Source organism: Rhinopithecus roxellana, chromosome 9 (assembly GCF_007565055.1).
Source record: "Rhinopithecus roxellana isolate Shanxi Qingling chromosome 9, ASM756505v1, whole genome shotgun sequence".
Lineage (NCBI taxonomy): Eukaryota > Metazoa > Chordata > Mammalia > Primates > Cercopithecidae > Rhinopithecus > Rhinopithecus roxellana.
This window is the reverse complement of record NC_044557.1, coordinates 58,478,762-58,767,119: the sequence shown is the minus strand read 5'-3', so window position 1 is coordinate 58,767,119 and position 288,358 is coordinate 58,478,762. Positions and strand designations below refer to the sequence as shown.

Genomic DNA, 288,358 nt, shown 5'->3' with positions numbered 1-288,358 from the left:
ATGCAAACTCTAGTATTAGACAGTATGAGTTGATGCCATTTGATTAAATGAGATATAGGAGCTACAAAGAGAAAGGCATCACTTCTGGCTGAAGTAACCACAGGAGAGAAGGACGCAGCTCTTGCGAGAGACTGTTTTGTGCTGGCCACAGTGCGAGACCTTTTACATACATTCTCTCACTTGCCAGGAAGGCTTCATGAAGGACTTGGTAGTCTAAGACCCTGAGGAAGAATTTGGTAAGGCAGACATGTAGTTTCAACTGAATTTTCATTTACTGTCCAACACTGGCCAGGCACAATGCTAGGTGCTGGACACATGATGGTGATGGTGCAATTAAGAACTTTTAGTGGGAGACACAGACAAATAAAGAGGCAATCACAACTACCCTATAGTGTAATGTATACAAATAGATAAAGCAACTCCCCTTCTGGAATTCATCTGATGTTTTTGTCTCATGGTTAGTCTACAAAATACTTGACCAGCACTCCTCAAAACTGTTAAGGTCATCAAAACAAGAAAAGTCTGAGAAACTGCCATGGCCAAGAGGAACCTAAGACATGACATCTAAATGTTATGGTTATCCTGGATGAGATCCTAGAGCAGTATAAAGATATTAGGTAAAAACTAAAGACACAGGAATAAAGTATGGACTTTAGTTAATAATAACACATCGACATTGATTCATTAATAGCAAACACATCATAGGGTAATAAATGTCCCATACTATAAGATGTCAATAACAAGGGAAATTGTGCATGTGTGGTGGGTGGGAGACGGGAGTGAGTATATGCAAGTCCTGTTCCACCTGATCAATTTTTCTTTAAAACTGTTCTAAAAAAGAGTCTGTTAACGTTTTTAAGAGTCTGATATTTACTGGGAATAATTCCACCATCCATCTATCATCCATCATGATAACCTAGAGACTTAAAGTTTTGTAATGGGATATCCTACACATAATTCAAACCAGCATTTACCCAAATCCTACTATATATGCCTTTGAACTGCTGAATACTGGCTATAAAAAGGTGAACAAAACAATTTCCGAGGCCTAGTTGGAAATAAAAGACATTTAATTTTTGTCCTGTAAGATAACTGTAGCACAGAGAAAAGGATCTGTGAAGCTTCGACAGAGAAGATATACTAAAGAAAAGGTACAGAATAAAGAAATGGGTGGGCTAAGCCTGAATTTTTTTTTTAAGCCTGTGCCTCCAAGAATCTTCTGGGGTTTTTTCCTCCTGAAAATGAATGTCGGAGCAATCAAAACAGTTACCCCAAAGAAGCATGGTAGAGGCCAACAGTTTATTTACCATGGTGTTTTAACTTTACATGTACAATAGGGGAAATATACTTTAGGTGAATTTTAAAACGGATAAGTAGGAGAAAAGCAAGCTAAAAACACACATACCCGCCCCCCGACCTTTATTTTCTCTTTTTTTAAACAGACCCACTTGTCTACTGACCAGGTACCTGTAATATGGGAGAATTCACTCTATTCCTTTCCACACAAAGAAGTCTTGGAATTTTCTAATTTCTCCTTTACTATGATTGTATTCTGTTCACATAATAGCCAAGAGTATGGCAAAGGACATTTATAAGAGCAGTGTCTTATGAAAACCAATTTACTAGTTAACTCAGTACTGAGCATACATTCATCATTCAAAGATGAATCCCACAAACGTTACTCGACATACTGGTTTTCAGTACATTTAATCAAATTCAACCACGAGGGCCACCAGTTCTGCTCACTATCAGGTGACGCTTGTTGGGAGCCCCCGACCCCTTTTCTTGACATCATGCTGTTGGACCTTTAAGCTAGCTATACCGGTAACTGCGTTTTGAGTTGACTGCAAAAGGGAGGCAACTTCTGCCCCGCCCAGAGCCATCCTAAGCGTTAGAAATGGCAGAAAGTTTCTTGGGACTGACAAGGCATGAACTTCTGATGCTGTCACCTTGGGCAAAGCTCTTACAGGTAAATTAGGAAGAGAAACAATTACTTTGTCGGCGTCACGAGACGAAGAATGGAAAAAGTGTGGAAAAGGACTTCGCCCGCCCCAAAGCGACAGTCCGGCGGTGGCTATTTCCCGGGCCTCAAGCGCGCTCCAGCGGCGCAGCACAAAAGACCGGGCGGGAGCCGGGGTCGCCGGGCGCCGCCTCCCGGTGCATCTCGGGAAGGGCTCCCGCCCGCGCAGCTCCGTCTCCCCGGCGCGGCCAGCTCGCCCTCCCGCTCGCTCAGGGCCGGGGCAGACGTGGCCCGCCCGAGCTGCCGCGGGTCTCCGAGAGGGCTTCGCACTACTCCTCCACCCGGGGGATCTTTGTTCCCAGATCTGTTCCCCGTCTCGCTGCTCCCGCCGCAAAACCTCTTTGCGGAATACCCGCCGCAAGTCTGACTTGACGATGTGCAGTTTTGGGGTGCGCTAGTTGTGGGGGCATTCATAGAGGCAGCGAAGGGACCCCTAAGTTTAAACACTCCGGGAATGGTAAAGGAAGAGCGTCGGGCCCGCCTCCTCCCAACAGCGCTCGGGCGCGAACGGCGCCCTCCCGCGCTGCCGGCTCGCGCGGGCTCCGCAGGGCGCGCTGGCGGCGGCGGGGCGGGGCGCGGCAGGCAGGTCCGGGGCCTGCAAGTGGTGGCGACCGTTCTTCCCACCCGGCCATGTCCCCGGGGACCACCGCGCTCATGGGGAGCGGGAATGCCGTTCTCGGGCCCCGCTCCGAAGAGGGGTTTTACCCTCGGGGACCCCGGAATTGGAGATGGGGACTAGAGAGGGAGCAAGGAAGGGCGCGGCGTGGCGCGAGCGTTTCCTGCGCGAGGACTGCGGGGTGGCAGCTGGAGGCCACTGCAGGGGCAGGACGGCGGGCTGAGGGAGCGACCCACCCATGGGGAAAGAAACCCGGTAGGGGGAGCAGGGAGCCGAAAAATAGGGTTGATACATACCTGGGTGGGCGGGCTGGAGATTCCTGAGCGTGCAGCGCAGGGCTGGGGGAGCGGGCTCGGAGTGGTCGCGGGCCGGGACTGAGGAGCGCAGAGCCGCACGTGGCCCGGCGCGCTGCTGAGCGATGTTTACATTCTGCAGCCACTCCACGTTGTGCTGCCGCCCGCGCTTCCCATTGGCCAGCTCTTCAGCCAACGCTTCTCTCCTCCCGGAGGGGCGGGCCCTCGGGTCCCCGCGTCGCTCAGGAAAGACCCCGGTTCCCTGAGGCCTTGGCGGGACAGCTAGGGCGCGCCCCAGGACGGTCACTTCCCAGCCACCCTATGGTCGCCCGGGTCGCGTCACCCTGTTATGCGCCCGGGCTGAGCTGCAGCCTGACACCCCCGAAATGCAGTGGGAGGGAGCAAGACCAAACTGGCGGGAGATGCGGGAGCCGGGCGGTGGGGAGGCCAGCCGCGGAGAAGGAGCCCCTGAGAGTTTCCCTGCCGCCGCCGGCCGCGCCGTGGAGCGCGGTGGACACAGGCCGAAGGCCTGGGAGAGTGGACCCCACAGCCGCTCCGGGTGGCGGGCGCGCACTGAGAGCAGGGCGCGGCGCGCTGGCGCGCGGGCAGACGGGCGGGAGAGGGGAGCGCGCTGTCCGGAGGTGTCAGTCTGAGGCGCATGCGTGTGGGGCGGGCCCGGCCTGGCCTATATATTGGGTTGGCGCCGGCGCCAGCTGAGCCGAGCGGTAGCGGGTCTGGCGGTGAGGAGGTGCTGCGCGAAGGGGGATGCGGGAGGAAAGAAAGCCCAGTTGGGCCGATCCCTTACCACAGGCGGGAACCTCAAGGAGGAAAAACGGGAGGGCTGGGGGTCATGGGTCCCCGCGTTCCGTCCCTGTCAGGAATCTTGGCAGGGGACCGGGAAGCAGCAGGGCATGGAGAGCCGCCCCTCATTCTAGGGGCTTTCTCTATCCCATCCTCATTTAGGGAGCTATCCCGTGGGAGAGAGGATGGGAGGCCGGGTCCCCTCCATGGGGAGAAAAGTTCCCGGCCAGCCCAGTCTCCCCTTTCTTTAGCTCCTTTTCCTGCCCCCCCGCTTCCCATCTGGAGTTGGGGTCCGGGCGCCTCTCCGAGCGGCGGTAGGGCGGCGGGACCGGGAAGGAGGGAAAGGAGACTGAAGGCCGTGACACCAGTCTCGGTTCCTCCGCCCCCTGCTTCCCCGCCACCGCCGCTCTCCAAATTGGCGCGGAACCGGCTTCTCCACAGCCTTTTGCCTCCACAACCCCCTCTCCGCGCTCATCCAGGATGGGAGGCGGGACGTGGGGGCGCTACCCAAGCCCCACTCTCGGTGTACGGGGGAGAGGGTGGAGGACCCAGAAAAACCCGTTTGAGGAAGTTGTGCCTCCCTGCGTGTTCAAGGTGCCAGGAGTGCTTGGTAAATTTTTGGACACCCGCGTCCCGGCTGTACATTCAGTTGAGAAAATGCAGGCGTGTATCCAAAATGAATTACCATGAGCTAGCTAACATAGCATAGAAGATGGCAGGGTCACACGGCCCAGGCCCCCTTCGGAGGGACTGAGCTTTCACCTCCAAATCAGCACTTGGAGCATGTGAATGACAATGTACTTGACTGCGGCTTTTCCTCTCCCCCCTTCAGAGGTTTTACACACCTGAAAGAAGAGAATGTCAAGACGAAGGTAACATCTGTCTTAGAGACATGTTTCAAATTAGTTGCCGCCTTTAACTTACTAATTACACTTCCTTTTTAAAAATTCACCACAGTAGCCGTTTACAAGCTAAGCAGCAGCCTCAGCCCAGCCAGACGGAATCACCCCAAGAAGTCCAGATAATCCAGGCCAAGAAGAGGAAAACCACCCAGGTGATTTAAGGAGAAAGAGGGAGGAACTAAATGCCATGCTGGGACTTTAGTTTACCAATGGTCTTTTCTGTTTTCCAGGATGTCAAAAAAAGAAGAGAGGAGGTCACCAAGAAACATCAGTATGAAATTAGGGTAATGCAGAACTGGACTGGGTGGGTTTGGGGAGAAAATGGAGGATAGACGAATAAGAATAGAATTATGTGTTTATTGCTTTGCAATAGATTCCTCTGACACTTTTACTTTTTTAATGCCCCTAGAGGTCAGCAGGAAGGCGCTTATCTTTGGGTGGTTTCTATGTGCCCGAATCCTACTACAGCTGCAGAGTAAGTGCCTTCAAGCAGCTGGTTCCTTTTTGTAAATCCCTCCCTCTTGGAACTGCCTGGTGCACCAGGGCCCGCCTAATCTGTCCAATATACTGCTCTTTGTTCCCTCGCAGACTCTAGTAGACGGTCCTAATAGCTGCTTCTTGGGCATAAATAGGATGTGAGATCATTGACAGCCTGGCACGCAGCCCTTTGGTACCTCTTCTTCCTATGTGTTTTACAGAAAGCACTTTGGAGATAGTGATTGCCTTTGAAACCAGCATTATTGGGAAAAGGATCCTTTAAGTAATTGATTCCATTTTTAAGGTTTTGCCTTCAAATATTCAAAAGTATCAGAGCACACTTTTTTTAGAAAGAGCTTTTTATTTGGGGGAAAAAAAAAAAAAAGTCCCTGCTACTATTGCTAGATACAGAGAACTGCGATTCTGTGGTCTTGAAAGTGATTAGTATTTTAGACTACGGATGCATTTTGTTATTACTGCCTCCTTCAACACCTAGTGTCTTCTATTACCAGAATTGCATTTTGTTGTCTAAAATATCCTATTACTCTATAAAAATCAACATGAGTTATATGGCTTGTTTATAAAATATGAATGTCAAATTAGCTATATTGCCATCTATGTTAGCTAAAATTACAATTCTTTAGACATATTAGCTTTCATTTATAAAAGATCCATTATAAAAACTAAGGTTTTCCTTGCACAAATTGATATTCTTCTTTATTTTTAATGACAGAATTGTTGGCCACCTGTATTATCTGGGGGAATCAGTCCTTGCATTATCATTGAAACACCTCACAAAGAAATAGGAACAAGTGATTTCTCCAGATTTACAAATTACAGATTTAAAAATCTTTTTATTAATCCTTCACCTTTGCCTGATTTAAGGTAAGAAAAATTTCAGTAATTTTATTTCAAAGATATAAAGTTGTGCTGATTTAATACATGGCACTATTTTGTCTTTTGCTGTCATAAAATAGAAAAACTTGTAAAAATTGTTTTCTTTACTAATATTTAAACATATGTCATTTTATCTAAGAGTAGTGCAAATGATATGGGTATTTAAAACACCGATTTCATAAAATTTTCATTTGCTTGCTGAGGACTGTAAAGATTTAACAGGACTGAATTAGTTTTTTGTTAAGATAGAAACATTTTTTCATGTACAGCTTTTTCCTTTAAAATTTTTCTTGTTTCTTGCAGCTTCAACTCAAAGGAAGCTTTTTCAATAGATGTATCAACCCTATTTATTTCTTACCAAACTTAGTAAGGTCTATACTACTTTTTTCTAGTCCACGAGTATACTAAAGGTACAGCTTATACAAAACATGTAGTGTATTATGATTGGCCTTAATAAGGAATTTAATGGAATCAGACACTTAAACTCCCCTTTCCCTGGACTCTGTCCCACCTTACCCACCCCATATGTGATCCTGCTATAGATGATCTATTTAGAGGTGATTGAGACTTCTCGACTGTGATCACATGCTTTACATATTTAGATTTTTGTATTGCTCTTGAGAAAACTTTTTTTTTTTCACTTTTAATTGCATTATTTTAATGCTGAATTTACTTCTGTGCCGTAAGTTTTTGTTTCTTCTGGGATATCTTTTTCTTCTGGGCAACCTCCTCTTCTGGTGTAAGAACAATTTGTTCCTTTTCACTAAAGATCATTTCGATGCGGCAGGGAGAGATCACGTATGAGTTAATCCGACCATGAGCTCTGTAGGTCTGTTGGCACATCATAGGTACTTTGTTCACTCGGAGATGCTCAATGACCGGAGACTCTACATCTAAACTCTTAAGTTCAGCATTACTCTCTGCATTTTTAAGCATGTGCAGCAAACATTCAGCACTCTTTGGACCACCAACCTTGTGTCCAGTCCCACTGCTTGGCCTGGGCACACCTACCAACTCCACCATTGTAATATCAGAATGGTACATGCTGTTTCTGTAAAGTGACATTTTAAAAATACTTCATGGTGTTTCTTTTTTTTTTTTTTTGGAGACGGAGCTTCGCTGTTGTTGCCCAGGCTGGACTGCAATGGTGCGATCTCGCTACCTCCACCTCCCAGGTTCAAGTGATTCTCCTGCCTCAGCGTCCTGAGTAGCTGGGATTACAGGCATGCCACCACACCCAGCTAATTTTTTATGTTTTTAGTAGAGATGGCGTTTCACCATGTTGGCCAGGCTGGTCTCAAACTCCTGACCTTAGGTGATCCACCCGCCTCGGCCTCCCAAAGTGCAGGGATTACAGGTGTGAGCCACCGTGTCTGGCCACTTCGTGGTTTTTCATATATGCATACCCTTGATAGCCTGGGCAGTTTCACGAGTGTTCTTAGAGTGAACACAAAGATTTGAACCTCTTGAGCTGCATGATTTTTTGGGGTTTTCCAGGTCAAGTGAATAGCCAACCATTTTCACAGATTACCTCAGACCACTTAGGGGAAAAGCAACATGGTTATCTTTTATCAGCAACCTTTGTAAAGTATAAATAAGTGGGACTAGAAAGCACTCCCTTGAAATCTGCAAGTTTGGATAATCATAGTCCAGGTTCCCACTGTTATTTCAGGCTTCTATTTATTCATGCAAAGAAAATGGTTTCCAAAAATTAAGGTAGAAGTTTTTTTTCTAATTTACTTTAAGAGTTTCTTCCAAGTTCTAATTAAAAGTTGCATTTCAGGCCAGGCGCGGTGGCTCAAGCCTGTAATCCCAGCACTTTGGGAGGCGGATCACGAGGTCAGGAGATCGAGACCATCCTGGCTAATACGTTGAAACCCTGTCTCTACTAAAAAAAAAAAATACAAAAAGCTAGCGGGTGAGGTGGCGGGCGCCTGTAGTCCCAGCTATTCGGGAGGCTGAGGCAGAAGAATGGCGTAAGCCCGGGAGGCGGAGCTTGCAGTGAGCTGAGATCCGGCCACTGCACTCCAGCCTGGGCAACAGAGCAAGACTCTGTCTCCAAAAAAAAAAAAGTTGCATTTCAGTGTCTGAAAGTTGAATTTTATCTATGTGAAACAGAGTTTGTATATTACATGGATTGCACAATTTAAATTATGGTTTTTAGCTGGGCATGGTGGGTCACACCTGTAATCCCAGCACTTTTGAGTGGCTGAGTCAGGTGGATCACTTGAGGTCAGGAGTTCAAGACCAGCCCAGCCAACATGGTGAAACCCCATCTCTACTAAAAATACAAAAACTAGCCAGGCTTGGTGGCAGGTACCTATAACTCCTAGATACTTGGGAGGCTGAGGCACAACAATCACTCGAACCCAGGAGGTGGAGATTACAGTGAGCCAAGATTGTGCCGCTGCACTCCAGCCTGGGCCACAGAGCGAGACTCTGTCTCAAAAAAAAAAAAAATTATGGTTTTTTCCCTCTCTTTCCGTAGCTGGGGATGTTCAAAAGAAGTCTGGCTAAACATGTTAAAAAAGGAGAGCAGATATGTTCATGAAAAACATTTTGAAGTTCTGCATTCTGACTTGGAACCACAGATGAGGTCCATACTTCTAGACTGGCTTTTAGAGGTATGTTACACCAATACAAATTTCCTTTGTCTCTCTCTGTATGATGGAAAAATATTTAGCTGTAAATGTGCTTTCCATGTACTCTCCAGAGTTTATTGTTCATCCCCAGGAAGCTGTCTTTTTTGAGGTACTTACTGTAGCTGATGGTACCCAAAGTGGAAAGTGACTCTATAAATAAGAGTAAAATGACAAACCTACTACATGTAACTAAACCCAATCCAGAACTCCTGTTATCTGTGGGTACTGCTATGTACCAGCCACTTTCTAGGTGCCACAGATACACAAGGTGAATGGAACGTATAGTTGATTAGGTTTTGAATTATGCTATACAAAGTGAAGAACTAGAACTAGGCTTCAGGGCCCTCTCAAGTCTTTTTCTGTATTAACAAAATCAACTGATCATGAGGAATCCTGATTTCTATATCCTAAACCGTAATGAGATTATGGATATCTGGAAGCTCTAAGCCCTCTATAGTCCAGCTACTTTCTTTTTATTATATTCTTCTATTCTTTTCTGAAATATAAAATTAATTTGAAGGAATAGTGATCCTGAAGCCCCTATAGATTTGTGCCAGAATTTTCTCTCTTATTTAGGTCCATTCCCTTTCTCTGGATAATAGCTCTAAAAAAGTCTCTAAAATTATTATTGAGGAAATGATTACTTATGTTGATGACAAACTGATTTTTCCTCCAACTCTTGGGTATTTACTCTGTAGTCTGTCTTTAAGACAGAGATGAAGCATTCTAAGGGAAAAAGACCACAGACTTTCAACCTAAGCATAATTACGTTAATTTTTAATTTTTTTCCTTTTTGTTATACCGATATTCATCCAGTCATCCAGTGGTCATCCTATTCAATTTATTCCTGTTTTTACCTAAATATGATTATGTATGGAACAGCATACAGAATATATCAAATCCGGCAGTGTTAAACTCTGTCTTACTATATTCTTCAGTCTAAGAATATAAACTTGATTCAACATTTGAGAATCTATTCATTTATTACCTTAACAGTAAATGAGAAAAATGCTAAGATCTCAATAGATGCAAAAGACATTTTTTGAAATTCAACTTTTTTTTTTTTTTTTTTGAGGTGGAGCCTTGCTGTGGTCGCCCAGGCTCGAGTGCAATGGCACGATCTCGGCTCACTGCAACCTCTGCATCCTGGGTTCAAGTGACTCTTGTGCCTCAGCCACCTAAGTAGCTGGGATTACAGGCGCGGGCCACCACACCTGTCTTTATTTTGTATTTTTAATAGAGATGGGGGTTTTACCACACTGGCCAGGCTGGTCTTGAACTGCTGACCTCAAGTGATCCGCCTGCCTTGGTCTCCCCAAGTGCTGGGATTACAGGTGTGAGCCATCGCACTCGGCCAGCAAATGAGATTTTCTTAACTCATTATTAGAAACTCAGGTGGCCAGGTGTGGGGCCTTACACCTGTAATGTCAGCATTTTGGAAGGCTGAGGCAGGCAGATCAGTTGAAGCCAGGAGTTCGACACCAGCCTGGCCAACATGGCAAAATCCCATCTCTACTAAAAATACAAAAAATTAGCTGGGCATGGTGGCACATACCTGTAATCTCAGCTACTCAGGAGGCTGAGGTAGGAGAATCACCTGAACCTGGGAGGCAGAGGTTGCAGTGAGCCACTGCACTCCAGCCTGGGTGACAAAGCGAGACCCTGTCTCAAAAAAAAAAAAAACAAAAAAAAAAAACTCTGGTATATATCTCGATTTCCTCACCTCCAAAATGGGGATAATGGTACCTACTTAAGGAGTTACTGTGAGAATTAAAAGCTTTTCCTAAAAGTGTGGAAATGACAGATACTATTTATTATTATTAACAATATTGAAACATCAGGGCAATTCCTATCAAAGTCAGAAACAAGGGATAAGATTTTATGACCAATGTTAAACATTCAGTATCCTTCGATAATATTTAACTAGTGCAGTAAAATATGAAAAATAAATGAGGTAAGAAAAACTGTAAAACTAGTAAATGTGGATAGTAATAGATTTGTTTATCCTAATAACACGTTAGTTTCTTTTTTTCCCTTCCTATCTTAGCTTTGCTATCAGTTTGGCTTAAACATATTTTAAAATCTGATATGCTGAGAGATGACTTTCTAATTTGAGAAATTCAGAGGATAATATTTAAATGTTTGGATTCTTTAGGTATGTGAAGTATACACACTTCACAGGGAAACATTTTATCTTGCACAAGACTTTTTTGATAGATTTATGTTGACACAAAAGGATATAAATAAAAATATGCTTCAACTCATTGGAATTACCTCATTATTCATTGCTTCCAAACTTGAGGTAAGTTCTCAAAGAGTATCCTTAGATATATTTATCCCAAACTTTTTTTTTAATCAATGTATTAATCCCAAAGAATACTATGTCTTATATTAACTCCTTAGAAAAGTGAATGTTTTTGTTTCTCAGTACATTTTCTGAACATTATCACAGGGATAAATGATAAATTATCATAGTTCCCTCTGTAATGTCTGAGCCTTATTATAAATCTCTGGTTTAGATTCTGGGATTAGTATCTAAGTGAAATGTCCCATGGCTCATTCTGCCAAACGAAACATATTGATGCTCTATTTGTATACATAATTATAGCATTTGTATTAAACAGAATGACCTTTGAAAACTAAACAGCTAATAAAATGAAATGAAATGAATACTGTGTTGGGTTAGAATAATGGTTTATCCAGCCTTTTATTTTTCTTTTTTTTTTTTGGAGACAAAGTCTCACTCTTTCACCCAGGCTGGAGTGTAATGGGATGATCTGGGTTCACTACAACCTCTGCCTCCCAGGTTCAAGTGGTTCTCCTGCCTCAGCCTCCGGAGTAGCTGGGATTACAGGCGCTTGCCACCACGCCCAGCTGATTTTTGTATTTTTAGTAGAGATGGGGTTTCACCATGTTGACCAGGCTGGTCTTGAACTCCTGACTCAGGCGATCCACCCGCCTCGGCCTCCCAATGTGCTGGGACTACAGGCATGAGCCACCGCGCCTGGCCAGCCTAATATTTTTGTATCTGATGGTGCTGCCATGATAGAAGGCAACTCCTTTCTTAAGATTTTCCTTCACATAAGCTCAATTTACTTTTCTTAATACGTGATGAATATCATCGGTACTTTCACCTAAGACTTTTATAGCTGGTATCATTTTGAGGGAAGAAAGATTGTGATCATATATTAATTTTTTAAGTGTTTTCCTTTTTCTTTTAAATGTCTTTTGAGCTTTAAGAGCCATCCCCAAATTCTGCTGAATTTGGCACATAAACTTGTGTTCAGTCTATCCTTACTTGAAATTATACTGTTTTAGACAACTTTCTAGACCGAAATCCTTATCTTTTAGCCTGTTCTCCTATGTGGGAGACACCTAATCCTTTGATGATTCTAATTCTTCTCTGGAGTGCTAAAACGGACCTGTTAGCCAAACTGCACGAAGTATTTTTTGACTAACCATTATTTTTGTACTAGGGTAAAGGAAATGTTTTTAGTTTCTAGACCTTATTTGTTGGGTGCTTTGCTTTTGTTTTTTGAGACACGGTCTTGCTGTCACACGGGCTGGATGCAGTGGCACTATCACCCCTCAGTACAGCCTCGACCTCCCAGGCTACAGCGATCCTCTCACCTCAGCCTCTGGAATAGCTGAGACTACAGGGATGCACCACCATGCCTGGCTATTTTTTCTTGTAGAGACAGTGTTTCTCTTTGTTGCTCATGCTGATCTTAAATTCCTGGGCTCAGGTGATCCTCCTACCTTGACCTCCCAAAGTGCTGGGATTATACGTGTGAGCTGCTGCACTGCACCCGGCAGGGTGTCTCCTTTTGATCTGACCAATGTATCAGGCAATCTTAAAACAAGTTTGGCTGTTCTTTAACTGAAATGACATAAGATATTCTAGTTGTATTAATGAAAATTCAAAGTCAATTCTATGAAAAGAAGTCTTGATAATCAATATAGTTACTAGATCCCTAGATATGAAAATGTCTAAGTTTGACTACAAAATTATTTTACTGAGATTTATATTTACTTAGTGAAGCTGTCCTTAAATCTGAAGCTTGTGTGTGATTTGTATATAGATGGTCCCCTACTTACCATGGTTTGACCTACAATGTTTTGACTTTATGATGGTTGAAAACCTCCATTCATTATGCCCCTTGACATACAACAGGGCTATGTCTGCATAGGTTGAAAATACCGTAAGTTGAAAGTGCACTTTCTGGCCAGGTGTGGTGGTTAATCCCAGCACTTTGGGAGGCTGAGGCGGGCAAATCATTTGCAGTCAGGAGTTCGAGACCAACTTGGCCTACATGGTGAAACCCTGTCTCTACTGAAAATACAAAAAATAGCTGGGCATAGTGGCACACACCTGTAATCCCAGCTACTGGGGAGGCGGAGACACAAGAATCACTTGAGCCTGGAAGGTGGAAGTTGCAGTGAGCCAAGACTGCACCACTGCACTCCAGCCTGAGTGACAGAGTGAGACTCTGCCTCAAAAAAAAAAAAAGAAAAAAGAAAATGTACTTTTTTTATTTTTGCTTATTTCTTCAATAAAATAAAAATGTACTTTCTACTGATATTTTGGTTTATTGGGATGTAACCCCATTGTAAACTGAGGAACATTTGTAATTAATTTCTATCTCAATTGTACTCAATAAAAAAATTACAATTTAAAGGAAATCTACGCTCCTAAACTCCAAGAGTTTGCTTACGTCACTGATGGTGCTTGCAGTGAAGAGGATATCTTAAGGATGGAACTCATTATATTAAAGGTAATAATAATTATATTTTCCTAGTTGCAAAAAAGAAACCGTGTTACTAAGTAACATAAGTAGTTGTGATTGAATCTCAAATACTACAATGTAAAAAGTCAAAACTGAGGTATTAGGATCCAGTTCTAAGACGTTAATGCATCAAAATATTGACAATGGTTATGGTTGGATGGGGAATTTACTTAACCTCTAAACTCTACTATATAACGTGGTATATGTGTCTACATTCATTAACAGGCATTTTGAAATTTTGTTAACAGGCTTTGAAATGGGAACTTTGTCCTGTAACAATCATCTCCTGGCTAAGTCTCTTTCTCCAAGTTGATGCTCTTAAAGATGCTCCTAAAGTTCTTCTACCTCAATATTCTCAGGAAACATTCATTCAAATAGCTCAGGTACTGACATTTTTATTGATTCAATGGTAATATCATTATTAATTACAGGTTTTAGTGTATAGTCTTAAATAGGCTATGTCACAAAATAATGACATTGACTTCACTCCTTAATTCTAGAACAAAACTTTTGATGCATAAAGTTCTGTCCCCAACGTTTATGTTGCTTAATGTTTCTAGAAAACAAAGTCCTTACACTTTTCTGAGTACTTTCATTCTTTAGGAGTCCAAACTAAAGTATCTTTTCGATATAAAATGGGGAAAAGCATTTTTTAGCCAGTTGTGTTTAAGCTTTATAATGTCACAGAATTATTCTGTATGATGTCTTTACATTTGGATACACAGAGTACCTATCAAGTTAAATATCAGAATTAAAATTACTTTGTTAAAAAAAATTTTTAGAACATAATTCAAAGTAAACTTTTCCAGGCTAGCATATTTAACAAAGTAAGTAATTAGAGGAGGAGGAGGATCTGGCTGGGCGCTGTGGCTCAGGTCTGTAATCCCAGCACTTTGGGCAGATGAGGCAGGCAGATCACTTGAGGTCAGGAGTTTGAGACCAGCCTAGCCAACATGTTACTTGGGAGGCTGAGGCAAGAGAATCGCTTGAACCTGGGAGGTGGAGGTTGCAGTGAGCCGAGATCACACCACTGCACTCCAGCCTGAGCAACAGAGTGAGACTCCATCTCAAATTTAAAAAAAAAAAAAAAAAAGGATACCCCATTCTTTCTTGCTTACTTCTCATAAGTAAGCTTAAGGCTGCTGTATCTGTCATATAACAAAAGTGAAGAAAATCTACATTCTTATTCTGTGTGGGAAGTGAAAAATTCAACATATGGAAGACATTTGGGGATGAATATTAAGTCACCTAGGTTAAAATTTGTGGGCAATGGTGCTTATATCTAGCACATTATGAATACTCAAATTGGATAACCACTAAGTATACTGGAATTGGTTTATAAAACTTTTTATTAAAAGCTTAATTTTTTCATCCAGAATTCCTGGCATCCCAGATTGTCCTAGGCAGCTATACCCTTCTGATAGGGTAAATCTTTGATAAGCCAATAAACAATGTAGAGTTTCTAGAGGTATATAACAGTAATATTTTACTTCCAATTCCCAACTCTTCTCCCATCTCTCTTACTTTATGGACCAATGAGGACAAACAGAATTGAAATTTAATTCCGCTGCACAAGTATCTTCTCAAATGTGTTAAATCTTGCCCTTTTACACTATACCATTCCACTGCTACTTGTTCAGCTCTTATTGCCTAGATTATACAGCCTTTTAACTAATCTCACTGCTTAATAAACAGGTTTTCTTCTAGTCTGTTTTACTGCATTCTAAGGTATCTTTCTTAAAATGGAACTTTCTTGATTTAAAAATCTTCCAATAGCTTCAAGAATCAGCCTATAAAGTTCTGACTTCTTAGAGACCCTTTGTGATCCAATCTAGACCATGCCTCTCTCTAGCCACCACCCCTCGTCTTTCTGGATAAGAAAAGAAGGAAAGGTACTCCTTGCTTATTTCATATTTTTCACCTTAGGAGTTCTGAACTATGAACTGAGTTCCAAGTGATGTACCTATACCTAGAACATTCTCTGCCTCCCAATCTTCCTGGCTACTTTATAAGACTCATTTATGGCAATTTGAGGCCATCACTATCTTTTCCAATCTGGATTTAGCTGCCCTTCCTGCTAGTACATGTCACGTTGTATTGCAACGGTCCTTCCTTGTCTACTTCCTTCAGGTTGGTGGCTTATCTCTGGGTCCCTAAAGTTTTAGCAAGAGACATTTAGTACTCATCTGTCTCCTAAATTGCTTGTACTTTTGTTTTTCCTTTGTTAGCTTTTAGATCTGTGTATTCTAGCCATTGATTCATTAGAGTTCCAGTACAGAATACTGACTGCTGCTGCCTTGTGCCATTTTACCTCCATTGAAGTGGTTAAGAAAGCCTCAGGTAAGACTCTCTATTTGTTGTCTTCTTACCTTCTCACAACTACTAATGGGACTATAGTCTCTGAACTTTAACATTCTGCTAAACATGAATTTAAAACTTTGGCAAAAAAAAAAAAAAAAATTAGCTGTTCAGTGATTACCTTTCTGTTAGAAGTACTTTCCAATCCTGAATGTGTTTCTACAAACAAAAAGACCAAATGGAATTTAAATACAGTTGAAACGAATCAACATTATAGTTCTGCTTTAAGAGTTCTTTGGAATTTGACCATTTCAATTTCACATGTAGAAGGTACTGGTTAAGAAGTTCTGAAGTCCCTTTTCCCTTCAACATAGTCATATAAATAGTTTGAGAGTGATAATCTGTTCTGACATGCTAAACTTTTTGGTTATGATTTGTTTTGGTTTCTTTTTAAAATAACTTGTCTCAAAAACAGCACCAAGTACATCAGGCATATGTAAGATAGTTTCTGATGTACAACCTTCATGGTTTTCTAACTTTTTTCTATCTAGGTTTGGAGTGGGACAGTATTTCAGAATGTGTAGATTGGATGGTACCTTTTGTCAATGTAGTAAAAAGTACTAGTCCAGTGAAGCTGAAGACTTTTAAGAAGATTCCTATGGAAGACAGACATAATATCCAGACACATACAAATTATTTGGCCATGCTGGTATGTTTTTTTGTGAGTTTTTTGGCTTTGCTATCTGAATCTAGTAAGTAACTGAAACTGATGGTAGGAATAGAGTTCTCCTTCAGGCAGTTACGTAAGATGATCAGGGGAAAGAAAGTTCTAATGGGCACACTGATTTCAAAATGTAGAAAAGTTAATAAAATTACTTTGAAATCAAAGCAAGATTTGTGAAGTGTCTCAAGATCAATGCCACCAGTCCAAATAAGAGTTAAAAAAATATATAACATGTTACAGAAACTTTCAGAATATGACCCTTCACACTTGCAAAGACATAAAACGACTATTAAAATTAGACCTAGGCCAGACGCGGTGGCTCAAGCCTGTAATCCCGGCACTTTGGGAGGCCGAGACGGGCGGATCATGAGGTCAGGAGATCGAGACCATCCTAGCTAACATGGTGAAACCCCGTTTCTACTAAAAAATACAAAAAACTAGCCGGGTGTGGTGGCGGGTGCCTGTAGTCCCAGCTACACGGGAGGCTGAGGCAGGAGAATGTGCAAACCTGGGAGGCGGAGCTTGCAGTGAGCTGAGATCCGGCCACTGCACTCCAGCCTGGGCGACAGAGCAAGACTCCGTCTCAAAAAAAAAAAAAAAATTAGACCTAAATAATCTCAAATAAGTACCCAGAAGTCTGGTTTGACTGATTTCTTCCCATGTATAGGAAGAAGTAAATTACATACACACCTTCAGCAAAGGGGGACAGTTGTCACCAGTGTGCAATGGAGGCATTATGACACCACCGAAGAGCACCGAAAAACCACCAGGAAAACACTAAAGAAGATAACTAAGCAAAGAAGTTGGAATTCACCAAGTATTGGGTAGAACTGGTATCACTGAACTACTAAAGTTTTACAGGAAAATAGTGCTGTGATTGATTGTCCTAGCCAATTCATAAGTTACACTGCCATTCTTTGATTTTAAAACTTGCAATTGGCACTAAAGAATACATTTAATTACTTCCTATGTTAGCTGTAAAAGAAACAGCAGGACTTGTTTACAAAGATGTCTTCATTCCCAAGGTTACTGGATAGAAGCCAACCACAGTCTATACCATAGCAATGTTTTTCCTTTAATCCAGTGTTACTATGTTTATCTTGATAAACTAGGAATTTTTTCATTGGAGTTTTCGACTGGGTAAGTGCTACCTTAAAGGGTATATACTAAGTGATACAGTACTTTGAATCTAGTTGTTAGATTCTCAAAATTCCTATACTCTTGACTAGTGCAATTTGGTTCTTGAAAATTAAACTTGTTTACAAAGGTTTAGTTTTGTAATAAGGTGACTAATTTATCTATAGCTGCTATAGCAAGCTATTATAAAACTTGAATTTCTACAAATGGTGAAAATTAATGTTTTTTAAACTAGTTTATTTGCCTTGCCATAACACATTTTTTAACTAATAAGGCTTAGATGAACATGGTGTTCAACCTGTGCTCTAAACAGTGGGAGTACCAAAGAAATTATAAACAAGATAAATGCTGTGGCTCCTTCCTAACTGGGGCTTTATTAACATGTAGATTGCTTGGTAATAACCTTTTTGTATATCACAATTTGGGTGAAAAACTTAAGTACCCTTTCAAACTATTTATATGAGGAAGTCACTTTATTACTCTAAGATATCCCTAAGGAATTTTTTTTTTTTTAAATTTAGTGTGACTAAGGCTTTATTTATGGTTGTAAAACTGTTAAGGTCCTTTCTAAATTCCTCCATTGTGAGATAAGGACAGTGTCAAAGTGATAAAGCTGAACACTTGACCTAAACTTCTATTTTCTTAAGGAAGAGTATCAAATATATACTGACTCCTAGAAATCTATTTATTAAAAAAAGACACAAAAACTTGCTGTACATAGGCTAGCTATTTCTAAATATTTTAAATTAGCTTAAAAAAAAAATCCAGCATCATAAAGTAGATTTAATTAGAAAACTAGATTGCTAGTTTATCAGATATGTGAATCTCTTCTCCCTCTGAAGAAATTATAAATTTAAGCTATTGTTATGGTATGAAGTCTTCTGTATAGTTTGTTTTTAAACTAATATTTGTTTCAGTATTTTGTCTGAAAAGAAAACACCACTAATTGTGTACATATGTATTATATAAACTTAACCTTTTAATACTGTTTATTTTTAGCTCATTGTTTAAAAAATAAAAGTTAAAAAAATTTAACTGCTTAAAAGTAAAGTTTTGCCATTGCTTGGAGAAACTTTTTTTTCCTTCTCTGCGCTGCCAGCTGTAACACTTCTTCTGGATTGCTTGCATTCAACTCTGTCTGGCCGATGGCTTTGATCTTCCAAAACAGAAAAGTGATGTTATTAGAGGTGTGTCAAAAATTAAGTTTTGTTGGTACAAGTAATATAAAGCTATCTACATGCTAACAATGATAAAGTTTAATGATTAACTGAACCTCTAATTGTAAAACCCAAGAGTCTTGGAAAAAAATTAACATAAAGATTAACCAGGCCGGGCGCGGTGGTGGCTGACGCCTGTAATCCCAGCACTTTGGGAGGCCGAGGCGGGCGGATCACGAGGTCAGGAGATCGAGACCATCCTGGCTAACACGGTGAAACCCCGTCTCTACTAAAAATACAAAAAATTAGCCAGGCATGGTGGCGGGCACCTGTAGTCCCAGCTACTCGGGAGGCTGAGGCAAGAGAATGGCATGAACCCGGGAGGCAGAGCTTGCAGTGAGCCGAGATCGCACCACTGCACTCCAGCCTGGGCACAGAGCGAGACTCCATCTCAAAAAAAATAAAAATAAAAAATAACCGGAGCCACTCTCAAGGAAAGATGGACTGCTGAGCCATAGTTTATGGAATTAATTAAGTGGCATTTTAATATATTAAGTAAATTCATGTAAATTTATTTCAAAGTATAAGTAAGCTCTACATGGTAATTTTTAGAGTTAAACTAGGGCTTCATTTGTTAATGTGCAAAAATAACTAGTGGCTCAGCACTATAGTGGCATACAGTGGCTCAACTTTTCATGATTAGAAAGAAGTGCCTCAACCAACTAAATATACACACTAGTTTTTTTGCTATGGAGTGTTTAGGACCTTAAAATCTATAGATTTTTTTTTTTAATTAGAATTTTTTTTTTTTTTGAGACGGAGTTTCACTCTTGTTGCCCAGGTTGGAGTGCAATGGCGTGATCTCAGTTCACTGCAGCCTCTGCCTCCCAGGTTCAAGGGATTCTTCTGCCTCAGCCTCCCAAGTAGCTGGGATTACAGATGCCCGCCACCTGGCCCGGCTAATTTTTGTATTTTTTAGTAGAGACGGGGTTTCACCACATTGGCCAGGCTGCTCTCAAACTCCTGACCTCAGGTGACCCGCCACCTCAGCTTCTCAAAGGGGTAGGATTACAGGCGTGAGCCACTGCACCTGGCCTAGAATTTCTTTAAACAATAAGACTTCTGACATGTGGCTTGAAGAGAGAGATGACTATTCAGATATGATCATCAGGTATGGGAAGTTAGGGAATAGGAGAAATTGCTGGATGATGCCATTCAACATGAAGGAATGCATGTGGCAAAAGGTGGTAGCCGAGTATAACCACAGTTGTTTCACACAGGTATCCCAAAGATAACTGGCTATAAAAACCCAAAGTGTGAGACAGAAATGGAATCGGAGCCAGATATTTGAGAGAAGTAATACACCCCATGTGAACACTAATCAAAACCGAGAGTGGATTAAATTACCTAGGGAGAATGTAGGGTTACAGAAAAGTAACCCAAGGACTAACTTCTTGAGAAAACCAAGTTTAAGGAGTAGGCAGAGGGAGACACCCACAACAAAGAAAAGGAAGAAATAGAGAAAAAGCAGTCCAATAAAAATGATGTCAGGGAAGCCAAAGGAATAAAAACTTTCAAGAAGGAAGGAGATGTAATCAGGAAAAGGACTGGAAAGTATCCAGTGGATCTGGCGTTTGGTGGCTCTTGAGAGAAAAGTAAGAGCAGTGATAGCATTAGTCAAATTGCTGGCTTGAAGAGTTTCAAAAGCTAGGCTGAGAGGGATAAGGGGGCCGGAGGTGGAGGCACAGACAACAAAAACTTGTATTAGGATGAAATATCCTACAGACTATGGAGAGGCTGACGACATAGGAAATCATATAACTCATTAAAAGGTTACTGAGGGGAGAGAATTCAAAGCATAAAAATTTGCCTTCATCAAAGAGTAGTATAACCTCTTACGGGCCGCATAGTGGGCTTAACAATGAGTACAGCTGTAGATTATTTTAAAGGCAAGAAGCAGCGAATGAAATAGGAATTTGAAGCTAGTACTCATAAGGTCACCATTCCCAAGACTAACATCCATGAGGACAGAGCCTGGCCAGTCTTCACTGGTATATGCCAAGCATAGAGGAGGTAAAGAAGTATGGAAAAGGTAGAGAGAGGACGAGGGCTTAAACAGGGAAGTCTAAAAATTAGAGTCCACAAAGAGAATGTGGACCACCGAACTAGTGGCAGGTAAAAAAGCTGACGGGCCAACTAAGGTTGAAGACTGGTTTGGCAGTGGCACCAGTTGTAGAACTTTTTCCAATAGTCTCAGTGGCCCAAGAAAATAAAACACATAAGTTACTGAACTTATGCAGGGCTAGGGCTTTCCCAGGTCAGGTAAAGGATAAAGTGAAGATGCTAAAAATATTGATCAAGAGTAGCTCTATCATAGCAGGGGTTCCCAAACCTGGTTCATCATCAGACTACCCGCGAAACAAAAAAGGGATTCCAGGGTCCCACTTCAGACCAACTGAATCAGTATTTCCCAGTGTGCAGAATGGTATTTGTCGTACTTGAGATAAGTAGAGAAGGGAAGATGGAAGGGAATGACTGGGAAAAAAATGTCACAAACCTGAACATCTCACTGGAGGGGCTCAGGAACCAGGAAGTAAGAGAAGGATAGGTTATGGGCAGAAAGTGGGTTGCAGTATAAGATCTTACGTAGAGTAATTGTGAGTGGCTGGCACAGAGTAAAAATAACACTTCATAGATCTGAGGCTGACAAGGACTTGTAAAGTCCTTGGTGACGTCAGGGTGACAGGTAAATTCATCACGTCTTTTGACACATGTAGAGGAACAACCAGATGCTTACATGAGCTAGTAAGGAAGTAAGGTATGAAGGATAAGGGTCTCAAAAAATGATAGAAGTAGAAGTGGTTTGGAAATAGCAAAAGGGAGCTAGGAAAATTTTTCAATATTGCCTTCCAGCCCCAGGTAAATCAGAAAAGGGAGAATGAATAGCCTCCAATCAAGTAGAACTGGCCTTCATGTTCTTTTTACTTTTTTTAAGTGCTGTTATTATTCTGTTTCTTCTAAACAATGGGCATACACTTTAGTCCAAGTACAAAGTTTAAAAGACACTTAATAAATAGCATTTTTAAAAATATAAGTGAAAGAACAAAGAAAAGATATGTGGTGATACTGCTGCAGTAAATGTTAGACAAGTAAATATGGCCATACAATTTAAAATGTTTTGGCCCATACATCAAATTTAGATACAGAGTTCATCTCATCAGTGATTCTGGGGCACCTAATATGTGCCAGACACCATTCTAGGTAACAACTATGACAAAACAAGTCCTTATCCTCATGGGGAAATAGATATTAGGTAAATATACAGTATGTTAGATGTTGACAACTGTTCCAGAGAAAAATGTAAAAAGAAATGAGAATAAGAGTACTGGGGGGAAAAGGAAAGCAGACATTGTTACTTTATAAGATGATCAGGAAAGGATTGAGGAGACACCTGAGGGAAGCTGGATGTTCTTGGAAGAGAAAATTTCAAAGGCCCTTCTTAGGTGGTGAATGTTCTTGGCTTGTTCAAAAAACAGAAGGGGTACTGGTGTAGCAGAAATTAGCAAGGAGGAAAAGTCAGATGGATAGGCTAGAGGTCAACTTGTATATAGCCTTATAAGCCATTGTAAGACTTTTAACTTTGTGTGAGATGATAAGCCATTGGAAGGTTTGGGGCTGAGAAATGACATGCTCTAATATTTTAAAATAATATATAATGACATGGAACAGCTAAAATTATCAAAAAAGGATCTTTTATGACGTAAACACTGATAATAAAGTTCTGGCAGTAACTAGGCACACAAAATCTATTTTTTGTTGGTTCACATCTTAACAATTGTTTAATATTCTGGGAACTATACCACTGAAGAAAGGCGTAAGGTAACTTACTGCAATTTGTCTTTTATCTGTTTCTCCTCTTTTATGATGAAGATCTAATGAATCAGTTAAGAAAAATAAATCTGACAGTATTAAATATAATGAGAGAATCTCAACTCATTTTCAGTTTTGATTTGGAAAATATACAATATTAAATATTCTTTTAACTTATAGAAATGGATCATTCTAACATCACACACATTGATGAAAGGATACAAGTCAAGTATTCCAAAATGGTAACATCCCATATGTAGTCGTAATAGGAGTCCATAGCATCGTGACTGAAAGAGAATTCAGTTACTTCTTAAGCAGAAAAATGTTGACCTCATTATTTTAAAAAAATTATTCATACCTGTTTTGTTCTTGCAGAGATTTAAATGCTGTTTTGTAGTCAATTTCTCTGAGGAACTGACATAAAATGGCCACCTACATTAACAAAGATTTGAAAATGGTTTCATGTAATGAAAGCTTGGTTTTACAGAGTAATCTTGAATTATTTATATGAAGAATATATTCTTTAAGAAGCCTTATAGATCACATTGAATCAGCTCATTTATGGATTCCACCCAATTTTAAGTTCAAAAACCTTTATACACGTGTCTGTCTGACCAATATTTTCTTCATCAGTGACCTAAACCACAAATTTTTAGAGGTCTGTTTGAATGAGAAGCTGGCAAAAAGCCAGTTCAGAAAACTGAAGGGGGTGGAAAACTGCCAAGCAAAAGTGTCATGACATTCAAGGACATACAGAGCGTGCAATTAAACCTTTCACAGCTGGCAAGTATAGATGCTCATTTTGGCAAAATTTAGGCTGCCCGTCTGCTTAACATAGAAAACATTTCACTCAGGTCATAATGTCCATCTCTTTAAAAAATAGTTTTTATTGACTTAATTCACAAACCATAATAGTTACCTTCTTAAAGTACCCAATCTGGTGCGTTTTAGTATATTCACCAAGTTGTACAACCATCACCACTATGTAATTTCAAAACATTTTCACTACTTCCCTCAAAAAAGTCCATTAATTAGCAGTCACTCTCCATTCCCTCTCACCTCAAGCCTCTGATAACCACTAATTTACTTTGTCTCCATACTCTGAACATTTCATATGAATGGAATCATAGACTATGTAGCCTTTTGTGTCTAGCTTCTTTCACTTAGCATAATCTTTCAAGGTTCAGCCATGCTGTATCACGCAACAGTAACTCATTCCTTTCTATGGCTGAATAATATGTCATTGCATGGATATGCTGCATTGTGTTTAGTCATTCATTTGATAGACATTAGGGTTGTTTCTACTTTTTGGCTATTATGAATAAGGCTGCTGTGAACACTTGTGTACAACTTTTTCTGTGGACATATGTTTTCAATTCTTTTGAGTATACACCTAGGAGTGAAACTGCTGGGTCATATAATACTTTACCTTTTTGAGGAACTGGGAAACTGTTTTCCTGAGGCTGCACCATTTCGATGCTACACCATTTTATATTCCCACCAGCAACATATGAGGGTGCCAGTGTCCCCACATCCTCACCAACATTTGTTTTTAAATGTCTTTAGATTACGGCCATCCCAGTGGGTAGGAAGTGGTATCTCATGGTTTTGATTTGCATTTCCCTAATGACTAATGCACATTTCTAATCTAAAGTATCTTTAAAAACTTGAAAAATACTTTTTTCCCATTTAGGAGGTTTAAAGATCAATGTTTTTAATTCATACTTTCATTTTAGTTGACATTGTATAAACTATTAAAAAAATTAAAGAATATGCCAAACTCTTACATACCCTAAGTGATTTCGATATGTAAAATAAATATAATTTCCAATTCAATGCTTTATTATAAACTCTAACATACATAAAAACAAAACAACTTCATAATATTATAAACTAACCTGTGTGTGGCAATTCAGCAAAGAACAACATTTTATCATTCGTTTTATTACCTACAAAAGCAAAATTCTCATTATTTTCAAAAACCAGCTAACATGGATTGTAACAAATGTGCCACTTCACAAACATGAAGCTGTGTGTGGAGGAACAGGGTATATGGGAACTCTGTACCTTTTATTCAATTTTGCTGTGAACCTAAAAGTGCTGTAAAAAAAAAAAAAACTAAAAATCTAATAAATGTTCAATCTTATTTCAAAAGCCATTATAAGTGTTTTTAAAATATCATTTAAGTTATGATACTGGTAGCCTACATCGGAGGAAATAGCAACGCATATCAAAAAAAAAAAATGGACAAAATTTGATACCAGGTGCAGGAATGGGGAGGAAATGGGAAGAAGTAGTTCAAAGGGCACAAATTTGCAATTAGAGTAAGTCCAGCAAGCTGATATACAGTATGAGGACTAGAATTCATTATACTGTACTGTATACTAACAATTTGCTGAGAGATTTTAGGTGCTCTTATCACAAAAAATGGGTAACTACGGAAGGCAACGGATATGTTTCTTTGTTTGACTGTAGTAATCATTTCACTGTGTATATTAAAACATAATTCTGTATATCTTAAATATATACCAAAGAAATTAAGGGAAAAAAAGGGATTTAGGAGATAGAATCCATATGATTTGAGAGCTAACTGGATGGTGGCAGGCGGATCAGTAAAGAAAAAAGTAAAAAATGATGGCCAGGGTTTGGGCTTGAATAACTCAGATGGTTAAACAAAAAAGGTTGTTTGGTATTTTGCAGTTTTTTTTTTTGTTTTTGAAAGGGCACGTGAATTTATTAGGAGTGTATTAGGAGTTTATTACTTTATGGTAAAGTAAGATACAAATCAGTTTGGACAAGTTGAATTTGAGGTGTTTTGGGGGAATCAAGATAGCTATAAGTGCTAGAAATAGGGACAATGAAAATACGGAGAGCAATCTGTTCTAGAGTCATGAATCTGGGACTTACAATCATATTACAAGGAAATGGGTAAGTTCAGCCAAAAGGGGGCCCATGAAGAACATATACAGGTAGGCAAGAAGCCAGCCAGCCCATGAAAACAATTTACCTGGTCTGTATAAACATCAGGGGGCACAGCCTTGTTAAAGAAGTCAGAACACACAGCTCCTGCCTGGAGGTAATAGTGAAGAGCTGCTGAATACTGATTCGTTGCTGAAACAGAAAAACAGACATAAAGCATTAGAGGTAACAGTTGAAAAACAGGGCTTTCTTTGTGAAGAGTCAGGTGAAACTTCATAAGTTAACACAAGCAGATTAAACCACAGATCTAGAAATAAAACGTTAGTTCAAATTTCTTGCCAAATGTCCTAGCACAGAATTTAGTATTTGGAGATTTTACTTCCCAAATGTCCAAACTAGAAACAAATTATAATTTTGTGAAGTAGTTCAGAATCGGTATATCAAGAACTTGACAGCTATCAAGCTGATATCGTGAATTTGATAGATATCGAGAACCTGATAGCTTCTTTTGGGGACTGGGGTGGAAATGAGCATTAAAATCAGCATTTGCGTCAAAGTAATCCAGAGAGAGGAATGATGTGGGAAAGGGCACACATGAAACAAGACTGGCCATGAGCTAATTACTGTTAATTAGTAGCTGGGTGGTAGATACATGGGTGTTCAGCCCACTATCCCTTTTATCTTCATATCTTGAACTTTCCCTTTAAAAAATTCAACTCATTAGGAAACAAATACGATAGGAAAAAATCTCAATAAAAAACCAACTCCTAAAACACAGATTCTGAAATGATTCTAGTCAGAAATTTTATTTGATCTGTAGAGTAACAGAAGCACTGAAAGTTTCGTACCAAGTGGGAAAACCTTATCACATACAACCTAGCACAGGGGTAATGGGGAGAGTTAGGATCTATCTCCAAGAATAAAAATAATGATCAAGTGTACCTGGAGAGAGTTTAGAACCTCTAAACAGCATTTTAAAAAGAAAACCTCATTCTCCTTAAAGATGTTTTACCTATTAGATTAAAAAAATTCATGCCGGGCGCAGGGACTCACGCCTGTAATCCTAATACCGTGGGAGGCCGAGGCGGGCGGATCACCTGAGGTGAGGAGTTCAAGACCAGCCTGGCCAACATAGCAAAAACCAGTATCTACTAAAAATACAAAAATTAGCCAGTCGTGGTGGTGGGTGCCTACAATCCCAGCTACTTGCGAGGCTGAGGCAGGAGAATCGCTTGAACCCGGGAGGCGGAGGTTGCAGTGAGTCAAGATTATGCCACTTCACTTCACTCCAGCCTGGGCGATAGAGCAAGACTCCATCTCAAAAAAAAAAAAATTCACTACTTTTTTAAAAAAGAGAATAAAGGTAGCCCACACAAAATCAAAAGCATCTGAACCAAAGGTTCCACACTAAAAAAAAGTATAAATACTTTTACCACTTTAATTTACTAAAGTAAATCTCAAGAAAACTTAACATGTATTGCAATAAAATAGGTCATATATTTACTTTCACTTCAGAAAGTGCTATAAAAACAAAACACAAAGCAACTAAACATCTCACTTACCAAAGTAAATATCTGCCTGGATAATTAACCAGGAATGGTTATTTGGATTTATACTTAGTGTATATCGAACCAGCTCTTTCACTGTGATTGCCACAGCTTCAAAGTCCACAGACTGCAGGCTAAAAGGAAAGACACATAACATTAATCTCTATTTTAAAAGTCAACTTTAAAGTCCATGCATGCATTTATTAAAAACAAAAAGACTCCGCCAAGATTTAGGTGAACATAAATATAATGCTAAATACTAGGAGTAAATGTACTATAAGAACTATCAACACAACTAAGTCTAAGAAAGTGTGATGGGCTAACTTTTTATGAGGGGTTGAAAACAATCTGATATTTGTTCTCTTTTCTTCAAAATGTCAAAGGTAGACAAGGCTGCACCAAGAAAGTGTATTTGCATCTTTTACAAATGATTAAAGCATATAAAAGTAGTAAGACACTTACCTTTGCTTTTAGCACGATTTATGGGCAACGAAAGAGACTCATAAAATGTCCCCAAATTATTTTTCTTTTTTTTTTCTTTTTTTTTTTTTGAGAGTCTCACTCTGTCGCCCAGGTTGGAGTGAAGTGGCGCGATCTCAGCTCACTGCAACCTCCACCTCCCAGGTTCAAGACTCCTCTGCCTCAGCCTCCTGAGTAGCTGGGATTACAGGCACCCACCAGCACACCAGCTAATTTTTTTTTTTTTTTTTTTTTGGTATTTTTAGTAGAGACGGGGTTTCACCACGTTGGCCAGGCTGGTCTCAAATTCCTGGCCTCAGGCAATCTGCTCATCTCAGCCTCCCAAAGTGCTGGGATTACAGGCCTGAGTCACCGTACCTGGCCCCCAAATGATTTTTAAGTTCTGTTATCTATGAGAAGCCACAAAAAAATCAAGGACTCGACACTGACAATGTTGCCATGTGGCCTTACATCCACCTTAAGGCTTCTTGCAAGAGTTACCGACTCCCCTTGAGATGTTTCAGGGGCCCTAATGGGGTGAGGGGCTGGATGTCCAAGTATATCACGTCAGTGCATTTGGCAGCCCCCAAGAATCAAGAAAAGAGTACTGTGAGCCTGGCTAAATGTGGACACCTTGAGGTACAGAAGATGGAACTGTGAAGAGAAAAGCAAGGCTGGCACTCAAGAAACTGCTAACTGCTACCACCTCCTAAGAGCAGTAAAGCACAAGGGTAGAGAATACAAGCTGTGGATTCAGACACATGGCTCTATCATTTACAAGGTGAATTCAGACAAGGTACTTCTGTTGCCCTGAGGGGTTACAGTTTACCCTAACTCACCACTGTGCCCAGTACAGTGGAAAATGAATTGTGGGATTATTAGCAAATAGTCAATTATTTACTTAAACTTAAATAGTTATATAAGTTAAATTGGCTTATAATTTTATAGACATTTACAAAATATTACAAGTCTAAGAATTCTATACATCAAATAGTTGGTTTTAAAAACGTAATCTTCAATCCAGTGCCATTTCCACTATTCTTGGAATCAATAAAGACTCCCACTAAGGAGAAATACTTTTCTCTAGTCAAACATTTAGTCATATTTTGTTTTCTCTGGGTCAATTTATATTAAAGTATTTTCATCATGAAGATAATAGTTAAGCCTACTATGTACCAGTCTTTATTCTAAATATCTAGTTTAGAAAATGTATTATTTCAGGCAGGGCACGGTGGCTCACACCTCTAATCCCAGCACTTTGGGAGGCTGAGGCAGGCAGATCACAAGGTCAGGAGATCAAGACCATCCTGGCTAACACGGTGCAATCCCGTCTCTACTAAAAATACAAAACATTAGCCAGATGTGGTGGCGGGCACCTGTAGTCCCGGCTACTCGGGAGGCTGAGGCAGGAGAATGGCATGAACCCAGGAGGTGGAGCTTGCAGTGAGCCGAGATCATGCTACTGCGCTCCAGCCTGGGTAACAGAGCAAGACTCCGTCTCAAAAAAACAAAAAATAAAAAATAAAATTAAAAAAAAGAAAAAAAGAAAAAGAAAAGAAAATGTACTATTTCATCCTCACAATTCTGAGGCAGTTACTATTTTAGAGACGGGGAACATGGCACAGAAAGCAACTTACTGAAGGCATATACCTCTAAGTGAAAAGGCTAGGGCTCAAACCCCGGATGTCTGACCCATAGCCCCTAGGGTAAACAATTCCTATGCCTCATTTATAAACATGCTGGAAATCAATCATTACAGTCTAAACTTAGGCCACAGAGGTAATACTACAGAGGCTAAAAAATACAACCATTGGGTGGGGCATGGTAGCACACGCCTGTAATCCCAGCACTTTGGGAGGCCGAGGAGGGCAGATCACAAGGTCAGGAGTTCGAGACCAGCCTGACCAACATAGTGAAACCTCATCTCTCCTAAAAATACAAAAATTAGCTGGGTATGCTGGCATCTGCCTGTAATCCCAGCTACTCAGGAGGCTGAGGCAGGAGAATTGCTTGAACCTGTGAGGTGGAGGTTGCACTGAGCCGAGATCATGCCACAGCACTCCAGCCTGGGCAACAGAGCAAGACTCCGTCCCAAAAAAAAAAAAAAAAAAAATCAGCCAGGTGTGGTGGCACATGCCTGTAGTCTCAGCTACTCAAGAGGCTAAGGCTGGAGAATTGCTCAAACCCGGAAAGTGGAGGTTGCAGTAAGCCGAGATCATACCACTGCACTCCAGCTTAGGTGACAAGAGTGAGACTCTGTCTCAAAAAAAAACCCCCCAAAAAAAAAAAAAAACGCAACCACTGCAACCACCAATTAAAAATGCAAAACTGGGCTGGTCACAGTGGCTTATGCCTGTAATCCTAGCACTTTGGGAGGCTGAGGGATACAGATCACCTGAGGTCAGGAGTTTGGGACCTGCCTGACCAACATGGAGAAACCCTGTATCTACTAAAAATACAAAATTTGCCAAGCGTAGTGGCCCACGACTGTAATCCCAGGTACTCGGGAGGCTGAGGCAGGAGAATCGCTTGAACCGGGGAGACAGAAGTTGCAGTAAGCCGAGATTGCACCATTGTACTCCAGCCTGGGCAAAAAGAGCGAAACTTTGTCTCAGAAAAAAAAAAAAAAAAAAAAAAAAAAATCCAAAACTGGCAGGCATGGTACTCACGCCTATAATCCCAGAGCTCTGGGAGGCCAAGGTGGGCAGATCTCTTGAGGCTAGGGGTTCAAGACCAGCACAGGAAACATGGTGAAATCCCATCTCTACTAAAAATATAAAAATAAATAGCTGGGGGTGGTGGCGTGCACCTGTAACCTCAGATACTTGGGAGGCTGAGGCATGAGAATTGCTTGAACCTGGCAGATGTAGGTTGCAGTGAGCTGAGATCTCGCCACTGCACTCCAGCCTGGGCAACAGAGCAACACTATGTCTCAAAAAAAAAAAAAAAAAAAAAAAAGAAAAAGTGTTTCTACCTGATTCTTGGATTGCTATCTAACAGATTTTATATAAAAATCAGAAACACAGCATGACGGACTCTGCAGTTCAAATGCTGTGAAGCACGCACATGTGTTTCATGCAGCATGGTGCTCCCTTGGGAAACAAGCCTCAGTAAGTGGAAGGCAGGGGCACTCACCTGCTCTGACCCTCCAAATCCCTGGACAAGACAAGGGAGCTTTTCCAATCTCTAAGATTGAGATGGAAACAAATTCTTTACTGTTATTCTATTATCAGCTTGCCTATGCACTGAAATATTTTCTTCCTCAAAGATACCACTAAGAGTAATAACACAAGGCTTGGACAAGCACAAAGTAAGAAGAGTGAGAGGGAAGGCAGGGAGGAAAAACACTTGGGAGGAAACAAGTGGATTCCCCTATATGAGAAGTTGCTATGTGTGGGAAAAGAAAAATGTAAATGATTCCTTCAAGTAAATGAACACTTTTTCCTTCCCTAAAAAATGTCCCCATCATCTTACTGTGATTCTTAGGTAACGCATGCAAAAGGGAATATTTCTCAAAGTAATTAAAGAAGTTTAGCATAGTTCCTACAGCAACTAAAAGAGATTGGGAGACTTTTTGATAACTGCAGCATTAGATGAGACATACAAAAAAATTATGAAAAAACAAATCACTTTCAAATGGATACTTGTAAAAGAAGTAAGATGCTAGGCCGGGCGCGGTGGCTCAAGCCTGTAATCCCAGCACTTTGGGAGTTTGAGACGGGCGGATCACGAGGTCAGGAGATCGAGACCATCCTGGCTAACACAGTGAAACCCCGTCTCTACTAAAAAATACAAAAAACTAGCCGGGCGACGTGGCGGGCGCCTGTAGTCCCAGCTACTCGGGAGGCTGAGGCAGGAGAATGGCGTAAACCTGGGAGGCGGAGCTTGCAGTGAGCTGAGATCCGGCCACTGCACTCCAGCCCGGGCGACAGAGCGAGACTCCGTCTCAAAAAAAAAAAAAGAAATAAGATGCTGGAAACCTGATAGGAAGTCATTCTTTCATTGGCCCCAATTTTCAAATTCTACTGACAATCAGGACCACTTTATCTTCTGTTCTAAGGCTGATAAATCTTAACTTCTACTTAAGAGTTATGCTGGGCCGGGTGTGGTAGCTCCTGCCTGTAATCCCAGCACTTTGGGAGGCTGAGGTAGGTGCATCACTTGAGATCAGGAGTTTGAGAGCAGCCTAGGCAACATGGCAAACCCACGTATCTACTAAAAATACAAAAATTAGCCAGGCGTGGTGGCGGACACCTGTAATCCCAGCTATTTGGGAGGCTGAGGCATGAGAATCGCTTGAACCCGGGAGGCGGGGGGTGCAGTGAGCAGAAATTGTATCACTGCATTCCAGCCTGGGCAACTGAGTGAGACTCCGCCTCAAAAAAAAAAAAGTTATGCCTTATCCACTATCTATAGGAAGATAATTATGAAATAGAGAAACACAAAGACTGTAGAATCTTAGCAGATTTCTGGTCCTTTAATAAAATTATCTAAAGGTATCTTTGCTAGTCAGAATGGTTTCCAAATACATAATTCATTTAATAAAATATAAGCTATACCACTACTTACTTGGGAATGGAAGATGGCCAAATAGAAATGTGTTCAGCTGTAATATCATTCACAATGTCCTCCTTTAAAAAGAAAAAAGGTGTGATTTACAAAGAAATTTCTTTCAAATTTTTTAAATGAAATTATGAAATACTTACCCGAACATTGTGAAGTTTCACAAAGAGTGATAAAATAATAGTCAAAACCAGTGGTTCCTATGAGAAAGAAAACACAGAATCCTTAAACAGTGTGTGTGTATATTTATTTTTCTCCTGTCAACCTCACAGACATCAAGCAATTTAAAAGACCCTTGCCTTTTTAAAATTTAGCATCTGTTTTAGCATGTGCTTTAGCACACTAAAAATCAATTTTATTTTTAATCGCATGTGGGCGGGGGGTGGATCACAGCACATAATTTATATAAAATTAGCATATTTAAATGTTTGGCTTATGGTGCTATCTCCAAGCTCAACTCCTCACATAACTCTTAAGTGACTTTTTATTCCTTCAAATAATGTTAAAAGGGTGAAACCTAGGTTATGTCCAGTAAATAAATATGACATTGATCCTACTAAGCAAAAATTAAAGCCAGGCTTCACACATCTAGTCCCTATTATGAAGACTTTTTTACAATTTAAAGAAATACCTGCTCCGTTCACTAAAACATGGTAAAGTAAATGAAAAACTTTTCCAATCAGATTATCCCACCCAACAATAATGATCACTGAAGAAAAGCACATTAACAGGCCACTTTAATAATTTAAGCAGAAGCCAGGCAAGGTGGCTAATACCTGTAATGCCAGCACTTTGAGGGGCCAAGGAGGGAGGATCATTTGAGACCAGGAGTTAGAAACTAGCCTGGGCAACAAGGGGAGACTTCATCTCTACAAAAAGTGAGCTGGGCATGGTGACATGTGCCTGTAGTCCCAGTTCCTCAGAAAGCTGAGGCGGAACGACTGCTTAACCTCAAGAATTAGAAGATGCAGTGAGTTATGATCACACCTCGGCACTCCAGCTTGGGTGACAGATCAAGACCCTGTCTCTTAAAAAAAAATTTAAATTAAAAAACAAACAATAATTTAATCAGTATTTGAAGTACCCAATAGTCTACAATAACCAGCAATAGTAATTAGAGCAATTTTTAATAAAACTTACTCGTAATTTTTTGATAAAAGAAAGCAGTTCGCTCCTACAAAACAAAAATTTTTGAATACACATTAAATATCAGAAATTAAAAATAAAATCAAGAAAGTAAATTACAGATGAAGGATTATTCTAAATGCTCCAATTCGGCAAGTATGAAAAGGAATGTAATATTCTATCGTCATACTGACCTAATAACATTTCTTCCCTGTTTTAATCACATGTGAAGTCTTCAATACTATCCAACCTTAAACACTACTGATTTTTAATTCCAGTTGATTAAATGATTAATAGTTTCTTAAAATGACATATGAACAGAAGATACTTCCAAAGGTGGCCAAGGCAGACAAGTTCATCACAGATGAGTACTGCAGAACTCGTAAGATTGTCCAACTTTATGATATACACAATAAAAGCTGATGTTCTTGAAATCAACCTTTAATAGGTCAATAGTATAAACAGGATAATTATTAAGAACTTGAACACAACTGACAGAAACATACCAATACATACCGATACATGATACCTAACGTAGATTCCCTCTGCTTTATTAGACTAACTCTGCCATCATTTCCTCGTTTGTGCTGACTGGACACACTACAGATTTGAACAACAACTTCCCAAAGGTCTTTGGCAGTCCGTCTACTTTCTTTAGGGCCTGGAAGTTCTTTGCATGTAGCTGCTAAAAGCTGTCCAAGCTATAACATGAAAAACAAAACACACAAAAGATAATCTGTAATGTCATGCACATTAGTTCTATTATCAAGGCACACTGGAGGAAAGATGGAATGACTGCCCAAACATACTAAGCACAGTTATTTTATGCTGTGCATTGTGTACGACCTTTGAGGAATTTAGGGCTCATTGTCTACTGACAGATCTGAATCTGAGAAAGATCCTCTGGTTCGAGCATACAAACTTTGTCTCTGAACAATTATAGTCTAGTGAAAATGAAAATGAGACAATGCAAAGAGATAGGTGATTTATTAAGTGGAAAAAAAACCGAGATGCTAAATACACATAGTATTATCCCACGTTACATCGGGAAAAAATTGTGTAATGGAAGGCATACACCTAGATGTTAACTGTAGTAAAAGCCCAGGGGTTGAGATTAAAATACTGCTTAGATTTTACTCTCTCCCTTGCACACATACGCACACATACAACTTCTAACCACTAAAAAAAAAATTGTTGGCCGGGCGCGGTGGCTCAAGCCTGTAATCCCAGCACTTTGGGAGGCCGAGGCGGGCGGATCACGAGGTCAGGAGATCGAGACCATCCTGGCTAACACGGTGAAACCCCGTCTCTACTAAAAAAATACAAAAAACTAGCCGGGCGAGGTGGCGGGCGCCTGTAGTCCCAGCTACTCGGGAGGCTGAGGCAGGAGAATGGCGTAAACCCGGGAGGCGGAGTTTGCAGTGAGCTGAGATCTGGCCACTGCACTCCAGCCTGGGTGACAGAGCGAGACTCCTTCTCAAAAAAAAAAAAAAAAAAATTGTTTCAATGAAAAAAATAAGGAAAAAAATAAGGAAACTGAAGTTGGTGGAATTAAGGGATACAGATTTAAAGCAATTTTTCTCTAAGAAAATTGGTAGCAACTGGGAATGGAGCTACTGCTCATCTGAGGAGGTAGAATTAAGGCAGGACAGGTTATATAAAGTGACTGGTGTGAATAAATGCAGCCTCAAGGACCTAAGACGTAGGGAGCACCCAGAAATAATGAGTGGAAAAGCTAAAAACAAAAGACAGAGAAACACTAACTTACAATAAATTCAGAATTTCTTTTTTTTTTTTTTTTTTTGGAGGCAGGGTCTTGCTCTGCACCCAGGCTGGAGTGCAGTAGCATGATCTTGGCTCACTGCAACCTCCGCCTCCTAGGCTCAAACGACTCTTGTGCCTCAGCCTCCCGAGTACCTGGAATTACAGAAATGTGCCATCATGCCCAGCTAATTTCTGTATTTTTAGTAGAGACGGGGTTTCACCATGTTGGCCAGGCTGGTCTCAAACTTCTGGCCTCAAGTGATCCATCCACTTCGGCCTCCCAAAGTGTTGAGATCACAGGCGTGAGCCATGCCACCTGGCCAAATTCAGAATTGGGACCCGTTATTCTTGTTCATATTAACTTTTATACTCCGTGGCTCTTGTAGAGGGTGCAGTAACAAGGATAATTTCAAATCCATCAGGAAACCCTTGTTTCTATTTAAAATGGACCTAGAAAATTTTCTAGGGGTCCCTACTGCTTAAGGCAGCTTTTTTAAGGTGGCAGCAAGATTGCGACAAAGACAAAAATTGGTGGTTTTTCTCTACATTTTCTGTTATGAAAAATTTCAAACAGAAAAATAAAAAAAAAAAAATTCAATAAATACCTGACACATTGTGACTATTCTGCCATGTTTGCTTTATATATCTACATAAATTGTTTTGTTAAACCATATTAAACTAAGTTAGACACAATATTTCATCCCTAAATACTTCCATATACATCTTCTAAGGACAAGGACATTCTTCTCCATAACCACAACTCTGTGATCATGTCTAAGAAAATTAACAAGAGTACTGTGGCTTTCCAAAGCTCATAAGAATAACATAAAAACCCTACCTATACCAGGTGAATGGATATGGAACAATGGCCTAGTAGGATATTTCATCCTGCATGCTCACCTAAAATACTCGCCTCTGACAAATGGAATCATGATACATGCAGCTATTCACTGCAGTGTAACGCCAAGGCTACCGGTGCTCTTAGCTCAAATTCATCTTCTGTTGTCAGGGATCATATGCTTTAGGTCACTGAATTTATTACATAAATTACATTTTTAAAATGTTCAGAGGTCTTAGGCCCCAAATCAACTGAATTCCACAAACATTCTTGAGCACCGACTATGTGGTGGGCATCATGAAAAGCACAACATAAAAATTAACTGCCCTGAAGTAGTTCATTGTCTTATAGAGAAGATAAGTGGATAAATAATTTATTATTCAGCATAAACACAACAAAAGAAACAGTCAACAGTACAACAGTACAAAGGAAGCAAGAAGACGAAGTGATTTACTCATTTACAGAGAAAAGAATATGGGAAAGCATCGAAGAAATCACACAAACAGGCAAAGCTGGGAAGGACATCCTGGCTAAGATGACAAACAGCATGTGCACAGGTGCAAAATGGAAACATGGCGTGGGCATGCTGGTGCTGCCAGCACAGGGCTAGAACACCAAGGGGCAGGTGAGCTGCATCTGGAGGAGGAGAAGCACGCACACCTTAAGAGGGTGGTAGGCCACATGAACAACCTAAGGTTTTAGCCTACACTAGGACCACTGTGGCTGTCAACCCCTACTACTACCACCTAGGCTCTTATCATCCGAGTGCCTATAAACCTGTGCCCTTTCCATTATGTGACACTACCACTCACTCTGATCTAAGGGGCAGACTAGACAGTTTTACATTATTTCAAAAGGGTGCATTTTAGTCACATGCTTAAGAATTTTCTGTGCCTATTTGTGTTACATAATACATGAGTAGGAAAATATATAACAGAATAGAAAACACTAAAATCACTAATACCCCATTATCCAGAGATAATGGCTGTTAATATCCTTTCAGACCTTTTCCTACACGTGTGTGCGTGTGTGTGTGTGTGGTGTATTCCACACCAAACTGGAAGTGTGGACACTGATTCAGATTATATTTTTTTTCAAAACACCATCCCTCATTGTAAACTTTCTCTAATTCCTTTTTCCTTGACATTAACAAGGCAGTGAGAGGGCAATTATGTATGGAAGGTGGCACACAAAACCCTAACCACAAGATGACACATGAGGAGACACCTAAGTGACAATTCTTTCGCAAAGTCACCACACATCCTTCCTGCTTTTGGACCATCAGGGGAACTGCAGGAAGCAGTGAGACAGCCTCTCCCAGAGTTAGGCAACCAACAAAACAATTTCCTGTGTCCTTACACATTGCAGACCCTCAAGCATTCATTACACAAACACATGCCTATCTCTCCTGGTGCACAGCTCCACAGAAGTCACTGCCAGAGGTAAAGAGAAGAGTTACTCTACTGTCTTTGCACTCAGTGACAAGCTACGATTCTAAGTGTAAATGATAATAACCTTGGAACAAAATGGTTCCCTCATCTGATTTTCTTAAAGGCTAAGAAAAGACTGTTGGGCATAATGAGACAAGTACGCAAGATATTAAGAACTCACATTCCAGAAAGTTCACTAAAGAGACAGAAATGATTCAGGCTGGGTGCGGTGGCTTATGCCTGTAATCCCAGCACTTTGGGAGGCCCAGGCAGATGGATCACCTGAGGTCAGGAGTTCGAGACCAGCTGTGGCGAAACCCGTCTCTATTAAAAATACAAAACAAAAAAAAATTACCCGGGTGTGGTGGTGCATGCCTGTAATCCCAGCTACTTGGGAAGCTGAGGCACAAGAATGGGTTGAAACTGGGAGGTGGAGGTTGCAGTGAGCCGAGCTGGTGCCAATGCACTCCAGCCTGGGCGACAGAGGGAGACTCAGTCTCCAAAAAAAGAAGAGACAGATATGATTCAATGTCTGAAATTTCAAAGAAAGGGATAATTCAAGTATGGCAATTTTCATGAGCAAGTGTAAAGATGACAAAAAGGGGGGAAACTGAAAAAAAATCAATAAACTCTCAATAAATCCTCAAAGGGTTAAAATGAAATGAGCTCAGTTTTTAAAAGGACATACATGAAATATGAAGGAAGAAACAAGTAACCAAACACAAATGTTACAAAGTGGTACAGTTCTACAGGAGTTCCCAGATAAACACAGATTTAAAGGATTTTGTATTACTAAAGACAAGTTGGGACAAACAAGGAAGAATAACAAAAGGTAATAGGAACAAATAAAAATAATGAGAAAATCTGAAGGACCAAATATACCTAAAAAGGAGAGTGGGACTTACAATGTTAAATCACTACATGTTTTACTTTGTTTCTTGGTGTTTTTTTTGAGATGCAGTTTTGCTCTTGTTGCCCAGGCTGAAGTGCAATGGCGCGATCTGGGCTCACTGCAACCTCTGCCTCCCGGGTTCAAGCGATTCTCCTGCCTCAGCCTCCTGAGTAGCTAGGACTACAGGTGTCCGCCACCATGCCCGGCTAATTTTTGTATTTTTAGTAGAGACAGGGTTTCACCATATTGGCCAGGCTGGTCTCAAACTCCTGACCTTGTGATCCACACACCTTGGCCTCCCAAAGTGCTGGGATTACAGGCATAAGCCACTGTGCCTGGCCTCCTTTGTTTTTTTAAACTGTAACATCAGAAAGTGAGAAAAACCTACTACTTATTCAGTGTGTATAATATTAACACATGAAAGATATAATCTTAGAAAAAGCCTCCAGTTTCTCATTAGTTTTGATATTTTCTGTACTCAGAAGCATTTTAGGTTGCAAAGGATATAATTAAGACAACAAAATAAACAACTTACTACCAATTTACTGAATAAATTCTTTTATTAGGGAAATAATTACTAATAGCAAACCTGTTAGAGATTCAGAGATAGCAAACTTAGAAGGGTAAAATTCTAAAGAAGAATAAAGTGTTCAAATGGAAACAAGGAGAAGTGCATCCCTGACGGACTCCATCAGTTCTAGAGTGTGATTATAGCAACCAAAGCAAAGAAAGTAAATCTCTCATTATCTTAGGATTACACCAACGTGTCATCTGTTAACTAAATAATCTGTGACTACATGCTCATGAATTATAGGGCATTAGAAAGAAATATTAGAACAAGGTCAAGTGCATGAATTACCAAAAACTATCCTTTAACTACAAATCAACAAGCATTTGTCCAATCATTTGTATCACAGAAATTAGACAAGTTCCCAAACTAGTATAAAGTTAAAGAAACAAGTATAATACTATCCTCACAATCCTTTTATTTAAACATTAATTACCTTAACATATGGATTACTCTGAAGCAAAAATGCAGGAACTTGGAGTGTAAGGTATTCACTTTCCCTCCAGTTTAACATAAAGGCAACACATTCCTCAGCTATAACTTGACGAAGAGGAATATCTAAAAAGCAAAGAGGAAAACAGTTGGAATTACCATCACAACATTAAGAACAAAGCAAATACTTGCTCAGATTTCAACTGAATAAAAAAACAGGCTGGGTATGGTGGCTGACACCTGTAATCCCAACACTTTGGGAGGCCAAGGCAGGAGGATCACTTGAGACCAGGAGTTCAAGTCCAGCCTGGGCAACAGAGTGAGACCTTGTCTCAAAAAACAAACAAAATTTTGTAGAGACAGGGTCTCACTCTGTCACCAGAATGGAGTGCAATGGTGTGATCACGGCTCACTGCAGCCTTGAGCTCCCAGGCTCAAGCGATCCTTCCACCTCAACCTCCCCAAGTAGCTGGGATCACAGGTCCCACCACACCTGGCTAATGCCACCATACCTGGCTAATTTTTGCATTTTTGTAGAGATGGGGTCTCATATGTTGCCCAGGCCGGTTTTGAACTCCTGAACTCCAGTGATCTGCCTGCTTCGGCCTCCCAAAGTGCTGGGATTACAGGCATGAGCCACCACACCCAGCCTCCTTATTTTAAATACTGTTTATAAGCACAAGCTATAGGACAAGTTGCTGAACATTTAGTAAGTTAGGAGTTTACAAAAATTATATGCAGATCTATCAGTCCTTTACCCTCCCTATCCCCAAAAAAGGGATGTGAACTACAAACTGATAAGCCAAAAAGGTAGTACAAAGAGACTAATAATTTAAAGGAACTTTCACCCATTTCAAAGAGTAAAAGCACAGGCTTCGAAGTTGGGCTGATGGAGTAAAGTCATAGTTCTGTCTCTTCCTGTGTGACTGTGGGCAAATTCCTCAACCTCTCTGCACCTCGGTTTCTTAGTTACAAAATGGGGATAAGGAAACAGCAGCTACTTCACAGAGCTGCTATGAGGACTAAATGAGTTATGCACCTGAAGCTTAGAACAATGCCTGACACGTAGTTAGCACTCAACAAACTTTAGGGTTTAAACATTCTGTCTCATTTCAGAAAAACCACGCATGGAAAACCTACCTCCCACTTTTAAAAAGTAAACATGTATACAGCAGCATGTGTCCTTTAGTGCCAGCATATTATTAGATCAATTCTCATGAAGACATTACAATATTTAAGAGCACTGACGTGTTAAAGCTCAAGGGCATTCTCTCTATAGGGTACTAAAAAGTTGTGATCTATCACTGCATGCCCCTGCTGGAAACTAGACTTTAATTAGAAATTAAGTTAACCCCATAGGACTCAAGATGGTAGCACTTGCTTCTGTTCTGACACATTACTATCACCTTCCTTTATAATGCAATTCTACTGTTTATACTATTAAATGTGTACAGTATGATTTAATTGCTCTAAATACTCCTAAAGCAGAAAAATAAGAAACTGCTTTAACTAAGAAAGATTTATATGTGTCACAGATGATCATTTATATGGTAAGCCCCTTTTCATAGTAAGATATTTACAATTAGAATCTAACACTCAAGATGTGTTCCTAAAGTAGCCACCAGTGAATTTCTAGCCCACTGGCAATCAGTGTGAACGCATTTTATGGCTGTAATGAGGAAATAAAACTTCAATCTGTATACGAAAGGACATTTTGTTTCTTTCAAACACCTGAAAATTGCAATATAGTTTCTCTAGTGTGTAGAAGTATCCCCTAAAATTCATGTGTACCTGGAACCTGAGAATGTGACCTTATTTGGAAATAGTCTTTGCAGATGTAATTAGCTATGATCAAGTCAGCTGGGTTAGGGCTGAACCTGGATCCAATGACTGGTGTCCTTATAAGAGAACATGGACATACACAGGGAGAAGGCCATGTGAAGACAGCAGCAGAGACTGAGCAATGCAGCCACAAACCAAAGATTGCTGGGCCACCAGAAGCTAGGAAGATACAAGGAAAGAGTCTTTCCTGGAGCCTTTCCGGGCAGCACAGCCCTGCAGACACCCTGACTTCAGACATCCGGCCTCCAGAACTGGGAGATAATATATTTCCACTGTTTTAAGTTACCCAGTTTGTGGTACCTTGTCACAGAAACCCAGAAACGAACAGTTTCCTTCATTTTTCCCAATGTTCTCAAGTGAACACCAAACCCAAATTCTGTTTTAGGAGTGAAATAACTTTTTCCAAAGACGAAAAAAACTCAGCTGGGTGTGGTGATTCATGCCTCTAATCCCACCACTTTGTGGGGGCGAGAAGGGTGGATCACCTGAGGTCAGGAGTTCAAAACCAGCCTGGCCAACATGGTGAAACCCCATCTCTACAAAAATACAAAAATTAGCCGGGCATGATGGCGGGTTCCTGAAATCCCAGCAACTCAGGAGGCTGAGGCAGGAGAGTCACTTTAACCCAAAAGGCAGAGATTGCAGTGGGCCGAGATCTCACCATTACACTCCAGCCTGAGTAACACAGCCACATTCTGTCTCAAAAAAAAAAAAAAGATGATTACAAATTCAAATAAATGTGCTTTTAAATTTTCCCCCACAATTATCTAAGTACTGAGTTTCTGAAATTTGTCTTTGTGAACCAGTCTTACCAGGAAGCCTCATTTCCAGATAGCCTCGTACCCTACTTATAAGGTCGGATGGCGGTCTCTCTCCTGCCTGCCCTGTCCCAGCTTCATGTGTATGAATATCCAAAAGCAACATCTCATTCAGCATGACCTGACGAAGCTTTGGTGAGAACTCTGTTACCAACTCCAAACAAGCAGCAAAGAGCTGTTTAGCATGGGAAAAGTCCTATGAAAAGAAAAAGAATAGCCTGGGTCACCTTTCCTTTGGCACCAAAAAATGTGTGCCTTTATGATGACAGAGCAAAGAGAAGGATTAGTTCAAATGGTTAACGTTGCTTTCCTCAGGGAGTAAGGCTCGATAGGATTTTCATCTCTGTATTATTGATTTATTCCAATACATATTTAATACCTTTGTAATTTAAAAAAATCCAGTAAACAATATAAAATACCTGCTATATTATGCAACTTTCATAAAAGTTATAAAATAACCAAAGACTTCTGTATTATACAGGTGTAAAATTCTATTACAAGCACCCTCCTCCATCCAACATATTCAGAATTAGATCTTAGACCATTCAAGGGTTACACATTTCAAAATCTTTGCACACCACCCTACTAGCCTATAAAATTGGCTAACAAATAAAATGAAATAAATCAGCTATGATCCAAGTCCTTTCCTACGCATCTCTTATGTTTCTAAAGACTAGATTCTATTGCTCCACATACTTCATTCACTCCCATAATCTGGCTTCTACCCCCATCATTACAAAGAAATAGCTCTCACAAGCCAAAGACCTTTTTTTTTTTTTTTTTTTTTTTTTTTTTTGAGGCAGAGTCTCGCTCTGTCGCCCAGGCTGGAGTCCAGTGGCTGGATCTCAGCTCACTGCAAGCTCCGCCTCCCGGGTTTAGGCCATTCTCCTGCCTCAGCCTCCCGAGTAGCTGGGACTACAGGCACCCGCCACCTCACCCGGCTAGTTTTTTGTATTTTTTAGTAGAGACGGGGTTTCACCGGGTTAGCCAGAATGGTCTCGATCTCCTGACCTCGTGATCCGCCCGTCTCAACCTCCCAAAGTGCTGGGATTACAGGTTTGAGCCACCGCACCCGGCCAAGCCAAAGATCTTTTAATTGTCCAATCTACTGAACACTCTTCTGTTATCTTACAGGAATTAGGGGGCTGCAACTCGGTGCTGTGTATTGCTCTTTTCTTGACATTTTCTTTTCCCCTAGGTATTACACCTTCTACATTTGTCTGATCCTCACGCCCATCACACCACTATTTCTTGGACCTAGTATTGCATTCCCGAGGGTCTCATGCTCTTTATATTCTCTCTGGGTGATCTTTGGTAACTCCCAAATCTGTAGCTCCAGTCCAGACCATTCTCCAAGCTTTAGGCTGTTTCCAACTGTAGCTTCAAATTAAAATTGTAAAAATAAACTCGTAATCTGCCCTGCAAAAATGTGTTTCTGCACATTTACTTGCTGGCATTGCCACTGGTTCTCTGACTCTCAAACCAGAAGTCTGAGCATCATGCTCGATTCGTTCTCCTCTTGCCTTCCACATGAAGTCAGTTACCAATTGCTTCCAGATTTTATCTCCTAAATATTTCTCTAATATGTCCTCTTCTCTCTAGCCCTTCTAACACTTGTGATACTTACTAGCTGTGTGCCATTGGACAATTTAATACCTTTAAAACTGAGATAACACCTTCCACAAAGTTTTTGTGAATAAATGAAACAATAAACATATATGAAATTGCAGAACAGTCTCTGTGCCCAGTAAACGTTATTTTAGGTGTGGAAGGAGAAAAGCTGCTAACTACATTCCTCCTATTAAAACTTTTCAATGGCTTACAATTGTCTCATGATGCACTGTCCAATATGGCAGCCACTAGATAAGATGTGGCTATTGAGCATGTGAAATGTGACTAGTCCAAATTGAGAGATTCTGTAAGTATAAAACACTTACTGGATTTTGAAGACTTAGCACATACATTTTCAAAAGAATACAAAACATCTCAACTTTTTATATCAATTACACATTGAAATGATAGTGTAGACATATTGAGTTAAATAAATCATTTCAATCAATCACACTTTTTAATGAAATTATAGATTACACACGTGGCCTACATTATGTTTCCACTGGACAATGATGGTCTACAGCAGCAGTTCTCAAACTTTAGCATGCAACAGAATTACTTTGAGGGCTTATTTAAAAAGATGTTGGGCCTCATCCCAGAATTTCTGATTCATTAGGTCTAGGATGGGACCCCCAAATTTTTATTCCAGCAAGTTCCAGCCACGTGCAGTGGTTCATGCCTGTAATGTCAGCACTTTGGGAGGCTGATATGGAAGGATTGTTTGAGCCCAGGAGTTCAAGGTCAGCCTGGGCAATATAAGGAGACACTGCCTCTGCAAAAAAAAAAAAAAAAAAATTCTTTCAAATAAGCTGGGCATGGTGGCACATGCCTGTGGTCTCAGCTACTTAGGGGGCTGAGGTGGGAGGATTGCTTGAGCCAAGGAAGTCCAGGCTGCAGTGAGCCGTGATCATGCCACTGCACCTGGTCTGGGCAACAAAACAACATCCTGTCTCAAACAAAAAGTTTCCAAATGTCACAGATGCTGCTGGTGTGGGGACGTAGTTAACTTATTTAAGCCTCAATTTTAGTTCATTTCTGCATTCCAGATGCTGTCTTTAACCTTCCTAAAGAACTCAGTGTATGATCACTCACGCAACTGCACTGTCTTATATGATTTAACATTACACTTAAGTCTCAACATCCCAGGCTACAAACTCATGTAAAATATACTACAAAAGTAATTTTTAAAAATTTTGTTTTTTAATCTTGGTACACAATCTTTACTAGCTGAATCCTAAAGAATACAAATAATATCTTTGCATATTCTCTAAACTTTTAAAAAGGCACAGAGCAGTATTCGTTTGATCAAGACCATTTTAGTATAACTATAACAGTAAAGGAAAGAGAACAAACCAAAATGCCTTTTCAAATATTCTTTTAAGCCTATGATTGTGATTTTAAAGATTAGGAAAAGGTAAGTTCTGGTTCCTGACTTCCTGCTAAAATTAGTAAAGCTTTTTTTTTTTTTTTTTTTTTTTTTTTTTTGAGATAGACTATCACTCTGTCACCCAGGTTGGAGTGCAGTGATGCAATCTCAGCTCACTCCAACCTCCACCTCCCATGAGATTCTCCTGCCTCAGACTCCAGAGTAGCTGAGATTACAGGCACCCGGCTAATTTTTGTATTTTTAGTAGAAATAAGGTTTCGACATGTTGGCCAGGCTGGTCCTGACCTCAGTCGATCTGCCCACCTCAGTCTCCCAAAGTGCTGGGATCATAGGTGTGAGCCACGGCACCTGGCCATAAAGCATATTCTTAACAAGTGTTTGATACACACTTTTACTCACCTTAACAGTACTGCAGTGCAAACCTTTGGCCATAAGAATATAAACCAAATCTCTTGTTAAATTGTCTTTAATTCCCAGGATAACACCACTATAGACAGAAGGTACTTCCCACTAAAAGAAACAAAAAATACATACATACATATATATATATATATACACACACACACACGCAGAGAAAGCCAAATCTAGATAAGAATCTTTCAATAATCTTCAATCGCATTAAAAAAAATAATTCACAGGTTGTCTCTTAAAGAGAAAGGAAAATCACAGCCATAATATAACACTAATGAAAATGAACACATTCACTACAATCAACAAGTAATAAATAATGGATTGGGATTACTATTAGGAAAAAAAGACAAAGACTAGGAGTTTTATATATATTAATTCAGGTAATCCTCACAACAATACCAAGGTAAGTACTATTATGCTACTACTGTCATTTTGCAAATGAGAAAACTGCAACACAAAGAAGTTAAATAACTTGTTCAAGATTATACGGCTATTTAAGTATGAGCTGGCATTCAAGCTCAAGCAGGCAGTTAGTCCCAGAATCCCCTATCATAACTATTATGCTATACTTGTTCATCTTTAAAATTTTTGGTTTTTGATTTTTGAGATAGTCTTGCTCCATCACCCAGGCTGGAGTGCAGTGGCGTGATCTCTGCTCACTGCAACCTCTGTCTCCCAGGTTTGAGTGATTCTCCTGCCTCATCCTCCCAAGTAGCTGGAAATACAGGTGCATGCCACCATGCCCGGCTAATTTTTGTATTTTTAGTAGAGACGGGGTTTTGCTATGTTCGCTAGGCTGGTCTTTAACTCCTGGCCTCAAGTGATCCACCCACCTCAGCTCCCCAAAGTGCTGGGATTACAGGCATGAGCCACTGCACCTGGCCTTCATCTTAAAAATTCACACTAACAAATAGCATCAATACTAAAAAAAAAACTCAACTAATTTTTAGAGCAATTTTTTTCTTTTCACGCTACTTGTATGTTTAAACCCAATTTTAAAAAATACAGGTCAGGCTCAGTGGCTCATACCTATAATCCCAGCACTTTGGGAGGCTGAGGCAGGCGGATCACCTGAGGTCAGGCGGTCAGGAGTTTGAGACCAGCCTGACCAACATGGAGAACAACATGGAGAAACCTGTCTCTACTAAAAATACAAAATTAGTCAGGTGTGGTGGGGCAAGCCTGTAATCCCAGCTACTCGGGAGGCTGAGGCAGGAGAATTGCTTGAACCCAGGAGGCAGAGGTTGCAGTGTGCCAAGATCGCACCACTGCACTCCAACCTGGGCAACAATAATGAAACTCCGTCCCCCCCAAAAAAAAAAACCCATACATTTCTGGCTGCCTTTTTACTATATCTTCAGCAGAGGAAGAGTAAGTACGTAGTTAATCAGGAGCATTACGATATTGCTTTAATTTCTACTGTATCTGTAGATTACTTCCCTTGTATCTCTAAGCTACATTCCACTGACATGGCATTTTAAAAGCTATTTTCATTTGCACTTTCTATGCAGGAAAAATTTCTAATAGATAAACTCAGAAACAGGTAAATGTATTAGCTGGGAATTTTTAAAGGAACATTTAAAGCCAAAAATGCTCCATAATGAAGTATTATGCTACAGAATGCATAAATAATATACCAGTTACATATATTTACAACTATATTTAAAATGCAGCCGGGCGTGGTGGCTCACACCTGTAATCCCAACACTTGGGGAGGCAGAGGCAGGTAGATCACTTGTGGTCAGGAATTCAAGACCATCCTAGCCAACATGGTAAAACCCCATCTCTACTAAAAATACAAAAATTAGCCAGGCACGGTGACAGATGCCTGTAATCCCAGCTACCTGGGAGGCTGAGGCAGGAGAATCACTTGAATCTGGGAGACAGAGGTTGCAGTGAACCAAGATCATATCACTGCACTCCAGCCTGAGCAACAGAGTGAGATTCCGTCTCAAAAAATAAATAAATGAAATAAAATGCATATATTTTGTCAACAAATGGAAAAACTGATTTTTAGATGTTATTCATTCAATGGTATCTTTTTGTTTCTGACATTTCCTATTTTTTCTGTCAATGGATGTTAAAAATGCAATTATGGTCATGTGAAGGTCTTACAACTGTTAAGTAAAAGAGGTCCTTATTATCAAAAAGGTTAGGGAACAGCTTTTCTATTAAATTACCTCAGAAAACAACAGCAATTTTCTTATTTGTTCTTGACATAGGGTTTACCTTATTAGACACTGTCCAGAATTGGCGCTCTGAAGTCATACCATGTAATTCAATCAAAATTTGTCTAATCCTCCAAGGATCCACTGACAATATCAGTTGATGCTCTAACTGACCAATGTTGACACTTGCTGAAGCTAAAAAAAGATTTATATTTCAATGATTTAATTCAATGATATACATATGAGAATGAAAATTTACTTAAAATTATGTATTTTGTATTACATCTGTAAATTAAAAGCTGCTATCATCTTGAGAACTGATTCAACATTGTGTAAATTACATATTAACTTTATCCTCACATAGAAAACCTAACACAATTTTACTATATCTACATTTAATAAATGAATGCATTTTAAAAATAAAGATAATGAAAATATAAACAAGATAAAATCAATATTTAATTCATGCAAAGAACTATGTGGAATATATGAAAATAATTAACTTATACACAGACTTACACACTACTTATACACTACTTTTGAACATCATGTGTTAATAAAAGCATATATAAAATGTTAATTTTGAGTAATAAACATTAAGCATGTGGTTTTTGAGAGAAAGGGGCATGCTCTTCCCAGAGAACCAAAAATGATTACCAAAATACCTAATTACAGCTCAGCTATCAGGCACAGTCTTCAATAATGCATTTCCAGCATTTCTGTATGTGTTAACCTTACCCTTTTCCTTTACAACTGGACATTCAACCAGTTTAAATCTAGTGAAGGTCAAAGAAACTAAAATTTTGCTTTTGTTAAACCAACTGAATTCTCTCTCATCTATATTAAATGTTGAAGTGTATGTTTCTTATTTAAAACTAGCATTGTATTTTCTACTTATATTTGTAAGGGCAAAAATGGGGAAAAAAATAAAATAAATAAGGCAAAAATGGCAATACTGACAAAAATGTTCAGTCAGCAGATACTAGCAGTGATACAGACTGACATGCACGAAAGTCTGTCGTCTTTTTGGTCCCAGCATCTCTCACCACTCCTCTCCCCTCCCCCCTCCCCTTTTTTTTTTTTTACTTCCATGAACATATTGGCAGCAGTGTTACCTTGCTCTGTTTCCCCAGCTAAAATCTTTTATGTATCTAGGCCTGAATCTGCACTAATCATTGGCTTGGCAGAGCTCCAGAGCATAGCTGCTTATACAGAAATCTGATATGGAAGACAGGTGAATTTCTATTAATTACCAACACAAGTGTTAATTAAAACAAATAAGAGAGAATCCTCAAATATATTTCAATGTTAATTTGAATAGAGGGGCAAAACATGCCAATATTTTGGCTGGCAGACTAGAGAGCTAACCTGGGATATCATAAAATGAAGTTACAGGTTTAATGCACAGATTTACTCTAGGGGATCTCTTCCTCATCTGATCAACAAGTAGCTTTCGTTCTTCATCTTTCAACAATGTAATGAAAAGCTCATGTGAAGAAATCATGAAAACATACTGCAGATCTTCCAACCCCAGACACACATTCCTAGATCAGTAAGAAATATTGTGAAACAAAAAAGTGTATAATTTAGTTTGAGAAAAACAATCATATCAACCAATTTTAATAAGCTATTTAAAAAGTCACCATTAAAGAAGCTGTATAACAATATTTTAAAATAGATTTTAAAATTTCCTTTTGGTCCTTATTTAAAATTGTGAGGTCAATGCCACAATATTTAAAAAAAGGTAACTATATAATCCTAACGTCTCATGTGGCTATACAAATTTGAACTTAATGGGTTCTCAAACACCAGTTACTGCTTGGTTAAAAGATACCCAAGACAAAAACAAAAGATAATAGAGATATTTTTTTCACAGGACTAAGTTCAAAGTTAAAAAAAAGAAAAGAAAAGAAAAAAGAAAAGAAAAGAAAAGAAAAGAAAAGAAAGAAAGAAAGAAAGAAAGAAAGAAAGAAAGAAAGAAAGAAAGAAAGAAAGAAAGAAAAGAAAAGAAAAGAAAGATACTTACTTTAGAAAAGCAGCCATGTTTCCTTTCAAAGACTCTGAAGCTTTTTCTAAATTTATTGATCTTGAACATACCTAGGAATTTGAGTAATTTTCATTTGAATATGGGTACTTTTAAAAATGTAAATTATAATTTGAAAAGGTAGGATTTAAAAACAACTGAATTTTCCTTTTTCAACCATGTACCAATCACAGATTTGGTTAAGTAACTTAAGAGATGAGACCAAGGAATAAGAACCCATCACAAAGAGGGAATGGAATGTGACCATTTTAATAAGTACAGGTGTATACACATGTACCAAAGAATAACCTAGTTACCAGGCTATACAGTTCTCACAGAATTTATCAAGTATGTTGCCAAATTATATTAAGTGATAAACCACAGAAATCAGTAGCTCCTGTCAGAAAAGAGTTAAAAAAATAAAAAAAGTTAAAACCAAAAAGAAAATAATCGAAAAGAATAACTGATTTATCACAAATATAGAACTAATGGTTCTATATTCATGAGCTATTCATGAATAGTTTAAAAAGGTAAGCAAGGTTTAAAAAGTAAACAATGCAAACAAAGAATAGAAACTAGTTATGGTTATATCACTTATCTACAAATAATATTTTCATATTATTTTGAATTTATTCATTAGATTAGGATTCCTCCCCATATATTATTTATAAGAAGCCAAAATAAAACTAGCGTAAAAGTCCATAAACTCAAGAAATTGCTAAATATTTTCTACGTTGACACACACAAAAAATAGAACGTTCATAGTAGTATTAATCACAGTAGCCAAAAAGTAGAAATCACTTGCAGTCTACCAACTGATGAACACACAAATACAGTATATATCCATTCAATGAAGTACTATTCAGCCATAAAAAATGAAGTACTGATACACTGTACAATATTGAAAACATGCTAAGTGAAGGAAGCCAGTTACAAAAGATCATCTATTTCATAGTTCCATTTACATAAAATATCCAGAACAGATAAATCTATAGAGATAGAAAGAAGATTAGTAGTTGCCTCAGGTGGTGCGAGATTGAGAGAAAATGAAGAGTGACAGGTAATGAATAAGAGATTATTTTTCTGGGGTGAAAACAGGAAGTGAAGTGATAGTTGCCCAACTCTATACTAAAACCCACTGACTTACACACTTTAAGTGTGTGAACTATATGGTATGTGAATTATATCTTGATGAAACTGTTATTAAAAAAAAAACAGGCTGGGTGCTCCTGCCTCTAATCCCAGCACTTTAGGAGGCTGAGACAGGTGGATCACCTGAGGTCAAGAGTTTGAGATCAGCCTGGCCAACATGGTGAAACCTTGTCTCTACTAAAAATACAAAAAAAAATTACGTGGGTGTGGTGGTGCACACCTGTAGTCCCAGCTACTCGGGGAGGCTGAGGCAGGAGTATCACTTCAACCCAGGAGGCAGAGGTTGCAGTGAGCCGAGATCAGGCCACTGTACTCCAGCCTGGGCAACAGAGAGAGACACCCTCTCAAAAAAAAAAAAAAAAAGCAGTGTTTTAAAAGTACTGTGTTCAAATACCATTCTTTGATTAACAAATTAACCTATCAGTAAATAATATCTGAGCATCTTGGAATATGTATTATACACTTACATTCTAATAATTTTGCTCCTTTGCTGCCATATGTAAATATATTATGGTAAGTAATAAATATGAGTCTCCTTTTACAACAGATTATTTATTCACATAATGAGATGCATTTTACATGTGTCATGGAACAATGTAGAGAACATGGGTTAACTTCTGATTAGCAAACCTAACAATATAAAGAAAATTAAGCAGGGCATGGTGGCTCATGCCTGTAATCACAGCGCTTTGGGAAGCCGAGGTGGGTGGATCACCTGAGCTAACAGATCATGTTATGTGAATTTCACACACCTCAATTTTAAAAAAGAAAAATTCAAACTAGTGGGCATCTTGGTAGATGCTTTAATATTAAAATAATAAATTTTAATACTAATAAACAAGATGAAATGGACAAATCCTTAGAGAGTAACTTTTAAAACTAACTCTAGAAAAATGAGAATACAGCTCTATGATCACTGATCAAAAATCTTCCCACAGAAAAATTACCCAGGCCCAGACTTTACTGGTAAATTCTACCCAACACTGAAAGAGCAACGACTTCATTTTTACACAGACTCTTCCAGACAACAAAAAAGACAGATGCCTCAACTTATTTATAAGGTAAGCATGACCTTGACACCAAAATCAAAGGCAGGACAAGAAAAAAAGAAATTTGTGCGTCGGCTGGGTGTGGTGGCTCACACCTGTAATCCTAGCACTTTGGGAGGCAGAGGTGGGAGGATCACTTGAGATCAGGAGTTTGAAACCAGCCTGGCCAACATGGTAAAACCACGTCTCTATTAAAAACACAAAAAAATTAGCTGGGCATGGTGGTGGGTGCCTGTAATCTCAGCTACTCTGGAGGCTGAGGCAGGATAATCACTTGAATCCAGTGAAGGAAGTTGCAGTGAGCCGAAATCACACCACTGCACTCCAGTCTGGGTGACAGAGTGAGACTCCATCTCAAAAAATAAAAAATAAAAAAATAGGCCGGGCGCGGTGGCTCAAGCCTGTAATCCCAGCACTTTGGGAGGCCGAGACGGGTGGATCACAAGGTCAGGAGATCGAGACCATCCTGGCGAACACAGTGAAACCCCGTCTCTACTAAAAATACAAAAAAACTAGCCGGGCGAGGTGGCGGGCGCCTGTAGTCCCAGCTACTTGGGAGGCTGAGGCAGGAGAATGGCGGGAACCCGGGAGGCGGAGCTTGCAGTGAGCTGAGATCCGGCCACTGCACTCCAGCCTGGGCGACAGAGCAAGACTCCGCCTCAAAAAAGAAAAAAAAAAAAAAAAAATGTGCATCAATCTCACACATGAATTTAGAAAAAAAAAAACTTCATATATTGGCAAACCAAGTTCAGCAATTTCTATTAAAAAAAGATCATGACCTAGTTGGGTCTATTCTCGACATGCAAAGGTGGTTTAACACTTGAAAATCAATTATACTTTATCACATGAACAGGTAAGGAGAGAAATTATGTGATCACTTCAATAGACATAGAAAAAGCATTTAATACAATCTACAAATAATTCATTATTTTAAAAACAGGATCTTCAGTGAACTAAGGAGAGAAGGGAACTTCCTTCATCAGATAAGGAATAGCTACAAGAAAAACCTACAATAAACATCATTCTAAATGGTGAAATAGTGCAAGCTTTCCTTCTGAGACTGGGAGTGAGATGAGGCAGTTCACTATTCCCACTTCTACTGAACACTGTACTGGAGGTAATAGCCAGCACATAAAGAATAAGTAAAAAGAGGCCGGGCGCGATGGCTCACACCTGTAACCCCAGTACTCTGGGAGGCCGAGGCGAGTGGATCACCTGGGGTCGGGAGTTTGAGACCTGCCTGACCAACATGGAGAAACCCATCTCTACCAAAAATACAAAATTAGCTGGGCGTGGTGGCGCAGGCCTGTAGTCCCAGCTACTCAGGAGGCTGAGGCAGGAGAATCACTTGAACCCGGGAGGCAGAGGTTGCGCTGAGCAGAGATCGCATCATTGCACTCCAGCCTGGGCAACAAGAAAGAAACTCCATCTCAAAAAACAAAAAGTAAAAATAAATCAAAATTAAAAGGTTAGAAAAGGAATAAACAAAATGCATTCTTTACAGATGACTGCATACATAGAAAAATGAAAAACATATGGATAAAATAGAATTTTTAGAAGCTAAGCAAAGTTGTTGGATATAAAATTATTAGAAAGTTAAATTACACCTCTGTATCAATGCATAAACTATTTTCAAGTCTACATTTTAAGAACTATATAAAAATTTCAGACTTCTATGGAAAAATTAGAAAGTTCTAAAGGATACTAAAGACTACCTAAAGAAATCAAGAGCCCTCACACCCATTCGCGGGTTAGGACACCCAATAATGTAAAGATGTAAATTACTGGGGGTCTCCCTAAGCACACTTTGGCTTGGGAGGCTGCCCATAAAATTTTTTCTAATATAAAAAAGAAGCTAAAAAAAAAAAGACATAATTTCTTTCTAAACTGGTTTCTAAATTTAATGTAATTCCAAACAAAAATACAACAGATTTGTGGAACTTGACAATCTGAGTCTAATGTTTACACATAAAAATGCAAAGGACTGCCGGGTGTGGTAGCTCACGCCTGTAATCCCAGCACTTTGGGAGGCCGACACGGGTGGGTCACGAGGTCAGGAGTTTGAGACCAGCCTGGCCAATATGGTGAAACCCCGTCTCTACTAAAAACACAAAAATAAGCCGGGCGCATGCCTGTAATCCCAGCTACTTGGGAGGCTGACGCAGAAGAATCGCTTGAACCCGGGGGGCAGAGGTTGCAGGGAGCTGAGATCACGCCACTGCACTCCAGCCTGGGCAACAGCATGAGGGACAAGAATAACCAATACAACTTTGAAAAAAAAGGTAGAACTTGCTCTCAATGGTATCAGGATGTGGACATAATGAGGTATGGATAAACAAATAGAAAAGTGGTATAAAATGGCTCAGAAACAGGCCTGTACATATATAAACACCCGGCATACAATAAAGGTGGCCCTAGAGATTGATAGAAAAAGATTAACCTTTCAGTAAATGGTGCTGGAACACTTCCTACTTCACACAAAAATCAACTGTAGGTTGATTAAAGATGTAAATGTGAAAGGAAGGCTATGCTATAAAGCTTTTAGAAGAGATAATAGAAGAATATCTTCATGACATGATAGGAAAAAGCTTTCTTAAGCAACACACAGAAATCACTATAATGTATAAAAATTGGTAAATTTGATATTAAATTTAGGAGCTTTGGAACAATATAAAGAAAATTAAGCTGGGCATGGTGGCTCATGCCTGTAATCACAGCACTTTGGGAAGTCGAGGTGGGTGGATCACCTGAGCTCAGCAGTTCAAGACCAGCCTGGCCAACATGATCAAATCCCATATTTACCAAGAATAAAAAAATTAGCCAGGAGTGGTGGCACATGCCTGTAGTCCCAGTTACTCAGGAGGCTGAGGTGGGAGGATGGCTTGAACCCAGGAGGTGGAGGTTATAGTGAGCTGAGATCACATCTCTGCACTCCAACCTGGGTGAGAGAGTGAGACCTATCTCAAAAAAAAAAACAAAAAAGAAAAGTCAAACTCAGTGAAGATATCTGCAATATTTAAAATTGGTTAAAAAAAAGAGAGAGAATATATACAGATCTCCTACAAAAATAAAGCTCCTTCCCAAAAATAGATGAACAATGTAATAGAAAAATGAGGCATCACACGGCCGGGCACGGCTCATGCCTGTAATCCCAGGACTTTGGGAGGCCAAGGTGGGCGGATCACTTGAGGTCAAGAGTTCAAGACCAGCCTGGCCAAAATGGCGAAACCTCATCTCTACTAAAAATACAAAAATTAGCTGGGCGTGGTGGTGGGCACCTGTAATCCCAGCTACCCCAGAGGCTGAGGCCGGAGAATCACTTGAAACTGGGAGGTGGAGGCTGCAGTGAGCTGAGATTGTACCACTGCACTCCAGCCTGGGCGAACTCCAGCCAGGCGCAGTGGCTCACACCTGTAATCCTATCACATCGGGAGGCCAAGGCAAGCGGATAACCTGAGGTCAGGAGTTTGAGACCAGCCAGGCCAACATGGCAAAACCCTGTCTCTACTAAAAATATAAAAATTAGTCAGGCATGTTAGCGCACACCTGTAGTACCAGCTACTCAGGAGGCTGAGACAGGAGAATCGCTTGAACCTGGGAGGCGGAGGTTGCAGTGAGCCGAGATTGTGCCACTGCACTCCAGCCTGGCCAGACAACAGAGGGGGTGCCATCTCAAAAAAATAAAAAAAGCAGAACTCCATCTCAAAAAAAAAAGAGGCATAACGCTTGGAAAAGGTACCTCAAAAAACAAAATCCATGAGTAAAAATTAAATGAAGAGTTGTAGAAATGAAAACCTCGAGATACTGTTATACAACCACCTCACAGGCAATCTGACAACATCAAATGTTAACAAGAATATTGACCAAAGAGAACACTCAGCCATCCTGGTGGTATAAGCCACTCGGTTTTTAAAAATTAATGTTGCAGATATATTTTTCCCTAGGTATATAACATAAACTGGTACATATGCACACCTAGATATATGTACAAGTATGTTCCAAACAACAAAAACTACAAACACCACAAATGTCCCTCACCATATGTGTATATAGCCAAAAACTGTAAAAAAGACAAATGTCCCCTATCACAAGACTGAAGAAATTGTGGCGTGGTCCATATAATATTCTAACTTTTTTTTTTTTTTTTGGAGATGGAGTCTCTCACTGTTGCCCAGGCTGGAGTACAGTGGCGTGATCTCCGCTCACTGAAACCTCTGCCTCCCGGGTTCAAGTGAGTCTCCTGCCTCAGCCTCCCAAGGAGCTGGGATTACAGGCGCCTGCCAGCACGCTTGGCTAATTTTTTGTATTTTTAGTAGAGACGGGGTTTCACTATGTTAACCAGGCTCGTCTTGAACCCCTGACCTCATGATCCACTCGCCCCAGCCTCCCAAAGTGCTGAGATTACAGGCGTGAGTCACCGTGCCCAGCCTCTTAAAGCAAGGAAAAAATTGTTATTTATATACAACTTGAATAAATCTCACAAATCTCTTCAGTGAAAGAAGATGAAGAATACATATGGTATGATTCCATTTATATGAAGTTCAAAATAGGCAAATTAAAGAATGTTCTTTAAGGATGCATACAGAGGTGATACAACTGTAAAAGCAAGGAAGAAAATTATGATCACAAAAGCCGGGGGAGTGGCTACCTCGAGGGAAGGTAGAGGAGGTTGTAAAGACCACAGCAAAGGCTTCTAAAGTGCTGGCAACGTATTTTTGGAAGTGGTATTATCTGCACTTTATGTACTTCTCTCAATGTCTGTAACATTAAGACTGTTAAGAAAGAAGTAGAGTGATCCAGTAGAAACACAGATTCCACAGCACACATGAGAGACTAGAGGTTTGATTTGGGAGTTCTTAGTAAACAGGTGATGAAACAGATGAGTGAAGTTTTGGAAGTAAATCAAAAATGATGCGTGAGCCAAGGACAAAAGTTCCATGAAAAGAAATACTAAAGGAAGAGCAATAGAGAAGTCAGTGAAGGACTAAGGAGAATCCAATAAAGATGCTGAAGAAACATGGGGGAGAACTAGAAAAAGAACTACAGCAGAAGACCAGGCAGAAGGGCAGAGTCTGTCAAAAGTGCCAACTGTCAGGTACAGAAAGGCAAGGCAGACAGGAAAAAAGGAACTGGATTTGGCAATTAAGAGGTCACTGGTAAGCTTAAAGCAAATTATAAATCAAAAGGGGAAAGAAAAACATGTCATACCTCAAGAAGAAAGTCTATTTTCTCTTTATTTGGTCTAAGAAATAGTTGGTTAAATTGAACACTAATTGTTCTGCCTTCCAGTATATCACGAACTGTATTACAGGCACAAACTTTAAAACAGATTTCATCTAGAGCTTCATTTCTGTAGAATACAAAAGTAGATCAACTAATGTTATTTTTACTACAAAAGAAAGGTGTATATTACAAAATTATATTCACAAGAATGAGCCATTTGTTCTTGAGAGGTAAAATTTTAGAATATTCAAGCGTACTAATAAATATATACCAAATCATGGGGAGAAAAAAAGCAGAATAGGTTTTGAATTTATCAAGGGACAACTTAGTTACACATTAGACAACAGAATGAAATTTTGCTATGTATTATTTTTCCCCCAAGCGCTTTTTTTTCTTTTTTTTTTTTTGAGACAGAGTCTTGCTCTGTCACCCAGGCTGGAGTACAGTGGCACAATCTCGGCTCACTGCAACCTCCACCTCCTGGGTTCAAGTGATTCTCGTGCCTCAGCCTCCTGAGTGGCTGGGACTACAGGTGTGCACCACCACGCCCGGCTAATTTTTGTACTTTTTGGTAGAGACGTGGTTTCATCATGTTGGCCAGACTAGTCTCAAACTCCTGACCTCAAGTGATCCACCCACCTTGGCCTCTCAAAGTGCTGGGATTACAGGCATGAGCCACCGTGCCCGGCCCCACAAGCATTATTTAAAACAGACTATATTAATTTTCCTTATATTAACAACATGAAAATAATGTCACAGAGCCATAGGTAATTTGAAGATGTGGTTTTGATAACCAGAATGCACTTGCTGTTCTATTCAAAAATCAAAAAGTAATTTTTCAACTTACCCCTGTTGAGCTTTCTGAAAGAGTTCTCTTAGGACTGATTGTCGGAACTGGACAGGTAAACTCAAGGTTAAGTTGTCTTCAATGAAAATCTGTATTACCTCCTAGAACACATACATAAAGTTGCACCCATTTCAAAAATCATGATAAAGTGTTTTACTTTAAACAAATCTTTGTATAATGGAAAATACAAGTTGAAAAAATCACAAAAATATCTTACTATGAAAACCTTTTCTTCTTAAAATTTTAAAATTTGATTAAGGGCAAAAACAGCCCTGCTACCCCTTTTTTAAAACTGAAGATCACAAACCAAAAATAAGAGGTAAGAAAGGAATTATTCAATAAGAGGCAATCCAGCTATGTTATTAGAAAAAAATTTTACACCAGGCGTGGTGGCTCATGCCTGTAATCCCAGTACTTTGGGAGGCCAAGGCAGGTGGATCATGAGGTCAGGAATTTAAGACCAGCCTGGCTAACATGGTGAAACTCCGTCTCTACTAAAAATACAAAAATTAGCCAGGTGTCGTGGTGCGTGCATGTAATCCCAGCTACTGGAGAGGCTGAGGAAGGAGAATCGCTTGAACTCAGGAGGTGGAGGGTGCTTTGAGCCAAGATGGCACCATTGCACTCCAGCCTGGTCGACAGAGCGATACTCCATCTCAAAAAAAAAAAAAAACTTAATACTCTAAACATAAGTTCATAAAACAAACTAAAAAACACTAATTATATGGCCAGACATGGCGGTTCATACCCGTAATCCCAGTACTTTGGGAGGCCAAGGCAGGTGAATCACGAGGTCAGGAATTCAAGACCAGCCTGACCAAGATGGTGAAACCCTGTCTCTACTAAAAACTACAAAAATTAGCCAGGCATGGTGGCAGGCACTTGTAATCCCAGCTACTTGGGAGGCTGAGGCAGGAGAATCGCTTGAACCTGGGCAACAGAGATTTCAGTGAACCAAGATCGTGCCACTGCACTCCAGCCTGGGTGACAGAGTGAGACTCTGTTTCAAACAAACAAACAAATTAAAAACTTTAGCTGAAAAAACATGCTAAGAAGTGATTCCAATAAATTTAAATGATTTAAAATATATTATCTGTGAACTACAAAAAATACCCACATTATAACATACAGACTTTTTCTTAGCTACTTCTCAAGAATGGAAGAGCAGAAAAGAAAGAAAGGGTGTTGGTGAGAGGAGGGGGAAAGGAGATTTCTGAAAATGAAACTAATCAGCCACTACCAGAAAAGTACTGACATAAGTGGTTTCGAAACTATGGAGCAACCACTAGCTTCACCTCCATAACAAAACACCAGCAAGGCAGGGCTCCACAGGAGCAACACAGCAGCTTCGCAAGTGTGAGAAAACACACCTGTTATAGCTGCTCAACTACTACTTCATCAGCACTAAACAAAACCCACAGAGTTCATAAAAACACAATCCCATATGAAGAAATACAGTTTCTACCATACTCCTGAATGTATAAGTGATGAATCTCAAAGATGCAACAAAATTGCTATTTTCCCCTTCTTAGCTACCCATTACACTATTTTCTGATTTTCGTATTTTGGAACTTTATTAAAGTCATAGTAACATGTGCTTTTCTCTGGATGATATTCCTAAGGTCTTGTTGGCACAAGTCTTACCACTCCAGTGAGGTTTTTTGTTTTTGAGGCAGGGTCTTGCTCTGTCACCCAAGCTGCAGTGTATCAGTGCTATCATAGATCACTGCAACCTTGAACTCCTGGGCTCAAACGATCCTCCCACCTTGGCCTCCCAAGTGCTGGGATTACAGGTGTGAGCCACCACGCCCAGCCAACTTGTTAAATTGTATTTTATGATAATTGATCTCACCCTTCATAAACCTTTACTAGGGAGATGTAACTGAAAGAGCTCCAGCCTTTATTAAGTTCACTTATATCGGTAATTAAACTTTAAGAAAGTTTAATTTTCTTTCCTAGGACAAAGCAATACTTTTAAAAAGGGCCAAAGACAGAGGAAAGAAGTGCCATCTTGTTTCCTCTCTTCAGCTATTTTCTGTGAAAAACAAAAAAACCCTAGGTAAGAGAACTATAAAGCTGGAATAATACCCAATTAAAGACACAAAACTAAAAGTAAGTTATGGCTTTATCATTTCATGATTCCTATTTTGAGTTAAACATGAATGAATGCACTGTTTATTCTCTAGAATGGAGGCTTTCCAATAAAGACTTTAAAAGCACAATTCTAATTCCCAGTTATTTTTATAACAAAACTGAAGATAAACACCCAGAGGTATGTGGGGGGTGGGGGGAGGGGGTGTCAATAAAAGTCTGAAGAGACTCATTAAGGCCTTTTCATGAACCAAACCAAGATGATGAGGAGGCTCAAGAGCAGATGGGCTGTTTTTGTTAACAGACCATCCAAACCCACCAGAACAACTGCTGTGTTCACTGTGCTCCCTTTCTCCTTCAGTCTTACTATTTGGAAGGGCTAATAAAGCTGGGCTACAAGCCACATGTCCAAAAGACACAAGACTTAATGTTTTGTAAAACCAAAAGCTATTAATATCTTAGCAGCCAACAATCCCAGCTGCGAAACAAACGCACAACTAAAAGCTGTCTACCTGCAATTTTTAAATGTTAAAAGTTCTGCTTACAAGCATTTCTTACAAAATTTATTTAAAATAGGTCAACTCTATACCTTTAAGATAACAGCAATGATGAAGTAACATCTGTAGAATGCTTTGCCTTAGAATTTATGAACTATAACTTCTCACTAGATTTTCAAAAGAATCTTAGGAAATGGGATAATTATTACCATTATGTTACAGGCCAGTCTGACAGTGTAAATGACGTGCCCCAAAAGGCATAACTGGTAAATGGGTGGGGCGAGGATTTGAACTTAGTATTGTCTGGCTTCCAAAACTTCACTGCATCCCCCTCATACATCTTACCTGATAGTTGCCAGATCTCAAACAAATATGGACTTGACTATATGGAGTCAACTGTTGAGATGTACTGTCAGAAGAAGGTACAAGAACATCACATGCTTGACAATAGCCAGCTAACCGCTTCTCATCTATGGTACAATGAAGAGATAATGAACCTATCTGTAAAGTAAGAGGTATATACCATTATCCATTCATGTAATATAAACAATAGTCTAGCACCCCCTTAGCATATTTTAACAGTACAAGGAAATGCTAATGAAAAATTCAAGCCGGGCTGGGCACAGTGGCTCACGCCTGTAATCCCAGCACTTCGGGAGGCCGAGGCTGGTGGATCACCAGGAGTTCGAGACCAGCCTGGCCAACATGGTGAAACCCTGTCTCTACTAAAAATACAAAAATTAGCCAGGCGTGGTGGCAGGCACCTGTAGGCCCAGCTACTCGGGAGGCTGAGGCAGGAGAATCGCTTGAGCCTGGGAGGTGGAGGTTGCAGTGAGCCAAGATGGCGCCATTGCACTCCAGCCTGGGTGACAAAGCGAGACTCCATCTCAGAAAAAAAAAAAAAAAGAAGAAGAAAAATTTAAAACTGGAGGAATCAAAAAACAAAAGGTTAAAGGTTTAGAACGGGGTCAAAAAACTATTGCTCATAGGCCAAATCCAGTCTATGGTCTGTTTTTGTCTCTCTTGAGCTAAGAACAATTTTTGTAGGCTGTAAACTGTAAACTACGCAAAGGGGACAAAAAAATAGTAAGAATATGCACTAGAGACTGAATGTGGCCCAGAAAGCCTAGAATATTTGCTAACTGGTCCTTTACAAAGAAAGTTTGCTGAAGCTTAGAGTTTTCAGGTCAACATACAAAAGGTGGACATGATTATCATACCAAGTAGGTATGACAAGACATTAACAAAGAGTGCTAACATTAAAAACAAGCTTAAAGGTTTTAAAAGACATATACCAGCAGAGATTTAAAGGAGAGAGCAAAGAAAGCATAATCATCACTCAATTGGGAAGAACAGAAATGCTTCTACCCAAACAGGATTTAAAAAAAAAAAGTTTGAAAAAATATGTAAGTTTTAAATTACTATACCTGAAATGCCGTAAAATTAGAAACCAGATGAATTTCCTAGGCAAAGTAAAATGGGGATTTCTAACAGGTCTATCTAGAATAGCTAGAGTACTGAAACCTCTAGGGTATTTAATCAATATCTCTACTAAGAATAGCAGATTGAAGTGGGAATTTTTCCACACACCAGACATACAAAAACCTAGCTATATATATATACTTTACAATTCAGTCATCTGAATCATAAAAAGAAAAATGCAAATGAAAAACACAGTAAAAATGTTTACCCATATTAGGAATTAATGAGAGGCAAGTTTATAAAAGATACTATATTTCACGCATCAGGTTAGCAAAAAAAAAAAAAAATTGTTAAAAACTCACTGCTAACTGAAGTGCCCTGTGAGAAATTTACCTGGAAAGTAATTTGGTTTGATAAATTATAGCCTCAGAAAAATAAATAACCATTGACATGGTAATAACTGTAGGAACTTAAACGCATCTGAAATCTGAAGAAAAATTTAGGCTTCAAGATACAAATATTGCAGCTATATAATAAACAACCTAAATGCCCAAACATAAGGGAAATTAGGTGAATCAGAGTACTTCCCCATAACATGATACATTTACAATACCTAGTCAAAGATTTAAGCAAGATACAGAGTATTTACAATATGAGTTTAACTGCACAAAAACAGAGAGAAAAAAACCGGAAGAAAATTTACTAGATTTGTAAAAGGGGTTATATTTCCAGATTATATTATTACAGATTTTTAAAAACCAGTTTTAGTACTTTCTTGAACTTCACACATTTATAATAATGAACATGTTTTTATCATCAGAAAAATCAAAGCCAAAAAAATGTATAGATGTTTTAAAGAACTGAATATTAAGTGCCTATTATGACTGGATTTACCTCTGCAATTAGTTCTTTGGTCCTACAAAATTTTTCCCTGGCATTTTCATAGACAGCTGAATTTGTGGAGCCTTGCTGGAAGTATGCTGCGCCCAAATCATAGCACACCTGAAATAATAATGAACACCGATTTGCTTAACAATTTCTCAGGTACTTAAGAGCTGACAGAACCAAAACTGTATCTCAGGAAAACACAGAAGAAAAGACATTAAAAAAATACATATTCCAAGGAGCAGTGCTACCATCAGTGTTTTTAGTCACAAGCAACATAAACCAACTCTGGTCAATTTAAGCAGAATATTGATTTACTGAGTAGATTTTAGGTCACCTACAGAATTGTTAAAAAGGCTAAAGAATCTGTCTAGAAAAAAGGGCGGGGGAGGCATGCAGTCAGGATGACAGCCAACATTAGTCTAGTGAAGAATCTCAACAGTAGATTCCACAGCTCCTGTCACCCATGGCCACCAGGACCAGACCCTGAAAGCAGCAGCTACACTCCTGCAAGTGCTGTCCCCGGAAACTAGATTTTACTGTCACTGTTACTGCTACCCACCACCACAATGGATTCTCCATCACCCTCAATGCTATGACTTACTAGGACTAGCTCCTGATTCAGTCTAAAAGAAGCATACCCATCTGTTTGTGAAACTTACGTGATATGCCTGCCCTCAAGCCAGATAAGGCTACAGAAAGCTAGTATTGGGAGTTTTTAGTTGATTCTGTAAGAAGCAGGCTCTGCTTCCTGCAAGTCTGAAAAGAACGGGAATTCTTATAACACAGTAGAGGGAAAAAAAAAGCTGAGGAGCCCCTCAAAAGTGAAGATGGTGCACATCTACCATAACATACTGGTTAAACTGAGAATTGAATGCTAACTATAAAACTTCTCCAGTCGTATGTTTCTATGACAGAATTTGTATGTAAGATGTGGACACTAGGCAAAAAAGAAAATAATTTGTATGTTTTTCAAAAAGCTTATATTGACACCCGGAATTACCAAATGCAAACCTCAAAAGACTCAGATTATTTAGTTCAACTTGGCCATTTTATGGATAAGAATACAAAGGCCCAGAAAGTGACATGAAAAGCATATAACCAAGTAGTGGAACAGCCAAAGTTTCAACTCAGATTCCTAAGCTCGTAATATTCTGACTCGAATTTATTCTACACATGGCTGACAGATCAAGTCTTCTTGATCTGACTAAGAAGTCTTCAATTATTCTCCAAAACAGAAGAAAGTTCAAACTCCTTGGCTTGATCTCTAAGGATCTCAGAATCTGGCCTAATCTCTCTTTCCAAACCTCTCTACTGTGCTCTATTTTAATCACACCAGCCTTTCCAAGTCCCCATTCACATGATATCCTAGAAATATGCTTCATTCCACACCCCTTACTCCTTTTATACCACCAAACCAACCTTTGGCAACAGATACTTACTCCTCTTCCAAACTCTTAAGCTATAATCATGCCTAGTATTCATCATGAAACCACTCTTCACTGATATGCTTTATAAATACGGTTCTGTCCAATTCAACGAAACCAGGTTAATTTCTCCTTAGCTTCTACAACATTGCTTTGCACTATTTAGTCCACACTACATGTTTGGCCTTTTTTTTTTTTTTTCTGAGATGGAGTTTCACTCTTGTCACTCAGGCTGGAATGCAACGGTGTGATCTCGGCTCACTGCAACCTCCTCCTTCCGGGTTCAAGCGATTCTCCTGCCTCAGCCTTCAGAGTAGCTGGGATTACAGGCACGTGCCACAACGCCTAGATAATTTTGTGTTTTTCGTAGAAACAGGATTTTGCCACGTTAGCCAGGCTGGTCTAGAACTTCTGACCTCAGGTGATCTGCTCATCTCGGCTTCCCTTGGCTGATTTTCATTCTAGAGAGTTTCCTCATTTAGCATAGGGATGCTAAAAGAGCAAAAAATACACACATACACACACACACCCATGCACATATATGCATACTATAGTTATATATAATTCCCCTTTCTAGGCAAAGATAGACCGCAAAATACCAAAAAGATATTTTCAAGTATTACTCTAGCAATTGACTAGCCATTACAATGAGTTTAGAGGTTAAGAAGTGGTCAATAGATCTACTGTAAAAACAAAAAAGCCTGATAATGAAGCTGCCCTGAAGGGCAATAAGGCCTGGTTTCATTGGGAAAAAAATAACAATTTTTCTTTTTAAGTCTAAGGTAAATTTTAGCATTGTAAAGAACCTACTTTAAATATGATCTGGTGACTACACCTGTAATCCCAGCACTTCGGGAGGCTGAGGCGGGTGGATCACCGGAAGTCGGGAGTTTGAGACCAGCCTGACCAACATGGAGAAACCCCATCTCTACTAAATATACAAAAATTAGCCAGGCAAGGTGGTGCATGCCTGTAATCCCAGCTACTTGGGAGGCTGAGGCAGGAGAATCACTTGAACCCAGGAGGTGGAGGTGGAGGTGAGCCGAGATCATGATATTGCACTCTAGCCTGGGCAACAAGAGCGAAACTCCATCTCAAAAAAAAAAAAAATTATCATGCCAGGGAATGAGTGTTACCACTAATTTGCCTTTCAAAACACAGGAATTGTCACTCAGCTATGTAAGTAAAAGAACATTTGATAGTTTACCTAGCACACACAGACGTTTTATAGGAGTTTTGATTTCAGGTTGTATCATCCACCATATTGTGAAAATCAGAAGTGTCATCAACTACTTTTAAACAGGTTCTGAAAGATTATGAGATACTAAGTACCAGTAACACTCCTATATGCAAGTTTCATCAGTGATTTTAAAAGGTTACCAAGTATCCTGTTATCCCAGCACTTTGGGAGGCCTAAGTGGGAGGGATCCCTTGAGCCCAGGAGTTCGAGACCAGCCTGGACAACATAGGGAGACCCTGTCTCTATCAAAAAAAAAAAAAAAAAAAAAAGGTTACGAAGTATCAATTCATTACTCTTACTACTGCTGCAAACTCCAGCTCATCAGGCCTTGAATAAATGATTACCTTTAGCTCTAGAAATAGCTAATCTGCAAAGGCACCTTCCCAAAACTGTCATAACTATTTTTACCCCTTTCCAGAAAAGGAATTAGTGATAAAAGAAGCCATGCTAACTCATACGAATAAGGAAAGATAATGCAGTTTAGAAGGTACAATCCTAGTAGCCCTCCCTAGGCAACTGCTGCATACTTTAAAATTTTCATTTTACTAAAGGTTCTATTATAGAACGTAAGACGCAGAACATACAAAAAAAAGATGTCAAGGAGTTCATAATCCAGTAGGGAAAAAGAAGACATAAACACATAATATAATATGTGACAATGAGCATCAACTGAAGGCTGTGAAAGGAACTAGGGGCCCAGAGTTAGAGAAAGCGAGCAAACTTAAGATCCCTGAAAAGCTAGACACTATCTCTTGAGGTCTAGATTTTTCAAAGTCCAGCACAATATTAGTTTTTATTTTCTTCTGGTCTATTAGATTTCTAATCACATGAATGAACTGTATATCAATTACATATAACTGTATTCTCAGTACTTAAACTCTGTCTCCTAAACACAATCCGGAAACTATTTCAGAGACAACAGATGACATAAAATTTCCCTTCCATTTCTTTTAGAAAAATGTCAATTCTTATAAATGTATAAATTAAATACAATGCAGTTTTAATAGCATCTTAACAGACAAAGGTAGAAATAAATTCTAATTAAAAATAGGAGGATGATCTCATATTAAGATTTTCCAAGGCCGGGCGCAGTGGCTCACACCTGTAATCCCAGCACTTTGGGAGGCCAAGGTGGGCGGATCACGAGGTCAGGAGATCGAGACCATCCTGGCTAACATAGTGAAACCCCGTCTCCACTAAAAATACAAAAAAATTAGCCGGGCGTGGTGGCGGGCGCCTGTAGTCCCAGTTACTTGGGAGGCTAAGGCAGGAGAATGGCGTGAACCCAGGAGGTGGACCTTGCAGTGAGCTGAGACTGCACCACTGCACTCCAGCCTGGACGACAGAGCGAGATTCTGTCTCCAAAAAAAAAAAAATTTTTTACCAAAAAATTGCCCTACATAAATTAAATATCAAATGAATACCTGGCACTGCATTTCTTCGGTTTTGACTTTCAATCCAGCAGTAGAACTCTCAGTTTCTCCATTTACCATGCCTGGTTCCATGGCCAATAAATCTAGAGTTCTCATCGTATGGACATAAAGATCCTTGTTTAATTTTAGGGCTGCTTCTAGTACCAAAATAGAATCAGCGGCTTGTTCTTTCAGCTACAGAAATCAATAAACAAAAAAAATACAAAAATAGCAACTGATTATAATAACCAAAAATATTTACAGTCTATTTAGTAGCTCAGTACACTAAGCAATTTAAAAAAAAATTTAACACAGCAAGAATACAATTAAATTTGTTGAAATAAAGTTACCTTAAATGAAAGAAAATAAGTTTCTATTGTGAGGTTAGAAAATATAAAAAACAGGAGGGCTCGGCATGGTGGCTCACACCTATAATCCCAGTACTTTGGGAGGCCGAGGAGGGCAGATCATGAGGTTAGGAGTTTGAGACCAGCCTGACCAACAGGGTGAAACCTCGTCTCTACTAAAAATACAAAATTTAGCTGGGCATGGTCGCACACGCCTGTAATCCCAGCTACTCAGGAGGCTAAGGCAGGAGAATCGCTTGAACCCGGGAGGTGGAGGTCGCAGTGAGCCAAGATCACGCCACTGCACTCCAGCTTAGATGACAGAGCGGGACTCCATCTCGGAAAAAAAAAAAAAAAAAAAAAAACAGAAAAAGATAATATAAAAAACATGAAAGACTGGAATCTTTTTTTCTGTAGAAAAGTTAATACTTTCAGTCAGGGGCAGTGGCTCAAACCTATAATCCCAACACTTTGGGAGGCCGAGTGAGGCAGGAGGATCATTCGTGGCCAGGGGTTCAAGACCAGCCTGGCCAACATGGCGAAGCCTGTTTCTACTAAAACTACAAAAATTAGCTGGGCGTGGTAGCGTACACTTGTAATCCCAGCTACTCGGGAGGCTGAGGCATGAGAATTACTTGAACTCAGGAAGCAGAGGTTGTAGTGAGCCGAGATCGTGCCACTGCACTCCAGCCTGGGTGACAGAGTAATATTCTGTCAAAAAAAGAAAAGTTGGCCGGGTGCGGTGGCTCACGCCTGTAATCCCAGCACTTTGGGAGGCTGAGGCGGGAGGATCATGAGGTCAGGAGATCCAGACCATCCTGGCTAACACGGTGAAACCCCGTCTCTACTAAAAATGCAAAAAATTAGCTGGGCGTGGTGGCGGGCGCCTGTAGTCCCAGCTACTTGGGAGGTTGAGGCAGGAGAATGGCGTGAACCCAGGAGGCAGAGCTTGCAGTGAGCCGAGATCGCGCCACTGCACTCCAGCCTGGGCGACTGAGGGAGACTCCGTCTCAAAAAAAAAAAAAACAAGAAAAGTTAATGCTTTAAAGATTTAGCTGGTGGCTGTGCATGGTGGCTCACGCCTGTAATCCCAGCACTTTAGGAGGCCGAGAGGGACAGATCATGAGGTCAGGAGTTTGACACCAGCCTGGCCAACATGGCGAAACCCCGTCTCTACTAAAAATACAAAAATTAGCCAGGCATGGTGCTACCTGTGAGGCTGAGGCAGGAGAATCGCTTGAACCCAGGAGGTGGAGGTTGCAGTGAGCTGAGATCGCACCACTGCACTCCAGTCTGGGCGACAGAGCAAGACCATCTCAAAAAAAAAAAAAAAAGACTTAGCTGGACACAGTGACTCATGTATGTAATACCAGCACTTTGGGGGATCTGAAGTGGGTGGATCGCTTGAGTCCAGAAGTTTGAGACCAGACTGAACAACATGGCAAAATCACATCTCTACAAAAAATACCAAAATTAGCCAAGTGCGGTGGCACATGCATGTAGTCCCAGCTACTGGGAACACAGATGGGAGGATCACTTGAGGCTGGGAAGTGGAGTTTGCAATGAGCCAAGATCAGGCCACTGCACTGTAGCCTGGGCAAAAGAGTCAGACCCTGTCTAAAAAAGAAAAAACTTGCACTGTTCCACTTGATTTATTCAAGGAATGTCTATGCTTCACTGTGCCAGCCATTTTATTAGGAACTAGATAATAACAATGAAATGATACAGGCTTTGGCTTCCACATTCAAAATACTACAGCATATTTGCTATAGTGAGATACAGATCGTTTACCTTTTTCTCTCCTCACCCAGTCCCTATACCTCACATGGTAATCTGGAACATTGTTGGTGCTAATTACAGAAATCATTTCTAAATTACAGAAACTGTCAGGTTTCTAATTTTCTATTATGTAGATCAATTTAAAAATAACTGCTAGGCCAGGAGCAGTGGTTCACACCTGTAATCCCAGCACTTTGGAAGGCCAAGGTGGGCGGATCACTTGAGGTCAGGAGTTCGAGACCAGCCTGACCAACAATGTGAAACTCCGTCTCTACTAAAAATACAAAAAATTAGCTGGGCCCAGTGGTGGCACATGCCTGTAATCCCAGCTATTCAGGAGGCTGAGGCAGGAGAATTGCTTGAAGCCGGGAGACAGAGGTTGCAGTGAGCTGAGATCGCACCACTGCACTCCAGCCTGAGCAACAGAGCAAGACTCTGTCTCAAAAAAATAAAAATAAATAAAAATAAATAAATAAACTGCTATTATAAAAGTAATTTTAAATTATAAACTATACATGTTTGTCATAGAGTTTTTGGAAAATACAAAAGAATATAAAGACATCATCTGTAAAATCAGTTTCTCATATCTACTAATGTATCATGAAATAGTCAAAAATAGAATCAATCAGTGGTAAAGTACTCTACTATTAAAACTGGAAGTCTACATGTGATTTAGAATACTACCTACATCCTAATAGTAAAAACCTTAATGCCACGGCACTTAGACCTTCACAACTCTCATGTCCCCAAGATTAGAAGATACATCTATACATGCTTTAAAGGCAGGGGTCCCCAACCCCCAGGCCATGGACTGGTACCAGGAACCAGGCTACACAGCAGGAAGTGAGCAGCGGGTGAGCAAGAGACGCTTCATCTGTATTTACAGCCACTCCCCATCGCTTGCATTACGGCCTGAACTCCACCTCCTGTCAGATCAATGGGGGTATCAGATTCACATAGGAGCGCAAACCCTACTGTGAACTACACATGCGAGGGATCCATCTTGCGTCCTCCTTGTGAGAATTAATGCCTGGTGATCTGTCACTCTCATCACCCCCAGATGGGACCATCTAGTTGTAGGAAAACAAGCTCAGGGCTCCCACTGATTCTACATTATGGTGAGTTGGATAATTATTTCCTTACATATTATAATATAATAATAATGGAAACAAAGTACACAATAAATGGAATGTGCTTGAATCATCCTAAAACCATCCTCACCCCCCACCACATCCGGTTTCATGGAAATTGCCTTCCACAAAACCAGTCCCTGGTGCCAAAAAAGTGGGAACTGCTGCTCTAAAGTTGTTCCTGAAATGTTACTGTGTAACTAATGCCAATACTTACCACTTTCAAAATGTTTTCTGTTAGCTCTTTTTCCTGTTGCATTTGATTCATCCTAAAAGAGAAACAATTGAAAACAAAAGTATCAGAAGTTACTCTCAAGACTAAAAAATTCAAAACTTAAGAGCATCATTCTTGAAAGTCAGGTTCAATTTAAATAAGAGTGTTTTTAATGTTATTTATTTTCACGTTTGAAAAAACAAAACCGTCAACTATTACGACGCTTATTAACGTACCAGTATTTTCTCATTTACTGTTTGGGTTTTTTGTTTGTTTTTGAGACAGGGTCTCCCTGTCACCCAGTTTGGAGTGCAGTGGCAGCCTCAACCTCCCGGGCTCAAGTAATCCTCCCACCTCAACCTCCCAAAGTGTTAGGATTACAGGTGTGAGCCACAGCACCCAGTCTCATTAACTCAATTTAAGAGCAAAACTTACAACAAAAGCTCATTTGAATCAAGTTAGAAACTATGCTCTCTAGCTCCAAATGTCGGTAAGCTGCCATGGGGAAATTAAGAATCAGGTTTAAAACTCCATCCTCCACTCCCCCTGCTTCACTTGATTAGCCTTAAAAATAAAAAATTTTAAAAAAAGGAAACCTCCAGATATGATCAACTTTTGTAACTGTACTCTAATATTTACATATATTAATTTCCCCACATACAAATGTATCTTTTTCAAGACAATTTAATTAAATGAAAAAAATAGGCCGGGCGTGGGGGCTCAAGCCTGTAATCCCAGCACTTTGGGAGGCCGAGATGGGCAGATCACGAGGTCAGGAGATCGAGACCATCCTGGCTAACACGGTGAAACCCCGTCTCTACTAAAAAATACAAAAAACTAGCCAGGCAAGGTGGCGGGCGCCTGTAGTCCCAGCTACTCGGGAGGCTGAGGCAGGAGAATGGCGTAAACCCAGGAGGCAGAGCTTGCAGTGAGCTGAGATCCAGCCACTGCACTCCAGCCTGGGTGGCAGAGCGAGACTCCGTCTCAAAAAAAAAAAAAAAAAAAAAAAAAATGAAAAAAATATCAGGCTGGGTGCCATGGCTCACACCTGTAATCCCAGCACTTTGGAAGGCCAAGGGAGGGGGATCACCTGAGGTCAGGAGTTCGACACCAGCCTGGCCTACATGGCGAAACCCCGTCTCTACTAAAAAATGCAAAAATTAGCAGGGTGTGGTGGCACACACCTGCAATCCCAGCTACTTGGGAGGCTGAGGTGGGAGAATCACTTGTACCCAGTAGGCGGAGGCTGCAGTGAGCCGAGATTGCACCACTGCATTCCAGCCTGGGTGACAGAGTGAGTCTCCAGCTCAAAAAAAAAAAAAAAGAAAAAGAAAAACTATACAAAACAAAAAAAGCCTTAGTGCTTTCAGATAAATGGCACAATTCCCAAAGCACTTCCCTTCTTAGAACTCTGTATCTAGCACATTACCTGACTCTCCAGCCCCTCTAACTCCTTCAAACAAACCTTCACACAGGCCTTCTGCCCTCCTATTCCTGTTCTACTTCTTCCATAGCAGAGGTTATTAAAAACTTGCAAATATTTTTAAAACTAATGAAAAAAGGGCCAAGTAAGGGTCATAGCCACCAACTTACACACTTAACTGAGGGGGTCCGGGTTTTGCCTGTTTGACTGGAAAACTACTTTGAACAATTGTCCTAATTGCCCTGAAGAAAAGACAGGAAAAAGAAAATTTCATACTTATAAATGTCATCTCAATTATTTTTTCAAGTACTCCTTAGGTTTGCATAAATTATCTGAAGCATTAAGTGATAAGTCATCCACATTTTTATCAGACTGCCTTTCATCTATGCAGTCACAAATTTTCTCCACCATCAGACTCACAGTTCCCAAGATTTGAGAAATCCCTGCAACAGAACGGGTCCATTAAAAGCATACCCTTGAAAGCCACAGTGCAATAAAACAGAGGTTGCCCAACGCATTCTGAGTTTCTGAAAACATTTACCATCTATTGTAGAGAAGTACAGCCATGGCAGTGGTCGGAGGTAAAGTGGCCAGATCCATGTCTACATGCTTCGTCCCAGCAGGAACTTTACTGATGCAGAGTAGTTCATTTAGTAGCATATTCAATACTGGAACAGACAAACTTAAAAGGAAGAAGCAAAACGTACATGTTTGCATGTTAATTGTGAAAGAAACACAAAATACATACAGAATTCCATATCCTCACTGAAAATACCTACTTTGTTAAGGAACCACATCTCCGGGATTAGCTACCAAATGCGAAAAGATTTTTAAAGCTTTTTATTATGAAAAAACGTAAAACACAAAAGTAGACAGAATATAATGAACCCCTATGTACCATCATTTAGCAATTATCATCTGATGGCCAATTTTATTTCATCTCTACTCTTTGCCACTTCCCAAATCATTTCATCCATAAATATTTCAGAATATATCTCAAAAAATTAACTCTTAATATAAGCACAATATTAATTTCGCATCTAAAAAATTTAGACTTGCTTACTGTCAAACAGCCTATCAGTTTTCAATTTTCCAGCTGCCTCATATATACCATACTTCTTTGTACCCATTGCTATCTGTTGATGTCTCTTCAGTTTGTAACATACAGGTCCCCCCCCTCAGATTAAAAATATGCTTTATGGTGGTAGGCGCCTGTAGTCCCAGCTGCTCGGGAGGCTGAGGCAGGAGAATGGCGTCAACCCAGGAGGTGGAGCTTGCAGTGAGCTCAGATCGTGCCACTGCACTACAGCCTGGGTGACTGAGCGAGACACCATCTCAAAAAAAAAAAAAAAAAAAAAAAAACACACACTTTAAAAATTCTAATATTTAATGCTGAACAATGTGGTTAAAAAGAGGATTTCTGAATACTACTGGTGTGAGTATAAACTCTTTTGGAATGCAATCTGGCAATATCCATGTGTCTTAAAAATGTTTATACTGCATGATCCAGCAATTTAAGGAGCTATCCTAAGAATCCAACTCAAAATACAGATAAATTTATTTTACGGGCAAAGATATTTAAGTCCTGTGATTTATATCAGTGAAAAACTAGAAATAAACTAAATGACTGTCAATTAAGGAACAGTTAATAAATTATCCATACAAAGGAATTATCTCCAAAAAATAAAAAAGGGGAAATGTTCATGATACTGCTAGGTGAAAAAAACAAGAAATCAAAAGAGTATATAGTATATGATCACAACTTTAAGCCTATGGAGAACAAAGAACAAAAATTACATGAAAATGTTACAAAAATACTCTCTCCTCCCCCAATTATTTCCTATTTTTTGAATTTTTCCCAACTTCCTATAAGGGATTTCTTTTACATTGTGATGAGAAGGGGATAATAAATCATTTTCTAATCACAGCCATGAAAGTATTTATTTTTAAGCAAATAAGCACTGACTCTAATGAGCTGTTTTAACAGGAGACAGTGATTTATGACCAGTAAAATTAACTCAATTATTCAATAGCAAATCATCCATATTACATATCTATCAATTTTTATTCAGTTTCTTCAGATATGTAAAAGTCACTTGAGAAATTTACAACAGTTTAGGTGTGGATTTTCTCTAGTTACCACATCAAAAGTAATGTTATACTTGCATATTTTATCAAGAACATATAATCTTTATTTTATTTTTTTTCCAAGTATTACTCTATTGCCCAGGCTGGAGTGCAGTAGCGCCATCTCGGTTCACTGCAACCTCAGCCTCCTGGGTTCAAGTGATTCTCATGTCTCAGCCTCCCAAGCAGCTGAAATTACAGGCGCCCAGCATCCTGCCCAGCTAGGGACGCGGTTTCACCATGATAGCCAGGCTGGTCTCAAACTCCTGACCTCAAGTAATCCGCCTGCCTTGGCCTCCCAAAGTGCTGGGATTATAGGCGTGAGCCAAGGCACCCAGTCTGTAAGTTCTAAGAGCCAATATCATAAAAGCAGATATAGAAATAAACTAAGATATCTAAATAGTACTTCAAATGAAATTTCACTAAAATCTTATATACCTTTTCTCTAATATGTCTAAGTCCCACTTCAAATGTGCAGCAACTTTAAGAGCAAGTAGTTTTAAAATACGATTTCTCTTGTTATCAGGCGGAGGTTGAACTTGGTTTTGTTCATTAACTGAAGGTTTGGAAGCCTGTTCCAAAAACTGAACTATAAGTTGAACTGGTGCAGGATCTAGGATTTAAAAGAAAATAAATTCTTAAATTTAAGTTTTAATTATGAAGATACAAAAGGATTCACTATTGGTTTTTGTTTGTTCTTTTTTTTGCCACAAAAGGAATCCAAACAGCTGTGCTGTTAAAATGACTAAGGAATCCCATATGTAAGAAGTGTGCTTGGGGGTTAAAGGAGATGAGGAAGAGTGGTAAGGAGGAAGGGTAACAGATTAGAGTGGAAGAAAGCAAAAAAAAGCACCTCACGGGGAAGAACATAACAGTCACAGATTTCTGGTTCTGCAAATAACCACTGCCAATTAGAAGAATGAGATACAAGCATTAGAACTACTATTTTGACACTTAATTAGGGGGACCTCCATCAAGTGACCTCTCTGCACCTGTTTCCTCCAATGCAAAATAGAAGATACTATCACCTACCTCACAGGATCATTATGAAGATTAAATTAAAGGAGTAACAGCTATGAACAATTAAGCACAGTGCATGGCACCCTGAAAGCACTCAACAAGTATCTTTCAAAAGGAATGAATTAAGGGCATCATACAGGTGGCAAAACTGCCTAAGTACACTAACTTCTTACACAGTGATCTCTATCAGTTAAGGCCAGTCTACGAGACTGAACAAGCCATATACAGACTTGAATTTAGAAAAATGTTATCCGAGGAACTTACCTTTTGATGCCAATACCTTTTTTGAGAATACCTGGAGTTTTCCTCCTCCGCCCCCATCAAACACATTTAACTGGGCTATTAATCATTATCATCACTATACAAAGCCATCTTGCAAACGTGCAGCAGTTCCTGCTTTCAAAGATTTTCTTTTAATTTACAGCCCAACTTTGGAATAGGAGTCAATAAAATCCCCTCATTGAAGAACAAAATGTTTAAATAAGAACCTAAGATAATAACTAGCGTCAGGATCAGCATCCAACAGCTGATTTCTCCCCATCTTCCTGAATTTATTCAGCTTGGGGTTCAGTGAAGGAGGGGTCTGGTCAGCCTCCCCGACCCAAGCAACCACAAGACCCGCCTCGCAGGCTCTAAAACCCCAACTGTAAAAAGGACCAAAGGGTTTGGGCTGACAGCGCCAAGCCCTGCCCTCCGGGGTAAGGAGGGCCTTTGTTTCGAGCTTTTCTTTGACCTCCACCCGGGCATGTTTAAGGCAAGCGAGGAGCCCGGCAGCAGCTTCCGTGGCCGAGAAGGCGGGGAGCGGATGGAAACCGGGCGAACAGCTCCGGTGGCGGTGTCCCGCTCCCCAGGTGCAGGCGCCGCGCTCACCCGGGCAGGGCTTGCGCAGATGTTTCTCCAACAGTGACTCCTCCAGCAGGAACTCAAACCAGCAGGTCTGCGGCGGGGTGCAGGGCCGGCTAGAGGTGGCCGCCTCCCGGTCCGCCGCCTCCGCGCTCATCCTGCCCCCGCCGCCGCTACCACCAGGGCCGCTTCCCGGCTCCAACCTGACACTTGGATGCGGGCCGGGGCCTGGGGTCTGCGGAATCCGGCGAGAGAGAGGCCGCGTTCGGAACGTCCCGGAAACTCACACAATCCAAAATGGCGGCGCGGGCCAGCCGGAGCTGCGATCCTGGATCCGCCTCCCCGCGCCTCCGCCGCGCCTTCGAACCAATCGTTGTTCGGGTCGGAGAGGATAGGGGCGTGGCTAAGCCTCTAACCACGCCTCCTCCCGGTTGCCATAGGAGACGGCGCCGCATGAAGCCGGGTAGCGGGTAGGCTTTCCCTGTTCCCTGCTAGTTCTCCGGCGAGAATATTTTCTCAATATTTTGAGAAATAGAGGCCTCAATATTTTCGTAAAGGAGAAGCGATGGGTTCTAGCTGTGACCCAAGCAAAGTTTATCTCCTGTGCTTTCAATTTCCCCGTTTCCATTTTTGAGATTTCCTCGCACCTGGGTCCTCTCCGCAGATGCTCCCGCTGTCCTGCCGAGAACACCAGCTTCCTACCCGCTTCCTGGACGGATGGCAGCATACAGTGATATCCAGCTTTGCTGCTTCTCAGGGCTAGCTCCCGATACTTAGAGCCTAGTTGATCCTTTCGATGTCCCCGCTAGAGGCGCTGTTAACCCTATCTTACATCCGTTCTGTGATGTTCTTGTATTTTTCATTAACAAACGATTAAAACTGAAAAATCAAGATGCATTCATAGATCGTGAACACAAGGCCAGCCTGACCAATATGATGAAACCCCGTCTCTACTAAAAATACAAAAATTAGCCGGGCTTGGTGGTGGACGCCTGTAATCCCAGCTACTCGGGAGGCTGAGACAGCAGAATCGCTTGAACCCGGGAGGCAGTGGTTGCAGTGAACCGAGATCGCTCTAGTGCACTCCAGCCTGGGCAACAGAGCGAAACTCCGTCTCAAAAAAAAAAAAATTTTTTTTAATTAGCCGGGTGTGGTGAAACACACGTGTGGTCCCAGCTACTCAGGAAGCTGGGGTGGGAGGATCACCTAAGCCTAAGAGATTGAGGTTGCAGTGAGCTGTGATTGTGCCAGTACACTCCAGCCTGGACAACAGAGTGAGACCCTGTCTCACAACGAGAAAAAAAAAAAAAAAAGAAAGAAAAAAAGGAAATCAGTACAGATTAACTTGACATTTTGACATTTATATTACATGTATAAAAAGTGTTTTAATTAAGGAAGAGTTCATCATTCCACTACCGTCTAATACAATAACAACATTATAGTTTCATTAAGTCCCAAGGTGCTTTATTTAGACTAAAAAATGTCCTGCCATAAAAGTGTTACAGGTTAAAAAAAAAAAAAAAAGGCCGGGCGCGGTGGCTCAAGCCTGTAATCCCAGCACTTTGGGAGGCCGAGACGGGCGGATCATGAGGTCAGGAGATCGAGACCATCCTGGCTAATACGGTGAAACCCCGTCTCTACTAAAAAATGCAAAAAAAAAACTAGCCGGGCGATGAGGCGGGCGCCTGTAGTCCCAGCTACTCGGGAGGCTGAGACAGGAGAATGGCGTGAACCCGGGAGGCGGAGCTTGCAGTGAGCTGAGATCCGGCCACTGCACTCCAGCCTGGGCGGCAGAGCAAGACTCCGTCTCAAAAAAAAAAAAAAAAAAAAAAGTGTTACAGCACTGAACTCCCCTTTTCAGAGTGGAGTGAATACCTGAAGGTTGACAGAGATCTTGAAGTTTATTAAACTTAGACACCCTCTCTTAGAGGGAGTCATAGCTTAAGACTTCATCAACATTGGAGGAGTCTAATGAACTCGAGCTTCCAGCCAGAGACTCTTGTCCCTCTGACCCAGGGCAGGTGACCCCCCAAATTGGGACTTCCCCCGGAGAGTTCTTTGCTTTGTCCAGGAAAGAATTCAAGTGTGAGCCAGTGTTACAGCTCTGTGACTGCCCCTGGAGAGCAGGGCTACCCCACAGGCAGTGCGCTGAGAATAGCAGCTCAGGGCAGTTCTACAGGCATAATTACACCCACTTTTAATTGCATACAGATTAAGGGGAAGTTTATGCAGACATTTCTAGGAAAAGGGTAGTAACTTCTAGGTCATCAGGTCATTACCATGGAATGGGGTGGCAATGCCCAGGTGTTGCCATGGCAATGGTAAACTGACATGGCACACTGTTGAGCATGTCTTACGGAAAGCTGCTTCTGCCCCATCCCTGTTTTAGCTAGTCCTCAATTTGGTCCGGTATCCAAATCCTGATTCCAGAGTCACATATCACCTCCTACCTCACCTCTGAGCAGTAATTTTGGAGGGTGTCTGTCAGAAGACCCTCAAAACCACCAGTTGCTTCTGCTTTGATGTGAGACACATATCCCAGCTGTGGCCAAGTGTGCTTGCCTGGGTCTGGAGTGACACACCTTTCCCTGTCAGCGTGTGACAATCCTCGTGTGGGTTGAGTATTCTTGAAAGGTGTCCCAGAATGTCAAAAAGTCAAGGCTTCTTCAACTTGCTATGTCTTTGGCTGTCAGAAACAACAGAGGGAAAAGAAATATTTAAAATTTCGATTTAAAAAGTAATACACTTGGAAAGATACCATCAGGAAAGTGGAATGACAACCCACAGACTAGAAGAAAATATTTGCAAATCATGTATCTGATAAGGGACTTACATCCAGAATATGTAAAGAACTTTTACAACCCAACAACAACACGGTGAGTAAAGGATTTGAATTGGCCAGGCCGGTGGCTCACACCCGTAATCCCAGCACTTTGGGAGGCCTAGGTGGGTGGATCACCTGAGGTCAGGAGTTCAAGACCAGCCTAGCCAATATAGCGAAACCTCATCTCTACTAAAAATACAAAAATTAGCCTGGCATGGTGGTAGGCACCTGTGGTCCCAGCTACTCGAGAGGCTGAGGCAGGAGAATTGCTTGAACCTGTGAGGCAGAGGTTGCAGTGAGCTGAGATTATGCCACTACACTCCAGCCTGGGAAACAGTGAGACTCTGACAGAGGGAGACTCCGTCTCCAAAAAAAAAAGGATTTGAAATGATCATTCTCCAAAGAAGATATTACAAAAAAAAAAGGATTTGAAATGATCATTCTCCAAAGAAGATATTACAAATGGGCAATGTGCACATGAAAATGCTCAATATCATTAGTCATTAAAGAAACGCAAAACACCAGCCGGGCGTAATGGCTCACACCTGTAATCCCAGCACTTTAGGAGGCTGAGGCGGGCGGATCACAAGGTCAGGAGTTCAAGACCAGCCTGGCCAAGATGGTGAAACCCTGTCTCTACTAAAAATACAAAAATTAGCCGGGCTTGATGGTGACGCGCCTGTAATCCCAGCTACTCGGGAAGCTGAGGCAGAGAATCACTTGAACCCAGGAGGTGGAGGTTGCAGTGAGCTGAGATCGTGCCACTGTACTCCAGCCTAGGTGACAGAGTGAGACTGTCTCAAAGAAAAGAAAAGCAACGCAAATCACTAGCCTGGACAACAAAGTGAGACCCCATTTCTACAAAAAACACAAAAATTAGCCAGGCATGGTGATACATGCCTGTGGTTCTGGCTACCCTGGGGGACTGAGGTAGGAGGATGGCTTGAGCCTGGGAAGCTGAGGCTGCAGTGAGCTATGATTATGCCACTGCACTCCAGGCTGGGTGACAGAGCGAGATTTTGTCTCAAATAAATAAATAAACAAATAGAGCAAAACAAAACTGCATGAAATACTACTTCACACCCGCTAAAATGGCTATGAACAAAAAGACAAAAATAACAAGTGTTGGTGATTATATGAAATTAGAAACTTCAGGCTGGGCGCGGCGGCTCATGCCTGTAATCCGAGCACTTTGGGAGGCTGAGGCGGGCGGATCACGAGGTCAGGAGTTCAAGACCAGCCTGACCCATACGGTGAAACCCCCGTCTCTAATAAAAATACAAAAAAAATTAGCCTGGCATGGTGGCATGTACCTATAATCCCAGCTACTCGAGAGGCTGAGGCAGGAGAATCGCTTGAACCCAGGAGGCAGACGTTGCAGTGAGCAGACATCGTGCCACTGCACTCCAGCCTGGGTGACAGAGCAAGACTCCATCTTAAAAAAAAAAAAAAAAGAAATTAGAACCTCCATACATGTCAAATGTAAAATGCTACAGCCACTTTTTAAACCAGTTTGGCAGTTTCTCAAAATGTTAAACATAGGCTTACCAGACGACTCAGCAGTTCTCCTTCTAGGTATGTATTCAAGAGAAAGGAGAAAATGTACCCACACAAAGGCTTGAATATTTAGAACAGCAGTATCTACAGTAGCAGAAAAGTAGAAATCAAGGTCTATCACCTGGTGAATAGACAAACAAAATATGGCATACTTAAGTATCTGTTTCACGTGACTGCTGTAACAAATTACCACAAACTTTGTGGTTTAAAACAACAAAAAACTGGTCAGGCACAGTAGCTCATGCCTGTAATCCCAGCACTTTGGGAGGCTGAGATGGGAGAGTCCAGGAATTCAAGACACATCTGGGCAGCATAGTGAGACTTCTGTCTCTACAAAAAAATCAAAATAAAAAATAAGCCAGGGATGGTGGTGTGCATCTGTAATCCTGGCTACGCAGGAAACTGAGGTGGGAGGATTGCTTGAGCCCAAGAGGATGAGGCTGCAGTGAGCCAAGATTGCAGCACTGCACTCAGGTGGGTGACAGAGTGAGACTCCGTCTCAAAAAAAAGAAAAGGGCCAGGCACGGTGGCTCACGCCTGTAATCCCAGCACTTTGGGAGGCCTAGGTGGGTGGATCACGAGGTCAGGAGATTAAGACTATCCTGGCTAACATGGTGAAACCCCATCTCTACTGAAAATACAAAAAATTAGCCAAGCATGGTGGCGGTCGCCTGTAGTCCCAGCTACTCAGGAGGCTGAGGCAGGAGAATGGCATGAACCCAGGAGGCAGAGCTTGCAGTGAGTCGAGATTGTGCCACTGCACTCCAGCCTGGGCAACAGAGTGAGACTCTGTCTCAAAAAAAAAAAAGAAAGAATGAGAACATGAGAACAGACTGTGGTCATTCAGACTGGGGTATTTATTTAGCAGACATTTGCTTGAACGAGTGAGCCTGTCATGTCACTTCATGGAAAACAACTAACACCATTTGTGGCCAATAATAACATTCAATTTTTGTTGTTGTTGTTGAGACGGAGTTTCACTCTGTTGCCCAGGCTGAAGTGCAATGGTGCTATCTCTGCTCACTGCAACCTCCACTTCTCGGGTTCAGGTGATTCTCCTGCTTCAGCCTCATGCATAGCTGGGATTACAGGCATACCACCACCACGCCTGGCTAATTTTTGTATTTTTAGTAGAGATAGGGTTTCACCATGTTGGCCAGGCTGGTCTCGAACTCCTGACCTCAAGTGACCCTCCCACCTTGGCCTCCCAAAGTGCTGGGATTACAGACATGAGCCACCGCGCCTGGCCAACATTCAAATTTTTAAGTAAAATTAGAATTTTAGAAAACTGTAAACTTGGCAGCTTCCCAATACTTGACAGCTTCCCAATACTTGACAAGACTTTTCTGATGACACCAATGGCGATATTAACAAATGCTGTATATTTAAATGTGTCAACTTTCAGGTGATCATCACAACTTAATAAACCAATATTTTCCTAATATATGGCTAAAAGATTTATTTAAATTCCAAGACAAGGCCGGGCGCCTCTTTGGGAGGCCGAGACGGGCAGATCACGAGGTCAGGAGATCGAGACCATCCTGGCTAACACGGTGAAACCCTGTCTCTACTAAAAAAAATACAAAGAACTAGCCGGGCGAGGTGGTGGGCGCCTGTAGTCCCAGCTACTCGGGGGAGGCTGAGGCAGGAGAATGGCGTAAAACCCGGGAGGCGGGGCCGGGCGCGGTGGCTCAAGCCTGTAATCCCAGCACTTTGGGAGGCCGAGACGGGCGGATCACGAGGTCAGGAGATCGAGACCATCCTGGCTAACACGGTGAAACCCCGTCTCTACTAAAAAAAAAAAAAAAAAAAAAACTAGCCGGGCGAGGTGGCGGGCGCCTGTAGTCCCAGCTACTCGGGAGGCTGAGGCAGGAGAATGGCGTAAACCCGGGAGGCGGAGCTTGCAGTGAGCTGAGATCCGGCCACTGCACTCCAGCCTGGGCGACAGAGCGAGACTCCGTCTCAAAAAAAAAAAAAAAAAAAAAAAATTTCAAGACAAAACAAGCGCGGTGGCTCATGCCTGTAATCCCAACACTTTGGGAGGCAGAGGCGGGATGATCACTTGAAGCCAGGAGTTGGAGACTCCAGTGAGCTATGATCATGCCACTGTACTCCAGTCTGGGTGACAGAGCGAGACCCTGTCTCTTAAAAGTAAATGAATAAAAACTTTCGGCCAAGCATGGTGGCTCAAGCCTGTAATCCCAGCACTTCGGGAGGCCGAGTTGGGCAGATCACAAGGTCAGGAGTTGGAGACCGGCATGGCCAACATGGTCAAACCCCGTATCTACTAAAAATACAAAAAATTAGCTGGGTGTGGTGGCAGGTGCCTGTAATCCCAGCTACTCAGGAGACTGAAGCAGGAGAATAGCTTGAACCCGGGAGGCAGAGGTTGCAGTGAGCAGAGATCGCGCCACTGTACTCCAGCCTGAGCGACAGAGCAAGACTCCATCTCAAAACAAAACAAAACAAAAAACTTCAAGACCGACTGAGGAATTGTAATGGAATGGAATTTGAAAAGTTAATTGATATGATTTCAGACTTGAAATTGCAACTAATCTTTAAGAAACGACTACTTTCTCAGGTTTTGGTGAAGAAAATCCACAATTAATCTGAAAAGATTTAAAATACTTCTTTTTTTAACTACTCATCTATGTGAGCAATGCCACTCTTCTAATTTTTAAAATGAAAATAGTTATTTTGTATAAAATTGTATTTGGCAGCATGTAATAGGATTATTTTTATTTTTATATGATTATTTTATTTTAATTTAAATAAATATTTTTAAAACTTCTCAGTGTTAAATTTTAATATGGTAAATATAAACAAAGACTCTTTTAGGTGCTTAATAATTTTTCGGCATAACAGGGCCCCAAGACTAAAAAGTCTGAGAAACTATTTTTTCAAGACATGCACATCAAAATCCTTCTGTGTTTGGCTCTGAAGAGAAGGAGGAAGGACGATAGAACAGAGGTGGGTTAGGGAGGGGGAGAGGAGAGGTGAATGAGGGGAGGGAGTGGGGGAGGCGGTCACAGGTACTTACAACTTTATCTGGTTTTCTGGTTTTTTTTTTTTTTTTTTTTTTGAGATGGAGTCTCACTCTGTTGCCCAGGCTGAAGTGCAGTGGTGTGATCTTGGCTCACTGCAACCTCTACCTCCCAGGTTCAAGTGATTCTCCTACCTCAGCCTCCAGAGTAGCTGGGATTACAGGCACGCCACCATGCCTGGATAATTTTTGTATTTTTAGTAGAGACAGGTTTCACTATGTTGACCAGGCTGGTCTCGAACTCCTGACCTCAGGTGATCCACCGCCTCAGCCTCCCAAAGAGCTGAGATTACCTGCGTGAGCCACCACGTCCCATCTGGTAATTTTTTTGTGTGTGTGTGATGGTCTCTGTCTGTTGCCCAGGCTGGAGTGCAGTGGCATTTAGCTCACTGCCTCCTTGACATCCTGGATTCAAGTGATCCTTCTGCCTCAGCCTCCTGATTAGCTGGGACCACAGATGAATACCACCATGCCCAGCTAATTTATTTATTTTTTGCAGAGGTAGGGTCTTGCTATGTTGCCCCCTCAGGCTGATCTGGAGCTCCTGGGCCCCAGTGATCCTTCTACGTTGGCCTCCCAAAGTGCTGGGATTACAGGTGTAAGCCACTGTGCCCAGCCATGTATTAATGTTTTTAAAGTCCCTGATATCTCCTGAAAACCCATGAAAAATTCTATGGGCTTATAGAAACAAACTATTATGGAGCATTTGTTATATACCATGACCCAGATTAGGGCCTTTATGTCCTCATTTTCTCATTTGATCTTTCAACATCTTAGAAAGTTGGCATTATGAGCTCACCTTACTGCAGAAGAAGCTGAGGATCAGAGAAGTTATTCTTCTTAAATTTTTTTCCGTGGATTTACAACTGTTTAAAAAACAAACAAAAAATCAATAGCACATAAATTTAATGGAACTTTTATTATAATTGTACCAAATCTGTAAAGAAATTTGAGAATGCAGTAATGAGACTCCTTATCTAGGAGCAGAATAAGTAGATAAGTAGCTTCCTCAAAGCCTCCCAGAGAATAATGTTGGAATAGGGTTTGGTCCCTGATTTGAGCTTCATTAAATTGAACCACTGCTATGGTTTGAATGTTTGTGTTCCCCCCAAATTCATGTGTTGGAAACTAGATCACGCACAGTGGCTCACGCCTGTAATCCCAGCACTTTGGGAGGCCGAGCCGGGCGGATCATCTGAGGTAAGGAGTTTGAGACCAACCTGGCCAACATGGTGAAACCCTGTCTCTACTGAAAGTACAACTATCCACCAGGCGTGGGCATGGGCACCTGTAATCCCAACTACTTGGGAGGCTGAGTAATGAGAATCGGTTGAACCCGGGAGGCGGATGTTGCAGTGAGCCGAAATCACACCACTGCACTCCTGCCTGGGCGAAGAGAGCAAGACTCTATCTCAAAAAAAAAAAGAAAGAAAGAAAGAAAGAAAAGATAAAGGAAAGAAAACTAACCCCTAAGGTTAGAAGGAGGGGCCTCCTTTGGGAAGTGATTAGATCATGAGGGCAAGAGCGCCATGTAGAAGACCCGTATAGAGAAAATAATAAAAATGTTATTCAAAAACATGAAGGATCTAAATAAATGGAGAGAAAAATTCTGCTCCTAGAGAGGGAGTCTCATTACTGTATTCTCAAATTTATCTACAGATTTGGTGAAATGATAATAAAAGTTCCATCAAATTTGTATGCTGTTTGCTTATTTACTTATTTATTATTTTTTTGAGACAGAGTCTTGCTCTGTCACCCAGGGTGGAGTGCAGTGACACAATCTTGGCTCGCAGCAACCTCTGCCTCCCAGGTTCAAGCAATTCTACTGCCTCAGCCTCCCAAGAAGCTGGGACTAACCACCACGGCCGGCTAATTTTTGTATTTTCAGTAGAGATGGGGTTTCACCATGTTGGACAGGCTAGTCTCAAACTCCTAATCTCAGGTCATCCACCCTTTTCGGCCTCCCAAAGTGCTGGGATTACAGGCGAGAGCCACTGTGTCCAGCTGGTTTTTTTGTTTGTTTTTAAAAATAGTTGTAAATACATGAAAAAATTTTAAGAACAGTATAAAGAACTCTCCATCCCCTTCACCCAAATATCTCAATTGTTAATATTTTACCATACTTCCTCTCACCCTCTCTCCACAACAGCTCCCTACTTCCTTGTATACTCGGTAGAGTGACCAACTGTCTTAGTCCATTTTGTGCTGCTATAATGGAATACCGGAGACTGGGTAATTTCTAAGGAACAGAAATTTATTTCTCACATTTCTGGAGGCTGGGAAGTCCAAGATCAAGGTTTAGCCTCTGGTTCTAAGATGTCACCTTGTTGTGGCATCCTACGGAGAGGAGGACTGTTGTGTCCTCACATAGCAGAAAGCCAGGAGACCAAGGGAGAACGAACCACTCCTGCAAGCCCTTTTTTATAGCAGCATTCATCCTTTATGAGGGCAGAGTCCTCACGACCTAAACACCTCCCAAAAGGCCTCACCTCCCAATACTGTTGCATAAGAATAATTACGTTTCCAACACATGAATTTTGGAGGAGGCAAAAACATTAAAACCATGGCACCAACTCATCCCCGCTTGGCCAGGACTCTGTCAATTTTAAAACTGAAAGTCCTGCATTTCGGTAACCCCCTCAGTGTGGGCACACTCTAACCCCAGGCACACCGCCTGTGCAACCACACCCCTCGCCTTGTCCCCAGCTGCTTGGATGCTACGTGCTGACATCTCCACAAGGAGAAGAAGATGGGAAGGGAAGCTTGTAGTTAATTATCAATTAGTCAAACAGCCTGAAAAATGTCACAAGTCCTGAAAGGTTCTAGAGTGTTTAGCTTTAGATCAAGGAAACACTCACAAATAAGTGAAATTGTGGCAAACCCTTTTTATAGTAATGAATATGTATTTGCAGAGTGCCTGGCAAGGTTCATGTGCTGTACATGTTTACCTGTTACCACCAAGTAGAAGTTTCTGTTTTATGTTGATCATAAACCACAGTATCTAGTCCTGCTCTCCTCCGTCATGATAGTTTAAAATATTTTCTCTTACATCCTCCCTGCTTCCTTGTTATTCTGGTAGCTCACAGACTCACTGCCTCTTGAAATCTGAGTCTCTACAAAGTATAGCAAACTAGATGAGCTACAGTGAAAAAATAAAAATAAAAAAGCAGAGATATTACCGTTATACAGCCTAAGGATGAAAATTATTTTCACCAAGGACCGCTGAAAATCACACAAATAAAAAATAAACTAGGAAGGGCACGGTGACTCACGCCTATAATCCCAGCACCTTGGGGGCTGAGGCAGATGGATCACCTGAGGTCGGGAGATCGAGACCAGCCTGGCCAAAATGGTGAAACCTCGTTTCTACTAAAAAATAAAAAAATTAGCTGGGGGAGGTGGCGCACGCCTGTAATCCTAGCTACTTGGGAGGCTGAGGCAGGAGAATCGCCTGAACCCAGGAGGTGGAGGTTGCAGTGGGCCAAGATCGTGCCGCTGCACTCCAGCCTGGGCGACAGAGCGAGAATCTCTCTCGAAACAAACAAAAAACTTGAAATCGATTAATTTCTTTAAAAATATATATATACAATACAATTCAGACATACAATTTAAAACTTTATTCAATAAATATTTTTGAGGTAGGGGAAACTAGCTGATGGATTCTACTGCCATCTTGTGGCCATTAGGGATAGTGTCCATATCTACCGGTAATACAGGCTGGCTGGGATCCCTTCTTCCTTATACTTTCCAGTATGGTAGAAGGAATATGATTTGAGGATTGTGTTTGGAAGTAACTATTTCTTTGTACAAGCTATCCTGCAACACCTAACTGAATTACATCTTCTTAGGGACTTCCAAAAACAGATCTTTCAAGAGGTAATAAGCGAGTCCTATCAAACATGACTTTTCTCTGCAATCGTCACTACCTCCTTGGGCCGGTAGGCACCCTGTTGTATGTGGCCATAGAGCTGTGCATCCCCGTCATGGCATTCATCTCACCTCCTTGCAGTTACCTATTTAACAGTCTCACTTCCCTGGTAGACTCCAAGATCTTGGAGGTGGGGGTGGGGGAGAGCAGGATGGTGGTTATATCATTTACCTAGTACAGCCTCTAGTACACAGCAGGCACCCAGTAAATATTTGCTAAATAAATAAATCTTTTATTGAACACAAAGTACCTGCATTTCACATGCACACAATGCTTCCTTATAAACCAGATCTACGAACCTTTATTTAATCTTTGTTTTATCTAACCTAAAGCATTATCGACCTGTTCTTAAGATATTTATGACTCACTGCTATGTTCTAGGTTTTATAACCAGCAATGAACTTAAAGCTTGTTGGGGCTCAGAAAATGATACCCCAAAATGAAGGCCCCAGAGACATAGTTTCTCTCTGACCCTCTCCTGACCTCCTGTCTCTGGACCATCATTCTCCCCTAAGGCTCGCCATAGAAACCAGAACCTCTTTTCCCTGGAGCCAACCATCAAACCTAATAATATGACTCTAACTTCACCCCACCCACCCACTTTTCTGTGTAAAAACTGGCATTAAAAAATTATCTGAGCTTCCTTGGTTTTGGGGTTTTTTTGTTTGTTTGTTGCTTTATGAGACAGGGTCTCACTCTCACCCAGGCTGCAGTGCAGCGGCACAATCTTGCCTCACTGCAACTTCTGCCTCCCAGGTTCAAGTGATTCTCCTGCCTCGGCCTCCCTAGTAGCTGGGACTGCAGGCATGCCACCACCACGCACAGATAATTTTTGTATTTTTAGTAGAGATGGGGTTTCACCATGTTAGCCAGGCTGGTCTCGAACTCCTGACCTCAGGTGATCCACCTGCCTTGGCCACCCGAAGTGCCCAGCTACCTTGTTTGGTTATAGGTCATGAGACCCCCATTCTAGAGAGGGTACTGCCCTGTCCCCAGAAGGAAGGAATGCTGCACTGAGAGGCCAAGAAGAATCTAGACAGGCCTTGCAGGGTGTCCCCACTCAGTCTATTACGGTTAAGTCGTGTTCTTTTTGTCCAATTACATCTCTATACGGCTGTTCATACTTCGTTGAAACTAAGCATACAATAGACAGGTTCCCCGGTATCTTTGGGTCTTCATTCTGAAGGCTCTCATGTCACAAAAAGCTATGATCAAATAAACTGATATGCCTTTTCTTCTATTTACCCGCCTTCTGTTAGTTGATTTTCAGTGAACCTTCAGAGGATGAAGCAGAAATTTTCCTTTACCTCTACAGCTCTTCCAAGCAGTGTCCATGTCTATACGTCTGTCTTTGTGTTCTCCATACAGCACCTAGCTGAATGGATAACTGAAGGTAGACCTTATTTACCTAATGGAAGGAACGGGTGTGTCCTTATTGCCATAATATAGCCAGAGCAGAGGTCATTCCGCTTTCATCTGGCAACCGCCTGCCACCTTCCTTTATAACCTTCTGTACAGTGATTGCTATAGTTTGGATGTTGTCCCTTCTAAATCTCCTGTTGAATTGTAATCCCCAGGGTTGAAGGTGGGGCCTAGTGGGAGGTAATTGGATCATGGGGGTGGATTTCTCATAAATGGTTTAGCACCATCATCTTGGTGTTGTCTTTGTAACCCTGAGTGAGTTCTCTTGAGATCTGATTGTTTTAAAGTGTGTGGTACTTGGCCAGGCACAGTGGCTCATGCCTATAATCCCAGCACTTTGGGAGGCCAAGGTGGGCAAATCACTTGAGGTCAGGAGTTCAAGACCAGCCTTAACGACGTGATGAACCCTCCATTAAAAATACAAAATTAGCCAGGCATGGTGGCACATACCTGTAATCCCAGCTACTCAGGAGGCTGTGGTAGGAGAACTGCTTGAACCCAGGGGGTGGAGGTTGCAGTGAGCTGAGATTGCGCCACTGCACTCCAGCCTGGGTGAGAGAGCAAGACTCTGTCTCAAAAAGAAGAAGAAGAAAAAAGTGTGGTACCTCCCCTGCACTCTCTTGCTCCTGCTGTCACCCTGTGAGATACCTGTTCCCCTTTGCCTTTTGCCAGGACTGGAAGCTTCCTGAGGCCTCCCCAGAGGCAGATGGCAGTACCATGCTTCCTGTACAGCCTACAGAACAGTGAACCAATTACATCTCTTTTCTTTATAAATTATCCAACCTCAATTATTCCTTTATAGCAATGCAAGAATGGCCTAACAAAGAGATAGACAGGCTTGATTGGGGACTGGGTCAGACAGACTCTTCCATCTCCCTTTCTGCATTGCTAGGCCTCAGTGTGGGGAAGGGCTCAGTTCTTCAGACTGGTTAGTGGTCTGTCACGTACATTCGGCCAGCTGGCATCTAGAGGAAAAGTCACAGGAGCTTTCATTTTAGTCTTTCTTTTTGTTTTTACTTCCAAGTACTAAATGTTTCCTTACACTAAAGGCTTTAAAGCATAAAAATCTCTCTGCATACAGATAAACAGGACAAAATTTCAAGCTGTGCTTTTAGAATCAGAACTTTCCTGACATTCTCAGTAGGTATAAAAAAGATTGTCATATTAATATATTATGAGGACACCACAGGCTGTATTTACTCCTGCATTTCCCCATGCTGTTGAAAGATCATAATCGTCTGTGATAGGCACACAGTTCTTAGCAAGCAGTTGACTTCATTCATTATAATGGCATAAGCCAAGTTTCCAAAGTCTTATTCAGACAACTTCAGAATCAGAGCAGATGAAGGCCAGGCACGGTGGCTCACGCCTGTAATCCCAGCACTTTGGGAGGCCGAGGCGGGCGGATCACGAGGTCAGGAGATCGAGACCATTCTGGCTAACACAGTGAAACCTTGCCTCTACTAAAAAATACAAACAATTAGGCTGGCATGGTGGGCAGGTGCCTGTAGTCCCAGCTACTAAAGAGGCTGACGCAGGAGAATGGTGTGAACCTGGGAGGCGGAGCTTGCAGTGAGCCGAGATGGCGCCACTGCACTCCAGGCTGGGTGACAAAGCGAGACTCCGTCTCAAAAAAAAAAAAAAAAAAAAAAGAATTAGAGCAGATGAGCATGTGCTGGCAAATAATGTGGTTTATTCAAATATCCTGCTCTTAGACCACATACACACAAAGCAGAGAACAGAGATATTCAAAGTATGATTCAAAGACTGGTGTCAGCTCCGAAGCTGTTACTGATCGGTATCAAGATAAGCACTGGAATTTATAGTATGAGTTTCCAAATTGTTACTGCAATTTGACATTGTCTTGACAGCCAAGTCAATGATCAGAGGTCTTGTCTGGGGGAGCAGGGATAGAAGAGTTTAGGTGTTGGGGGACTTGGGTGGCAAATTCAACATGCAGAGCTGTGAACTAGTTCTAAACAGTAGGACCACATATCAGTATGCAACAGATTGCAACATAGAACACAAAATAAAACTACTTCTCCACCATAGCTATTTCGAGAAGCACTATTGTGTTTTTTTTTTTTTCTTTTTTTTTTTGAGACGGAGTTTTGCTCTTGTTGACCAGGCTGGAGTGCAATGGCACAATCTCGATCTTGGCTCACTGCAACCCCCGCTTCCTGGGTTGAAGTGATTCTCCTGCCTCAGCCTCCCAAGTAGCTGGGATTACAGGCATATGCCACCACGCCTGGCTAATTTTGTATTTTTAGTAGAGACGGGGTTTCTGCATGTTGTTCAGGCTGGTCTCAAACTCCCGACCTCAGGTGATCTGCACACCTCAACCTCCCATACTGTACCCGGCCAAGATGCACTATTCTCTAGAATTCATATGGAAGGAATTCTCAGCCACACTTATTTATGCATTCATTCATCTTTTTTGGTAGAGATGGAAATCTTGCTCTGTTGCCCAGGCTGGTCTTGAACGCCTGGCCTCAGATGATCCTCCTGTCTTAGCTGGGATTACAGGCACATGAGCCACCTCCTTGGGCCTCTCAGCCACATTTAACAAAGCTGAAGTTCACTGTATTGTAGAGATGGGGTTTCACCATGTTGGCCACGCTGGTCTCGAACTCCTGACCTCAAGTTATCCGCCCGCCTCAGCCTCCCAAAGTGCTGGGATTACAGGCATGAGCAACTGTGCCTGGCCTAAGAGGTGATTTTTAGAGAAGAATAAGATTAGACCTAGATATAAGTAGGCTATTACAGTGCTATTTATAAGCAAAACAAATAGTAAGAAATTAAAAAAATAAGCACAATCTCCCATAGCAGGGGAATAGTTAAAGCAGTGTATTTCACCACAAAATGAAACGTTGTATAATACCACAATTTTTGCTTTTGGAGAATAATATATACATAATTATATAAATTTTATAAATATTATATATTTTATATAAATGACATAAATATATATATATATATATGTTCATGACAAAATACAAAGCATAAAAGCAAGGACCAAAAAAGGGTGCAGAAAATTTTCCTAATTTTGTTAAAATTAGAAACACACGGCCGGGCGCGGTGGCTCAAGCCTGTAATCCCAGCACTTTGGGAGGCCGAGACGGGTGGATCACGAGGTCAGGAGATCGAGACCATCCTGGCTAACACAGTGAAACCCCGTCTCTACTAAAAAATACAAAAAACTAGCCGGGCGAGGTGGCGGGCGCCTGTAGTCCCAGCTACTCGGGAGGCTGAGGCGAGAGAATGGCGTAAACCCGGGAGGCGGAGCTTGCAGTGAGCTGAGATCCGGCCACTGCACTCCAGCCTGGGCGACAGAGCGAGACTCCGTCTCAAAAAAAAATAAATAAAGAAAGAAAGAAACACACACACACAAACACAACACAGGCTGTAAAGAAACATACCAAACAAATCAAAATAGGGGCCATCTCTGCACAGTGGAACTCAACAGTACAGTAGTTGTCTCAGGTGATTGTGTGGCTCTCCAGGACTCCAGGAAGCTAGAAACGAATGCTTTTCAGGGACATGTGCAATGACTCTGCTTTTTCCCTAGAGAAGGCTGTGGCTCTGAGTCTGGTTCACAAACCAGGAAAGCCCAGGGTTTGTAAAGATTCCCACTGGTGGCCACACATTCATGGCTGGGTAAGTTCTCCCACGGAGGGCAGAGAAAGCCCCACAGATGCCTGTGATACAGAAGGAAATTCAGCTTCTCTGGTTTGGCCACGCAGTGCCAGTAAGATTTTGCATTCATGACAAATTAAATCAAGATCTCAATTAACCTGAAGGTAAGAGTCGTGTATAAATAAACGTGTGTGCACTCGAACGGTTTCTCCCCAACAATCCTCAGTCCACTTGAATTTTACACGTTTTTCTTTATAGGTTTCTCTCTTTTCCTGATTTCCTACACTGATCATGGATTGCTTTTGATCCATACTATTTAAGGATAGAAAAAACTAGAAGACAGAGGCAGCTTGGCCATTAGGTGAGGAGCAATCACCCAGGGCTCCCCAAAGTCCAGGGTGTTACTAGGCCATAGACTTCAACTGTCAGCTCTGTGGCCTTCGAGCCTAACAAGAAAACATGAAAGATCAACCATTATTTGTGAATACATTCCTGCTCCTCTAAAAATGAATGAGATCCTGTCATTTGCAATAACATGTATGGAACTGGAGATCATCAAGTAAAATAAGCCAGACACAGAAAGGCAAAGTTCACATATTCCCACTCATTTGTGGGAGCTAAAAAAGAAAACAATTGAACTCATGGAGATAGAGAGTGGAAGGATGGTCAGCAGAAGCTGGGATGGGTAGTGAGGGGTGGGGGGAGGTGGGGATGGTTAATGGCTACAAAAAAATAGAAAAAATGAATAAGACCTAGTATTTGATAGCACAACAGGGTTACTATAGTAAATAATAATTTAATTGTATTAAAAATAAGTAAAAGAGTATAATTGGATTGTTCACAATACAAAGGATAAATGCTGGAGGGGTAGACACCCCACTGACCATGATGTGATTATTATGCATTACACGTCTGCATCAAAGTATCTCACGTGCCCCAAAAATATATATGCCTACTATATACCCATGTAAATTAAAAATGAAAAATGGTAAAAAAGAATCGATTTTTAAAAAATGAGTCAACTAATAAAACACACCTGACTCCACGACTTCATCCTCTAGCAAAAAGAGCTTCTCTATTTATAAAAGGCATTTTCTCTGAAGCACCACTGAAATGTTTCAGAGAACACGGAAACCGGGCACCTTGGAATCACGGCTGCTCACGTGCATGCTTGAGAGGAGCAGTGGAGAATCCCCACTCTTAGTCTCATGGAATGTTGAAAATAGAGAATGTGTTATGTGTTCTTTGAAGAAAGCAATGTATGAAGAAACCTTTAGTAAAACTTTTGGTGGTGGAGTTGGCTTCCAGACTGACCAATTCAAAGGGAGAGAGATACCTTCTCAGCCTCACCCTGCCACCGTCCCAGCATCATCCATCAGTTTCACTCAAGTTATAAACAAGAAAAAAAATTTCCCAATGACATTTTATAAGTTTTCTTCCTACTTGGAAACAGAACCCTCTTCTTGACACAGCTTTTCTCTTCTTTCTTTCTTTTCTTTCTTTTCTTTTTTTTTTTTTTTTTTGAGACAGAGTTTCACTCTTGTCACCCAGGCTGGAGTGCAATGGCAAGATCTCACTGCAACCTCTGCCTCCGGGATTCAAGCAAATCTCCTGCCTCAACCTCTAGGGTAGCTGGGATTATAGGTGTGCACCACCACGCCCAGCTAATTTTTGTATTTTTAGTAGAGACAGGGTTTCACCATGTTGGCCAGGCTGCTCTGGAACTCTCTCTTTTTTTTTTTTTTTTTTGAGACGGAGTCTCGCTCTGTCTCCCAGGCTGGAGTGCAGTGGCCAGATCTCAGCTCACTACAAGCTCCGCCTCCCGGGTTTACGCCATTCTCCTGCCTCAGCCTCCCGAGCAGCTGGGACCACAGGCGCCCGCCACCTCGCCCGGCTAGTTTTTTGTATTTTTTAGTAGAGACGGGGTTTCACCGTGTTAGCCAGGATGGTCTCGATCTCCTGATCTCGTGATCCACCCGTCTCGGCCTCCCAAAGTGCTGGGACTACAGGCTTGAGCCACCGCGCCCGGCCTGGAACTCTTGACCTCAGGTGATCCGCCCTCCTCGGCTGCCAAAGTGCTGAGATTAGAAGCGTGAGCCACCGCGCCTGACGGCAACAGTGTTCCCAAACTGAAGGTGCTCTGCCTTGGTAGATACTATACAAGTAAATTAAACGAGAATCACCTGCTGCAGGACAGTTCTCCGGGTGACCTTGGACTAACCCAGTTCTTGCTTCTTTCTTGCTTGTACTTCTCAATAATAACTAGGCTGGGTTCAGTGGTTCACACGCCTGTAATCTCAGTATTTTGGGAGGCCGAGGCAAGAGGATCGCTTGAGCTCCAGAGTTTGAGACAAGCCTGGGCAACGTTGTCAGACCACTGTCTCTAGAAAAAAAAAATTAGCTGGGCATAGTGGGTGCACCTGTAGTGCCAACTACTTGGGAGGTTGAGACAGGTAAGTTGCTTGAGCCCAGGAGTTTGAGGCTGCAGTGAGCCACAAGGCACCGCTGCACTAGCCTAGACAACAGAGCAGGATCTTGTCCCTTAAAAAAAAAAATCTGCGGAGTAGTGGTCACCTATGGAGGTTACTGATATTGGCTCTTGGTACCAATGAGCCACTGGGTTTCTGTGTGTAACTGTACTTTATTGCAGGTTTGTACAGCTGAGAGTTTTCTTTTTTTCTGTCGCCCAGGCTGGAGTGCAGTGGCGCCATCTTAGCTCACTGCAACCCCCGCCTCCCGGGTTCAATCAATTCTGTCTCAGCCTCCTGAGTAACAGTTGAGACTTTTCTACTTTATTTTATTTCTTGCAAGTGTTTCCAATGGATGAACTTTAATAAGGTTGGTAAGAGTGGCCAAGAAGACATTTAAATCTACATCCAAACGAGAGAAGACGCTACAAATGTGTGTTAGTAAGACAACAACAGGGCTCACCTAAGGCTTGACATAAATTTAAAACAGTACTATTCATATCAAAAGCAATTAAAAACTCTACTGTTTATGCATATTATTTGTTTGCTTTAACTGGGGATGGAAGGTGCAGGAAAAGTTAGGAATTGTTCTATAAGTTCACTTTTTAAATTAAATGAACATATATTTATTTGCCCTTGTAAAATAAATGTTTGAGAAACTTTTACAATGTTCACTTCTTCCCCCACCCAGCTTATAAAAATGCTTTTTATTAAAACAAGCCAAAGTGAAAGCAAAACAAAACAAAAAATTGTGTTCTGGACATGCAACAACTTGAGGTAAGGAGGAATTGGATGGAACAGCCCAGACTGCTCGTCTTCCTCTGGAGCATGTCCTACAATACTTCAGTCCAGTGATCACATGCCCCTGGGGCATAAAACCCAGGGCAGACTGCTTTCCAGGGTCCCCCAGCTGTCGTGAAAGTGAGGCACATGCAGACAAGACTTCATCCACCCTGGGCAGCCTTCCTGAGCTTCTGTTGTCCTGGCTGCCTGTCAGTCAGTAATAGACCTGCTGCGTGGGACCTGTGTGCGAGTGTTCTGTCTTCTCAGATTCTTGCAAATGATAGAAACTGGTATAGCCCAGGGTACAGTGGGTGAGATGTTTAGAGTCTTCCCCTGGTAATGACACTGGCCCACAGTGAACCTGCTTCACACCTGTTACTTGGCAGGTTGGTTTGGAAGATAGGAGCTAGTTTGGAAGAACAGTTAACTGGCATCACTCCAATCCACTAGTTCTCAAAGTATTGTTCCTGAACCAGCAGCATCAGCATTATCTGAGAACCTGCTAGAAATGAACATTTTCAGATACTACCCCAGACCTACTGAATCAGAAATTCTGGGGTTGAAGCCCAACCAGCTGAGGTGTATCAAGTCCTCCAGGTGGTTCATGATGCATGCTCATGTTTAATGCATGCTCATGTTTAATGCATGCTCATGTTTAATGCACATTAGAATCACCTGGGGAGCTTTTACAACTCAGCTGGCTCAGCCACACCCAAACCAATTAAGTCAGAATCTCAGCAAGCGGGACACAGCTATCAGTATTTTTGCTTTAATTTCCCAGGATTCCATTGTGCAGCCAAGGTAGAGAACCAGTGTTGGGTCTAAACTTTTATTTTTATTTTTATTTTATTTATTTATTTTTGAGATGGAGTCACTATGTCACCCAGACTGGAGTGCAATGGTGCAATCTCTGCTCACTGCAACCTCTGCCTCCCAGGTTCAAGCAATTCTCCTGCTTCAGCCTCCTGAGTAGCTGGGATTACAGGCACCTGCCACCACACTAGCTAATTTTTTTTTTTTTTTTTTTTTTTTTTTTGAGACGGAGTCTCGCTGTGTCGCCCAGGCTGGAGTGCAGTGGCGCGATCTCGGCTCACTGCAAGCTCCGCCTCCCGGGTTCCCGCCATTCTCCCGCCTCAGCCTCCGAGTAGCTGGGACTACAGGCGCCCGCCACCGCGCCCGGCTAGTTTTTTGTATTTTTAGTAGAGACGGGGTTTCACCGTGTTAGCCAGGAGGGTCTCGATCTCCTGACCTCGTGATCCGCCCGCCTCGGCCTCCCAAAGTGCTGGGATTACAGGCTTGAGCCACCGCGCCCGGCCTCACACTAGCTAATTTTTGTATTTTTAGTAGAGACGGGGTTTCACCATGTTGGCCAGGATGGTCTTGAACTCCTGATCTGAAGTGATCCACCCACCTCGGCCTCTCAAAGTGCTGGGATTACAGTAATGAGTCATTGCACCCGGCCCATTTTATTTTTTGCCTGAGTTTTCTTTTCTGCTGTCTTTCCTCATTACTAATAGTGGCTATAAATGAAAATGGAAGTATACTTTTATTATTTGTGTTTATTGCTTAATCTGATGTTCAAATTTTTATGGTTATAAAATAAAGGCTTTTCCTACTTTAATAACTGTATTTCCTTTAGTTGGGTGTGGTGGTGTGTGCCTGTAGTCCTAGTTACTCAGGAGGCTGAGGCGGGAGGATTGCTGGAGTCTAGGAGTTAGGGGTTACAATGAGCTATCATCATGCCACTGCATTCAAGCCTGGGCCTGGGTGACAGATGAAGACCCAACCTCAAAAAAAAAATTATTTCTCGCCCAGCAATGTGAATGTACTTTATATATATATATATATAAATACTATATATATATACACATACTTCATATATATACACTATATATAGTATGTTCACATTGCCCTATATATAATATATATAACAAATGCAAATATTTCTTTTAAAAGGTAATCTCTCTTTTCATAAGTGCCTAAGTCCTTTTCTCCTAAAAAGTTTAATTCACAGATCAACATAGAACATATTTCAATACCCCAAGGAACCATTTACTACATTATAGCAACATATATAATAATTTTCCCAGTTTTTACATACTTATTGAGGTGTAACTGATATACAATAAACTGCATGTACTTATGTAAGTGTATGTATTATATAGTACATGCTATATAATGGTACAGTATTATATAGTATATTATAGTATAGTATATAGTATTATATAGTATATAGTATAGTATTATGTAGTATATGTTGTATATATCATTACATTGGGTAAGATTTCACATTCATAGACACTTGTGAAACCTTTACCACCATCAAGATAGTGAACGTGTCCATCATCCCTAAAGGTTTCCTTGCATCTTTTATAATTCCTCCATCCTGTCGCTCCCCAACCTCTACACCCCATCTCCAGGCAACCACTGACCTGCTGTATATCATAATAGGTGAGTTTACATTTTCTAGAACTTTATATAAATAAAATTATACAGTATGTACATTTTGACTTCTTTCACTTAGCACAATTATTTTGAGATTCATTCATGTAGTCATGTTTATCAATGGTTTCTTCTTTTTGTTGTTGAATGGTATTCCACTATATAGATGAAATACAATTTGTTTATTCTGAACTCATATATTTTTCTGTTTTTGGAGTTAAAATGTCTTTTTCTTAGAAAAGGGTGTTTTTAATAAATGATGGATACCTTTCTAGTGTCCTTATGTACCAAAAGAAAAGTTATGCTGGGCACAGTGGCTGGAGCCTATAATCCCAGCTATCTGGGAGGCTGAGGTGGGAGATCACTTGAAGCCAGGAGTTCAAGACCAACCTGGGCAATGTAGTGAGACCCCCCCCACACACCCCATCTCTAAAAAAGTGGTGCATGCCTGCAGTCTCAGCTACTCTGGAGGTTGAGACGAAGGATTATTTAAGCCCAGGAGTTTGAGGCTGATTGCACCACTGCAGCCTAGGCAGTAGAACAAGATCTCACCTCTTACAAAAATAAACAAAAAGTTGGCAACCTAATGTCAATCCCCCAAATATATATATATATATTTTAGAAATATAAGGATCTGCAAAATCCAGAAGCCTGGAAAGAACTGCCCAGTGACTTCCTGTTTATAGACTCAGTCTCCTTTTTTCAGACAAGTGGTATAGGGGACGGCAAATACCTTGGACCTACCAAAGCACTGTACTTTTGCTGGGGCCATCATGAAAGATGTTCCCTCCTTGTCTGGAATTTGGAGCTGCCAGCACACTTTGCTGTGGTGTGCAGAACGCCTGCTGATCATGAAGCCAGGTGAAGGCAACGAACTGAGAGGTGGAGCGAGGCAGAAAGAGTCATGGTAACACTGGGTGAACCTCTGGATTTATCCCTTCCTGCACCCATCAACAATTCAAAATTCCCTAGTACAAAAGAAAATCAATTCCTTTTCTGCTCAAGCTGATTTGAGCTGACTTTTTGTCACTTGCAACCAAAGGTCCTGACTAACAAATCTGTTCATATACAACATGTAGCACTGGTCAGATAGAAATATATGCAGGAGAAAACATGGCTTTTAGAATAGGTTCTCTCATGTGGTGAGGAGAAAAAGCTCTGTACTTTTCTCTCATCACTTTTTGGAAGCTGCAGTGACTCCCATTCCTATGTTAATTTACCTGCCTATGCTAATTTACTTGTTGCCCTTGACAGAACTATTAAAATTCAGCCTCCAAGTCCTTGTCTGAAAACTGTGAGACAGGTTACCTCTAACAAGCACGTGCCCCTGTAGTCTAATTCCAACATTAAGGGGACAGCTTAGTGCACTGATCCATCACTTCCAGTAACAGAGAAGACGAAGAAACCAAACTTCTGCTATTTATTTATTCACTTGCTTATTTACTTATTTATTTGTTTATTTATTTATTATTTTTGAGATGGAGTCTCACTCTGTCGCCAGGCTGGAGTGCAGTGGTACGATCTCGGCTCACTGCAACCTCCGCCTCCCAGGTTAAGCAATTCTTCTGCCTCAGCCTCCAGAGTAGCTAGGACTGTAGGCACCCACCAATGCGCCTGGCTAATTTTTTTGTAATTTTAGTAGAGATGGGGGTTTCACCATATTGGCCAGGCTGGTCTCGAACTCCTGACCTCATGATCTGCCCACCTCGGCCTCCCAAAGTGTTGGGATTACAGGTGTGAGCCACCGCGCCCGGCCTCTGCTTTTTATTTATATTTTAACTCCATCAAGCGCTTATTTTAACTCGCAGTGGCGTGATGACAGCTTACTGAAGCCTCAACCTTCTGAAAACAAACACCTTTCTTTTCAGTAAACCCATCCCAAACTAAAACATCCAAATTCTCAGACCACAGTTGTGTCAGGGCTCAGCAATTCCTGCAGAGCATTCAGGGAGAGTGCAGTGGCACTACAGCTTCTCCTTCCCACGCCAGATATGTCATGATCCTTTACAAACACCAGCATCAGCCGAAAGTCAACGTGCTGTTTGGCTGCCGATGACTACTGCACTTTAAAGGCCCGAGCAGCCAAAAATGCACCAGAAATAGAGGAAGCTCCCTTCTCAGAAACTCCTACTCATCCTTCAGATCTCAGCCCCAGAGCTCCTTTCTCAGGGACCCTTTCTTTTTTTTTTTTTTTTTTTGAGACGGAGTCTCGCTCTGTCGCCGGGGCTGGAGTGCAGTGGCCGGATCTCAGCTCACTGCAAGCTCCGCCTCCCGGGTTCACGCCATTCTCCTGCCTCAGCCTCCCGAGCAGCTGGGACCACAGGCGCCCGCCACCTCGCCCGGCTAGTTTTTTGTATTTTTTAGTAGAGACGGGGTTTCACCGTGTTAGCCAGGATGGCCTCGATCTCGTGACTTCGTGATCCACCCGTCTCGGCCTCCCAAAGTGCTGGGATTACAGGCTTGAGCCACCGCGCCCGGCCCGGGACCCTTTCTTATCCCAAAATCCAGTCATGTCCCCTGACTTTTTTTTTTTTTTTTTTTTTTTTTTTGAGATGGAGCCTCACTCTGTCACCCAGGCTGGAGTGCAGTGGCATGATCTTGGCTCACTGCAACCTCTGCCGCCCGGGTTCAAGTGATTCTCCTGCCTCATCCACCTGAGTAACTGGGATTGCAGGCGCCTGCCACAACGCCCAGCTAATTTTTGTAATTTTAATAGAGACGGGGTTTCGCTACGTTAGCCAGGCTGGTCTCGAACCCCTGACCTCAGGTGATCCACCTGCCTTGGCCTCCCAAAGTGTTGGGATTACAGGCATGAGCCACTGCGTCCGGCCAGTCATGTCCCCTTATTACACTTACATAGAATCCTGCATTTACTCCATTACATTAACCCATTTATGCCTAGTGTTCCATTATTGAAACGCTGAGCTTGTGAGAGTTGTTTATATCCTACTGATCAAGGTCTGATGGCAAAAATTCAAAAATTTGCAACCTCCAGCATAAATGGGTTAATGATGGTTTTTACTTACATTTTTATTTGTATCATTGGTTTTCTATTCCTCTTCCCTGTCACCTTCCCTTAGATCACGAGCTCCAAAAGCCCAGTCACTTGCTGTGTTTCACTCCCCAGTGTCCCGGCATCTAGGGACACAGCAGGTGCACAATCAATAAAGAACAGAAAAACACACTTTCCTCTCAAACTCTGCTGTTGTTCTGCAAAAGATCTTCCAGTCTTTGATGCATGTGCATGACCATGGGTGCAGCCTTGGCATTTGCACATTCCTCTGTTCCGGTCTTCAGAGTCATCATTTTTCACGGGAGAGCAGAACTTTTTGTTTCACTCTAGCGGCAATAGTCCTTTTAAGAATCAGTTCTCAGCTCCCAAAACATCTTTCTTCATGGTCCATGTTTTCCAACTCTGAAACCCACAGGCAGGGCCAAGTGTTAGGAAGACAGGACATTTACCACTTCTTGGCACCTTTGCTCCAGAAGAGTTTAAGTGTCTATACCTACTCCAGACCCACTTCAGATGGCCAGCAGGCAGCCCCTGGATGCCCCGCAGCCCAGTGTCACCAATAGCCCACCCTCTGCACCCACTCTCAGCACCAAAGAAACTGCCAAAGGAGCTCCCAGGACCCATGTCTTGGGCTCCCTCCCTCCACCTTGGTGCCTTAGTCTCCTCCCCACATCATCCTTGAGAGGCATTGAGGGGAGCCTTAGGTTTTGCCATTTTACCAGCCAGAATGAGAGCCTCGGGTGAAATGTTTTTGTTCAGGAGCTGTGTTTTGTAGGAAGACACTTTATTTATTTATTTATTTAGAGGAAGTCTCACTCTGTTGCCCAGGCTGGAGTGCAGTGGTGTGATATCCGTTCACTGCAACCTTCGCCTTCTGGGTTCAAGTGATTCTCGGGCCTCAGCCTCCCAAGTAGCTGAGATTACAGATGTGCGCCACCATGCCTGGATAATTTTTGTATTTTTATTAGAGATGGGTTTTTGCCATGTTGCCTAGGCTGGTCTCAAACTCCTGACCTCAAGTGAAACACCTGTCTTGGCCTCCCAAAGTGCTGGGATTATAGGTGCGAGCCTCCACACCCAGCCCCAAGACACTCTTTTTGTGACAGGTCTGAAGTCTGTAGCTACAGGGCTATGGGGAGACCCCTGCACCACCTGGAGGCCAACTCAGCCCACAGGCTGGTCGGGAGACAGATGGACAAGGCATCAATTACAACAAATGTAGGGGAGAGGAAGAAATGCATTTTCCTCACCCATGGTAAAGGTCATGGCCGAAGTTCATAAAACTTTAAGAACACTAATTTAAGGGAATCATATACTTGCTTCCCCCAAACCCCATCGCCCCTGCAGTTCTAGATACAATTGAGTTTGTCTTGGAGAAGACCATTCAACCATGAGAGGCTGGGAGAGGGTTGCAATGATGCGCCACCCAAGAGCTGAGAGTTTCCAACCCCTTAGGCAGAGGCAGAGCCCAGCAGAACTTCCCGGTCGGGTGGGACAGGGATGCCTTGCTCCATTTGTATTTGTAGCTGTGCCCCAAACTTCCTGTTGCAAACTTCATTTGCATCCGCCACCATGAAATCAGAAACAAGTGTGCGAATATCAGTGCCTCTGAGTGAGACCAAAAGAAAAGGAGAACCCATCTCTTTTAAAAAAGAAAAAAAAAACAAGCAACAAATTGGGAAAGAATACTTACGAAACACGTATCTGATAAAGGACTCGCATCCAAAATAAACAAAGAACTTAAAATTCAACAATAAGAAAAAGACAGAGCAGGCAAAAGATGAATAGCTACCTCACCAAGGAAGATATACAGATAGCAAATAAGCATACAAAAATATGCCCAACATCATACGTCATTAGGCAATTGTCAATTAAAGTAACAATGAGATACCACTATACACATTAGAATGGCTAAAATCCAAAACTGACACCACCAAATGCTGACAGGGATATAAGGCAACAGAACTTTCAGTCATTGCTGGTAGGAATGCAAGACAGTACAGCCATTTTGGAAGACAGTTTGGCAGTTTCTTATTAATCCAAAGGTAGTAGTACCATGCCATCCAGCAATTGCACTTCTTGGTAGTTACCCAAACGGGTGGAAAACTTATGTCCACAAAAACCCTGCACATATTTATGGCAGCTTTATTCACAATTGCTAAACTTGGAAGCAACCACGATGTCCCTGAATAAATAAATACCCACATACTCATACAATGGAACGTTATTCAGCAATAACAAGCAATGAGCTATGAAGCCATGAAAAGACGCGGAGGAGCCTGAAATGCATATTGCTAGTCAAAGAAGCCAATCTGAAAAGGCTGCATGCTGCATGATTCCAAATAGCTGACATTCTGAAAAGGCAAAACTACAGGGACAGTAAAAAGTCAGTGGTTGCCAGGGACTCAGGGAAAGGGAGGGAGAGATGAATGAGAGCACACAGGAATTTTAGGGCAGTAAAAACTGTTTACTCCATGATGCTGTGATAGTGGACATGTGAGACCCACAGAAACATTTGTCAAAACCCACAGAACAGTACACCACAAAGAGTGAATCATATGTAAACTACGGTCTTTAGTTAATAATTTATCAATTTGCCTCAATTGTAAGCAATGTGCCGTTCAAACACAAGGTGTTGAGTTAGAGGAAACTGTGTGTATGGGTGGAGGGGAGCAAGAGTGTATGGAAATTCTCTGTATGTTTTGTTCAATGTTTCTGTAAGCCTAAAACTGATCTTTTAAAAAAGGCAAAATAAAGACATTCCCAAGTCAACAAACATGGAGGAAATTCATTGCTAACAGATTCATCTTTTAAAAATTACTAAAGGAAGTTCTTGAAGCTGAAAGCTTCCCAGATGATAGTTAAAATTCACTGAAAAAAACAAAGAGTATTGGTAAAAGTAACATTTAATTATAAAAGATAGACACATATTTCTTCTCTAAACTGATTTTTAAAATAATTGTATAAAATCATCTGTATATAATTACATCGTTGAACTTACATTATAGATACATGTAACATACACTTGACATAACAGCGCAAAGGAGGAAAGCTGAAAGCAAAGCTGTATTGGAGTAAGACAATGGCATCAGATTGTACCTTGAATCCATGGGAACAAATAAAAAGAACCAAACATGGTACATAAGGTTAATATAACAAATACTACATAAACTTTTCTTTTGTTCTCTCAATTCTTTAAAAGACAAAATTATCTAAAGCAGTAAGTGTATTTTTTTTTTTTTTTTTCGAGACAGAGTCTTGCTCTGTTGCCCGGGCTGGTTCTTGGCTCACTGCAACCTCCATCTCCCGGATTCAAGCAATTCTCCTGCCTCAACCTCCCAAGTAGCTGAGATTACAGGCATGTGCTACTACGCCCAGCTAATTTTTTTGTATTTTTGGTAGAGATGGGGTTTCACCACATTGGGCAGGCTGGTCTTGAACTCCTGACCTTGTGATCCGCCCGCCTTGGCCTCCCAAAGTGCTGGGATTTCAGGCGTGAGCCGCCGCGCCCAGCCATAAGTGTATTTATTATAGGGTTTATAACATATATAAATGTAATATGTATAAAAATAATAGTATCAAAGAGGGAAGAGGGAATAGAGCTTTTCAGGACTAATGCTTCTATATCTCACTGGAATTAAGTTAGTATAAATCTTCTTAGTATGATAGCTGGGTGCAGTAGCTCACACTTGTAATCCCAGCACTTTGGGAGGCCAAGGCAGGCAGATCACTGGAGCCCAAGAGTTTGAGACCAGACTGAGCAGCATGGAGAAACTCCGTCTCTACAAAAAATACAAAAATGAGGTGGGTGTGGTGGTGCCTTCCTGTAATCCCAGCTACTCGGGAGGCTAAGGGAGGAGGATGGATTAAGCATGGGAGGTCAGAGCTGCAAGTGAGCTGTGATCACACCATTGCCCTCCAGCCTGGGCAACAGAGCAATATCCTGTCTTAAAAAAAAAAAAAAAAAAAAGCATATGATAAGCCCTTAGAGTAACCACTTAAAAAAAAAAATTAAATGAAACATTTAGAAAAAAAGTAAAATAGCAAGTGTAAAGCCAACTACATCAAAAACATTACATGGAAATGAAGAGCCTAAGAGTTTGAAACTGTAGTGAGTGAAACTGTAGTGAGTGAAACTGTAGTGAGTGAAACTGTAGTGAGTGAAACTGTAGTGAGCCGTGACGGTGCACTGCACTCCAGCCTGGGTGACGCAGCAAGACCCTGTCTCAGAAAAAATGCATGAATTAAATAATGCAACCAAAACTAAAAGCATTTGTGCTTCAAGGACACAATCAAAAAAGTTAAGAGAACCCACTGAATGGAAGGAAATATTTCCATATCATATATTTGACCCTGTATCTAGAATACATAAAGAATACTTAACATCTCAATAATAAAAACACAATCCAACTAAAAAATGGGCAAAGAGGGCCGGGTGCAGTGGCTCACACCTCTAACCCCAACACTTTGGGAGGCCGAGGCAGGCCGATCACCTGAGGACGAGATTTCGAGACCAGCCTGGCCAACATGGAGAAACCCTGTCTCCACTAAAAATACAAAATTAGCTGGGTGTGGTGGTGTGCACCTGTAATCCCAGCTACTGTGGGAGGAGAATCGCTTGAACCCAGCAGATGGAGATTGTGGTGAGCCGATGTGGTGCCATTGCACTCCAGCCTGGGCAACAAGAGCAAAACTGTCTCAAAAAAAAAAAAAAAAAAAAAAAAGGCAAAGAATTTGAATAGACATTGCTCCAAATAAGACATACAGATGGCCAATAATTACATGAAAAGGTGCTCAACATAATTAGCTATAATGGAAATGTGAATTAAAACTATAATGAGAAATAGCTGCATTCACTGGGATGGGTATAATCAATAAAATAATAACTATTGACAAGGATGTGGAGAAATTAGAATCCTCATCCCTTGTTGGGGGGATCTTAAAATGGTGCAGCCAGGCCGGGCGCGGTGGCTCAAGCCTGTAATCCCAGCACTTTGGGAGGCCGAGACGGGCAGATCACGAGGTCAGGAGATCCAGACCGTCCTGGCTAACACGGTGAAACCCCGTCTCTACTAAAAAACTACAAAAAACTAGCCGGGCGAGGTGGTGGCGCCTGTAGTCCCAGCTACCCGGGAGGCTGAGGCAGGAGAATGGCGTGAACCCGGGAGGCGGAGCTTGCAGTGAGCTGAGATCCGGCCACAGCACTCCAGCCTGGGTGACAGAGCGAGACTCCGGCTCAAAAAAAAAAAAAAAAAAAAAAGGTGCAGCCACTTTGGAAAGCAGTCTGGTTGTTAAAGCTAACCACAGTTACCATATGACCCAGCAATTGAACTCCTCGATACATACCTAAGAGAAATGAACATATACAAAAACCTGTATACACATAATCCTATCAGCATTATTCATAATAACTAAAAAGTACAAACAACACAAATGTCTATCAACTAACCAATGGATAAAATGTGGTATATACATACAATGGAATATTATCTGGCACTAAAAAGGAATGAATGATACATGGAACAACATGGATGAACCTTAAAAAGAGTCCAGGTGAAAGAAGCATGTTGTATGATTCAATTTATATGAAATGTCCAGTAGGCAAACATAGAGATAGAAAGTAGATTAGTAGTGGTTGCCTAGGGCTGGGGAGGATAGAATGATTGGGGTTGACAGCCAGAAGGGTATGAGGTTTCTTCTGGGAGTAATAAAAATGTGTTAAAATTGATTGTGGTGATAATTGCACAATTCTGTGAACATACGAAAAACCACTGAATTGTATGTTTTATTTCTATTGATTGATTGATTGAGACAGGGTCTCCCTCTGTCATCCAAGCTGGAGTGCAGTGGTGTGATCACAGTTCACTGCAACCTCCACCTTCCTGACCTAAGTGATCCTCCTGCCTCAGCCTCCCAGGTAGCTGGGACTACAGGTGTGTGCCACCACGTCTGGCTCCATTTTTGTATTTTTTTTTGTACAGATGGGTTTTCTCCATGTTGCCCAGGCTGGTCTCAAACTCTTGGGTTCAAGCAATCTGCCCACCTTAGCCTCCCAAAGTGTTGGGATTATGGGCATGAGCCACTGCACCTGGCTGAATTATACATTTTAAATGGGTAAATTGTATGGTATATGAATTATATCTCAGTAAAGCTGTCACCAAAAAAATTCATGTATAAATAAAAGACAACTTAAAATTCTGAAAATAGTTTTATTATGGAAACAAAATAAGGAGGGTAATTAAGCATGAAATAATTTCATTCTTGATAAAAGCATACTGATTATTACAAAATTTAAAGTGTTAGTTTATAGCCCAAATCTTTTAAAGAATTTGTGTCTGCTGAAATGAACTTTCATCCTTTGCAAAGATGCAACTTTAGTTACAGGGGAACATATTTAATCTAAATACACATTGTCATAGATAAGACTCAGAGGATAATATATACAAAGCTAACTGTACTCATCTGTGTTAAATAGCTATACAAAGCTACGAACTTAAAGTATGAAAGGGTTGTTTATGAGACATTTCAAACTATAAGTTTGGAATTCTTGTTCCTTTGTGATACCCTTATTACACTAAATACATTTAGTGGTTACAAGTCCAGTGTACCTCTTAGAGAACAGCACACAGGATTAGATATGCCAAGATTAAAATATTGCACATTTTAGGAAACTCAGAAATAATTCAAAGATGCTTTTATACTAAACTCAGCAAATTTGGTTCCAAAATGTCTTTATTATGAAAAACAAGTAAGCATAATGTTTAGACATTAATGTACAGAAAATAGTTGTCATATATATTCCTTTACAATTTTCACACCTGTTTATTTAAAGTGTTTATTCTACACATTAAAAAACGTAATAATGAGATCATGTTTCAATAGGAAATTGCTAAATTTTACTTGCAAATTTTTGTAGCTATAATTCTAATACACATTGGGATCTAAAACTATTGGTAAACAGCAACAATAGAGACTACATATTTTCTAAATTGGGCAAATGAAAGGAGAATATATTGAGATGTAAATCAGGAAGTAGTTATTCGCTTTACAAAAAGGTTTTAAATACGCAGATTAATTCATAACCTATACCCTTTAAATACTAAAGCATTTAAAATAAATTTAACAAAAAAGGCAACTTACATACTTTTAAAAACTCCATCAGTTGTATAAAGAGAGGCACTACTTTTATCCACAAAAAGCATCAACATTTTTAACAGTTCAAAAATAGGAGCCCAAAACAACTGATTTATCAGAAACAAAACAATACAATGGTTATTCACAGTGTAAGAAATTAAATCTATTTTTTAAAGCATGTTTTTCAGTCTCAATTTATAACACACTTTGACTTCTACTTCTGCTTTTCCTTAAATCAATCTGGACTGTGTGGAAGAATGCCGTAACATGAAGCTATTAGCAATCTGGGTTAATGTTCTACAAAAAAAATATGCTGTCTATATACACAGAAAGTAATGAAGAAAAAAGTTAGCGCTGAAGTACAATGCATACTCCTTAGGTTCTGAAACTATCAGTCTAACAGAAAGCACCAAGATACAGATGCCAAAGTTAGAAAAAATACAAAGCAGCTCAGAATCAATATATCTTATTCAAGGCAAATTTTATGTTAGATTGTTTGTCTGGCATTTGGGAGGCTAAATTAATTTAGGAGGCTAGATATCCCATCTCTACTTTTTTTTTTTTTTTTTGAGACGGAGTCTCCCTCTGTCGCCCAGGCTGCAGTGCAGTGGCAGGATCTCGGCTCACTGCAAGCTCCGCCTCCCGGGTTCACGCCATTCTCCTGCCTCAGCCTCCCCAGTAGCTGGGACTACAGACGCCCGCCACCACGCCCGGTTGAGTTTTTGTATTTTTAGTAGAGCCGGGGTTTCACTGTGTTAGCCAGGATGGTCTGGATCTCCTGACTTCGTGATCCGCCCGCCTCGGCCTCCCAAAGTGCTGGGATTACAGGCGTGAGCTATCGCGCCTGGCCTCCATCTCCACTTTTAACAAAGATTTGCTTATTACTGAATTAACGTTATTAGTGAAAATAGCATAGTGAAGACTCTTTTTTGTGTTTATTGATGAGAAAACATTACTAAAATTTTCTTATGGAAAATGAGGAAATATATAATAATTTTTTGAAAATAAAAAGTAAACTTAGAAATAAATTCAAGGCAGTCAGGTAAAGTGGCTCATGCCTGTAATCCCAGCACTTTGGGAGGCCGAGGTGGGTGGATCATCTGAGGTCAGGAGTTCGAGACCAGCCTGGCCAACATGGCAAAACCCCGTTTCTACTAAAAATACAAAAATTAGCTGGGCGTGGTGGCAGGTGCCTGTAATCCCAGCTACTCGAGAGGCTGAGGCAGGAGAATCACTTGAACCTGGGAGGCAGAGGTTTCAGTGAGCTGAGATCACGCCATTGCACCCTAGCCTGGGAGACAAAATTGAAACTCCATCTCAAATAATAATAATAATAATAATAATAATAATAATAATAGTAAATTCAAGGCACTTGTATCAGTGAGTTTGCAATATCAAGGGCAAAGAACATTTTTTATTTCTTCCAGAAATTCCTTCCACCCCAAACCCATAAACCCTTCTCCTCTCATAGTATATCTTTATTGTCAAACCTAACAACTGTAAGTTACCTAAGTGGAATTATTTGCAGAATTGTGAATCATTTGTTCACTCTACAAATAAGCGAAGAAATAAATTAAATGCTTTCTACTTAAAGTTGTCTAGTACTATTGTTTTAACTACAGTTAAAGTAGAAGCAAATAAGCTTATCTGTCATATTCAATATTGTCATTTCCGTAATAAAGCTTACTTTTCCTTTTCAACTGAAGCTGGATGAAAAATTCATTATTTAAAACATCCCATTAACAATTTTTCCAGATCGATTTTATTTAAGAAATAAGTTGACATAAAGAAGCAAAAGCAACTTACTAATATGTCAAACAAAACACAAGTACCAAACCTAATTCAGCACAGGTGACATAATATAAATCGATAAAAATTCAATTAAATATTTCACACTACATAAAAAGTAGGGTGTTCTATTTCCCCTTCAAAATATGGAAGATGACTTTTAAATTACATTGTTTTACATGCTCTAATCACAAGTACTACCATGTGACTATTCATTGTGTGCTTAGGTAACTATGGTCATATTTTCAGAAGGCTTGAAGCAAAATACTAGTGACTCACTAGTCAGATGTACAGAGTCAACCTGAAGTACACTGCCTGCAACTATCTTAACATAGTTAAAAAATTATGTATAAAAGTGAAATGAGAACCACTGAAACTAATCTATCAGATATATGACATCAACATCAAACAATTCTTAAGCTCCAAAAGAGCAAAGCATCTGAGAATTAGTCTAAGAATTAATGTACTTTTACAACATGTATAACAGAAAATAAAGACAATGGAAAAAGCTCCCTTCTAATGTAGTGTACTTTACAACACATATATAACAGAAAATAAAGACAATGGAGAAATGTTCCCTTCTAATGTAGTAATTTAGAGTACTGAAAATGCAATTTTTGCAGCACTTTAACAAGTTAGAATTATGAAAATCTGTTCACTGAACAGGAGTATAAGGAAAAACTAAACATGTATCCCAACTTATGACACATCTATAGACTACATCTATCCTGAAACTCTTTTTTTTTTTTTTTTTTTTTTTTTTTTTTTGAGATGTTGTCTTGCTCTGTCACCCGGGCTGGAGTGCAGTGGCCGGATCTCAGCTCACTGCAAGCTCTGCCTCCCGGGTTTATGCCATTCTCCTGCCTCAGCCCCCGGAGTAGCTGGGACTACAGGCGCCCGCCACCTCGCCCGGCTAGGTTTTTGTATTTTTAGTAGAGACGAGGTTTCACCGTGTTAGCCAGGATGGTCTCGATCTCCTGACCTCGTGATCCGCCCATCTCGGCCTCCCAAAGTGCTGGGATTACAGGCTTGAGCCACCGCGCCCGGCCTATCCTGAAACTCTTAATAAGGCCAAATCAACGTTTTAAAATTTTCTCTTAATAAATGATTAAAAATATAAAAATACTTAAAGGAACATAGCATTTAGACTGTGAAACTGTGTTGTAAATGTTATTACAGTTGTCATTTTTTTCTTGATGTTGAAGACTGCATCACAGTTTCATAAATAACATTGCTTGTGTTTTATAACATATCTGCATGCAGAGGTATGTTTAACAACATCTGCATGTATCCCCAGAAACTGTTGCTCATTTTAGAACACATATTTTTATTCTGATAATGATTTAATTTTTTACTTAGTACTTCAGTAGAAAATATGTGAATAGATTGTATGCCCCATATCAGTATTTAAAAAAAAAACCTGAACAACATTCTTTTAAATGTCCATTAAAAAAATATATGTAACAGTTATTGTTTTATCATGATTAGATTGGTATCAAATTAATAGGCATAAGTGAAATAGCTAATCATTTACGAGTCATTTAAAAAATGCAATAACATCATGCACTATGTATTACTAAGAAAGTGCTCACTTATACAAGCAGCGGATGAGGAGAAGAGTATCATGAAAATGCTAGATATATCTTTATGTACATCCTTAAAAATCACTTTCCTTTATATAATTTCCATTTTAATTTAAATGCCACATATCTTCAGCTAACATTTAAATTAGTTTTTATTGTAAAACTTCAGTTGTTATACATCATAAAATACCTTCAGAAACTTGCTTGAAGGTAGGAATAATTCTTTCCTTCTATTAAATAATTATATCACATTAAGTATTTATTAAATGTTATGTTTGAGAAATGTATTCTGACCTAGAACATATTCAAATTCAAGATCAATATTATAATGGAAGGAAGATTTTATGGGGAAAATGTTGCAATCAGTAAAAGTGTTAAAGACCATGTAACAGTAAGGAAGATACCTGTCTGGAATATTGCAGAGTGGTATACATCACATTTAATCAAAGGAGAGTAATGCTTGATCTTCTATTTCCCACAGAACTCTGGATCCAGTTAAGAGCAGAAGGGGGAAAGAAGCAGCAATATTTCAAATGTCCATACTCTGATCTGCAAAAGACACCGAGTAGGTAGAAGAAAACTGCGTTTTACTTCAGGTAGTCTTTGAATGAAGGCTCTGTTATTTTTCAAGACTGGAAGGATATCACAGTGTTGATTTTATATACAAAGTAGGATCTGTTCCAGTATACTCTAGTGAAATAATTCACATATGGAGAATAGTTAATTTTGACCTCATGACAAAATCGCCCATACTTTGAGTAGGTTAGCTTGTCACCTTCTTCACAAACCATCTATTAAAAGACATAAAACATAATATTAAAAAGCTTATTAAGCTTATAGCAGAAATGCAATCAATATACAAACGACTATTATTTATATGAAAAAACACATTACTGCTAAACATTGTCTATAAAACATCTCACTGTTAGCAAACAGAAGCCTCTTCATAAGTGAGTCACCATGCCCACTATACTCCTGAACTTTCCATTGACACTGAGAAACCAGTATGAAGGCTTCCAATTTTTAAAAGATTTAATCCTAAAATTTAGAAGGCAATATTTCCATAATCCATTATCACTGCTCGGAAGAACCTTATCATGCATCCTACCAAGGCTGACGTTTTCTTTTGTATGTTGAAAAAATACTTCAAACTACTTTTAATAAGCTGTCCCCATTATTACATAACTCAATTATATTCTTAGTTAAGTTCCAAAAATAAAGTTTAAAGATTACGAGTTTGCCGGGCGCGGTGGCTCAAGCCTATAATCCCAGCACTTTGGGAGGCCGAGATGGGCGGATCACGAGGTCAGGAGATCGAGACCATCCTGGCTAACCCAGTGAAACCCCGTCTCTACAAAAAAAAAACACAAAAAACTAGCCGGGCGAGGTGGCGGGCACCTGTAGTCCCAGCTACTTGGGAGGCTGAGGCAGGAGAATGGCCTAAACTCGGGAGGCGGAGCTTGCAGTGAGCTGAGATCCGGCCACTGCACTGCAGCCTGGGCGACAGAGCGAGGCTCCGTCTCAAAAAAAAAAAAAAAAAAAAAGATTACGAGTTTAAGTAAAATCGTTTTTCTAAAATAAATAAATAAATAACTTTCCAAATGGTTACTTACATGGCCATTTGCAATGTCTAATAAATCTTTAACCCTACAGCCTCTCATGGTTCCCACCTCATTGCAGATAGCATCCTCTACAATTAGGTAATTAGCTTTGTAAGATGTCAGTATTTTATAAATATCCTCAGCAGATCGCTTTGAATAGATTTGGTAGATCTGAAAGAATACAATTAAAATAAATTTTAAAGGACATTTAAAACTTCAGTAAATTGAAACCATACATCGAGCATCTACTGTGTTCTCAGTGCTGAATATTACATATGAAAAATATATTTATTTTTATAAATAAATATAAATATTCATTTATATATTTATCAAAACTCATGTTTGGATTATGTGGTGCTTTTTACCATAATTTTGCTGAATTTATTAGATAATAAGCTCTGGATCTTATTAGATAATAAAGCTTCTCAGTCTTTCTGAAATGTTAATATTGGATCAACTCTTGTTATCCTTCAAAAAGTAATAAAATCACAAATATTAGGCCCATAGTATCATATACTATTTGTCCTGAAAATACTGAGATTTGAAATCTAGAATGAATAAGATTCCAATCTATTTGCAGAATATCCAGTAGCTGCCTCCTACCTGTCACCACAGCTGCCTAGCTAGTACCCTCAGTTCCCATGCCAACTGACATGCTAGGAATACCTACTTTCAACATTCTGTGGCACACAGAATGGTAATACATCAAGAGGAAGTGTCTCTCTCATTTCACACTAAATACGTTTCAGTGGGAATGGTTCTATCCTATCCAGCCTATACCTATTGATAGTTATTTACAATTTTATTTATTTTTAAGTTTTAAGAAAGTGAAACATACGATTGGGGGATTTATAAAAAAAAAAAAAAAAAAAAAAAAAACATTTCTACGCAATTGTAGTAACATTACTGATAGCCTACAGCAGAGTTTCTCAACCTTAGCACTATTCACATTTTTTTTTTTTTTTTTTTGAGACGGAGTCTTGCTCTGTCGCCCAGGCTGGAGTGCAGTGGCTGATCTCAGCTCACTGCAAGCTCCGCCTCCCGGGTTCACGCCATTCTCCTGCCTCAGCCTCCCGAGTAGCTGGGACTACAGGCGCCCGCCACCACGTCCGGCTAATTTTTTGTATTTTTTTAGTAGAGACGGGGTTTCACCGTGTTAGCAAGGATGGTCTCGACCTCCTGCCCTCATGATCCGCCCGTCTTGGCCTCCCAAAATGCTGGGATTACGGGCTTGAGCCACGGCACCCGGCCTGCACTATTCACATTTTAGGCCAGATCATTCTTTGTTGGGACAGGAGAGAGGATGTTCTCTGCAATGTAGATCAGCATTCCTGGTCTCTACTCACAAGATGCCCATAGAACCCCTCTTCCTGTTATGACATTGCAACAATCAAAAATGTCTCCAGACACTGCCAAATGTCCCCTCAGGGAACAATCGTCCCAGGTTACGAATCACTGGCCCAGGGGATTATACAAAGATTAGCCACATATTACGAATTAGAGACTCTGTCTAATTTAACTGATATGGTCAGCCAGGTGCGATGTCTCACGCCTATAATCCCAGCACTTTGGGAGACCCAGGCAGGCAGATCAATTGTGGTCAGGAGTTTGAGGCCAGCCTGGCCAACACGGCAAAACCCCCTATCTACTAAAAATATGAAAATTAGCTGGGCACGGTGGCATGAACCACTAGTCCTAGCTACTTGGGAGTCTGAGGCAGGAGAATCGCTTAAACCTGGGAGATGGAGGTTGCAGTGAGCCGAGATCATGTCACTGCACTCCAGCCTTTATGAAATTCTCTAAAACTGAAAAACAGAATATTGGGAACTCAGGTTCAGTTCATCATTGCTTTCAGATATGAAGTTACCACTTAAATTCATACCATACAAGAGCGAGACTCCAACTCAAAAAAATAAAATAATTAAAAATATAAATAAATAAATGGCCGGGCATGGTAGCTCACGCCTGTAATCCTAGCACTTTGGGAGGCAGACGTAGGCAGACTGCCTGAGCTCAGGAGTTCAAGACCAACCTGGGCAACATGGTGAAACACGGTCTCTACTAAAATATAAAATATTAGCCAGGCGTGGTGGTGTGCGCCTGTAGTCCCAGCTCTTCGGGAGGTTGAGGCAGGAGAACTGTTTGAACCTGGGAGGCAGAGGCTGCAGTGAGCCAAGATTGCGCCACTGCACTCCAGCCTGAGCGAGACTCATCTCCAAAATTTAAAAAAAAAAATTGTAATTAAAAATAAACGATATGGTCTCATTTATGAAGTTCAGTTTGGATTTTAGCTTAACAACAAGTTTACTTAATACCTGCTATGTGCTATATACCATAGAGAAAGAAAAAAGTTTGAAAAACCGTGGTTACTGTTTCTCATAGACAAGTTACATAAAACTTAAAACTCTAAAATGTTTAAATTAAATTAGAACCTAACTAGAACTCTGACCTAATTACAAGTAACTCTGAAATACCATATTAGAAAAGACCAATCAAAAGAAAACAAAGTCACAGAGTTTGTTGTTTTAAATCCACAAAAAATAAAATTCGGGAATATGCTGTCTATATTTTGCCTAAGCAGCTCTATGTTTTGGAAGTGCAGCAAATACTCATCAGAGATGGCTGCTGTCTCTCAAGGAGTCATTCTCAGGTAGATCTCCCCATCTCTATCTCTCCCCTGCCTGCTTCAATCTGTTCTTTCTGCCATGACCAGAATTACGTCTTCAAAGCAGATCTAATCATTCCACTGCCAGGTTTACTAAAAGTCATGTCTCTTAACTGCCTCAAGTATAAATCTACATTTTTCAGCATGATATTCCAGGTCTGTCAGAATTCAGCCTCATTTTCTTTTCCAGTTTCAAGACTATACAAATTCCTTAGCTCATGTTACTTTTTCAGCCTGGAATCATATATATTTCTTTTCCAAACAAGTTTCTAATCATCCTTCAAAGCCCAGATTGAGGGACTGCCTTTTATGACAACTTCTTAGATTTTTGTAGGCAGAATTGTTTGACTGTTCCTGCTTTTTTACTCCTCTTTGTACGTTGTGTGTGTCCATGTGTATGTGTATGCATGCAACGACCACTTAATAGTACAGAGTAATAACATAATAGCTAACTTTAAAATTTTACTGTGTTTCAGGCATTGTACATTATCTCATTTAATTCTCACAAGTAGGAGGTGAGAACTATTATTCTCACCTAATCTCCAGATTTAGTAACTCGCTCAAGGTCACAAAGCTGATACACAGCACAGCTAGCATTTGGGTTCAGGTACTCTGATTCCTGAGTCTGCATTCTTAATCTCTATATTACTGTATTTCTTCCTTAACTTAGAATATGCTTAAAAACTGTATGAAATTATCTAAAATTGAAAAACAGAGTATTGGGAACTCAGGTTCAGTTCATCATTGCTTTCAGATATGAAGTTACCATTTAAAGCCATATCAAACATTCAAAATAATATATTATCTAAACTATAATTAGATACCATTCTAATGTTATACTGAGTCAATAACTGCCCATTTATTAAAAAATAAATTAGTGTTTTATAAGCAATAATAGAACTTTAGCTGAGAAAGACAAAGTGTAGTACCAAGACATTAATTGACAGTCTTCTTTTAAAAATTGGATTGAGGGCTGGGCACAGTGACTCACGCCTGTAATCCCAGCATTTTGGGAAGCCAAGGCAGGTGGATCACCTGAGGTCAGGAGTTCGCCACCAGCCTGACCAATATGGTGAAACCCTGTCTCTACTAAAAAATACAAAAATTAACTGGTCATGGTGGCGGATGCCTGTAATTCCAGCTACTCGGGAGACTGAGGCAGAAGAATCACTTGAATCAGGAGGCAGAGGTTGTAGTGAGCCGAGATCGCACCATTGCACTCCAGCCTGGGTGACAGAGCAAGACTCTGTCTCAAAAAAAATAAAAAATAAAAAATAAAATAAAAATTTGATTGAGAACAGTATTTTAAAAAGAATGTTAGCCAGCTGTGGTGGCGCATGCCTGTAATCCCAGCTACTCAGGAGGCAGAGGCAGGAGAATGGCTTGAACCAAGGAAGCGGAGGTTGCAGTGAGCCAAGATTGTGACACTGTACTTCAGCCTGGGTGAATTAAAAAAATGTTAGCCGGCTGTGGTGGTGGGTGCCTATAATCCTAGCTACTCAAGAGGCTGAGGCAGGAGAATCGCTTGAACCCAGGAAGGGGAGGTTGCAGTGAGCTGAGATTGCACAACTGTATTCCAGCCTGGGTAAAATATTACACATTAGGTCCCTTGACACTTTGTGGAACATTAGGTATTTTTCTTAGAAACATATCAATATTATTCATAAAACAAAGAACTTAATATTTTAATTTTGGGTCTCCTCTTGGTTAAATGTATTATTAATTACACAGGTTTTCCGAAACGGAAGTTAATTAACTCTTTTAAAATTGTTTGGACTCTTCTAGCTACCTAGAAGCATACATATACTGCAGACTATGCTAAAATACAAAGTGCTGGAAAAGAGATCCAAATGTAGAATTCAAAATGCCTTACATTTTCATTTCTCTTGAGAAGATCATCATCATTGTAAAGAGGCAAACTTGTCACCATCCATCCAGTGCATAATTTAATCGCACCCATTAACTGTGGACTCCCTGCAAACACAGCTGCAACTGGAGCTTGCCTTCTGCAAAGAAACATAAAGATTTGCACACTGAAAAGGCGAGTATACTATTTAGATCACTGATCTATATCAACTCTGAAACACCAGAAAACTTACAATGTTTATACATTTAAATTTCAATGTCAGTTTTCATTTCATTTCATTTATGGATTCATTAAAAAAAAAAAGGGCACCTAACTATGCACCAGACACTTGTGCTGAAGATACAGAAACTTTTCTAAAAAGAGGGAGCAGGGGGAAGGCAATAAGAAGTAAACATATATATTGGGTGGTGATAATATGATTAAAAATAATGCAGAGTAAGGGGACAGTAACCAGAATATATTATTTTAGATAAGGTGGCTAGTTCTGTGGTGATACTGTGAATTCTCAACTCCATCTTTTGCAAATTAACTACGTACAACCCAGCTTCTTCCTAATCCACCTCTCCTTCTGCTCCTTCTCTGTTTTTACCCATGTGTCTGTCTCCAGGTGGAAAATATAGGACTTCTCCACTCTGAATCATTATCCCAAGTCCCAGACAGATGCTACTTGCAAGGTGGAAAACCTACAAGCAGGTCCCAAAGGGCTGTTCTAATACATTCACTTATTTATTCACTGTCTGAATTTAACATTAAGCACCTACCTCTCTATGTGCTAGGGATAGTGCCAGGCTATCGAAAGAAAGAGATGGCATATGTGGCCATAGTCCTCAATAGTGAGGAAGCAGATATAAAACACAGTAATTGTACCCAGTAACATAAATGTTCAATAGGTAATTGTTTGGGCCTTTGCTGTCTTTGAAAATACTGTGGTAAATCATACAGAGATGTAACTTCCTCTTTTGTTAATGAAAACACAAGGCAGTATTCAACAATAGCAAATAGAATTCACAAAAAGTATTAATGGGCAATAGTTAAGGATGATCTAAAGAAAACTATTTTTATAAAATAGAAGATATGTTATAGTAACAAGACATTATAATAAAACCTATTCTTGTTTCTGTATACCTATTCTATAAATCAATTTAAAATTTCTAGAAACACTTTTTGTCTTTTTTCCCATATTTTTCTGGTCTTTTTTGATAGTATTTCATCACTTTTTCGTGTCTTCTTATCTTCTTTTATGTCTTTAATAAATTTCAATGTAGTTATTTCGTAGTCTCCATCCATGGAATAGACTGGTTACAAAAATGGCCACAATAATTCCTCTCCCTATGGTCACAGTCTTGGAGGGAACGCTAGTCATCATCATGTGACTTGCTTTGGCCAATAGGACAATAGTAAGCACCGTGTAAGCAGTGACTTAAAACATGCTTGACATTGAGAATTGCCCTCTCTTGCTGCTCTTGGGAATTCTACAACTACCACCTTGTAAACAAGCCCAAGCTAACCCGCTAGATGATGAGAGATAGAGGGCCAAGTCAGTTTGATCCCCTCAGCTGACACAGAGCCAACCCTAGACTTGTGACAGAGACCCTGCCAGACTATCCAGTCCCAGTGAAGCTGGCCCAGACCAAAAGAATCCTCCCCAGCCCCCTAACCCTGCTAATTCTCAAGACGGTGTGGAATAACCCATGTTTATTGTTTGTAGGCCACTAAGTTTTGTGGCATTCTGTTATGCAGCAAACCCTAAATGATGATACAAATTTTATTATCAGAAATAGCTAGAGGTCTAATTCTGCTGTTTATCACAAGCTTCATTGAACTGCTTATGTGTTTTATAATTTTAGAGCTTACCTTCATGAAACTTTACTTATGGAATCCTGTATAACATGGGTTGAAGATGTGTCACACATTCCAGACCAACTCCAAACCACTTTTAACGCTAATTTTTAAATTTGGGGTTTCTTAGATTAGACAAGCATAATTTCAAATTACACTAGACAAGTATAATTTCAAACTATAAATCCACATGAATTCAGATCCATTGCTATAAATTGAGAGGGGAGAATTTTTCTGACCAAGAGATGAATGCGAGAGAGACATGCTTTCTTATCTTCTTTCTCTACTGCTTGGTATCTTGCTATTCCATCCTTCCACTGACTAGGTATTTGTTCTTCTATCCTTTCACTGTCAGTGTAGCCTTCTGAGGGTCCCTGAGTTACGTATGTGTGTGTTGGGGGGGTTCTCAATTCCAATTCCCTGCTTCCATAGGCCTAAGACCACATCTCCTGTCCTGTGTGGGCATTAAAATCTAAAACCCCTGGTTATCAAAGCTAGTAATCCACTGACAATTCACCTCCAACACAGGGCAGAATAAGCATCCCCTTGACTCTCTAAATAAAAGGATAGCTCTTCTTTTTTTATCCCATATTTCTAAGTGTTTGACAATGGCAGTTTCAAATCTCATACCAACCAATGCTATATTTTCAAGCCCATGGAGATGAGCAGAAAATTAGAATCACTAAGTCCAACAAAACCTAAATATCCCTAAAACTCCTGAGTTTAATTTGGAGAAGTATTAATTTATTATTTCCTGTGAATTCATTAGATAGCATGCAGTGATTAATTAATAGCTTAATAATAGTCTTGGGCACTTCAATCCTTACTTTATCCAGGTCATAAGTTCCACTGTATCTGGGTCATAGAATTCCTGTAGTTCCATTAATTCTGTCATTAATCTTGGAAAAAACTAAAATGCAAAAAAAAAAAAAAAAAAAACCCAAGAGGTGTATGTCAGTAATTAGAAAGTTTAAAACTGTTCCACAGTATTTCAAAAGACTAACAGACTAACTTAAGGCAAATGATATTACAACACCTTTTGCATGGAAAAAATGTCATGATGGATCTCTTTTCTCTTTGCTTTCCTTCAATGGCCTGCTTATTTTTCTCAATCCAAATAATCTATTTTATGGTTAATTCACTGCTTTGACTCAATAAATAATTTTGTCATTACCAAACAATAATAAATTGATCATCAGTTGTATCTTTCAGGCACACACATAATAAATAAATAAATAAATTTTCAGTTCCAATAATTTGCAGAATTTATATCATTTCATAGATGATAAAGTTTTGGAGTTACCACAATGTGTTTTAATATTAATTCCTATTTACTCAGCAATTTCCTTTGCCAATTATAAACTGAATTAACACTAGCATTAGACTGCAGAAAATAGCATCAGGTGGCATTCTAGAAATGTTTTAGCCCTTCTACAATGCTCCTAACAACAAAAAAAATTAAGCATTACAAGAATATTACATTTTATTTTGTTAGGATAGTGTCTCAACATGTTTCCTACCTACACATATAAATTTATCACTACCCTTGTAGATAAAGTACATTTTATTAATATAAAAATCTAATTTTTTTACCTCTTTCCATAAGCTGAGACCTATTATAGTAGGCACAGCCATGCTCAGAATAAGAGCCTAAAATATGAAAGCAAAAAGGATTACAGATAAATACATTTCAGAACACATGTTAGAGGTAATAGACACTACTCTATGATCAATCATATATCTCTATAGTTATACAAAATTTCAAAAAAAATGAAGTCAACATAGAACCTAGTTCACAGAATGAGACGGGTGAAAACTAATGACTTTCAAAGATATTAACTTGGAAGTAAAGTGAGACATAAACATTTACTATAAAAATTTAACACAGAACATTAAAAAGGTAATGCTCATAATTTCAAATGGCAAGTCGGTATTTGAAAAATTTGCCAGAAATCTATGCTATACAGATCTTACAAAGGATAGTACACTACTACATGAAAAGCTATCACAAAAAAGACAATGAATTAACACAAAAAAATAACTAATATACATTAGTACACTAGTCTGTTAAAATAAGAATGCATCAACTCTCCTCGAAATAAGACTGGCAAAATACAACATGAATATTATTAAAGATAATGTATCATCGTCCTGCTATAATAAAACCTGTTCTGCCTACTGTCCCATGTCTTTTAGTGACCATATGATCCACCAGAAACCCAGGAAACATCTAAGATATCTCCCTCTTCTTCATTTCCCCATACTTAATAAGCAGTGAGGCTTACTGATCTTCTGACTACTTTTTTCATTCCAATCTGGCATACTACTAATCGAATGGGCTTTGGAGTCAGAAAAACCTGGGTGTGGCTGGGTGCGGTAGCTCACACCTATAATTCCAGAACTTAGGGGGCCAAGGTGGGAGGATTGCTTGAGTCCAGGAGTTTGAGACCAGCCTGGGCAACATAGAGAGATCCTGTCTCTACAAAAAAAAAATGTTTTAATTAGCTGGGCATGGTGGCATGTGCCTGAAGTCCCAGCTACTCAGGAGGATGAGGAAGGAGGATTGCTTAAGCCCAGGAGTTTAAGGCTACAGTGAACCATGACTGTGCCAGTGCACTCCAGCCTGGGAGAGTCAGACTCTGTCTCAAAAAAAAAAAAAAAAAAAAAGAGAAAAGAAAATCCTGGGCGTGAATCATGATTTCCATACTTAGAAGCTTGGCAATCTCAAGCAAGTTATTTAACCAATTAAAGCCTTGTTTTTATCTATAAAACAGAGAAAATCTAGGACTGAATAGCATGTGAAATGCTTCAAACAGTACCTGACATAATGAACATTCAATAAATTGAAGCTTCAATTACTTCTATCCACTCTGCCTCCTCTGTGACTGAAGTTTGTTGCCTGTGGACTACCCTTCACAGAATTGTTAAGAGTGAGCAAATAAAAAATACAAGTCTGACTCTCTCGCTTTCCATGAGGCGTACACATCCCAATTCCTTCCCACTGCGGACGGCATGAGAGCCAGCTCCGCAGCATGACACTTAGGGACCCCATGGCCTCACCTTCCTCCATTTCTGTAGTCTCATTTCTTGACCACCCCTACCTACCTCACACTTTGTGTGCCAAGAAAACTAAATATATTGTGCCTTTTTCCCAGTCCCTTTGATTACATCATGTTCTTTGCCTACCTCTGTGTCTATTCCTTCTACCATGAATATCCTCTCTTTCCCCTTCATTTGCCTAATAACTAAATATCTTTCCAATCTCAGATTGGAAAGCCTTATTTGAGTGCCTAAAAAAAGAGAAAAACAGAATTAAGTAGCCCTTCCCTGTGTTCTAAAAGAACCCTATGAAAAGTTCTTTTTGTTTTTTAGGAGGCAGGACGGGGAGAGAAGGAAGAGCTGGCAGGTTGGAGAAAGTGGAAGCGGAGGGAGCAGGGGACAGAGGGTCGAATTCTTATTATCTGTTTTTACGCCCAGAGATTATAATCCACTTGATGAAATTAACTACGCTATAATTACCTTTGTATCCCAAGCACACAGCAGGCAGAATGGAATGTTCCATTCATATAGAAAATATACCACAGTTCTAAATTAAACCAAGAAAGATATTATAAAAATTAATTCTTGGCCGGGCGCGGTGGCTCAAGCCTGTAATCCCAGCACTTTGGGAGGCTGAGACGGGCGGATCACGAGGTCAGGAGATCGAGACCATCCTGGCTAACACGGTGAAACCCCGTCTCTACTAAAAAAAAAATACAAAAAACTAGCCGGGCGTGGTGACGGGCGCCTGTAGTCCCAGCTACTCGGGAGGCTGAGGCAGGAGAATAGCGGGAACCCGGGAGGTGGAGCTTGCAGTGAGCTGAGATCCGGCCACTGCACTCCAGCCTGGGCGACAGAGCGAGACTCTGTCTCAAAAAAAAAAAAAAAAAAAAAATTAATTCTTGGTGGCCTCTCACATTACTGATTCACTCACATTTTTACCTTTTATTTTTTCAGCTGTATGCATTAAAATGCATTACTTTGATAATCAGAATTTTTTATTTTTATTTTTATTTTTTTGAGACAAAGTCTTGCTCTGTTGCCAGGCTGGAGTGCAGTGGTGTCATTGTGGTTTACTGCAACCTCTGCCTCCTGGGTTCAAACAATTCTCAATTCTCAGCCTCTCGAGTAGCTGGGACTACAGGCATGTGCCACCATGCCCAGCTAGTTTTTTTTGTATTTTAAGTAGAGACAGGGTTTTACCATGTTGGCCAGGCTGGTCTCGAACTCCTGGCCTCAAGTGATCCACCCATCTCAGCCTCCCAAAGTGCTGGGATTACATGCATGAGCCACCGCGCCCAGCCCAGAAATTATTTTAAAAAATGTTGGCCGGGCGTGGTGGCTCAAGCCTGTAATCCCAGCACTTTGGGAGGCCGAGACGGGCGGATCATGAGGTCAGGAGATCGAGACCATCCTGGCTAATACGGTGAAACCCTGTCTCTACTAAAAAATACAAAAAAAAACTAGCCGGGCGATGAGGCGGGCGCCTGTAGTCCCAGCTACTCGGGAGGCTGAGACAGGAGAATGGCCTAAACCCGGGAGGCGGAGCTTGCAGTGAGCTGAGAGCCGGCCACTGCACTCCAGCCTGGGCGGCAGAGCAAGACTCCGTCTCAAAAAAAAAAAAAATGTTTTGCACAGGATCTGTTTTTCTACCTGTAAGTCATCACGTAATTTACTCATGCTATTTCAATTGTATTCAATGTAATTTCCACTTATTAGCTTTGATTTTATATAATTAGAACAGAAACAAATAACGCAAAATAATGACTCACCAACAATATTGGGTGTACAGTTCTTAATCGAAGCCACTTGAAAAGTGTCATCCAAAGTTCAGGAGAACATACACCAAATGCTGCTAACATGCACACATAAGGAATCCAGATGTACTTCAAGCTGGAAAACATAAATGGAGTCATACATGAGACATCCTGTGAACATCATTATTATCTAATTTCTCTCCTTTGAGCTCTTTCCTGCTACTCACGAAAATACCAAAATGTTAAGGGACAGTGAAAAAGCTTAGCCTCTAATTTTCAGCAACAGATTGTTATCTAGTTTTTAAAAAATCAAGCAGACATGTGGTCTAGCAAATTAGGATAAAATAAAAGCATTAATACTGATGAGGATGCAGGAAAATTGTATTCTTGGAGAGAATATAAACTATAGAGTATTTTCAAAAGGCAGTTTGGTGGACTGGGAGTGGTGGCTCATGCCTGTAATCCCAGCACTTTAGGAGACTGAGGTAGGTGATCACTTGAGGCCAGGAGTTTGGGACCAGCCTGGGCAACACAGTGAAACCCCGTCTCTACCAAAACTACAAAAATTAGCCAGGCATGGTGACATATGCCTTGGTCCCAGCTACTTAGGAGGCTGAGGCAGGAGGATCACCTAAGCCTGGAAGGCAGAGGTTGCAGTGAGCCAAACTTGCACCACTGTACTCCAGCCTGGGTGAAGAGCGAGACTCTGCCTTAAAAGAAAAAAAAAACCCTCTAAGATAGGCAATGCTATTTCTAGTAATGTAGCCTGAAAATATATTAGCATAAGAGTATAAAGACAGACATACAAGGGGTCTTTTTTTTTTTTTTTGAAGCGGAGTCTCACTGTTGCCCAGGCTAGAGTACAGCAGGTGTGATCTTGGCTCACTGCAACCCCCGCCTTCTGGGTTCAAGTGATTCTCCTGCCTCAGCCTCCCAAGTAGCTGGAATTACAGGCACACGCCACCATGCCCAGCTAATTTCTGTATTTTTAGTAGAGACCAGGTTTCACCATGTTGGCCAGGCTGGTCTCAAATTCCTGACCTCAAGTGATCCACCCGCCTTGGCCTCCCAAAGTGCTGAGATTACAGGTGTGAGCCACTGCGCCTGGCCACACACAAGAGTTTTAACTACAGCATTTTGTTTTACTAGCAAGAAAATTGGAAGAAAAAAAAAAACAAAAACAAACTTCTGTTCTTCAATAGGTACTGACTAAATAAATTATTATAAGAAACAAAAAAGCAAAATGCAAAACTTCATGTGCAATGTTAACCTAATTTTTGCTTTCTATTTTTTTAAATGTAGATATATGACACAAGCAAAAATAACACCTGGGGCTGGGCGCAGTGGCTCACACCTGTAATCCCAGGACTTTGGGAGGCTGAGATGGGCAGATCACTTGAGGTCAGCAGTGTAAGACCAGCCTGGCCAACATGGTGAAATCCCATCTCTACTAAAAATACAAAAATTTGGCCATGTGTGGTGGCTCTTGCCTGTAATCCCAGCAAACTGGGAGGCTGAAGCGGTGGATCACCTGAGGTCAGGAGTTTGAGACCAGCCTGGGCAACACAGGGAAACCCTGTCTCTACTAAAAATACAAAAAATTAGCCGGGTGTAGTAGCAGGTGCCTGTAGTCCCTGCTACTCGGGAGGCTGAGGGAGGAGAATGGCTTGAACCCAGGAGGCGGAACTTGCAGTGAGCCGAGATCATGCCACTGTACTCCAGCCTGGATGACACAGCGAGACTCTGTCTCAAAAAAAAAAAGTTAAAAATTTAGCTCTTAAATTAAAAAGATTAAAAATCAAGGTGTACAGAAAAAAATTAACTTGTATCATTAGAAGAAAATACATTACTTTATGTTGTAGATGTTAAAGAAACCAAAAGGAGCCCATCTCCGTAGGAGATGCCAACTGCTAAAAATGGAAGAGGAAAAGTTTAGAAAAATTAATAGATATCAGTGCTTAGTACAGATTATCAAGAAAAAAATAACATTTCAAGGGACAACTTTTGTAATAAATACTAAGGAGAACAACCAGACCCTTCTATGATATATTCCCTGGTGTCAAACTCAGAGGAGACTGGAAGAATCTGGGCCTAGAGTATAAATGTTAACCACTGTGGTTTTATAAAACAGCAAAGCCATGGAATGGAGAAAATAAAGAAATATCCAGGCTGGGTACAGTGGCACATGCCTGTCATCCCAATACTTTGGGAGGCCAAGACAGTAGGATCATTTGAAGCCAGATGTTCACGACCAGCCTGGGCAACAAAATTAGACCCTGTCTCTACAAAAGAATTTTTTTTAATTTTCAAAAATTAAGAGGCTGGGTGCATTGGTTCACACCTGTAATCCCAGCACTTTGGGAGGCTGAGGCGGGTGGAACACCTGAGGTCAGGAGTTCGAGACCAACCTGGCCAACATGGTGAAACCCCATCTCTAATAAAAATACAAAATTTAGCCAGGCATGGTGGTGCACGCCTGTAATCCCAACTACTCTGGAGGCTGATGCAGGATAATAGCTTGAACCTGGGAGGTGGACGTTACAGTGAGTCGAGATGGCACCACTGTACTTCAGCCTGGGCAAAATAACAAGATCCTGTCTCCCAAAAAAAAAAAAAAAAAAAAAAAAAAGGAGAGCTCTGCTCTTGTTTGCAGCTGATCTAGGGGCACAATGGTTTTGGCACACACAAAAAAATTAGAATACATGCATAGTTTTTTCACAATACGCATTTTTCACGAACTTTTTGAAGACTCCTTGTATCCACAGTGAAATATTTTTTAGCCTTGAAACAGAAGAAAATCTTGTCATCTTACAACATAGATGAAATCTGATGATGTGACATAAAGTGAAATAAGCCAGTCACAAAAAGATAAACACTATAGGATTCCACTTACATGAGGTATCTAAAGTAAACAAATTCATAGAAATGGAAAGTAAAGGCCAGGCACAGTGGCTCCTGGCTGTAGTCCCAGCACTTTGGGAGACCAAGGTGGGCAGATCACCTGAAGTCGGGAGTTCAAGTCCAGCCTGACCAACATGGAGAAACCCCATCTCTACTAAAAATACAAAATTAGCTGGACATGGTGGCGTATGCCTGTAATCCCAGCTACTTGGGAGGCTGAGGCAGGAGAATCGCTTGAATCCGGGATGTGGAGGCTGAGGTGAGCTGAGATCACAGCATTGCACTCCAGCCTGGCAACAAGGGTGAAACTCCGTCTCAAAAAAAAAAAAAAAAGAAAGAAATGGAAAGTAAAATGGTGATTATTAGAGGTTGAGGGTAGGGAAAAAAACGAGAGTTGTTCATCAATATAGAGTTTTAGATTTACAAGATGAAAATGTTGTGCAGATCTGTTGTACAACAATGTGTGAATATACTAAACACTGCTGAATTGTATACTTAAAAAACATTAAGATAGTAGATTTTATGTTATGTACTTTTTTATCATAATTTAAAAAAAACTTAAATGTGGCTAGGCACAGGGGCTCACGCCTATAATCCCAACACTTTAGGAGGTTGAGATGGGAGGATGGCTTGAGCCCAGGAGTTCAAGACCAGCCTGGGCAACATGGCGAGACCTCATCTCTACAAAAACTTTAAAAAATATTAGCCAGGCGTGGTGACACCAGCCTGTGGTCCCATCTAGTTGGGAGGATATCGTAGGAGCATTGCTTGAGCCTGGGAGTTCGAGAGCATAGTGAGCTGTGATGGCACCACTGTACTCCAGTCTGGGTGACAGAATGAGACCCTGTCTTTTTTTCTTTTTTTTAACTAAAGACGCGGCCTCACTCTTGTCATCCAGACTGGAGTGCAGTGGCGTGATCATGACTCACTGTGGCCTTGAACTCCAAGGCTGAAGCAATCCACCCACCTCAGCCTCCATTAGTGGCTGGGACCACAGACGTATGCCACCATGCCTGGCGCTTTTTTTTTTTTTTTTTGTAGAGACAGGGTCTTGCCATATTGCCCAGATTGGTTTCAAACTCCCGGGCTCAAGTGATCATCATCCTCCATCTTCCAAAGTGCTGGGATTATAGGCATGAGCCACCATGCCCAGCCTGTCTCTCAAAAACACAAAAACAAGGCCAGGCGCACCTGCTCATGCCTGTAATCCTAGCACTTTGGGAGGCTGAGTCAGGCGGATCACCTGAGATCAAGAGTCCAAGACCAGCCTGACTAACATGAAGAAACCCCATCTCTACTCAAAATACAAAATTAGCCGGGCTTGATGGCGCATGCCTGTACCCAGCTACTTGGGAGGCTGAGGCAGGAGAATCACTTGAACTGGGAGGCAGAGGTTGCAGTGAGCTGAGATTGTGCCACTACAATCCAGCCTGGGCGACAAAGACTCTGTCTCAAAAAACAAAAACAAAAAACAAAAACTTAAACATAATTTTCAATGCTATTAAACATTCAGTTTGTATACAAGTAACCTAATTGAAGAATTTAAAGCTCCAAACTTCTAAAGATGGTAACATTTTCTTCTTTCATCTATTAAAGAAAGATGCTCCTATATGAATTACAACTTAAGAATAATTAACTTTAATATGCAAAGGGTTTCATATATTGCCTTTTGTTGTTGTTGTTTTTTTTTCCTGATACGGAATCTTGCCCTGCCACCCAGGCTAGAGTGCAGTGGCACAATCTCGGCTCACTGCAACCTCTACCTCCCAGGTTCGACAGACCCTGCCACCTCAGCCTCCCCAGTAGCTGGGACTACAGGCGCACACCACCACACCCAGCTAATTTTTGTATTTTTAGTAGAGACGGAGTCTCACCATGTTGGTCACACTGGTCTCAAACTCCTGACCTCAGGTGAGCTACCTGCCTTGGCCTCCCAAAGTACTGGGATTACAGGTGTGAGTCACTGCTCTCGGCCAACAATCTTTGTAAAAACAAAGGGATCAAATAAAGTACACTTACCCTTCTATAACCATTGCAAGAGAACCCAATAAAATAGTGTGAATTACATGATAAATTATTTCTGGTCTTTCTCCAATTCGTCCATCTTCAAGAGTAACAGTTTCCTTCAGGGACTTACCACTACAAAAAGAAAATGTATTTTTTAATACTTTGAAAATACATTTGTAAAAAACTGAAGATACATTGTTTATCATCTTTGAAGGACATACCTAAAATTTTATATTTCGACATAACAAAAAATATAGGTGATCTTTAAAATTTGAAAGTATATTGTGCTAAATACCTAACATATATACTACATTTCTGCAAATGGCTTTTAGAACCTGAAGACAACAAACTCTATGAAGACCAAACATGAATTTTCAGAAAAATACAAAAGGGCTAGAAGCAGTGACTCATGCCTGTAATCCCAGAACTTTGGGAGGCCAAAGTGGGAGGACACTTGAGGTCAAGAGTTCGAGACCAGCCTGGCCAACATGATGAAACCCCGTTTCTACTAAAATACAAAAATTAGCCAGCCATGGTGGTGCATGCTTGAAATCTCAGCTACTCTGGAGGTTGAGGCAGGAGAATTGCTTGAATCTGGGAGGTGGAGGTTGCAGTGAGCCAAGATTGTGCCACTGTACTCCAGCCTGAGTGACAGAGTAAGACTCCGTCTCAAAAAAAAGAATAATAAAGATTTGTAGGTTCTTCTTCCAAGATCAATTATGAATCAACTAGCAATTGCTAAATTAATATAGTTAAATCATAATTCAAATAAATTCTTAAAATCAAGAAATTATACACAATCTCTGTCTTTTCAAACATGATAAAAACATCAAAGGTTAGTCAAACTTTATAGCTTTTTTTTTTCTTTTTCTTTAAGAGATGGGGGTCTCACTATGTTGCCCAGGCTGGTCTTGAACTCCTGGCATCAAGCAATCCTGCGTCAGTCTCTCAGATTGTTGGAATTATAGGCATAAGCCACTGCCCCTGGCCTCAAACTTTGTAATTTAAAACTACTTATACTGCTAACTTCATTTAAGTTAAATAGAATAAATTATTCTTATATTAAGTAAAAATTTGTACAAATTAGTGAATCGGTCTGTAAAAGTTTAACTGATTATTTAAACTTCAGTTATATATTAAGTCTCTAAGTTTAGGGCTGAACACGGTGGCTCATGCCTGTAATCCCAGCACTTTGGGAGGCCGAGGCGGGTGGATCACCTGAGGTCAGGAGTTTGAGACCAACCTGACCAACATGGATAAAATACAAAATTAGCTGGGCGTAGCAGCGCATGCCTGTAATCCCAGCTACTCAGGAGGCTGAGGTAGGAGAATCGCTTGAACCCAGGCTAAGGTAGGAGAATTGTTTGAACCCGGGAGGCAGAGGTTGCATAGAGCCAAGATCGTGCAACTGCACTCCAGCCTGGGCAACAAGAGCAAGACTCCGTCTCAAAAAAAAAAACAAAAACAAAAAACAAAACAAAACAAAAAACTAAGTTTAAATTTTTCTGGGCAACACAACCTTTTTTTTCTTTTTTGACAGGGAGTCTCACTCTGTTGCCCAGGCTGGAGTGCAGTGGTGTAATCTCGGCTCACCACAACCTCTTCCTCCCGGGTTCAAGCGATTCACCTGCCTCAGCCTCCTGAGTAGCTAGGATTAACAGTGAGCGCCATCACGTCCAGCTAATTTTTGCACTTTTAGTAGAGATGGGGTTTCACCATATTGGCCTGACTGGTCTCAAACTCCCGACCTTGTGATCCGCCGGCTTTGGCCTGCCAAAGTGTTGGGATTACAGGTGTGAGCCATCGCACGTGGCCAACACATCTTATAATGATATTTTCCATGTCAATGAAAAGAGAATGGAATTAGAAGCTCTAAAACAAATATAAAAATATTGGAAGAATATTAAAAATAAGTATTTCATATATTTCCATAATGTATGTTAGTAATATGAGTGATTCTCATAGGTACTTACTTAATCCTCCTAAAAATAACTTGCAACATAGAAAGAAAACAAATAATTAACACCAGGATATAGAAAGGTAATAAAGAAGACTGTGTCAATCGCAGAAAAAAATCTTGAGATGGTGCCTGCAGGGATTCTTGACAGAGGAGCCAATTCATTGTAAAATTCCTATAGAAGACAAAAAGCATGATATTAAATTTACAGACGTTTTAAACTACTGAACACAGAAGTATTTTTTTTAATATCAGTAAAAACTAAGAAAAGACACATTTCCTAAACCTGTTTACTTATAATAGCAAGGTACTATCCTTTATAAATGACGATAATAGTAACGTATTAGTAAACAAAGCATGTGCTCTCACTAAAACCGCTCTAATGAATGTAAAACTGCTGCTTTTTATTGCCAAGTAATGTGACCATCTCTAAAGCCTAATATAGGTTTTAGGGAATTTTAGTTTCTATCTTTATCTAGAAGACAACAAACAATTCAGCTGGCTAACCTCTACAAATGCATTGTCAAATAGGGTAGTTACTAGAGACATGAGGTTTTTAAACAGCTGAAATGTGGCCAATTCAAATTGAGACATACTTTAAGTACAAAATACACCCAGGATTTCAAAGAAAAGAAGAGCAAAATAATGATTTGAAAAACAAAATATATCCTTAATAATTTTTACATTGTTCACAAATTATTTTTATATATTAGAGAAAATATGTTAAAATTAATTTCACTTGTTTCTTTGTATTTTTAAAAATACAGCTACTAGAAAATTACAATTACATAAGTGGTTCACATATTATTATTGGATAGACCTACTCTATATTGACAAGTGTAACTCAACTAGGACCCACTTAAAAAAGAGATACTTACTTATTAAGATAAATCATAAAATTTGAAATGTAAACCTTTTGAGCAGTATGAATCAGGATAAACATTTTTTGGCCCTAAGTATGGTCAACAAGACTCCTGGTTGTATATATGTTTATCTGCGTCCTCATTTCTCATCCATCTCTAAACTCCTATCCTCAATCCCTAGCCGTGGGGAAGGATGTTAGAGATGGAGTAATGTTTAGGAGTGCTCACTGATGGATTGAGAATGTCTACTTAAATCATTGGGTTTAGAACAAAATGTTAAAGTTTAACAATGTGGTAAACACATTCTAAGGTTATCACTGTCGCCCGGGCTGGGGTGCACTGGCGCGATCTTGGCTCACTACGACCTCCACCTCCCAGGCTCAGGTGGTCTTCCTACCTCAGCTTCCTAAATAACTGGGACCACAGGCATGCACCACCACACCCAGCTACATTTTTTTTTTTTTGGTTGGTTTTTTTGTAGAGACAGGGTTTTGCCATGTTGCCCAAGCGGTCATGAACTACCCGCCTCAGCCTCCCAAAGTGCTAGGATTACAGATGTGAGCCACTATGCCCGGCCATTGAAGTTTTTTATCTTTATTGTCTAAGTGGTATCAATTTAGGTAAACTTACATAATCTAAAACTTACTTAGTCATATTTAGTCCAAATTTTACTTCAAGGAATTTCAGCATGTGCCCATTTTCTTTGTGTGGGACAAACATCTAGAAGAGAAAAACACCAATTAAACAAAGAAATATTAGCTATGCTTACAAGCACATGCTTTCTCCAATACTACAGACAGAAAACACAACAAGACTACAAAACAAAAATATGAATAAATAATATATGGTACGACTATGAAGCAAGGAGATTTACTGACATAAATCAATCCCATGACTTTATGTTGAATCATAAACTACAATGGGGTAGTAAGAACATTTCTTTTTTTCTTTTCTTTTCTTTTTTTTTTTTTGAGACAAGAGTTTCATTCTTGTTGCCCAGGCTGGAGTGCAATGGCATGATCTTGGCTCACCGCAACCTCTGCCTCCCAGGTTCAAGCCATTCTCCTGCCTCAGCGTCCCGAGTAGCTGGGATTACAGACGGGTATCACCATGCCCAGCTAATTTTTTGTATTTTTAGTAGAGATGGGGTTTCACCATGTTGGCCAACCTGGTCTCAAACTCCTAACCTCAGGTGATCAAGAACATTTCAACCTTATCCCACCAGGCTCAAGTAACTCACCCACTCTTCTAAACACTTTTCATTTGTCTCACTTTATTCCATATGGTGACATTTTTAACTTAATGAAAAATATGCATTCCCTTTTTCTTTTTAACTATATACAGAAAAGAATCAGAATCCTACTTTCTCACCCAATATGCTAGTTATGATTATTGCTTAACTCAAAATTATACTGTTCAAACTCTATTACTGTGCTATCATTATTCTCATTAAAATTTAGTCCAATATACTTCATTATTCATTTTGTTTTACTATATGAATCCCAGAGAGTTACTTACCTTCATTATAATATTCAATGTTATTGTCAGAGTACACACCAAGTAAAAATTAATCACTTTTATTATTTTAGCTACAAAACTTCCTTTCTTCACATTCAGCTGTGGAGGAAAAAGCATATGAACAAAGAAGTGAGGTGTTAAAAAATTAACAATTTAAAAAGTAATCATAAGAATGGCCGAGCACGGTGGCTCAAGCCTGTAATCTCAGCACTTTGGGAGGCCAAGGAGGGGGTATCACTTGAGGTCAGGAGTTTGACACCAGCCTGGCCAACATGGTGAAATCCAGTCTCTACTAAAAATACAAAAATTAGCTGGGTGTGGTGGCACATGCTTGTAATCCCAGCTACTTGTGAGGCTGAGGCAGGAGAATCACTTGAACCCAGGAGGCAGAGGTTGCAGTGAGCTGAGATGTACTCCAGCCTGGGCAACAGACTCCATCTCAAAAAAAAAAAATCAAAATAAGAACAATAAAAAGACAATTCTAATTACCTGTAGGCACTTAGCAAGCATTAAGGCTGCTACTAAACTTAGTAAAGGAGATACCAACAAAGCTGGATTCTCAAATTGCAGTAAATATCCCAGAAAGAGGGAAAATATGTAGATTTTATAAACTTCATAAACCTGTTGTGACAAAAATAAAATAAGTGAGAATAAGTTATATTTTATCATACATGTTTTCATTTGTTTTTAGATTTAACTATATTATACAGTAAATGCTCTACTATAATTTAGGAAAGTATTATGCAAATGTTCAGTCAATATTTTTAATGTTGGCCGGGCATGGTGGCTCACATCTGAAATCCCAGCACTTTGGGACGCCAAGGTGGGTGGATCACTTGAGGTCAGGAGTTCAAGACAAGTCTGGCCAACATTGTGAAACCCGTCTCTATTAAAAACAAAAAATATTAGCTGGGCATGGTGGCGAGAGCCTGTAATCCCAGCTACTCGGGAGGCTGAGGCAAGAGAATCACTTAACCTGGCAGGTGGAAGTTGCAGTGAGCCAAAATCGCACCACTGCACTCCAGCCTGGGTGACGGAGCAAGACTCTGTCTCAAAAAAAGAAAAAAGGAAAAAGAAAAAAGAAAAATCAGACGGGCATGGTGGCACGCACTTGTAGTCTCAGCTACTCAGGAGGCTGAGGTGGAAGGATCGCTTGAGCCTGGGAGGCAGAGGTTGCAGTGAGCCATGATTGAGCCACTGCACTTCAGCCTGGGTGACAGAGTGAGACCCTGTCTCCAAAAAAGTAAAAATAAATAAATAAAAATAAAATAAAAAACAAAAAGAAAAAAAATCAGTCAATAGCCAGAGCCACTTTAAAAAAAAAAAAAAAAGGCCGGGCGCGGTGGCTCAAGCCTGTAATCCCAGCACTTTGGGAGGCCGAGGCGGGTGGATCACGAGGTCAGGAGATCAAGACCATCCTGGCTAACATGGTGAAACCCCGTCTCTACTAAAAATACAAAAAACTAGCCGGGCGTGGTGGCGGGTGCCAGTAGTCCCAGCTACTCGGAGGCTGAGGCGGGAGAATGGCGTGAACCCGGGAGGCGGAGCTTGCAGTGAGCCGAGATCGCGCCACTGCACTCCAGCCTGGGTGACACAGCAAGACTCCATCTCAAAAAAAAAAAAAAAAGATACCTCGGTCAGGTGTGGTAGCTCATGCCTGTAATTCCAACACTTTGGGAGGCTGAGGCGGGTGGATCACAAGGTCAGGAGTTCGACACCAGTTTGGCTAACATGGTGAAATCCCATCTCTACTAAAAATACAAAAGCTAGCTGGGTGTGGTGGCAGGTGCCTGTAATCCCAGCTACTTGGGAGGCTAAGGCAGGAGAATCGCTTGAAGCCAGGAGGTGGAGGTTGTAGTGAGCTGAGATTGAGCCACCGCACTCTAGCCTGGACGACAGAGTGAGACTCCATCTCAAAAAAAACCAAAAAGATACCTCACTGTTACAAGTCAGAACAGTAGTTACCCTTGGGGGTTGAAGTAATGACTGGGAGAGAGAGCATGATGGAGACTTCTGGGTGTTGGTAATGATCTATTCCCTTTTTTAATGTTTTTAGAGGTGGGGTCTCACCATGTTGCTCAGGCTGGTCAAGTGATCCTCCCGCCTCAGCCCCCACCTCACACAGTTAATTTTTAAAATTTTTTTTGTACAGATAGGGTCTCACTGTGTTGCCTAGGCTGGATTTGAATTTCTGGGCTTAAGCAATCCTCCTGCCTTGGCCTCCCGAGTAGCTGGGACTACAGGCATGTGCCACCACACCTGGCTTGTGTTCTATTTTTGATTTGGGTTCTGGTTCTACAGAAGTGTGCCAGTTACCAAATAACTCTCTTAGCTCCAAACTCCCCTTTCTATCCTTTGCCTGGCAATGCTGGGCCTAGGACTCTGCAATCTACATTTCTGCTTTTCCTGTTGGTTCCCTATGAAGCTCTGCCAATAGGAAATGCTAGAGGGAAAGTGCAAGCCTGGAGGAGGAAGGAGCCTGCTCCTTCCTCTTGCTTCCTGATGGCTTGAGGGTCCTGTGATCTCACCTCAAGGATGCTTCTTCAACCCAACAGAGCAATTACTTCCTATGGAAGTACTGAATGCAGCTGCAGTTTTTCCAACACTTCAAGAACCAGCTTCATCACATCTTCCAGCCCAAGAAACCCAAGACCAGTCAGACACAGCCACATCCTCAGAGGCCTGGGTCCCAATTCTGAAGGGCCCTACTTTTGAGCAAAGCTGGTATTTCTGAGCTCAAAAGTCTGAGTATCAGCTCTGTGAGGTCCTGTTCTATATTTCTACATTTTAATAATTTCATATTTTCCCCTAGCAGTTAACTGCTTTCTGCGTTGCGATCTCTATGAAACTTTCAGGCTCTTATTAACCTTTCATTTAGCAAGTTAATGACTTTATACTTGGTTAACAATTTATGTTAACTTCTCTTTGTCCAAATAACTTAAATGTTGTACACATTGGGGTTCTGAACCATATGAGTGTATGGATGAAGAAAAGAGAGGTTTTAAGATACAATGCTATAAATACATTCATTCTCTGGATTTAAAACCATCATTTCAAAATGCCATAATACCTTGTCATTTTGCTTCAGTGAAAAGATGTCTAGCAGGAATAGAGATATTGCTTGAAGAAACAGGAGATAATGGCTATACTCCCACATCATCATAAATGTGTAAGTTGAAGCACTCATCAACAAGTAGCAAAACCTCTAGGGAAAACAAATGAAAGAAACTAAATATCAATAGCTTTATTACGATAAAAGCCTGTGAGACTGTTACCTCAAAGTTGCAGCTCTGTTACTCATTCAACTTTAAGCTATATAATTATTGAAACTTTGTTTTTAAATCACATAATTATTATTAAATCCTTACAAAAACAACAAGAGCTCAAATAAGGCACTTGAGAGAAATCAACCACTTGTCCTTCAATGTTCAACATCACATTGAGAATTTCAGGAAGACAAAGGGGAAGAAAAAGAAAATTCAATATAATTTTCTTTCATCCCAAAAGAAGTAAAGCAATAAATATAAGAAAGTGGTGGCGTTTACTAGACCTGGCTGGTGAGCTTTTGTTATTGTGGAAGCAACTCCTTTTGCTGTGAAAATAATATTTCACTTCCATGGTGCTTCAAGTTTTAATAATTTCCTAATTTTCCCTTTGTTCCCTCAGTCCTAGTGGTGGTAGCTGCTTTCTGTAGTTGTGATCTCTATGAAACTTTCAGGCTCTTATTACCCTTTCATTTAGCAAGTTAATGACTTTATACTTGGTTAACAATTTATGTTAACTTTTCTCTGTCCAAATAACTTAAATGTTGGTATTCATCACGGTTCAAACTTATTTTGTTAAGAACTTCATTTAAATAGTCTGTTTACATCTCAGCCTATTCCACAGCCCATGTCTTTGCTTTTTTCATTTCCTGTCAACAGAAGTGTTATCTTTCCCCAATGCCTGTACTGTCAGCCATATTAAACTTTCAGCTCTTTTCCTCTGCTAAATACTAAACACAAGGGATGTCACTGCCCTTGCCGAAAATCTGCCTAGGTCAATTCTGTCCTTCAAAATGTCATCTCCCATGTGATCCCTTAGCAAGTTACCAAGTCTGTGACAAATCCCATAACATATTCAACAACAGCCTCTCCTTCTTCCATGGACCTGCTTTTAAACTCTGGATCCCTCCACTGGCTGTAGTGTCAAATGACCTTGTTCAGATAAGAACAGTGAAGAAGGACAATAAAGGTCAGTCAAGAAACCTAAGAACTGTGCTCTCTAAAACTAAGTCTTTCATACTCAGCTGACTATACTCAAGGATAAATTCCAGAGTCAGAAATACCTCAGCCTTCAGCAGATAAAATAATTTTCCAGCATCCTGAATTAGATTAAGACCAGAGAACCAAATGTAAGAAATGACAAACTTCCACCTGTTGGGCAAATAACACCAACTGCAAAGCACAGAAGGGCTCTAACATAAGCTTCTGCTCTTCCTGTCACCATAGCTATGCGCAGGGCAAGGGTTCTGGAAGCCTTCTAATGTGGAACAACCAGAACTGTAATAACCAGACCTGACATCATCATCCCCAGAGAAACCAATTCCAGAAAGCAATGAAGGCTCAAATCTAGACCCAGCCTAATTAACGTACCGGGCATTTGGAGATTACTTCTGAGATTCTGGGGGAAAGCTACAACATACTAAAACAAATTGTTAATTCCAAGGGTTGACTCTCAAACTACTCTAAGAGCACACAGTAAAAATGTCTTAAAGAGAGAACTATGTATCAAATACAATCTGTAGAGTTAGCAAAGTTATTCCTTTCCCTGAGCATTTTCAAGGTTCTGTGCAGTCTTGCCTACCCCAACCTTGCTTGCAGTGTCTCACAGGGCTTCACTTTCACTGTGCCTGTAGTGTGAACTTTTTACACATAGGATTTATGTGATACATCAAACAGGTTTCAATAATCAACCACAAATGTTTCTTAATGACTCCAGATAACTGCACAAAAGATTGAACTGAACTTGGCTATCCTGAGGCAACTGGGACGACGAAACTTAGCCTCAACAATGGGAAGCAAAATACAAAATATGTGATTTTTTAAAAGTACATGGGCTGGGCACAGTGACTCACACCTGTAATCCCAGTACTTTGGGAGGCCGAGGCAGGTGGATCACCTGAGGTCGGGAGTTCGAGACCAACCTGACCAACATGGAGAAACCCCGTCTCTACTAAAAATACAAAATTAGCTGGGCGTGGTGGAGCAGGCCAGTAATACCAGCTACTTGGGAGGCTAAGGCAGGAGAATTGCTGGAACCAGGGAGGCAGAGGTTGTGTTGAGCCGAGATCGCACCACTGCACTCCAGCCTGGGCAACAAGAGCAAAACTTCATCTCAAAAAAAAAAAAGGAAAGAAAATACGTGTAAGCTGAGCACAGTGGCTCACACCAATAGTCTCAGCACTTTTGAGAGGTGAAGCCAGCTGGACTTCCTGGGTCGAGTGGGGACTTGGAGAACTTTTCTGTCTTACAAGAGGATTGTAAAACACACCAATCAGCACTCTGTAGCTAGGACTGTAAAATACACCAATCAGCACTCTGTAAAACCGCACCAATCAGTGCTCTGTAGCTAGCAAGAGGATTGTAAAATGCACCAATCAGTGCTCTGTAAAACGCACCAATCAGTGCTCTGTAAAATGCACCAATCAGCAGGATCCTAAAAGTAGCCAATCGCAGGGGGGATTGAAAAATGGGCACTCTGATAGGACAAAAACGGAACATGACAGGGGACAAATAAGGGAATAAAAGCTGGCCACCCCAGTCAGCAGTGGCAACCGGCTTGGGTCCCCTTCCATGCTGTGGAAGCTTTGTTCTTTCGCTCTTCACAATAAACCTTGCTACCACTCACTCTTTGGGTCCGTGCCATCTTTAAAAGCTGTAACACTCACCCTGAGGGTCCGCAGCTTCATTCTTGAAGTCAGCGAGACCACGAACCCACTGGAAAGAACCAACTCTGGACACACTCTGTGAGGTCAAGGCAGGTGGATCACTTGAGGCCAGGAGTTCGAGACCAGCCTGGCCAACATGGTGAAACTCCGTCTCTACTAAAAATACAAAAATTAGCTGGGTGTGGTGATGTGCATTTGTAGTCCCAGCTGCTAGGGGGGCTGATGCATGAAAATTGCTTGAACCCAGGAGGCGGAGGTTGCAGTGAGCTGAGATTGTCCCACTGTACTCCAGCCTGGGCAACAGAGCAAGAGACTCCCCCTCTCAAAAAAAAAAAAAAAAAAAAAAAAGTTGCTAAAATACTGCTCAGTGATGGCAAGGAGCAAAGTATTCACACATAATAACTCACATGGATGTCAAGGGGATTATTAGGCTGAGTGAAAAAAGCTAATCTTAAAAGGTTACATACTACATGATTTGATTCCATTTAACCTTTCAAGGTGACAAAACTATAGTGATAGAGAAGAGATCAGTGGTTGCCAGAGGTTTGGGTTAGGGGAAGGATATGATTATTAATGTACACAAGAGTTTCTTAGTGGTGAGAGAAGAGTTCTATGTCTTGATTATGATCACGGTTACTCAAATGTATACATGTGATAACAACTAATATGACTATACACCCATTTTCCACAAAAGCAGTACATGTAAAACCTGGTAAAATGTGAAGAAAGTCAGTGCCTGAATTAACAGTATTATATCAATGTCAATTTCTTGACTTAGACAAGATATCAAGGTCACACAAGATATTATTGGGGGAAGATGGGTGATGGGTCAAAAATGTAGTAAGCCTAGATCATGCCACTGCACTCCAGCCTGGTGACAGAGCGAGTCCATGTCTCAAACAAACAAAAAGGTAAATATAAAGAAACTTAGGCAGTTCATTCTGCTATACCAAACTCTTTTTTTTTTTTTAGAGATGGAGTCTTACTCTGTTGCCCAGGTTGGAGTGCAGTGGCATGATCTCAGCTCACTGCAACCCCCACCTCTGGGTTCAAGCGATTCTCCCATCTCAGCCTCCCAACTAGCTGGGAGTATAGCTGTGCACCACCACACCCGGCTAATTTTTGTATTTTTAATAGAGACGGGTTTTGCCATGTTGGCCAGGCTGGTCTCGAACTCCTGACCTCAGGTGATCTGCCTGCCTCAGCCTCCCAAAGTGCTGGGTAATATTATAGGCGTGAGCCACCATACCCGGCCTATACTAAACTCTTTTACTTAACAATTGAAGCACTATTCTCTAAGAGACAGCTGTACAATCAAACAGGAAAATATTCAATAATAGACTCTCTGACTATTAAAGAAAATATACTCTTGGCCAGGCGCAGTGGCTCATAGCTATAGTCCCAGCACTTTGGGAGGCCAAGGCGGGCAGATCATTTGAGGTCAGGAGTTTGAGGCCAGCCTGGCCAACATAGTGAAACCCTGTCTCTATTAAAAATACAAAAATTAGCTGGGCATGGTGCTGGGCACCTGTAATCCCAGCTACACAGGAGGCTAAGGCAGGAGAAACACTTGAGCCTGGGAGGCAGAGGTTGCAGTGAGCAGAGATCACGCCATTACACTCCAGCCTGGGCGACAGATAGTAAGACTCTGTCTGAAAAAAAAAAAGAAAATATACTCTTGTGCAGAAAGATCTTTATACAAATACAACATAAAGGAAGATCACAAAGCTGAAATGCGTTCATGTCATTTTACACACAAAAAAGGAAATGCTAGTTAAAAAATGAAATAATAAAGTTTGCTATGCTCAGGACATTTGTCACCACTGAAAGGAGAAAACAATAGTACATTTTTTCAGAGATTTTCATAAAGGACTCATAAGTACATCCTGTTTCCTGGACAACCAGGTTTAATAATCTCTGCTCTCTTTTTCTAGCCAGGAATTCTTAACCCCAAATAAGAAGACTATCAAAGGACTGTTACAATTCAGTCAATTTCAATATAACTCGTTGCCTCTATAATCATTTTATGCATTTTAAATAATTATTCTTTTTCTTTCTGGAGACAGGGTCTCACTCTGTTGCCCAGGCTAGAAGGCAGTGGTGCGATCTCAGCTCACTGCAACCTCCGCCTCCCAGGTTCAAGCGATCCTCCCACCTCAGCCTCCCAGGTGGCTGGGATTACAGGTGTGTGCCATCACACCTGGCTAATTTTTGAATTTTTATTAGAGACGAGGTTTCACCATGTTGGCCAGGCTGGTCACAAACTCCTGACCTCAAGTGATCCGCCCACCTCAGCCTCCCACAGTGCTGGGATTATAGGCATGAGCCACAGCGCCTGGCCTAAAATCATTATCCTGAGACAGACTGCAGGGTTTTTCCAACTGCCAAAAGGGCTGTGGCAACAACAATAACAATAACAATGTAAGAATCTAAACTACTGGGGAAAGTCTCCTGAAATTTTTACCAACCTACCTATACCTCAGTCACAGAAAACATGAGAAGAAACAGAATATGCAGGGCTGCCATCCAAGTTAACACTGCTGTCATTTGTGGTCACTCTACATCTTGTTTAATATATCTTTAAATCATGGCGATTGAAGGCCATCAATGTTCCAGAAGTCCGAGAAGCGATAAAATAACAGTGGAACAGATTTTCAAAATAAGAGATTCTTCATATATTTGTCAAGTTAACTATATTAAAATAATAAAACATCTCCTTTCTCCTTGTTTACTGTTAATCAGATTACAGTGTTGTAAGAAAACTACCTAACTATACCTTTTAATATGTAGTAACCAGGCTTCATTAAATATGATTTAATTCTTACTAGGACTAAAATTTATTTGCTATTATGTACCACATTTGCAATACATCAGAATTAGCTGCAATGGATAAAACAGATTTGTATCTTACCTCTCCATAAGTATTTAAGTTGCTTTTTAAATAGCCTGTAAGTGCAGCAATTTGGCATGCAAAATATGGTAGTGCCCAGTTTTCTCTTAAAGGAATGGAGTATTCAATTCTTGTTGTATCTACCCTAAAATAAACCACAGATGAACAGTAAATAAGACATTATATTTGTGTTACACTATACTTTTCAAAGTACTTTAACACAAATCTCATTGTTCTCCATAACAATCCTGTGAGGCAGGCATAGCCAGATCCACCATTGTCTTTTTTTTTTTTTTTTTTTGAGATGGAGTCTATCTCTGTCGCCCAGGCTGCAGTGCAGTGGCACGATCTTGACTCACTGCAACCTATGCCTCCAGGGTTCAAGTGAACCTCAGCCTCCTGTGTAGCTGGGATTACAGGCGCGAATCACCACATCTGGCTAATTTTTATATTTTTAATAGAGACTGGGTTTCACCATGTTGTCTCAAACTCCTGACCTCAGGTGATCTACCCGCCTCGACCTCCCAAAGTGCTGGGATTACAGGCATGAGCCACCGCGCCCAGCCCAGATCCACCATTGTCTATACAGCATCTTTGAGCAGATAGGGTCTCACCCCGGCCCCCGTCGCCCCCAAGAAGCTGCAGAGCTACCGTGCACTACTTGGTGAACAGATGGGCCTCTGTGAGAGATTGAAAAAGGCATGCCTTCTCTAGGCACACCCCATGCTAAGGTACACAGCTTGTTGCACAGAGTACCCCGGATTTCAGCCCCACCCTCCCTTCCCTTAACCAGATGGCTACCCTTCACTAGAGTACAACCTGCACCATATAATTAGCAGCCTGGCAGATCCAAAGTTCTTATTCCCCTTTACAAAAGGAGTATGAAGTTCAGAAATGTAAGGTAATTTAATCAAGGCCATCTGGCTAGTAGGTGGCATAACTGGGATTAAAATGCTCATCTTTTGATATCTAATTCAATAATCTTTTCAGTCAGCAGGTTCCCCAGAATTAATATCACAGTCTTTCATGTGATATACTTAGAGACTTGAAAATTCCCAGAATCAGAAATATAGGAATGTCAGGCCGGGGACAGTGGCTCATGCCTGTAATCCTAGCAATTTGGGAGGCTGAGGCAGGTGGATCACCTAAGCTCAGGAGTTCCAGACCAGCCTGGCCAACATGGTGAAAACTCGTCTTTATTAATAACACAAAAATTAGCCTGGCGTGGTGGTGCGTGCTTGTAGTACCAGCTACTTGTTAGGCTGAGGCAGAATTGCTTGAACCCGGGAGGTGGAGGTTGCGGACAGCAGAGATCACGCCACTGTACTCCAGCCTGGGTGACACGGCAAGACTCCTCAATCAATTTTCATTGAGAGCTTGTTGTGTCCTGCGCATATCCTCATACCACAATACCTCACACCTCTCCAGCAACCATAGAATTTGGCTCTCTTACACTCAATAGCTATTTTCTACACAAAAATAAAGGTGCTATTGTTTTTTTGGAAAATTGCTACCTAACTTGCCTAAGTAACAATGATTAACATGCTTGCATGTTAACTTAGTTCCCTCAGTGGCCAAGTGACACACTTCTGCACACTGGTATCAGAGTTGGTAATTATATTTCCAATTACACCAATCATGAACCACTGAATTGTTTGCAAATAATCAAAATTACAAATGTCACAGCCTCACAGACCAAGAAGATAAAGTTGCAACAGCAATAAATCCAACCAGGCTCAGCATGTTATCACAGTCAAAAGAAACAAACACATACTTCAAAATGCCATGAAAACAAAGGAACAAAAACATTTTTGAGAAAGCAGTTTTCTCCTTCCATAATAGCAGCATATATAATAAATCCTAAAAATCATTTTTACTCATCTCTTTTCCTAGTCTCAGACCTCTAAGCACTAATAACTTTTTTCCTATTCATAATAGCAGCATATATAATAAATCCTAAAAATCATTTTTACTCATCTCTTTTCCTAGTCTCAGACCTCTAAGCACTAATAACTTTTTTCCTATTCATAATAGCAGCATATATAATAAGTCCTAAAAATCATTTTTACTCATCTCTTTTCCTAGTCTCAGACCTCTAAGTACTAATAACTTTCTTCCTATTCCCTCCCCAATTGCTGGAGTGCAGTGACACGATCATGGCTCACTGCAGCCTTGACCTCCCAGGCTCAGAGGATCACCCCACCTCAGTATCCCCAAGTAGCTGGGATTACAGGCACATGCCACCACGCCCACCTAATTTTTTGTATTTTTAGTAGAGCCAGCATTATGATACGTTGCCCAGGCTGGTCTCAAACTTCTGGGTTCAAACAATCTGCCTGCCTTTGCTTCCCAAAGTGGTGGGATAACAGGTGTGAGCTACCATGCCCGGTAGCACAATGTACTTCCTTTTTCTTTTTCTTTTTTTTTTTTTTTGAGACGGAGTCTTGCTCTGTCACCCAGGCTGGAGTGCAATGGTGCAATCTCGGCTCACTACAATCTCTGCCTCCCAGGTTCAAGCGATTCTCCTGCCTCAGCCTCCTGAGTAGCTGGGACTACAGGTGCCCACCACCACGCCCGGCTAATTTTTTGTATTTTTAGTAGAGATGAGGTTTCACTATGACGGCCAGGCTGGTCTGGAACTCCTGACCTCATGATCCACCTGCCTCGGCCTCCCAAAGTGCTGGGATTACAGGCGTGAGCCACCGTACTTTCTTAAGTCATCTGCAGCCCTCTCTGTGATGCTTCAAAATAATATTTTGACCATTTTCTGTTTAGCACAATAGTTCAGTAGCTAAGCAAAACAAGACAAAAGAATTTCCTAGGAAGAAAGAGATAAAAACAGGGTAAAAAATAATTACACTTAAATATTTTTGTTCCTGTCAATATCTGTAATAATACTAATCACTATTATAAAAAATCAAGGATTTCCACTGCCCTATAATCCATTCAAGTATTTGTCCCTTATATAAATATTTTACAGGATCAAAACTCTTCAATGAATTTATATTCTACTTTTTAAACTTAAATGTATTCTGCATGTTTTCCTTTCTTCATACTTATTCTTTTTTGAAAAATATTTTATTGTAAAAGCAGTATGTTTGTTAAAGAAATACTAGAAAACGTATACCAACAAAAAGAAGAAAAATCTTAAAACACCTACAATCTCACGCATTCAGAGGCTAACATTGTTAAATCTTCTGCCATAGCTTAGCCAGTACAGTACGATGAGGAAAAGAAACACAAGGAATCAAGTTGCAAAGGAAAGTAAAACTGTTGTTTTTTTTTTTTTGCAGAAGATACTGTGTACATAGAAAACCCTAAAGAATCTTAAAAAGCTGGGCGCGGTGGTTCATGCCTGTAATTCCAGCATTTTGGGAGGCCGAGGTGGGCGGATCACGAGGTCAGGAGATTGAGACCATCCTGGCTAACACGGTGAAACCCCGTCTCTACTAAAAATACAAAAAAATTAGCCGGGCACGGTGGCGGGCGCCTGTAGTCCCAGCTACTCCAGAGGCTGAGGCAGGAGAATGGCGTGAACCCGAAAGGCAGAGCTTGCGGTGAGCTGAGATCGCCCACTGCACTCCAGCCCAGGCGACAGAGTGAAACTCCGTCTCAAAAAAAAAAAAAAAAAAAAAAAAAAAAAAATCTCAAAAAAATACCAAAACGAATAAATGAATTTAGTGAGGCTGTGGGCTACAAGGTTTCTATTTTTTTTTTTTTTTTTTTGAGATGGAGTCTCACTCTGTCACCCAGGCTGGAGTGTAATGGCGTGATTTCGGCTCACTGCCACCTCCGCCTCCCGGGTTCAAGCGATTCTCCTGCCTCAGCCTCCTGAGTAGCTGGGACTACAGGTATGTGATATCGCGCCCGGCTTATTTTTTTGTATTTTTAGTAGAGACGGGGTTTCACTGTGTTCGCCAGAATGGTCTCGATCTCCTGACCTCGTGATCCGCCCGCCTCGGCCTCCCAAAATCCTGGGACTACAGGCGTGAGCCACCGCACTCGCCCTGTTTTTGCTGTTTTGAGATAGTTTCCCTCTTGTTGCCCAGGCTGGATGGAGTCCAATGGTGCGATCTCAGCTCACTGCAACCTCTGCCTCCCAAGTTTAAGTGATTCTCTTGCCTCAGCCTTCCCAGCAGCTGGGATTACAGGCACGCACCACTACGACCGGCGAATTTTGTATTTTTTGTAGAGACGAGGTTTCACCATGTTGGTCAGGCTGGTCTCAAACTCCTGACCTTAGGTGATCCACCCACCTTGGCCTCTCAAAGTGCTGGGATTACAAGCATGAGCCACCACACCCAGCCAGCTGTGGGATATAAGGTTAATAGACACAAATCAAATGTTTTTCTATAAACTATCAATGAACATTAAAATTAGGTTTTGTTGTTGTTGTTGTTGTTGCTTTTTTTTGAGACGGAGTTTCGCTCTTATTGCCCAGGCTGGAGTGCAATGGCGTGATCTTGGCTCACCTCAACCTCTGCCTCCGGGTTCAAGCGAGTCTCCTGCCTCAGCCTCCTGAGTAGTTGGCATTACAGGCATGCGCCACCACGCCCAGCAAATTTTGTATTTTTAGTAGAGATGGAGTTTCTCCATATGGGTCAGGCTGGTCTCAAACTCCCAAACTCTGGTGATCTGACTCCTGACCTCAAGTGATCTGCCCACCTCGGCCTCCCAAAGTGTTGGGATTACAGGCATGAGCCACTGCGCCCAGCCTAAAATTACTATTAATAACAATATCAAAAAGATAAAATCTCTATGAATGAATCTTTTAAAAGATGGGTAAGATCTCTACACTAAAAACAAGAAAATTGGGCTGGGTGCAGTGGCTCACACCTGACACTTTGGGAGGCACAGACAGACAACTGCTTGAGCCCAGGAGTTCAAGACCAACCTGGTCAACATGGCAAAATCCCATCTCTACCAAAAATATAAAAATTAGCCGGGTGTGGCTTCCATGGTCCCACTTACATGGTAGAGTGAAGCAGGAAGATCGCTTGAACTCAGGTCGAGGCTGCAATGAGCCAAGATTGTGCCACTGCACTCCCACTCCAGCCTGGGCGACAGAGAGAGACCCTGTCTCAAAAAAAGAAAAAGGAAGAAAACCCACAAAAATGCTGAGAGAAAGAAACCCTAAATAAATGAAGTGATATGTCAGATGTATCATATTTTATATACCACAGAATGGAAGACTCAATATTGTTAACATGTCCGTTCTCCCCAGTTGAATTGATGGATCCATGACATCTTTATCAAAATCTGAGCAAGCTTTTAAAAAGGAAATTCAAAAGCTGATGCTAAAATTTATATGGAAGTACTAAGGATCTGCAATAGCCAAAATAATCTGGACAAAGAAGAACACATTTAGAGGCTTAAACAATCTAATTTTGACTTATAAAAAAGCAACAGTTATCAATACAGTATGGTATTGGAATTAGAATATACAAATCAATAGGACAAAAAAGACCAGTCTAGAAATAAACCCACACATACATAGTTCATTTTTACTCGAAGTGCTAAGTCAAAACACTAGTAAAAAGAAAGTCTTTTTAAAAATCATGCTGTAACAACTAGACAACTGTATGAAAAAGAAAATAATCTCAACCATTATCTCACATCGTACATAAAAACTAATTTGAAATAGATCATATACCTAAACCTAAAAACCGAAACCATAACATTTCTTGATGAAAACATAGGAAAACATTCCAGTATATTTCCAGTGAAGAAAGATTTATTGAGGCTGGGCATGGTGGCTCACTCATGCCTGTAATCTCAGCACTTTGGGAGGCTGAACTGAAAGGATCACTTGAGCCTAGGAGTTTGAGACCAGCCTAGGCAACATAATGAGACTACGCTTCTACAAAAAATGGAAAAATTAGCAAGGCACGGTGGCACGTGCATGTAGTCCCAGCTACTTGGAAGGCTGAGGTGACAGGATCCATTGAGCCTGGGAGGTCAAGACTGCAGTGAGCCAAGACCACACCACTGCACTCCAGCCTGTCTCAAAAAAAAAAAAAGAAAAAGAAAAAGACAAAGAAAAAAAAAGAAAGATTTATTGGACAGGATACTATAAGTACTAATCTTAAAAGAAACAGCAAGCCACAGCCTATGAAAAAATATTCACAGTACACAGATCAGACCAAAGACTGTTATCTACAATAATAAAGAACTCTGACAAATAAACAATTAAAAGATAAATCTAAGCTTTTTTTTTTTTTTTTTTGAGACCGAGTCTCACTCTGTCACCCAGGCTAAAGTGCAGTGGCACAATCTCGGCTCACTGCAACCTCCGCCTCCCAGGTTCAAGCCATTCTCCTGCCTCAGCCTCCTGAGTAGCTGGGACTACAGGCACGTGCCACCCTGTCCAGCTATTTTTTGTATTTTTAGTAGAGGGGGGGTTTCCTCATGTTGGCCAGGATGGTCTCCTAGATCTCTTAATCTCATGATCTTCCTGCTTCAGCCTCCCAAAGTGTGGGATTACAGGTGTGAGACCCTGCGCCTGGCAGTCTAAGCTTTTAAAATGGGCAAAATACTTAGACATTTCACAAAATACATGAATGACCAACAAACACATGAAAAGGTACCCAATATCACTAATCATCAGGGAAATACAAGAATATAGACCACATGGAACTCTTATACAATTTTGTAGAAAAACAGAATGGTACCATCACTTTAGAAAAGTTTGGCAGTATCTTAAAAGTTAAATATACACCTACCATACGACCTAGCCATTCTACCCAAAAGAAATGAAAGCATATGTCCACACAAAACTGGAAACTACCCAAATGTCCATCAGTATCTGAATAAATGAATTATGATATATCCATACTATGTAATAGAACTTAGTGATAAAAAAGAATGAACTATTAATATAGCCAACATACATGAATACCAAAATAACACTGAGTAAAAAAAGCTGGAGCCCCACCACCAAAAAGTATGTGCTGTATGACTCCATTAATATATAATTCTAGAAAACACAATCTATAGAGACTGAAAGCAAATCATGCTGGGCGTGCTCACTCACGCCTATAATCACAGCACTTTGGGAGGCTGAGGCGTGTGAATCGTTTGAGCCCAGGAGTTTGAGATCAGCCTGGGCAACATGGTGAAACCCCATCTTTACTAAAAACGCAAAAATCAGCTGGCCGTGGTGGTGCGCACCTGTAATCCCAGCTACTTGGGAGGCTGAGGCAGGAATTGCTTGAACCCAGGAGGCAGAGGCTGCAGCAAGCCGAGATCGTGCCACTGCACTCCAGCTTGGGCAACAGAGTGAGACTCAGTCTCAAAAAATAAAAAAAAGGAAAAAATAAGAAAGCAGACACAGGTTTCCTGGGGACAGCAGCATAGTAGTGGTGGTTGGGTAAGAAAAGAGGGAGGTATTAGAAAGGAAATTTTGGAGACTGGGCATAGTGGCTCATGCCTGTAATCCCAGCACTTTGGGAGGCTGAAGTGGGCAGATCACTTGAGGTCAGGAGTTTGAGACCAGCCTGGCCAACATGGTGAAACCCATCCTCTACTCAAAATATAAAAATTAGCCAGGCATGGTGGCACATGTCTATAACCCCAGCTACTCAGGAGGCTGAGGCAGGAGAATTGCTGGAACCTGGGAGATGGAGGTTGCAGTGAGCCTAGACTGCGCCACTGCACTCCAGCCTGGGTGACAGAGTGAGATCCTGTCTCAAAAAAAAAAAAAAAAAAAGGAAACTTTGGGTAATGATGGATATGTTCATTATATTGATTGTGTTGATGATTTTGTGGGTATATTTAAATGCCTAAATTGATCAAATTGAATACTTTAAGTATGTCTGGTTCACTCTATGTCAATTATACCTCAATAAAGCTGTTAAAAAGCATTAAAATACTTATTCACATACACATTCATAGAAGATAGGTTTGCATATATTTATACACAGCCACACACAGATACACATATATATGCAAAAACAGGATCACATGTGACAGTCAAATGAAACAAAAGCTGCAAGGAAGTTAGCAGTGCCTAGAACCTAGTAAACATTCAGTATTATAGTAAATCTCAGCTCTTTCCTAATTCCCTAAACTATTTTTTACTTAACAATATATTATGAACATCTTCCCAAGATATCCATGTCAATAAACATACTTCAAGAACATTTAATGACCATGACACACCATCGTGTAGATCTACTATAAATTTCCTATTGTTATACACTTTGTTTCCAACTTTGTCTATTACAAATAATTTTTTAAAACATGAACCAGGCCAGGCACAGTGACTATGGGAGGCCAAGGCAGGTGGATCACTTGAGGCCAGGAGTCCAAGACCAGCCTGGCCAACATGACAAAACCCCATCTCTACTAAAAATACAAATATTTGCTGGCTGTAGTAGTGCACACCTGTAGTCCCAGCTACTCAAGAGGCTGAGGCATGAGAATCACTTGAACCCACTAGGTGGAGGCTGCAGTGAGCTGACATTGCACCACTGCACTACAGCCTGGGTGATAGAGCAAGACTTGGTCAAAAACAAAAAAACAAAAAACATGAACCAGTATTTTTATATAGTAATTACTGATTTCATTGTTTAAGCTCATTAATCCATCTGCAATTTATCTTAATATGTGTGCAATAAGCATTTATTTTCCAGATTTGGTTGTCCCAATACCTTTTAATGAACATCATGTCTTCTGTAGGGAATAGAGAAGTTCTTCAAAGTTTCTTAATCCATAAAGGGTTTATCATTCCCTGGTTAAATGTTTGTATGTGTATATTCCGAGGCTGATCCAACTTGTTCTGGTAGGTTGAGATAAGGCTAAATGAGTCCGGGATTAGGATGCTTGCCATTGCTTTTTTGGAAACCCCTCTGACCTCTTATCACTAACTTCCTCTTCTTTGTCCTCTTTCCCTTCTCCCTATTTAGGAAAGTTCTGAATTATTAGCCAATAGGGTAAAGTTTAGAGTGTGAGGTCCCATCCCAGCCAATGGGAATGGGACACAGCTCTAGGGAGTTGCATCAGGATGTAAAGGTTATAAATGTCCTCGACTCCTTTGTTCAGCGTGCTCTCGTGGTTGGACTGCTCATGAGTGCACCCTTTCTGCAGAAAGTAAACTAGTCTTGCTGAGGGATCCTCCGTCTTGGTGTTGATTTCTTTGCAATATCAAACTCCCATGCCCAACATCTTCTAAAGCAGCAGCCCTCAATGTTTTTGGCACCAGGGACTGGTTTTGTGGAAGACAATCCATGGATGTGGGGTGATATGGTTTGGCTATTTTCCCACCCAAATCTCATCTTGAATGTAGCTCCCACAGTTCCCAAGTGTTGTGAGAGGGAGTTGGTGGGAGGTAACTGAATCATGGGGGCAGGTCTTTCCCATGCTATTCTCATAATAGTGAATAAGTCTCACAAGATCTGATGGTTTTATAAAGTGGAGTTTCTCTGCATAAGCTCTCTTCTCTTGTCTGCTACCATGTGAGATGTGCCTTTCACCTTCTGCCATGATTGTGAGGCCTCTCCAGCCACATGGAACTGAGTCCATTAAACCTTTTTCTTTTGTAAATTTCCCAGTCTTGGGTATTTCTTTACCAGCAGTGTGAAAACAGACTAATACAGGGGGGCTGGCGGGGGATGGTTTGGGGATGAAATTGTTCCACCTCAGATCATCAGGCATTAGATTCTCATAAGAAGCACACAACCTAGATTCCTCACATGCGCAGTTCACAATAGGGTTCGTGCTCCTATGAGAATATAATGCCTCTGCTGATCTGACAGGAGGCAGAACTCAGGTGGTAATGCAAGCAATGGGGAGTGGCAGTAAATACAGATAAATCTTCAGTTGTCATCATCATCATTATCGTCATCACCATTGTTGTCACTGCTGCTGCTGCTGCTGCCACTCACCTCCTGCTGTGAGGCCAGGTTCCTAACAGGCCACTGATGGGTACTGGTCTGTGGCCTGGGAGTTGGGAATCCCTGTTCTAAAGATCACCTATTTTCATATAATATTATCCCTAAAATTTTTTTTTGAAAGTTAACTTTCTAAAAGACAAATAAGAAATTCACATATCATAAGGTGGAGGTGGGGCAGAAGGACCCCAGCAACCACTCCATCAGCCCAGCACCAGGAAGCTGAACTCAGTAGTTCCCTTCCCAAAGGTTTACCTAACCATGTATTAGTGCAGTCAAATTTTTAAAACTCTGCACCAGAAACACAAAGTAGGTGTCTGGAATACAGATGGGAGAATCCTTCTCCAGTGTCTGCTGCACAAACTGCGTAGGATCTCTGCCAGCCATTCCACGCACAAGTGACATCCTGGACAAGCCTCCCCTTTACCACCTCCCTCGACACCTACGCTACTCACTCTTTTCCCGTCAAAATGTGTGGTGGGAGTAAGAACCAGAAGGCTAACAGCAGGAGGTAACAAAATCAAATAAGACCCACTTCTTTCCTGCAGTGGCAGAGTCCGGCACATTGTAGCACAAACTAACAGCTCAAAACAGTAATTAGATCAATTTTGGAGTACACAGACCTGCTGATACATTCACAGAGATCTGCAACTTCTTTTTCAGTTTAATTTCATGTTTTCATTTTAATGATGTTTAGAAACATCACAGAATAAACACTATGCATCACATGGATGACCCCCATGGAACTCACTATTGCCAAAGGACTTCAGTGCTCACTTTTGTGTGGTGTTAACATCTAGTTGGCAATGCGGTACCACTTTAATTGGTTTGAGCTAATCAGAAAAAAATGACATAGTCTTAATAATAAATGATACATTGCCAAAAAAAACAATCACCCAGGCACAGTGGCTCATGTCTGTAATCCCAACACTTTGGGAGGCTGACGTAGGCAGATTGCTTGAGCCCAGGAGTTCGAGACCAGCCTGGGCAACATGGCGAGACTCCACCTTTACTAAAAAAAGCAGGGTGTGGTGGTGTATACCTGTCATCCCAGCTACTAGGGAAGCTGAGGTGGGAGGATTACCTGAGTCTAGGGAGGTTGATGCTGCAGTGAGCTGTGATCACATCACTGCACTTGAGCCTGGGTGATGGGAGTGAGACCCTGTCTCAAAAAACCCGAAACAACAGCAACAAAAAAACCAATGTTTTGATCACTATGGTAAAAAAAAAAAAAAAAAAATTTGTTTGTAGTAGACTAAACAGAGCCAAAATCATGAGAACTGAGTCATTCACAGCACCCAGTTGTACAGGTGTGTCACAGTTGCAAGAACCTGCTAACCTTGACTCTAAAGAGAAGAAAGAAGAGAAACAAACAAACCCGTTGCTGCACTGGTATCACATTTACACTGAGGGTGTGCAATTTGGTTTCAGTAAAATATCACTTTTACATAAATTAGTATTTTCAAGTAATATTTTACTGGTTATTATTTTATTGGTAAATTAGTTTCAGTTTTATAGTGCATTTAAGTATAAGGAGCTTTACCTAGTTTATGTTTTATATTTAGGTAGCCTTATAATTCAAATTACTTAAGTCAACACATGAATCCATGAGAATAACTTAAGTTTTAAATATTTATAACTAAAGTTTGAGAAACATGGAGTTAGATGACATATGTCTAAGTTTGGCATGTCAATGTATAATATGTGAAAGCTGAAAACCACCTATACAATGTCAATACAATGGCTGCACATTCCCTTGTACTAATGTATTACAATTTACCTAACCATTCTCCTCTGATTTTTTATATTATTACAAATGACTATATTACTATTATAAATTATAACTGTATTGTTTTTTAAATTATTACAAACAGGCTGGGCACAGTGGCTCATGCCTGTAATCCCAGCACTTTGGGAGGCCAAGGCAGGTGGATCACCCGAGGTCAGGAGTTCGAGATCAGCCAACATGGTGAAACCCTGTCTCTACTAAAAATACAAAAATTAGCTGGGCATGGTGGTGGGTGCCTGTAATCCCAGCTACTCAGGAGGCTAAAGCAGGAGAATGACTTGAACCCAGGAGGCGGACATTGCAGTGAGCCGAGATTGCGCCCCTGCACTTTAGCCTGGGCAACAGAGCCAGACTCCATCTAAAAAAAAAAAAAAAAAAGGCCAGGCACGGTGGCTCACACCTGTAATCCCAGCACTTTGGGATGCTGAGGCAGGCAGATCATCTGAGGTCCGGAGTTCGAGACCAGCCTGACCGACATGGAGGAACTCTGTCTCTACTAAAAACACAAAATTAGGTGGGCGTGGTGGTGCATGCCTGTAGTCCCAGCTACTCAGAAGGCTGAGGCAGGAGAATCACTTGAACCTGGGAGGCTGAGGTTGCGGTGAGCTGAGATCGCGTCACTGCACTCTAGCCTGGGAAACAAGAGTGAAATTCCGTCTCAAAAAAAAAAAAAATTGTTACAAACAGTAATACAATACATAAATCGAAGTAACAAACTCTTTCCTTCCTTTTGAATTACTTCCTTGGAATAAAACAGAATTCCTGGGAGAAACTACTCCCTAAAATTGAAAAAACGTATACCTCTGCCAGCAGCCTGAGTATACCAACATCATCGCAACAGAATCGGTATCATGTGTTCCATTATTGTCTGCCAATTATATCTATATATACACTATATATATACCTATATATGACATATGTTATATAAGATATATATCTACATATATTATATCTATATATCATATATACATGACATGTACATTTCCTTGCACCTTATTCCTTTATTGTTACCGTTGTACAACTGTACAGTGTTACAATGTACAGTTGCTTTTTTGCCAAAGATTAAATACAGACTTTTAATCAAATATATTTTCAGTGCTCCTCAAATATAAAGATGTTCCCCCTGAAAGTGAAACCTAGGTATGTATTTGTATATGAGAAGATCATCTACATTTCCACATTGCTTGTATATGGAGCCTGGACTCTGTTAGTCCATTTTGGTGGCAAGTCTTCAAAGGGAGTCATTCGCCTCTGATTTTCCCCCCCTCTACTATCTGTACAATGCCCGTTTCCTGAAATCTCTTTAAATTTTCTAGTATATCTACACCTTTTAGTTTGAACAAACAGGAACTATTTTATAACACTGCTTTCCCCTTCCAGTGTTAATGAACAAGTAACATAAAATACCATTAAGAACATAAATAATCCTAATATAATGGAATGACTTTAGTATCTTTTTATACTTTTCTAAGAAGTCATACATAAACATAAGCTATAAAGCTGATGAATAAAGAGACAACATATTCTTTCATGGCATTAAAATGTATTTTGCAGTATAAGATACATACCAATAAAATATAAACAAAAAGCAAACAAACACATTTTTTAAAACTTAGCTATTAAGAACATCTCAATTGTCAAAAGACACATTTCGGTAGAATATACCAGGTCAATTTTTCTATTTAACTTCTACTTCAGCAATACAGCATACATCAGTGACATCAAATAAGGCAGTCAGACTTCTGTTTATTTCTTACAATTCTCACTAAGATCTCTAAAGACAGTCTTATTCTTTCGTTGCATAAGAGAGTCTTACTCTTTAAGACCATTAAGTTTACATGAGAAAGTATCTTTTCCTCTTCAAATATGAAGACAGATGTAGGGATTAAATGAAATTAATAGCAAGGTTAATTGAATGTGGTAGCCAGCCTCCAAGACGATCCCAATGATTCCTGCCTCCTGGTATTAATACCCTGTGTTGTCACCTCCCACACTGTACCAGGGGTCTGCGTGACTGACAAAATATGGCATAGTGATGTTATATCATTTCTAAGATGAGGTTATAACAGATACCTGGCTTCCATTGTGGCACACTCTCATACTCTCTTGGATTATTCACTGTAAGGGAGACCAGCTGCCAAGTTTCATGCTGCCCTATGGAGAGGCCCATATGTAAGAAATTAAGGCCTCCCTGGCCAAAAGCCAGTACGGTACTGGGCCTCTGGTAAATGGCCACAAGTGAGCTTGGAAGCAGTTGCTTCAGCCCAGCCAGGCCTTCAGACCACACAGTACAAGCCAACATCATAACCGAAATCTCAGGAGAGACCCGAGCTAGAACCACCGATCTAAACCTCTTGGGATTCCTGACCCACAGAAATATGTGAGATGTTTGTTGTTTTAAGCTGTTAAATTTCGGGTGATCTGTCATGCAGCAATAACTAATACATCACACAATCAAAAAAGCAATCCTTTTATTTTTATTTATTTTGAAACAGACTCTCACTCTGTCACCCTGGCTGGCGTGCAGTGGCGTGATCTCAGCTCACTGCAGCCTCCGCCTCTCAAGTTAAAGCATTTCTCCTGCCTCAGACTCCTGAGTAGCTGGGACTACAACCACCCGCCACCACATCTGGCTAATTTTTGTATTTTTAGTGGAGATGGGGTTTCACCTTGTTGGCAAGGCTGGTCTTGAACTCCCAGCCTCAAGTGATCCATCCGCCTCAACCTCCCTAAGTGCTGGGAATACAGGCATGAGCCACTGCACCCAGCCAAGAAAGCAATCCTTTTAAAAAGTCTATATTTTCTTATTTTATTTTTTAATTATTTATTTTTCTTGAGACAGAGTCTTGCTCTGTCACCCAGGTTGGAGCGCAGTGGCATGACCTCGGCTTACTTCAAGCTCCGCCTCCCAGATTCACGCTATTCTCCTGCCTCAGCCTCCTGAGTAGCTGGGACTACAGGTGTATGCCACCACGCCTGGCTAATTTTTTGTATTTTTGGTAGAGACGGGGTTTCACCATGTTAGCCAGGATGGTCTTGATCTCCTGACCTTGTGATCCACCTGTCTCGGCCTCCCAAAGTACTGGGATTACAGGCGTGAGCCACCACGCCCGGCTAGAAAGTCTATATTTTAAATAATACAATAATCATTTGTATTCAATACCACTTCATTCATTCATTTAGTTTTGAGACAGGGTCTCTCTCTGTCACACAGGCTGAAGTGTAGTGGCACAGTCAATAGCTCACTGCAGCCTCAGGCTTAAGTGATCCTACTGCCTCAGCTTCCCAAGTAGCTGGGATTGCAGGCAAACACCACCAAGCCTGGCTATATTTTTTAAGTGGAGATGATGAGGTCTCACTATGCTGCCCAGACCGATCTCAAACTTCAGGTCTCATGTGATCCTCCTACCTGGGACTCCCAAAGTGCTAGAATTATAGATGTGAGCCACTGCACCTGGCCCACTTCACTTTCAAATACAAGAATTGGGCAGGCAGAGTGGCTCCCATCTGTAATCCCAGCACTTTGGGAGGCTGAGGCGGGTGGATCACTTGAGGTCAGGAGTTCAAGACCAGCCTGGCCAACACGGCGAAACCCCATCTCTACTAAAAATACAAAAGTTAGCTGGGTGTGGTGGCGGGCACCTGTAATCCCAGCTACTCAGGAGGCTGAGGCAGGAGAGTCACTTGAACCTGGGGGGCAGAGGTTGCAGTAAGCCGAGATCGTGCCACTGTACTCCAGCCTGGGTGACAAGAGCAAGAATCCATCTCAAAACATAACTAAATAAAATAAAATAAAAGACTTTTGGTGGGGCATGGTGGCTCATGCCTGTAATCTCAGCACTTTGGGAGGCCAAGGCGGGCGGATCACCTGAGGTCAGGAGTTTGAGACCAGCCTGGGAAACATGGTGAAACCGTGACTTTACCAAAAAAATATAAAAATTAGTCAGGCATTAGCTGGGCGCGGTGGCTCACGGCTGTAATCCAGCACTTTAGGAGGCCGAGGTGGCGGATCAGTTGAGGTCAGAAGTTCAAGAACAGCCTGGCCAATATGGTGAAACCCTATCTCTACTAAAAATACAAAAAAATTAGCCGGGTATTGTGGTATGTGCCTGTAATCCCAGCTACTTGGAAGGCTGAGGCAGGAGAATTGCTTGAACCTGGGAGGCGGAGGTTGCAGTGAGCCGAGATGGCGCCACTGCACTCCAGCCTGGGCAACAGAAAGACTCTATCTCAAAAAAAAAAAAAAAAAATTAGCCAGGCATGGTGGCATGTGCCCATAGTCCCAGCTACTGGGGAGGCTGAAGTGGGAGAATCACTGCATCCATAAGCCAGAGGGTGCAGTGAGCCACGATTGTGCCATTGCACTCCAAGCCTGAGCAACAGAATGAGACTCTGTCTCAAAATAAAAGTAAAAAAATGAATAAAATATAGACTCTGTCTCAAAATAAAAGCAAAAAAAAAAATAAATAAATAAGACTTTTTTTTTTTTTTGAGACGAAGTCTTGCTCTGTCGCCCAGGCTGGAGTGCGTGGGGAGATCTCGGCTTGCTGCAAGCTCCGCCATTCTCCTGCCTCAGCCTCCTGAGTAGCTGGGACTAGGGACTACAGGCACCCGCCACCACACCCGGCTAACTTTTTGTATTTTTAGTAGAGACGGGATTTCACCATGTTAGCCAGAATGGTCTCAATCTCCTGACCTCGTGATCCGCCCACCTCGGCCTCCCAAAGTGCTGGGATTTCAAGCGAGAGCCACTGTGCCCAGCCATAAAATATAAGACTTTCTAAACCTAGTCTATGAGTATTATTATAACTTTCTTTCTAAAAATAAATCCTAATAGAATTTTAGAAAAGTACACAGCAACTCAAAATGTCCTCTACCAGGCACTTTCTGACATAACAAAACATCATCTTGTTCTCCTAGTTGCCGGACTGGATTTTCTACACTAAAAGGAACCAAAGCTCCAACGAGAAATGGCTGTTTACAAATCTTCTGTAGCAAAAGTGCAAACCTACTCACCTTGTTGAGCCAGAAAACAAGAAAGCTTTCAAAGATTAACTAAGTTGTGTCAAAAGAACTCAGGAGCCAGCCTGAAAGGTACTCCTATTAACCAAGGTTGTGACAATTTGAGCAACAGAAGAACACTGATCATAATGGACTTAATCAATGAAATGAATTAAAACGAATCACTGAATCAATAAAAACCCATAAGTACAGAAAGATGCTTAGAAAACAGAACACCAGAATCAAAGGTTTTTGTCACTATCTGGGAAAGCTATTAAATTAATCTCTTAGAAAACCAAACACCGCATGTTCTCACTCATAGGTGGGAACTGAACAATGAGGAAACTTGGACTCGGGAAGGGGAACATCACACACTGGGGCCTATCATGGGGAGGGGGGAGGGGGGAGGAATTGCATTGGGGAGTTATACATGGTATAAATGATGACTTGATGGGTGCTGACGAGTTGATGGGTGCAGCACACCAACATGGCACAAGTATACATATGTAACAAACCTGCACGTTATGCACATGTACCCTAGAACTTAAAGTATAATAAAAATAAAAAAATAAAAAATAAAATAAAATAAATTAATCTCTTATTTAGAACTTGGTAAATTGAAATTAAGCATTTGTCCTCACTTTCTAACAGTGACTAAATTTGAAGGTAACCGGCCGGGCGCAGTGGCTCACGCTTGTAATCCCAGCACTTTGGGAGGCCGAGGCGGGTGGATCACAAGGTCAGGAGATTGAGACCACGGTGAAACCTCGTCTCTACTAAAAATACAAAAAATTAGCTGGGCATGGTGGCAGCGCCTGTAGTCCCAGCTACTCAGGAGGCTGAGGCAGGAGAATGGCGTGAACCCGGGAGGCGGAGCTTGCAGTGAGCCAAGATCGCGCCACTGCACACCAGCCTGGGCTACAGAGCAAGACTCCGTCTCAAAGGGAAAAAAAAAAAAATTTTAAAGTAACCAAAAAGCCCTGGTTAATGAAGAAAAATTCTACTTTTGAAGAATGAAGAATGTAGCTAATGAAAATAGAAAAATATAATTTTATAAACCCTAATAAAATTATTACTTTAAGGCAAATGTTATAAACTGGTGTTACAACTATTAGGTAAATGCTTAATGGCAAAAAGGACATTCATTTGGTGCTAAAACACACCACACAGATTATTCTCCAGTTATTAGAGAAAAACATAACTATTCAATGGAGAGATCAGACTGCCATTCCCCCAAACCAGCAGTCAATCTCAGCTTCACTAGGGGTTGATCAATTAAATATAACTTCTACTGTCATGGAATATGAAAAATATATAATCTAGCATATATTTCAACCAGAACTGTTTATTTTGAACCCATCAAGCCTTTACATATAATTTCCAGATTACAGAAACACAGGAGATAAAGGTAAAAGCTAAATGACACCACAGGATGCAACAAGACTTAGTCTCTTCAACATAAAAAGGGGGACTATGTTAGATTTAGAGTATCAAGGAACAGAACAACCAGATGCACTATGGAGTCCTGGATTAAATCCTGATTTGCATAAATCAGCTATATAGAGTATTTTAGGGTTAACCAGGGAAACTGTAATAAGGTCGGGTATTAGATAAGATAAAATGTTACTGAAATGTAAAGGCAGTGACAGTTGAACAGACAAAGCAGCATTAAAAAAAAAAGTATTGCAGCCAGGCGCAGTGGCTCACACTGGTAATCCCAGTACTCTGGGAGGCCAAGGCAGGTGGATCACGAGGTCAGGAGATCGAGACCATCCTGGCCAAGATGGTGAAACCCCATCTCTACTAAAAATACAAAAAAATTAGCCAGGCATGGTGGCGGGCGCCTGTAGTCCCAGCTACTCTGGAGGCTGAGGCAGGAGAATGGCGGGAACCCGGGAGGTGGAGCTTGCAGTGAGCTGAGATCGCGCCACTGCACTCCAGCCTGGGTGACAGAGCGAGACTCCGTCTCACAAAAACAAAACAAAACAAAACAAAACAAAAAAACTATTTTTTCTTTTGGTAATTTACTGATTTTAGTAAAAAATACATATACAAATACATAGATTAATATACACACACATTCACCTAGAAGAAGACCCAAAATTCAGATTCTAAGGATTAGGATGAATTTAAAAAAAAAAAAAGATCCAAAAGAATATGCTGGTATATTATGTCTCAATTTTTGCATGTAGTGGCATAAAACAACACAAATTTATTCTCTCACAAAGGCCAGCAGAGTATGGCTGGATGCTCTGCTTAGCATCCCTAAGCTAAAATCAAGGCATCAGCCAGGGCTAAAGTTTTCATCAGGGGCTTGTAGTCCTCTTACAATCTCATTGGCTACTAGCAGAATTCATTTCCTCCTTGCTTCATACCTGTAGTGGTGCAGAAAATCCTTCTCATACCTCAAATCTCTCTGACCTCTCTTTCTACACAGGCTGGAGAAAGCACTTTGGTTTTAAGGGCTCACGTGATTACACCAGGCCCACAGGGTAATCTTTCCAGTCTGTCTAATGTGCTATATAAAGTATCATAACCATGGGAATGGCATCTCATCATATTCATAGGTTCTGAGAATTAGAGTGAGGAATGTTGGGGAGGGGAGGCATTTTCAGAACTCTGACTACTATAGTCACAGAAAGTTTTTAAAAATCAATTAAAACAGCTTTCTTACCTGTTAATAATGAACCATGCAACAGTAAGCATTCCTGCTAGCCACGTTCCACTCATAAGCCAACTTGTAACAAATAAAGCAGTAACATATATTCCTTGCAATCCAAAAACAATGCCAATATAGAAATACACTGGCTCAATAATCTCCTATGTGGAAAAAACAGAAAGAGAACAAGATAATAGGATGGCATTAAATAATTCACGGATTCATGACTACATGAGAAAATAAATAATAGGGTCCAAAGAAAAATACATACATTGCTACCAGTGGCTTGGTATAAAACGCTAGCAATAAGTTCCGGATATAAAGACATTTGCTGCACTGCATTTATAGTCTTCAGAGATACAGTTTTGTTATTGTGTGTCAGTTCATAAACACCTAAAGACAGAAAGATTTTTCTCCAGATTATTTATTCTGCTTCACAGTAATTAAACATGTCATTCATTAGTCCTTAAATATTTAATATTGTTATCAAGAAAGATCCCAAATAGAATACTCCATGCTGCATTTTCCAATTTTTAAAAATTTAGCACAATAAAGAGAAATATCTATATTCTGAGACAAATCCCCACATGAAAGGTCCCAATATAGTAGAACAGAGATTATTAGAGGCTGGGAAGAGCAGAGGGGAGGGGAGGATAGGGAGAGATTGGTTAATGGATACAAAATTACAGCTAGATAGGAAAAATAACTTCTAGTATTCTGTAGTACTATAGAATGAATATGGTTAACAACAATTTAGTGTATATTTTCAAAAAGCTGAGAGTCGATTTTGGATATTCATAACGCAAGGAAGTGATATATGTCCAATGTGATGGATATGCTAACTACCCTGATTTGATGATTATACACTGTGTATAATATGAAAATATCACTCCCCATAAATATGCACAATTACTACATGTCGAGTAAAAATAAAAGGAGGAGGAAAGGTTCTAAAATAGAAGAACAATGTTTTATTTAAGAAAAATGTTGACATTATGGCCAGGCGCGGTGGCTCACGCCTGTAATCCCAGCACTTTGGGAAGCCAAGGCAGGCAGATCATGAGGTCAGGAGATCGAGATCAGCCTGGCCAACATGGTGAAACCCCGTCTCTACTAAGTACACAAAAATTAGCCGGGCGTGGTGGTGTGTGCCTTTAATCCCAGCTACTCGGGAGGCTGAGGCAGGAGAATTGCTTGAACCCGGGAGGTGGAGGCTGCAGTGAGCCGAGATCGCACCACTGCACTCCAGCCTGGGTGACAAAGCAAGACTCCATCTTGGGGAAAAAAAAAAAAAAAGAAAAGAAAAGAAAAAGGAAAATATTGTTATTAAAAATGTAACTGTGGTTATCATACCTCTTTCAAATGAAGGTGCCTTTAACATATCTTTATAATAGGAATAATAAATGGCACTGTCACCCTGAAACGTGATTTCCCGTTCAAGCTCCTAAAAGAAAATGAAATAGTTATTTAAAATTGAATTTTTTTTTTTTTTTTTTTTGAGACAGAGTCTTGCTCTGTCGCCCAGGCTGGAGTGCAGTGGTGCAATCTCGGCTCACTGCAAGCTCCGCCTCCTGGGTTCACGCCCTTCTCCTGCTTCAGCCTCCGAGTAGCTGGGACCACAGGCGCCCGCCACCACGCCCGGCTATTTTTTTGTATTTTCAGTAGAGACAGGGTTTCACTGTGTTAGTCAGGATGGTCTCGATCTCCGGACCTCATGATCCGCCCATCTTGGCCTCCCAAAGTGCCGGGATTACAGGTATGAGCTACCACGCCCGGCCCTAAGATTTAATTTTTTTTGCTTTTCAAGAGATGGAGTCTCTCCCTGTTACCCAGGCTGGTGTGCAGAGGCACAATCATGGCTCACTGAAACCTCAAATGATCCTCCCACCTCAGCCTACCCAGTAGCTAGGACTACAGGCACATGGCCAACGTTTTTTTTTTTGTTTTGTTTTGTTTTGTAAACAAGGGGGTCTCACAATGTTGTCTAGGCTGGATTTTCTGAAGTTTTCAATTTCAGCCTCTGGCCCAGCGTGGTGGCTAACGCCTGTAATCCCAGCACTTTCGGAGGCCAAAACGGGTGGATCACTTGAGGTCAGGAGTTTGAGACTAGCCTGGTTAACATGGTGAAACCCTGTCTCTACTAAAAATACAAAAATTAGCCAGGCGTCGTGGTGTGTGCCTGTAACCCCAGCTACTCGGGAGGCGGGAGAATCGCTTGAACTCAGGAGGCAGAGGTTGCAGTGAGCTGAGATCACACCACCGCACTGCAGCCTGGGACACAGAGCGAGACTCTGTCTCCAAAAATAATAACAATAATAATGAAATAAAATAAATTTCAGCCTCAATCTTCTGTCTTCCTTCTCACCTTCTAAATTCTCACCTTCCAAATTAACATATTAATAATATTTATCCTTTTATTCAAAGACATGAATTTTCTTTAATTACTTGTGGCTCCATTAATGAGGAACTTAACTTTTTAGTAATCTGGCAATAATTTTAATGAAACATTAAGGTTTAAAACGAATTGTAAATCACAAGTCATCACTTGTTATATATAATATATATCAGGAAAATCTAGAAGAAAAACCACAAGACATCCCCTAAGAATAGCAAGAATAGTAAGACAGACAATAACGAACGATAGTTGAAGTGTTAGACTCCACAATAAAAAGACAAGTTTAAGGAGAAAGTCATATTTTCTATTACTGTTCCACATCTCTATGTATCCAGAACAGCAAGTCTTTAATTAGTACTTTGCAAGAGCAACAGATACTTAATCAGTACTCTACACATGAACTTCCAGAGGTACAGCAAATCTTAAAATTCCTACAATCAGGCTAATTAGAACTAAGAATATAATAGTAAAAATAACATTAGGAGGCTTTGTGCTTTTTAGACTGAATCAAAATTTTATGAATCTATAATCTTTTAAAATCAAATGAATTATTTTTATGCATAATATGTATCAATTAATACAAAAACAAAAGATATTAGAGCACTTTTCACAAAGTTTGATCAACAGAACTTCCTAAAATGTTAATGGATGTTACCAAAAAAGAATTCTGTAGTTAAATAAGTTCTGAGAAAGACTAGATTAAACAAAGTTAAATAGCTTTATTATAAGACTTTTCAGAGTTTCAGTATATCTTATATATTGTGACTCTCCAAGAGGAAGTCTTTTCAGATCTATTTTTCCCCATCTTGAGTTTGCTATGGTCTGAATATATGTGTCCTCCTAAAATACATATGCTGAAACCTAACACCCAATGAGAAGATATTTGGAAGTGGGATATCTGGGAGGTGATTAGGTCATGAGGGCAGTTCCTTCATGAATGGGATTAATGTCCTTATAAAAGAGGCCCCACAGAGATCCCTTGCTCCTTCCACCATGTGAGGATGCAGCAAGATGATCCCTGTTATAAACCAGGAAGCAAGCCCTCACCAGACATCAAATCTGCCCATGCCTTATCTAGGACTTCTCAGCATCCAGAACTGTAAGAAATAAATTTCTGCTGTTTATAAGCCATTCTGTTGTTTATAAGCTTATGGTACTTTGTTATAGCAGTCTGAATGAACTAGGAGCTTACTGACCTAAATAAATTACTTTAAACTTTTTTTATGAATGCAAACATTTGTTTCTAAGATTTCAAAGATGTAAACTCTCAATCAGTGCTTCTCAAGTCTACTGAGTATATGAAATACCTGAAGACCTTATTCAACTGCAGATTCTGATTTTAAAGTGGAGTCTGGGCCAGGCGCGGTGGCTCAAGCCTGTAATCCCAGCACTTTGGGAGGCCGAGACGGGCGGATCACGAGGTCAGGAGATCGAGACCATCCTGGCTAACATGGTGAAACCCCGTCTCTACTAAAAAAATACAAAGAACTAGCCGGGCGAGGTGGTGGGCGCCTGTAGTCCCAGCTACTCGGGAGGCTGAGGCAGGAGAATGGCGTAAACCTAGGAGGCGGAGCTTGCAGTGAGCTGAGATCCGGCCACTGCACTCCAGGCTGGGCGACAGAGCGAGACTCCGTCTCAAAAAAAAAAAAAAAAAAAAAAAAAAAGTGGAGTCTGAGAGTCTATGATTCTGAAAAAGCTCCCAGATTCTGCCAATGCTCCTGACCCATACACAAAGCTTTGTAAAACAAAGTTCTTAATGAAGGCCTTCTAATTTTCAAAGCTTTGGTTATTCTCAGTTCTGCCTATACAACATAATCACCTAAAAATATTCATCGACATACTGATCACAGCATGTCCACTGCCTCTACCTAAGAATCTGAGAGGGAGGTTATCTTTGAAAGCTCCCTAGATGATTCTGTCATACATCCACTGTTGAGAACTGCAGTTAATCTGCATAACATTTCCAGGGAAATAATACATGCTACAGTAATAGCTAAATCAAGACAGACATAGTCATTAGTTAAATGTCTTGATGGTGTTAATTAAACCAATTGCTTTAAAATACTTGGTCAGCTTGACTAAAAAATAAGAACAACAAAAAACCCAGTTTGGGCTCAAAAATTTAAAAACTCTACAAAGCCAAGAGGACTCTGCAAACAAACTTATTCAAAAGTCAAACTATGAAATTATGAATACAACTATAGCAACTGAAGAATCTGTGGAAATATACATGATTGAAAACCAAACACTAAACACAGTAATGAGGCAAAATCTTAATACTATGTGATGCCTGTTAATCCCTTTCAACTCCCTCAAAAACATTCTAATCATGTGATCTAAAAATTAAAATATTTTAATTCTAAAACTTCCACAGATTGTTTCTGAAATGTGAACTACCTACCAAAACTATGAAAAGGCTGGCTAAACTCCCTAACATTTCACTGTCATCAAAAGTCCCTGATAAGTTAATTGCACCCTCATAGTTTTATTCTATAAAATACACTATTAAGTGTTTTAAGGTTGATACTGTAACTATATTCTCAAAACAGCTTCTGGAGCACTTTGTTCCTAATAGCCATAAATAAGACAGGACTTGTCATACTTATCATACATATATTCTGGTTCCCTGGGAAAAAAGTTTCATGTGCTCAAAATTCTTTCTTCTTACCTGCCTGTTGGAAAACCAGAATTTCCGTTCATGGTATGCTGATAAGTAGAGAGCATACATCATACCACTAGTAACCGCTGCAAGACAGCCAATGAAAATCTTTGCAAAGCGTTGAAATAATACATCTGAAAAGCATATTAAAAGTAATCAAAAGGTAATATGTACCCTTGATATGATGTGATTAAAAATGGCATTCTACCTCTATGGTTTTTGTCCCCAAAACCCACAACTCGAGTCTAATTGTGAGAAAAGCATCAGATAAATTCCAATAGAGGGGCATCCTATAAATATATCTCTCAAACCGTCAAGGTCATCAAGAACAAGAGCTTGAGAAAGTATCAAAGCCAAGAGAAGCTTAACAGACATAACAGACATAATAAGTGTCACATGGTATCATGGATGGGCTACTGGGACAGAAAAAAGACATTACGGGTCAGAAACTGTGGCACTTTGGGAGGCCAAGGCGGGCAGATCACTTGAGGTCAGGAGTTTGAGACCAGCCTGGCCAACATGGTGAAACTAAAACACAAAAATTAGCTGGGTGTGGTGGCGCACACTTGTAATCCCAGCTACACGGGAGGCTGAGGCACAAGAATCATTGAATCTGGGAGGTGGAGGTTGCAGCACGCCAAGATCACGCCACTGCACTCCGGCCTGAGGGACAGAGCGAGATTCCATCTCAAAAAAAAGAAAAGAGAAAAGGCTGGGCACATTGGCTCACGCCTGTAATCCCAGCACTTTGGGAGGCTGAGACGGGCAGATCACGAGATCAGGAGATCGAGACCATCCTGATTAACATGGTGAAACCCTGTCTCTACTAAAAATACAAAAAATTAGCCGGGTGTGGTGGCGGGCGCCTGTAGTACCAGCTACTCGGGAGGCTGGGGCAGGAGAATGCCGTGAACCTGGGAGGCAGAGCTTGCAGTAGGCCGAGATCGCGCCACTGCACTCCAGCCTGGGCAACAGAGCAAGAACCCATCTCAAAAAAATATATATATATATATACATAAGGTAAAAAATAAGGAAATCTGAATATCTGAATAACATATGATCCTAAATTAATAATAATGTATCAGTATTGCTTCATTAATTCTAACAAATGTACCATACCAACGTAAAATTTTAATAAGGAAACTCCATATGTGGGAATGTAATATAGGAACTGTATCTGCTCAATTCTTCTGCAAATCTAAAATTGTTTTAAAAATTAAAGTATAGGCTGGGCGCCATGGCTCATGTCTGTAATCCCAACACTTTGGGAGGCCAAGGCAGGTGGATCACCTGAAGTCAGGAGTTCGAGACCAGCCTGGCCAACCTGGTGAAACCTTGTCTCTACTAAAAATACAAAAATTAGCTGGGTGTGGTGGCGGGTGCCTGTAATCTCAGCTACTCAGGAGGCTGAGGCAGGAGAATCACTTGAACCTGGGAGGCGGAGGTTGCAGTGAGCATAGATTGCACCACTGTACTCCAGCCTGGGCGACAGAGCAAGACTCTGTCTCAAAAAAATAATAAAATAAAAAAATAAAATAAGATAAAATTTAAAATCTATATTCTGCAAGAGGAAAAAGTTCAAAGATCTGTGTCACAACATAAATATACTTAACACAATAGAACACTACACTTAAAAATGGTTAAGATGGGCCAGGCACAGTGGCTCATGCCTGTAATCCCAGCACTTTGGGAGGCCGAGGTGGGCGGATCACGAGGTCAGAAGATTGAGACCATCCTGGCTAACACGGTGAAACCCCATCTCTACTAAAAAATACAAAAAATTAGCCGGGCGTGGTGGCAAGCGCCTGTAGTCCCAGCTACTCGGGAGGCTGAGGCAGGAAAACACGGTGAACCTGGAGGCGGAGCTTGCAGTGAGCAGAGATCACGCCACTGCGCTCCAGCCTGGGTGACAGAGTGAGACTCTGTTAAAAAAAAAAAAAAAAAGTGGTTAAGATGAAGCTAAATGTGGTGGCTTACGCCTGTAACCCCAACACTTCCAGAGGCAGGCAGATTGCTTGAGCTCATGAGTTCGAAACCAGACTGGGTAACACGGTGAAAGCGTGTCTCTTCAAAAAATTAGCCCGTGTGGTGGCAAGTGCTTGTAATCCCAGCTACTTGGGAGGCTGAAGCAGGAGAATCGCTTTAGCCCAGGAGGCAGAGGTTGTAGTGAACCGAGATGGCACCACTGCATTCCAGCCTGGGCAACACAGCCAGAACTTGTCTCAAAAAAAAAAGAAAAAAAAAGAAAGAAAGAAAGGGTAAGATGGTACAAAACTTAGTCTATAAATATCGAAAAGTAATCCAAAGGAATGTAAGACCCAATATCTAAAAAAAGTACAGGCTCATTCAGAAATTATTTTTTTTCCTTTCAGGATTTTTTTTTTCATTGAAGAATAACTCACTATAAACCTAAAGCCATGTAAAATGTACAACTCAGTAAGTTTTGATTATCATGTTTTAAAAGATCACATACAACTGTTATATATGGACACAAACTACTTCTTTTTTAAATTTTATTTTTGTAGAGATAGGATTCTTGCCATGTTGCCCAGGCTGGTCTCAAACCTTGGTCTCAAGAGATCCTTCCACTTTGGCCTCCTAAAGTGCTGAATTACGGGCATGAGCCACTGCTGCATCCAGCCTGTAACTGCTTCTTAATGAAAGAACGTAAGACACATTTGGATTTTGTATACAAAAGATGATTCAGTCCTGCTACAGCCATTGAGTATAATAAGCATAATAAATAAAATAAGGGACTAAAGGCCTAAAACCCAGTGTTCTGTTACCGAATGACTGACAGTAAAAATCAACTTGATTTTTTTAGCTAAACTAAAATTTTAGTTATTTTTATAACATTATTAAAACATAATAGTTTGCATAGCATGTTGCAATTGTGTTATGCAAACTAGTATAGAGTAATTAAATATCGATAAATTAATAATCATATTCTAAATGTTTGAAAAACACTCTGCAATAAATCCAATATTAGCATCAATGTGATACAAGTGTTTTAAAATTTGTTTCACTGGTGTGGTGGCTCACGCCTGTAATCCCAGCTCTTTGGGAGGCTGAGGTGGGCGGATCACCTGAGGTCAGGAGTTTGAGACCAACTACAGCCAACATAGTAAAATCCCATCTCTACTAAAAATACAAAACTAGCTGGGTGTGGTGGTGCATGCCTGTAATCCCAGCTACGGGGAGGCTGAGGCAGGAGAATTGTTTGAACCCAGGAGGTGGAGGTTGCAGTGAGCTCTCACACCAGTGCACTCCAGCCTGGGCCACAAGAGCGAAACTCCATCTCAAAATAAAATAAAATTTCCAGTAGCATGTGTAAAGCATCTGGCATGGTTCCTGATATACAGTAAGAGCTCAGCAAATACTGGCTATCATTATTGTGCCACACAAGCATACCTGAAAAAATATATGAAATCATTAAAGCAATGTTGAGACAATATGAACGAACTATAAAAACTAGTAAGAAAAGTAATCTAGGGTGGCAGTTTGGCAAAAGCACTTAGAAATTTCTAAATGGATTTCCTGGGGTTTTTTTTTTCATTAAGGCTTAGACAATGGCAAATTAATCCTACTTATCAGGAACTATTATAAAAAGTATATTCAATCAATTTCTATATATAAATGCCTAACCTTAATACTACTTTTTTTTTTTTTGAGACAGAGTTTCGCTGTTGTTGCCCAGGCTGGAGTGCAATGGCATGATCTCGACTCACTGCAACCTCCGCCTCCCGGGTTCAAGCGATTCTCCTGCCTCAGCCTCCCGAGTAGCTGGGATTACAGGCATGAGCCAGCACGCCTGGCTAATTTTGTATTCTGAGTAGAGACGGAGTTTCTCCATGTTGGTCAGGCTGGTCTTGAACTCCAGACTTCAGGTGATCCGCTCACCTCGGCTTCCCAAAGTGCTGGGATTACAGGCATGAGCCACCACGTCTGGCAATAATAAATATTTTACTTTTGTAAGGAGTCAAAGATGGAGTAGACATCAAGCTTTCAGTGTTTGGCATAAGTACACGTATTTTAGAGAAAATAAGGAGCTCTGGGTCCTAGAAATTGTCTTAAAATAAAACCATTTTAGTTTGAAAATCTAAAAGGATCTGACTTTAAGCTGTTAGTCACAAACCAGACTAATCAGATAACTTCTATGTGCATCAGTCCCTTCATTTGTAAAATGGTGATCAGGCACACAAAATTAAAAACAGTTATAAAATGTCACTATCAGTAATACAGAACACAGTTAAGTAATATTTAATGCACATAAAAAAGCCAATGATATGTTGAGAAAAAAATGCAGGGTTCAATTTCACAAAAAGTGGAAAAAAAACTATAAGTACATAGAAAAAAAGCCATACTTATGCCAAAATTTTAAGAGTATTTATATCTACTGAAATTATGGATGCAGTTTTTTTATTTCCTCTACTTTCCACATTTTCTACCCTGAAAATATATTTTTGTAGTTGGGGAGGAAATACTATTTTGTAGTCGATATTTCTAGACTTATTTAATTTTCTTTCTTACATTGTATTTTTCAAATTAAAAAAAATTTTTTTTTTTGAGACAGAGTCTTGCTGCATTGCCCAGGCTGGAGTGCAGTGGCGCAATCTCGGTTCACTGCAAACACCACTTCTCAGGCTTAAGCAATCCTCCTACCTCAGCCTCCCAAGTAGCTGGGACTATAGGCATGCACCACAACATTCTCAGCTAATTTTTTTTTAAAATTTTTTTGTGGAGATGAGGTCTCGCTATATTGCCTAGGCTTTAATTTTTTTTTTTTTTTTTTTTTTTGGAGTCTCATCTGTTGCCCAGGCTGGAGTGCAGTGGCACATTCTCGGTTCACTGCAATCTCCACCTCCTGGATTTAAGCAATTCTTGTGTCTCAGCCTCCCAAGAACCTGGGACTACAGGTGTGCACCACCACGATTGGCTAATTTTTTTATTTTTTTATTTTTTGTTGAGATGAAGTCTCACTATATTGCCTAAGCTTACATTTTTTGTTTGTTTTTTTGTGATGGAGTCTCCTCTGTCACCCAGGCTAGAGTGCAGTGGCACAATCTTGGCTCACTGCAACCTCCACCTCCCAGGTTCAAGTGATTCTCATGCCTCAGCCTCCCACGTAGCTAGAACTACAGGCATGCACTGCCACATTTGGCTTTTTTTTTTTTTTTAGTAGAGACAGGGTTTCGCCATGTTGGCCAGGCTGGTCTCAAACTCCTGACCTCAAGTGATACGCCTGTCTCGGCCTCCCAAAGTGCTGGGATTACTGGTGTGAGCCACCAGTCCTGGCCAAAATATTTTTAATACACGATATTCATTTCTCTCCTAAGCAAAACATACTCACTCCTTCTCAGGAGAGAACCTGAGAGCAGTTTACTCAATCTGTAGTTAGGGGCTCAAATGTCATTTATTTCAAGACCTGAAGAGTTAAGAGTTATTTTAAATCTAGGCTGGCAGTTCAACAGTACGCTCTCTCAAAAGCTTAACTAGCAATTCTTCTATGTATTTACCTAACAGAAATGAAAACATATGTTCAAGGAAACCAGTACAGGAATGTTCATAGCATTCTTATTCATAACAACTAAATACTAGAAACAACCTAAATGTCCAACAAGAGGAACAAGGATAAACAATTATGGTACAGTCATGCCCTGCACAATGACATTTCAATCAACAATGGACTGCATATATGATGGTGGCCCTATAAGATTGTAATACCGTATTTTTACTGTACCTTTTGAGTTTAGATATATTTAGATACACAAATGCTTACCATTGTGTTACAACTGCCTACAGTATTCAGTACAGTAACATACCGTACAGGTTTGTAGCCTGGGAGGAATAGGCTATACTACATAGCCTAGGTGTGTAGTAGGCTGTACCATCTAGTTTGTGTGAATATGACAAAATCACCTAATGGTGCATTTCTCAGAACATATCCCTGTCATTAAGCAACACATGACTATATATTCAAACACTGGAATATACTTAACAATAAAGGGAAATGAACTATTGAGATACACAACATGGATGAATTTCAAAATGATTATATTTTTATTTTTTATTTTTATGAAATAGGGTGTCATTCAGTCACCCAAACTAGAGTGCAGTGGCATGATCATGGCTCACCAGAGCCTCAATCTCATGGGCTTAAGTGATCCTCCCGCCTCAGCCTCCCAAGTAGCTGAAACTACAAGCACGTGCCACCATGCCTGGCAAATTTTTATATTTTTTGTAGAGATGGGGTTTCGCCTTGTTGCTCAGGCTGGTCTCAAACTCCTGCACTCAAGCAAACCTCCTGCCTCGGCCTGCCAACATGCTAGGATTACACACATGGCTAACAAGCGTGAGCCAATGCACCCAGCCACAAAATATTACATTTTTCAAAGATAACATACTGAGCTGAATGAAAGAATTTGGACACTGAAGCACGTATGATTCCATTTATAATGAAGTTCTAGAACATATGAAATTATTCAGTAGTGATAACTATCAAAACAATAGGAATGAGGTACAAGGAAACTTTCAGAGATAATGGTAATGTTCTATAGTTTGTTTTGCCTGCATTCACATGTCAAAATGCATTTAATTAAACAACTAAGAATCTGTGCATTTAATTGTATGTTAATTATACTTCACTTTTAAACAATTAAATCACTCATTTTGCAAAGAAAAGTTTTATTGATTTACCTACTTGATTTCAGTCAGCTCCATGTTCCAGTAACTATAGCTACAAATTATTCTAGATATGCCACGCTCAAAGGCTAAATTGCACATCTTTTCTAGATATGCCTTCTCAAAGGCTTCATTATACATAGTTTGAGTTTATTAAACTTTTGTGGGCCAACAGCTTTAGTTCTTTTTGTCTAAGTCCTGTGTCCAACAAGATTTAGTAGGAACTACCTTAATTTATTCACACATTTTAACAAATTGTACAATAGCTATGCCCTTGATTTGACCTTTGCACTAAGGACTCATCTTAATCAGCCTTTGTTACTCAAAGCATTTCTCTTTTTTTTTTTTTTTTTTTTTGAGACGGAGTCTTGCTCCGTCACCCAGGCTGGAGTGCAGTGGCACAATCTCGGCTCGTTGCAACCTCCACCTCCCAGGTTCAAGCGATTCTCCTGTCTCAGCCTCCCAAGAAGCTGGGACTACATGCGCCCGCCACCATGCCCGGCTAATTTTTGCATTTTTTTAGTAGAGACGGGGTTTCACCATGTTAGCCAGGATGGTCTCAATCTCCTGACCTCGTGATTCACCCGCCTCAGCCTCCCAAAGTGCTGTTATTACAGGCTTGACCCACCGTGCCCGGCCTCCCATTTCGTGATTTTAACTTTTATTGGTTGAAAAAGACAAATGGCTTTTTCTTTTCTTTTCTTTTTTTTTAAATAAAGACAGGGTCTCACTATGTTGTCCAGGATGGTCCTGAACTTCTAATCTCAAGCAATCCTCTGCCTCAGCTTCCCAAAGTGCTGGGATTACTGGCTTGAGCCACCTTGCCTGGTTTATAAACTGTTCTCACTTCAACATTACAAGTCCCAGAATTTTGGAATTCTCTATTTTCTTCTTCATTCCCACTTACAAATAGACCAATTCCATTCTAAACTCAGATCTCTTTCCTATAGTCAAATGCAGCTGTTAATACCAAAGGCACTCTAGTAACATTCTGTTTTGCAATCTCATTACCTAAAATGATAGAAAAAAATAGTATTGTCAACTATTCACAGGAAACAGTATTATCAAATGTTTTGTCATGATGTAATATAGATCTTCATTTTTCCAGCTCCCAAATATAGTTTTCTTGTAGCCAGCCCCTCAACTATTACCCACAGCCTTTATCTTGAGCAAATTTATATACAGGCCTCAACTTTCAGTGCAGAGGAAGCAGTATGAGAAAGCTGTTTAGCCCTTAAGGATGATACATTCTCCAAACCCATCTTTAGATATGGTTATAGAAGAAAATGGAAGAGAAAAGATCTCCAGAGTGCAAAATCAAGGACCATGGAGAACAATGAATTGGGAAACAATTCCCCAGGAACACAACTGGGGCATAAACACAACAGATTCCTTCTCCCAGAGTAAGGGGATATCCTGTCCCTGTCCAACAATGTATACTGAGCGGGGGGATGTGCAGAAAAGAGTTAACACAGCCGGTCTGAGAACACTTTCCTGAGAAAGGCCTGCTTGCAGGCGGATCACCTGAGGTCAGGAGGTGACCAGCCTGGCCAACATGGTGAAACCGTGTTTCTACTAAAAACACAAAAATTAACCAAGTGTGGTGGCACATGCCTATAATCCCAGCTACTTGGGAGGCTGAGGCACAAGAATTGCTTGAACCCAGAAGGTGGAGGTTGCAATAAGCAGAGACTGCACCATGGCACTCCTGCCTGGGTGGCAGGGTGAGACTCTGTCTCAAGAAAGAAAAAAAAAAAGAGAAAAAAGAAAAAAAGAAAGCCCTGCTTACAAGGTAGGCTCTCTTGGCTGGCATCTAGGAACTTCAATTTCAGGAGAGTTCCCACCATTCTCTAACTGATAACAGTGCCTATCCTCTTTGTACAAATAATGTAGTTTATGATTTCTTTCTGGGAGTCAAGAATTTTGGTACATGGTAGGCAGAGGATACCTACATGACTAGCCCCCAATAAAAACCCTGAGCACTGAATCACTAATGAGCTTCCCTGGTAGATAAAACTTTACAAATGTCACAATTTGATGCTGAAGGAATCAGGCCCATCCTGTGTGACTCTACTGCAGTGGAAATTTGGAAGCCTATGCCTGGTTTCTTGCAGATTTCACCACAATAGGTCTTTTCACTTTGCTGATTTTGTTTTATATTATTTGCTATAATAAATCATAGCCGTAGGCTGGACACAGTGGCTCATGCCTATAATCTCAGCACTTTGAGAGGCTGAGGTAGGTGGATCACTTGAGGTCAGGAGTTCGAGACCAGACTGGCCAACATGGGGAAACCCCGTCTCTACCAAAAAAACAAAAATTAGCCAGGCATGGTGGTGTGAGCTACTCAGGAGGCCGAGGCAGGAGAATTGCTTGAACCCAGAAGGCGGAAGTTGTAGTGAGCTGAGATCATGCCACTGAACTCCAGCCTGGGTGACAGAGCGAGACTCTGTCTCAAAAATCAATCAATCAATCAATCATAGCTGTAAATACAACTTCATTCGGAAACTTGTGAGTCCTTCCAGCTAATAACGAAACATGGGGGTGGTCTTGGGAGCCCCTGACACAAAACAGATAACCTGTCTGTTTAGTTCATAGATCTCTGGATTAGAACGAGTCATAGCCGGCCCTGATGTGGATAAGCCCAGGATGAAGGCTGTGACTAGATAAGGCAGAGTCTTAGGGTGTGGGAAAAAGTAAGTGTATTTTGTCTGAGGGAGGGAAATAAATCACAAGGACAGGATGTGGTAAACTATATTATTATTCACAACTATTTTCTCCTTCCCAGTAAAAAGATTATATATCCCTTCCCACTACCATGTGGACCTGGAACACTTCCCTGTAATGAAAATATACTTCACATCCCATCGTCTAAACTGATTATATGACTTGCTTGGGTCAATAAAAGGTGCGTACAAGTGATAGTGTGCTAGGTCAGCAGAAACTTTAAGAGGCATTGCATGATTCTGCCTCCTCTTTTCCTATGTCACAAGAAAAATCTTTTCCAAATAGGGACTATTCCCCTTCACAACACATAAAATTATGACAGCCAAACTACAGCCACAACATGTAATATTAATTAGAAATAAATGTTTGTCATAAGCCAGTGAGATTTGGGGGTTGTTCAAAACCTAGTGAAAGCTGAGCATATACTTAATCTCAAAATATGTATATTTAAAATATTAATATACTCTCTAACGTAAACTATTTTTGTAGTAGCACAAATTCCAAGACTAACTTACGTTTTGGAACTCTTTCAGGAGCTGGAATGTCACTGATTTTCTCTTCTTTGGCAGATTCCTTATTTTCTGAAGACTTTGGCTTTTTTCTTTGGCGCAGCTCTACAGGTGGTCCTTAAAATATTTAAGACATTATTGCAATGTGTGTATAGAATTATTTTGATCTGTATCCTGAGCCAATTAACCTTTATTATTCTAAAGCAAAAGTACCATTGAGACCATTAGCATCAAAGATAACCTTTTCATAATTATTTTGGCACCCCTGCAAAATTTTCTTTTGTCCAAAAAAAAAGACAATTTTAAGTTCCACTCCCCAATTTGTGTTTTGACAATCCTAGTAGTAAACCAATGCGCTCTTCTCCCAAGATGATGCAATTTTCAAAACATCCCAAAATAAGTAAGCTCTTTTCCAAATTAGAGTCAAGGTATTATTCAGCTCATAATTCTAGTTACATTAAAGTATCAAATGCATAACTCATGGTTTAAGTGTTTTGTAAAAATCAAAACATAACACATTATCATAAACTACACTTCTTTGTTTAAATAACCCTGAAAGCTCTGCAGAATTTCAGTGCTGTGTTATCATTAGCATTGTACAATCTTTTAGATTTAGGGATTAGAAAATAGGCTGAACCTACAAAGATACTTATATATGAGAAGGTCTCAAAATAATTTCCCAGGATTAGACTAGCTTCCTCTTCTAGCTCCAGTTTTAGAAAATGTGATGCAGAAGTTACCTCCAAACTAGTAAACTAAACTCCAAGTTAAACAGGAATGTACTATGTACAATTTATACTTTTCCTCCCTAGAATTAATCATCTCGTGGGATAGATTACGATACTATAAGTACAGAGTGTTCCTGCCAAGTTATAAAGTGGTACAATAATTTATCTTTCTCATGGAAGTGGAAGACAGTTTTTTCCTTTCTCTTAGTAATAACTTCAGGCTATGAAATGTGAAAATAAACATAGAAGTCAAAGAAGGAGAAATGAATCAGTTGCTGCTGATCAGATGTATGTTCTTAGCTTTACTGTGGAAAATGAATAAAATAAACATATTTTAAAATAGCTTCATAGCAAACTTACATGCTCATTAAAATATCTTTAAACACTGACATAGTGAGAAAAAAAGCTGTACATTTAATGGATTCAGACTGATGAATCTAATGTTTACTCATTTCTATACTACCATTTATTCTGTAGTCACATTAAGTAGTGAAATCAATGAAAATATTTTAAAATGACATTATTAGGCCAGACATGGTGGCTCACGCCTGTAATCCCAACACTTTGGGAGGCCAAGGTGGGTGGATCACCTGAGGTCAGGAGTTCAAGACCAGCCTGGTCAACACGGTGAAACCCCGTCTCTACTAAAAATACAAAAATTAGCCGGGTGTGGTGGTGCGCTCCTGTAATCCCAGCTACTTAGGAGGCTGAGGCAGGAGAATCACTGGAACCCAGTAGGTGGAGTTGCAGTGACCCAAGATCGTGCCACTGCACTCTAGCCTGGGTGACAGAGGGAGACTCCGTCTCAAAAACAAAATGAAACAAAACAAAAAAACAAAAAATGGCATTATTAGAAAAACGTAACCCAGACTTTGAGTATTTATACATATAAATCTAGGTCAATTAGTAAATATCACTATATTTCTTCCTCATTATGCCTCTTTAATATTCCCCTGCTCTGGGTTAAAGTAAAAGTTAGAAGCAGTCATCAAGAACGAATATTTATGCAAAATCAAATAAAGTCTTCCAAAGCAAATTATTGTTTTTAATTTTATTTTAAAAGAATACAAGGGGAAAATACAACCGCAAGAACCTTCCTTTGTAGGTACACCTGCATAATTAATCACATAACAGCACTGGACTTTAAAACATTTAATTGGATAATTTCAGAAATCAAATTAACAAATCTATTGAGATAGTCAACAGATATATTATAAGTGACCAATGGGCTAGGTAAGTGGGTCTTTCCCATTAGAGTCTAAAAATACACACTTAGTGATAAATTAGGAGGGGAATAGTCACATAAAACGTGTTCTTACAAAAAACTATCATTTTCCTTTTTAAAAATGTTCTTTATCAAATCGCTTTACAGGACTTTAATTAAACATGTTCTCTTTGTGCCCATAAATGAATTTTGTTTATAAAAGTACAACTCACACAAAAATTTTGCATAGATTTTCAAGTAATTTCTGAAGTATACAACTCTCAACAGTCACCTCTCAAGAATTTATATTAGCAATGATCAAGGACCATACAAATATGTAATCTATAAAAGATCTATAATATTATTTTTTCCTGATTCTAAGATGCCATATATTTGAAGATACCACTCAATAGGTTTTCAAGGGGGAAAAAAAACACACTGTCATACTGAATGCATATACTGATTTTAAGACATACCAATTTTAGTGGCATTAAACTGTAAGAGCGAAAATTATGACTTGATAAATACAGTATTCATTTTAGCTCATCTCTTCAACCTTATCCCTAAAGCTAACTTTCCATATAATTTCATAATGGAAAAACAAAGCCATACATCTCTAGGTGGAAAAAAGCAAAGGCCAAAGCAATGGACAAATGAGATCAGTTCTGACAGGAAAGCTCTGCGATGTAATTCAAGCTTCCTTTTTACTATCTTTTTTTTTTTTTTTTTTGAGACAGAGTTTCACTCTTTTTGCCCAGGCTGCAGTGCAGTGGCGCCATGCCGGCTCACTGCAACCTCCGCCTCCCGGGTTCAGGCAATTCTCCTGCCTCAGCCTCCCAAGTAACTGGGATTACAGGCGTCTGCCACTACGCCCAGCTAATTTTTTGTATTTTGAGTAGAGACGGCGGTTTCACCATGTTGGCCAGGCTGGCCTCGAACTCCTGACCTTGTGATTCACCTGCCTCAGCCTCCCAAAGTGCTGGGATTACAGGCGTGAGTCACAACATCCAGCCACTCCTTTTCACTATGTTGTATTTTTAGCATTGTAAAGAAAAAGTCAAACTAAATGAAGATGATTACACATCCACAAAAGTAACCTGCTATTTCAGACTTCAGTCCAGTCATCTTTATATGAAATAGTAGGGCTACAAACAGGCTTTCAAATGTCCACACAGGCTAGACATAGCAGTTTCCAAATGAAATGTTAATACTGCTCTACTCAAGGTTGTCACTTCTTTCTTTGCTCTAACACTGCTTTCAGAAAGCATAAACACCCCGGCCCTCTACTGCATCAAGGAAGACATTTTTTTAAAAAACAGATTCCCAGAGTATTTACTTGGACAATGAAGAGGATCCAAGCGAATGTGAATTGTCAGTAAGATGGGACATGGAGAACACCTGGATACAAGTAAAATATACAGACTATTTAGTCTAATTTTAACACAGCGAATAAAAGATAATATGAATTTTTGGGGAAAAAAACTATAGAGTGACAAATAAACAAAAAACACTCAGAATGCCTGGCACATAGACAGGCGTGCTATATATATTATTATTACTAGCATTATAATAAATGAAAGTTTAATTACTCATTCATTGCTATTATATCCTTGCATCTAATAGAGTATGAACACAAATATTTATGGAATTAAAAATGTGTTGAATAAAGCAATATTTTAATAAACTGCAACCCATTAATTGTCCCATATAAGATGTATTTAACTGTTTTTGAATTATATGTAATTCTACAACCAAAAATCATTTTTTATTTTATTTATTTTATTTTTGAGAGGGAGTCTCGCTCTGTCACCCAGGCTGGAGTGCAGAGGGGCGATCTCGGCTCAATGCAACCTCAGCCTCCTGGGTTCCAGCGATTCTCTTGTCTCAGCCTCCCAGGTAGCTGGGACTATAGGCATGCGCCACCACGCCGGGCTAATTTTTGTATTTTTTAGTAGAGACAGGGTTTCACCATATTGGCCAGACTGGTCTCGAACTCCTGACCTCGTGATCCACCCGCCTTGGCCTCCCAAAGTGTTAGGATTACAAGTGTGAGCCACCGTGCCCAGCCTTAATTTTGTTTTTTTTGAGATGGAGTCTCGCTCTGTCACCCAGGCTGGAGTGCAATGGTGCAATCTCGGTTCACTGCAACCTCAGCCTCCTGGGTTCAAGTGATTCTCCTGCCTCAGCCTCCCGAGTAGCTGGAACTACAGACGTTCGCCACTCCACTTGGCTAATTTTTGTATTTTTAGTAGAGATGGGGTTTCACTGTGTTAGCCAGGTTGGTCTTGAACTCCTGACTTCAAGTGATCCACTCACCCTGGCCTCCCAACGTGCTGGGACTACAGGCATGAGCCACCATGCCCAGCCCATTTATCATTTTATATCACATAAGTAAAATTTACAAAACGGTACAATCTTTTAATATTGGCTCCACAGATCTATTTAAGTACAACCATAGTCTAAAATAATTTTCCATTTTGCATGATGTATTAAAGACTTTCAGTATTGTAGTATTGATTTTTTTATGCAGTGTTAACTTTTTGAATGCTTTAAGTTAAGCATGAATGTACTCATAGGAACATGCAAGCTAGTGTATCAACCTACCCCCATAAATTTGCAATTAGAAAAGAAAAATACATCAAGAAATATTTCAAATGATAATATACTGTAACCACAGACAGAACCAAGGAAACAAGTGGAATTACATTCTTTCTCACCAACGACAAATAGCTTTGGTTTTGAAGCTGTTTTTAGTTAGAATGTCTTAAATTCAGACCAGCTTTAACACTCTGAAAACTCAAGAGGAAGCAAATATGAACCAAGCCTGCATAGGGACAGGTCAGCAAGTCACAGATCAGTAAACACTTCTTGTGCTTAATTTTTAAAAACTGCTTTCCGCTAAATTCTTTAAACTGCTTCCCTGTACTCTTGGTTCAAAAAGGCTTGAGTCGACCGAGCGCAGTGGCTCACGCCTGTAATCCCAGCACTCTGGGAGGCCCGAGGTGGGCGGATCACCTAAGGTCCGGAGTTCGAGACCGGCCTGACCAACATGGAGAAACCCCCTCTCTACTCACCCACTTTGACCTTCAAAGGCCTCCTGGCCTCATCATCTCCCAAAACTATAATACTTAGATGGCTCTGCCCTTTACCATTTTCCTCTAAACCTAAGTGAACTTGGCTTTCTTCAGTTTCTGGGTGTTCACCCATTCCCCATTCATCATACCATGTTTATCCCAAACCTCTGCCTCTTTATCCCCGTGGTGAATGTCCCCTCACCCCCTGTGCCTCTGGATTTGTCAATACCCACAGCCCTTTAAAAATCGCCCTCCGAATGAGGGGCCTTGAGTGAAACAACGACCACATTCAAATATGCATTCAGTACCTAAACCTGCATCTTCGAAACCAAACTGCGCCCCCGACTTCACCAAGAATCTGCTCAGGATCCCCCCTCCCTCACAACCACTCCTAGCACAGCTTTCTCTCCTGCTACGGATTCCCAACTTTCAACTCCGCCTTTGCTTCCCAATTCGGCCGACAAAACTTCGAGCCATTCGCTCCGCTCTCCTGAATTTCTCCGCAGCCCTCTCCTGGGCGCCGAGCTCCTTCCCGCCCTCCCAGTGCAGCCGCCACGGCGGCCACCGGCAGCTCCAGCCCACACCTCCAGCGCCCCCGCCCCTCCTTCCCGAGACCACAGGCAGCCGTTGGAGCGCTGGACCCCGCGGCAGTCACCTTCTTCCTCCGCCATCGTCTCTGCGGAGGCCGGGGCGCCCTCCGACTCCAGCGCGGCCCGGAGTGTCCCTCCCTCCGCGTCGCCGAACCCCTCGGCCACCCGGGGCCCGCTCCTGGCCGCCGCGCCCCCACTTCCTGACCCACCCCCCTCCGGTGTCGCCGCCAACCGCGTCCCCGCAGGCGGCCAGGGAACCACAGTGTTGGGAGAGGGGAGCGGTCGGAGCGTTTCGCTGGGGCGCCGGAGCCTGAGAGGGCAGGAAGGAGACTCCACGCCGGGGGCGCCGCCCACAGCAGCAGCTACCGGCCGCTGCCTCCCCTGGAAAGCGAAACTAGTGCGTCTCGCTGCAGCCCCGCCCCTCGTCCTACTCTTCCCAAAAAGTGGGGGCATGCTTTCCGCCACGTTTGTGACTCCGCGACTTAGCGAGTCGGAGACGATCATCAGCGACAGCTCCCAGGTCCAGCCTCTAATCCCGCCCCATTTTACACGGAGGAAACTGAGATCTAATGTGGTGGGAGTCACAAAGCCAGACAGAGGCAGAACTGCCTGTAATTCCAGCTACTCCGTTGGCGCTTTGGTTTAGTAGACCACTTGACCATTACAAGAAAGAAACTTGTGCTTTTATAGTAAACTGAGTAAGAAAATAAAGGCCTGGTATGAGGCAATGAAAATAAAAATGTTCAAAGAGAATGATTCAAAAGATGTTGGAAGGCCGGGCGCGGTGGCTCAAGCCTGTAATCCCAGCACTTTGGGAGGCCGAGACGGGCGGATCACGAGGTCAGAAGATCGAGACCATCCTGGCTAACCCGGTGAAACCCCGTCTCTACTAAAAAATACAAAAAACTAGCCGGGCGAGGTGGCAGGCGCCTGTAGTCCCAGCTACTCGGGAGGCTGAGGCAGGAGAATGGCGTAAACCCGGGAGGCGGAGCTTGCAGTGAGCTGAGATCCAGCCACTGCACTCCAGCCTGGGCGACAGAGCCAGACTCCGTCTCAAAAAAAAAAAAAAAAAAAAAGATGTTGGAAATGAAATCTACAGGGTGTGATGACAAATTGGATGTGATAAATGATGAGTCGAACATGATTTCTGATGTTTCTATCTTGAAATTAATCATATGCTTTCTGTGTGCCCAGGAAAAAGTGCTGCCAATAAGAATATAAAACAAAAGGCCTTAAAACTTCTCTACTTGAAACCAAAAAAATACATGCAGTCTATTTTTAAAACATTCTTCTGAGGCTGGTCTAGGTAGCTCATGCCTGTAATTCCAGCTTTTTGGGGGGAGGCCAAGGCCGGCAGACTGCTTGCACCCAGGAGTTCAAGACCAGCCTGGGCAACATGGCGAAACTCCACCTCTACTAAAAAACACAAAGAATATCTGGGCGTGGTGGCGTGCACTTGTAGTCCCAGCTACTTGGGAGGCTGGGGTGGGAGGATCACCTGAGCCCAAGAGGTTGAGGTTGCAGTGAGCTGTGATCAAGCCACTGCACTCAAGCCTGGCTGAGAATGAGACCTTGTCAAAAAAACAACAGCAGCAAAAAAACAAAAAACAAGAAACATTATTCTGGCACATGCTTCACCTCATTAGTAGTAAAAGAACATAATTAGTTAGAAATCCTTCTGTCGGTACAGCTTTTCTTCTATAAAAGATATGGAATTGTGTTTCATCTTTATTCTGTAATAAAATATTAATTATCCTTTTTTTTTTTTTTTTGGAGACAGAGTCTTGCTCTGTCACCTAGGCTGGAGCGCAATGGTTCGACCTCGGCTCACTGCAACCTCCACCTCCTGGGTTCAAGCAGTTCTCCTGTCTCAGCCTCCCAAGTAGCTGGGACTACAGGCGCCTGCCACCACGCCCAGCTAAGTTTTTTTTCTATTTTTAGTAGAGATAGGGTTCACCATGTTGGCCAGGCTTGTCTGGAACTCCTGACCTCAGGTGATCCGCCCGCCTCGGCCTCCCAAGTGGCTCATGCCTGTAATACCAGTGGCTCATGCCTGTAATTCCAGCATTTTGGGAGGCCGAGGCGGGTGGATCACCTGAGGTCAGGAGTTCAAGACCAGCCGAACCAACATGGTGAAACCCCGTCCCTACTAAAAGTAAAAAAATTAGCTGGGCGTGGCGGCAGGTGCCTGTAGTCCCAGCTACTCAGGAGGCTGAGGCAGGAGAATTGCTTGAACCCAGGAGGCGGAGGCTTCAGTGAGCCAAACTCGCACCACTGCACTCCAGCCTGGCTGATAGAGTGAGACTCCATCTCAAAAAAAAAAAAAAAAAAGAAAAGCCAAGAGTGGTGGCTCACACCTGTAATCCCAGAACTTTGGGAGGCTGAGGTGGGTGGATCACCTGAGGTCAGGAGTTCAAGACCAGCCTGGCCAGCATGGTGAAACCCCGTCTCTATAATAAAACACAAGAATTACCTGGGCATGATGCAAGTGCCTGTAGTCCCTGCTGCTCAGGAGACTGAGGCAGGAGAATCACTTGAACCTGGGAGACAGAGGTTGCAGTGAGCCAAGATATACCACTGCACTCTATCCTGGGTGACAGAGCAAGAATCCATTTCAAAAAAAAAAAAAAAAAGCATTCTATTTAAATATTCTTGAATTGGATATATTAGATGTCTTAGGACATTTTCTTTCTTTCTTTCTTTTTTTTTTGAAATAAGGTCTCACTTTGTTGACAGCTGGAGTGCACAGGCGCAATCATGGCTCACTGTAGCCTCGACCTCCCAGGCTCAGGTGATCCTCCCACCTCAGCCTCCCAAGTAGCTGGGACTACAGACACACGCCACCAGGCCCGGCTAATTTTTCTGTATGTGTGTGTGTGTGTATATATATATATATTTTCTGAATATGGGTATATTCTGTGTGTATATATAAAATATACATATATAAATACATATATACATATATATATATTTTTTTTTTGTAGAGACATGGTTTCACTATGTTGCCCAGGCTGGTCTTGAACTCTTGAGCTCAAGCAATCCGCCCTTCTTGACCTCCCAAAGTGCTGGAATTACAGGCGTGAGCCACTGCACCTGGCTAGGGCATTTTATTAAAAAACAAATTTTCCCAGAGTTAAAACTACTCTAGGTAGAGATTTTTGATCAAGTTGGTCATATGAAACAATACTCATAAAGCAAAACATTATTGGAACTACGTGGCCTATTATCAAGATTGTCCCAGGCAAAGCTTCTATGCTAGAAAACATAGGTTGCTGACTTTGTACCAAGACTCTTGCCTCTCTTCTTTCAGATAGTAAGCCCTTTAAATATTTGTGAATTATATTAGGGTTTCCAGATACAATTCAGGACACTTTAGTATGAGCACGTCCCATGCAATATTTGGGACATGCTTACACCAAAAATGATTTGTTATTTATCTGAAATTTCTATGTAATTGAATATCCTGGGTTTTGTTTTGGTTTGGTATTTTGTTTGTTTTTGCTAACTCAAACAACACTATTTATAGGGATTGAGACTGCCACATTAGAAGACACCTGCTATTAATTGCACTTAGGCCTTCTTGGTACATGTAAATGGCAGATTAAATTCTTTCTTATTTTGATCAAAGGGATGCAATTGGATAGCAGGTGGCCTCTGAGTACCTCAATTCAGTTAATTCAGAAAAAAATCTGCTATTCCTAAAGCCCTGACAGATGAAGTTGTTTCTGCTGTTTTTCCACCCTACATCACATGTGATCCTGTAGGCACAGGATGCATCACATTCCAAATTGTAGGTATCTTAAAAGCAAAGGAGCACAATGATATTTGGGCAAAAAAAAGTTGTCTACCAAATTTGTGACATCACTATAAAAATGTATGTGTATAGAGGGGAACAACACACACTGGGGCCTTTCAGAGGGCGGAGGGTGGGAGGAGGGAGAGGATCAGGAAAAATAACTAATGGGTACTAAGATAAATACCTGGGTGATGAAATGATCTGTACAACAAACCCCCATGACACAAGTTTACCTGTGTTACAAACCTGCACTTGTACCCCTGAACTTAAAAGTTAAAAAAAAAAGTATGTGTAACACGGAAACTGCTATGACATTTCTTTTTCTTTTTTTAAGTACAGTAAAGGCTGGCCCAAGTGCCATGGTGTTCACAACTAATTGATCACAACCAGTTACAGATTTGCTTCTTCTCCATTCGCACTGCTTCACTTGACCAGTCTAAAACAAATACAGTTAAAAAAACGTATCAATTTCCCATCAATTATAGTATGATTTAAAAATAGAAAAAATTTTAAATCCTGTTAGAATCCTGGATGAGCACCTTGGCTGAGAATAGAAACCTTAAAAGCCAACAACATGACGTGTCCAGTAGATGGCAGACGCAGCCAGAATCATAATATAAAGGTACATTTCATACCCAACTGTCTTCTTTGTGCACTTCAGTGAAAAAGTGACTCTTTGGCCGGGCGCGGTGGCTCAAGCCTGTAATCCCAGCACTTTGGGAGGCCGAGACGGGCGGATCACGAGGTCAGGAGATCGAGTCCATCCTGGCTAACACGGTGAAACCCTGTCTCTACTAAAAAATACAAAAAATTAGCCGGGCGATGTGGCGGGCGCCTGTAGTCCCAGCTACGTGGGAGGCTGAGGCAGGAGAATGGCGTGAACCCAGGAGGCGGAGCTTGCAGTGAGCTGAGATCCGGCCACTGCACTCCAGCCTGGGCGACAGAGCGAGACTCCGTCTCAAAAAAAAAAAAAAAAAAGTGACTCTTTGAATTTATATTCCCATGTAAAAGCATACCATTAATAATTAGATTAACATTAACATTTTAAAAATTCACAAAATGGTGCCAAAGAAACATAATATTGGCTGGGTGCGGTGGCTCATGCCTATAATCTCATCACTTTGGGAGGCTAAGGCAGGTAGATCACCTGAGGTCAGGAGTTTGAGACCAGCCTGGCCAACATAGTAAAACCCTGTCTCTACTAAGAGTACAAAAAAATTAGCCAGGCATGGTGGTGGGTGCCTGTAACCCCAGCTACTCCGGAGGCTGAGGCAGAATTTCTTGAAGCTGGGAGGCTGAGGTTGTAGTGAGCTGAGATCTTGCCACTGTACTCCAGCCTGGGCAACAGGAATGAAACTCCCTCTCAAAAAAACAAAACAAAACAAAACAAAACAAAAAGAAAGAAACATAGTATTTGCTATTTAGCAACATTTGCATTTATAAAAATTCTTAAAAATATATATATACATATATAGAATCAGCCGGGCATGGTGGCTCACGCCTGTAATCCCAGCACTTTGGGAGGCTGAGGTGAATGGATCACGAGGTCAGGAGTACGAGACTAGCCTGGCCAACAAGAGACAGTGAAACCCTGTCTCTACTAAAAATACAAAAATTAGCTGGCCGTGGTGGCGTGCGCCTGTAGTTCCAGCTACCTGGGAGGCTGAGGCAAGGAGAATCTAACACGGGAGGTGGAGGTTGCAGCGAGCCAAGATCAGGCCACTGCACTCCAGCCTGGGCAACAGAGTGAGACTCCGTCTAAAAAACTTTAGACTCCGTCTAAAAAATATATATATATATGTATGTATATATAATCACATTAGTTTCCACATGCAGGAATAAATATAAATTTATTCATTCAGCAAATATTGTATATATCTTAAGCACTGACTAGTCACTAGTGAGGAACAAGAAACACACTGCCATTAACAATATGGGAAACTGGTTACAGGGAGATCTTACTGTGAGCCTATTTCATCAGGAAAGGTCTTCCTTAGGAAGATTTCTTTTTTTGTTTGTTTGGTTTTTGTTTTGTTTTGTTTTGTTTTGAGACAGAGTCTTGCTCTTTGCCCAGGCTGGAGTGCAGTGGCATGATCTTGGTTCACTGCAACCTCCAGCTCCTGGGTTCAAGAAATTCTCCGGCCTCAACCTCCAGGGTAGCTGGAATTACAGGCGCTCACCACCACGCACAGCTAATTTTTGTACTTTTAGTAGAGACAAGGTTTCACTACTTGGCCGGCCTGGTCTTGAACTCCTGACCTCAAGTGATCCTCTGGCCTCAGTCTCCCGAAGTGCTGGGATTACAGGGATGAGCCACTGCGCCTGCCCAGGAAGATAAGATTTCTAAGTGGGCATCAGTTAAGAGACAGATAGCAGAAAAAAAGATGTTTCAGGTAGAGGAAACAGACAAAAGTTAATCACTACCACACAAACAATTGGAAAATGTATCACAGAATACAGAGCATGAGGGGAAAAAGCACCTTGCAAGAAAGCAACAGAGGAAGGCTGGAATCAGCTTATGCAATGTCATGCAGGTTGTACATATATGGATTTTTCCCACAGCAAATGGGAAGCTATTAAAAGATTTCAAGAGCACATGATCAGATCTGCGTTTTTAATTTTAAAAATTATTTAGAACATACTGCCAATAGAGAGGAACAAAATTTGATGCATAGAGTTCAACATTGAGGCAAAAAATGGGTGAGATACTATTGTCTAGGATGATGAAGGAGAGGAGGTTAAGAATGACCTCCTGCGCCGGGTGCGGTGGCTCACGCCTGTAATCCTGGCACTTTGGGAGGCCGAGGGGGGTGAATCGCCTGAAGTAAGGAGTTCAAGACCAGCCTGGCCAACATGGTGAAATCTCGTCTCTACTAAAAATACAAAAACCAGCCTAGTGTGGTGGTAGGCACCTATAATCCCAGCTACTCAGGAGGCTGAGGCAGGAGAATCACTTGAACCCAGGAGGTGGAGGTTGCAGTGAGCTGAGATTGCCCCACTGCACTCCAACCTGGGTGACAGAGCGAGACTCCGTCTCAAAAAAAATAAAAAATAAAAATAACAAAAAAGAATGACCTCCTGGGCCAGGTGCAGTGGTTCATGCCTGTAATCCCAGCACTTTGGGAGGCTGAGGCAGATGAATCACCTCACCTATGGTCAGGAGTTTGAGACCAGCCTGGCCAACATGGTGAAACCCTGTCTCTACTAAAAATACAAAAATTAGCCAGACGTGGTGGCATGCACCTGTAATCCCAGCTACTCTGGAGGCTGAGGCAGGAGAACCACTTGAACCTGGTAGGCAGAGGGTGTGGTGAGGCAAGATCACAGCACTGTACTATAGCCTGGGCGACAGATGGAGACTCCGTCTCAAAAAAATAAAATAAAATAAAATAAAAAAAGAATGACCTCCGTAAGACCTGGCAGTATATGATGCTGGTTAGTGAAGTAAAAAGAACCCAGAAAGCAGCAGGATTTTGAATGTGGCAAGATAAGTTCCATTTTAAGCATGCTGGATTTGAAATGCGTGGGACACATCCAAATGGAAATGTCCATTACAGTGCTGGGTAGAGGATCTATAGATCCACAGAGGAGTGTGGAAATAAATGAATGAATTTGCCCAGAGAGAATGAATAGATGAAGATGACTGAGGAGAGAACCATGATTAACACCAATCACGTGGGAAAGAATGAATCACAAAGGAGGCTGAGAACCAGAACAAGTTGAGTATTTGACACTGATCTTTAAAAATGTGTTTGTAGCGTTGACTCTAAGTTTCGAAAGGGTTTCAGTTATAAGACACTAGCTCAAATTCAAGTGTAAAACTAGCAGATTTATTATCCATATATCAGCATTCACTTTTAGAATGGCAACAATATAAAGTAGCTGTCAAATTAATGGCAAGCTGGATATAAAGTAAAAAGGCAGACCAAAGGAGCACTAGAAGCCCTACTCTGTGATGCTGTAAACAAATAAGCTATATTTATGCAATGTTAGGCAAAGAGCCAGAGTAGATGAAGGAGCAACTAGGGGAGTATTAACTACATCGACCAGTCTTCAAGTCTTACTTTCTCTTCCAGATCCCCTCTTTCATGTTTTTTTTTTTTTAGATAGAGTCTCGCTCTGTCGCCCAGGCTGGAGTGCAGTGGCGTGATCTCGGCTCAGTCACTGCAACCTCCACCTCCTGGGTTCAAACGATTCTCCTGCCTCAGCCTCCTGAGTAGCTGGGACTACAGGGGCATGCCGCCACGCCTGGCTAATTTTTATAGTTTTAGTCGAGACGGGGTTTCACCATGTTGGTCAGGCTGGTCTTGAACTCCTGACCTCAGGTGATCCACCTGCCTCAGCCCCCCAAAGTGTTGGGATTACAGGCGTGAGCCACCGCACCCGGCCTGTGTGGATGTTTGTCCCTTCCAGATGTCACGTTGAAATGTGATTCCCAATGTTGAAGGTAGGGCCTGGTGGGAGGTGATTGGATCATGGGAGCAGATGCCTCCTGAATGACTTAGCACCATCCCCTTGGTACTAAGTGAGTTCTCAGTTCATTTGAGATCTGGTTAAGAGTCTGGGGCTGGGCAAGGTGGCTCATGTCTGTAATCCCAGCCCTTTGGGAGGCTGAGGTGGGAAGATTGCTGGAACCCAGAAGTTCAAGACCAGCCTGGGAAACATGGCAAAACCCGATGTCTTAAAAAAAATAAATACAAAAATTAGCTGGGATGGTGGCACGTGCCTGTAGTCTCCCAGTTACTTGGGATGCTGAGGTGGGAGAATCATCTGAGCCTGGGAAATTGAGGCTACAGTGAACCACTATTGTGCCACTGTACTTTAGCCTGGGCAACAGAGCAACCCTTTCCAAACCAACCAACCAACCAAAAAAGGAATGCCACACAAAAGCTACCATGGTAAAACTGGATGAGTCTGTAATGTTACCCAACATCCTGTTGGCATTGTTGTAAACAAGGATAAGATTCTTGACAATAGAATCAATGTGTGTTTTGAGCATATTAACCACTCTAAGAGCTGAGATAGCCTCCCGAAATGCATGAAGGAAAATGATCAGAAAAGGAAGGAAGCCAAAGAGAAAGGTCCCTGGGTTCAACCGAAGCACTAACCCACTCCATCCAGAGCAGCACACTGTGTGAGAACCAATGGGAAAAAGCCTGGGCTCCTGGAACCTATGAATTCATGGCATAATAGTAATAGATGTAAAAAAGGGGGACCTCGGACGGGTGTGGTGGCTCACGCCTGTAATCCCAGCATTTTGGGAGGCCGAAGCGGGTGGATCACAAGGTCAGGAGATAGAAACCATCCTGGCTAATACGGTGAAACCCCATTTCTACTAAAAATACAAAAAATTAGCCGGGCGTGGTGGCGGGCGCCTGTACTCCCAGCTACTCGGAGGCTGAGGCAGGAGAATGGCGAGAACCTGGTAGGCGGAGCTTGCAGTGAGCCAAGACCACACCACTGCACTCCAGCCTGAGTGACAGAGCGAGACTCCGTCTCAAAAAAAAAAAAAAGTGGGACCTCTGGATTGCTTAAAAAAAAATACATGGATGTTCATTCTGTCTACTTTTGTTAAGCTTTTGTTTTCCCCGAGAGCTCGAGAATGCAGGGAGAAGACTATACACATAAGAGGTGGAACTTTAAGGTTCTTCCACATATCCCAGTCCTCTTTTCCCTCATTCTCCCTTTCTTTCCCATCACCCTTACTCCACTTCCTTCTGCCAATTTTTTTTTTTTTTCTGCATGAAGAGAGCAGCTGTACCAGGTGTTACACCAAGATGAGTAACACTAGCTTTGCCCAGGCAACTCTGATTCTACTGAAGGTAGGTAACAACCTGAACATTAAATGCCTACCAGAGATATTACAGCAAGGAAAACTTGGGGGAGGACTCTAGCTTGTCTAGAGAACTTTACCATACATGATGGCAAACACCAAAAGTATTAATAAAAAATGGCTTCATTCTTGTAAGGTGATGTTGGCAAGGACTAGGGCTGAAAACTGTCCTGGGTTAACTAAGCTACACTCAATGAATGCTTATGAACATACTGGGTGAACAGAAATATAGACATTTGATGTAAATGTTACGAAGTAAAAAAAATGCTAGACATTGAGGGAAATGTAGGTACAACATAATCCCTGCCCTTGGGGGTTATAATCTAATTTCAGAACTGAAACACATTAACAACAGAGTTTGCATGTCAAGTGATACTGATAATATATCTTGCTATAAAATGTTAGAAGTCAGGCTAGACTTAGCCTTTTTTTTTTGAGATGGAGTCTTGCTCTATCACCCAGGATAGAGTGCAGCGTCATGATCTCAGCTCATTGAAACCTCCGCCTCCCGGGTTCAAGCGATTCTCCTGCCTCAGCCTCCCAAGTAGCTGGGACCACAGGCGCCTACCACCGCACCCGGCTAATTTTTGTAGTTTTAGTAGAGACAGGGTTTCACCATCTTTGGCCAGGCTGGTCTCAAACTCCTGACCTTGTGATCCACCCACCTTGCCTCGCAAAGTGCTGGGATTACAGGCCTGAGCCACCGTGCCAGGCCATCTTGAGTACTTTTATCACTGATAGCTTTTATACATAAGTTTAGAGAAAAACCCTATCACCACCTTAGGAAGAGATGGCTTATCTATGTACTTCCATCAGTGCCATAATTCTTCTAATAACAAAAAACAAAATAATAGCAAACATTGAGATTAAACAGGCAGGTTTTATTATCAAATGTTAACTCTACAAAAACTCAGTAGTATTGTAGTAAGCATTACTGCCTATCTTAAAGTCTTTCAGAACTTTGGGCAGATAGCATCTTAAGGCATCAAGTATACAGAAATTTCTTTTCGATCTTAAGTGCCAGTTATCACCAATTTTCACAAAAACCTTTTTGTTTTTTCTTCCTATTGCAGTTAAAGGGCCATTTCCGGTCAGCTGAAGAAGGAAATGTTTGCTTCTCCCTTTAAGGTGTTAAAAGTAATGCACAGAAAATAAAAATAGCAGCCACATAAATCTGCACGGCATTGCATTCAAGCAAAGGACAATATGAGTAACTTAAAGAAATATCCACATTCAATGCACTTAATGAAATCCTGTTTTCTTTGGAGTTACATGAGGCAGCAGTACTAGCTAGTGTCCAATATTGCACTTTTATAGCATAAACACAGCTAAACATAGTGTTAAACACTGACAGCATCAATACCTGTTCTAACTGCATCAGTGTTTACCTCTCAGTCTAGCATGCTGACTATAGTCCTATGCTTTAAAAGGTTATAATTATTTGACAGTTAAGGCATTAGAGAAAAAGGTTTAAGGCTATCATAATATATACAAGCATTCACTTCTGTTCAGTTAGTATATCGTTTTCTAGAATACACTGTTCAAATTGTCTCACTTCTGGGATATTAAAAACTATGGAATTTCTCTTATTAAAGTCCAAACCATCAATAATGAAAAAAGTACAATATAAAATAATACATATGAAGCCATAATATTCAATTACAGTTCAAACTAGAAATTACTAACTACAGGTAGCTGCTTCATTTTTGGTTTTGCATTTTGGCCCCTAGTTCATTATTTACAACTGATACCTGCTGAGAAAAAGATCCAAACTTTTAAACTTTGTATGTTTTGTGGAAGGTGCACAATTTCTTCTAATTTATCTTCAGGAGTTTAAAAATTTTAATTTGTTTTTAATTATTAGATATCATCATGGCCAAGAGACTGGGAAAATAACAATTTTATTCATTCTCCTAAGATTGTGATTTTATTATTCTAAGACCTTACGCTTGAATTACTTAGCAAGAAGGCATGATTATGCAGAAGACAGGAAAATGAAGAGAAAAGAGCAAGAATATACAAAAATGAAATTTCCTTAACAGAGTTCATGGTGGAGATGGTAGACACTGGTGGAGTTTTTACCCAAGACCTAAAACTTAGGAAACACCTATGATGCCACTTTAACTGGAAGTAATGGAGACACCTGATTCCAAATTCACATTTTAAATGCCTATTTGCAATCAGCAAAGAGCCAGGTATGCTGCATGCTGCTTGCTATAAGGATTTGGCTTCACTGGCTCAAATGTTTTCACTCCACCAAAAGATAAGGCACAGGCCCATTTGTCCAATCAAGTTTGCTGAAAATACTGCAGCCTGAGTGTAGACAAACCTCCCCTGAATTTGCTAGAAGTTTTCTTGCGTCTGGCGGTTTCAAGATCACCATACATCTTTCAAACACTGAAAAAAAAAAAAAAAAAGTGATAAAAGGAAATGTTATAGTCTCTAAATGTCATTCTCAGCAGCCACAAAAATGATTTCAAATTCCACAAGGACAAAAAAGCTTTAAGATGGTCCAAGTTATTATTTCACACAGACATAGTTGGCATTTATATGGCAAGGGCTTTGGGAGTAGAGCACTAGTCAAGGAAGTTTCCATGGTTTACACAGTAGTTGGCATTCTGAACCACTCCTACCCTTTGTAGTATCATGTTTTTAGTTTAACATGTATGGTTTCCAACTCCCTGCTCAGCTCAGCTCCTTTCTGGAGAGACTATTTCATTCATTCCTTAGAGGTTCAATATCATTACCAAAATAAACAAAACCATTTAGACAAAATTTTAAAGTTAAATTCTAGTATAAGAAATTCCAAATAATTTCTAAGACACTTAATAAGAAGCAGTAAGGGGCCAGGTGTGGTGGCTCATGCCTGTAATCCCAGCACTTTGGGAGGCCGAGGCAGGCAGATCACCTGAAGTCAGCAGTCTGAGACCAGCCTGGCCAACATGGTGAAACCCAATCTCTACTAAAAATACAAAAATTAGCTGGGGGTGGTGGTGCATGCCTGTATTCCCAGCTACTTGGGAGGCTGAAGCAGGAGAACTGATTGAACCCAGGAGGCGGAGGTTGCAGTGAGCCAAGGTCATGCCACTGCACTCCAGCCTAGGCAACAGAGCAAGACTCCATCTCAAAAAAAAAAAAAAAAAAAAAAAAAAAAGCAATAGGGCATGACATATAGGCTCTATGTGCCTATGACTAGTTGATAATTAGCACCTTTATATGAATCATGGATAAATTTATTTCATCCCCACATACAACCTAGATTACCATGTTATCCCCATTTTAGAGAAGGAAAAACTGAAGCAAAGAATGATTAAGTTAGTAATGGGCAGATGCAGGATTTAAACCAATACAGATTTACTTATATACCATACAACCTTAAAATAATAATAAAATAAGAACTTTTGTAGGCATTATATACTTTTTTGAAACAGGGTCTAGCTCCATCACCCAGGATAGAGTATGGAGTGATACGGTCCAATCACAGCTCACTGCAGATTTTTTTTTTTTCCCCAAAAAGAGATGGGGCCTCGCTTTGTCACCCAGGCTGGAGTCCAGTGGTGCGATCAGAGCTTGTTGCTACCTCAAATTCCTGGGCTCAAGGTAGCCTCCACCTCAACCTCCTGAACAGCTGGGACCACAAGCACACCACTATATCCAGCTAATTTTCAAATTGTTTATAAAGACAGATTCTCACCATCCTAACCAGTCTAGTCTTAAACTCTAGGCCTCGAGCAATCCTCCTGCCTGGACCTCTCAAAGAGCTGAGATTACAGGTGTGAGCCACAGCACCTGGTCCTAGACTAAATTGAAAAAAAAAAAAAAAAAAAAAAAAAAAAAATATATATATATATATATATATATATAAGAGATGGGGTCTCCCTATGTCATCCAGGCTAGTCTCAAACTCAGCCTCAAGTGTTCTTCTTGCCTGGCATAATAAAGTGCTGAGATTACATGTATGAGCCACTACACACGGCCGTTATGCATACTTTGACATGTAAATGAAAAACATGAATGTTTTAGACTGCAGTCTTATTTCATATGGCCAGTATGAAATATCTAATGGAGTTTTACTGCTTAACAATGAAACTGAAGACTCCTAACTGCTAGCAAAAAAAAAAAAAAAAAAAAAAAAAAAAATCAGTCTCAGAAGGACATGAAGATTAATTCAAGATTAAATTTGCTTTAATAACACAGCTTCTACAAATGGTACAAATGCAAAATCGGGTATTTAAAAATCACAGAAATATGGTTAGGATGCATCTTTTAAATGTGGTTTCCAAAGTGACCACAATTTGGCACTCAGTTTAAAATACCACACGCTGAAATGCTTCTCCTTTGATACTAAACTCAGATAAGAAAATCAATGACCCAACACTATTGATCAATATCTATTTTACCCCTCTTTTGGCAGTAGCACCTGAATTTAAAACTGCCCATCACCTAATCTCAAGCCCCTAAGAGGCAGTTTTACCACTGAGCCAAACAAGTGGCCCAGGCATGGCCAGTTAGAGCCCTGCATATCCCAGGTCGTTGTGGTTTCAGGGATGGATGTAAGCCAGGCCAGTGAAGGCCAAGTGTTCTAGGAGTATCTCAGAGAGTGAGCTTGGATGAACAAACCCTTGGATCCAGGGCCGGGTGCGGTGGCTCAAGCCTGTAATCCCAGCACTTTGGGAGGCCGAGACGGGTGGATCATGAGGTCAGGAGATCGAGGCCATCCTGGCGAACACGGTGAAACCCCGTCTCTACTAAAAAATACAAAAAAAAAAAAAAAAAAAACAAGCTGGGCGAGGTGGTGGGCGCCTGTAGTCCCAGCTGCTCAGGAGGCTGAGGCAGGAGAATGGCGTAAACCCGGGAGGCGGAGCTTGCAGTGAGCTGAGATCGGGCCACTGCACTCCAGCCTGGGCGACAGAGCAAGACTCCGTCTCAAAACAAAACAAAACAAAACAAAAAAAACCTTGAATCCAGCTGTATCAGTCAACCCTAGGACTCTCAGTTATTAGAGTCAATGAGTACCACCTACTTCATTCCCAGCACATTTATACTAAGAAATAGCATCTTTGTAGATGCTGAAAATTAAGCCTTTGTATTCTGATAAAATGTGGAAATGCCGGGAAAAGTTAAAGGTAAACATTTAGCCTTCTCAAAACACTTTTTAATCCCAGTGGTATCCAGTGGAGTTTGACTGTGTAACAGTGAAAGTGAGGCTGGGCGCAGTGGTTTACACCTGTAATCCCAGCACTTTGGGAGGATGAGGCAGGCAGATTATGAGGTTGAGATGGAGACCATCCTGGCCAACATGGTGAAACCCTGTCTCTACTAAAAATATAAAAATCAGCTGGGAGTGGTGGTGTGCATCTGTAGTCCCAGCTACTCGGGAGGCTGAGGCAGGAGAATCGCTTGAACCCAGGAGATGGAGGTTGCAGTGAGCCAAGATCGCGCCACCGTACTCCAGCCTGGGCAACAGAGCAAGACTCCATCTCAAAGCAACAACAACAACAACAAGAAACTGCAGACTCCTAACTGCTAGCAAAAAAAAAAAAAAAATTGATCTCAGAAGGAGATAGAGAAAATGTTTCCTCTTCCCCTTTAGCTATAGCAAACACTTAAAGATAGTTGAGAATTACAACTGCAGACAAATGTGATTTCCCTTTCAAATAAGATCTGTGTTAAAACATGTTTTTATTTTGTAATACACTGTCATTAAAGTATTACAACAAAGAAGTCTTTAAATATATCTTGATTTCACCACTGGTGCTATATGCTACAGAATGAGCCTATAATCCCTTAAAAACCTTGCAATTCTGCAGCCAGACATGGTGGAGAACACCTGTAATCTCAGCTACCAGGGAGGTTGAGGTGAAAGGCTCACTTGAAGGCTGGGTGCAGTGGCTCATGCCTGTAATCCCAGCACTTTGGGAGGCTGAGGCGGGCAGATCACGAGGTCAGGAGATCGAGACCATCCTGGCTAACATGGTGAAACCCCGTCTCTATTAAAAATAGAAAAAATTAGCCGGGCGTGGTAGCGGGCGCCTGTAGTCCCAGCTACTCAGGAAACTATAAGTACTTCCTATGTGTTTTTCGTGTTATTCTGGACTCAGATTATCTAAATGGAAAAACTAAGATCTCATAAAAAGTTTGTTCTTTTTAATCATCTTACAATAGAACTTGCAACATAAAGTTACAAAATGATCAAATACATAGTTTTTATATTTTCACGTAATCAACTGATAACCCTCCAGACAGAGGTAAATACTGTGTTATTTTTGCATAAAATTTCTCAGTAGGAATTTCTCTTGTTATTTAGAAAGTTTATGTAATCTGACCTCTTTAGAACAGATCCTATGGAAGGCATAGAAAACACGCTCATCAAAAAAGCAAAGCCCTGTTGCTCAAGGCTGACAGTCCAATAACAAAAACAAGAAAGATTACACTGATCAAAGTACTGCACTCCAGCCTGGGCGACAGAGTGAGATTCCATCTCAAAAAAAAAAAAAAAAAACAAACCCAAAAATAAACCCTATGTCCCTATGATTATTGTAATCACAACAGCAGAAGTTATGTATTAATATGAAACTTTAGTTTGTAAAACTTGTTTTCATTCGTTAACTCTCGCTCTGTCGTCCAGGCTGGAGTGCAGTGGCACGATGACAGCTCACCGCAGCCTCGACCACCTGGGCTCAAGCCATCCTCCCACCTCAGCCTCCAGAGTAACTTGGACTATAGGTGTGCATGACAACACCTATCTTTAATCTTTTGTAGAGACGAGGTCTCACCACATTGCCCAGGCTACTCTTGAACTTCTAGGCTCAAGCAATCCTCCATGCACAGGCATGAGCTACCATGTACTAGCCAAAATATCATTAATAGATTTAAATCTGGGGGCTGACATTGCCTTTGAGACCTAACAAATACAAACCTTGGAACTTGGCCAGGCATAGTGGCTCATGCCTGTATCCAGCACTTTGAGAGGCTGAGGCAGGCAGATCACTTGAACCCAGAAGTTCAAGACCAGACTGGAGCAACATAGTGAGACCTTGTCTCTACAGGGACCAAAAAAAAAAAAAAAAAAAAAAAAAAAAAAGCCAGGCATGGCAGCCTACACCTGTAGACCCAGGTCCTCAGGGGCTGTGGTAGGAGGATTACTTGAGCTCAGTAGGTTGAGGCTGCAGTGATCCATGATCCTGCCCCTGCACTCCAGCCTGGATAACCCTGTCTCAAAACAAAAAACAAAAAACAAAAAATCTTGGAATATAACAGTAAGTGGAGAAAAACACCCTTTCTGGCCATCTGAGGAAGTATTTCTTCCAGCCAGACACCCAGTGTCTTTCCCAGAAAGGTTTGTGGGCATCTTGAATGGCTAAATGAGGCATATCTCCAACATCTCCAGTGATTCAGGGGGACAGTCAACACGTGTTGGCTGGGTGGATGGGACAAGGCAAGAGAAGACAGAAGAGTGTGACTTCTTTACCAGACCTCCTTGTGGGTGTCAGCTATGTTTACCTGATCCTATAGATAGCCACAAGATCGTTCTCTCAAATTTTTTATTTTATTTTTTTGAGACGGCGTCTCACTCTGTTGCCCAGGCTGGAGTACAGTGGCGTGATCTCGGCTCACTGCAACCTCCACCTCCCTGGTTCAAGCAATTCCCCTGCCTCAGCCTCCCAAGTAGCTGGGCTTACAGGCACATGCCACCACACCCAGCTAATTGTTTTCTATTTTTAGTAGAGATAGGGTTTCACCATGTTGGCCAAACTGGTCTCGAACTCCTGACCTCAGATGGTCCGCCTCCTTCAGCCTACCAAAGTGCTGGGATTACAGACATGAGCAACCGCACCTGGCCCTCTTAACATATTTTTTTTTTGAGTCGGAGTCTTGCTCTGTCACCCAGACTAGAGAGCAGTGGCGCGATCTCAGCTCACTGCAAGCTCTGCCTCCTAGGTTCACGCCATTCTCCTGCCTCAGCCTCCCGAGTAGCTGGGACTACAGGCGCCCACCACCATGCCCGGCTAATTTTTTGTATTTTTAGTAGAGATGGGTTTCACCGTGTTAGCCAGGATGGTCTCCATCTCCTGACCTCGTGGTCCACCCGCCTTGGCCTCCCAAAGTGCTGGGATTACAGGCGTGAGCTACTGCGCCCGGCCCTTTTAATATATTTTTTAAAATATTGTTAGTTTCCTGTCACTGCTGTTACCATAAATTGGGTGGCATAAAATAAGAGGTATTCATTTTCTAACAATTCTGGAGGCCAGGAGTGAGAAATTGTGTCGGTGGGGCTGCGCATCCTCTGGAGGCTCCAGGGAGCAGTCAGGTCCTTGCCTCTTCCAGCTGCTGGTAGCTGGGAACACTCCTGAGCTGTGTCAATGGCTCTCTCATCTCTGCCTCCCTGGTCACACTGCTGCCTCCTCTTCTGTATGTGTCTCTGATTTCCCTCTGCCTCTTTCTTACACAAGTGATTGTATCTAGGGACCAGCCAGATAATTCATGATCTACTTGTCCTCTTAAGAACCTCATTACAGCTTTTTCCATAGAAGGTAATAGTCGCAGGTTCCAGGGATCAGGACGTGGATATATCTCGGTGTCCACCATGCAGTCCACTGGAAGCACTTTGCCATGCTACTGTTTGGTTAACAGAAAAGAGTCCTCAGAATGAAGGCAGAAGGCCTGGATCTTTTTGTCAGCTTCATCATTAGCTGTATGACTTGTGGAAGTTGCCTAACCTCTCTGGGTTTCATTTCCTCATCTGTCAAATGGGCCCATGATGCCTTCTTGCAGGGTTATGCTGTGTCTCAAATGAAACTGTGGATGTAAGTACTTACAAAAGCATGAGCCGCTCGGTTATGATGATGAATTTGATACTGATAAGGAGGTGGTAAATATATATATATATATAAAACAATACAAGGTTAAGGGGAAAGAAACAAGGTCCAAAATTGCATGAGGGTATGAGAGGATGAAAGGAAGTATTTATTATGCTTGTTTCTGGGTGGTGGGATTATTAGTGACTTCTTTTTTTTTTTTTTTTTTTTTTTTTTTGAGACGGGGTCTCGCTGTGTCGCCCAGGCTGGAGTGCAGTGGTGCGATCTCGGCTCACTGCAAGCTCCGCCTCCCGGGTTTCCGCCATTCTCCCGCCTCAGCCTTCGAGTAGCTGGGACTACAGGCGCCCGCCACCGCGCCCGGCTAGTTTTTTGTATTTTTAGTAGAGACGGGGTTTCACCGTGTTAGCCAGGAGGGTCTCGATCTGCTGACCTCGTGATCCACCCGCCTCGGCCTCCCAAAGTGCTGGGATTACAGGCTTGAGCCACCGCGCCCGGCCTAGTGACTTCTTTATACCTGTCTCTCTCTTCCAAATTCTTTGCAATGAGCACCCAATACTTTTATAATCCTATCTCCTAGAGTTGGTAAGATAATTAAATGAGATAAATTATGCCAAGTATTTCACACAGTGATCTATCCTTTTTTTTGTTTTGAGACAGGGTCTTGCTCTTTGTCACCCAGGCTGGAGTGCAGTGGTGCAATCATGGCTCACTGCAGCCTTGACCTCCTGGGCTCAATTGACACTCCTACCTCAGCCTCCAGAGTAGCTGGGACTACAGGGAAATGTCACCACACCTAGGTAATTTTTTGTATTTTTTTGTAGTGACAGGGTTTCACCGTGTTGCCCAGGCTGGTCTCAAATTTCTAGAGCTTAAGTGATCTGCCCACCTCATTCTCCCAAGGTGCTATGATTACAGGAATGAGCCACTGCTCTTAGCCTGATCTGTATTTTTAAAAATTTGTAATATAAAGGCACCTGACTTTATTATGATGAAAAGATGCAGACATCTGGATTTGAACACAGCACCCAATCTATTATTCTGTCATGACTCCAAATATATAAATATAGGGTAGAAAACTAGAGGTGGTGAGTAATGGTTCGTAGTCAGTTTAAGACATTTCTGGAGTAATGTCAAAAGCTTCCATTTCTAGTCATTTCTTATTCAGTATACTCATTTAAAAACATAAACTGTGTGTTAATCAAATTCATAGACAACATTGTGTTCAACAATGAACACATGAAAAGAAAATACGGACCAAAATGTATATCAACAGGCTAGAACAATGTGTTCTCACCACTGAGACAAAGACTAGAGAACACCCATTACCACTGCAAAGCATTCGTACGTGACACTCCTTGGGAGGACCAAGTATCCTGAAACCTCACCGAAAATGACAGATCTGAAAAAAATCTTCACTTCCAACTTAGAACTGGGGTTTCCATACTTCAGAGCAAAGGGCTAAGATGCAAATTCTTATTTCTCAGTGATGATAAAGTATTGGCAACCTCATTTCCAGTTTAGAAACCACATGGTTAAAGCCCACAGGGTCCTCAGCCATGAAAATATTAACAGAATTGGGCATGCCAGCAGGCCAACTTCAGAAAACTCAACAATCAAAAATGAATAAAAACCAGTATCAATTCCTGAACACATCCCTACAACTACATCTCCCAAGAAGCCTCAAAGAATGCCAGTATCCTTTAAGAAAAGATTGTGGATTAATGGGGGTTGAGGAGAAACTGGACTCAAAACATTAATCTAGAAGACTATTTTCAAAGAAACTTATCAGGGTTCCTGTTGTCTACATTTAGTTCTAGAAAAGGAAAAAGACATGCAACAAAAAACCTTCCAAGCATTTTGGATTAAAGCACATGTAAACGTATGCCCAAATCTACTTAAACACATAATGCTAAGTGAAATAAATAAGCCAGTTACCTAAGGACAAATCAATCTGCTTAGGACTACCTAGAATAGTCACATTCATAGAAACAAAGTAGAATGGTAGTTACCATAGGCTGGGGAGAAGGAGCAATGGAGAATTCTTGTTTCATGGGTACAGAATGTTAGTTTGAGAAAATGAGAATGTTCTGGAGGTAGATGGCGGTACCTGGTTGCACGACAATGTAAATGTACACTTAATGCTACTGGACACTTTAAAATTATTAAGTTTTGTTGTGTATATTCTACAACAATCTTTTTAAAAGAGGAAGCAGGAAAAATATACCCAATCCAAAAGAATCACTACATGACTCAGTGATTATATTCCTGGGTACACACCAAAGATAATTAAAAACAGATATTCAAATAATTATACGTGAGTGCTCACATCAGCACCATTCACAATAGCCAGAAAGTGCAAACAATTAAAATGTCCATCAGTGGATAAATAAAATGTCGTATGACCATAAATGAAATATTATTCAGTCATAAAAACAAATGAAGCATTAACACATGCTACAAGGGTGAACCTAAACAGACAAACACAGAAAAGGTCACATGTATGATTCCATTTATATGAAATATCCAGAATAGCCAAATCCACAGAGACAGAAAGCAGATTAGTTGCCAGGAGCTATTGGGAGAGAAAACAGGGAGTGACAAAAATGTTTTAGAACTAAATTGAGGTAGTAGTTGCACAATTTAGTGAATGTACTAAAAACCACTGAGTTGTAAATGAGTTTAAAATGGTTAATTTCATGTTATGTAATTTTTACCTGGATTAAAAAAAAGAATACCCAACTCGTACTCCACATGGGAGATAGTAAATGAATGTCCAAAGGCAAAAGTCTTCCCTTGCCCCACAATAACAACTCTGATCCATTAATGTTGCTTAGATTCTATGTGCCTAGATGACAAACTTAATTCTAGTCTCCATTCCTTCCAGGATATCTGATATTTTACATTACACTGAAGAAAAGAAGGATTCTCTCAGTTGATTTCTAAATGCCTTCAGAATCTTGATCTCTATTTGTTTGGCCCTTTATAATTTAACTTGCACATCATAAAGCCTTACCTTCTTTTCTGAGGATGTTCTAACTGCTGGGGCCCTTAAATACAAACCCATTCTTTGGGTAGAGTCCTGGCCTGGTCATTTGTGTGTATAAGTCCATCCTCGGTTGCATACTAAAACGCAAGTTAAAACAAACAGGATCAAAAGACGGACAAACTGTCACTATGGATAATATTTCAACTAAACAGATCTACCAATGAAAGTATAGGACATTTAGATAGGAGGAAATAAACACAGGTATAAGCCATATACATATCTACTAACCCAAATCTTTATTTATTAACATGTTTAAATACCATAAGAATCCCTTCTAGGATGGACATTAGATTGAAAACATGGATTACACACACACACACGGGACATTAGATTGAAAACATGGATTACACACACACACACATACATTGGTCTCTTAGGAGACCAATTTCTTCAGATCTTGCATAGTACTGTTTTCACACTACTGCAAGTATGATTAAATATCAAATATTTGAACACTAGTTATTTGCAAGGCATTGTACAATAAGCCCAATACCCAGTATCTCCAAACAACGCAGTGAATTTTAGATAGCATTAGATGTATTTGTAATATCAGTCTTATCCTCCCAGTAGGACAGCAAGTAAAACTGCTAGGAGTGAGAGGTCCAAAGAAACAATCAGTACTTGAAGAGAAACAAAAACTCGCATCTATTGAAAATGTAAAAGGCATTGATGGTAAAGGGTAGTACAAAGAGCAAATGAAAATGTTAAAGGACTTGTGTAAGGATACCTGAGAGTCCATTCAGTATGAAAAAGTATTATCTAAAATATACACACGTTTCTTTTATGGACCAGAATGACATCCTCATTATCAAGTATTTTCATGGTAGTTTGTAAATCCTTGGTCTTTCTGGCTTTACCTCCACCCCAGGTGAAGTATGGAAGACACAAAGAGTAGTTTTTTGTTTGTTTGTTTTGAGACAGAGTCTTGCTCTGGAGCAACCAGGTTGCCAGGAGCAACCGCACCTGGCCCTCTTAACATTTTTTTTTTAATCGGGGTCTTGCTGTCACCCAGGCTGGAGTGCAATGTCGCATTCTCAGCTCAGTGCAACTTCTACCTTCTGGGTTCAATCACTTCTCCTGCCTCAGCCTCCTGAGTAGCTGGGACTACAGGGGTGCACCACCATGCGTGGCTATTTTTTTGTATTTTTAGTAGAGACAGGGTTTCACCATGTTGGCTGGGCTGGTCTTGAACTCCTGGCCTCAGGTGATCCACCCGCCTCGGCCTCCCAATGTGCTGGAATTACAGGTGTAATCCCAGGCCTAGAGTAGTTTTATGTAAGAAATTTTGTTTTGAGACAGGGTCTTGCTCTTTGTCATCCAGGCTGGAGTGCAGTGGTGCAATCATGGCTCACTGCAGCCTTGACCTCCTGGGCTCCTGCGCCTGGCCTAGAGTAGTTTTATGTAAGAAATTTTGTTAAAGGTTGGAGGAAAATACATAAAAAATTATATTTAAAGATAATTTATAAAATTATATATGCCATTATTACATCAAGATATGTATTTTTAAGAGACAGAATCAGAGACCATCAAATTTCTTCAGCTTCAGAATACATAGAAAAGAGAAAAACAGGCCAGGTGCGGTGGCTCATGCCTGTAATCCGAGCACTTTGGGATGCCGAGGCAGGCAGGTCACGAGGTCAGGAGTTCAAGACCAGCCTGGCCAGCATGGTGAAACCCTGTCTCTACTAAAAAAATACAAAATGTTAGCTGGGCATGGTGGCACGCGTGTAATCCCAGCTACTTGAGAGGCTGAGGCAGGAGAATTGCTTGAACCCAAGAGGCGGAGGTTGCAGTGAGCCGAGATTGCGCCACTGCACTCCAGCCTGGGTGACAGAGCAAGACTCCGTCTCAAAAAAAAAAAAAAAAAAAAAAAAAAGAGAGAGAGAGAGAGAAAGAAATTTTATTTACTCAACCAATTATTGCCTGGATATTTGCTTAGTTATATAGTTATCATATAATTATATAAAATAACTAGAAATAAAATTAAAACCTCCCATTAAGCCAGCAACAGCAATATATGCACTCTAGGTAAACACAGATTACACTTCAGTGAACAGTTCTTAAAAAATGTCGTCCACTGATTTTATCATCTTGATTGCCAAATCTAAAGAAGATGGAACCCCATAGTGAATTTAACTGAGAACACGAAACAAGAAGGCATGGACTCTTCAAGACCGTAGAAAATACGCGTTTTATGTAAGAATGATACAAAATTGGGTTAGGTGTAAAGATTTTTGAGTGCATGCATTATGACCGCCTCAAAGCTCAGATTACTGAAGATATCAGAATAATCTGATAGGTTGAATTAGATAACTGAAGTTCCTATGTAATCCCAACTCACTGTTCCAGTTCATAAATTCCAAGCACTTCAGAAATGAAGGCCAAATGCCTTGAGATGAAATAATATTGCATAATCGTTATGTTTCTGGTTATACTGGACAACTCTATTCCAACTTTGAATGGTTCTAAGAAGTTACTAAAAAGAAAAACTGCTACAGATTGAAGTTATGTTATCTCAGTTTTGAAGAATGTGAATCTTTTAGTCATAAACATAGAAATAATCCCTATTGCGTGGTTGTGGTAAAATAAATACCCACAAATGCCAGCCATGACACTTTTTTCTGAGATGGAGTCTCGCTCTGTCACCCAGGCTGGAGTGCAGTGGCGTGATCTTGGCTCACTGTAACCTCAGCCTCCTGGCTTGAAGCGATTCTCCTGCCTCAGCCTCCTGAGTAGCTGGGACTACAGGCGAATGCCACCACGCCCGGCTGGTTTTTGTATTTTTAGTAGAGACAGGGTTTCATGTTGGTCAGGCTGTTCTCGAACTCCTGACTTCAAGTGATCCACCTGCCTCAGTCTCCCAAAGTGCTGGGATTACAGGTGTAAGCCACCATGCCCAGCCGACACTCTTAATAATAAAGAACAATTTTGCTTCATCTCATTACTAATTTATATGTAAGGCAACCTAATTCTATTCAGTGTGAATGTAAAAGTTTGTTAGTCTGACAAGGGAAAAAGAAACTAATTCAGCTGAGTACTAAAACCTGAAACTTTCTTTGAACTTTCTTCACTAGGAAAACAATGGAGAAAATAAAATACATGTCAAAATGTTTTCTCCATAATAAGCAATCTTTTCAATAAGTTTTCAGTAAAATCTTCCTTTTATAATCTAATGAATCAGACAGGAAGTTTAAAAAGTAATCTTTTTTTTTTTTTTTGAGACAGAGTCTCGCTCTGTCACCCAGGCTGGAGTGCAGTTGTGCAATCTCAGCTCACTGCAAGCTCTGCCTCCTAGGTTCATGCCATTGTCCTGCCTCAGCCTCCCAAGCAGCTAGAACTACAGGCACCTGCTACCATGCCTGGCTAATTTTTTGTATTATTTTTAGTAGAGACAGCGTTTCATTAGCCAGGATGGTCTTGATTTAATGACCTCGTGATCCACCTGCCTCAGCCTCCCAAAGTGCTGGGATTACAGGCATGAGCTACCACAACCAGCCGAAAAAAAGTAACTTTTTAATCTCTTTCAACGTCTTCTAAAGGCAGCAAAATTGCTAAGGGAGGAGTATCTACTGACCTCCACCTTCCTTCAGCTTTTCACTATGAGCCATAGATTTTCTTTGTCAGAAAGTGTCCTTTGTATGTTTAAAAGCCCCTGAGAAAATGATAGCCACTTGGTAGGTTTGGGCCGGTAGCATCACCCCTGAGATAATTTTAGCTGAGATCACAGTCCTCCATGACTCATAGATGCCAAGCTCGTAAACCCATTGTAATCATCAATTAGCCTCTACAGACACAACCCTTGTAATGCTGTACTGAAAATGCTCACGGGCTACTTTAGAATGTGACTATTATTCCGAAAACAGCTTCTCAACTCTAAAGACTCAAGCAAAGCTCAGATCCAGGAGAAAAGAGGACAATTTTTGCTATTGGTACAATAAAAAGACTATAAGTCACTTAGTTTTTAGACATGGCAGGAAAGAAGGAATTCAAGACGTAGGTAATTACGTGACTTGAGGAAAGAAAGGTATCTGCTTAGATGGGATGACAATGTTTACTGTTAAAGAACTCTTAACTAAAAGTCATCTCATTCTTTAGCATATTTGAGAAAACAGCTGATGGACACAGACTGAGGTAGAAAAAACTGCCAAGAGCAAACATTAGCATCACAAGAATAAATATGAAAGGCTCGCCAAACACCTGAGAGCTCATTCTGAGGTGTTACCACTTAAAGACTCATGAGTCTCCTAGGAGTTAGGCAATTTTTTTTTTCTTCAGGTTATCCAGAGGCCTCTGACCATGTTTAAATACTCACCTTTAAAATCCATGTTTAAGTACTTATTGGTTTAGTCAAGGATTTGACACTTGACTTTGAATAAAACCCCGTAGCCAATCCTATTCTAGACGTAAACACTCATACTGCTGCATGCCCTCAAGAGCTTTCCCAAAGTAGCTCACTTTTCAAAAAATAACTAAAAGATTAAGTTGGAAGACTTAAGACAGCATGGAAAAGCCTTAATTTTTGACAAGGGGATGAGTCTGAAGTTGGTCCCCACAATGACTCCAGATCTATTTGTTTCCATAAGCAAATCCATTAGCATATATACACACGCGAGTTTCATAGAATCTGTTTCTTTCCTGGCTGCATTCTTTAGACAATTCAACTTAATAAGGGCACTGAGGATTATTCTCCTTCAAGCTACTGACCTGGTAACCTTGGAAGAAGTTAAGAATTTCCTTAACTCCAGTATTGTAGGCCAGGCCCTGCATTCTGACCACCGTGCCAGGCTGTGGAGGGACACCGCTAAGATTAGCAGCTGTAGGGAAGTAGCCAAGACTATTAGGCGAACCTGGGGGGCTAAAGGAAGAGAAAGCACAGTGAACCAATAGGAATAGACAATGTTGAATACTTACTATAAAAACATTAGTTACTTAAGGAAACAGAATTTCTCAAGGCAACCTTTCTTATACTTCTCAGAGCTGTCTTTCCTAAGACAGGTGAAAACACCACAGCAGTTCTGTCTCACATTACCACGAAAGCCAAAAGTTGAAAGGCAGTGAGATTAGAGCTTAGTGCAGAATTACATACAGGGCTTCTTCACATCCCTGAGATTCTTAAGAGGAGAGGAAGGACAGAAGTAAGCCTCATGTCAACTCCACCACAAAGCACCACTTCCGAGGCCCAGCTCTCTGATGATTCACAGGCTAGCTACCAGGAACACTAAGGCATGAAGAGGCACGCATACAAAGAACTAATGGGAACCACAGCCACGGAGACCAAAAGTATCCAAAGTGATTGCACCAAAGAATAGACTGTTCTACCCATATGAGCATGAGGAATAGCACAGCAGTACTACAGCGAATCAAAGTACTAGAGTGCCCATTAGTTATATTTTCTTGCCTTTTTAAAAATGGGGGTGGGGAAGTTGGAAGGGATACATAAAAAATTAAATCAATCACCATTAACACAAGGGAGAAAATTGATCAATGGGTCTTCAGGTATATCTGCAACCATAACCTCCAAGGAACACCAGCCAAGTGAACACTCAACTTTATGTGACATCTCGAGTCATTACCATATTATGCAATTAGTTTCACCCTGTTCCCACCCAGTCTGTTTTCTACCTAAATTGGTGGCCATTATTAAGAAATTATTTTTATTACACAATTCATATTACATATGCAGTTTAATATAATTAAAACTCATAATTGAAAATATATAGGGAATTTTAAAAAAGTCATTAGCCTACAGAGTAATATAGACTCGCAACTTAGGATTATTAACCTTTATTCATCTTTCTGGGTTGGTAATTGTCCCATTTCAAAGATAAACACATAACAGAAAGGACTAAAAGTCTTTGAGATTATCTAGCATACCTAATCCTACCAGATGGCTTAATGAGAATGGAGTCAGTTGTGCCTCCAGTCCCAGACTCTGTCTCTAATTAGCACAGCTACCTTGAGTAAGTCACTTAAATTCTTCATTTGCTAACTGGGGGGTGATCAGCACTTTCCTAGTTTCACAGAACTGCTCTTCAGCTTCAGTGACTTAACATATCAAATTACTTCATAAACAATAAAAATGCTGTAACATTACTTCATTCTTGCTATTTTCATCACCACCATATTTAATTATTTTAAAAACAATGGGAGCCTGAAACTATTACTTGACATTAAGCTGCCCTTAACCTATTATGTTGCTAAAGCAGAGGTCTTTAACTAATTTGCAAGTAAGAATCACCAGGGCTCTAATCCATCTTGAATAAATCTTCGTATAAGTAGTAAGGAAAGGATCCAGTTTCAGCTTTCTACTTATGGCTAGCCAATTTTCCCAGCACCATTTATTAAATAGGGAATCCTTTCCCCATTTCTTGTTTCTCTCAGGTTTGTCAAAGATCAGATGGCTGTAAATGTTAGACCTAATACCATAAAAACCCTAGAAGAAAACCTAGGTAGTACCATTCAGGACATAGGCATGGGCAAGGACTTCATGTCTAAAACACCAAAAGCAACGGCAGCAAAAGCCAAAATTGATAAATGGGATCTAATTAAACTAAAGAGCTTCTGCACAGCAAAAGAAACTACCATCAGAGTGAACAGGCAACCTACAGATTGGGAGAAAATTTTTGCAATCTACTCAGCTGACCAAGGGCTAATATCCAGAATCTACAAAGAACTCAAACAAATATACAAGAAAAACACAAACAACCCCATCAAAAAGTGGGCAAAGGATATGAACAGACATTTCTCAAAAGAAGACATTCATACAGCCAACAGACACATGAAAAAATGCTCATCATCACTGGCCATCAGAGAAATGCAAATCAAAACCACAATGAGATACCATCTCACACCAGCTAGAATGGCAATCATTAAAAAATCAGGAAACAACAGTTGTTGGAGAGGATGTGGAGAAATAGGAACACTTTTACACTGTTGGTGGGATTGTAAACTAGTTCAACCATTATGGAAAACGGTATGGCAATTCCTCAAGGATCTAGAACTAGATGTACCATATGACCCAGCCATCCCACTACTGGGTATATACCCAAAGGATTATAAATCATGCTGCTGTAAAGACACATGCACACGTATGTTTATTGCGGCACTATTCACAATAGCAAAGACTTGGAATCATCCCAAATGTCCATCTGTGACAGACTGGATTAAGAAAATGTGGCACATATACACCATGGGATACTATGCAGCCATAAAAAAGGATGAGTTTGCGTCCTTTGTAGGGACATGGATGCAGCTGGAAACCATCATTCTTAGCAAACTATCACAAGAACAGAAAACCAAACACCGCATGTTCTCACTCATAGGTGGGAACTGAACAATGAGATCACTTGGACTCGGGAAGGGGAACATCACACACTGGGGCCTATCATGGGGAGGGGGGAGGGGGGAGGGATTGCATTGGGAGTTATACATGATATAAATGATGAATTGATGGGTGCTGACGAGTTGATGGGTGCAGCACACCAACATGGCACAAGTATACATATGTAACAAACCTGCACGTTATGCACATGTACCCTAGAACTTAAAGTATAATAAATAAATAAATAAATAAATAAATTAAAAAAAAAAAAAAAAGAATCACCAGGGGAGTTTTTGGGTTGTTTTTTAAACAACTCTCTGTTATGAGATACTACCCCAACAAATTAAAAACTAGAAACTCGGCCGGGCGCAGTGGCTCAAGCCTGTAATCTCAGCACTTTGGGAGGCCAAGACGGGCGGATCACGAGGTCAGGAGATCGAGACCATCCTGGCTAACACGGTGAAACCCCGTCTCTACTAAAAAATACAAAAAACTAGCCGGGTGAGGTGGCGGGCGCCTGTAGTCCCAGCTACTCGGGAGGCTGAGGCAGGAGAATGGCATAAACCTGGGAGGCAGAGCTTGCAGTGAGCTGAGATCCGGCCACTGCACTCCAGCCTGGGCGACAGAGCGAGACTCGGAGTCTCCAAAAAAAAAAAAAAAACAAACCTAGAAACTCAAGAGAGCAAAACCCAGATATAAATATATTTTAAAGGCTACTAAGTGATCATAATGTGAGATTTTAAGTCAATTTATGGGCAACTATGAGACTAGAGAAAGAAGAAATGCTAAACATTTGGTCTGAGTAGGACATTAGCCACTATTCAGCCATACCTCTTCATTTTCACAGAGGCAGAAACAGAAGCTAAGAGTTTAATAATTTCTCAATGGGTCACATAAGTTACCTCTTGCCAAACTATAAGAACCACTCAAACTCTTGACTTCTGGTTCATTACTTTCCTCCTATACAACTAGCATTCACTCAAAGATGGTGTTTGCTCAGATAGATAGCAAGTCTAATACTCAAAGACCATCAGGACTTCTGCACAGATTTCATTACTGGTTACTTAGACTTTTCCAGACTAGATATAAAAGGTCATTTTCACAGCATACAACTTACTTTCACAGCTTTGTCCTGCCATATTCTATTCCATTTGCCTAAAGATCTTCTTCTATAAATTAAGTCTGAGGTCTCTAGTACTCTCAAAATATAATCAAGATAAAACCAGCCAAAGTAAATGTTGCACAACTAGAAATTTAAGGTTATAAATGACAATTATATTCCACATCTAAGGTACCATCTATTCTGATGAGGCTTAAATACAACACAATTTGGATTCTTACCCTAATTTTTCACAACTATGATAACCTGCTGTATACAAGGAACCATAAGAAAAATTTAAAAAGTCATATATCTACCTGACAGGGCATGAGAGTAAGAATTTTTCATCAGCCTAAATCCTAGGCGGGGCACAGTGGCTCATACCTGTGATCCCAGCACTTTGGGAGGCCAAGGCGGGCAGATCACTTGAGGCCAGGAGTTCGAGACCAGCCTAGCCGACATGGTGAAATCCCATCTCCACTAAAAATACAAAAAAAAAAAAAAAAAAAAAGAGAAAATTAGCCAGGGATGGTAGCTCAGGGAGGCGAAAGCAGGTGATCATTTGAGGCCAGGAATTTGAGACCAGCCTGGCCAACATGGTAAAATCCTGTCTCTAATTAAAACAAAAAAAAAATTAGGTCGGGTGTAGTGGTTCGTGCCCGTAATCCCAGCACTTTGGGAGGGCAAGGTGGGTGGATCACGAGGTCAGGAGATCAAGAACATCCCGGTTAACACAGTGAAACCCCGTCTCTACTAAAAAATACAAAATTTAGCCAGGCATGGTGGCGGGTGCCTGTAGTCCCAGCTACTCAGGAGGCTGAGGCAGGACAATGGCGTGAACCTGGGAGTCAGAGCTTTCAGTGAGCTGAGATCGTGCCACTGCACTCCAGCCTGGGCGACAGAGTGAGACTCCATCTCAAAAAAAAAAAAAAAAAAATTAGCCAGGCATGGTAGCACATGCCTGTGATTCCAGCTGCTTGGGAGGCTGAGGCACAAGAATCACTTGAACCCAGGAGGCAGAGGTTGCAGTGAGCCAAGATTTGCTGCACTCCAGCCTGGGCAACAAAGTGAGACTCTGTTTCAAAACAAAAAAACCCCTAAATTCTAGATTTTAAGGTCTTTTGTGGATTACTGAAATAAGAATCAGCAATAATTTACATTATAAAAATGACAAGATAAAGACAAATATGAACTTATATGTAGAAAAATAAAGAATTTACTAAAAAACTACTAGGTCGAGTAAGCCAGTTCAGCAAGGTTACATAAGATCAATACAGAAAATAAATCAACTGCATTTCTATACACTACAACCACCAAAAATCAAACTATTCACTATAGCATCAAAAATAGAAAAGCATTTAAAAGTTCAAGACTTGCACACTGAAAACTACAAAACATTGTTAAAAGAAAAAATCATCTAAATAAATGGAAAGGCAGCCCATGTTCATAAATATAATTTTTTTTTGAGACTGAGTCTTGCTGTCACCCAGGCTGGAGTGCAGTGGTTTGATCTTAGCTCACTACAATATCCGCCTCCCGGGTTCAAGCAATTCTCATGCCTCAGCCTTCCAAGTACCTGGGATTACAAGCATGTGCCATCACATCCGGCTAATTTTTGTATTTTCAGTAGAGACAGGGTTTCCCATGTTGGCCAGGCTGGTCTCAAACTGCTGGTGGCTTCAAGTGATCTGCCCACCTCAGCCTCCCAAAGTACTGGGATTACAGGCATGAGCCACCATGCCTGGGCAAGACTTAATATTGTTAAAATGGCCATACCACCAAATTGACCTACAGATGCAATGAAATAACTATCAAAATTCCAGCTGTCTTTCGTACAGAAATTGACAAAACTGAACCTAAAATGTATATGGAAATAAAAAGGATCCAGAATAGTCAACAAAGAAAAATTAGGACTTTTTCTTCACAAATTCAAAACGTACTACAAAGCTACAGCAATCACAACAGTATAGTACTAGCATAAGGAGAGGCATATAGACCCACGGAATGCAATTGAGAGAACAGAAATAAACCTTTACACTTATTATCAATTGGTTTTGTTTTTGTCTGTTGAGGGATTTTTTTGGGGGGGGGGGGGGCAGTTTCACCATGTTAGCCAGGATGGTCTCGATCTCCTGACCTCACGATCTGCCCGTCTCGGCCTCCCAAAGTGCCAGGATTACAGGCGTGAGCCACCACACCTGGCTGTTGAGGAATTTTATTTGTTTATATTATATCCCCAAGAAGATGAATCCCAGGGTTTTTCCTCCCATATGTTTTCATCGTGCTTCTTCATGGTCTGTGATGCCAGCCCAAGTTGTCAGTATAATGAAACCAAACTGATGACACGGAAGCAGATAATTCTGTCACTTTTCTAGAACTTTGAGTTGCACATGAAATCAGAGGATGATCACACTTGTTTAACTTGCCTGTGAGGTTCACAACAATTTCCCCAGCTCTGATCTCAATGACTTCAAATTCGCCATTGTAACCATGCTTCATCATCAGTCAGAAACTGGACAATAACACTGGGGCACAGCCTTCCAAGAACCTGATGTTTGCCTTTCTTTTTGACATTGTTGATGCTCTTAAGAGCAATGGTCAGGACATTCATGTGCACCATTTTGATGGCACAAAAAGAGCTAGTCATAGATTTTTGATAAGAGTTACTAGAACACAAGTTGATGTGGAAAGAGGTGTTTTCAATAAATGGTGCTGGAACAATGGACTATCAACACATAAAAGGATGACTTTTTTTCTAAAGGGATGATTTTAGACCCCTACCTCACACCACACAAAAAATCAACTCAAATCGAATTATACCTAAACCTAAGAGTTAAAACTACAAAACACTTACAAAACATAGTAGTAAATCTTTGTGACCTTGGGTTAGATATCACACCAAAAGTGTAAGGTAAAAAAGAACAACTTAACTATCAAAATTAAAAACTTTTAGACTTTAAAGGACACTATCAAGAAAATGAAAAGACAACCTACAGAATCGGAGAAAATATTTGTAAATGATGTCTTATAAGATTTCATATTGGCCGGGCGCGGTGGCTCAAGCCTGTAATCCCAGCACTTTGGGAGGCTGAGACGGGTGGATCACGAGGTCAGGAGATCGAGACCATCCTGGCGAACATGGTGAAACCCCGTGTCTACTTAAAAAAATACAAAAAACTAGCCAGGTGAGGTGGCGGGTGTCTGTAGTCCCAGCTACTCGGGAGGCTGAGGCAGGAGAATGGCATAAACCCGGGAGGCGGAGCTTGCAGTGAGCTGAGATCCGGCCACTGCACTCCAGCCTGGGAGACAGAGCCAGACTCCGTCTCAAAAAAAAAAAAAAAAAAAAGATTTCATATTTAGAATATATGAAAAATATTTACAAGTGAAAATAATCCAACTTAAAAATGTGCAAAGGATTTGAGTAGACATTTCTTCAAAGATGTGCAAATAGCTAAGATTTACATATAAAGATTCTCAAAACCAATGTTCATTAAGGAAATGCAAATCAAAACCATGAGATAGCAAACTCACACCCAAGACAATGGGTAAAATTAAAGACAGTAAGGGCCGGGCACGGTGGCTCAAGCCTGTAATCTCAGTACTTTGGGAGGCCGAGACGGGTGGATCACGAGGTCAGGAGATCGAGACCATCCTGGCGAACACGGTGAAATCCCGTGTCTACTAAAAAATACAAAAAACTAGCCGGGTGAGGTGGCGGACGCCTGTAGTCCCAGCTACTCGGGAGGCTGAGCCAGGAGAATGGCGTAAACCTGGGAGGCAGAGCTTGCAGTGAGCTGAGATCCGGCCACTACACTCCAGCCCGGGAGACAGAGCAAGACTCCGTCTCAAAAAAAAAAAAAAAAAGACAGTAAGAATTGGGAAGGAATTACAGAAATTAGAACCTTCATATGTTGTTAGTGGGAATGTCAAATGGTGAAGTCATTTTGGAAAACTTTTTTTTTTTTTTTTTTTGAGACAGAGTCTCACTCTGTTGCCCAGGCTGGAGTGCAGTGGTGCAATCTCAGCTCACTGCAAGCTCTGCCTCCTGAGTTCATGCCATTCTCCTGCCTCAGCCTCCCGAGTAGCTGGACACCCCACCACACCCGGCTAATTTTTTTGTATTTTCAGTAGAGACGGGGTTTCACCGTGTTAGCCAGGAGGTTCTCGATCTCCTGACCTCGTGATTCGCCTGCCTCGGCCTCCCAAAGTGTTGGGATTATAGGCGTGAGCCACAGCACCCAGCTGGTTGGCAATTTCTTGAAAGCTAAAGTTACTGTATTATCCAGCAATTCCACTTCTAGTATATACCCAAGAAAACTGAGAACCTATGTCCACACAGAAACATGAATGCAAATGTTTGAAGTAGTATTCTTAATAGCCAAAAAGTGTAAACTACTCTAAATAGCTATCAACTGATGAATGGATAAACCAAATGTGGTATGGCTCTACAACGATTATTTCACCATAAAAGGGATGATATATGTTACAATATGAATGAAACTGAAACATTATCTAGAACAGGAAAATCTATAGAAATAGAAAATGGATTGATAGTTGTTTAGGGATGAGGAGAGGGGTCAGTGAAGAGATAGAGGACAGGCAAATGGGAGTTTCTAACTAATGGGCATAAGGTTTCTTTTTGGAGTGACATAATATTCTAAAATTAGACTGTTACATGATTACCTATAGATTGTAAAATTATTCTACAATTGTAAATTTTGGAACTCTGTAAATATACTAAAAATGACCGAACACTTAAAATAGGTAAATTTTATCAAATTACCTCAAAGCTGTAATAAAAATCATGCGTATTGACTTTATGGCAGTAGTTTAGAGAAATATAAGGATTAAGCACAAAATTTTCTAATCGCACACCAAGTAAGAATAAAAAGTTCATAAAAAACTGCTATGCCAATTAGTAACTCATCTAAAGTTATGTTCAATAACGTCACTGTTTTAGATTCTTACCTCCATTATACCTTTATATTTCAGATTCTCAATTGCCCAGTATTAAATATCATATATACATGGTGTCAATAATGTAACTTGTACTCAAAAGATATAAAAGTTCAAAAATTGACAGGACAACAGAGGAACTGAAGGGTTAGGGACAAATGACCAAGTCAATGTAGCAGTGTATTCAAAGGTTCTACAGTTTTGGAGACTATACCCCATCAAATAAACTAACAAGGAGACTGTCCTTGAGCTGGATAAGCAACCGTAGGGTTGCCTGAACAAAGAGCTGAAGGGATGTGAGGAAATGAAGGGAAAGAAAATAATACTAGAGGGGCTTTTCTAAAGGCTTGTATCCAGAAAACTGTTAGAGCATCATAGCTGCAAAGACATTAATTACTTAGGATCACAGCCAAGGCTCCTTCAGTAAGCTGCACCAAGATCATGTTAGGAAATTACTGAATGAAATACATGAGTTAATGTATTATAAAGTTGTCGAAGACTTCCTCCACCGCAGCACGTAATATCCTCTGTACATATATAGGTAACATAGGCCAGCCGTGGTGGCTCATGCCTGTAATCCCAGCAATATGGGAGGCCGAGGTGGGTGGATCACCTGAGGTCAGGAGTTCGAAGCCAGTCTGGCCAACATGGCAAAACCTGTCTCTACTAAAAATACAAAAATTAGCCAGGGTAGTGGGTGCTGCAGGAGACTGAGGCAGGAGAATCGCTTGAACCCAGGGGCCAGAGGTTGCAGTGAGCCGAGATCACAACACTGCACTCCAGCCTGGGTGACAAAGGGAGACTCTGTCTCAAACAAAACAACATATATAGGTATTAAGTTTTTCCAAACACAATGTAAATAAAAATTCCATTTCCCTGATAAGTTATGATCTTTTCCTTTAAAATTATGAATTTTACCAATCTTCCTTTGCTTTGACTACCTGCTTCCAGCCCATTGTTTTGTTTTTGTTGGGTTTTTTTTGAGATTCTGTCTCCCTGTCACCCAGGCTGGAGTACAGTGGCACGATCTGCAACTTCCATCTTTCATATTCATGCCATTCTCCTGCCTCAGCCTCCCAAATAGCTGGGATTATAGGCATCTGCCACCATGCCTGGCTAATTTTTTTATTTTTTCAGAGATGGAGTTTTGCCATGTTGGCCAGGATGGTCTTGAACTCCTAACCTCAGGTGATCTGCTCTCCTCAGCCTCCCAAAGTGCTGGGATTACAGAGCCACCACGCCCAACCCTATTGTTTTGTTTTGCTGAGACAGGGTCTCACTGTCAACCAGACTAGAGTGCAGTGGCACAATCACAGTTCCCTGCAGTCTCAAGCTCCCGCACAGTCCATTGGTATGCCAATATCAATTTAATTGGCCAAGATTCTGTTATCCACAAATTTCTCCCTACTCTATATTTTCCAGACCCTAATATATATATTGTCTAGTTTTATAATATACAGTGTAGCCTAATAAATCATATAAAATTGTATGTAAAACAAGATATGAACATACTGGATGCCAAGATGCCCACCACATCAACATACTCATATACTATATTGATAACAAGACTTATAATACTCTTCCTCCATTTAATAATTACAAAGTACAAACATTGGTAATACTAATTAATGTTATCAGGTGATTTTCTAAAATAAAGGTAGTCAGAAGTATGAGTGTATTAATATTCACAATTTGAGGATTTGCCATATATAATGTGGCTTTTTTTTTTTTTAAGAGACAGGCTTGTGCTGTCTCCCAGGGCTGGAGAGCAGTGGCAGGATTACAGCTCATTGCAGCTTCAATCTCCAGGCTCAAGCAATCCTCTAGCCTCAGCCTCCCATGTAGCTGGGACTACAAGTGGGCAAGTGGGTGCCACCATCCCAACATAAAAAATAATTTTTCGTATGCCCAGGATAGTCTCTAACTCCTGGGCTCAAGCGATCCTCCCACCTTGGCCTCCTAAATTTCTGGGATTACAGGTGTGAGCCACTGCGCCCTGCGGACTTGCCATAATTTCTCTAAAAAAGAGAGGCCAGGCCGGGCGCGGTGGCTCACGCCTATAATCCTAGCACTTTGGGAGGCTGAGGTGGGTGGATCACGAGGTCAGGAGATCGAGACCATCCTGGCTAATGCGGTGAAACCCCGTCTCTACTAAAAATACAAAAAATTAGCCGGATGTGATGGCAGGCGCCTGTAGTCCCAGCTACTCAGGAGGCTGAGGCAGGAGAATGGCATGAACCCGGGAGGCAGAGCTTGCAGTGAGCCGAGACCACGCCACTGTACTCCAGCCAGGGTGACAGAGCGAGACGCCGCCAAAAAAAAAAAAAAAGAGAGGCCAAAGTATCATATGTATGGTTAGAGAAATGGATTAAGTGGGAAGATTAGAGAATTACATTCTCCCCTCTGAATCACGGGCTATATATTGTTTCATATTTTTGAGAAACCCTGCAGAAAAATCTAATTTCCACTGCTTTGCAAAATGACTGCACAGAACCATTTTATCAACATTAACATCCCTAGTGTTACAAATACCACGTATTTGGAAGTAACTGGAGACATACTGTTTCAATCTTTGCCAGTGTAAAACCTAAAGTCAATTTTCACGTAGGAAACCTTCAAACTGACTTTAAATTTCATCTGAAATTAACAAGGTTAACTTTTCAAGGTTCTTCATGGATTTAATAACTACAGCAGTCTATGGACTGATGACTACCTCTGGACCCTGGATTTCTGTTAGTGCTCCTAAAAGTCCATACAGGCTTCTACAGGCCTGTGTTTCTACCGCTCAAAGTCTAAGGAACCAAATAAATAGGAAAACACTTTGGCACAAATGAATAAATCTTCCAAGAATCTATTTTACCCAAATACCTGGCAAATTTATGTGCTGCCAAAAAAATTTGGCAACTAAACTTAAATTTACCCCAAGGCTAGGCGCAGTGGCTCACGCCTGTAATCCCAGCATTTAGGGAGGCCAAGGCGGGTGGAGCACCTCAGGTTGGAAGTTCAAGATGGGCCTGACCAACATGGAAAAAACCCATCTCTACTAAAAATACAAAATTAGCTGGGCATGGTGGTGCATGCCTGTAATCCCAGCTACTCGAGAGGCTGAGGCAAAAGAATTGCTTGAACCTGGCAGGCGGAGGTTGTGGTGAGCTGAGATCACACCATTGCACTCCAGCCTGGGCAATAAGAGCAAAACTCCGTCTCAAAAAACAAAATTAAAAAAAAAAAAAATTTACCCCAGTTGTATCAAAGATTACAGAAAAAGGAACTCCATACTAGAGTTAACTTAATATTTGCTTCAAACACACAGCAAAGTGAGAGACTGCTTACACAAAACAAGATTACTGGATAAAGTCCCCTAAAAGAATTTAGTTTTCAAATAAATCCCACACTAGTTTTCAAACTAAATCCTATGCTTGGTCTCTTCAGAGTGTTCGAGAAAAAAGAAAATCCTATATTAGAAACTGTTTTGAAAGTTGTTTGTTTCGAGATGGAATCTCACTGTCACCCAGGTTGGAGTGCAATGGCACGATCTCGGCTCACTGCAACCTCCACCTCCCAGGTTCAAGCAATTCTCTTGCCTCAGCCTCCCGAGTAGCTGGAATTACAGGTGTGCGCCACCACGCCCAGCTAATTTTTGTATTTTTAGTAGAGGTGGGGTTTCACCATGTTGGCCAGGCTGATCTCGAACTCCTGACGCCAGGTGATCTGCCCTCCTCGGCCTCTCAAAGTGCTGGGATTACAGGCATGAGCCACCGTGCTCGGCTAAAAGTAGTCTTCTTGCTCAGCTGAAAGTACAAAATAAGACAGCTCATCCTTTTATAGATTTAGGAAAAAATGACATTTCAAAATGCAGTATTTTTATTTAAATTCTAGGTTAGAAAGCAAGTAAAATCCACTGTGATCCATGGACATTTGGGCACATTGGCAAAGTAATGGAAAGCAATTTCCAGATAGGCACATTCACAAAAGTTATTATTTTTGAAGATTTTTTTGGTTATCATTTATTTATTTACTTATTTTTGAGACAGAGTCTCACTTTGTTGCCCAGGCTGGAGTGCAGTAGCACAATCTCTGTTCACTGTAACCTCCACCTCCCAGGTTCAAGTGATTCTCCCATTTCAGCCTCCCAAGTAGCTGGGATTACAGGCATGTGCCATCATGCCTGGCTAATTTTTGTATTTTTAGTAGAGATGGGGTTTCCCCAAGTTGGCCAGGATGGTCTCAACCTCCTGACCTCACATGATCCACCTGCCTTGGCCTCCCAAAGTGCTGGGATTACAGCCGTGAGATAACGTGCCCTGCACAACAATATCAACAGTTTGCCAATCTTGTTTCATCTACTGCTATTGCTTTTCCTACTACCACCCCCACAGCCCCCAAGAACAAAACCTAGAGATCATTTTTTTCATCTGTTAACTATTTGTATCAGACATACCTTTAAATTATGTACTTTAAAGTATTAATGACTTTAAAGCAGAACTTAACCAAACTACAGGAGACAATCTTGATAAACACAGTAACCTTATTTCACCTCATATTGCCCTATTTTAAACATATCCCTGGTGGTGGCATATGCCTGTAATCCCAGCTACTCAGGGAGCTGAGGCAGGAGAATTGCTTGAACCAAAGAGGCGGAAGTTACAGTGAGCTGAGACCATGCGCCACTGCACTCCAGCCTGGGTAACAGAGTGAGACTATCTCAAAGAAAAAAAAAAAAGATATTGTTGAAACTTAGTGGTAGATACATAATCTCTCAACTTCTGTTTGCAAATGTCTATAATAAGGATTTTAAGTTATATTTGATTAATATGGTTTGAATTTTATAAGAAAAAATCCTTGGAAAAACAATTTTTTAAATTGAAACCAAATGTCTGTTAGGTGCTTTGACTGATTATTTTTCCTTGAGGTCCAATACATTTGCTAATTTTGTGCAATGGTAAAAAGAATTAAGCATATTTGTATTTTTATTCTCAGAAGGTGCGTTAAGGTTTTTACATTAGCAAAGGGTCATTTCCTCCCTGAAAGCCATACTGAACTCTCGCTGACTGGTAGTAGACAGTGAGTTGCCCACAGCAGTTGTTCTTCTTTACATCGTTTAGACACCTAATCCAAACTGAAAAAACTGATCATCGTAATCATGGCCACCCACAAAAATTACCTGGCACTTCTCTCATATTATAATATTGCTGCATATTGCATCACTATTACTATTATTTCTAGCATCATTTCATTGGATGCTAAATTCTTGTTTGCATTTGTTATACTAAATATTTAACTTGTAAGACAACTTTTAAATCAAGAATTCTCTTTTTTCTTGGTCCTATGAGAACACTTGCAACAACAAGCGAGTTAGGAAGTAAACTGATTCCCGTATGTTACCATTGGCATAAACTAGGCAAAGCGTACAAGGGTTCTCTGTGTATTATTTTTTACAACTGCATGTGAATCTCAATAAAAATTTCGATTAAAATAGTAAACTGGAATGAGAAGGGCAAGTTCAAAATAGGAAATATAAGCATCTCTGAGGCTTGGTATTCTTCTGGTTTAACTACAAAGAATTCCAGGATAGAACACAATAACACTAATACAACAAACAAAAGATAGAAAAACACATACATATTACTAAATATACATACTCATTCATTGAGTTATAACAAAAGCTGATTTTACAACAAAGGGTTATCCCAAGAAAGAAAATGGTTATTCCTCATCATAAAGCTTTTATACAAGCATGCACAGTTTATTTGTGACTACATCACTCATTAAAAAAAGTAAAACTTCCTGTGCTTCCTTTGATGGCTCAAAATGTTACTTGGCTGGGCATGGGTGCTCACACCTGTAATCCCAGCACACTGCGAGGCTGAGGTGGGAAGATTGCTTGAGCTCAGTACTTTGAGACCAGCCTGGGCAACAAAGTGAGACCCTGTCTCCACAAAAAGTCAAAAAATTAGCCGAGTGAGGTGGTGCATGCCTGTAGTCTCAGCTACTTGAGAGGCTGAGATGTGAGGATCACTTAACCCTGGGAGATCAAGGCTGCAGTGAGCCATGGTAGTGCCACTGCACTCTGCCCTGGGTGACAGAGCCAGACTACATCTCGAAAAACAAAAACAAAAGAGATGACATTACTTGTAATTTATAGTGTCATATGAAAGGCAAGAGATGCATAGAAGGTAGGTATGTCATTCCTTCTTTGAAGAATCAGCATGTCTCTCACCTATGCAACACCTTTGATGCAAAGGAGAATATTCTTTTGAGAAAAATGCGAGGTCAGAAGAAAAAGTAGGGCTTGATGTAATGAAAGAGAAAAGATGTGATGTAACTGATTTTGTATTGATAATCAGAGAGGACCCAGATGGAAAGCCCTTCTAATTATTTTCTGCCCTATGCTAAGGTATGAGTCACTGGATAACTGAAACCCTGTTTTGAGGGAGAGAAGGGGGTAAAAAGCCCAAAAAGAGAAAACAAAACCACATGAGGCATACAAGCTTTCATTTCACCTGCTCTTCCAGATGCTGTTATGACAGCCTCATTTATTTTTATTTTTGTTTTTTGAGATGGAGTCTTGCTCTGTTGCCCTGGCTGGAGTGCAGTGGCGCGATCTCGACTCACTGCAACCTCCGCCTCCCAGATTCAAGCAATTTTTCTGCCTCGGCCTCCCGAGTAGCTGGAACTACAGGTGCCCGCCACCATGCCCGGTTAATTTTGGTATTAGTAGAGACAGGGTTTCACCATATTGGCCAGTCTGGTCTCAAACTACTGACCTTGTGATCTACCTGCCTCAGCCTCCCAAAGTGCTGGAATTACAGACGTGAGCCACCACACCCAGCCCATTTATTTTTATTTATTTTTTGAGACAGAGTCTCGCTGTGACGCCCAGGCTGGAGTGCAGTGGCACGATCTTGGCTCACTGCACCCTCCGTCTCCTGGGTTCAAGCAACTCTCCTGCCTCAGCCTCCCTAGTAGCTGGGATTACAGATACCCACCATTACACCTGGCTAATTTTTGTATTTTTTAATAGATGGAGTTTCACCATGTTGGCCAGGCTAGTCTCGAACTCCTAACCTCAAGTGATTTGCCCGTATCAAACTCCTAAAGTGCTGGGATTACAGGCATGAGCCACCATGCCAAGGCAGTATTTTATTTTTAGTAGAGATGGGGTCTCACTTTGAGTCTCAGGCTGGTGTCTAACTCCTGGCTTCCAGTGATCCTCCCACCTTAGTCTCCCAAAGTGCTGGGATTACAGGCATAACCTACCACTTGTGGCTTTTTTTTTTTTAATGGAGGAAATTTAAAAATAAAGAAAAACACAAGAGCTTCTGATTAATAATATCCCTAAAATATGCTGTTTCAGATTTCCCACTTATCAGAGTGGAGGCCAAAACATACTTGAGCATTTACGTAACAAAGTTTTTTAATAGACTCAAATGCCCAATAGTTTATGCCAGGTTAGAAATTAATGTTTTTTGTTGGGCATGGTGGCTCACACCTGTAATCCCCCAGCACTTTGGGAGGCCGAGGCAGGCGGATCATCTGAGGTCGGAAGTTTGAGACCAGCCTGACCAACATGGAGAAACCCCTTCTCTACTAAAAATATAAAATTAGCTGGGTGTGGTGGTGCCTGCCTGTAATCTCAGCTACTTGGGAGGCTGAGGCAGGAGAATCGCTTGAACCCAGGAGGCGGAGGTTGTGGTGAGCCGAGATCATGCCATTACACTCCAGCCTGGGCAACAAGAGCAAAATTCCGACTCAAAAGAAAAAAAAAATTAATGTTTTTCTATCAAAATTATAAAACATCTTTGGCATATGCTTTTTAAATCATACCAGATTTACAGCATAAATAAGAGCATATAATTCCCATGCTTGAATGCTTTCATATTGTTACGTAGGTAATTTCACTAAAAGTGGAGAAATACAAAATATCACACTCTAGGGGTTCATTTGGAAGTATTAGCTTATATATAATGCACCCAACCTTCATTTTTAAAATTATACTTCTGTAAAACTGTCCTACAGAAATATACGCATGTCCCCTGTAACCCCAGCACTTCGGGACGCTGAGGCAGGTGGATCACTTGAGTTTGAGACCAGCCTAGGCAAAATGGCAAAACCCCATCTCTAGTAGGGGAAAAAAAGTTTGAGAGTGAGAGTGAGAGAGAGAGAGAGAGAGAGAGAGAGAGAGAGAGATAAAATCAAGTGTTTAAAGATCAACGTGAGCTTTAATAGAGAAAAATTAAAAGTACAAATATCTACAAATAAACTTAAATTATATTTTTACTCTTTGGACATTATGAGGAAATTACAAGAATGAGGTAAATATACAAAAAAGAAGTCACTGACACATTTTCAAGTTTTTAAAAAAGGAACAAGAAACTATTAGACAGTACACATTAAGATGTCACATTATTTGGAAGCATACATGTGTATTACCAAACTGATAGTAATGGTTACTTCTAGACTCAGAGGTGTATAAAATGGGACTCTTCATTTTTACTCACTATATACTCCTACATTCAGACTTAATAATGAGCACATTACAAATTTTTACACCACTGGTAGAAAAATATATTGACCTACAGGCCCAGATCCAAAATTACAGGAGCTATTAAGCCATAAATGTCAGTTCCTTCTGCCTTTGGGGCTTCAAGATTCATGGCCTCATTTCCAAGAAACTCCTTCCTGTACCACTACTCAGGTGGCAAGTAGTGATGAAGTGGATATTCTACAATTATGCTATAGGAACGAGGACTCTGGCAGACATTCAGAGACACCAAGGATTCCATTCCTGACATTCTGATGACATAAGCAATTACTACAGCATCCAGAGAGGGTGGCAGACTGGGGCTGGGCTATGTGCCTGGCACAGTATTCCATCATGAACAATTACTCATGCTTCTCAGCCTTTTCAACCCTTCTAGCTGACAACTGTCATAGCCTTTTTCTTATTTTTCTTCTCCAGTGGAATAAAGAATATTTTCAATAGTATTAATGTTTTAAAAACTCCTAACAAAATAAAAAACATAATTAAAAGTGGCGACAAACTTGCCTGTTACTATGAGACCCCCAACTCTTATTTCCTAGTGGAAAACTGTATATTGGACAGTGAAGAAAAATACAATGCAACATAGCTGTAGGATCAGACAGGTTAGGTCCAAGACACTTACTATAAGCCTCACTTACATGCTTGTGTATGTACTCAAAATATTTTGTCTAAATAGCTTGGAAAGAAGCTAACATTCAGTCTCCCAACTCCCAGACTGACAACATTCTCTCCATTATACCCTAGTATGTTATGTCTCAGAAACTGAACACAACTAAAAAGACAGACTTAAAATATACAGACTCTAAGAAAACACTGAATAATCTAATTCTGGATCGGTTTATAGATTTGTTTAAAGATTTAGGAGGAAAAGAATATAAGCCCTGGAATATTTAAAGCAACAGTTTTTATTCATTGTGCCATAACATGAATTCACACTACTTCAAAATACCATTGTTCCTGTTATGAATTTTCCTGTTTCATGATTCATTCATCTGTTATTGCCACCCTATTGCAGTGATTACATCACTACTCACTTAGGGTCCTATGACAGGAGAGGTTAAAAAGGAAAGCTGTAGACATAGTTGACCTAAAAGATCATGCTGTCAGTATATGGTTAAAAACTATACTTCTTGCACTTTGTCTTGAAACAACCTTCTTGGTCAGAGATATGACCAGAGGCTGTGGCCTGCCACGCTAACCTTCAACATGGCAGACAATATTCTTTTGTGAGCTCGGCCACTGGCTATCAAAGGAGTCCTTTGTTTCTGCCTCTCATTTCCACTTCTGTCAGAGCCTTACCTGGGATAGTACGCTGTGTAGTTCATGAAGAGCTGAGTGCCTGCTGGGTAGTACGCTGTGGAGGGCTGCAGTGCTCGTGGATTCAAAATCACAGAGGGCTGATAAATGGCAGCTTCTGTAGGAATAACTGCAGCAGGAGCTGGAAATGTGTAGGAGGGAGGAGACAGGCCTAGATACGCAAAGAGAGATTCTTTGAGACATGTTTGTAACAGCTGACATGCACGTGCTAGCACTAAAACCATAAAGTCACTGCTCCATCTACACATTTTAAAGAAAGAGACCATAGCTCTTTATCCTATCCCAAGCAATTTCCTTTTGATTATATAGTTAACACATAGAAGTATCTGAATTCCACACAGTCAACCTAAAAAACAGTTCTTAGCCTGAAATTCGGAAACACCAACATCAAGTGGATTTTCATGTCTTCTCAACCATTTCAAAATATGTAATTTTTTCCCCTCATGTTCCTGAGTGCCAGTTACTATAAACCAACTCTCAGAGGAAAGAAACATGGAACTGACATTTAGTATAAGTTTCACACTAGAGGCTACAAAATATTTTAAATTTTAAGTTATGCTTCTACTCCCCCTTGTTATCTACCCATTAGTACAGCATCAAATGAGAAGTGTTATGATAAACCTCTCTTGGCCACTACCACACATTAGGTCAAAGCACAGACTGTGCCAGAAGGAACTGACCTAAAAGGAATGAGCAGATCAACTCTGCATTATTCTCACCTAAAGGCAACCCACATGATGGACTTTGAAGCTAATTTATATTTTCAGACCTTTAAAAAGAAAAAAACCCAACCTGGGAAATAGTCCCGAAGGAATTGATGCCTAAATCTTCCTGGGAATCAACTAATAAAAAGCTGACTCAGATTAAATTTAAAAATGGGCCCAAACTCCATTGTCTTCTGGTTATCCAACATCTTCTAGGTTTAGAAACAGAAGACCAGCGGCTGGTCACTAGCTTTCACTTGTAGAATGAACATAACTATCCGGGCCATCTATATCCAACAGAAGAGTTAAGACGACATGCTGAATTAATATGGGGTGCCTGACTTTAAGCTTCATACCTAGAACCACCATATTTTGCAATCAGCAGAGGCCCAAGGGATAACTTTTTCCCATAAAAATCTCCAAGCTGACTTCAAATTGTCTTTTGTTCTTATGAGTTTCTACATTTCCATGGAGATGAATAAGACAGCAAGCTAAATATGGGCATACAGACCAATGATCAACATACTGATCTCACATTTAACTTGAGGGCCTCTTTCATACTCATCAAAAACCTTGCAAGAGAAAGACCAACAATACAAACTGAGGCACCTAAGTCTTACAGAAAGTTAAGCAGCCTGTGCTCATATTCTGATTTCTTTTATTTTTTTAGTAGAGACAAGGTTTTGCCATGTTGGTCAGGCTGGTCTCAAACTCCTGACCTCAGGTGATCTGCCCGCCTTGGCCTCCCAAAGCACTGGAATTACAGGCGTGAGCCACCATGCCTGGTTCATATTCTGATTTCAAAACTATCAAGCAGTTCATTACAGGACAGTGCCTCACATCAATAAGACAAACATACATGGCTGGGCGTGGTGGCTGACACCTGTAATCCCAGCACTTTTGGAGGCCAAGGCGGGCAGATAGGGCAGGAGATTGAGACCATCCTGGCTAACATGGTGAAACCCCATCTCTACTAAAATACAAAAATTAGCCAAGCATGGTGGCGCACGCCTGTAGTCCCAGCTACTCAGGAGGCTGAGGCAGGAGAATCACTTGAACCCGGGAGTCAGAGGTTGCAGTGAGCCGAGACTGTGAGCAGAGATTGCGCCACCGCATGCCAGCCTGGCAAAAGAGCAAGACTCCATCTCCAAAAAACACAAAACAAACAAACACACATAGTAGGTGTAAGTCTATTCAGTTTCAAAAAAAGGTAGAAATTTTTGATAACCAAACAGATTGGGCTGTGATGTTTTGGGCATTCCTCAAGCAAAAGGATAGCTTTTTTTTTTGCTATTGAGTCTCATTCTGTTGCCCAGGCTGAAGTACAGTGGCACAATCTCAGCTCACTGCAACCTCCACCCCCTGCGATCAAGCGATTCTCCTTCCTCAACAGCTGGGATCACAGATGTACACCATCACTCCCAGCAATTTTTTGTGTTTTCAGAAGAGACGGGGTTTCACCATGTTGGCCACTCCTGACCTTAGGTGAGCCACCTGCCTCAGCCTCCTAAAGTGCTGGCATTACAGGTGTAAGCTACCACGCCCAGCCTAGGATAGCTACTCTTCTATATCTAAAGGAGTGTATATGCACTGACTATAAAAATGAAGTTATCCATAAAACATTCCTTCTTAATAAAGTAAGGTAACAAACTTTAAAATATCAAGAAAACTTTGGCAACATTTGTCAAATTTAACAAGAAACTCTTCAGTGGGGGAATGATAACCACTTAACTGCTTTACTACTTGAGATTAGATTTTTAAAAAATATGCAATTTCTGTATGTTTTGTGGATATGGTATAACTAACTAGGCAACCACCTAAAGTGCGTTGGCAAGAAAAAAAAAAAAAAGTCCAGTAGAACAGGTATTAGTTACGTAAAAATTGGAATTTTGTTTTTAAAAAACTAAGCTCTTCCACTAAAAAGAAATATGGCTAAATGTTTTCATCATTTCTAGTAAGTATTAAAGGTATATTCTTATGGGAACTTTTGAAGGTAGGATCTTGCTCAGTTGCCCAGGCTGCAGTGCAGTGGCACGATCATGGCTCACTGCAACCTCAATCTCCTGGACTCAAGATATTCTCCCACCTCCGCCTCCCCATGGAACCATAGGTGTGTGCCACCATGGCTGGCTAACTTTTAAAAACATTTTGTACAGATAGGGGTCTCGTTATGTTGCTCAAGTTGGTCTTGAGCCCCTGGCCTCAAGTGATCCTCCCACCTTGGCCTCCCAAAGTGCTGAGATTACAGGTGTGAGCCATTGTACCTGGCTGACACATGGATTTTAAATCTTTTTTATTTGGGGGTTTGTGAGGAAAAATGGGTAAAAATGAAAGTCTTCAGATGAAAAATCTGTAATGACCAGGAGGAGGGATAAGTGAAAGGATATTCCAAAAGCAGAATTTGGGTCACACAAGAGGCTTTATCCTACAGTGTTTGACAGATTATCACTGAAGGATATCGTAAAAGCTACTGATGTTACCAGTGGTTTATATACTGAAGACATACAATTGAGATTACTGTAAGATCTCTTAACCCAATTATAAATTTCCAAAACTTCATACTCATTAATGATCAACTCTAAGATATTCACCAACAGCAAGCAGCAGGTAAATGGAATATTAGCATTTAGAAATTCAAAAGATAAAAAGGATTAAGCCCCACTGAATGTTCTACAAATAATACTTTACCAAACAAGATTATTAGTATAGGTCCATCTTATTAGAAAGTGAGGTGCCCAAATCCCCCACTTTATGGGAATCAAGCACACAATCCAGTTTACTTTCTTAGTTATCTTTGAACTGTACCGCAAATACTATATTCTTTAAACATATCCAACAGACCTAAGAAGGTACATCTTACTTACAGGAGAAATTGTGTAAAAAAAGACTCAAATTTTAACATCAGATCCCCATATGTTCCTTATTCACTAACTAGAACTTCATAGACTACAGGGCTTATTCCCCTCAAACAGGATTCCAGATGGCTTGCACCCAGGTGCCAATGAGCAAGAGCATGGCTTGAAATTAAGCACTGATCCTGTGATCCAATGGAAACTTTGGCTAATTAATCTATGTGTTTTTGTTTTGTTTTGTTTTTTGTTTTTTGCTAACTTGCTCATTCCAGATAGCCTGGAGAGCAATAGAAATGCTCAAAAATGTTCAAAAAATACTTGATGCTCAAAAAGTTCAATGCAACATGTGCATCAAACCGACCTTCTTAAAGGGTTAGTATGTTTTAAAAAAGAAAAGAAAAACAATCCAGCCATACTTTTATTTTGACTTTAAATGCGTACTAAAATTATCTATATAGCCAGGTTGCCTCCCAGAGTCAGTGCTTATCTGGAGCACACTAAGCTTCAGAAATCAAGTGCTTATCACTGGAAAAGCAGGAATATAATTTGAAAGGAGGTATCTGTAGCATCTCTAATTATGGGTGTCCACAACCAAGGTCTTAAATGATTACCAGATACTACCGATTACAGATGGGAGAGCCTTATATAACCACCTCACCTGCCTCAGAAAGAACCAGGGGCACAGAGAGTGACGAAAGCAGCTTAAGCACCTACCAGCATATAGCGTAGAATAGCGCCAAGACCCAAGAAAAACTTACATGGTAACTTACATGGCGGTGGGGATAAGCCATTTCGATTTAAAGTGCCCCCCATTAACACAAAGTTCATCTCCTCAGCTGAACACTGAAAGACTTCAACATATCTGTCCTTCATGTTTTTTTTATGACACTTCTGTGCAGCCATAAATGCTCTGTCCGCAGACTTCATCTGGATAAAGGCATCTCCTGACGGGCGGCCCTGAGTGTGTGGGGGAAGAATAAAAACAAAAGGAGACTGTCTCCTTCAACAAGGAAATGGTTGCTTACAGAACATGCAAAGTGACAATCACCCATAATACAGATATTTCAGCCACAAAATCCGGGTGATGGTGTGGTCTGCTGGAACCTGACTTGCATTTCATCATCTGATCACCAGAATGACCAACAAAACCTTTAAGAAACAGTTTTGAGAGCTCATAGCTGAAAATGGGCCTTTTTCACGTCTGTTAATTAGTATCAGATTTACAAGGTTTTGAAAGGGTCTCCTTGTGATGACTGTGGTTTCAAAATATAGGATCGTATATTAGTTTTTATTCTCTTCTGAGAAATTTGATTAAATCTCATTCAATTGAGAAAAGCTAGTAACAGAACCAGCACTAGAGTTTTAGGTACTCTCCTACAGGAAAATGAACAAACCGGTGTTCTTTTTTGGCTCTCAGTTCATCACTGACCTGCCACATCCCTTTCACTCTTCCCTTATCCCTGAGGCCTAGGTTGGAATGTAGCTTGGGGGCAAGGAATTTGGGAGGTACAAGGCCCAGTGATGATTGATGAGAGCTGTATGTATCATCAGCCTTGCTTGGGAGCCCTTCTCTCACTCCTTACAGCTCTACCTTGGTCAAACAGGTATTACTAATAGATATTTTCTATTAGTAATAGCTTGCTAAAATCCCCTATTTCAAACCAAGCCTGTAGATTTGTGTTCCACAGAGGTAGAACGCCTTAGTTTTATTGAGCATGAATGTTTTATGGGGGAGAAAAAGACATGATCAGCTTATAGGACTACTTTCTTATTTTATGGTTTTCTCAAAGAACTATGAAATTATTACCATGCAAGTTACCATTAGAGTTACCATACCAGGGAAACTAGCAACAAACCCAGTCCAAGGTAGAAACCTAAATCTTTAAGGCAGCTAAGAGTTTGCCCATCATCTAAGAACCTTTCCCCAAATGTAATCGCAATAGGTCACATGAGTCAAAGAGAGACAAATACTGTTGTTAATCAAAGAGTAATGGCCTCCGGGTTATTAGAAGTGGTGACTCAATAAGAAACCAAATAATTCCCTGGTGATGCTTAAATGTGGGCAATTTTATTCATTAAAAACTCCTACCAGTGAAGCATGCTGAGGGTCAGATAACAAGTTGTATACTATTAATATTGACTGAAGATTTAGAATGAGCATGTGCTGATGCAGAAAACTGGTATAGAAGGCAAGGGTTCAGGATGGTTTTCTGATTCCTTGTATCCAATGGTACGTGCTTTCCAGTGAGACAAGATTACAGTTATGAAAGTGACCAAATCTCCAAGTGAAAAGGTGAGAAATTAGCAATTTAGGGGAAAAAAATTGAGTATTTTCAATATAAGCCTACATTTAATCCTTAATCCTCAGAAAACATTTTCAAAAATTAATATAGCTTTGCATTTAATAAAGAGTTCCAGGCTGGTTGCAGCAGCTCACGCCTGTAATCTCAGCACTTTGGGAGGCCGAGGTGGGTAGATCACCTGAGGTCAGGAGTTTGAGACCAGCCTGGCCAACATGGTGAAACCCTGTTTCTACTAAAAATACAAAAATTAGTCGGGAATGGTGGTGGACACCTGTGATCCCAGCTACTCGGAAGGCTGAGGCAGGAGAAATGCTTGAATCCAGGAGGCAGAGGTTGCAGTGAGCAAGATCACACCATTGCACTCCAGCCTGGGCGACAGAGTGAGACTCTGTCTCAAAAAAAGGAAAAAAAAAGTTCCAAAGGTTCAATTAGAAATACCTGTCTTGTGGGCTTGTAGAATTTTATGCTGCTTATGACAGCACAAGATACTGTTAATTTTCCAGCAAACATAATTTTCTTTAACCAAAAATTAGATGACAATAATCTAGGAAATACTTTACATTTGCATACAGAAGAATTCCGTTAGATTTTGATACAGGCTTCTCAGCAACTCATTCATTAATACATTTGAGAGCCTGCTACGATTCACACATACTGTTCTTTCTAGGTGGTGTGGATACAAGTCCTCAATGAGTTTGCTTGCTACTGAATGTAATTTGATGTCTAACATGTATATATTAAATATGAAATAAGCCATTTCTAGATAGTCTATGGATACAAAATATTCTGGAACAGGTATGCTTATTTGTTAAAATAAGCATCATCCATGATTGCTGTAACAGTACAGCAGAGTTGCAGGGTTGAATACCCAAAATAAGAAAAATTGTGTCAAGACTGATAATGTATGTGGTGCCTACTTGATGCTATTGATAATGTGATAGATATATGTGATGAAGGAATCAAAACTGAATTTGAATTATTATACTAATGATAGCATTATTTTCAGTTCATTCTAAAGACTTCTTGTATTTACAGTTAAGTCTTTCCTTAAAGACTTAGTGTGTGGCCAGGCGCGGTGGCTCAAGCCTGTAATCCCAGCACTTTGGGAGGCCGAGACGGGCGGATCACGAGGTCAGGAGATGGAGACCATCCTGGCTAACACGGTGAAACCCCGTCTCTACTAAAAATACAAAAAACTAGCCGGGCGAGGTGGCGGGCGCCTGTAGTCCCAGCTACTCCAGAGGCTGAGGCAGGAGAATGGCGTAAACCCGGGAGGCGGAGCTTGCAGTGAGCTGAGATCCGGCCACTGCACTCCAGCCCGGGAGACAGAGCGAGACTCCGTCTCAAAAAAAAAAAAAAAAAAAAAGACTTAGTGTGTAACTGAGGACTATGTACTTTTTAATTAGATGTAAGTAATTTAAGACTAATTTTATTTATCAAAGACTAATTTTATTTAAATTTATCTAAGACTAATTTTATTTATCAAAGACTAATATCTAATATTAGATATTTCTAATAGATTATCTAATATCTAGTATTAGATATTCTCATATGTAGTGAGAAAAAGCGAACAAGTTTTCCACTAAGTATCTTTCTTACCTGGTGATTCAAAACCATGTGAACCCCATGAGTACGAATATCTGTGGCGAACTCCCCCAGGAAATCCAGGATGTCCTCAATTGTGGCTGCATAGGGAAGACCTCGAAGGCGTATACAGTCTCTAACATTTGTGGGGGGCACAAATTGCTGAGGTAGTACTGGAATAATGGGAGGGGTTGGAAGTGGAATGAGAGGGGCCGAGGAGAATCGATTCAGCACCTGTACTCAAAGCAAAACAGAAGTGATTTAGAGCTGTGCTACTCCCCCGCTTTCCGCAGATCAGCAATGGCATCACTGGGAAGCTCGTCAGAAATGCAGAATCCAGCTCCACCCCAGACCTAATCAATATGACTCTTCATCTGAACTAAATCTTCAAGTGATTTTGAAGTACATGCAAGTTTGAGAAGTAATGAAGAAAGGGATTCATGCATTTCAGCAGTGAAAGCATGATACTCATTTTGTCAAATACACGGTGAGGAGTACAACACAAAACACTTAAAACACTTAGTGTCTGTAACAATGTATCACTATCTATGAGGGACTATTATCCCTAAAGCTGCCGCTTTTATACAATTCTGAACATATCACTAAATATGGACTTTTGAGCAATGCATTAGATATCATTTCACTAAGTATACACTATTCCCCTCATTACCTTCATACTCCACACCTCCAAACCCAAGAAACAGAGAATGACCCAGTAAAAGAATCATAGGCCAAAAATCACTCTGAATTATATTAAAATATAATGAATAATAGCACAAGACAGAATGGGAGGATATAAAGAACTGAAAAGAATCATTTCTTGACTATAAAGGTGAATAGTAATTTAGTTTCCCTGTGAATTTGAGACAGTGGTAAGACAAAAGATCTTGAATATCTTCTAGATTCACGGAATTCAGCTATCTTGGAAATCGATGGTGATAGGTCAGGCGAATTTCAGACAAAAGACTGCCCTTAGGCAACACTCATATTACAAGGCTCTTGTCCACTTTTGCCTCAGAGCATGCCAACTAGTTCATAATACTAGAAGTCCTCAGGCAAATGCCATCGCTGGCATCTCCAGGTTTTCTGAACAACTTAATCACTCTAGCCTTTAACATCCCATAAACTGACAATACAGAAGAATCAATGAACCCCTCCCCAAAATATGCACTAATTTCCCCACTCACACCCTGCTCAGTTGCTATCTGAGTAAGAGGGGACAAAAATCAAACAGCACCACCAGAGAAATGGCTTGAAAAAGAGACAGGAAAACTTTAATAAGAAATTATATAAACAGGGGCCGGGCGTGGTGGCTCACACCTGTAATCCTGGCACTTTGGGAGGCTGAGGCGGGCGGATCATGAGGTCAGGACATCAAGACCATCCTGGCTAACATGGTGACACCCCGACTCTACTGAAAGTACAGAAAAATTAGCTGGGCTTGGTGGTGGGTGCCTGTAGTCCCAGCTACTCGAGAGGCTGAGGCAGGAGAATGGTGTGAACCCAGGAGGCAGAGCTTGCAGTGAGCCAAGATCGTGCCACGCACTCCAGCCTGAGCAACAGTGCAAGACTCCGTCTCAAAAAGAAAAAAAAGAAAAAGAAAAAGAGAAAAGAAATTATATCAACAATCCAGATGCAGCAAAAACATTAGAAGAACAAAAATAGAAAATTAGTGTAGTAATAGATAAACTCAGGACAGGAAATGGTGAAGCATCTTATGATACCTGACAATTAAGAGGTGCTCAAATATTTATTGAATAAAATGATTACTAGTAATGAAGAAAAAACAGTGGAAGAACCTACGACTAGTTCAAAACTTATTAAATACATCAGGAGGGATGGAGAAGTAGAGAGAACACACACCCAAAAGCAGCTCATAGTAGAATCATAGAGAGGCAGCCTACTCTATTCCCAAACCAACACACAGTAGCCCAGGACCTGCAGTAGCTTATTCTATGCCATGATTTCATAAAAGAAACTCTCCTTCCAAGTAAAGATCTGAATCCACATCTCTATCTAGTTTTTTCTCCTGGTTTGGGAAGAATGTGTGCCATGTTTGAAAACTCAAGCACATTTTAGAGATTCAGCACTTATGACATTTTCAAAAAGGTATAATTTTTTTTTTTTTTTTTGGTGGGGGGAGACAAAGTCTTGCTTGGTCACCCAGGCTGGAGTGCAGTGTGATCTCGGTTCACTGCAACCTCCGCCTCCCGGGTTCAAGCGATTCTCCTGCCTCAGCCTCCCAAGCAGCTGGGACTAAAGGTGCACACTGCCACAACCAGCTATTTTTTTTTTTTTTTTTTGTATTTTCAGCAGAGATTGGATTTCACCTTGTTGCCCAAGCTAGTTTTGAACTCCTGAGCTCAGGCAATCCGCCCACTTCGGCCTCCCAAAGTGCTAGGATTACAGGCATGAGCCACTGCGCCTGGCCAGATTTAAATTTTAAACTAAGAATGTAGCTAGTTTAGGGTTCAAGAGCACCAGTACAATGGAACACAAAAATAATTTAGAATTTCACCTATACTTATTCTAAGTACAAAAATCATTTTGGTATTCTAGTAGGTAAAAAGGTTCTTAACTTTGCATAATTATTTAAAATCACAACGTAATATGGGATGCAGAAGCTACACAAAACTCTGATGAACTCACAGAAATAAATAAGTATCCTAAATACTTACAAAGCAGATCTGTGGAATCATTTGAATCACTATTCTACTACGGGACACAAATAGAGCAAGTTGGAAAAGCTATGTAAAGAGCAAGTTGGAAAAGCCATATAAAGAGCAAGTTGGAAAAGCAGTCTATACCATTTCTGCTACAAAGAAAAACTGATCCCTGAAGACATGTTCAGCTGGTGGCTGGTAAGTCAAGAACAGTTGAAAAGCTTGAGATTCTGTAAATGGTTTAATGCCTAGATCTCAGTACATTTTGAGGAAGTGATTGCCTCACTTTGTGCCTCAAAAACGCTGAAAGTAGCCAGGTGCGGTGGCTCGCACCTGTAATTCCAGCAGTTTGGGAGCCCGAGGTGGGCAGATCACCTGAGGTCAGGAGTTCAAGAATAGCCTGGCCAACATAGCGAAACCCCATCTCCATTAAAAATTCAAAAATCAGCTGGGTGTGGTGGCAGGCACCTGTAATCCCAGCTACTCAGGAGGCTGAGACAGGACAATTGCTTGTTTGTTTGTTTGTTTGTTTGTGTTTGTTTTTTGAGACGGAGTCTCGCTCTGTTGCCCAGGCTGGAGTGCAGTGGCCGGATCTCAGCTCACTGCAAGCTCCGCCTCCTGGATTCATGCCATTCTCCTGCCTCAGCCTCCTGAGTAGCTGGGACTATAGGCGCCTGCCACCTCGCCTGGCTAGGTTTTGTATTTTTTTAGTAGAGACGGGGTTTCACCGTTTTGGCCAGGATGGTCTCGATCTCCTGACCTCGTGATCCGCCCGTCTCGGCCTCCCAAAGTGCTGGGATTACAGGCTTGAGCCACCGTGCCCGGCCTAGGACAATTGCTTGAACTGGGGCAGGCGGAGGTTTCGGTGAGCCGAGAGTGCGCCACTGTACTCCAGCCTGGGCGACAGAGCGAGACTCTGTCACACACTCACACTCACACACACATGCGGAAAGCTAGTAAAAACAGGACAGAGCTCACCAGCAGGGTATGAAACTGATGAAGCCTTTTGGGAAATAACATTTGGCAACACTTTTAAAAACCTTAAAAGCTCACGCTCTATATCCAATGCTACAGAAATCAAACTGATGACAGTTCAAGCATTTTACATAGAAATTTCTTACAGTAGAAAAAGACCAATCTAAATGTACACTAGAGGAATTTCTAGATAAAGTATGCACTTCCCTGAGATATTCAAAGATGAAACTTTTCAGACATGGGTAAACTTTCAAGATACAGTTTTAAACCAGAACACAAAATTCCAGCTATAGCAGTATCCCATTTCTGTAAAAACACACAGTATGTTTTCTGTGTGTGTACAGGATAACAGTGGCTATCTCTTGGTTATAGAATCAAGACTATTTTCATGCAGTTACACTTTCAGTATTTTGCCAGTTTTATTTTAACATAATGAGTAATGTAGGACTGTTTTCAGAGATAAAGAACAGAAATCAGTGCAAAGGTACAACATACTCATTTTTAAAACCAACCTGCTGAACTTCAGCTGCTGTGCTCCTGAAGAGTTCAATGTATCTTTTACCCAACAAGTCTTTATGCTTCCTTAACGCGTTCTGTGCATATTCCTCACAAGCAAAGAGGACAAAAGCGTCCCCTGTTGGCCTACCATCTGGGTAGGTGACAAAGAGGATGCCTTCCTTTCCCCCAGTAATAGGGCAATGCTGTCCAAAGAAGGCCACCACTTCTTCAGCTGTGGCCGTGAAAGGGAGCCCCCGCATGCGGACAATGACTTGATTTTCCTTGGAAAGAAACTGGGCTACCTCATTGGAAGTACCTAGGGAAAACAAATATTAGGAAGCAGGGAGAGAAATAGTTAAGACATCAACTTTACCGATTTTAAAGTGATAAAAGCCCTGCCGATGTCTTGAGTTCATAATGAAGACCCACACTCCTATTGAATTCAAAATAGCATCCTAGAAATCAGAATCTTCTCCTACTCCTCCCCTTCTTCATAAAACATCCTTCTTAATTTAGGAAGCTGGCAACACAATAAAATCATGGGCCGATCACTAGTAAGTCATTGTGGTAGTTAAAGGCACAGGTCCTGGAGCCAGAATGCCTGGGTCCAATCTTGGTTTTACTGCTTACTAGGGCATAATCTTAGTCCAGTTCAATTCTGTGCCTTTTCTTATCTGTAAGATTGCCTATGTCATAAATTATGAAAATTAAGTAGGGTAACAGATATAAAGCACTTTGGCTTTAAAAACAAAAATCTTTTCCTGATTACTTTTCCCCCTCCAAGAAAACCATCTGCAAGTAACTCAATTACTTTTTTTTTTTTTTTAATTAAGAAAAGTTCAAACACTCTTGAGTAAAAACAACAGTATAATGATTATATGGGGTACCTACTTTCAGTATTGATCAACATTCTGCCAAACATAAAACATTTTGTACAGTGTTGTCATATAGCAAATACTTAAATGTGTATCTTTGAAACTTGTATACTAGTAACATTTTCCCTAATACCAAATTCTTCTTTGCGCTTCTTTTTTTTGAGACACAGTTTCACTGTCTCCTAGGCTAGAGTGCCTCAGCTCACTGCAACCACCACCACACAGGTTCAAGTGATTCTCCTGCCTCAGCCTCCTGGAGTAGCTGGGATTACACACACACACACACCCTTACACCTCTCCTGGATAATTTTTGTATTACTAGTAGAGATGGGGTTTCCCCACATTGGCCAGGCTGGCCTTGAACTCTTGACCTCAAGTGATCTGCCTGCCTTGGCCTTCCAAAGAGCTGGGACTAAAAGCATGAGCCACCAAGCCCAGCCCCAATAGCAAATTCTTATCGCATTGCCCATATACAATGAAATCTCAGAAATGATATAAACATTAATTGAGTTTGCCATCTCCAAGTTGCAATGCATCTATCAAAAAATGTCAGGATTTAGGTAAAACCACAGCAACTCCAAATATATTTGGCCCCAACAATATCAAACATTGCTTGGGAAATCTGGAAATGCTCCTAAAGTCCTGAATTTTGAAGCCTTAGAGTTTATCTAAAGATGAACTGGAGCAAAAATATACCAGCAAATTGTGTTAATAGGATGCTGCTCCTATAAGTTCTATAGCTGCAAAATTTTCACCTGGGCTATGTAATGCAGGAATACAAATGTTCTTTTACACAGTGAAAGTCATCTTCATATAATTTGGCAATAGGTGTCAAATGGCTGTTGAAAAGGTCCACAATTTTTTGATTCAGCTATCCTGCTTTTAGAGATTTATCCTAATGAGTGGTACACACAGAGATTTAAAAATATTTACCACAATATATTAAAGTCAAAAGTTGGAAATGAGTTCTAAATGCTCAACAGGGATATTTTATTTATTACAGACAGAATCTCACTATGTTGCTCAGGCCATTCTCAAAATACAGCAAGGCTCAAGCAATCCTCCCTGTCTCAGCCTCCCAAGTAGCTGGAATTACAGGCACAAGCCATGTGCCCAGCTCCAACAGGGATGTTTTAAAATATTACAGTACATATAATACTACGTAGCAATTAACATTTAAGAAAATTGAGTAATGTAGGATGTTCATAATACATTAAAAGGAAATTATAAAACAATATGAATGAGCAAAAGAAACTTACAAATTAGATACATGTATAGAAAAATATCAGACAAAAAGCACAGTGAATGTTTTATGCATCTGTTACTTCCTTTAAAGAAATTAAAGTTATTAATCACTAAATAACTGGATAAAAACCACATCTGTTCCACCCTCTTTTTAACCATATTACTGTAAATATGTATCCAAAAATCTGTGAGACCCAAAACTACCATGTTTCTGGTGACTCATGTGTTAAGTTTAGAGAAAAATTAGAAGCACATGTGCAACAATCCCAGTTATTGCAGCATAGCTGTTTGAAAGCAGTTTTCTGACTCTTTTCAAGAATATCATTTCCTGGCCGGGCACAGTGGCTCAGGCCTGTAATCCCAGCACTTTGGGAGGCTGAGGCAGGAGGATCAATTTGAAGCCAGGGGTTCCAGACCAGCTTGGCCAACATGGTGAAACCCCATCTCTATTAAAAATACAAAAAATTAGCCAGGCATGGTGACACACACCTATAAGCCCAGACGTTTGGAGGCGGAGGCACAAGAACTGCTTGAGCCTGGGAGGTGGAGGTTGCAATGAGCTGAGATTGTGCCACTGCACTCTAGTCTGGGTGACAGAGCAAAACTCTGTTTCCAAAAAAACAAAACAAAACAACCTAGCCTTTCCATATGCATACAACTTCATATCACCTTTTCACCTTCATATAGTACTATTTTCAATGGCTATTTAACTATAGTAGGTTGGCTCAAGCCTTAAGACAAGTGTTATACATTAAGCTCACTGTTATTACTGGAAGCTTCTACTTCTGGGGAAGAAAATCTATTCCTATGTTCCATTAGAAAATAAAAACCATTCATGACCCTATTTATCCACTCTTGCTAAATTTAAGTATGCAAAATTTTTATATTCTTATTAACTAAAGCCACATTATATAAAAGGCACTTACCACCGGCAATTTTAAGAAAATCTTCACCTGTTGCTTTGTAAACCTGAGAAAAGACAGAGAAGTTAGTGTTTCTGACCCTATGTTAATTCTCATTCGCGATGTCCAGGGGTTCAGGTTTTGAGGACATACCTCAATATACCGGGTCCCCATGTGATGTTTGTGCCTCTGTAGTGCTAGGTCTCGGTGCTCCTCACTTACAAACCTAACCAGAGCTTCTCCGTTCCTTCGACCCTGAGCATTCAGACAAAGTGCTGCACCTCCCCTTTGAGAATGATAAAACAGATAGCAAGTAGAAAAAAAATACAGTGAGAAAAAAAAAAGAGAATCCATTACCCCTTTGGGATTAAGTAAAATAGATATTGAAGAAAACCAACTTGGCAATATTGAGTCCTTTGAAGAATCTTGCAATATCTTGATCTGAAGACTGCCATGGTAAACCTCGTGCCCTGACTATGGTGTTATCATCAATAAGTTCCATCTTGCTGCTGTGGATGAAGCAAAACTTCAGGTTGCATGATAAATGCTAGCAAGTCAGACACCCATTACCCCCTGCAAGACAACTGCCTAGTTACACAGGATGTATTATTTGATGTTCAGACTACCAACACTACTCGATTTTCCTTATAACCTCAAAAATTATGTGGGTACACATAATTTAGTAGAGAATGGGGTTTTGCCATGTTGACCAGGCTGGTCTCAAACTCCTGGCCTCATGTGATCCACCACCTTGACCTCCCAAAGTGCTGGGATTACAGGTGTGAGCCACTATGCCTGCCTATATATGTTTCTACTTTAAAGCCAAGGAAATAGCTGGGGAGAAGTATGAAGTGGTATCTGTTAGTGATCGCAGGTAGACCTGTTTGTAAATCAGGTGGGTACAGCTCAAAGTACTGTTTAGGTGGTTCATTATAAAAAGATGGCTGACTGTGTAGGCCCAACACAGCTAGCTTACTCAGCAAACCATCTATCTATCAAAGCTGAGGAAGGCCAGGCGTGGTGGCTCATGCCTGTAATCCCACCACTTTGGCAGGCTGAGGTAGGTGGATCACCCAAGGTCAGGAGTTCGTGACCAGCCTGGCCAACATGGTAAAATCCCATGTCTACTAAAATTACGAAGATTAGCCGGGCATGGTGGTGTACGTTTACAATCCCAGCTACTTGGGAGGCCGAGGCAGGAGAATCACTTGAACCTGGAAGGTGGAGGCTGCAGTGAGCTGAGATTGTGCCACTGCACTCGAGCCTGGGCAATAGAGTGAGACTCCATCTCAAAAAAAAAAAAGAAGAAATGTTTGCTTGGCACCCTCATGTCCTGAAAATTCCTAGAACTCCAAAATATAGGTTTGAATTCATTCTCAAATCTAGCCAGTATACATGTGGGGTTTAAATCCAGTTTAGCAGCCGAATTTAGGATCAGAATAAAGCTGACAAGTAACCCGCAAGAGGAATATGTGTGCATGGTAGGAAGTCTGCCATTAAAATATCCCCCACATCAAACCAGGGAGCCATCCCAGAGAATGTCCATAGAAATGCCTGTGAGTTCCTACACCTTAATGACTCACTTGCAAATCACTTATTATATATTTTGACACATTTTGATGTCTCATCCCTCCTAAGTTCATATTTTCAGTTCTCTCAGGACATTTTCTTAATAAGTCACTTTCTTCACAACTAAATCGGCCTCAAAGTCTCCGTGGGCAAAGCTGTCAGAAGTTTCTGTTCACTCCAGAGACCAAGCAAACACTCAATTCATTAGAGTGATTTACAAACAGGTCTACCTGCGATCACTAACAGATACCACTTCATACTTCTCCCCAGCTATTTCCTTGGCTTTAAAGTAGAAACATATATAGGCAGGCACAGTGGCTCACACCTGTAATCCCAGCACTTTGGGAGGTCAAGGTGGTGGATCACATGAGGCCAGGAGTTTGAGACCAGCCTGGTCAACATGGCAAAACCCCATTCTCTACTAAAAATACAAAACTTAGCCAGGTGTGATGGCACACATATGTAATCCCAGCTACTGGGGAGGCTGAGGCACGAGAATCGCTTGAACCCGGGAGGCGGAGGTTGCAGTGAGCAGAGATCATACCACGATATTCCAGCCTGGGCAACAGAGCAACAGTGTCTCAAAAATAAATAAATAAATAAAGTACTTATAGAAGGTACGTAAAATTTTATCTCAGTAAAAACTGTGAACTCTATTAAAGCCTACAATTTCTCCTTTGGAAATTTTCTAAGTGAAAGATTGGATAGTTTGGGGAGACCAAAATAACAATCACGGATACGAGCATATAATATACTTAAGGTCAGGGTGACTAAAGATGCCACTAAGTCATTACATACATAAAGAGCTTGAATATTGGGATATTCCCAATATCCAAGCTCTAAGTAATACAACCTTCTTTTACAGATGACCTAACAGTGAGAAAGGATAGCTAAAAGGATTAGTAAAGTTTCTAAAATATGACAAGAATTAAGTGGCACAATATGAACAAAAACAAGTTAAAGGGCAGGCACGGTGGCTCACACCTGTAATCCCAGCACTTTATGAGGACGAGGCAGGCGGATCACGAGGTCAGGAGATCGAGACCATCCTGACTAACACAGTGAAACCTCGTCTCTACTAAAAATACAAAAAATTAGCTGGGCGTGGTGGCTGGTGCCCGTAGTCCCAGCTACTCGGAGGCTGAGGCAGAATGGCGTGAACCTGGGAGGCGGAGCTTGTAGTGAGCCGAAATCATGCCACTGCACTCCAGCCTGGGCAACAGAGTGAGACTCTGTCCCAAAACAAAACGAAACAAACAAAAACAAGTTAAAAAGCTCAAATAAATAGTACTCGAGCACTTACCAAGTCCCACTTTCAAACTTGTAATTCACTCTCTCTGGATCTGAAAATCTGTGATCTAAAAATGAGAACATGGAAGTCATCATTTAGTGATTAGGGAGACAAAGTTGCAGGAGGAAATTTGAGTATAGGTAAGAGAAAAATAGTACGAATTCTGGGACTGCACTACTATAAAAGCAATACTTACTATAAGGCTCTGAAATCATTGCTAAAATTATATTCCCCATATCTTCAACTTGAGAGGCTCCATATCGAGAGACTGAACTATTCTTCTCAAAATTTAAATCTGTGAGATTAAGTTAAGGAAACACTTTGGAAAGGTAAAATCAGGTTACTTCTAAATCAAAATTAAACCTATACCAAGCCAAGAGAGGGAAGATGGATCTAGCCGAGCTTCCTTTAGAAATCTCAAAATGGGCCGGGCGCGGTGGCTCAGGCCTGTAATCCCAGCACTTTGGGAGGCCGAGGCCGGTGGATCACAAGGTCAGGAGATCGAGACCATCCTGGCTAACACGGTGAAACCCTGTCTCTACCGAAAATACAAAAAATTAGCCGGGCATGGTGGCGGGCGCCTGTAGTCCCAGCTACTCCGGAGGCTGAGGCAGGAGAATGGCATGAACCCGGGAGGCGGAGTTTGCAGTGAGCTGAGATCGCACCACTGCACTCCAACCTGGGCCACAGAGTGAGACTCCATCTCAAAAAAAAAAAAAAAAAAATCTCAGAATGGCTGCCTCCCATCAGTCAGTCATTCAACTTAGGCTCCAACTGCCCTTTTGGGTAAAAGAGCCAAATCAATCCAGTCCTGAGATATTACCAGGAACACGACTTTTATCTATCCAGTTGTAGCAAATGAATACTGAGCATTTTCATTTCATTTTGAATCAAAGTATGCAACAAAGTTAATTAGAATATTTAATTCTCTGAAGCTGTAAAGCACACACAAGGCAATGACCATGCCGATTTCAAGATATGGTGACATTATCAATACAAGGTATGAAATGACTTTTTTTGGCCTAATGTTTGAGATGGACACCACAGATTACTGATGTGATATTACTTCCACATTGCCACTTTTGCTTAGAAATTCCATTATAGAACACTTTTGGAGCCCTGTAGGATAGTCCACCTTTGATGACAGCAGATGCTAGTTCTAGACAGCAAATTTTGGAAACAATTCAAGCACTCAGAGTCAACACAGGCCAATGTGCTTCTTTACCAAAAGTATACTCTTCAAAACACAGTGCTTGAACTTGGTTTGAGGGTGAAACCAGGAATTCACATGACGTTTTATGAATCTCTCTAAAATATGGATGTGTTTCCATCAAATAGCGGCATACCTTGAAAATATGGTAGGCTTGGTTCTAGAGCACTGTATTAAAGTGAATATCACAATAAAGCAAATCACACAATTTTGTGGGTTTCCCACTACATATAAAAGTTATGTTTTGACTGTACTAAGTATTCAATAGCATTATGTCTTTTAAAAAATGTACATGCCTTAATTCAAAAATACCTTGTTGCAGAGGGGCACAGTGGCTCACACCTGTAATCCCAGTACTTTGGGATGCTGAGGCGGGAGGATCACTGGGAGACCAGGAGTTCCAGACCAAGCCTGGCCAATATGGTGAAACCCCGTCTCTACTAAAAATACAAAAATTAGCCAGGCGTGGTGGCGCATGCCTGTAATCCCGGCTACTCACGAGGCTGAGGCAAGAGAATCGCTTAAACCCAGGAGGTGGCGGTTGTAGTAAGCTGAGAACACCTCACTGCACTCCCGCCTGGGCGAGAGGTAGACTGTGTCTCCAAAAATAAAAAACAACATAACTTTGTTGCTAAACATGTTAATCATCTGAGCCCTCAGTGAGTCAATCTTTTTGCTGCTGGAGGATCTTACCTAGATGTTGATGGCTGCTGATGGATCAGGGTGATGGTTGCTAAACGTTGGGGTGGCTGTGGCAATTTCTGAAAATAAGACAACGATGAAGTTTGCCACATCCATTGCCTCTTCCTTTCATCAAAGATTCCTTGGTAGCCTGTGATGCTGTTTGAGGGCACAGGCAGAGTTGACTTAGCGTAATTCTTGGTTTTCTTTGTTGTTGTTGTTGTTTTTGACAGTCTTGCTCTCTCGCCCAGGCTGGAGTGCAGTGGCACGACCTCAGCTCACTGCAACCTCTACCTCAGCCTCCCGAGCAGGTGGGATTACAGACATGCGCCACCATACCCAGATAATTTTTGTATTTTTAGAGATGGGGTTCACCATGTTGGCCAGGATGGTCTCGAACTCCTGACCTCAGCTGATCCACCTGCCTCAGCATCCCAAAGTGATGGGATTACAGGCATAAGCCACTACACCCGGCCTCATTTTTGTATTTTTCAGTAGAGATGGGGTTTCACCATGTTGGCCAGCCTGGTCTTGAACTCCTGGCTTCAAATGATCTACCTACCTCGGTCTCCCAAAGTGCTGGGATTACAGACATGAGTTGCCACACCTGGTCAATTTAGCATAATTCTTCAGAACTCTAGGATTTTTAGAATGGCTAATGAGCATTAGCTTCAACTTAAAGTCACCAGCTACATTAGCCTATAACAAGAGAATCAACTTTTGAAGCAAGGCATTGATTTATCTTCTCTAGCTATGTTAGTCCAGGATGGCGTCATCTTCTAACAGAAGGTTGTTTCTAGTACATTGAAAATCTGCTGTTTAGTGTAGCTACCTTCATCAGTTAGCTAAATCTTCTGGATAACTCACTGCAACTTCTCCATAAGCATTTTCTGCTTCACTTTGAATTATGTCGTAGAGATGACTTATTTCCTTCAATCTCATAAACCAATCTTTGCTAGCTTTTCTTCTGCAGCTTCCTCACTTTTCTCAGCCTTCATAGAATTGAAGAGACTTAGGGCCTTACTCTAGATTGCACTTTGGCTTAAGGGAATGTTGTAGCTAGTTTGATCTATCCAGACCACTCACACTTTCTCCGTATCATAGCAATAAGTATATTCCATTCAAATTACACTTTCCTGTCTTCTATAAATGACAAGTGGGACCCAGCCTTCTCATCTTTGCTCAGGTTAATACCCTATAATGTTTTGCTTTCTTATCATTCATATATTCATTGGAGTCTTCAAGAAATTTTCCTTTATGCAACTTGGCAAATCATCTGGTACAAAAGGCCTGGCTTTTGGCCTACTTTAGCTTTTGACGTGTCTTCCTGACTAAGCTTAATCATGTCTAGCTTTTGATTTAAAGTGAGACATATGCAACTCTTACTTTCACTTGAATGCTTAGATGCTACTGTAGGGTTAATTGGCTTAATTTCAATATTGTGTTTCAGGGAATTGGGAGTCCCAAGGAGAGGGAGAGAGAAGGGGTAACTACCAGTTGGAACAGCCGAACACACACAACATTGACCAATTAAGTTTGCCACCTAATATGGCCCTGCTTTGCTGGCCCCAAAACAATTACACCAGTAACAAAGACCAGTGATTACAGATCGCCACAACAGAATAATGACAACGTTTGAAAGGTGACAGAGAGACAAGTAAGCAAATGTTGTTGGAAAAATGGTGTCAATAGACTTGCTGAATGCAGAGTTGCTACAAACCTTCCGTTTTCTTTTTTATTTTAAACAAAACAAAACTGGGCAGACACGGTGGCTCACGCCTGTGATCCCAGCACTTTGGGAGGCCGAGGTGGGAGGATCACTTGAACCCAGGAGTTCAAGACCAGCCTGAGATATCAAGTCCTCATCTCTACAAAGTAACAAATTGGCCTGTCATTGCAGCTACTCAGGAGGCTGAGGTGGGAGGATCGCTTGAGCCCGGGAGGTCAAGAAGTACACCACTGCACTCCAGCCTGGGTGACAGAGCAAGATCCTGTCTCAAAAATTAAAAAAAAGACAAAATACAACAACTGTGAAGCGCAATAAAGTAAAGCACACTAAAACAAGGTGCACCTGTGTGAGCAGACACTAATGTGCCCTGCAAAACCTAACATTGACTTTCTAGCCCTTTATAGCAAAAGGTTATTGACCTCTGACCTATTACAGAAGAATGGAGATTACAAAAAGATGGCCAGATAAAAAGGATGCCACAGGAATGTTTGTCAGTCAATCTCAAAACAGAATATGGGGAAAATTTAGATTTGAAAGGAGTATAAAAGTATATTCCATTCAAATTAAGCTTTCGTCTCATCTATTAATGGCAGGATTACCTAGCCTTCTCAGCATTGCTCAGGTACCACCCTATAAGGAAAGCACTCTTATCTTAATCCCCGAACCAAACTAGGCCACAAATGACCCACCAAAACTGTTCTTGGCCACAACCGTCAATTTAAGAGTTCATTAGATACTATTCCTATAATGTTATGCTATCTTCTTGACCGTCTTAACATTTTCTGGGTGTAGGCCCCCATCTTCCTCTGATCTCTTTCCATCTATCACCATCTCTATAGCTTCCAAGGATCTACTGACTTAAACGGTGGCATTTATTGGACACCATTTTGTGCCAACCACTCCCTATTTCTTCCAATTCTCGTAATAACCCTGACAGATAGATTATAGCAAAACCAAACAGTTGTAGAAACTAACTAAGGCTGGGCATGGTGGCTCACGCCTGTAATCCCAGCACTTTGTGAGGCCGAGGTGGGTGGATCACTTGGAGGTCAGGAGTTTTGAGATCAGCCTGGCCAACATGGTGAACCTCTGTCTCCACTAAAAATACAAAAATTAGCTCGATGTGGTGGCGCATGCCTGTAATCCCAGCTACTCAGGAGACTGAGGCACAAGAATCGCTTGAACCCGGGAGGCAGAGGTTGCAGTGAACAGAGATCATGGCCACTGCACTCCAGCCTGGGTGACAGAGCAAGACTCCATCTCAAACAAACCACTGGGATTGTGATGTTCCGTAGTTCACCCAGTCACCTGGTTGCTGGGTAATGGAGGTGAGATTACACGACAGCTATGATTTGACTATTGAGCAATAGTGTGTGAGAAGTTTTATAAATTCATAGATAAAAGTCAACGAAAGCAGACAGAGATCAAAAGTAAAAATGGAAAGCATTCCTGCCTGGTTAAAAATAGACTTGTAGATGAAGAATCATTTTAATGAATTCTACTTTTTAACTAAGAATATGTTCTTTACATTTGGCTACCTTGGTGCCACATAACACGTCCCAACACGTCTCCCTTTGAGCCATCACAACCAGGATCAGCGGCGCTAAGCTGTGTAACAACTTGTAAGTCACCCAACCTCCTGAATGCCCAAGCCATCTCCTTACACACACACACACACACACACAGCCTCAGTAGGCCAGTTTCTTCAATCTATGATCCTTAGCATCACTGAAAACGAGTGAGAGAGAGGAATGAGAAAACAAGTTTTAGTAGTAATTCTTTCCCCTATCAATTTATAAGTATATATTGAATTACTTGCTGCACGTCTGATCTTGAGGGAAGGAAAGATGAGTCTGTGCCTCCTGATTTATAGCTCCTCACGCAACTTACTCATTCTGCCCTCAAGGCAGCCACAACAGTACAAACAGGCTTAGCCAGCTTTACAAATGAGAAATGCCTCAAGGAAATGAGGAAGGGTACAGGCAGAGGTGGTGGGAACAAAACTCATCATTTCAGGCTGCAATTGAGCAAGTAAAATTTCATATGCATGTTAGAGGAATCTAGAGAGACTTGGTCTATATATTAACAAGAGGGACACTTTCCTTATGACCACCACTGGTGAAACAGGCTTGAGGATTTAATTCATACTTGCGTTAGCTGAGGATATAATTCAGAGAGAAATTTTATGAAGTTTATGAATATTAGCTTATCTACTTAAAAAAGTTATCCTTCCCAACTACCTAAAATTGGTCACATCTGGTTTCAGAACATCCCATTTTTACTTGTAAATATCTTTTCAAACTAAGTTTTTAATAAGGTGATACATTAACTCAGACAAGTTTAAACTATTTTATAATTACTCCAATTCGAAGTTTCACCTGAAAGCTGTTTTCCCTTGCCACAGAACCCTCACAAGACGTTAAGTCCATTCCTATGGTTTACTTTCATTTACTGTACAGTAACACAATTTCATGTCCACAGGCTTATAATACCTGTGTTAACGAACAAAGGAGTAGCTGATAAAACATAGCAAGAAAAAAAGAGAAAAGTTGGGCAGGGCGCGATGGCTCACGCCTGTAATCCCAGCACTTTGGGAGGCCCAGACGGGTGGATCACGAGGTCAGGAGATCGAGACCATCCTGCCTAACACGGTGAAACCCCGTCTCTACTAAAAAATACAAAAAACTAGCCGGGCGAGGTGGCGGGAGCCTGTAGTTCCAGCTACTTTGGAGGCTGAGGTAGGAGAATAGCGTGAACTTGGGAAGCGGAGCTTGCAGTGAGCTGAGATCCAGCCACTGCACTCCAGCCTGGGTGACAGAGCGAGACTCCGTTTCAAAAAAAAAAAAAAAAACAAAAAAAAAAAAGAAAAGTTGATTAGTCTTCCATCTAAAAACTGAATTTTCTAAAATCATGTGATAGAGATGTTACTCTTAAAAGAGTTGCCTTTATGGGCCGGGCGCGGTGGCTCACGCCTGTAATCCCAGCACTTTGGGAGGCCGAAGGGGGTGGATCACGAGGTCAGGAGATTGAGACCATCTTGGCTAACATGGTGAAACCCTCGCCTCTACTAAAAAAATACAAAAAAAAAAAAAACTAGCCGGGCGAGGTGGTGGGCGCCTGTAGTCCCAGCTACTCGGGAGGCTGAGGCTGAGGCAGGAGAATGGCGTAAACCAGGGAGGCGGAGCTTGCAGTGAGCTGAGATCCGGCCACTGCACTCCAGCCCGGGCGACAGAGCGAGACTCCGTCTCAAAAAAAAAAAAAAAAAAAAAAAACCCAAAAAATTAGCCGGGCGTGGTGGCGGGGGCCTGTAGTCGCAGCTACTCAGGAGGCTGAGGCAGGAGAATGGCGTGAACTCGGGAGGCGGAGCTTGCAGTGAGCTGAGATAGCGCCACTGCACTCCAGCCTGGGCGACAGTGAGACTCCGTCTCAAAAAAAAATAAGAGTTGTCCTTTTTATTTTTATTTTTTTTTTGAGACTAGGGTCCTGTTATGTTGCCTAGGCTGGAGCGCGGTGGCTATTCATAGGTGTGATCCCACTACTGATCAGCTCATGAGTTTTAACCTGCTCTGTTTCTGGGACAGTTCACTCCACCTTAGGCAACCCTCCACTCCACTCCCGGAGGTCGCCATATTGATGATGAACTTACTGTGAACACTGGATGGGCATACCGCACTACAGCCCAGAACTCCTGGGGTTCAAGTGACCCTCGCACTTCAGCCTCCGGAGTAGCTGGGATTACAAGCGTGTGCCACCAAACCTAGCTGTTTGCTTAATTTATTTATTTTTTTCGAGACAGGGTCTCACTCTGTTGCCCAAGCTGGAGTGCAGTGGCGTGATCTCGGCTTACTGCAACCTCCACTTCCCGAGTTCAAATGATTGTCCAGCCTTGACATCCCAAGTAGCTGGGATTACAGACAAATGCCGCCATGCCTGGCTAATTGTATTTTTTGTAGAGATAGGGTTTCACCACGGTGGCCAGGCTGGTCTGAAAACTCCTGAGCTCAAGTGATCTGCCCACCTCAGCCTCCCAAAATGCTGGGATTACAGGCCTGAGCCACCGTGCCCAGTTTGGTTGCATAATTTTAAATTTAAGTTCTACATATAATCTGATATATTTTAAAGTGAGCTTTGAAGGAAACAAAAAATGTCACCATAAGAAAATATAACCAGAAGTCAAAACAACCAAAACTATTTAACACCAGCAATAAAATGCTGGGGGAAAAAATCTAAAACCTAGGTATGAGCGGAGAGGAGTGAAAAACGTAAAAATAAAATTAAAAAAAAAAATAGAAGCCAGGTGTGGTGGCTCACCCCTGTAATCCCAATACTTCGGGAGGCCAAGGTGGGTGGATCACTTGACACCAGGAGTTTGAGACCAGCCTGGCCAACATGGTGAAACCCCATCTCTACTAAAAGTAAAGTTAAAAAATTAGCCAGGCATGGTGATGCACATCTGTAATCCCAGCAGTTACTTGGGAGGCTGAGGTATGAGAATCCTTCAAACCCGGGAGGTGGAGGTTGCAATGAGCTGAGATTGCACACTGTATCCTAGCCTGGGTGACAGGGTGAGACTCCATATCAGGGAAAAAAAAAAAACAAAAAACCTCAGACACAGATACACACATACTTAAAACCCTACTTTTGTCATATCCCAACCAGCTTTCTCAGGCTAATGCAACCTTAGCTTTAAACCTTACTTCCCAGCTTTTTTTTTTTTTTTTTGATGAGGCAGGATCTTCACGCTTGAATGCAGTGGTGTGATTAAGGCTCACTACATAACTTTGACATCCTGGGCTCCAGTGATCCTCCCACTTCAGCCTCCCAAGTAGCTGGGACCAGAAGAGTGTGCTTCCACACCTAGCTAATTTTTAGATTTATTTTTGTAGAGACAGCATCTCCCTGTGTTGCTTAGGCTGGTCTTGAACTCCTGGGCTCCAGTCCCCTTGCCTTAGTGTCACAAAGTGGTGAGATTACAGGCATGAGCCACTGCACTCAGCCTCTTGCTCTTAGAGGGTAAAAAATAAGATCCCTACCTAACAAACATTACTTCTTGGAGATATTATTGTACTGAAGAGTCATGCAGAAGGATTTCCAACAAACCTAGTAAGTCAATTATACCCTAGAAGGAATAAGATGGAGGTAGGGCCTCATTCAACAAAGGATATTAAAAACTTTACTTTGGAAAAAGACACTTATATGGGATAAACAAATTAGGAAAAAGAGAGACTCCTTGATAAGTCTTCCAAAGCTTTCTAAAACAAAAGGATTAATTTGAAATTTCCAAACTCCCATTTTAAAAGTAAAATATTTTATTTTTTTGAGATGGAGTCTCGCTGTCACCCAGGCTGTAGTACAGTGGCATGATCTTGGCTCACTGCAGCCTGTCGCTGAGGTTCAAGCAATTCTCATGCCTCAGCCTCCTGAGTAGCTGAGATTACAGGTACCTGCCACCACACCCAGATATTTTTGTATTTTTAGTAGAGATGGGGTTCCGCCATGTTGGCCAGGCTGGTCTCAAACTCCTGACCTCAGGTTATCCACCTGCTTCGGCCTCCCAAAGTGCTGGAATTACAGGCGTTACCCACTGTACCAGGGCAAAATATTTTATAATTAAAACAAACCACACTTAATTAACACCAGTCTGAGGGCTGGCAAGGAATATGCAGTATTTCTAGTCACTTCACTCACTGCAGATGACAGACCAGTGTCCTTGCCGATTTGGCTCATGTCACGCTAATGTGATGCCAGAGATAATTCCTTCCCCCTCCAGCTAACAAGGTCACCTACTGGCCCAGCTTATCTGTATACTTGATGATATATTATATATATTAAAATCCCTTTCATATACAGAAAAGTACCAAGGAGGATTCGGTGTTAGCCTTCACCTTTACAAGACAGTGAAGGTTTGTAAAATTATAAAGTCCCAGCTCATTTCACTGTTAGAATGAACTCCTAACCTTCAAGTTTACCTGTACTAACATGTAGCTGACACTTTGAAAGGTCTACATATAGTCTAACATAAGGTTAAAAAAAAATTATATGTGTAAAATAGTTTATATAAGTTTTAAAACAATAAGGAAGTAATTTCCATAGTCCCTTATCAGCTGTTTTTCCTGTTCTGAGACACTCGAAAACCAGGTAGGGTCCACAGGATCAGTCAACATTGCAGAGTGTGGGGCAGGCTAACCACCAGCTAAGTGGCAGCACACACTATCTCATTAATCCTTATACAATAGTCTTACCCATTTTAAGATGGGGAAACTGAGGCTGGGGGGTCAAATAAATTACCCCCAGTGTTCATGTTCTTAACTACTATCCTATTATCCCCAATTGTAACCTATAGGAAAAACAGGCTAATGTCACACACTGATAATAGAGCACACATATGTGCACACACACCCAAATCCTTTACACCCCTCAAGAAGTGATGAAACATATACACCCTACTAACCTTTGAATGGGCAGGCATGAGCAGTTTAGTGATTTTTCCTGATAATGAAAATTTGCCCTAGTGAAATGGCAATCATAATCATGTCAAACAGCACATATGAATGCAATACCCTATCATGGAATACATATTTTACAAAATTAACTCTACTGCTTTACGGTTTGATATGTGCTGAGCAAACACAGGATATTAACTTAAAAGGGAGATAACCTATTTGAGGTAGCCAGCGTGCCTCAAATGATTGTATGCATTCTAAACTATTTCACCTTGTATATTGTTGGATGCTAGAGCATCTAACTTAAAGACAAAGCCTCTAAGCCTCAGTTTCCCTAGTGATAAAATGGGGATGAAAGCTCCCCACTGAGCCGTTCATGGCATATGTAGTAAGCAGTCAATTGACAGTTTTTTTCACCTGTCCTCCTTACCATACTTTCAGAAAAATAAAATCTTAATAAATGCTTGGCAAAGGGAAGTAAACACAATATTAGAAGTCTTGATTAGTGAGAATAAGTAAGTTCCTGACAAACAGCTAACAAAAAGCAGGTTAAGAAATCAGGAGGAAGTAATTCCATACAACATTAGTGGGGGAAAAAATGAGTTAAAAAAAAAATGAATAAAAGAATTCATTTACACAAATGTCCTTTCAGCAGGAGACAACTAGTATTAATTTCCCTAAGGGATCTAAGATAATTAAAAAAAAAAAAAAAAAAAAAGCCCCAACCCCTATTATCACACCCTCAACACCCACACTTGATTAAGTAAAAAGCTTACAACATGTAATCCACAGTTTACCTGCTAGATAAGGTCTCTCAGCTAGCATCACATGATTCAAAAGCAGTCAACAATGCAACTGGAATAACTCAAAGGCCTAGTATCAACACCAGAAATGTGTTTTAGGACCAGGCACAGTGGCTCACGCCTGTAATCCCAGCATTTTGGGAAGCCGAGGAGGGCAGATCACCTGAGGTCAAGAGTTCCAGACCAGCCTGGCCAACATGGTGAAACCCCATATCTACTAAAAATACAAAAAATAGCTGGGCATGGTGGTGCACGCCTGTAATCTCAGCTACTTGGGAGGCTGAGACAGGAGAATTGCTTGAATCCAGAAGGCGAAGGTTGCAGTGCGCAGAGATTGCACGCTGTACTCCAGCATGGGCAAGGCAGAGACTGTCTCAAAAAAAAAAAAAAAAAAGTATTTTTGAACAAATACAAAGACAAAAGAGGGAAAGAAGTGCCAAAAATAAGAACCAGAACTACACTCAAGAAATTCCTGGTCAGGTGGGGTGGCTCATGCCTGTAAAACCAGAACTTTGGGAGGCTGAAGTGGGTGGATAACCTGAGGTCAGGAGTTCAAGACCAGCCTGTCTAATATGGTGAAATACCGTGTCTACAAAAAATACAAATATCAGCCAGGCGAGGTGGAAGACCCCTATAGTCCCAGCTACTTGGGAGGCTAAGGCAGGAAAATCGCTGGAATCCGGGAGGTAGAAGTTGCAGTGAGCCAAGATTGCGTCACTGTACTCCAGTCCGGGCGACAGAGTGAGACTCTATCTCCAAAAAAAAAAAAAAGAAAGAAAAAAATTCCTAAACCCTTTCTTTATCAAAATGGTCCTACTTTCTCATTTACATAGCACTTCACTTACAAAGCTTTCATTTTGGAATACTCAAGATTAAAGTTTGGCTCGGCAGACACTAGTAACTCCCAGGAAAGCAAAAATGCTGTGTGGCAGTGTATACTCAGCTCAGACTTTGTGACTCTACAACTTGGGTTTTAGTCTCCTCTTCCATTAGAAATACACAACATTGGCCTGGCACAGTGGTGCACGACTGCAGTCCCAACTACTTGAGCCTAGGGCACAGGAGTTTGAGGCTACAGTGAGCCATGACCGTGATAGCATTACAGCACCAATGCACTCCAACCTGAGCGAAAGTGAGACTTTAGGGGGAAAGAAAAAAGTGACCACACTATAATTTTCTTTCATCTTCCATAAATGCCTTGAAATACTGCATATTATTCAAGTTCCACTTATTGTTCTTTTAAATGCAAGGCCTGGTTGCTTTCCCTCACCATTCCCCCTGGAAAAAAGTCTGCCTTAAACACAAAAATTGCAGTGAGATATAAAAAATGACTCTCTTCCCATATGATCCAGCAATCACACTCCTTGGTACTTACCAAAATAAATAAAAATCCTAGGCCGGGCGCAATGGCTCACGCTTGTAATCCCAGCACTTTGAGAGGCCGAGGAGGGCCGATCAAGAGGTCAGGAGATCGAGACCATCCTGGCTAACATGGTGAAATCCCATCTCTATTAAAATTACAAAAAATTAGCTGGGCGTGGTGGTGGGCACCTGTAGTCCCAGCTACTCCAGAGGCTGAGGCAGGAAAATGGCATGAACCCGGGAGGTGGAGCTTGCAGAGAGCCGAGATCGCCGCCGCTGCACTCCAGCCTGGGCGACAGAGCAAGACTGTCTCAAAAAAAATAAAAATAAAAATGAATAAAAAAAACCTATGTCCACATGAAAACCTCCATGTGATGTTTATAACAGCACTATTCATATTTGCAAGAACTTGAAAGCAACCAAGATGTCCTTCTGTAGGCGAATAAACAAACCATGTTTGGATAAACAAACCATACATCCAAACAATGAAATTCAGTGCTAAAAAGGAACTATAAAGCCATGAAAAAACATAGACTAATCTTAAATGCATATTATTGGCTAAAAAGACAATCTGAAAAGGTTACATACTACATGATTCCAACTATATGACCTCCCAGAAAAGGCAAGACTACAGAGACAGTAAAGATTGGTGGTTGTCAGGGGTTAAGGGAGAGGGAGGAATGATTGGCCAAAGTACAGAGGAGTCTTAAGGCAATAAAACTACTCTATTAGGGATAAAAGACTTTAAGGTAGCAGGTAAAAACACAAAACTAAACAAAAAAACATTATTCTGTACCATGCTATTACTACAATGTATTCTGATACAACAATGGTAGATAGACGTCATTATACATTTGTCAAAATCCATATAATGTACAAGACCAAAAGTGAAACCCAGTGTAAACTATGAGCTTTGGGTAATAATGACGTGTCAATGTAGGCTCATCAGGTGTAACAAATGTACCACTCTGGTATAGCACTTTGACAGTGATGGGGCAAGTGGAGAGGAGGAGAGGAAGAGAGAGAGAATAACAAAGGTTCTGTAAGAACACTATACTTTCTGCTCAGCGGTGCAGCATGTTGACAGTGGGGCAGTGAGTGAAAGAGAGTGTGTGTGTATGTGTGTAACAAGGGTTATATAGGAACACTCTATACTTTCTGCCCAATTTTGCTCTAAACGTAAAACTGGTCTAAAAAATAAAGTTGGGGCCGGGTGCAGTGGCTCACGCCTGTAATCCCAGCATTTTGGGAAGCCGAGATGGGTGGATAACTTGAGCTCAGGAGTTGGAGACCAGCCTGGCTAACATGGTGAAACCCCATTTCTACTAATAATACAAAAATTAGCCAGGCATAGTGGCAGGCGCCTGTAATCCCAGCTACTTGGGAGGCTGAGGCAGGAGAATCGCTTGAACTTGGGAGGCAAAGGTTGCAGTGGGTTAAGATCGCGCCATTTCACTCCAGCCTGGGTAACAGAGGGAGGCTCCGTCTCAAAATAATAATAATAATAATAAAAAGTTGAGATTACAGGTACAGCAGATGCACCTGTAATCTGAATTTCTCAGGAGGCTGAGGCAGGAGAATTGCTTGAGTTCAGGAGTCTGAGACAAGGCTGGGTAACATAGCACGACTACATCTCAAAAAAATAAAGCCTACTAATTAAAAAATAAATGAGGCCAGGATATGGTGGCAAACAGCTATAATCTCTGCATTTTGGGAGGCCAAGGCAGGAGGATGGCTTGAGGCCAGGAGTTTGAGAACAGCCAGGGCAAAATATGAGGAACCATCTCTAAAAAATGAAAAAAATTTTTTTTTGTCTCACTATGTCATCTGGGCTAGAGTATAATGGTGTGATCTCAGCTCACTGCAACCTCTGCCTCTTGGGTTCAAGTGATTCTCCTGCCTCAGCCTCCTGAGTAACTGGGATTGCAGATGTGCGCCATCATGCCTGGCTACTTTTTGTATTTTTAGTAGAGAGGGGGCTTCGCCATGTTGGCAAGGCTGATCTTGAACTCTTGACCTCAAGTGATCCACCCACCTTGGCCTCCCAAAGTGCTGTGATTACAGGCATGAGCCACCTTGCCCAGCCAAAAATGAATTATTAAAAATTTTAAATTTACTTGGATATAAAGTTAATAAAGCATGTTTCCAATACTTAGAATACTGTGACATCACTGAGGGTCCAAACTGATATTTCTGTATCCTCATTTAAAACAACCAATCAAGAATACAAGTATTTCACAACCAAAAAAATTGAACACTTCAACCTGCACATTCTCTTATCTGCTCTTCTCCAGGTGTTTACAGAAGCCCCTTTCCCTCCCCCACTGGTTTACCAGGTGAAACAGGTAATTCCTGAAGAGTAAATGACCTTCTGTCCACTTGGCAAAACCATGGTTAATGACTATAGATCTCCCAATTCAGTGTCACTTTCATATTGGCAAGGAAAATGTTTAATGCTCTGAAAGAACAGAACAATTCTTCAGTTCAGACATTGTAGAAATACTTTGCACAGATGAGCACAAGTTGATATTCAGATTGGACATAATTGCTTTTAGCCTCAGAAATTGGTCTGGTAGCCTAGTCAGGGAAATTAAGTATTCCTCTGAATAGCAGTCATAAAATAACTGACCACAGCAGCAATGTAACACAAAAACCGTTGCTGAGAAAGCTTATTAGCATTTCTAACTTGTTAAATGAGAAAGACATGTACAAGTATGATATTAAATATTAAAACATTTAAGAATAAAATCCACTTTTTTTGAGACAGGGTCTTGCTTTGTTACCCAGGCTGGAGTGTAGTGGCACAATTACAGCTCACTGCAGCCTCGACTTCCTGGGTTCAAGCAATCCTTGCACCTCAGCCTCCTAAGTAGAGCTGGGACTACAGCCTTATGCAACCATGTCCAGCTAATTTTTTTTATTTTTTGTTGACGTTGTGTTTCTCTATATTGCCCCGGCGCAATAATCCTTAATATACTTCCTTTCCTTACTGAAGTTGTTTTTTTCATTTTTAAAAATATTTTTATTTCATTTATTTTTTGTAGAGATGGGTTCTCGCAGTAATGCCCAGGCTGGTGTCAGCACTCCTGGTCTCAACCCATCCTCCCTCCTCAGCCTCCCAAAGTGCTGGTATTACAGATGTAAGCCACACCGTCCAACCAGAAGTTGTCTTTTTCTAAATTAAGATAGCTTATTAGATTTTTCATCCACTGTCTTCTAATTTTTCTCTAGGTACTCTGGCTATTTTGTAGAAGACCAACTATCTGCATCAAAAAGTTTTATACTTAAGAACTGAATTGTGTTCCCCACCTCCCCCATGTTGAAGTCCAACCCCCAATTTAACTATCTGGAGAGATGGTCTTTAGGAGTTAAGTTTAAATGAGGTCAAAGGGTGGAGGGGTCTAATTAGATAGGGCAGTGACCTTGTAAGAAGATAACTCCTTCTGCTATCCCCCCAGAAAAGGTGGCTAGCTACCTGCAAGCCAGGAAGAGCCGTCACCAGAACCTGACCATGCTGACACCCTGATTTTGGACATCCCAGCCTCCAGAACTGTGAGAAAGTAAATTTCTGTTGTTTAAGCTTCCTGGTCTATGGTATTTGTTATGGACGCTTGAGCTGTCTAACACAACATTCAAACCAACAGAACAACCAGTGAGAATTTTTCTGCTGTACCAACCTTTTTAACAAAATTCTTATAAGAATTCTATCACAGTGAACTTATTCCACCCTCTTCCCAACACTAGTGGTCATGCTAAGCCAGAATTCCAGCCAACTGACTCCAAGAAGAAGGCAAATGAAAATGGATTTGACCTGTTTACAAGTAGTTATGAAATATATGCAAGCAAACTTGAATCAGGAAAAAAAATCCTGAAGTAACACAAAAACCAGGCTTTAGTTCCTGAAAATGAATGAGAAAGTTTGGGAATAAGCATCTACAACCCACAAGTTACTGAAGGTAACTTAGTTTTAACTTCATGGTGACTCTCACAGTGGCTTTTGGGAAGCCACCCAAGGCAACAATTACTCAACTTTACATCTGATATATTAGCACATGCCTGCTTATTAGTTAGCACTTTAAAGACTTAATGAATGTAAGATGATGGGTCATTTGTGATTATAGATTTGTAATTATAAAATTACTTTTACAATATATCATGCATCAAATATATTATTTTGGTAACTAAAGAATGTGGGGAACAATCCAGACCCCCATTTTATCATCTTCAAAGATGGCTTATTATAATTAGCATAATCTTGTATTTGAAAAACTCAGGGGAGGCTAAAAGAGGGACCAGTGAACTTCAGTTTGTAAAGGGGATATATCCACTAATTAAAAAAACTATTTGACTTCATTCTAAAGAAGCCAAAATAAACCCTAAAATCACAGTAACCAAGAAAAAGTGGCCTTAGAATCTGCACTGAAGTCTTCATGTTCTTTCTCCAGCACACACACACATTACATAATCTGAAACTGAATCCTATTCTACATGTGATCACCTCACCAAAAAATCCATCTGCAAATCCATCCAACCATCTGATTAATTAAAACTACTTTCAAAGATGTCTATAATTGTGTTAGCTTCGCAGCAGAGTAGACAAATTTTGGACAGGCCAATTTTATCCATATGCTGACAAAATTTTAAATGTTTGAAAGTTTCTTGAATTACCATTTTTTTCCTGGAACTATCTTTTCAAATGATTCTTGAGTAGTGATTTAAAGGATACACTCTGTCATTGCAGCAACATCCAGTTTGTCAATATCAGGTGAACCAGGGCAACACTTCTTGAATTCTTTTCGAAGATCAAAAAAGGAATAGAAGCATTCAGGTAATAGCACATTCTGAGGAAGGACAAAGTAGATACTGTTAACTAGGTGAATTTGGTTCAATGTTTCTCTTACAATTAGGAACCTAAAAATTGAAATACAAGCATATTTTACAATGGAAAAAATTTAAATTTTAAAGTAAGAGTCATTTTATTTTTAAAAGTTGGTCCTGTTTCTATATTAGATCCTATGCACAAGTCTCATGAAAAAAAATTCTTGTTTTAAGGCAGTGGATTACCATGTTTGTGCTCCAGTATGCATTCCATTCGAAACAATTCTGAAGCTGTGATACATTTGGGCTGTTACACGTCATATTTTCTGGCTGTTAATACTACTCTTTTTTCCAGCCATAACCATTTTAGAACATCTGTATTTTCAGACAGCACTAGCAGCCCTTTCAGTTTTCATACAGATGTGGGATTAGATTGTAAAACTGGGTAGTTCTATTGGGTTCTAATAATGCATATTTTCAGTAGTAAGTGAGATTAGAATAGTAAGTTCCTGATTAACTGAAAAGGCTTATTTTTGTGCCAAATAATAGTCCCACATTAGTCTTCTTGACCAATATTGTAGCTGTACCTTTGAACTCAAATTAGACTTCAAACAAAAACAAAAACAAACTCACAAATCCCAAAGGCAAAGGAGAAATTGTTGCCTGCTATTCTTAGCTATTAGCACCACTACTGTAGCTATTAAGCAAAGTACAGCTGTCCGGACAAATATTACACTATTGTTTCTTTTGGTTTTTTTCTTAACAAAATAACTCAGCATTGAATAACTTTTAAAGACAATCCTTTTAAAAACTCAATTTAGATTTTTCTTAAAATTTCAAAATTGTTTGTTAATTTGCTGGGAACTTTTACCCATTTTTACATTAGAACATCAAGGAAATTAAGACTTTTAAATGTTAAATGTTCATGCAAAATGTCTCCTCTCCAAGTTCCTTCTATTGGATTTTATTAGATGTGACCTATTCATGCTATATTCTGAAATCAGTATTGCTGCATCATGGTCACAGCTTTTAAAAAAGTTAACAACCAAAAGAACCATGAAACCTCCCTATTACCTACAAAGATACTCATTTAAAAGCTGTTTGTAAGGACAGTAACTCACATGTTCAACAATAATCAGTTTAAGTTGTTGTGTCCGTGTAAAATACTGAGTATTTTATTTAGTGCTTATAACAATGTTGATGTCCTATTAAATAATGTAGGCTAAAAGGCTTATGCAGTATGAATGCTCTTTGTAAATAATGCTTGTCTACAGAATTCTGGAAGAATATATCCAAATATGTTCATGTTAGAGAAGAACATTTTAATGTATTGAGTGGCAGAATTATTTCATGTTTTGCCATTTTCCCTTTTCTTTAATGAATATACAGAATTACTTTCACTATAAAATTGTTTTAGTTTCTGTATTTAATCAAAATCCTAATAGTAGTGGCTGAGGAAAAAGTCTTACTTTTTCTCCAGATGTTTTCCTATGCCCAAAGCAGTCCACCTAAATAATGAAAACAGCTATTTTCCTCTGGCCCAACAGAAAAGATTAAGTCTTGTCCTTCTGTCATGTGAGTCTGGGAGGAAAAAAGTAATCCTTACTTATCACTATTTCTGGTAAGGATGTAGCAACTAGTCTAGCATTTAATTTTTTTAAAAAATTCTTCCCCTTTTATCAAATAATTACTAAGACTCATATAAAAGGAGTGAATTCCTGAAGACATAAGAACTTGAGTTACTCCTTCAAACTTTTTAAATTGTCATAATATATTAAACGAAATAAAATCTGTGCTTACTTGCCTGGGTCATTTGTCGGTCTACATCTTTCATTGCAAGCCTTGCCTCATACAGGTACCTAAATATATTCTACTTCCATCTTTTCAAGCTCAGTGCCTGCCTACCACAATAAAAAGTTACAGCTCGAACTAATTTAAGTTGTTAAGAGACAGTGTATTAGCAATGATTGGCTACACTGGGTGGGTTGCCTCTGGTGTTCCTTTTCCCACAGCCCCTTGGTATTTATCCAGGGAGAGAAATCACATTTTACCTATAGTAAGACTGTATTTCTCTCACTCTGTAATCCTCTCTATGTCAGAAAAAAATGAGCAAAGGTAAAAGATGAGGGTGACCCTTTTGTTTTGATGCAAGAATCAGTTTTGAACATTAACTTAAAATCAGACAAAGTGAAGAGTGCTATGATTGTGGTTTCACTAGATATAAGGTTGTCTTATTTAAGTAGCCTTTTTAATGAAATGATTAGAAACACAACTTTAAAGGTTTAATTCTTTTTTCCTTCCTTTCTAGGATTTTCAATACAAATGGGTATATTATGACATAATAAAAATAGTTCTTTCCTCTCTATAGTTATTTTAAATGTCAAAAATTCACACTCCATATTAGCTTTGGGAAAGGCAGAGTGTCATGCATCTTGAAGATTGGACATAAACAAAGAGACTATTTTAAGTCACCAAAGAGTATCTTTGTATATACATAACACCAAATTTACATTTTAATAATTTTTAAGAGTACGGTTCAGTAAAACATTAAGTACATTAACGTATTTTGCAACCATAACCACCATCCATTTCCAGAGCTTTTTCATCTTCCCAAACTGAAATTCTGTACTCATTAAAATAACTCCCTATATGCATATTTTTAAAAACAGAGAAACTTGAATAAACTAAAAAATTTTAAAAACTTCCAGTCACCCCAAAGATCCAACCATTTTTTTTTTCCAGAAGCCAGCACTCTTACCTTCTTGGAAGCCTCAGGATGCAGGATTTGCCTGACATGAAGCTGCCCATCAGTACAGAGACAGAAAGAAGTCCCTACTCCAATATTCAGTTCATTGCTCACTGACTGGTTAAACTGCAAGAACAAGATACACACAGGGATGCAACTGATGCACGATTTACAAACTCTGCAAAGTAACTCCCCTTGGCGATAGCCGGAGAAAACTGAGATAAGGGCCCTGATGGGGGACACCGGTGCTGGGGCAACCTTGGAAAGACAGACTCCTTTCCCACAAACCTCCTTGCTTCCTCGAAGTAGGGAAGCTTTCCAATCAATCCGCAGTTCGCGCCCAGGAGAAACTTGTCAATGCATTCTCCCTTCTGTTTTTACAAAAAAATTCACTCAAGACTTAAGTCAGATGTCTCATTTCATCAGCAGGTTGCCTTCGGATTACATCATTTCCTAGTGTTACTTTTTGTATGTTTGGATGTGCCAGGCTTAAGATGCCAGCTTCTGATAAACAAATACGGGTACTGGGTATACAGATCTGGAAAAAAGCCTTGGATGAATACACCCCAGAAAGGATAGCTTTCTCCTATAACTCGAGGCTCGTGTGCTAGGGCAGAGGTCGTGAGAGCGCAGAGCATTCATCTGTGCACAGGTGTTTAGCGCCCCGCCCTACCCGATCCGGCACCCGTCAGCACCCCGGAACAGCCGGTTTTTAGGTCACCTCAGTCCTAATAAGGGGATTCCATCAGTTCCGCAGTGACCCAACGGGCAGCCTTGCACGTTCGGACCTGAAAAACCTCCCTGGCACTGGGACCAAGGCCACTAAAGAAATAATGACGGACCGAGCCTGTCGTTGGGAGTTCAGAAGCCTGAAACCAGGCAGGCACCTTCAGGTTCCAACCCAAACTGTGCTACTACTTGCACACCCGCCGGGCCCGCCTGCACGTCTAGGCCACAGCGCCCCCTGCCCGAAGGCTGCGGGCCCAAACCCCGCAGGGGAGCGGCGCGTCTAGGGTCTGGACCTGGAGATGGGGGCGCTAGGATTCAAACTCCGAACGTCAATCAATTGGCAAAATGGAGCTGACTCTCCAGCTCCACTAACTACTCTGGAAGCAACTCGAAAACTAGTGAATGTCGGTCCCAAACCCTGGGGACCGGGAGGTGAAGAGAAGCAGCGACCCCCGCCCAAACGGTTAGCTCTGGCCCTCAGACTGGGCTCCCACCCACGCGGCCGGGCGGGAGTCTTGCCACCCTGCTCCGGGAACACGCGTGGGCCGCCCTGAGAGGGCGTAGGGTGCGGTGGGGTTGGGCCCAGGCTGGGGTGGGCGGCGTGACCCGGGGCTGTCACCTGTCGGAGGGCTTGGTCCAGCTGCGACGCCGAGGACAGGCTTTCGACGTCTATTTTAGTTTCTTCTTTGCAGTCCTCCGTCAGTTCCAACTGATCCGGTCTAACTAGTACTTCGTGCAACTGTCCCACCTCCGAAGGTAGAGAAGCAGGGATCAATTTCCCTCAATTTCGGAGCTTCTTTCTGCACCCTCCTCCCTTGCTCCCCTGCTGGGGGGACCCGCGCCTCTCTAGGGGTCCGGACGCAGAATCAAAGCTCTTGACTCGCCATCGGCTCCAGTGCGTTCCTGCCCCCCGCCCCACCCCCCACCCCCTACCCGATAGGTCGGAAAGGCCCTGGAAGTGGACCCCAGGGCCTCCGAGACCCCACCTCGTCTCGGCGGGGCGTCCCCCGACGGGCAAAGAACCAGGCTTGGTAGCGCTGGCCTCCCCACCTGAGCCAGGTTGCCGAGGACTGAAATGGCTCCACGGCAGTTGGCCAACAAGTTTGGTTTTACTCTAGCTTCCCTAGGCCGCGGGTCCAGACTCACAAGCGGGCAAACAGGAGCACTTATTTACCTACCTCCACCCCCCTCCCCGCCCAAACCTCTACCACAAACTTCTTGCCCCATTCCTTGCATTTAGACGAAAACGTGAAGAAATACCTTCTTGTTGGCCAGATCCACGACTTTCCAGAACAGCAGTATCAGCTCCTTCTCATCCGAGCCTAGCTTGGCCCCGGTGGCCCCAGCAGTGATCCCAAAAAGCACCACCAAGTAATCCGGAGAGGCCGTCATGACGATAGGTGGGGAGGGGGAGAAGGGGGGGGTCGGGAGGAGGTAAGGCGGGGTGGAAGTGAGAACGAAAAAACCTGTGCTAAACCCTCTTCTAAGAGAAAAAGAAAGAGCGCCCACCCCCCCTCCTCGCTGCTGCTACTGCAAAAGGCGGTAACCAACCACCCAAGCCCACACCTGGCCGGTGCTCCACGCCCAGGGCAGGAAGGGGGGTGGGAAGGAGGGCGCAGGAGGCCTGCCCTTTTTGTATTCAGTTGCCCGGGCGTCTATGCAAAAAGCCTGGAGCAATGCTGCACCCCCGGGAGGCACGCAATGGCTGAAAGCTTTTCTGTTTTGGGATGTGGCTCTACCTGCCCGCCCCTTCCCCCTCCCCCACGTGGTGCAGGTAAGAGACACCTGGCGGCGCCGGCCCATTGGCTCCTTCAAACCACGACGTGGCAGCGGTGGGGGAGGAGGCCGCTTGGGGAGGGGGAAGAAGGGGCGGGAGACAATGGCTGGATGAATGGAGAGGCCAGGGCGAGAGAGGAGGAGGGGGAGACGCGAGGGGCGGGGAAGAGGCGGTTGCCATCCAGAGGGTAGACGAGGCCAGACGGGAAAAGGGCTCAGAGAGGTAAAGGGCGCGGAGTAGCTGGGGGGAGGGGTCCCCACTGGAGGTAACTGAGAGGTGCGGGCGGTGCGGGGGGGGCTCGGAGAATACCTGCTACGGGGAACGAAGCCGAAGGTTCTGAAGGGTCAAGCGAAAAGGCCAGGTACAGGGAGGCGAAAGGAGGCCAGAGGTGAGGCCCGGGGAGCGGAGCTGCCCAGGGCGCGGCGCCGGTGGAGGACGAACCGCTGAGGGAGGGACCTGCCAACCGCAGCCAGGAGGTGGCGGGGGCAACTGCCGATCCCCGGAAAAGCCGCTCCCGAGCCAACACACCTTTCAGTGCAAACAGCAGGAGAAATCCTGCGAGCCCTCCCCTTCTCCGGGCAGGAGCCCGGGTGCACGCTCTTCCCAAACCCGCCGCGGTGCCCACCTTCCGGAGAGGAACCCCGCGCACAGCAAAGCCGGACGCCCCGGGCTGGACGCCCAGCCACCTAGTCACGCCCCAGGACGCAGTTACTCACGGCGCGCAAAGCAGCTGGGGGACCCCGCAAGGAAACTCGGGCACTATGGAGCCCGTTCCTTTTTCTCTCAACTCTAAATGCTCTGTATGGTTTGGTCCAGCCTGCTAGTTTGAAGCTGGAACACCCTCCAGGGCTGGGGCCCATTTTCTTTTATTTGCCTTGGGCCCCAAATGAAAAGCATCTATCCGCATGCCTAATAAAAGTTTTCTTAAATAGGGCCAAGCAGGCTTTTTCCCAGGTTCTGCGCCCTGACCCCATTCCCTCTGCTCATGCGTTTGGCATTGTATTGGAGTGTGTTGACCAAGCTCCCAAACAACCTCCCTTGCTCTACCTCAGCTTGGTCTGCCCAGAGGCTCGTGCCCCCCCACCATCACCCCCAGCCACCACATCTGTGGCAGTATGTTGTTGGGTCTTGTTGACATTTTAGAAAAGCGCTACGGGTGAAGTTTTCTCGGGTTATACATCTCAAAGCGATTTGTTCTTGGGAACAGAATTCTGTCTGAAGTATTACTAATTCGGCTCCAGGTGTCCAGCCCCGTTCATATTCATGATGTGAAACGGGCAACCATGCACCTAGCCCTGCCGAAACCACTCCTGGTACAAATCCTTTCAGAACGCGTGTCAAGGGAAGCTGGAGGCCTGGCTTTCCCAGTGGGGGTTCAGGCTCCCGGGATGGGGGAGAGGAGCCCGAGGCCCGCGCCGTTTCCTGGCAGGAGAAGGTGCAGGCGGAGGCGGGGCCTCCCGTGATGCAGGTGGCAGCTCGTGTCCCCTTAGAGCTGGCGAAGGCCAGCGTCCCACACTCGCAGCGCTGCGACGGCGCTCAAGACCTCCCTCGTCCGCTGCTTGAGTTCCAGAGTTGGGTGCTTCCTTGTCCTGGACTTCGCAGTGCAGAGTCATAAATGGATTCCGGCGGGCTTGCTGCAGTAGCCTCGCTTCTCCCTAGCCCCGGTAACTCAGAGCCACCAGTCCAGTCCCTCGGGCGTCGCGGGGGCAGGGACTGGGCGCGGAACGAGGCAGGGAGGGACCTGGAAAAACCACCCAGATTGCATTGCAGTGGGCGAGGCCGCCTAGAGGAGCCGGTTCCAGCTAACCACCTCCCCGTCGGGCTCTCGGTGCGTGGTTCCCAGGTGCTCAGCTCTGCCGGGCCCAGGAGGTGCCGCCTCGCAGGGACGCGGAACCGGGTGCGTGGCCCCCGTGGGGCGGACCAGATAGCGCGCGGCGGTCCGGAGGCTCGTAGCCAAGCAGGTGACTGTTGCTGAAAAAGTGGTTGGAACACTTCGGGAAACTGGGCCCCGCCTGTTCTTTCTAGGGCTTTGGAGTTTGGATTAATCATTTGTGTAGCCCGTTTGGATAAACCGAAGACTTTATTAAATCAGCGCATTTACCAGGAATTCCGCAGCAGTATCCACATTAGAATCTTGAGTCTTGGAGTTGACAATATATTCACGCAGACTTGCCTTCTTCCTGTTTAGTTTATGCCTTGTGTTCCGTTATTGGAACGCTAAGCTTGTGGGAGTTATTTACATCCTACTGCCCAAGGTCATCGCCAAGGTGTGATTTTTTCACAAAAAGAATTTGCAACCTCCGGCGTAAATGGCTTAAGGAAGTCTAATCTCGGTTTCTGATTTTTTTTTAATTTAAAGGTTAATCTTTTTTTTTGTTTGTAATTTAAAAGTTAATCTTTCCGGGCCGGGTGCGGTGGCTCACGCCTGTAATCCCAGCACTTTGGGAGGCCGAGGCAGATCACGAGGTCAGGAGTTCGAGACCAGCCTGACCAATATGGTGAAACTCCATCTCTACTAAAAACACAAAACTTAGGAGGGGTGGTGCACACCTGTAATCCCAGCTACTCGGGAGTCTGAGGCAGGAGAATCGCTTGAACCTGGGAGGTGGGGGTTGCAGTGAGCCAAGATCTGGCCATTGCAGTCCAGCCTGGGCGACAAAGCGAGACTCCGTCTGAGAAAAAAAAAAGGTTAATCTTTCCAACTAGGTTTTCGAGGATGAGAATTTTTTGTTGTTGTTGTTCTCAAATGTATTCCCAGGGCTTGGAACAGTGCCTGATATATACTAGGCACTCAACAAATATTTGTTGAATGATTGTAATGAGTAACACCCATTTTTGCAGCTCTTTGTCTTCTGAGCCTAGGGCATAGTTCATCATTGCAGAGGTGAGATTGTCAAAATGGGAGTCTACAGGTAATTTAAGACTTAAATGTTTAAAGAGTAGGTGCTAATTCTTCAACAAACTTACTTTTGTTAAATTAAAATTGTAAAATGTGGTGGAGGGGTTGGAATATATGTAATTCAAGACAATTAGTTTTGAATACAAAAGTGTTTTACTGTCTGTCACCACCATCTATAAATCTAATTCAGTAAGGATAATCTGTGTAAGGTGGCTGGAAGGAACCTTGAGGAGAGAGGCTTATTTAAGTATTGGCGCAGGACCACATCTCAAACTCTCAAAATGCTGAGATTCTGTTGTTTTGTTTTGTGTTGTTTTTAAGCACCAGAGACCCAAGTTGAGGAACAGCCTTTAAAATAACTGGCCTGTACTCTTACATACATTAAAGCCATCAAAGACAAAGACTGAAGAAAAACTTTTGCAGATCAAAGGAGTTTAAGAGACATGATCCTGAACCGGAAAAAGTAAAAAATAAAAAAATAAAAAGGTCTGTAGATTAAATAATAGTATTATATCCATGTTAATTTCCCATTTGTTGTAATATTACTGTGGTTGGGCAAGAGTGTCTTTGTTGGTGGAAGTATCTACTGAAGTATTTAGGGGTAAAGAGGAATCATGTCTGTAACTTAATCTCAAAAGGTTCAGACAAAATATATGTAAAGGGAATGATAAAGCAAATGCAATAAAATGTTAACATTGGGGAATCTGTATAAGGGAATTCTTTAAACCATTCTTTGTAACTTTTCTGTAAGTCTAAAATTTCAAATCAAAAATTTTTTTTTAAGCATCGGGACATTTTGCTGCCACTGCCTTGCTGGTGGTTGGCAAGGCTCTGTGTCATGACTTTTTTTTTCTGTTAATCCAACTACTTGTACTGTAAAATAAACCCATTTTCTTTGTTTTTTCCTTAGTGAATGAAAGAGGGTGAAAGAAAAGGTCACCATTTTCTGTATAGTAATCCTTTCGTATACTTTAAGGTTGTTCTTAACTCACCTTTCCTAGACTAAATAACTGCAAACTCTTCAAAGTTTTCATTGTGAATCTTACTTTCCCGCTCTTTAATTATCTTCATTACCCTCCCTTGACCCTTTTTCTCATCACTTTTAGAGAGCAGCTCTTGAGCTGGACAGAATACAAATGTGTCTGCTGGGGCCTCATTGTTGACGCAGTGGTACCTATATATCATAATCTTTTTTATTTTTTTTGAGATTCAGTTATTTTTATTCCAAAGATATAAGTAAAAATGTGAGGCCGGGCATGGTGGTTCACACCTGTAATCCCAGCACTTTGGGAGGCCAAGGCGGGCAGATCACCTGAGGTCAAGAGTTCAAGACCAGCCTGGCCAACATGGTAAAACCTCATCTCTACTAAAAATAGAAAAAAAATTAGCTGAGTATGGTGGTGCAGGCCTGTAGTCCCAGCTACTCGGGGAGGCTGAGGCAGGAGAATCACTTGAACCCAGGAAGCAGAGGTTGTAGTGAGCCAAGATCATGCCACTGCACTCCAGCCTGGTGACAGGGTGAGAATCCATCTCAAAAAAAAAGAAAAAAAAAGGGGGGAATAGATATATTGACATAAAATTCATAAGACATACGGATATGTTAAAAACTAGAAGCTGGGCGGGGCGCGGTGGCTCACGCCTGTAATCCCAGCACTTTGGGAGGCGGAGGCAGGCGGATCACAAGGTCAGGAGATCGAGATCACGGTGAAACCCGGTCTCTACTAAAAAAAACACAAAAAATTGGCTGGGCGCGGCTGCCGGTGCCTGTAGTCCCAGGTAGTCGGGAGGCTGAGGCAGGAGAATGGCGTGAACCCGGGAGGCGGAGCTTGCAGTGAGCCGAGATCGCGCCACTGCACTCCAGCCTGGGCGACAGAGCAAGACTCTGTCTCAAAAAAAACAAAAAACAAAAAACAAAACAAAACTAGAAACTCAGGTTGCCTTTGAGGATAAGAATTGAGGGACTGTGTGTCAAGAATACTTTGCACAGTTAGGCCGTGTGCGGTGGCTCACGCCTGTAATCCCAGCACTTTAGGACGCCGAGACGGGCGGATCATGAAGTCAGATTGAGACCATCCTGGCTAACACGGTGAAACCCTGTCTCTACTAAAAATACAACAAATTAGCGAGGTGTGGTGGCAGGCCCCTGTAGTCCCAGCTACTTGGGAGGCTGAGGCAGGAGAATGGCGTGAACCTGGGAGGCGGAGCTTGCAGTGAGCTGAGATCGTGCCACTGCACTCCAGCCTGGACAACAGAGCAAGACTCAGTCTCAAAAAAAAAAAAGAATACTTTGCATAGTTGATACTATTGTGGTATTTGAACTTTTTTCCTTGTACATGTATAACTTTTTAAAAAGAATGAGAAATATTGTATAAGTGCAACTATTTTTACTATAAATCTTTTTTTTTTTTTTTTTTTTTTTTTTTTTTTGAGACGGAGTCTCGCTCTGTAGCCCGGGCTGGAGTGCAGTGGCCGGATCTCAGCTCACTGCAAGCTCCGCCTCCCGGGTTTACGCCATTCTCCTGCCTCAGCCTCCCGAGTAACTAGGACTACAGGCGCCCGCCACATCGCCCGGCTAGTGTTTTTGTATTTTTTTAGTAGAGACGGGGTTTCACCGTGTTAGCCAGATGGTCTCGATCTCCTGACCTCGTGATCCACCCGTCTCGGCCTCCCAAAATGCTGGGATTACAGGCTTGAGCCACCGGGCCCGGCCTACTATAAATCTTTATTTCCATAAAATTATCAGTAAGTGTGTGGTCAATAGCTCTTATTATATAGCTATGACATCTTTTGAATTTGTTTATCTGGTAACACTAGCTCATGTTTGTAAATCCTTTGGAACTCCCAAAATGATTTTACATACATCACCTAATTTGTAAGATTATGTTAGCTTTTCGGTTTTCTTGTCTTAATATGTGATTATCTATTGAACTGCAGTGTTTTTTTTTTCCCATCATGCCAACACACACAAAATAGGAAACCAGTAGTTGTAATTTTCTTGAGCAGTTCTTAATGGAATTTATTTAATAGTTTAGTACTTTTCTTTATTAAGTATTGGACCAAGCTGTAATGGAATGATAAGACTCACACTTCCAGAACAGAGCCTTCTGTTACTCGTGTGTTTATCCTGATGGCCATAGGACCATGCAAAATTCTGTCACGATATATGTCATCATCTTATTTGCAATGCAATCCCCCTTTTAAGACTACGTAGCAGCACTACGTTTACTGACTCAAGGTTCATTTGAGATCTCTAGATCTTTTTTTTTTTTTTTTTTTCTTGAGACAGAGTTTCATTCTTGTTGCCCAGGATGGAGTGCAGTAGCACAATCAGGGCTCACCACAACCTCTGCCTCAGCCCCTCTAGTAGCTGGGATTATAGACATGCGCCACCATGCCCCGCTAATTTTATATTTTTAGTAGAGATAAGGTTTCTCTGTGTTAGTCAGGCTGATCTCGAACTCCCAACCTCAGGTGATCCACCTGCCTCAGCCTCCCAAAGTGCTGTGATTACAGGCGTGGCCACCATGCCCGGCCCTCTAGATCTTTCTTAGTGTTTTAATTGCACATACTCAGTTACTCTCTTGTACTTATAAGAATATCTTCTAAGCAGGGCCTGGTGGCTCATGCCTGTAATCTCAGCACTTTGGGATGCTGAGGCGGGCAGATTGCTTGAGGTCAGGAGTTGGAGACCAGCCTGGCCAACATGGTGAAACCCCATCTTTACTAAAAATACAAAAATTAGACGGGCATGTTTGCAGACACCTGTAATTCCAGCTACTCGGGAGGCTGAGGCATGATAATCGCTTGAACCTGGGAGGCAGAGGTTGCAGTGAGTTGAGATCAGGCCACTGCACTCCAGTCTGGGCGACAGAGCAAGACTCCATCTCAAAAAAACAAAACAAGACAAAATATTCTACAGTGAATCAAAGTATGAAAATGTTCTCAAATTGTATAGCGGCAATGCTTGCATAAATCTTTTTATGTACTAAAAACCACTGAATTGTATACTTTAAAAGGGTTAATATTATGGTATATGAATTATATTTCAGTTTTTAAAAAACAAATCAGAGTAGAAACCTGTGTTCTGAGGCTACCAAAAGCCACTGATATTCTTAGTTATTCATACTAGATGTATTTGTAAAAGATATCACATTTTATACTCCCTGGACAAGTCTAGCCTCTGAAGTGGAGAGGCAAGGAGAAGTGATGGTCAAGATAAATAAATTATAATTTTCCATTACTCTGTGCATTACACATTTAAAGAAATTACTGGCCTGAACCTTTATTACAGCGATTATTACCATGAGAAAAAGTATGGGTTTAATAGTTGGGTCTGCCATTTGCTACCTTGTGGCCTTGGGCATGTTCCTCAACCTCACAAGAACTCAGTTTCAACCTGTAAAAATGAGGATGTTGATGATGTACACTTCATAGGTTTTAAGGAGAGAGATTTTGCATAGAAAAGCTTCCCTAAGGAAAACAAACCTGAGAATCAGGAAGGTTACTACTGAAGAGGAATCTCCAAGTGAGGAGGATTCTTTCAAGACAACCACAAAGGCTGATGATTCTCTGGACTTAGTGTAGACAAAAGACACCATTGAGGCATTTGAGCAAGACTTTACTGACTGCTGTGTCACAGGGAAATACACAGAAAAATACAGATAGGGAAATGCGCCGTTAATCTTCGTAGCGCATGGCTTATAAGATCCCCCGATCCTTGGGGATCACAGAACTGTTCCCATTTAACTGGGCGTCCAGGTAAAAGAGATGCCACCAAGAGAATTCCTCCCTCCTTACTCCTGGCCTTTTGCCATCAAGGTATCAGTTACCCCTGTCCCCGAGCCCCTTGCTCAGGAGTAAGTCCCTGCCTCTTCCAAAGCCCAGAGAGAGGAAAGTACAGCAGCACACCTTATCATTTAAGTCAAGGTGGGGTTGACAAGGGTGAATGTTTAAAAAAAAAAAAAAAAAAAAGGAAGTTTTGTTTCTTTTCTTTCCTAAGGCCCTGTGCATCCCTGTAGCCTGCCTACTCACCTATCCACTTGGCTGATAAAGGGCCAATTTTATTATTCTGGCAAAATGTAACCTAAAAACCAGGAAATAGTTGTCACCCTGTTTTATGTCTGTTTGAAGTGTGTGAAATGGCCAGGTGTGGTGGCTCATGCCTGTAATCTCAGCACTTTGGGAGGCTAAGGCGGGCGGATCACCTGAGGTCAGTTCAAGACCAGCCTGGCCAACATGGTGAAATCCCGTCTCTACTAAAAATACAAAAATTAGCTGGGTGTGGGGCATGCCTGTAGCCCCAGCTACTCAGGAGGCTGAGGCAGAAGAATCGCTTGAACCGAGGAGGCAGAGGTTGCAGTGAGCTAAGGTCGCGCCGCTGCACTCCAGCCTAGCAACAGAGTGAAACTCTGTCTCAAAAAAAAAAAAAAGAAAAGAAAAAGAAAAAAGCCATTAGTACTGATTCTCTCTAAGGTGTAGGCCATGGAGTTGATGGGAGTGACAGCAGAAAGGCGAAGGAGATCTTTATATATCATAAACAATAAGATTGCTTTTATTTGTTAAGCAGACACTGTGTACCAAGTACCATTCTAAGCCCTTATCTCACTTAATTCTCACAACCAAATGAGGTTGAGGTACTGTTTTTTGCCTCACTTACGACGGAGAAAATCAGAGTTAAAAATAACTTGGTCAGCCTGGCCAACATAGTGAGACTCAGTCTCCACCAAAACTATAAACACTTAGCAAGGCACGATGATGCATGTCTGTAGTCCCAGCTATTCAGGAGGTTGAGATAGAAGAATCACTTGAGCCCAGAAACTTGAGGCTGCAGTGAGCCATGATTGCACCACTGCACTCCAGCCTGGGCTACAGGGTGAGGCCCCAATGCAAAAGAAAAGAAAAAAAAAAAGTAGCATAGATGCTACTAACAGAGCTGGGATTCCTAGCTAGGGAGTCTGACTCCGGAGACTGCTTTTAGCCAACATGCCATGCTGAATATGACCCCCTTATATATTTTGGAAAATCTTACTTATACACAAAAATAAGGCAGACTATGACAAAGTAAAACACTTCCCTATGAGATCTTGACTACAACACATGCACATGACCAATAACAAGCCACAAAAGTGAAACTATAATAAGTCTAATGTTTTAATGAGATCACATCTGAAATTCTATAACCTGCATGTTATCCCCTCAGATTGTTTATAAGATAGCCATGAATTATGAAGAACACTGGAAACATATTAAGTGACAATCTATAATAACTACGCATAGCACATTAGTTAGAATACATATTAAAATATGTCATCAAGCCTTTTTTTTTTATATATTTGGAAGAAATTAGTATTTTATTTCAACACCTTCATTTCACAAGAAGCCAAAGAAGTTAAGTGACTTGCCCAACCAAGGTGACACAGTGAATTAGTGGCAGGACTGTACTCAAAGCTTAGGTCCCCTGGCTCCCAATTCAATGTTCTTTCCCTGTTGTGTCCATGGCTACCCAGACAGTGTGCTCCCTCTGGAATACGCTGTTTTCTACATGGGATGTGGAGATGTCAGTGTATCTGGTTTTGCTTAAAATTAGTTATCTTGGGCCAGGCGCAGTGGCTCACTCTTATAATCCCAGCACTTTGGGAGGCCAAGGTGGGTGAATCACGAGGTCAGGGGTTCGAAACCAACCTGGCCAATATGGTGAAACCCCATGACTACCAAAAATACACACACACAACAATTAGTCGGGAGTGGTGGTGCTCACCTGTAGTCCCAGCTACTTGGGAGACTGAGGCAGAAGAATCGCTTCAACCTGGAAAGCAGAAGTTGCAGTGAGCCGAGATCGTGCCACTGCACTCCAGCCTGGGTGACAGAGCAAGACTCCGTCTCAAAAAAAAAAAAAAAAAACAGTAGTTATCTTGGGCCACACGCAGTGGCTCACACTTGTAATCCCAGCACTTTGGGAGGCCGAGGCAGGCAGACCACTTGAGGACAGGAGTTTGAGACCTGCCTGGTCAACATGGTAAAACCCTGTCTCAACTAAAAATACAAAAACAGGCCGGCGCGGTGGCTCACGCCTGTAATCCCAGCACTTTGGGAGGCCGAGGCAGGCGGATCACGAGGTCAGGAGATCGAGACCATCCTAGCTAACACGGTGAAACCCCGTCTCTACTAAAAATGCAAAAAATTAGCCAGACCTGGCGGCGGGCGCCTGTAGTCCCAGCTACTCGGGAGGCTGAGGCAGGAGAATGGCGTGAACCCGGGAGGCGGAGCTTGCAGTGAGCCGAGATCGTGCCACTGCACTCTAGCCTGGGCGACTGAGCGAGACTCCGTCTCAAAAAAAAAAAAAAAAAAAAATACAAAAACATTAGCCAGGCATGGTGGCGGGTGCCTGTAATCCCAGCTTCTGGGGAGGCTGAGGCAGGAGAATGATTTGAACCCAGGAGGCAGAGGTCACAGTTAGCCGAGATCAAGCAATTATAATCCAGCGTGGTCAACAAGGGCAAAAAACTCATCTCAAAAAAAAAAAGTTACTTGGGCAAGGAAAGGATATTCTTGGTTGACAGATCTTGTTCATTGCAGCTTAGGTGATGGAAATGGGACTTGGATGGCCATTCTGATGCTGACATATCTCTTCTTGACACCCTGAAGTACTACGATTTTGGAGCTCGGCACATGAGAATTCAGAAGAGTTTGCGGAAGAGGGGCAGAAGGTGGAGAGTGGCATTTGGACAAGACTTTTTTTTTTTGTTTGAGATAGAGTCTCACTCCATCACCCAGGCTGGAGTGCAATGGCGTGATCTCAGCTTACTGCAACATCCGCCTCACAAGTTCAAGCATTCTCATGCCTCAGCCTCCTGAGTAGCTGGAATTACAGACCTGGGCTAATTACCATACCCAGCTAATTTTTGTATTTTTAGTAGAAATGGGGTTTCGCCTTATTGACCAGGCTGGTCTCAAACTCCTGACCTCAAGTGATCTATCCACCTCTACCTCCCAAAGTGCTGTGATTACAGGTGTGAGCCACTGTGCCTGGCTGAGACATTCTTAAAAACAAAAAAAAAATTCAAAGACACTGGGTGAGGTGGCACATGCCTATAATCCCAACACTTTGGGAGGCTGAGGCTGGAGGATCGCTTGAGCTCAAGAAGTGCAAGACCAGACTGGGCAACATAGTGAGACAACATCTCCATAAAAAAGTACAAAAATTCGGCCGGTCGCGGTGGCTCACGCCTGTAATCTCAGCACTTTGGGAGGCCGAGGCAGGCGGATCACAAGGTCAGGAGATCAAGATCATCCTGGCTAACATGATGAAACCCCGTCTCTACTAAAAATAGAAAAATTAGCCGGGCGTGGTGGCGGGCGCCTGTAGTCCCAGCTACTTGGGAGGCTGAGGCAGGAGAATGGCGTGAACCCAAGAGGCAGAGCTTGCAATTGGCTGAGATCGCGCCACTGTACTCCAGCCTGGGTGACAGAGCCAGACTCCATCTCAAAAAAAAAAAAGTACAAAACTTCACAGGGCTTGGTGGCACTCACCTGTGATCCCAGCTACTCAGGAAGCTGAGGTGGGGGGATGCCTGAGCCCAGGAGGCAGAGGTTGCAGTGAGCTGAGATTGTGCCACTGAACTCTAGCCTGGGCGGCAGAGCCAAACTCTGTCTCAAAAAAAAGAAGTTGAACCTCTTCCTCACACCACACAGAAAAATGAATTAAAAATGAATGTCCATTACAAACCAGGCTATTGATAAAATAAAAATAAAAAATAAATAAAATGATGGACCAAAATGTAAGAGTTAAATCTATAAAATGGGAAAAATGGAGTACCTCTTCATGATTTTGTATTAGGCAATGGCTTCTTAAATATGACTTCAGAAGTACAAGCAACAAAAGAAAAAAAAGGATGAATTGAAATTCATCAAAATTAAAATCTTTAGTATACAAAGGACATGATCAAGAAAATGAAAAGACATCCCACAGAATGGGAGAAAATATTTTTAAATCATATATCCGATAAGGGTCTAGAATCCAGAATACACACTTTTTTTTTTTTTTTTTTTTTTTTTTTTTTTTGAGCTGGAGTTTCCCTCTTGTTGCCAGGCTGGAATGCAGTGGCATGATCTCAGCTCACGACAGCCTCCGCCTCCTGGGTTCAAGTGATTCTCCTGCCTCAGCCTCGAGAGTAGCTGGAATTACAGGTATGCGCCACCAAGCCCAGTTAATTTTGTATTTTTAGTAGAGACGGGGTTTCTCCATGTTGGTCAGGCTGGTCTCGAACTCCCGACCTCAGGTTATCCACCCACCTCGGCCTCCCAAAGTGCTGGGATTACAAGGTGTGAGTCACTGCGCCCTGGCCAAAAAAATTTTATAACTAGAAAATGAAAGTTCTACTTGCTTGGGAGAAAAGAAAAACAAAAGACAAATCACCCAATCAAAAAATGGGCAAAATATTTGAATGGACATTTCTTTAAGAAATGTACACCAGTCGCAGTGGCTCACACCTATAATCCCAGCACTTTGGGAGGCCAAGGTGGGTGGATTGCTTGAGTCCAGGAGTTTGGGACCAGGCTGGGCAACATGGCGAAACCCATCTCTACAAAAATTAGCTGGGTGTGGTGGTGCTCAGCTGTGGTCCCAGCTACGTGGGAGGCTGAGGTGGGAGGATGGCTTCAGGAGGTCTAGGCTGCTGTAAGCTGAGATGGTGCCACTGCACTCCAGCCAGGGCAACAGAGTGAGACCCTGTCTCAAATGAACAAGCATATATATATACACACACACACACACACACATACACACACACACACACACACACAAATGGATAATAAGTACATGAAAAAATGCCCACAAGAAAATACCACTTTTATCTACACTAAACTGGCTAAAAAAAAAAAAAAGTGTTGACAATATATGAAGAAATCAAAACCCTGATTCATTGTTGGGGGGACTGTAAAATAGTATAGCCACGTTGACAATTCCTTGAAAAGTTAAACAAAGAATTACAATGTGACTCAGCAATTCCCGTCCTAGGTATATACCCAAGAAATGTGAAGCCATATGTGCATGGAAAATCTTGTACACAAATGTTCATAGCAGTATTATTCATAATAGCCAAAAAGGAGAGGATCGCTTGAGCACAGGAGGTGGAGGTTGCAGTGAGCCAAGATAGCCGCACTGCACTCCAGCCTGGGCGACATAGTGAGACCCTGTCACAAAAACAAAACAAAACAAAACAAAAATTAGCCAGAAAGTAGAAACAATCCAAATGTTCATCAACTGATGAAAGGCTAAACAAAATGTAACACATCCCTACAAAAGAATATTAGTCTCACGAAGGCCAGCAGTGGGTGTTGATGCGATGTGATTTCTGCCCAGTGCTCTGAATGTCAAAGTGAAGAAATTCAATGAAGTGCGGGTAAATGGCAGGAGTAACTATGACTCTCTTAAGGTAGCCAAATGCCTCGTCATCTAATTAGTGATGCGCATGAATGGATAAACAAGATTCCCACTGTCCCTATCTACTATCCAGCAAAACCACAGCCAAGGGAACTGGCTTGGCGGAATCAGCGGGGAAAGAAGACCCTATTGAACTTGAACTCTAGTCTGGGCAGGGTGAAGAGACATGAGAGGTGTAGAATAAGTGGGAGGCCCCCATGCCCCTGTCCCCTCGAGGGGGGTGGGTGGGGTCCACTGGCCTTGCTAGAATAAAATACCTAGGAATCCAACTTACAAGGGATGTGAAGGACCTCTTCAAGGAGAACTACAAATCACTGCTCCACGAAATAAAAGAGGACACAAACAAATGGAAGAACACTCCATGCTTATGGATAGGAAGAATCAATATTGTGAAAATGGCCGTACTGCCCAAGGTAATTTAAACATTCAATGCCATCCCCATTAAGCTACCAATGACTTTCTTCACAGAATTGGAAAAAAACTACTTTAAAGTTCATATGGAACCAAAAAAGAACCTGCATTGCCAAGACAATCCTAAGCCAAAAGAACAAAACTGGAGGCATCACGCTACCTGACTTCAAACTATACTACAAGGCTACAGTAACCAAAACAACATGGTACTGGTACCAAAACAGAGATATAGACCAATGGAACAGAACAGAGCCCTCAGAAATAATACTACACATCTACAACCATCTTATCTTTGACAAACCTGACAAAAACAAGAAATGGGGAAAATCTTCCCTATTTAATAAATGGTGCTGGGAAAACTGGCTAGCCATATGTAGAAAGCTGAAACTGGATCCCTTCCTTATGCCTTATACAAAAATTAATTCAAGATGGATTAGAGACTTAAATGTTAGACCTAAAATCATAAAAACCCTAGAAGAAAACCTAGGCAATACCATTCAGGACATAGACATGGTCAAGGACTTCATGTCTAAAACACCAAAAGCAATGGCAACAAAAGCCAAAATTGACAAATGGGATCTAATTAAACTAAAGAGCTTCTGCACAGCAAAAGAAACTACCATCAGAGTGAACAGGCAACCTACAGAATGGGAGAAAATTTTTGCAAGCTACTCATCTGACAAAGGGCAGAACCTACAAAGAACTCAAATTTACAAGAAAAAAACAAACCATCCCATCAAAAAGTGGGTGAAGGATATGAACAGACACTTCTCGAAAGAAGACATTTATGCAGCCAACAGACACATGAAAAAATGCTCATCATCACTTGCCATCAGAGAAATGCAAATCAAAACCACAATGAGATACCATCTCACACCAGTTAGAATGACAATCATTAAAAAGTCAGGAAAAAACAGTTGCTGGAGAGGATGTGGAGAAATAGGAACACATTTACACTGTTGGTGGGACTGTAAACTAGTTCAACCATTGTGGAAGACAGTGTGGCGATTCCTCAAGGATCTAGAACTAGAAATACCATTTGACCCAACCATCCCACTACTGGGTATATACCCAAAGGATTATAAATCATGCTGCTATAAAGACACATACAGTGCACGTATGTTTATTGCAGCACTATTCACAATAAAAAAGACTTGGAACCAACCCAAATGTCCATCAATGACAGACTGGATTAAGAAAATGTGGCACATATACATCATGGAATAGTATGCAGCCATAAAAAAGGATGAGTTCATGTCCTTTGTAGGGACATGGATGCAGCTGAAAACCATCATTCTCAGCAAACTATCGCAAGAACAGAAAACCAAACATTGCATGTTCTCACTCCTAGGTGGGAATCGAATAATGAGAACACTTGGACACAGAAGGGGAACGTCACACACTGGGGCCTGTTGTGGGGTTGGGAGAGGAGGGAGGGATAGCATTAGGAGATATACCTAATGTAAATGATGAGTTAATCGGTGCAACACACCAACATGGCACATGTATACATATGTAACAAACCTGCATGTTGTGCACATATACCCTAGAACTTAAAGTACAATAAAAAATAAATAAATTGGAAAAAAGGAATATTAGTCATCCATAAAAGAGTAAAGAAGTACTGATACATGCTACAATCCGGATTAACCTTGAAAACTTTATGCTTAGTGAAAGAAAGGAGTCACAAAGGCCACATGTCACATAATTCAATTTATGTGAAATGTCCAGAATAGGCAAATCCATAGAGACAGAAAGTCGATTAATGGTTGCCAGGGGCTAGAAGCAAAGGAAGAATGGGGAATTTCTGCCAATGTATACAGGGTTTCTTTTTGGGGTGATACAATGTTCTAAAATCAGAGAGTGATGTTGAGTTTACAACTCTGATACACTAAAAACCACTGAGCTGTAAAAGGATGAATTTTATGGTGTGTGAATAATATGTCAATAAAGCTGTTATAAAAAAGAACTTATCATATGGCATTAAAATTATGTCTTTATATGTATTTCTTCCTCCTACTAGAATTAGACTACATGACAGGCAGCAAATACAAGAAAGAAATTAAGAGACAAAAAAAGAATAAAAATAAGAATGACAGAAGAAAAAAACAAAAAAATAGAATTAGACTATGAGCTTTCTTCATCCTTACACATGGTAGATACTCAATGAACACAATAAATACTTGATGTTCCAGTAATTAATTCATTGATCTAATCTTTGAAATAAGTTTAAGACATTAGCAGGCAGTTGGAAGGGAAGATTATTCCCTGCAAACACAGTGGCTGAGCACAGAGAAGGAAGGAAAGTAGGCTTGAGCAGCCAGCAGTTCTTGATTGGCTAGGAGAAGCAGGGAAGGAAGCAGTACAGATAAGGGATTAAGGGCTGTACTACCTACTAAATTTGGTCCATATTTAATTGTTGTTAAATGTTGTTAATTCGTAGTGTTTGGCTGACTAAAAATATTTTCAGAGAAAATGATGATTCAGTCTCTTTCCCCTGCACTTTTTCCTGTCTCCTTAGTGTAATCAAAAGCTACAAGTGAGGCTGGGTGCGGTGGCTCACACATGTAATCCCAGAATTTTGGGAGGCCGAGGCAGGTGGATCACTTGAGGTGGGGAGTTTGAGACCAGCATGGCCAACACAGCGAAACCTCATCTCTACTAAAAATGCAAAAATTAGCCAAAGTTGTGGTGTGTGCCTGTAGTCTCAGTTACTTGGGAGGCTGAGGCAGGAGAATCGCTTGAACCCGGGAGGCGGAGGTTCAGGGAGCCGAGACTGTGCCACTGCACTCCAACCTGGGCAACAGAGCGAGACTCCATCTCAAAAAAAAAAAAAAAAAAAAAAAAAAAGCTACAAGTGAGATTGTGCCGACTGGAACAAAACAAGAGTAAAAGTTTCATCTCTGATGGGCCAGCTCTGGCCCCCCAGGGCATCCTGCTCTAGAAGCCCATGGTGATCCTCATGTGCCATTCACCCGGCTTCTTGGCCCTAATTTCACACAGTTCGAAGCCGGAAACCTGCTGTTTGTGCCTATCTTCCCAGAGTCCTTCCTTCTTTCATTCATTGAACAAACATTCGTCGAGCATCTGCTTTTTGCCAGGGATTATGCAAGGCACAGGATATGGCAGCAAATAAGTCAACTTTGCTGTCGATATATTTCGTAGTAGTCAGTGTTGAGTTGAGGCATTTCTATTTGGCTATTAGTAGCATCGTTTTAGAAAGAGCCTCAAAACCCTCTCTAGTGGACTTCATGTGAGAACACATATTTGAATAGAACTATTCAAGGATTTCACATGCAATATTCCATTTGATACTCAAATCTATTTTAAAAAAAGAAGGGAGGGCAGGTATTATCTTCTTTTTGCAGATGAGACCAGTGAGATTTGGATACTTTAAATGATTCCTTCAAGTTCACACAGCTGGTAAACAGCGAAGCTTGCTTGGGAACCCAGCTGCAACTTCTAATTGGTTGCTTTTCCTGTTACCCCTTATGGAGACCAGAAGGTCTGACTTCTTAGAGGGCAGCTGCCTCTGTCTGTGTGTAAACAATAAGGTAGCAAAGTACTGTTGGGTTTGCTCTTTTTAAATTTTTAATAAGCCATCACTGTGTTTACCATCAATTTAATAAACAAGCAACCATCAAGAAGCAAAGTAATGAACCCAGCAGATAGGGACATTGTGAAAATATGTTTCTGTGAGACTTGTAAGTGCACAGCTAATGAGAACAGAAATCAAATTTTTAGCAAAAGATGTAGTTCCTGAATGGTGGGGGTCACCCAGAACTCTCTCCTGGAGATCCTTCTCATTTACCTCGGCTGTGGGCCTCTGTGTGAATGATTTCCAAATTGAGTTCAACAGGTGTTGAATCAATGGCCTACAGAATGTGTTGTGCACTCAGAACATAAACAAGAAAGAAGCTCACCTCAGGTTTCAGAGCTCCCAGCCTGCATTAGGAAAACGAATAATTAAAATACAATATATGTTGCTTAAGCCCAGGAGTTTGAGATCAACCTGGGCATCATAGGGAGAAACCGTCTCTGCAAAAAATTAAAAAGTAGCCAGGTGTGGTAGAGAATGCCTGTGTGGGCTAACATGGGAGGATGGCTTGAGCCCAGGAGAGGTCGAGACTGCAGTGAGCTGTGTTGGTGCCAGTGCACTCCAGCCTAGGTGAGAGAGCAAGAACCCATCTCAATAAAACAAAACAACCCCCCCCCCCCCAAAAGAACCCACACCACACACACAACAAAATAAAACCAATGGGGGCATGGTGGCTCATGCTCGTAATCCTAGCACTTTGGGAGGCCAAGGTAGGTGGATCACTTGAGCCCTGGTATTTGAGACCAGCTTGGGCAACATGGTGAGACCCTGTCTTGACAGAAAATAAAAAATTAGCTAGACCTGGTGGTGCATGCCTGTACTCCCAGCTACTTGGGAGGCTGAAGTGGGAGGATCACTTGAGCCCATGAGGTCAAGGCTGCAGTGAGTCATGATCATGCCACTGTACCCCAGACTGGGCAGCAGAGTGAGATCCTGTCTCAAACAAAACAAAACAAACAAAAAACAATGAATACATCTAATAATGGGCAAGTACTCTAACGATGTAGAAGTTTTTCTAAAAAATAAGGTGAGGAAGTACTTAAGTGTAGTAAACATTATAATTCTACATCTGAAATTGTAAATCTTTCAATCTCTAAGCTTTCCAGTTTCCTTGATGAAAATAAATAACATTTTTATTGAATACTTATGCAGTGGACATTATGCTAACTGCTTTTCAGATGGTGTATCTCATTTAATCTTCATAACAACCTTATTATTATTTTCTTCATTTTACAGATCAGGAATCTGAGGCACAGGGAGGTTAAATGACTTGCTCCAGGTCCCACAGCCAAGAAATGGGAAGAAACAGTTTGGGCTCCTAAGAGCATCCTCTTAATTGTGACCCTGTATGGCCTCTTTTTCTCCTAATGCAATGTTCTCTGATCTTACCAAGACCTCCAAACCTTGGCTTCTGTTTTCTCCAGTCTCTCAGCCGTCACCTTTCCTTCTCTCTCTATCCTCCTGCCATGCCAGACCACTCACAGCTATCCCCTGGTGTGTGGTGTGGTATCTCTTTATCTTTGCACACATGTTCCCACTACCCGGATGAGCCAACCACAAAGCCACCAAACTCATTTGCAAATCTGGCCAAATGAAAGATGAAAATGAGCCATAATAGTACAGGGTATATTTGAAACATTGGCCGGGCCCAGCGGCTCACGCCTATAATCCCAGCACTTTGGGAGGCCGAGGCGGGCGGATCACGAGGTCAGGAGATCGAGATCATCCTGGCTAACATGGCGAAACCCCGTCTCTACTAAAAATACAAACAAATTAGCCAGGTGTGGTGGTGGGCGCCTATACTCCCAGCTACTCAGGAGGCTGAGGCAGGACGATTGCTTGAACCCAGGGGTTGGAGGTTGCAGTGAGTCAAGATTGAGCCACTTCACTCCAGCCTAGGCAAAAGAGGGAAACTCCATCTAAAAGAAAAAAAAAAAGAAAAAGAAAAGAAACATTAATGTCACTTCTATAACACTGAAAGAATTTAAGAGATTACGGAAGTGGAAAACTTATGGTAGCATTTATATGTGAAAAGATCTTATTCGTAGAATGTAGAGAACACATTCTCTCTAAGTGCAGTTGCAATATTCACATAATTTCATCCTGTATTGTAGGACAAAGATATACACAGTTAATACCTCAAGTTATTATTTCTATATATGGCATTCTTGGACTATAACAAAACAAAAATTTTAATGTGTTTCAATGCAATGTCTTTAAAAATAAATAAGCGTACGTATGTATGTGTATGTGTGGCGCATATATATGTATATATACATATAGTCTCCTAAAACCTAAATCATAAAGCGAATCTGGGTCATATCATCAGTTTTGTGAATAACAAAAATTAAAATATAAGATATAAATCAAATGCTGTTAAATCACTATCTAGAGGAAAATTTCCTTGCACTTAGATGCTTGTAGTAATAAGAAGTTTTGTTAAAGCATAATGAATTATCTTTCTAAATACTGTAAAAAGAAACAAAGTATCTCCTTATTCCAGTTTTGCCGTGTCTTAAAATTTTGTCACATTGTATGCAAAATTAGGGACTTGAAAAATCAGTTTTGTTAATTTTTTTTGAGACATGCCGTCTCACTATGTTACCCAGGCTGGTCTGGAAATCTTGGGCTCTGCTTGCCTTGGGGTCCCAAAGTGCTGGGATTACAGGTATGAGCCACTGTACGTGGTCAGTTTTGTTAATTTTTAAAGAACTGCATTGGTTTGCTTATCAATTCTATTTTTGGTTTTTATCTTATATAACTAATGAACAAATCAACAGCTGGCTTGGGAAAAAAATAAGAAATCACTAGCTTAGTAAAATAAAAGGAAAATTCAAATTAACAAAATCATGGACAGAGAAAAGCCAGCATAACTCAAACATATTTTAATGACAAAATGTTATTTTAAGCTATAAACTTATAAAATATGTTAAAGGAATGGAAGAGGATAACTGCTTATAATAGTGTAAGGATACTATACTCAAGACAGCTGGAGAGAAACCATGAAGATACACCTAAGAGAGAGAGAAATAGGTACTTATCAAATGAGTAATAGAACAACAACAGTAACAACCCACCATTTTATTCACTATTTCTGGAAGTGGAAAGGGGAAGAAGGGCACAGTGACTCAGGCCTGTAATCCCAGCACTTTGGGAGGTTGAGATGGGAGGATCGCTTGAGGCCAGGAGTTCGAGACCAGCCTGGTCAACATAGTGAGACCCCCCCCCCCGCATCTCTATTTATTTTTAACAAGTAAGAATATATTGTCTTATAATAAAAATATGTATAAAAAGAAAAGAGGTAGAAGTTTTCTGGAGCAACATTTAGAAATGTCAAGATTTTGTTTTTGTGGCTACCATTTGACCCAGCAACTGTAATTTAGATAGTTTTTTACTAAAGAAAGTTTAAACATGAATTTTTTCTTTTTCTTTTTGAGATGGAGTCTTGCTCTGTAGCCCAGGCTGGAATGCAGTGGCACAATCTCGGTTCACTGCAACCTCCACCTCCTGGGTTCAAGCAATTTTTCTGCCTTAGCCTCCCCAGTAGCTGGGATTACAGGCCCCTGCCACTGACGGCTGGCTAATTTTTGCGTTTTTTGTGGAGACGGGGTTTCGCCATGCTGTCCAGGCTGGTAAAAAATATTTGAACTCCTGAGCTCAAAATGATCTGCCTGCCTTGGCCTTCCAAAAGTGCTGGCATTACAGGTGTGAGCCAACGCGCCCGGCCAGTTTTTAAGGAAACAATCTGTCCTGGTTCTTTTTATACCTCTCAAGCTGGGCCTTTTTAGTAGTGGCTGTTGCTGTGTCTCCTCCTGTGAATGCCCATCTCACTGCACCATCTTTCTCTTGTTCACTGTCTGGCTTCATTTGTTGATGACTTCCAAGTCCCCTGGTCATCAATACACACCTGTCTTCCCAGTGCTAGGATCCTCTAGTTCAGAGGCTGGGCTTCAATCCTGTTTCTTTTTTTTTTTTTTTTTTTCGAGGCGGAGTCTCGCTCTGTGGCCCGGACTGGAGTGCAGTGGCCGGATCTCAGCTCACTGCAAGCTCCGCCTCCCGGGTTCCCGCCATTCTCCTGCCTCAGGCTCCCGAGTAGCTGGGACTACAGGCGCCCGCCACCTCGCCCGGCTAGTTTTTTTTTTTTTTTTGTATTTTTTAGTAGAGACGGGGTTTCACTGTGTTAGCCAGGATGGTCTCGATCTCCTGACCTCGTGATCCGCCCGTCTCGGCCTCCCAAAGTGCTGGGATTACAGGCTTGAGCCACCGCGCCCGGCCCTTCAATCCTGTTTCTACCACCCACTAGATAGGTGAACTTAGGTGACTTATTAAGCTTATCTATTAATTCTTCATCAAATCTGAAAACAAAATTACCTCTGCTGGGCACAGTGGCTCACGCCTGTAATCCCAGCGCTTTGGGAGGCCAAGGTTGGGGGAATCACTTGAGGCCAGAAGTTCGAGACTAGCCTGGCCAGCATGACAAAACCTGTCTCTACTAACAATACAAAAATTAGCCGGGTGTGGGATTACAGGAATGAGCCACCATGCCCGGCAGTGAATTGAGTTTTAACCAGCATTCTGGATGATTCTGAAGCATGACTCTCAAGACTTCAGA

The 288,358-nt window shown here is 41.2% G+C and overlaps 4 protein-coding genes and 1 long non-coding RNA gene across 14 annotated transcripts; 2 read left to right on the top strand and 3 right to left on the bottom strand.

The window, feature by feature from the left end:
* Positions 1 to 2,857: 2,857 nt before the first annotated feature.
* Positions 2,858 to 18,644, top strand: CCNE2 (cyclin E2). 2 transcript variants are annotated; one of them, XM_030937948.1, is made up of 13 exons: positions 2,858 to 2,891; positions 4,563 to 4,602; positions 4,688 to 4,784; positions 4,863 to 4,916; positions 5,042 to 5,107; positions 5,843 to 5,994; positions 8,495 to 8,630; positions 10,804 to 10,950; positions 13,328 to 13,423; positions 13,684 to 13,818; positions 15,664 to 15,775; positions 16,285 to 16,442; positions 17,125 to 18,644. In XM_030937948.1, the coding sequence occupies exons 2-13, from the start codon at positions 4,589 to 4,591 to the stop codon at positions 17,236 to 17,238; spliced, it is 1,281 nt and encodes a 426-aa protein (XP_030793808.1). In that variant the 5' UTR covers positions 2,858 to 2,891; positions 4,563 to 4,588; the 3' UTR covers positions 17,239 to 18,644. The 2 variants fall into 2 exon arrangements, with proteins under 2 accessions (XP_030793808.1, XP_010358945.1); XM_010360643.1 differs by lacking the exons at positions 2,858 to 2,891; positions 5,042 to 5,107 and adding an exon at positions 3,592 to 3,669.
* Positions 18,381 to 75,848, bottom strand: INTS8 (integrator complex subunit 8). The gene is made up of 27 exons (XM_010360641.2): positions 75,574 to 75,848; positions 74,122 to 74,296; positions 72,098 to 72,238; positions 71,727 to 71,798; positions 70,137 to 70,188; positions 66,676 to 66,858; positions 62,594 to 62,701; positions 60,623 to 60,778; positions 57,690 to 57,790; positions 56,828 to 56,969; positions 49,422 to 49,492; positions 48,764 to 48,939; positions 47,457 to 47,590; positions 45,216 to 45,326; positions 41,813 to 42,014; positions 39,163 to 39,284; positions 33,751 to 33,935; positions 33,250 to 33,283; positions 32,253 to 32,309; positions 32,116 to 32,177; positions 27,103 to 27,221; positions 25,629 to 25,732; positions 24,520 to 24,570; positions 22,980 to 23,053; positions 22,844 to 22,908; positions 22,640 to 22,683; positions 18,381 to 18,750 (listed from the first exon to the last, which is right to left on the bottom strand). Exons 1-27 carry the CDS (start codon positions 75,701 to 75,703, stop codon positions 18,634 to 18,636), a joined length of 2,988 nt encoding a protein of 995 aa, XP_010358943.1. The 5' UTR covers positions 75,704 to 75,848; the 3' UTR covers positions 18,381 to 18,633.
* A 35,453-nt stretch (positions 75,849 to 111,301) lies between these two features.
* Positions 111,302 to 182,117, bottom strand: DPY19L4 (dpy-19 like 4). Of its 3 annotated transcripts, XM_010358604.2 has the most exons (19): positions 181,972 to 182,117; positions 176,317 to 176,427; positions 166,403 to 166,527; positions 162,693 to 162,783; positions 161,611 to 161,732; positions 161,355 to 161,500; positions 142,022 to 142,145; positions 136,252 to 136,386; positions 133,671 to 133,802; positions 133,182 to 133,280; positions 132,310 to 132,383; positions 130,817 to 130,975; positions 128,856 to 128,975; positions 123,951 to 124,071; positions 120,733 to 120,789; positions 119,967 to 120,049; positions 117,307 to 117,439; positions 112,781 to 112,939; positions 111,302 to 111,958 (listed from the first exon to the last, which is right to left on the bottom strand). In XM_010358604.2, the coding sequence occupies exons 1-19, from the start codon at positions 181,985 to 181,987 to the stop codon at positions 111,794 to 111,796; spliced, it is 2,172 nt and encodes a 723-aa protein (XP_010356906.1). In that variant the 5' UTR covers positions 181,988 to 182,117; the 3' UTR covers positions 111,302 to 111,793. The 3 variants fall into 3 exon arrangements, with proteins under 3 accessions (XP_010356906.1, XP_030793855.1, XP_010356907.1); XM_030937995.1 differs by lacking the exon at positions 142,022 to 142,145 and having other exon boundaries at positions 136,252 to 136,384; XM_010358605.2 differs by lacking the exon at positions 166,403 to 166,527 and having other exon boundaries at positions 181,972 to 182,113.
* A 10,278-nt stretch (positions 182,118 to 192,395) lies between these two features.
* On the bottom strand, positions 192,396 to 266,343 carry ESRP1 (epithelial splicing regulatory protein 1). 7 transcript variants are annotated; one of them, XM_010358606.2, is made up of 16 exons: positions 265,881 to 266,342; positions 265,240 to 265,368; positions 263,904 to 264,017; positions 261,054 to 261,168; positions 244,296 to 244,394; positions 244,112 to 244,166; positions 241,638 to 241,748; positions 241,393 to 241,525; positions 241,264 to 241,306; positions 238,232 to 238,533; positions 234,097 to 234,315; positions 230,953 to 231,151; positions 226,621 to 226,789; positions 208,105 to 208,255; positions 203,368 to 203,477; positions 192,396 to 193,932 (listed from the first exon to the last, which is right to left on the bottom strand). In XM_010358606.2, the coding sequence occupies exons 1-15, from the start codon at positions 266,010 to 266,012 to the stop codon at positions 203,403 to 203,405; spliced, it is 2,046 nt and encodes a 681-aa protein (XP_010356908.1). In that variant the 5' UTR covers positions 266,013 to 266,342; the 3' UTR covers positions 192,396 to 193,932; positions 203,368 to 203,402. The 7 variants fall into 7 exon arrangements, with proteins under 7 accessions (XP_010356908.1, XP_010356909.1, XP_010356911.1 ...); XM_010358607.2 differs by having other exon boundaries at positions 230,965 to 231,151; XM_010358609.2 differs by lacking the exon at positions 203,368 to 203,477 and having other exon boundaries at positions 230,965 to 231,151; positions 265,881 to 266,343.
* A 1,832-nt stretch (positions 266,344 to 268,175) lies between these two features.
* Positions 268,176 to 276,993, top strand: LOC115899694. Its single transcript, XR_004059328.1, has 3 exons — positions 268,176 to 268,358; positions 269,618 to 269,782; positions 276,872 to 276,993. It is a non-coding gene; the product is annotated as an uncharacterized LOC115899694 (long non-coding RNA).
* Positions 276,994 to 288,358: the final 11,365 nt, after the last annotated feature.

Bases quoted from the DNA above. Each gene is read 5' to 3' on its own strand.
- CCNE2 (XM_030937948.1), top strand. The intron at 4,785-4,862 runs GTGATTTAAGGA...TCTGTTTTCCAG, and splicing joins AGAAGAGGAAAACCACCCAG to GATGTCAAAAAAAGAAGAGA. The intron at 13,424-13,683 runs GTAATAATAATT...TTTTGTTAACAG, and splicing joins TGGAACTCATTATATTAAAG to GCTTTGAAATGGGAACTTTG.
- INTS8 (XM_010360641.2), bottom strand. From the start codon at position 75,703: ATGAGCGCGGAGGCGGCGGACCGGGAGGCGGCCACCTCTAGCCGGCCC. The intron at 45,327-47,456 runs GTAAACCCTATG...TGTTTCTTTTAG, and splicing joins TCTGGACAGTGTCTAATAAG to TGGGAAGTACCTTCTGTCTA. The intron at 22,684-22,843 runs GTATCCTTTCAT...CTGATTCATTAG, and splicing joins CATTTTGGAATACTTGACTT to ATCTTCATCATAAAAGAGGA.
- DPY19L4 (XM_010358604.2), bottom strand. The intron at 166,528-176,316 runs GTAAGTTAGTCT...TATGCTTTTCAG, and splicing joins TCCTGAAAGAGTTCCAAAAC to ATGTATTATTTCAACGCTTT. The intron at 133,281-133,670 runs GTAATTAGAATT...TTTCCTCCACAG, and splicing joins TGCTTGCTAAGTGCCTACAG to CTGAATGTGAAGAAAGGAAG.
- ESRP1 (XM_010358606.2), bottom strand. From the start codon at position 266,012: ATGACGGCCTCTCCGGATTACTTGGTGGTGCTTTTTGGGATCACTGCT. The intron at 244,395-261,053 runs GTATCCTTTAAA...TTAATCTCACAG, and splicing joins TGTTGCTGCAATGACAGAGT to ATTTAAATTTTGAGAAGAAT. The intron at 231,152-234,096 runs GTAAGAAAGATA...CCACACACTCAG, and splicing joins ACATGGTTTTGAATCACCAG to GGCCGCCCGTCAGGAGATGC.